Genomic DNA, 284,192 nt, shown 5'->3' on the forward strand with positions numbered 1-284,192 from the left:
TATAATATTTGTTAAAAGAAAAATATCAGAGCCTTTGACTTTTAAGTAATTTTACTTCTCTTTAAATAGAAGTGCATTTAGCTGCAAATAATAGAAAATTTGACTTTCAATGGCTTAAAAAGTAAAGCCTTATTCTCTCACATAATGAGAAGTACCTGTGTGAGGTTAGGTGGCTTCAAGCATTGGTTCAGCAACTCAGTCATATTAGAGCCAACTTCTTGTCAGTTCTCCTGACTTTTCCCTCATGTTTGCAGCCCATTTCACACATGGCTGCTGCTACTGCCACAGACCTAACATCTTCAATGAAGAAAAGAGGAAAAGGAGGTAAGAAAAGCAGTAGCCACACAAGTCCCTGTAGCAGGAAAGAAAAGGTTTCCGCAGAATTTCATCCAGCGGACTTGCCCTCATAGCCTATTGGCCAGAAATGAGTCACATGACTGCTCCCAGCTATAGTGAAGTTTGGGAAAGTGGAAACAGTATTGTTGTGATTGGCTTAGAGAAATCATGATCTTTCCTGTGGCGTGGCATATTGTTGCTTTAAGCAAAGTCTGGGTTGTTAGGGAAGAGGAGTCGGGGACAGAATTTTGGCTGTCTGTCTGCCACAGAAGCCAAGAGAAGGTGGAATTTGTTCTGATAAGTGAAGTACGTAGACATCTTAGCTAGACCTGGAAAGACAATAGAATTATGCCCCATAAAGTAGAAGAACACTACTTCATAAAAGAGGTACGGCATGAGCCCCAGTAAAAAGGTGGTCTGGTAATGTCAACTAGTTCATCTGATATAACTAGAGTATACAGTGTGGAACTGCCAAGAGAAAGTAGAAGCTGGGGAGACAGGAAAGAGCCAGATGATGAATAATAATAATAGTTTTTGCATTAATTGGATGTTTACTATAGATCAGGTACTTTTACTCCTATTGTTTCATTTAATTTTTCTCAACTCCGAGTGATCTTATTCCCCCCATTTTACATACGAGGTTAAGTAACCTGCTCAAGGTCACAGAGCTCATAAGGGGTAGAGCTAGGATTTAACTTGGTCCACGCTGTAGTGATTAAGAGCACAGCTCTGGGGCTTCCCTGGTGGCGCAGTGGTTGAGATTCCGCCTGCCAACGCAGGGGACGTGGGTTTGTGCCCCGGTCCGGGAAGATCCCACATGCCGCGGAGCGGCTGGGCCCGTGAGCCATGGCCGCTGAGTCTGCGCGTCCGGAGCCTGTGCTCCGCAGCGGGAGAGGCCACAGCAGTGAGAGGCCCGCGTACTGCAAAAAAAAAAAAGAGCACAGCTCTGGAGTCAGCCTGCCTGGAGCCCACATCCCCATCCTCACTTCATTTACACCCTGATACCTACCTCACTTCCTCCTACAGTGTCCTCCAGGGAAATGTTTTGTAAGCATTCCAGGGCCTGGAAAAGGGAAGATTAATACAGAGACTGAATCATACACAAGATGCTTCTCCTTGTCTGTACCTCTCAAATCACAGCAAAAGGGAGATTGTTAGTAAGTTCAAAATGTTTGCTCCGCCCCCCAGCCAATTTACATTATCTGACATAAACAAGAAGGCATATGAGCCAATGGCTGGGCTATAACTCATCTACTATCAGAGAGGAGAGGAGCTTAACAATACGGCTTCCCAGAAACATCTTTCAAGCACCAGTTCAGCTGCTTAAAAATTATTGCCTGAAACACTAATAAATACTGGCGATCCAGACAATATACTTCTTCATACCAACTTTAACCATGATGTAATTTCTTTTGGCTTCCACTTTCTTCATCCAGATCCATAAGATTTCTTTAAAAAAAATCTAACTTCTTCCCCCACCATTTTTTTTAAGCAAAAGACATACATACATGATTAAAATCCATAAAATAAAAAATATATGACTATTCAAATGGTCACTTCTAAAACAGAAACATTTTCAGTGTTCTACCTTATTTTAGGGTGTCATAGGTCAGTGTTCTTAATTGGGCACTATTGTGTTGGCATCCTCGGCCACCAATAGCCCTCCCCAACCATGTGACGATCAAAAAAATAAAGCCCCACACACGTTTCCAAGCATCCCCTCTGGAGACATTTTTCCCTCTCTCTCCTTCTACCCTCATGAGAAACACTGGTTGAGATGTGACAGAATTAGGAAAGTATTTTGGTTCTATCTATCTATTCATGGGAAATGAATTGATTTCCATACCTGTAAAACGATGTACCTACTTTATTGTATAGATTACATGAAGCATGTAAAATGCAATGCTTGATACACACTAAAGTACATAGGCTCATCTAAGTGAATATGCTCGCTTGAGCTAAGCATAGCATCTAAACTTCCTCTCTCCCCGGGAAATACTTACACAGGTGAATAGAGTTTTAATTCACTGTTCCTTCTGCATCACCATATTCTTGCTCCTGTTTATTTAAGAAATGAGATGACTTGAAGCAATATTTTTAAAAAATTGAAAATAGCTGTATGATTGGTGTAAAGTAAGATACATAGAAATACTAGTGGAAGAGAGGGAAAAGTCCATTCTGGAAAAGGTGAGAATTACAGAGCAGTCATGTCATAGGGGCCCAGGCAGTTCTGTTCCCTTGATTTATAGATTTATAGGTTTAAAAATTATCTTATAGGATTTCTTATAGAGAGCCTTCCTTCAATAAGTGGGAAGTTAAACCAGAGAATCCAAAGTGTTCATCCAATTTCTAAATACCTGTTGAAACTTCTGTGATTTGATCAACCTGATTTCTAGCACTAAAGACATGAATGACTTTCAATTCCTCTAACCTTGAACATTCCTTTATGTATTGTGATGACTGTACACAATAGCCTAAAAGGGAACCACTGTTCCTAAGTTGATGACTCTTTGGGAACAAAATATGGCTTCTATCCACTCAGTTACATATACATACTCAAAGACGTATAAATATTTTTGTCACAGAGATTTAACTAAGGTAAATGCAGGGGCATTTACCAAAGCCTAGCTCCTTTCCCAGAGTGATGAAACTAAAGGAAAAAAAAGGGATTTTTTTAACACCTTGTTAAATATGCTTATTTTACTGGAGATTTCAGTTTTGTACAAAACTATTCCGGGAGCTAAAAGATTTCCTTAACAGAGAAATTCACTTTGCTGGATATTTCCTATTCCTCTTCCAAGATATTCCCCATCCTGCTCTGGACCCTGGGAGGCAAAGCTTTATAGACAGTGTCAACTGGGTTCTTGGCTCTCTGTGTTCCATTTGGGTTTAACCTACCGGAGAGAACAGCAGGAGATGGGTGGATTGGAGGAAAATGAGAGGGAAGTATTTCTTCTGGCTCCCTCATTGTGTAGTCAGGGAAGGTTGGCTGTATTCCTCAACCAAATGCCACAGATTTTACCTGGCAGCCCTCACATTTGGCTGTATCTAGTCTCTCTACATCCTAATAACCATTTCCCTCCTTTTAGCCTTTTAGGTCTGGCTAAGCAATATTTTTTTAAAAATTGAATATAGCTGTATGATTGGTGTAAAGTAAGATACATAGAAATAATAGTGGAAGAGAGGGAAAAGTCCATTCTGGAAAGGTGAGAATTACAGATCAGTCATGTCATAGGGTCATATTAGCTCCCCACTGTTACCAGCCCCTGAAGATTACACCTTCCCTTGTTGGTCTCCCCAAACTCTGTAATATGTCCTTTATTAAACACTCCTCAGTTAGCCAGTTTTGAGTATGTCATCCATTTCCTGCTGGAACTCTGAATGATACATTCACCTTTGAAACTGGCTAAAGTCTTTTCATAACTATAGTGTTGGGTCATTTGGAGCACAATGGTTCCAAGTGCTAGTGTGAGAGTCCAAATGCCTGGGTTGAAATTATGACTCAACCCTTCCTACCACGTGATCTTGAACAAATTTCTTAACTTCTACATCTCAGTTTCCTCACCTATAAAACAGAATGGATACTAGTAGAAACTACCTCATGGTAGCTATTTTGAGGATTAAAATAGCTAGAAAGATGCCTGGCACATAGTAAGTGCTTACAAATATTGACTACTTTTATTATGTCCTCATATATTCTGTATTACTCTTGGTAGTAGGCACAACATTTGTACATTACTATTAACTAAACTCCAGACTTCCTTTGGATTTTGCCAGTTTTTCCACTAATGTCATTTTGAGTTTTTTAAGAAAAAATACTAATAAAAGGGGGAAAAACTCCAGCAACTGATTGAGAAAAAAATAACACAAATAAATAACAATGTTAATTTAAGATAATTAAAATAGAGATTTTTTTTTAATGCATAAGATTAATCTTTTTGGCAAAGACTCTTGCCCACTACAATTTCTGGCTTCCCTTACAGTTATGTGTAGCCCTGTGACCAATTTCTCCCCCAGTGTAAAGAGAGTGGTATCTACATATGTAACTTTGGGGCCTGGGTTTTAAATTAAGATCTTGGGCCTCCCCCTTCAAGTCTTTCTTCCCTCTTCTCACAATGATAACAGTGGCCTAATGAAAGGCAGAGCACTTGCCTGGTCCCTAAACAACCCCGAGGAGCATCATTCAACCACCCGTTTGAGCCATTCACATGGTAAATATTACATAAGAGAGAAATAAACAAATCTATCCCTTTCATTTATAATTTAAAAAATGGATTTTTAGCCAACTAGAAATAAAAGGGAATTTTCTTAACCTGATAAGGAAATATCTAACAAAAGCCTATAGCAAACTTCCTACTTAATAGTAAAAGTTTAAAAGCATTCTCATTAATGTAAATAATGAGATAAGGACACCAACCATTTTCACTGCTATTCAACCTTGTACTAGAGACTTTGACACTACAACAAGACAAGAAAAGGAACTATGGTCTATAAGACTTAGACAGGAATACACAAAATTGTCATTATTTGCAATACTATAGATTTGTTTACATAGAAAATAGAATAAAACTATGATTATTAAGATGTATGAGAATGTGGCAATTTTTCTGGATACAAAAATCCATAGCGTTCCTGTAACCAACCATTAAGTAGTTTCAAACAATTGGATTTCCATATAGAAAAAAATTAAATTAAATTTGTAAATTATGCATGCCAAAAAATTAGTTTCAGATTGATCAGATACCTACAAGGGAAAATAAAACTGTCTATCAGAAGAAGGTATATGAAAATAGCTAACTTTATGAACTCAAGGTAAAGATGCACTTTATAGGCAATATACCAAAACATCAAGGCATAAAGGAAAAGTTTGATAAATCAGCTTCTGTTTATCGCTTCTGTCACTTACTGTCCATCAAAAGATGCCCAAAGTAAAAGGAAATAATAAACCACAAACAGGTAGAATATACTCACGATGCACATGACTAACCAAGAATTGATATGAGGATATACAAATCACTTCAAGGAAATACGGAAAAGATGAATATCCAATGGAAAAAATAGGAGGCTATTACGAATAGACAATTCACAGAAGAAATAAAAATGGCAAATAAACTTATGAAAAGATGCTTAACGCAGAAAAATTCAGAGAATAGTATTCTCCCTATATATTAAACCCACCATCAGAATTTTTTTTTTTTTTTTTTTTTTTTTTTTTTTTTTTGCTGTACGCGGGCCTCTCACCGCTGCGGCCTCTCCCGTTGCAGAGCACAGGCTCCCGACGCGCAAGCTCAGCGGGCCCAGCCATTCCGCGGCATGCGGGATCCTCCCGGACCGGGGCACGAACCCGTATACCCTGCATCGGCAGGCGGACCCCCAACCACTGTGCCACCAGGGAAGCCCCAGAATTTTTTAAATGTTAATTTTCTGTCATCATACCTTCAGATTTTTTTTAATGTAAAAAATCTAAGCCGGGCTTCCCTGGTGGTTGAGAGTCTGCCTGCCAATGCAGGGGACACGGGTTCGTGCCCCGGTCCGGGAGGATCCCACATGCCGCGGAGCGGCTGGGCCGGTGAGCCATGGCCGCTGAGCCTGCGCGTCCGGAGCCTGTGCTCCGCAATGGGAGAGGCCACAACAGTGAGAGGCCCGCGTACCGCAAAAAAAAAAAAAAAAAAACCTAAGCCATTGCTGATAAACCTGAAGTCCCCTTCATTTCCTCTCTAGTACTATCTAGTTCCCAGATTCACCTTGGAGCAATAACAACCACACAGTGTGTATGTATAGTCCAGTCCATGCTTTTATATGTATATTTTAGATATAAACATTGTTGTGTTGTTTTCAGTATGTACTTAATGAAATTTTTTCTTTCAAAAAGTGAAACTAGAAGCGGTCAGAGCCTGACATTCAATCCCTGAATAAGCCTGACTTTAAAACCCACACTTTTCCCATTAAGAATGATCATGTGGTACTTTCAAAACAATGAAAATCTCCTTCTGGATCTCAGAACCAGACTGTTGTCCTGGGTGCCAAAGCTCTAGGGCTTTCCTGGCTGGGATGGGTGGAGCACGAGGCAGAGCAGAGCCCTGGACGAATTGGGGTCTCTAAGAGCTGGAAGTGCGACCCTTGTGAAAACCCGTCAGAGAAATCCAAGCTTTAAGACCTGGAAAGACTAACAATAAACCTGCAACTCATCAGAGGCAGAACATAAAGCTGGGTAGCAGGACCAAGAGTCCAACATCAGTAGAGATGGTGGTCAAATGAGGGCACTGTCTCAGGGCCTCATTGCAGCAAATGAGAGCACTGTCTCAGGGCCTCTGGCCTTTGTAAATTATAGACATATGATATCATCAAGTCCAGCTGGCTTAAAGGACCAGGGAAGGAACCAACATTTTCCCTCCTGAAATTAATGATTTATGGCTATAGAAGACTTTTTTTCTCCCTTCATGTCAAGATTAAAAGAAAATAAATCTTTCCATCCTTACCCACCCCCCTTTACCCTGTCAACCCCTGGCTTAAGAAGAAGCAGATAATAGGGCCCCAAAGCAGAGTAAAGGACAGGAAGTAATCCCACCCATTTTTGCCCTCTCCAAGAAAATGTTGCTATCGTAATGGTGGGAGCACAAGGCTGTCTCAGCTTTTTGATGAATAAAAGGATCATAGAAAACCAACCTCACTGTGGGGCCTGCCGATGGATGCTTGACTGAGGAAGAAAGACGAGCAGGTGAAAATGGGTTGCAAGGGGGTCAAAAAAGTCAATATAAAAAATAAGACAGAATCCTAGGAGCGCAGTAAAATTCTTCAGCTTTCATAACCCCACCACAGTTGTGTCAGATTCACTGGGTCAATTAGCTGCCTACTCTATCTTCCTCTACTGTTAATAATAGGCAATATCCTCTCCCTTTAAAGAATGAAAATGAAGGATTTGTGGTTATAGTAAGCTATCATTAAAAGCACATGAATTCCTAAAAGCCTCTGAAAATAAATTAGTCTTCACATTACCATCTGCAACAATTTCACCTCAGCTAGTGATCCCATTAGCCCTGTGCCCTTTAAATAGGAGAGGGCTTGGATATCACTTAAGGAAAGTTCTCCAAGGGAATCAAGTGGTTGCAGAGATCAAAAAGAGAAATTCCAAATATGGCACCTGCACTCTCACATCGCTCCAGAGCCAGGACCCCAGTGCCACGCGAGGGACACCTACTGAGCCATCTCTCGAAGATGAAGACAGACTCTCTAGTACAAGTCATCAATAAAACTTCAGGATGACTGAAAACAAGAAGGGAATCTGCACATTCAGATTTAAGAATAACCCACTATAATTTTATCTGCAGATCTCCGCTTTCCAATAAACCAGGACAAGTTTGAAACCATTCTCTGGACCTCTCTGCAGCATCACATGCTGCTAACACTGCCTCCTTTTGGAATTTATCTTTTCCCCTAGTGTACTGGGTTGGATAGTGTCCCCCTAAAATTTACGTATACCCCAAACCTTGAAATGTGACTTCACTTGAAAATAGGGTCTTTGCATATGTAATTAGTTAAGATGAGGTCATACCAGAGTAGAGGGGACCCTTAATCCAATACGACTGGTGTCCTTATAAGAAGAGAAGAAGAGACACAGAGACAGAGACATATAGGGGAGAACTCCATGTGACAACAGAGGTAGAGATAGGAGTGATGCGTCTTCAAGCCAAGGAATACCAAGGATTGCTGGCAATACCACAGGCTAAGAAACAGGCATGAACATTCTCTCTCTGAACCCCTAAGAAGGAACCAATTTCTGCCAACACCTTGATTTCAGACTTCTGGCCTCCTGAACTATGAGAGAATACACTCCCGTTGTTTTAAGCCACCCAGTTGCTGCGGTTGTAGCCCCTGGAAAATAATACACCTGGCTTCTGTAATACCACATTCTTTGGTGTCACACACTGTCTAACCACTAAACTACCTGACCCTCAAATGATAGAGTTTTTCCAGCCTCTGTCCTAGGCACCTTCGTTTTCTTTCTCTAATCTCCCTGCAGCTGACCTCATCACTTTTCATGACTTCCATTACAATCATCATACAGTTGAATTGTATTGGATGTTGAGTTATATTAGTTCTTTCCATATTTTGGATATTAATCCCTTATCGGGTATATTGTTTGCAAACTTCTTCTCCCATTCAGTAGGTGGTCTTTTTGTTTTGTTGATAGTTTCCTTCACTGTGCAAAAGCTTTTTTACTTTGATGTCGTCCCAGTTTATATTTTCTTTTGTTTCCCTTGACAGACACACATCCAAAAAAATATTACTAAGACCTGATGTCAAAGAGTGAACAGCCTATGTTTTTTCTAGAAGTTTTATTGTTTCAGGTCCTACATTTAAGTCTTTAATTCATTTTAAATTTATTTTTTGTGCGTGGTATGAGAAAGTAGTCCAATTTGATTCTGTTGGGTATTTATCCAAGAAAAATGAAAACACTAACTTGAAAACATACATGCACCCCTATGTTCATTGCAGCATTATTTACAATAGCCAAGATATGGAAGAAACATAAGTGCCCATCAGTATATGAATGGATTAAGAAGATGTGATATATAGATATACATACATACATATATATAATGGAATATTATTCAGACATAAAAAAGAATGAAATCTTGCCATTTGTGACAACATGGATGGACCTAGAGGGTATTATATGCTAAGTGAAATAAGTCAGACAGAGAAAGATAAATACTGTATGGTTTTATTTATATATGGAATATAAAAAACAAAATGAATGAACATAACAAAACAGAAACAGAGTCATGGGTAGAGAATAAACAGGTGGCTGCCAAAGGGGCGGGGTGTAGGGGAAGGAGAGTAGTGGGTGAGGGAGATTAAGAGGTACAAACTTCCAGTTGCAAAATAAATGAGTCACAGGTATGAAATGTACAGTGTGGGGAACAGCCAATAATTATGTAATATCTTTGCATGGTGACAGATCATAACTAGACTTACCATGGTAATCGTTTAGAAATGTATAGAAGTAACAAATCACTATGTTGTGTAACAGGAATTAACATAGTGTTGTAAGTCAGTTATACTTCAAAATCAAACAAACAAACAAACTCATAGAAAAAGAGATCAGATTTGTGCTTGCCAGAAGACGAGGCAGGGGAAGAGGGAATTGGATGAAGGTGGTCAAAAGGTACAAACTTCTAGTTATAAGATAATTAAATACTTGGGATGAAATGTAAGTAACATTGCAACATGTTACATATGAAAGTAAATCCTAAGAGTTCTCATCACAAGGAAAAAATTTTTTTCTATTTCTTTAATTTTGAATCTGTATGAGACGAGGGATGCTTGCTAAACTTCTTATGGTAATAATTTCATGATGTATGTTAGTCAAATCCTTATGCTGTACACTTTAAACTTACACAGTGCTGTATGTCAATCATATCTCGATAAAACTGGAAGGAAAAAAAGAATGTCTTAATATGTTTGACAGCCGTGAGCTAGAAATTTCTTTACCTCTACAGGGCTTCTGGGTCTAAAGTCAAAGCTGAGTCAGCAGACACCCATGCAAGAATGTCATTTCTACAGAAAGCAGCTGTACTCGAAATTTGAAAAACTCTTACCTTTTGTTCATACTACAAGAGTGTAAATTTTTAAATTTGGATTCTATTTTTTTTACCTCCTAATTTAATTTTTAAAGGCATGACAACTTTCATATTGATAAGGTTTTCACAACCACGAAAGCATTACAGAGATTTTTTTTTCCTACCCTAAAGATCAAATGTCTTACTGGATACGGAATAACATTAGACAGTTGCAACAGTACAACACTTTTGAGAAAAAAACTCATGAAGAAGTTGAAAATATGAAGACAGGCCAAGGTGAACGGTGGGGATAAGATTTGATCAGATACTGAGGGAGATCAGATATCCAGGGTGGGATTTCTTGCTAAAGTGACTTAGCAAGATCCTTGCTACCACTGGGTAATGTAAAGAGGAACACAGAATTCCAAACATTGAAGCCTCCAGGAGAATAGGATTCGGAGGAGACTGACAAAGCTTGGTCAAGGAGCTAATATTGTCATTTGAAACATACACATCTAAGTCAAATGCAGAATACCAAGGAAAGATTGACAGTACTTTGCTAAAATCTCAAGAAAACCACAAATGCCACTGTGAGCATTCAGTGATATCAAATGTTATACATTCATCTTTGGTTTATCTTTAGATATTTTTATGGAAAATTTTCTTCCTGCCTTTCTGAAAGGTTCTATGAGTCTTAAGTAATTAAAAGCTGATTAATTATAAAAAAAACTATCACCTCTCCGTGATGAGTTAATTTGTCCACTGTGCTTGCTTTGAAATGTCTATTTTCAGTGTAATGATGAAATTATGCACCTTTCCTCATTAAATCTTGGCATCCTATCAAAATTAAATGTGTTGAGCCTGACAAAGTGGAAAATTCTATTGGAGTTCACTTTTTTACATTAAATAGTATACATATGGTGATTTTTTAAAAAAACTTTTTTCTGCATATTTATGAAAGCTTTTGAAGTGTCCAAGAAAGAGCTCTGAATAGGAATTGAGACACTCAGTCTCCACCCTGCCTATGCCACAAACTAGTCAGCTGGCCTTAGAGTCTCTTCACATATAATAATGATTAAAAGAGTACATTTCCTACCTCCGTACTTGGAAGGGTTTCTATGACACTCCAAGAACATAACATGTGTGGAAGAGTTTAAAGAGTTAAAGTTCTATGCAAATACAAGGAATCATTATTGTTACTATTTTTTATCAAGATTTTTTAAGAAGGCAAAGCATTAACACCAACTTCATAGATACAATGAACAGATTGGTGGTTGTCAGAAGCTGGGGTGAGGGGTGGGTGAAATGGGTGAAGGAGGTTAAAATAAAATGATTAAGTCCTGGGGATGTAACGTACAGCATGGTGACTATAGCTAACAATATTGTACTGTGTATTTGAAAGCTGCTAAGGGAGTAGATATTAAATTCTCTAATCACAAAAAAATAAAATCTGTACCGATATAAAAAATAAAAGAAGACAGAGCATTACATGGAGAACAAGAAGAGCAAGGCAGGCACAATCTACAAAATATGGATGAATCATAGTTAATTAATAAAAGGTTTCAAGTTATTGATGGATAACAGTTAATTAGTGGTCATCATCACAACCATCAGTGATCACCAGTATGCAAAACATGAAACACTTCCAAATAACTGAATAATTGCCGTAATAAAGGCAAAATATCCAGACGTTGGAAACCATCAAGTGAACGATTTAGAATAATTTAGACTCGTCTAAAAGTAAAAAGGATTCGTATCACTGCTGATAGCATAAATCAGCATAACCTCTCTGCAGGGAAGTGTGACTATGCATGTTAGGAGACTTCAGAATGGACAGAACCTTGTACACAGGAATTATGTTTTTAGAAACTTCACCTAAACACATAATCAGGGATATGTTCAGAGTTATGTACAAAAACTCACAAAGTGGAAACCACAAGGAGATTCTGCTTCATACCCAGTAGGATGGCTATTATCCAAAAACAAACAAACAGAAAACAGTAAGTGTAATAAGTGTTGGCAAGGATGTGGAAAAAATGGAAGCCTTGTGCATTCCACAGAGTAGAAAAGTAAAATGTGGCAAACAGTATGGAAGTTCCTCAAAACACGAAACATAAAATTACTGTATAATCCAGAAGTTCCATTTCCATTCATACACCTAAAAGCGTTGGAAGCAGAGACTTGGAATAGATACTTGTATACCAATGTTCATAGCGGCATTATTCACAGTAGCTAAAAAGGGGAAACAACTCAAACATTCATCAGTGAATGAGTGGGTAAACAGAATGTGGTATAGACATACAATGGAATATTATTTAGCTTTGAAAAGGAATTAGATTCTGATATATGCTGTAACTTGGATGAACCAGAAAACACTATGCTAAGTGAAATCAGACACAAAGGAACAAATATTCAATCAAAGTATGATTCCACACATATGAGGTACCTAGAACAGTGAAATTTACAGACAGAAGGTAGAATAGTGGCTACCAGGGGCTGGGGGAGGGAGTTATTGTTTAATGAGTACAGAGTTTCAGTTTGGGATGATAAAATATATCTGGAGATATATCTAGGTGATGGCTGCGCAACAATGTGAATGTACTTAAGGCCACAGAACTACACAATTAAAAAGGTTAAATGGTAAATTGTATGTTATGTGTATTTACCATAATAAAAAAGGGGGGGCAAGAAAACTCACAAAGGTTTACACCGTAGCATTCTTTATGCTAGTGAAAATAGGAAATAATTTACTGACCAACAATAGGGGTTGAATTAATAGGAGTTGTATATATAGTGTACAGATTCGATGGTATACTATGCAATCACTGAAAATCATTTACATGTTCCAAAAAAACTTGTACAAGAATGTTTCCAGCAGCTTTACTCAAAATAGCAAAAAACTGGGAAATAACTCAAATGTTTATTAACTGGAGAATGGAAAACCTAACCAAATTGTGGTATACTCATATATCACATGACGTTCCACTCAGCAATAAAAAAGATGGAACTGTGTGTAGCAACATGAACAAATTACAAAAGCATTATGTTGAGGAAAATATGCCAAACCTAAAAGACTAAAAACTGTATGATTCCATTTAAATAAGCTCAAGGACAGGTAAATCTAAACATGAGTTATCTTTGAGGTAATGTTAAGAACTGACTGGAAGGAGGAATAGTTCTCTGTCTGAATTGTGTCAATTATGTGGTTGTATACATTTGTAAAACTCATCAAATTGTACAGTGCATTGTAAGATTTACTTTAATAAACTTATTGAGAAGGAATGTGCATTTATGTGGAAGTATTTTCATAGTATGTTCCTGAAGGTAAGATAGAGACAATAAAAACAATAGATGCTTCATGATGCTGGAAGGAAGGACGGAAGGAGAGAGGGAGGGAGGGAGGGAGGGAGGGGGGGAAGTAAAGGAGGGAGGAAGACTAAAGGACATAAAAGTGTGATAAGCATGGCAACTTTGGGGTGGAAGAAATATGAGTCACTTTTTCCCTTTCTATTTTCTGTGTTTTTGAAGTTTTCCACATTACGCATTGATGATATTTTTGAAGAGAACAAAACAAATTTTTAAAATTATGAAATGACCCCCCCAAAAAGTGTGAGTTTAGGAAGATAGTCAGATTTTTCTTATAATTCAACTATGTATTCAATATATATTCAATACTGGCTTTTTTCAAGATTGTTTTTTGGAACAAAATTCAAAACATGAGTTAGCCTACATTTCTGCAAACTTTGGTGTCATAGGCAGAGGGTAAGATTATTCAAGATATGTTAATAAGCTTTAAAAAAATTAACTGGGTGTCACCCTACTACAATTTTCAACACGATGCATAATTTGGGAAGTGCAACTTTCTGTTAGAACAAAGAGGAGAGATGCAGATGATCTTTGAGAGAAGGGTTGGTTTTTGAGTTTTGAGGAGACCTGTTTTCAAGGCTAGATTTCGGTTCTGCTTTAGGAAAAATCCAATGAAACAACAATAAATTTTTTAAAACTGTCATGGTATCTTCAAAATGGATTTACAATATGACATATATGGGAAAGGAAAAAAAGCTCATGAAATTGAATGTTGGTTCCCTAAAATCTATATATCTGATAATGTGGTGGTTAACCATGTCAGAAATCAATTTTCCCCTTCATCTTGAGAAAATTGAATTAAAATGTTTTTTTTGGTTTCCCATGTTTAGAATTTTGAAAAGTAGATTAAAGAGAACAAATATCTCTATTGACTTTTTTTCTAGAACTTGAAGTAATTTTATGTGTGGCCAGGTTATATATAATATGCCACTGTTTGCGTCATCTCCTAAAGCAGAGATGGAAAGAAGCATTTAGATTTTTCCCTATTAAGCATGATGAATTTTAATATTCCAAAGGTTGTTTGCGATCATTTAGTCTAGGGTAAAGGAAGAGGTTTTCATCTCAGATGTTACCTCTACTGCATTGATGGCTTTCCTGGATTGCTAGACCAAAAGAGATTCAGAAGCTACATCCAAGCTGAACAGGACAATGGGCTATAACTGATTATCAAACTTTGACCTGGTCATGGAAAGGGAGAGTGGTAGTAAGCATGCCAAAAACTTGCTGTCCCAGCTTTAGCCTAACTCACTGATTTTACAAAGGAGGAAAACAAGGCCCAAAGAGTTGAATTTATTGATTCATAAGATGGATGAAATGCCCAGTAGAGCCCATTCTTTTCAGCATCTTCCTCCACCGTTAATGCCTATTCTTCATCAGGTTTATGAGCTCGTAAAATTTATCTCCCTTTCCCATTATCCCCATATTAATTCCTTCTTTTTACCTCTACCCCCACTTGAAGATTATCACTCCTATCTCTTCTCTGGAAGGCACTGAAGTATATCTGTTGGCATCTCATCTCTTCAGAACTCAAGGTGTCAATTATTTAAAAATGAAAAAAATTTATTATCACACAATTGTTAGATTGAGTCCCCACAATTATAGACATTCTTTAATTACAGCCTATTTGAACCGAACCTTGTTCATTTTCTTGGCTTGAGTATTTATCAATATTTGGGGGAGTATGGCCCATGGAAGATTGAGGGGAAGATATTTTTTAGACAGAAGTTGGATTAAATTGTCTAGATTTGACTATCCTTCAACAGAAGGTTTCCAACTTGCCTGTCGTCACTTCTGCTGTCCATCAAAAAAATATTTCAACTCTTTAGATTACAACTTTGAGACTTGGTCCCACTCCCCCTTACCCTCTTCTGCCTCTTTCTCCATATTCTAACCATTAATGTTAGTGGTATTATTTTTTTAAATGAAGGTAAAGCTCTTCAAAGATGAAGAACCCAAATCATGTAAGGAAAGCATGTCTGTAAAATCTCTATATGGACACTGAAATTCTCAAGGATAATGATAGAATTTATATATAAAAAGGAAAAGATGATCCAAGTACCCCACAACCTAGTAGCTAAAAACCACAATTATTTAATATCTAGCTCATGTTCTGTGAGTTGGCTGAGATGACAGGGACAGCCATAAAGGCTGGGGCAGCTCTTCTAGTCTAGGTGGAATCAGCTGACCTTTGTCGTTGGTTGGCAGCTCTGCCGGGGATGGATGGTCTAGAACGGCCTCACTCACCTGTCTGTGGGTGAGACAGTTGACAGAGGCTTTATTACCTATGGAGAATGAACAGGAGATGAGAAGTTGCCAGCATAGAAGGGAAGAGTGTGGTAAAGACAGGGAATGGGCTCTCATGGGATCTGGAAGTTACAATGAGAATGTCCCTTCTGTGTCCTCGCTCCATAGTTCTTGGAGTAACTCACAGAGAGTGGTCTCCACTTAAGACAGCTACAAAGGAAGTAAGATCCTCAGGGAAGAACAGTGTTTCCATTAAGAGAGGAGGAAACTCAAACATGTAGATAAACAATAATGAACTGTGGACTCCTGGACACACTGTGGGAAGAGTTGAGAGAAGGAGAGGAAGAGAGTGACTAATAGGAGGGCAGTAGAAGGACAGAGGAGTTTAGGCATTAGAACATGAAAGAGAAAATATTTGCGGTGGTATCTAAAGATGACAGGGGTAAGAGGCAAGAAATAAACAAACCTCAAGGCTCTTAACAGAAATTTGACCAAGGGGCAATTATCAGACTGACACTGACATTGGCCCCCATGTTTACAGAACCTCTGCATCTTCCTGCACAAAGCTCCAGATATCACTGTGGGTCAGGGTGGTAGAGTTGCCAGATCTAGCAAAGAAAATACAAGATGTCCAATAAAATCAGAATCTTGCATAAATATGGAATATATTTTTTAGTATGTCTCATGCAACACTTGGGCCATATTTTTACTTAAACATTATTCTTATTTGTCTGACATTCAGAGTTAACTGTGCACCCTGTATTTTACCTGGCAACCCTGGGGTGAGGGAAGGAAATGGAGCAGGTGCTGAGCAGGACTGATCACAGCTATCACCCCTGGCGGCTAGTTAGGACAGAACCGGATCTAGAACCACCACGTCCTGTGATTTCTAGTTGGGTGCCCTTCCCTGCTTCCATTTACCAGAGAGGTTTTATTTTTCTTCTCTCTACCTCCACCCCGACCTCACCTCTCTCCCATTCGTCCCATCAACACTCCCACGTTTTCTTCCTTCTCTTTTCTTAGCCTTCAGATCTCCTGGTGCCAAACCACGGCTCTCCCCTCCTCTCCACCATTCTCTGACCTTGCCAGTCAATTTCATGCTCCTTCTAAAATGAGCATTTCTACTCCACCATCGACATGTGCAGATTTTTGTCTCCAGAAGAAGGGGAGGGGTAAAATTGCCAACTACTATAAATGGAAGACGGGGTACTCCTTCAATCACATCCTCAATCCCCAACCCTGATGCCAATGCTGAAAGAATATGTCCCTAATTTTGCAAATCAGGAGTGAAGGTGACACCCGCTAAGAAACATCAAATAAAACATTTAAATGTATTTAGATTTCATATCCTCAGGTTGAGGAAAGTTAAAATATAACTGATTATGGAAACCCTCAGGGTTTGTAGGAAAGGCTGCTTCTTTTAGGAAGCAGTGAATAAATAGCAAAATGAAGTACTTAAAATTGGTTTACAATACACCTCAGCACAGAGCCAATAAATTAATAAAATCTGATAAGTTTTCAGATCCCTTGAGGGGTGAAATGCAGCTTGCAACACAGCGAATTTGCAGCAATATCACCGAACAGGGAAAGTTAATTTTTTCATTCCCTATGTGGCAAGGTCTAGCTAATTTTTCACTGCCAACTCCCTTTTTATAAAAATATATAGCTCTTAGTACACAATGCTTAATCGTGATCTTCACATCATTCTTTTTTTTTTCCAATTGTTTTCGAGGAATTCCAACTTACAAACGAGGTGAACAGCAGATGACTTTTATCTTTTTTACTCAAGTATTTTCAGTGCACTCAGTAATCAGTGGGGTACACTTATTCTGGTGTTAGGCAGGGAATTGCATACCCAGCTCCTATTACTGTTCATAAATTATTGTTCCCATATGCACCACCCTGAAAACGTACCTCAGTGGGCTTTGTTTGGGCTGTGTATACTCCTGTCATCAGTGGTGGTAGGAATCTCACCAGAAATCTGAAAAAGACCAATTAAGAGGCAAATCCACTCTTCCCAATCCAATAACACTGACCAGAGCAACAGAACATAAGGAGATAAATGTGAATTATTTTCCATGTTTTGCATAATCATTGTAAATTTTAAAATACATTTCAGCATTGAACACAACATAATGGCCCCTGGAGAGTTCTGCTTACAAACCTTTTTAAAGGTACAGTGATCTCAGATATTTTGCATTAAGGCAGTTCTGATGGTTGGTGCTTCAATGGCCACAAAATTAAGTAATAACATAAAGAACTCCCATCTTTATTTAGAGCACATATCAAACACTTTGACACAGCTAAGAGCCATCACATAATGCCACAGTAGGACATTTTAGTTAACTCCCTTGTCTGATTAAATAATGTTACTATACGGTTATGATGATTTCCAGGATCTCAACTTGGGAGTGGTCCCATCTCACAGAGGCCCATAGGGGCGTCCTATAACGGTCTGTAGAATAAGATATTCTTCAGTTTATTGGCTTTTGAGTACATCGGATGGAGTAGGACACCATCCCTATCCTTAAGCAGCTCCCAATCAAGTAAGGGAGCTTGAAAGATGCGTCTAGAGCAAAAAGGATGAAGATGCCTGGAGTACAGAGGACTCCAGGAAAAGAGGCACATGTGACCCAGGTTTTCTTTTTGCCCCTCTTTTAGGAGCACTGATCTTAATTACTATTTATAATTTATTTATAATTTGAAAATATTTCAAATGTTTTTGTTTTATTTACAAAACTTTTCTTCACAGATAAAGATTTCTTTCAGAAGAGGTGTCCTCAGTAAAATAGCTACCACTTCAAAACAAAACAAAATAATCTCATGACACAATAATATACAATGGTTGGTCAAATAAAAATAAACACCCTAGATGAAAAATGAAACAGTGTTGTCACTCACATGGAGGAAAAGTGAGCTAGTTCTGTAATAGTAGCAAACCTGATGATCTAAAATACGCTGCCAGATTCCTGAGCAGTTTGCTTCTATCTCCGTATCTATTTTATCTTTATTAGGGAAGTTGATGAAGCCTTTGATGTTCCAAAAATGCAATATGGGATGAATTAAACATCATTTTCACAGTCATGTGTGCAGATTTGGACTTGAGATTTTTTTTTAACTCAGTCGACCAGTGTCCTAAGCAGTTTTCCTTATTATTAACATCTTCTCCCACCAATTTCTTTCCCAGCCTGATACCTCATCCTGATTAATGGACTGGTAGCAGGGACAACTTTTTTTAAATGATGTTTTGCTTAAAGCATCTGTTTATGTTTCAACAAAACAAATAAAGTCAGGTATATTAAGGAATATGGTGTTTTAGAAACAAAGAAAACAACCAAGATTAGAGGAAAGTTAACTGTTCCCTCGGGAGAAACCCTGGTGGTTAAACTGATTCATCAGCAGCAATACAGAAATTGTTTTAATGGTGTTTTGAACATCTTATTCTGGAAAAAGTAATACCCAGCCTCACAAAGGTTGAAATCAAGGCTATCCATTTGGAAGACTGACAGTAATTGAGAGCGATATTTCATAAAGTCTGTTAAAGCCAGTAGGGTGAGCATATAGACACTTAATGAAGTACCTTCATCCTATCAAATATTTTTCATGCTGAACTGGTTAATACCACTGAGAACAATTAATAATGATTCAGGAAGGGGAGAGAGGTTTACATTTTAGGGCTGGGTTCTTTGGGCAAAAACCATACTTCAAAGCTTACTTAATAACAATTGAAGAGAAATCACACAGGAAACAAAACCAAAGTCTTCTGTCTATAGATGAGCAGAAGGGCACCTATGGAGTTTATCTTAGCTTTCTCTTCCCAATTAAAAATACAACATTCCTGGGACTTCTCTGGCAGTCCGGTGGTTAAGACTCCATGCTCCCAGTGCAGGGGACACGGGTTTCATCCCTGGTCGGGGAACTAAGATCCCACATGCCGTGCAGAGCAGCCAAAATAAATAAATAAATAAAATAAAGTAAAATTAAAAAAAAAAAAATACAACATTCCATTCTGTCTGTTTTTATTTCCCAAGCTCAATTTAAAATTTTAATTCTCCTAAATATTCTTTTGAAGGGTAGGGAGAAGTCCTTTCTTCACAGAGTGAAATCTGTGGCAGCTTTTCTCTGTCCTTTAAAAACTGTAGTCATTAAATGCACACCGCCATCACTAGAGTACGTCAGAGAAACTTCAAGATTTGTCACAGCAGCAATCCATCACGAGCACGGGAAGGTATAAACAGGGTAGGATCCACCTCAGGCAGAACATCCGTATTAGAGGCTTAAATTTTTTTTTCTCCCTTCGCCCAAACTACAGATTAGTGTCCTTCTATTACAGGCTTTGGTTTGCCTTGATAAAGGCTGTTTGTTACAGCCCGTGTTGGGGGCAGAAGTTCTTTAGTAAAACTTGTCATTATTTATGTACCAGAAAGGAAAACCTTGTCTATTAAATTAATTAGAATGTGACCTGAAAAGGAATATTTTTGATCAGTGAAAACAGAAGTCTTCGGGGAAAGGGGAAAAAAGGCAGAAAGGTTCATAATACAGAGCTGCATTGTTTGCAGAAAGCCTGCTGCTTCCTTTATGCCTAGCTGAACCATGCCAGGAGCCCTCTTGAATTTCTACAAGAATACAGTTTCAGATCATCTGCATTCAGGGCCAGAGTCATGGCCCTGGAACCGATAATTGCCTCTGACAGGATTTAATTACCTTCTCTAGGACCTTTTCTCTGTTTGATTGGAGACCACCCCCTGCCTCCGATCAAATCAGACAGTAATAACACGCTGAAGCGCAGCAGCCAATCACGAGTCAAGTCTGAACAGTGACCTTGCTGAGTCGAAGCTGATTGGTGGTGTCAGCCTTGTCAACGGTGTCAGGGAACCGTCAGACAAGAAAGAGCGAGGGGGGAGCTGAGGAGAGTGAGGGGAGATAAGAGAACAGCATTAATGCTAATGGAGGTTGTCAGCATTCAAGACTCCAGGCCGCCTTACCAGCGGCCTTGCACAAAAACAAAAATATGAGAGAACTCATACAAGTCTAAAATATTCAGAAGGGGAACATTTGTGCTTCTCCAATTTGGGGAATCTATTCAAGGTATAATTCACATGCAATTCAGATCCAGCGACATACACACGCGCTTGATGTGACAGAATAATTTTCATGAGAAGAAAAAGCCCCACAAAACTTAGCCAGATGAATTGGGGGCGGGTGGAGGGGAGGAATAAACTACTGCTCCATGACTTTCTGTTGTCTTTTTTTTTTTTTTTTTTTAACTAGACCCCTGAGAATGCTGGTATTTAAGATGCACCACAAAACTCTGGTTTTAATAGTAACCTGTTTTTAATATTAGCAGTCGCTGTATTATTTATGACCACTTTAGTGTGGGATATAAGTCCACCTATAATGTTAACAAAGAATAATACATTCATTAAATGGCCAATCTTTATGTACATACAGTTTTAAGATAATTTATAGCAAGGGCATAATTCTGGTCATTTTCAAAAATTAGTTTAAGCTATAAAATTTGGTTAACCTTTATTCCATCAAAAAAGAAAAGAAAAAAAGAGCTCTTTGCTGCAGAAAACACCACCAAGGCATCAGTGAGTTATAATATGCAGAAAGTCTGTTACAAAATAGTAATCAATTGAGATTTGGAAGAGAAGTAGAACGTGTTATTAGGGTTGTACTAATTTGGAGTTTAGTTTATTCATTACATTTGTCTATAAATTACCTTCCCCATAGCATTTATTTTGTTTCTGACTCACCTACCTCTTTACAAATGTAGCAACTACTATAAAAAGATACATTTACAAAGGTGTATAGAAAGACAATATTTATAGGGATTAACAGTATTTTTCATAAGTCTTTCAATCATTTAAGAAAACTGGTCTAATTTAACTTCTCTCACAATGAAAGGGACACTTTGTTACCTGATTCCTGGACTTTACCAAAAGGAATATTGTTTTAAAAAATAATACCAGATGATTCAAGTTTAATACAGATTCTTCCACATGCATACAAATACACATTTTTTCAAGTGGTTTCCAGCTTCACCAAGGAATTTTACCTAAACAGTCATTGCACGAGTGGATTCAGTGTTTTTGACTCCTATTCTATTCCTTACATACCTCTCCCCAACAAAATATGATTTAAAATTAAGAATGGAAACTTTTCCTATATATCTACAACTCTTTTCCTTTATAGCCATGGAATTTAAAACATAGTTAACATATAAATATGGCATATTTTTCTATACCAGATCAAAATTTATAATGGACTTAAGATGATCATAGTTATTTCAATTTTTAAAAGAGCTATCTGCAGCAACCTATAGGGATGCAGAGTTACTTTGAAAAGATCGAGTATTTTCAGAGACCCATGGTTAAAATAACTCATTTAGGGGGAAAATGTATCTTACACAGAAAATCAGAGGCTTAGAGTCTGGTTCCAGCTTTGCTATTGACAAGCTGTTCAGTTTGAGCCAACTCACTTGTCTTCATGTGTTTTGGTTTCCTCGGCTATAAAAGGCAGTTAACAGGAGGTTACCTAAAGAATCAAAAGTGTGTATAGTACGCATGTAATTAGGACGTAGACAGGATAACAGAGTCTTTTCACTTCTTGGAAACACTATTCAGGGTTGGTTTCTCTCTGCCTCTATTCCCTCCAGCTCCATCCTGTCACATGAGCTCACCACCACCCGACACACACTGACAAATATTTTGACAAATATTGAGAGATATGTAACATGTAGTCACTAGCAGCGTCAGGACTAGAACCCAAATTTGCTAAATCTTATCCCTAGGTTCTTTCTGACTCCACTTTTTGCCACTTGGAACTAACACAGTTATTATTATTATTTTTTTTTTTTTGGTGGTACACGGGCCTCTCACTGTTGTGGCCTCTCCCGTTGCGGAGCACAGGCTCCGGACGCGCAGGCTCAGCGGCCATGGCTCACGGGCCCAGCCGCTCCGCGGCATGTGGGATCCTCCCGGACCGGGGCACGAACCCGCGTCCCCTGCATCGGCAGGCGGACTCTCAACCACTGCGCCACCAGGGAAGCCCCAGAACTAACACATTTTTTGGTACTCAGATAAGTGCTGATCTTTTACTGCACTGGTTTTAAGTATAGTTCATTGAAAGACTCCATATGCATCATGCATCCTACTTGGGCAAGGGAGCAGATGCTTAACAAATGCTTTTAAAAGAGACTGTGCAGAAGCAAACAGGTCTAGTCATTGTGTGACTATCATCAACTTGAATTTTTGACCCTTTGGCTATTATCTCTAATTCTAGCATATATGTAACTCTGAAAATTAGGACAAACTTTAGCTATTTTTCAGGTGTTAAAAAGAGTATAACAAATGAATGTGTGTATAGTCCTGACATAAGAAAGAAATATAAGAAGGTTTATTATGTCTCAAAGTGGATAGTCAATAACATTTTATTTCAATGGAAGATACTATGCTTTTCAAAGACAATCTACCCCCAGTTGTGAAGGGAAGGGGAGATTTTCATTCTGTCCCCCTGCTATCACATCTTCAGCCAGTTCAGATCAGAGCAGCAGCAACAGAAAGGAAAGAAGCCAGTAGCATGCCTTATTCATTTCTTTAGCAACGCTATTCTCGCCCTGGAAAGGTGAATAATTAATACCCATCTGACTCCACCTAATTAAATCCACATTTGCTTATTCTGTTCATTTGAAAATGCTTTCCTTTAGAGAAAATAGCCTTTGCTTATCGTCACAGTTTATATTTCTTAAATGGACACTTTTGGAATTACAGAGATTCTATCTTGGTTTTGAAAAGCCTTTCCCTTTTTGTGCTAATCATCAGGAATAAATGACAAAGCTTACTATTTTTTGAAATGGGAGACAGGATAGTAACAAATTGCTAGGTTTAGATTCTTATAAAACAGATAGTCAAGCCTAGATTACGTCCTTTTTTTTCCTAGAGAGATGAAAAAAGGTCTTTTGCTCCTTTAAAAACTGAATACACAACAACAAATAAAGAGAAATTAAAGAGAAACCATGCACTACATCCTCGGTTAAATCTCAATTGCCGTTTCAGAATGATCTTTGCATAATCTGAGTTACACAACAGAGTGACTAATTGCAAATTCAATCACTCCTTGACTGAGCCTCAGAAATCAATTCCCAGTAAAATATGACACTCAGTCATTCAAAACAATAGAGTAGTCAATATTTCACCATCCACAGTCTAGTTAGGACCTATTTCAATACAATACAAATTCAATTTTTTTCTGTGTCTAGCAAGCCTCTTCTATTCCACGTAAACTTGCCTAACATTTTCAGTAATTCAAACGATGATGGAAAAGTTAAATAGAATCATGAGATTTCCAAGACTTGTAGTGAGAATTTCACTCAAAGACTTCTGATCCAGACTTCTGATCTTTGCCTTAATTAGTATTGATGGTCAACTTTACTTGCATCCTTGTGGCTAGTCAACTTAAATTTAGACAGGAATCATCCAAGTGAGGCAGAGAGTACTGTGGACGGGGGGCGAGGGACATGGAGGGTAGTGAAGATCCAGGTTCAAGAAGATGGTCCAGAATCAGATCTGAGACTGCAGAGTCCTGGAGTTCACCGCATTTACAGCAAACGAATGGAAATTGCAATACAATTTTCCAATAGACCTCACTTTGGAATCATTTTCTCTAGCTCTGAAAGGCTAGGATAGAGGAAAGATAGAACTCAGATATAGAATTAGAAACCAAATCTAGATAGAAAACTAGGTAAACAGACAGTTTTCAGTGTTTCCAAGACTAAAATTCCCCAGTTTTGACTTTTAGCACTGATTTTACTTCTCACTTGGTGATCTTATCAATTCATCTAACTGCCAAAAACTCGATTTCTCTTTTTCAACCCTGGACTCCCAGATATTAAGGCATGATTCTCATTTTTCAGCTTGAATTTTTACTATCCCTAAATAAAATACACATGGTTTAAATTGTTTTGTCCCACTATTGTTGTTACTATTAAAACAATATTGGGGTTTGTCTGTATTTGGGAAGGGGGTGTTTCTAAAAAAGAATACATCTGATTAAGTGCACTGTTTATTTACGTTAGAATCCACATTTTAAAAGACCAGCACACAAAAGGCTTGGAAGTGCATCTAAAATGAGAAACTCCAGTCAACGGATTATTCAGCTGGCAAAATGGAAATTTCAAGTTGCATAGACAGCTAATTGTGGCCTGTCTCTGGAATGACAGGTCTATAATTTTTAGTTTTGTGTTCATTGAAAGCCAGTCACCTTGACACTCAGTGCTCCATTATCCACCGGCCACCAACCACATGATGATATTCAAGGAGTGACGGGCACTTTCCATTATGGGTTGGTGAAACACACTGAGTTTTATTTGGATAAAGCTGTCCTGAGAAAAAAAGAAATCCAGGTGTCTACTTCTCCTCATGAGCAACAATGACACTGAAACAACTTTAAATCCAGAGAATCAACTTCTTTGTTCTTGTATCATAACAACCATCAGTTATTCTTGGTATTCATTGCTAACCTCCTGAAAGTGCTTTAATGTGTCACCATCCTAGCCTTTTAAATACAAATTTTGCCTTTTAACGTCAAGAGCTCTCCCCATTAAATTATATTATCTTAGAAGAACTTTAAACCTAGTTAAAGCCTGCATCCAAGAGAAAGTGTAAGATGTTTGTTCTTTGCCTTTTTTTCCCCTCCAAGTTATCATTTCAATTGTTCCAAGGCTTCATGGGTAGGGGAAATATTGTTGAGCCAGGAGCCAGGAGATGAAATTGTAATCCTAGTAATGAATGAATTTTGGCTGTTGACTTTGCAGAAATCTATCAACTCTCTGAGCTTCAAATTAGTGATCTTTAAAATAAAGAGGCTGAACCAGATGTTCTCTTCATTCTCTTCTGTCTGTGCAAATGTCTGGTTCTATATTAATATTAAGGTCTATATTATTAAAGTCTGATCCACATAATATTGAAATAATATAACATTTTCCTGGCTACAAACAGCACTGAACTTCACTTGTCAAACGGAACCATGAGGATGTATTCAGCTGCAAGTAACAATACCTACTAACTGTGGCATCAATAGAAAAGTCAGTTAATTGTCTTCACTAAAGGAAATTTGGAGGCATATTGTTCAAGGTTCTGTGCAGTAGCTCAACATTGCTATCAAGAGCCCAGTCTCTCTCTGTCCTTAGTGTGGGGTTTTCATCCTTTGATGTCATTTACCGGTTATAAAATGGCTGCAGCAGCTCCAAGCATCCGAGCCTCCACAAAAATGAACCTGGAGGGGGCTTCCCTGATTTCCCTGGTGGCGCAGTGGTTGAGAGTCCGCCTGCCGATGCAGGGGACATGGGTTCGTGCCCCGGTCCGGGAAGATCCCACGTGCCGCGGAGCGGCTGGGCCCGTGAGCCATGGCCGCTGAGCCTGCGCATCCGGAGCCTGTGCTCTGCAACGGGAGAGGCCACAACAGTGAAAGGCCTGCGTACCGCAAAAAAAAAATGAACCTGGGGAGGACGTTATGCTAAGTGATCGAGATAGGCAGGAAGAGAAAGAAAAGTGCTGTATGATTTCACTTATGTGTGGAATCTAAAAAAGTCACACCCAAAGAACCAGAGAGTAGAATGATGGCTGCCAGTGGCTCAAGGGTAAGGGAAATGGAGAGCCTGTTGGTCAAAGGGTACAAATTTTCAGTTATATGCTGATTAAGTTGTGGTGATTACAGTGAATAATACTGTATTGCATACTTGAAATATGCTGAGAGTGGATCTTAAGTGTTCTCAACACACACACACACACACACACACACACACACACACTCACTCACCAAAAAAGTAACTGTGTGAGATGACAGATGTATTAACTTAATTGTGATAATCATTTCACAATGTATATGTATATTAAATCATCACATCTTACACCTTAAAGAAACATCACACTGTACAGTCTAAATACATACAATTTTTATTTGTTAGTCATACCTCAATAAGGCTGGAAAAACTTTATTTTAAAAATGTTTAATAAAAAACCATGGCTACAAAAATAATCTCGCCCACGAATTCTTAGCAAGGAACGGGGAGACTGAAAAGAGGGCTCTCCAATGATCAGAAAGCAAATACTTACCCAAAGACCTGGTAGGTGGAATAATAGCCACCGTATCCTCATCTTAGCCCTGAGAACCAGTGAGTGTTACTTTATATGGCAAAAGGACTTTGCGGGTATGATTAAGGATCTTGAGATGGGAGATGATTCTGGATTAACTAGGTGAGCCCTGTATGTAATCACAAGGGTCCTTAGGAGAGGGAGGTAGAGAGAGTTTGACACAGGAGAAAAATAGGTCATATAATGACTGGCCGGAAGCTGGAGTGATATGAGGAAAGAATGACAAGGCAAAGATGCAGTGGGCCTCTGGAAGCTAGAAAAGGCAAGGAAACTGATTCTCTCTTAGAGTTGCCCAAAGGAACAGCCCTGCTGACATCTCAAATTTAGCCCAATGAGATTGAGTTTGGACTTCTGGCATCCAGAACTTTAAGAGGATACATCTGTGTGCTAAGGCACTGAGTTTGTGGTAGTTTGTAATAGCAGCAACAGGAAACTAATGCAAGCCCTGAGCATACTTTCCTTTACAACTGATTGGCCAGATACAGGCCATTCCTTGACACGAGGAAGGCTAGGAGAGTAAGTAGCTAGCAAACAGGAAGAAAACAGACATGATTGTATTAGACCTATTTTGATTCATGCCCTGGGGTTGGGTATATTGCTAACCTCAAACAAACTGGAGTTCTGTTAGCATGTAAGTAGGGTCTGCCATATCGAGGTTCAAGGAAATTTATGAACTTTGAGATTATTTCTCAACTTTGAGATTATTGTGATATTCAATTACAATATTTATTAAGTGCCTAGTCACTCAATTTAAAAGTTCAGTGACTTGTAAAGTTCTCCTTGGCCTAAACCCTGCTTATCTTCCCAGCCTATCTCCCATCATTCTCTAGGGATCCAGCCTTACTGGTTTTTCAGCTTTTGTTACAAATTAGGCTTTCTTCCACAAAGTCACCCCAGTATGCATTCAATTTGCTTTCCATGAAAATCTCCCCCACTCAACCCAACTCCTATATTCTTTACTTTGCTAAATTCCCCTGACTATTCAATTCTCAACTTAAGCAGCAATTCTTCAATGTCGTTCCCCCGACCACCCCTAAGTTAGCAGCCCTTATTACCTGTTCACTTAGCATCTTTTATGTAATCGTAAGACTGACAACTACTCCTTTGATGTTGTATTCTCCACTAGTCCAGGGTACCCCCCTGGTTCTAACAATAGGAGAACATCCTTGGGTCTAGGCCAAGAAATGAGGTCAGCCTTATTGGCTTGCAAGGGAGCAAAATAGAAAGAAGGCAACACAGTTTTTCCTATCTGTCTCGCTGCTATGGTCTGAATGTTTGTATCCCCCCAGATTTCGTAAGTTGAAATCCTAATGTCTGATGTGATGGTATTAGGAGGTGGGGTCTTAGGGAGGTGCTTAGGTCATGAGGATGGGGCCCTCGTGAATGGGATCAGTGCTTTTGTAAAAGGGCCCCAGAAAGCCAGCTAGCCCCTATAGAAAATACATCAGTTGGTCTCTGCCCCTGCTTCTCGGCACAGAGCTCTTAAAACCCTCGTAATTTCCTAAGTGATAAGAGTACTAGTATCTAGAATAGCATCTTCTGTTCTAATATTTGGTCTTTCCAAGGAGGAAGAGTCATGGGAATCTCTGATTTGTAGCCAAGTCAGACAGAAGTTGTGGATGACCTGGGAACATGCTACTTGCCATTGACATCTGAAAGGGGGGGTGCTGTCTCATGGGACTGAGCCCTTAACCTATGGAGTCTGTGCTAACTCCAGCTAGTGTCAGAGTTGAATTGAATTGCAGGACACTCAGCTGGTATCACAAGGAACTGTTTGGTGTAGGGAAAAAACCCTTACATCTGGCATCAGAAGTGCTGTCAGTATGGTTGTAGCATGAGAGTTAAGGAGAAAGACGGGATAAGTCAGTTTTTCCTTTCTACCCCCTTCCACCATGTGAGAACACATTGAAAAGTCACCCATTATGAACCAGGAAGAGGGCCCTGACCAGAACAAAACCATGCTGGTGCCTTGATCTTAGGCTTCCAGACTGCAGAACTGTGAGAAATAAATTTCTGTTGTTTATAAGCCACCCGGTCTATCATATTCTGTTATAGCATACCAAACAGACTGACATGTACCCTGAAAACACTGATGTTTCCATTGCGGATTGAACAGTCTAACTCTTGGTTTCAACTATTTTCTTTGACATATTTCTATCAAAGTCCCCACCAGAATGTCAGCTGTCAAAAAAGAGCCACTTTGAGAGAATGTCCTAAGAGATGAGGTGTTGAAAAGTTCTCCTTCCACCCACATAGTCAAAGCTCTGTCTGCCTTACTGTCCACTCTGTGCACAGACCTAGGCTCAAGTGCTCTTTGGAGAAACAATGTTTACTGAGTGAAGGCACCAAGCTAAGTTTAGAGCTATACAAATGAACAAGACAGGGACCTGGCTGACGTGGTGGTCAAACACATCAAACTGCACAGGCCTGTGCTTCTTAAAATTTGGTCCACTAATCACTTGTATCAGAAACATCTGCAGTGCTTATTTTAAAAGAATATTGTTGGGCTTCACCCTAGACCTATTGAATCAGATTTTCTTTGGGGATAAATGATTTGAGACCAACCAAAATTCAAGAATCATTTCCATAAATTGAAAACCAAAATAAACAGTTCTGTTTTTTTAACCCAAGAATTTTTTTGTTCCCATTTGGTTGCTTCACATAGATACTCACCCTTTCTTCCACATATATTTAGCACAATGCTTTATACACACCTACTCCATTAGCTATCACATCAGCTGAGCAATTCCATAATCCTCATCTATACAACTATAGAACTAACACACCATTTTTGCCACAGAATAGCTTGCACTTGGGGAATTGTGTTTCATCTAATTCCTTAAAATTAATGAATAAGTACTATCAGTTTTAGTGGCGTTATCTCAGGCCTCCATTTTGACATAAATTATTTATCCTACTAATTTAATGGCAAACGGTCACCAAGGTAAGCTTAAGTCAGTGATTTCACACGTATATTGGTTATAGTTTAATTATTTAGGTGCCACAACTAGCTTTGTGATAATGAACTCTCCTGGGCAGACCCCATAAAATACATTCCTCAGCTTTAAAAAAAAAAAAGGAGGTTTAATGTTTTAAAGTTTTTCATGCTGAGGCTTATGTAACTTCTGAGTTATAATGAAATTTTAGGGAAGAGCCAGGAAATGTTTGTGCCAAGCAAAAGACAGAGAAGAGGCCAGGATCAGGGAAGAAAGAGCAAGCATATTTGCAAAATCTTTACATGAAAGTTCTGAAAATTAGCAGCTGCTTAGGTCAGAGAGTTATGGGACTTAAAAAATTAAATGCCCACATTTTAGAGCATGCCATATTTTTTCAAAGTCCTTTAAATTCTTCCATTTGTACTACATAGACTTAATATTTATAGTATCTTATGTTCAATTCAAATGATTCATTCATTTAACTGTAATAGTAAAAAAAAAAAAAAAAAGCCCAACCATTTTGATAAATCAGTGGTTCTCAGCCACTATGAGACATTGGTATACTCTGAATCTTCCACAGGCATGTGCCAAAGTTTGAGCACTTAAATTTTTATTTATTACAAAGTAGGATATATACAATGAGATGAAAGAGGGGTTGAACAGTTTATGCAATGTGGCATATTGCAGGAAAAAACCATGAGGAATAAGAGATGCGATATTAAGCCAAAGCTGTTGAGAAATTGTGCACTTTACTGAAAAGTTTGAGAAGTTTTCCTCCTGAGTGTATAAATCAGCAGGTTAAACGTCCCTCTCAAATAGTAACACAAGACTGAAGTGCTACCCAGTGAACACAGTGACGTTGATAGATACGTGTTAATGTCTTCAAATATTCTGGCAAAAATTCTATGCTCAAAAACCAAAAAGTTGAAACGTACTGCCATACAGAGTGATAAGGGCTATGACACAGATATGCACAAGTATTTAGGGACACAGAAGAGAAATTCATATTCTATTTGAGTTTGTGGACAGAGGGTTCGCCTTGAGGAGTTGAAATCATGGAAGAACATAATGCAATCTATGTGGGTAATTAACTTCTTTTCCAAATAACCAGGAAAATAGTGAGCAGAAAGTCAGGCAGTTCCCTGGAGAAGAGAACAGACACTCAATGTCCTGGGGAGGAAAATGAATGGCCAAAGATCCGTCGCCCCATCACTTGGATGTCCACATCATCTCCACCTGTTTTCCCTGCATAATAATTAGGCATATATTCCCTTGACTTCTGAAGCTAAGAGACATATTAGATTAGCAGGCTGACATTTCACCTCTGCAAATCTGGGTCCATTTAGACAATGTGTGATGTGTAAACTTTTCAACAGCTGATGTCACTATAAATCCAAAAACACCCATATCTGTGTCATTCTCTTGACCCATAATCTTCAGGAAATCCTTTTAGTTCTCTTCCCTGGTGAGATCATTGTTTTCTTCATTGTGAGTTTGCTCCACTCAACACTTAGGATGAATCTCAAACCTATGAACCCCCTCCTTTAAAAGCCCAGCTGCCTTTCATGCCTCTATACCACTCACTCATACTTACAGAAGTTTCTGTGAAGGTCTGATATAGTCTCAGTTTTCTGATGAGCAACAGATGAGCTCTGCAGTTTATATGGTATCTTTGGAGCATTCTATATTCATACCTTGTTTTAGTTTTTTGTTCGTTTGCTTTGTTTTTTGCTCATGGGAAAATTCATGTTTTTCAGAAACTGTTTAAAGTGTTCTTAAAAAATGAACTATCATTTCAGTTCTCTGTGTTTTCTAAGACTCTCTCATTGTGACTTACTATAGAATTAACTATCTATGTAATTTTTTCATCCCATTAAATAACAACTGCTGTACGTTAAATATCTTATAATGGGTAGTAGGATCACATAAGATTTCAGCATTTATGTAACTTTAGACCTAAAATGAACATAGTTCTTTGATGAGCAACTATTGAGAATGAATCCTGCCCAGCTTCTCTGTAGGATTCTAAGATCTAATTTCGGCATGAATAATTGAAAAATTGCCTCCATATTTGCTTCTCTTTGGTGTATTCAGTTTAAATTATAAATGTATACATTTTCCATGAGATGAGATAAAATAGTTTTTATTTTGAATGAAAAACAAATGTGTCTTTAACATAATTTTTTGAATGTCCTATTTACTTTAAAAAAGTTAATTACTATAGAGGGTGCAGATGCATTCATTACTGTATAATGAAACTGAGCCTCTGAAAACTAAATGTAAGGAGATTGAAAATCTTCATTCTAACAATAAGTAGCAAAACTGAACAAACTGAAAAATCAGCAACTCTTCTTAGATCCATCAGAGAAGTAGAGTGACAGGGCAAACTACTGCCCCAAAACTGGAGAGACAAACAGGCAGATACAGAGAGTCATAACTTACCAGAGCAGACACTTATACGCAGGAACCAATATTAGGGTAGGAAAATCTGAAGTAGAATTGAAAAATTGCTAGAGGCATTAGAAATTACCAAAACTGAAAAATAAAGGGAAAAAAGACTGAAAAAGAAAGAACACAATATCCAAGAACTGTGGGACAACTACAAAAGGTGTTAACAATACATGTAACAGAAGGAGAAGAAAGATGGAAAGAAACAGAAGCAATATTTAAAGCAATAATGACTGATAATTTCTCCAAATTAATGTCAGACACCAAGTTAAAAAACAAACAAACAAACAAAAAACAACTCCACCGAGGCATATTGCATTAAAACTTTAGAAAATCAAAGATAAAGAAAAAAACACCTTACCTAAAGAGAAGCAAACAAAACAGTTATGTCTGACTTCACCTCAGTAACCGTACAAGCAAGAAGAGAGGGAATGGAATCTTTAAAGTGTTGAGAAAAAAACTAGCAACATAGAATTCTGTACCCTGGAAAATTATCCTTCAAAAGTGAAGGAAATATAAAGACTTTTTCAAAACAACAAAAACTAAGAGAATGTGTTGCGAGTAGATCTGCCTTGAAAGAAATGTTAAAAGAAGTTGTTTAGAGAAAATGAAAATTATATAGGTCAGAAACTTGGATTTACATAAAAGAAGAACACTGGAGAATGAATAAGGAAAAGTAAAATAAAACTTTTATTTTTCTTATTCTTAATTGATTTATAGGATAACTGTATGTTCAAAATAATGATAGCAACAATGTATTTCATTATGTATGTTCATGTATGTATATATGCTTATATATAAGTGAAATGAATGACAGCAATTATATAAGGGGTAGGAAGGAGGAACTAGGAACATTTTGTTTTTATAAAGTGCTTACACTATACGTGAAGCAATATAGTGTCATTTGAAAGTGGACTTGGATTAGTTGTAAATGTATATAGCAAACTCTAGTGCAACCACTAAAACTAGTAAGAAAAAGAACAATTGATATGCCAAGAAAGGAGAGAATATGGAATCATATAAAATGTTCAATTACCCTTTCTCTCTTTTCAGAGTATCTGATATTTCTTCTCAGGTGCATGATGCCTTCAGAAGCTTCAAGTAGATCATTCCCATGCCAAGAGTTGTTCGGTGCCATAAATTTTAATTTCTTGATTATCTGTTTAAGCGTAATCTGTATTTCATTAGTATTACTTATTTCTCCCTAGAGAAAACTCCAGACATCTTACATCTGTTTCTCATAGTCTGATATAAATAATGATGATAAACCGTACATATGAAAAGACAGTATACTGTTTCACAATATTTTCTACTATAAGTCTTGTCAATTCAAGCTCTCTTTTATTGAAGTTAACATTCTATCTTTTATAATCTTAGCTGCAGCAGGAATAGTAGACAAATATTGTGAATGGGCATTATTTCCTATCTTTCATATTCAGCATCTGCAGACTGTTTATCCTCCAACAGGAAGTTAGCTAATGTAAATGTCTGGTGATTTGGATAGAGTTCTCCAGAATTCTTTCAACTGAGATTTGAATAATTAAACTAACCTCTACCTTAAGGCAGGGACATTATTATGCTGAAACTTGAGATAATGGGCTAAATAGAAATAATGTTACTTAACATCCTCCTGAACCTAAACACGAAAGAAAGAAATGTGGAGTCCAAGTAATGTTTTTTTTTTTTTAAAATGAAGTAAACCACATTTGATATAATTCCCTTTGAGAAATATTATCTGTGTGATTTCACTGCATGCTTAAAATTGCAGTTTGTAGGAATATGGAGAAAGGGTAAAGGAAATACAAAAGAAAACAAAGAAGAACCTTGGTTTGTTTTTAATCCTCTCAGAAGTCATTAGTTTGGTCATAAAGCATAATAGGACCATGAAACAATCTGAGGGATAGTATTAGGGAAAAAAAAGATGAGCAGAAAAAATCCTGAGGACTGGCCAGTGTTGTTTTCCAGAACTTTGTTTCCTGGGGCTCAGCAAACCAGGAGAAAATCATAATTTGCCTTAGTAGAGAAGATAAGAGTAGTTGATAGGTTTAGGTTTTGTTTTGTTTTGACTTGTTTTGTTAAGAGGGTATAGAATAAGGTGTTTCATCTGAGATGGTGTCCAACCTAGAATTAAAATAGCTTCATCCATTCATTCAACAAAATGTCTATTTAGGAAATGGTAATTAAGCTGAGATCTACAGGATGAAACGCAAGAATAAAAGCATTCCAGGTAAAGGAAACATCACATGTAAAGGCCCTATAGGTATAAAGAGTTTTGAGAAGGGAAACGATCAATGTAGCTACAAAATAAAGTCTAAACAGAAAATTGGCATGAGATGCAGTTAGGAATGTAAGAAGTAACCCTTGCATATAAGGCCTTGAAAGGCTTTACAAGAAGTTTGAACAATTGCCTCAGAGCCACTAAAGGGCATTCAATGATGAGGCACTAATGACTTATGTACTTTTTAGGTTGAACTTTGTCTCTGTATAATAAACAGATTAGAACAGTGGTTCTCCATGGAAGGTGATTTTGTTCCCAGGTGACATTTGGCAATGTGTGCAGACATTTTTGATTGTCATAACTGGGGAGGGAAGGGGGAGAGTGCTATTAGCATCTAGTGGGTAGAGGCCAAGAATGATACCAAATATTCTATAATGCACAGGACAGCTCCTCTGCACCCAGCTCCCACAGTCCACAACAAAAAAATTATCTGGCCTGAAGTGTCCATAGTGCTAAGGTTGAAAAACCTTTGATTCAAGGAGTCAACAAAGGATACAGGAAAATTAAGTTAAATGACTATTTCAGTAGTCTAGGTAAGAGACAATGATATTTACTCAAGGATGTTGGTAGTGAAATGGAGAGAATTGGATGGATTCCAGATACAGTTTAGAGAAAAACTGATGGAACTAGACTTCTGGTTTTGGTTATGGCAGACTTGATCATTCAAATCATTACTGAAGACTACTAATAAAGGTGGAATACAGGGTTTCTAAAAAAATCTTTTAAGGATAATCAAAGAGCTAACAAATAAGTGAGAAGTCAGTAGACTAAGATCAAAAGAGGATGGAAATCCAGAGAGGTAAGCCCAATATTTGAGGCTATTTTTGCCCTATATTTACCCAGCCAGAAGAGGAGATCTGGAGGTTGAATTGTTCTCAAGGGGACTAGAGAATAAAAGAGTCCAAAATTTGGCAAGACTTGGAACTCTGCTGAGCCATTTCTACCTCAGCCTGGAACCCCAAAGGGCTGTATTATAAGAGTTAGGTAAACTGGAAGCAAACCAGCCCTTGCTGGTTTTCTGGCGACCCAGAAAAATTTCAGGCATGGAAATTGAATTAAAGATGATCTTCAATTGCTAATGCATAAATGCCTGTGTAAGACAAATGACAAAGCTCTCGGGAGAAAAATAGTGTCCTCCACAATTTTTTCTACAAATACTGCTTCAAGCCCAGCATTAAATGAGATCTGATTAGACACATGAGAATACAAGACCAGCAGATGTAAAGTGACTAGAAATCGACCAACCAATAGTCTAAATCCTGGAATTTTCAACCACAGACTGTAAATCAACTATATTCAAGGAGATAAAACTTAGGCTTAATAATTTCAAGTAGGAAATCAGAAGCTCTTAAAATGTGACAAGACAAACTTGAGAAGAAACCAAATAGAAATTCAGCAAATGAAAATTCCATCAAAATTAAGAATTCAATGGACAGTTTACATAGCTGAAGGGATAATTACTGAACTAGAAGAAAATATCCATAATGAAGCAGGGAAAGACAAGACAATAGAAAATGCAGAAGACAGCATATGTGACATAGAATAGAGTAGGAGAGGTTTCACGTACATTTAACCGTCATCAGGAGAATAGGAAAGAGATAATAAGCAAAAGCAATATTTGAAGAGAGAATGGCTAAGAATTTTTCAAATCTGATGAAAGATATCAATCTACAGGCTCAAAAAGCTCAACTAATCCCATGAGGATACATGAAAATGCTTCATAGCTAGACACATCACCAAAGACAAAATGAAAGCCTAAATGCCATTCACTGGGATGAAGGAAATTGGGGAAGGACGGATGAAAAGTAAGAATGTATTCCTACCAGTATTATACAGCTGGAATATACTGAAATTCTTTAGCTAAGTCTGCATCATGACAAAACAACAAGATTTTTCTTTAAAAGAATGCCCCATGTGAGTTTGAGTATCCCTTCAAAGTGCTCTCCTAACACACTAAGCACTCATTACACATTATTAAAGTCATCTATTTGCTTGCAATAGACTAAATACTTTGAAAGCAAGAGTGATGTCTTTTATTTATTATCTTAACAACAGTGCCTGGCAAAGAGAAGTTTCTCAATAAATTTTCATTATGTTCCTTGTATTACTTACAAATAGTATTTAGTTACTAGGAACAAAGAACCTAAATATGAACAACTTGAACAAGATTCATGTTTACTTTACCTCATGGAAATGAAGTTTAAAGGCAGGCAGATTCAGGCTGGTAAAACTGCTCCCATTTTCACAAATTTTCCAGGCTCACTCTTTCTTCTTCTACATCTTTAGTACATGGATTCTATGCTTAAAATCAGCTCATGACTATGAGATCATCACTGCAGCTCCAGCCATCATATCTGCACTTTGGGCAGGAAAAACAAAGAAAAAGAGCAAGTAGAATGTTCCTTTTCCCTTTTCTGGAATAGCTTTCCTGGAAACACTACTCAGTTAATTCTATTCACATCCATGGTTGCAACTTCTGCTGCCCCTACCAGAGTCCTACCCTTGCAATTTTCTCTGTCTCTACTTCCTTCTGTTCCTCTAGTTTGAGACCTGTTCTGCATCTCTAACCCTAGAAGACTACTAAAGCCACCTCCTCGATTAAGGAAAATGTATTTCTAGATTTCCAAGGAAGAGAATAGAATGCATTTTCTTGGAAACAACATTATCAATAGTGATTACATTGTATAGTATGAGTATGTTATCAAGTTGTTAACTATTAAGTGGGTTTCTCTGATGTAAACTTAGAACACAAACACCTTTTATAACATGCTTAAATTAGCAAAGTTATTTCTGATTACACATATTTGCCCTAGAAACTAATTTCTGAAACACAAACTTTTGTTAGGAGGTGTCGACTTTGTTAGGTGTGCTAGAACTCTGGTAGTGCACAGAGTGGGGGCCAATGCACTTTTGAATATTTGGTCATATTTTCTTTTCCCCTTGTGCTTTATTATCTTTCTTGCTATACTCTTATTGCAATGTGTTTGTTTTGCTTTATTTTGTTTGTTTGTTTTTTTTTTTTACCCAAGGACATAACTAGGTGCCTCTTATGATCTGAGCCATTATTATTTTTTTCTCTTGAGACACGACAAAAAATGATTTGCTGGTGTCTTTAGAGTGGCATACTATCCAAACTTTGGTTTCATGTCACGGAACTCAGCTAGTTTGAAATGTCACCTGTAACATTTTGCATACCTTAGTAAACCCAGTAGTGAGAGTTTAGCCTTTCAAAGCAACCTGAATACTCTGCATATTTCTATCTTGAAGTAGTGATGAATGAGTACTAGTTTGATTGCGATAATTTCCCAGAATATGAGATGAGTACTCGGGAATTATTTGAAATAAAGCTAATCCTATATTTAATCAAGTCATCTGACATAGAACTTTCTGTCTTCATCTTTTTATTTTTACCTCATCATTAAGGCACACTGTCAACTAGTAAAATCTCAGTATAAATGCTGAAAGCACAAAGTTAAAGGCATAATAACAAGTGGATAAAGTACTTGTTATTAAAATAACAAGTGGGTTATACACTCAGTATATTTTATCATTTTACAAACATGATACTACGTTAATATTAGATAAATGCTTAAACAATTTGCTGTGCTTTGGAATGTAATTCTCCATTTCAGATGCTCTTCCATGGTTGAGAGCTTTGTTTTTTATCATAAGTTCATAGAATTTTTGACTTTTTAAATTATGTAGTGTGATATGTTAATTTTTATTTTCTAAAAATGGTATAAAAATAAACTGTTAGAATTTTTCTTAATATCTTCTTATAAAATTAATGGAAATAGTATGGATTTTGGAGCAGATGGATTGGGTTTGGTCTTGATTTTTCTTATCTATATGACTTTAAATGTGTTATTTATTTTTCTGACATTCAGGTTTTTTGCCTGCAAATTGGAAAAAAATATTTCAAAGAGTCCTGGTGAGGATTAATGACATTATTATCATTAATGTCATTAAACAAAAAAGGTCTAGTAGAATGCAGACCTCAAAGAATGTCCATTTTCTCTGCTTTTTCCTTGGATATGTTGTGAGCTGCTTCATAAGAATTTATTTAATTCCATAATGTTTCCGTACACAGTATGTGTTTACTAAATTCTCATTGAGATGGAATACCCTATAGAAATTTTGGAAGTGAATTGAGATTTTTTTTTCTTATTCATTCTTTGGTTTCTTAAATACCTCTGTGTTTTTGCTTAAAGGATACCTTTTATAATAAACTTCTTACTTTAATACTGCCAGGCTGGGTTCGATAGCTGTGCCATGCGCTCCCACAAATCCTCTAATGCAGGGGTCCCCAACCCCCGGGCCGTGGGATGGTACTGGTCCACGGCCTGTTAGGAACCGGGCCGCACAGCAGGTGGTGAGCCGCTCCCCATCACTGGCATTATGGCCTGAACCATCACCCCTGCTCCCCGTACATGGAAATACTGTCTTCCATGAAACCGGTCCTGGTGCCAAAAATGTTGGGGACCGCTGCTCTAATGTGTCTCTATTATACTGTTTATCATGTTACTTTATATTTATCTATGAATTGGTTGTCCTTTTTACTAGACTGTGGGGTCTTTGCAAATCTTACTAATTTTTCTTACATTCCTAGAACTTTGCAGAGTACCTGGCATATAGTAGGTTCAATAAACATTTACTAAGTAAAAATATGAATGAATTTATGCTTCAGCATTTGAATCCAGCATTGCATATGTCATGGTCTCGCAGTTCATCAAATGAAACATCAAAGGAGGGAAATTTCATACAGAGAGTTTTTAAGCACTTGTTCTTATCTTCCTCTATTTAAAAAAATAATGACAACAATGGGAGGGGGTACTTAATAAATTTTATGATGTAAAGAATATAGTGGCAAATGTACAAAGATTTATATTAAAAATCAGAGTTTAGGGCTTCCCTGGTGGCGCAGTGGTTGAGAGTCCGCCTGACGATGCAGGGGACACGGGTTCGTGCCCCGGTCCGGGAAGATCCCACATGCCACGGAGCTGCTAGGCCCGTGAACCATGACCGCTGAGCCTGCGCGTCCGGAGCCTGTGCTCCGCAACGGGAGAGGCCACAACAGTGAGAGGCCCGCGTATCGCAAAAAAAAATAAAAATAAAATAAAATAAAATCAGTTTATAATGAATAGTAAAATCATAGAATTAAGCTAAGTACAATGTATTAATAAAGTTAGGCAGAAATGTCCCGACATCAATCAGATTCCAGTAGAAAAAGAGAATCCACTCTGAGTATTTCAAACAAGAGGATTTTGAGGCAGGGAATTTTTTACACAGGTGACAGAGGAGCTGAGAAGCCAAAGGGGGAAAAATGAGGTAACCCAGAAATTGACAACAACCAGGAACGTCTACCACCTCTGCTAGAGAGACAAGTGAGGCGGCTCAGAAACTGAGCCCAGGAGCTGATGTCTCTTGTTGGAAGTTGGATCCGTGAAGGGTTATCCTATGGGAGCTGGAACCACCAGGGAGATGCAGCTGCTTCTGGAGGTGCCACCCGGACAGAGAGGGAGGGGGAGAAACTCCCAAGCTTCACCCCTCCTCCCACCACCCATCTCCACCCAGTGGCTCCCATGAGCCAAAGCCAGCTGACATGGGAACCTGGGAAACTCAGGCTGCAGGGGATCTAAGAATCCTAAGATCTAAGAAGAGGATTACCCCAGAATGAAGTAGATAATAAAGGGGAAAAAATAAAACTATGCTTTGGCACCAAAGCCCGTGCTTCAGCCTCTATCAACTTACGAACTGGTCTTCAGTTTCATGCTTGATATTGTAGTAAGCGCAGATGTTTAATGTCTAAATGATTGCTTATAGAGCTTCCAATCTTCCTCACTCCAATCAGAGGAGGATTTACAATGGAGCTAATGATTCTTAAACCTCAGGGCCCTACCCTTGCTCCAACCTCTTCTAGTGCTCTGAGAAAGATCTTAAGTATCTTTTAAAATTTATGATTGTATATGCTTTTTGAAAACAGAGGATCCAAAAGGTTAAAGCATCTTGTCCCTTGTATAAAATCTGCCTCTTTCCTACCTGCTCTCTCCCCCTCCCCTTATATCTAAGTTAGCTTCCTTTCTCAAATTTTCTTCTTTAACTCTTAGTTCAACAATTAAACCAGGACCCTGGATCAGGTGAGCTGGAGAAATTCTAATTCCATTCAGCAAGGTAAAAAAAAAATTATTCTGCTTATGGAAACTTTCTTTACAATATGAATCACAAACTCAAATTCTTCCAGGGATCCAAGCAAATGACAAATGAATGAAAAAGGATCAGTGAGGGCTAGAATGGCTAACACCCAGGTTGAAATGAGCAACTGTTACTCAGCTCCATCCAATGGTTGCATGAAATTGAGCTCACTGGATCCAGGCTGTCTTCTTTTTTCTTTTAAAGAGAAACTGAAAATATAATTTCTGTTTTCCAAGTCAAACTGTGAACTCTTTTGAGTTTTAAATGTACACTGAAAAAACTTTAATACAGTGCCGAGCAAAACAAATCACATTCAGGGCTTCCCTGGTGGCGCAGTGGTTAAGAATCTGCCTGCTAATGCAGGGGACACGGGTTCGAGCCCTGGTCTGGGAGGATCCCACATGCTGCGGAGCAACTAGGCCCGTGAGCCACAGCTGCTGAGCCTGCGCGTCTGGAGCCTGTGCTCTGCAACAAGAGAGACCGTGATAGCGAGAGGCCCGCGCACCGCGATGAAGAGTGGCTCCTGCTTGCCACAACTAGAGAAAGCCCTCGCACAGAAACGAAGACCCAACACAGCAAAAATAAATAAATTAATTAATAAACTCCTACCCCCAACATCTTCTTAAAAACAAAAAACAAAAAAAAACAAATCACATTCAAGTGCTATATTGAACCCATGGGCTGCCAGTTTACAACATTTGTTTTTTAGGAGATATACATAACTTGAGAAACTTAGAACCAATCTTTGCAAGAAATCTGATTCTTTCTTTTCCCAAAGTCAAAATCAAGAGAAAGAAAAGGCTAAAGCTACCTCAAGAAGTCTGTCTGAGCTCTAGAACAGGTTGATTATTATTTATTGCAGTAAAAAAATAGATTCAAGAAAATTATTTTAGTGTCAAGCATATTGCTGATGCTGGTATATATAAGCGAGAGAAATGGGGCCAAAAAGTCGGGAGGCCAACGGATGTACAACTAAATAGAATACTTACGATGAAATAGCTAACAGATATTGAGGACTTACTATGTGCCAGCCACTGTGCTCAGTGTTTTGTCAATCAGACTGTCAGTCAACAAACATATGTTCAACCAGGCACTGTTCTATGTGCTGGGATAAAGCAATGACGAGACAGAGGAGCCTGCCTTTCAGAACCTTAGAGTCCAGAAGAGGAAGAGAGTAAATACATGTGTAAACAAAGATATATGTGCAAGATGATTGCAAGAGTTCTGTGATATAATAAAGAAAATGGGGTAATGGGATAGAGATTGACTGCAGTAGAGGAGATAAAAGAGTTTTCAAAACTGGTCCAGGAAAGCCTTTCCGAGGAGCTGACTTTGGATAAAGACATGACTTAGGAGAGGAAGGCAGTCATGAAGCAAAATTTATGAAGTTTGTTCCAAGTAGAAAGAAGAGCAGATGCTAAAGATCCTTCAGTGGCTGCAAGTTTGGCATAACTGAGGGATGGAAATCAAGCCAGTGTGAGTAGAGCAGATGCGCTCAGAGGGTGGGCAGGACCATATTGCACTGTAGACCACGATCAGGAGGTTGGATATTCATCTATGATGATGTGCAAGGAAGCCACTGAGACTTTTCAGCAGTGCCCTAGTATGGTTTGTTTGTTTATTTAATTAAATTAATTAATTAATTTATTTATTGGCGGCGCGGCACGTGGCATCTTAGTTCCCAAACCAGGGACCACACCCCCTGCATTGATAGTGCGGAGTCTTAACCACTAGGCTGCCAGGGAAGTCCACCCTAGTACATTTTGATCTAAGCATTAAGGTCATTCTGGCCGGTCCATGGAGGGTGGTATATTGATGTGAAAGCTGAGGCGATGGAAGGCTAGACTGGACTGTAGCGGTGCCGAGATTGAGACACTGGTAGATTTTTAAATCTATTTACTTATTTTTAATGGACTGGATGTGCGGTCTGAAGGCAAGACCTAAAACGAGAATGATATCTTGGTTTGGAGCTGACAGGAGCTGCACAGGCCACCACCGCTGGCATCACCTCCATTACCTTCACCCCTTAGCAGTCACCATCGACCACCTACCTTCCTGCCAGCATTGTTCCTAAGCCCCATTACTCTCTGCCACAGCTGACCCTGCGCTAGATCGTTAGGTCTTTATAGAGTCAGTAGATTATTCCTCTTTACAGGTGGTGTGGAAGTATTTTAATATTCTAAAAACTGATACAGCCATGCCAGGTGATACCAGCTGAATATCAATCTGAGACTAAAAGGTCTAAAGTCTATCCTGTTGGATGGAGAACATCAATGGCAGTTTTGGCCAGGGGAATGACATGATCAAAGTAGAGTTTCCAGAAGGTGGAACTGGCAGCTGTGTGCAGGATGAGTTAGAGAGTGGAGGGAGAAGCGGGAGGCAAAGATCAGTTAGCAGTTTATTGCAGAAGACACACAAGATCAGGAGAGGAGAATACATCAACTCCCCGAAGGATTTTGCTGTGAAAGTTAGACCTTGCCTTGATAGGAGGAAGGTAATATACTCCCTTCTCCCCTTTAAACTGATTTGTTGGAGCTTTGTTTTGTTGCTGAAGGTACCGAGTGAATATATCTTTGTCATCTACATGCCTTGTCGGTGAATGATAGAATTACCATCCCGGCTTCCTCTTTCCTGAAGGAATGAACTTTAGAACTCTATGGTATGAAGTGGGCTGGATTAGGAGTGAATTCCTGAGGTAACTTGGTACTTTCCAGAGACAGAATCTCTCTATGAATCTTTAACACATTGGTTAAACTGGGGAAAGGGAGAGATTCACATCCCACGTGAAGAACATTAAAAAATCCTTGAAAATAACCCTAAAATATATCTTTGCTTATTTATGACTGTCAGAATAGATAGAAAAATTGAGGGAGGGAGAAAAAAAAGGGAGAGAGAACAAAATCATAACATTTGAGCAGTTGGTGAACCTAGGTGAGTATATGGCTAATCACTGTACTGTTTTGCAAATTTTCTATAGGTTTAACATATTTCAGAATAAACAATGGGGGGAAATATTTCGCTAGTTTGCTAATTGTTCTTTCTGGGAACTAGCTGACCTTTGATTTTTAGTAATGATGATTTTAATGACTCACTTTATCATCAAAAAATCTACAAACAATAAATGCTGGCGAGGGTATGGAGAAAAGGGAACCCTCTTGCACTGTTGGTGGGAATGTAAATTGATACAGCCACTGTAGAGAACAGTATAGAGGTTCCTTAAAAAACTACAAATAGAACTACCATACGACCCAGCAATCCCACTACTGGGCATATACCCTGAGAAAACCATAATTCAAAAAGAGTCATGTACCAAAACGTTCATTGCAGCTCTATTTACAATAGCCCGGAGATGGAAACAACCTAAGTGTCCATCATTGGATGAATGGATAAAGAAGACGTGGCGCATATATACAATGGAATATTACTCAGCCATAAAAAGAAACAAAATTGAGCTATTTGTAATGAGGTGGATAGACCCAGAGTCTGTCATACAGAGTGAAGTAAGTCAGAAAGAAAAAGACAAATACTGTATGCTAACACATATATATGGAATTTAAGAAAAAAAAATGTCATGAAGAACCTAGGGGTAAGACAGGAATAAAGACACAGACCTACTAGAGAATGGACTTGAGGATATGGGGAGGGGGAAGGGTAAGCTGTGACAAAGTGAGAGAGAGGCATGGACATATATACACTACCAAACGTAAGGTAGATAGCTAGTGGGAAGCAGCCGCATAGCACAGGGAGATCATCTCGGTACTTTGTGACCGCCTGGAGGGGTGGGATAGGCAGGGTGGGAAGGAGGGAGACGCAAGAGGGAAGAGATATGGGAACATATGTATGTGTATAACTGATTCACTTTGTTATAAAGCAGAAACCAACACACCATTGTAAAGCAATTATACTCCAATAAAGATGTAAAAAAAAAAAAACAAAAAAAAAAAACCTCATTAGATGTGCCTTCAGAAATGCATTGTGCCATAGTGGAAAGACAGCAAGCTTTAGAACCAGGTAGGGGTGGATTCTACTTTTAGGTGTTTGACCTTGGACAACTCATTTGACCTTCCCAAGGCTCAGTTTCCTGATCTTTACAACAGGAATAACAGCATCTCCACTGTAAGGTTGTTATGAAATAAGCAATAATAACTAGGCAGAGCGCTAGGCGTGCCATATGCTCTTCATAAATGGCAACTCTTGTTATTCTCAAGGGAGGGAGGCTATTTGATACAATCAGACCAGAATATCAGAAACTTAAACATGTGACAGACTCAATTCAGCAAACCTTCACACTTGCTTTGAGATCCAACTTAGAATGCTTTTGTCATGAAGTAATATTTTTAATTTACTCACAGTTTCTTTTGGTCACCCTGCAATTTTTTATTGTCTTAAACATTTCAACTTTCACAGTTCCAAGAAATTTGAAACTGAGGTCAAGAAAGATTAAAGAAATCCACCCCCAACGACAAAAAAACTCTCCTATTCTCCTAGTTACTGAGCCCTTACTATATATCCTATACTTGGGTCTGGTGGCAGACCAGAAAGGGATACATTTGTACTCAGAGGATCTTAGACACCATTAAATTAAAATTCAAAAGCAACTACTGAGTTTCAGAGACTTGAAACAAATTACTAAAGCTAGTTAAATATATTTCTAATATTATTAAACTCTTTTTCTGTACCAGTACTAAACTAAGTACTTTATGTGCATTATCTCATTTAATTCTCAAACTACGCTCTGAGGCAAATAGTATCATGATCCTTATTTTACAGATGAGAAAACTCAGCCTTGGAGCTGCACAGCCTAAGTCACCACTAGCTACATGTTGCTATTCAAATTAAATTAATTTAAACAAAATTTAAAATTCTGTTCCCCAGATGTTCCTCAGGCCAAATTTCAAATGCTCAATAGTGGCTACTGCATTCTTCACCTCAGATTATACAGACATAGAAAATCATCACAGAAATTTCTATTAGACAGGGTTGCCTTAAAGTCTAAGTAATCATCTAAGTTAATACAGCTGACACATGGTAGAACCAGGACTCAAATCTAGGTGACCTGACTTCTGAACTTGTCCTTTTAAGCCCTCATTGCCAAAGTCAGAACCAAGATTTCCCAATATCCACACGAACTTTCTTCTTATTGTCCACTATTTCTTCTTAAGAATATCATTCCCTCAGTGAATTATATGCTTCACGGTGACATAGCACTGATATTCATAAAACCAGAGTTTTCCAAACCTCAGGCATTCATGTATCACTTCATGATTTTTGGTACATATACACACAGACTGCACTAGTGTTACTTACTTTTTAAAATTTACTCACATTTTTATTTAAAGCTATTTATTTAAAAAAATTATATTACTATAGTAAATGATTTACTTCTATTACTTGCCTATATTTATGTTTATAAAAATAAATACAAAGAAAGCAAAATATTTTGTTATGTTCTATCCAGATACTAAGAGATTTTCATTTCTATGTAAGGAGGAGTGTGTGTTATATAGGTATTAAATATAGACTAGTACAAAACAGATACTGTTACTTGTCCTAATCCCAATTATTGAAAAAGAGTCAAAGAAGGAATACATTTCTCACAATGTGATACGATGCTATTCATTGCTATATCTGTAAAACCACCTAAAACCTCCTCTATGCCCACCAGGAGTTTGTGTCGTACATTTTAGGAACTTTGCACCAAACATTTAGGGAAACACCAAAGCGGCATATAATAAAGAACAACTACAACCATGAGCAAAAACTATCACACAGACAATGGGTAATTTAGAAAGGAAGTGACTTTCAAGGAATAGCTTCATGGAAGGATGTGGAAATGGGCTTTAAAAGTGGAATAAAATGAGTAAGACTATTTTGGCCAAATGTACACTAAAGTGGGAAGGCAAAAGAAGTTCTGGGGACAGTAAGACTAACAGAATGACTAGCACTACAGGAACACTTTGAAGAATTTTAGGCAATATAGCTAAGTAAGTTAGAAGAGGCTCAATTTGGAGAGTTTTGATGCTAGATTAATACAAACTGAGGAAATCAGTTCAGAGTAGTGGCTTCAACTTGTGCACAGAAGGCTCAGGATGGGAGTGGCTGTGTTAATATCATTATGGAAACGAAGAGCAACGATGAGCTGGATAACTTCACAGAACCAGAATATTCTAGCCTTTATCAGTTGTGAGTTGAAATTCAGTCCCCTTTGCATGGATATCCCAGTATCCCTCCATAAGCCAAATCCCCTTCACTTGACTTAACAAAGTCCAGGCTTCTAAAGAAACTCATTCCCCAATATAGTTCTAATCCTCAGAGGTCTTATATGTCAACTTCTACGCCACTAGCCCCAAGTCTGGATGCCTGGCTCTGGGTTCGTTGTGAGAGCAGTTCACAGCCACTGCTAACTGGAGGCTGGATGTGTGGAAATCCAGCCACCGCCTTTCCATTTTCATGATTGGTACCCAGTGCAGTGGAGAAGAGAATGCACCTCCCACTGTGGTACCCCCTAACACAGGCGTGGTTTTCAGAACCAAGGTAGCTGAGAGGGCTCTGGAGTCACACTGCTTGAGTTCAAATCCCAGTGCAACCGTTCAATTGTATTCCTTTCTCTTATTGAAAATAGATTAATAATAACACATATCTCATAATTGCTGTTAATGTTAACCAAAAGCATTCCTAAAGCTCCTGAGTGAATTCATACCAGATGTCTCCCTATTATTAACCCCAGATTATTATAGCTCTAAGTCACTCATACAGGCTAGTAAGCAAGCGCATACACACACACCCATAGACCCCAGAAGGCTCACATCCCAGCGGGGTGACTGTTTGGGCATGTTTCCCAGTATTAGCCGTATTAGTTACCCAAATATATCTTCAACCATCATCACCCTCTGATACCTGAGCCTTGGTGCCATCTTGCTGGGGCGGCAGATTGCTTCACCTAATTGCCTTCTCACTTCCAGACACACTTCCTACATAGACTATCCTTGGCCACCAGTGTGCCAAGCTCTTCTTATCTCAGGATCTTTGTACCTGCTAAAACTTCTTTCTTCAGTCGTACTCTCCCTTCTCTGCCTAATTTTTACTCAACCTTCAGGTCGCTGAGAAGCCTTCCCCAAACTTCCATCTAAATGGTCCACTTATTTATCCATTTATATGTATGTATGTACATCCTTCCTTTGTGAAGTACAACTTAAGAAATTCATAGACATTTGTATACACAGTTTTGCCCTGGAACAAAGCCAAGTTAATTCTATTTACCAACAACTTAAGACAGACGTGGTCATGTACAGTCATTTTAATCTTAATCATCTTGTTTTCATTTTTTTCTTGGTTCTCTAGAGCTGGCTATGTTTGTGTGTAATTTTGAGGTGTTTTATGAGCATTATTAAAGTCATTATGCCCAACGAAATGTACAAGCAGTGAGAATGATGAAAACTACTAATTAGTGGCATAAGACTATGATGAAAACAAAATGAAACCTAACATTAATTGATATGCATATTTTCATCCCTTTTATGGCATCATTTTGGACTTAGGAACAAATAGACTTATGAATAGTCTTTGGAAATTTAACACATTTGTACCCAGAGGAGGTTCTATGTTTGGTTTTCTGGTTATATTTTTACCTCTCTCTGCCTGTCTCTACTCTAAACTCCATGAGGCTAGGAATCAATGTTTTGCTCACCATGGTATTGCAGAGTGCCTCAGGGTGACTGTAATGACACCAACTACCTAGAGTTAAGCCAAACTTCACAGATAAGGGGAGAGTCCTCCACAAGACTGCCCTCACTTCAGACACCAGTCACAAGTTCAGGAGTCCCCAGGCCACACTCACTTCTGACCAGCTGGCTGCAAATTCAAAATTTCCCACTACCCTCTCAGATTTGATAATTCATTAGAATAACTCCAGGAACTCAGGAAGGCACTATACTTAATCATTATAGTTTAATTATAGCAAAAGGATACAAATCAGAACCAGCCAAAAGGAGAGGCACATAAGATGATGTCTAATAAGGTCCCAAATGTGAAGTTTCCTTGTCCTCAGGGTGCCTGTTACCTCTGGGTACACCAATGTGTGCCAGTACACAGAGTGTTTGCCAACCAAGGAGGCTCACCTGAACTTCAGTTTCCAGAGTTTTTATCAGGGTTTCATTATACAGGCAGGGTTGTTTGAATCATTGCCCATGTGACTCCATCTCCAGCCCCATCCATCTCCTCAGAAGTCAGGCTTACATTACTTTTGGGGCTCAAAGCCCCGAAGTCTAATGTGTGGTTGGTCTTTCTAGCATGGCCAGCCCCTCTCCTGACTCATCTCATTTACATAAACTATCTAGGAGTCCACCATGAGTCTCCTCATTAGCATAAACTTTCAAATGTGGCCTGAGGGGTGCATAATGAATAACAAAGATACACCTGTCACTTGGGAAATTCCAACTGTTTAGAGGTTACTTCCAGGAACCGGAGAGAAAGGCCAGTAAAATTGTTTATTACACAGTAATACATAGTAGATGTAATAAATACTTGGTAAATAAATGACACACCTGAGAGTTAGGTCAGATGAAACTGGATATTGTGATGACTATATCAAGAAGAAAGATAAGAAAAAACTGATTGAATCTAGCAGTGAGGTGATTGTATTCAAAGCAGTTTCAGATGTTAATTGATTAAAGAATAAATCGGGGGCTTCCCTGATGGCACAGTGGTTGGGAGTCTGCCTGCCGATGCAGGGGATGAGGGTTCGTGCCCCGGTCCGGGAGGATCCCACGTGCCGTGGAGCAGCTGGACCTGTGAGCCATGGCCGCTGAGCCTGCGCGTCCGGAGCCTGTGCTCCGCAATGGGAGAGGCCACAACAGTGAGAGGCCCGCGTATCACAAAAAAAAAAAGAAAGAAATACTAAATCGAAGTTGAAGTTTTATAGATTACTCTATTAAGATGTTTGCTGATGACTAGAAGGTGGAAGATATAGGATATACAGACATGAACATGTAGAAGATGATGGGAAGGAGCCAGTGGACTAAAAGAGATTAAGGAGAGAAGAACTGATGGGGCAAGTTTGAGGTGGCCTTATGGGTAACTGACTTACCAAACACTGCTGGTGGCCAAATACAGGTCTTAGGGATGAAGTAGAGATCATTTACTCAACCAGATGGCTTCCAATGTCCCTTCTCAACCTAAAAGCCTATGATTCAGCTCTGTGGAAATACCATTGTTCAAAGATGTTCATTCCTTTAGACAAGTGGTTCTTAATCGGGGGTGATTTTGCCCCTCAGGGGACATTCAGCAATGTCTGGAGATATTTGACCCAGCAATTCTACTTCTGTCTATGTATTCAAGAGAACTGAAAGTAGAAATTCAAGCAAATATTTGTATACCCATGTTCACAGCAATATTATTCATAATAGCCAAAAGGTGAAACCAACCCAAGTTCCATTCAGAGATGAGTGAATAAACAAAATGTGGTATATCCATACAGTAGAATATTATTCAACCTGAAAAAGGAAGGAAATGCTGACGTGCTACAACATGGATAAACCTTGAAGACATTACAATAGTGAAATAAGCTAGTCACAAAAGACAAATATTGTGTGACTCCATTTATATGAGGTACCTTGAGTAGTCAAATCCACAGAGAAAGAAAGTAGAATGGAGGCTAGCAGGGGTTGTGGGGAGATGGGAAAGGCAAGCTGTTGTTCAATAGGTGTGAAGTTTCAGTCTGGGAAGATGAAAAAGTGCTGGAGACGGATGCTGGCCATAGTTGCACAGCAAGGGGAATGTACTTAATGCCACTGAACTGCACACTTAAAAATGATTAAAATGGTAAATTTTATGCACATATATTTTACCACAACTTAAAAAAAGACTGAAGTGCTACTAGCATCAGGTGGGTAGAAGCCGGCCGTGCTGCTAAACATGCTACAATGTACAGGTCAGCTACTTCAACAAAGCACTTTCCAACCTGAATGTTGATAGTGCTGACGTTGAGAAATCTCTCTGTCACAAATTAGTGAAAGAACAGCAGTAAGAGACTGTACAGTGATATGGTCTTTTCACTTTTACACTGCTTTTCCACACTCAAGCCACTTTCCTTATTTCGCTAGATTTCACTGCCCAAATCAAGCTAAAAAAAAAAAAAGCAGAAGTAGTTAAAAAAAAAAAAGGGGGGGGGGCTTCCCTGGTGGCGCAGTGGTTGAGAGTCCGCCTGCCGATTCAGGGGACACGGGATCGTGTCCCAGTCCGGGAGGATCCCACGTGCCGCGGAGCGGCTGGGCCCGTGAGCCGCTGAGCCTGCGTGTCCAAAGCCTGTGCTCTGCAACGGGAGAGGCCACAGGAGTGAGAGGCCCACGTAACGCAAAAAAAAAAAAAAAAGGAGAAAAACAATCACTTAAACCTCAAAACAATTTTGGAATTCTCAATTTCTGAGATAAATATTTCTCTCGCTCTCTCTCAAATAATTTCACCAATAAAGTTTGAAACTATGTAAGACTCCCAAATTTGGCTTGAACTCTTCATATTTTGTTGTATTCCCAAGTTTATTCTATGCATGGTCAAGAAAAAGACAATAAACTATTTTAGCAATGCTGTATACTTTCAGTATATATTGTGTGTAAATATATGTAATCTGATTTCAATTCTTGTGAAAAATCATGAGTCTTCTACAGATGTCTTTTCTACAGCAAAGAAGGCATCTTGGTTTAAAGGATGTCTTTATTTCTCATGTTTAAAGGCTTAAACAAATCTCAGTGACAAAGGATCATTTTTTCTCACTGCATGTATTATCATTTAAAAGGGAACAATGTCTCCTGTTAAATAACTAAAACAAATTAAAACTTGAATGAACCATGACAGTAAGGGAAAATTATCCTTTGCATTTTCTATCATGGGGCCACTGGATCAATGGCCTTTCAATTCAGTCAAATAAACCACTGATCCAGTCGAACAATCAGTGAGTCTTACTATTTTCAAGAAATTGAGCAGCTTATTTGATTGAAAATGATTGAGGCAATTGTGTGTGTGTGTGTGTGTGAGTGCATATGTCATGCATGCATATGTTGAGCCCCACATTTGATACAGATTCAATACAAGTGGAAAAGGACCATAGTTTGAGAAACAATGGTGTTCAAAAATTTTTTAGTATTTTATTAATTTAGTATGTTTATTTCTCCATCTTGTTCCAAAAAAGGTTTAGGGCGGCTCTGAGTGTTTTTATATATAATCTGCAGGCTTTTGTCTTATGTTTGTGACTATTTTGTAGACTGAGTGCTAAACACTAAATTATTAAAGATTATGAAAGAAAGAAAGAGAGAGAGAAAGGGAGCAAGGAAGGGAGGGAAGGAGGGTGGGAGAAAGGAAGTAAGGAAGGAGGAAAGAAAGAATGGAAGGAGGGAGGGAAGGAAGGAAGCTAATATATAACACCCAATGAACTACTTTATCTTGAAGACTATTTCAATGACTTCAGTCAATAAAACCACTGGCAGACAAGACATCTTTGCCATTAATTTGTATTCAAGGATACTATAACTACTTGTTTATTTAAGTAGAATGAAATGTGACCTGAGCGTACTCGTTGTCTTTTTACTTTCTCTCTCCATTTACCCTTCTGAAAGACATCCAAATTCTTTTTGGAGAATTTCTTTCCCCTTGAACCATAATCTTGGTGCGGATGATGAATCCAGGTGCCTGCCTTCCTACTATGGAGTCACACCAGCTGCTGGGGACTCTTCGTGCCAAATCTTTCCTGAATCACTCAGATATAGGCAGGAGGTGGACTTAACTGTTTCAGGTTGGTCCATGGATGTACTCTCCAGGACTCTGACTCTTGAATAAGTGATACAGGATTGAAGAGACATTTGGAGTTGAGTCATCCTGATGGCAGTACCGCAACCACACTATTCATGCTACAGTATATTTCTCTAGTTCCTCGTTCCCAGCCCTTTCCATATTCTCTTCTTGGTTCCTGCTTCCTGACCAAGTGTTACAATCCATCCCTAATTTAGTGGTTTAAAACAACAAAAACAATAACGTCATTTTGCTCCAGACTCTGCATTCTGGGCAGGGCTCAGCAGGGACAGCTTATTTCTCCTCTACTCATTTTTATCTGGTGGGATTTTAAAGGTAGGACTTGAAGGTGTGCTCACATGTCCGGTACCTGCTCAGAGAAGGCTGAAACAGATGGAGACCAGAATAATTGGGTCTCCTTGGGCATGTCTTGAAACCTTTATATGGTCTTTCTATATATGATGACTTTAGGGCAGCCAGACTTCTTATGCAGCAGCTCAAGGAACAAAGATGCACAGAGAAGCCCTATCTCTTGTCCTGACCTAGCCTGCAAAGTCATGCCGTGGTACTTCTGCTGCACTCTTGATTGAAGCAATGTGAAAGTCCATCCACATTCAAGGGGAAAGAACTTAAACCTCTCACCTCTCAACAGAGTACCGTCAACATCACATTGGAAGAACATGCGGGATAGAAATATATTGGTGCAATTATTTTCAGAAAACTTAATCCACCACCCTGAGCCTTCGGATTGATGTAATCCTGTTAATGTTTCAATAAACTCCCTGTTGCTGATCCTAGCCAGGGTCAGATTCTATTACTTATAACTAAAGAATCCCAATCTAATAGACTAAGGATCTGTTTTATTAATCCCTTGGCAATTAAATGCCACCTTAATGTTGGATATTTAATTAATATCACCATCCAAAGGTTGGTACTTATTCGTTAATTAATTGACACACCTGCGTGACTCAGAAGCCAGCTTTGCTTCACTGATGAACGATTCCAACTATTTTATCAAGCTTCACTCCATCGCTGCAAAACAGACACGGTTATAAGAAAACAGCTGAGGCAGAGAAAGGTTATTTGGTTTATCACAGATGGCAATGGGGAGTGCAGCACTTCCAGAAACAGACCCAGAAGTTTTCATTCCCTTGGCCAGGCTGGAACTATTAAATCACATAGAAATACCAGGAAAAGATAAGCTGCATGAACCAGTGATTGTTGGCACTAAACACTCCAGCGAGTTCAAAGAGCCCTTAGGGCCTGCTGTTTATTTGGAAAACCAGAAGAAAAAAAAAAAAAAGTGGCGAGAGAATGGCAGGATAGAAGCCTAGCTACATATTAGATTATGATTTTATCTTAAACAGGCTTGTCTGAAGAATTTACATATTAGGGGTGCATGAGTTTATATATATATGGGTTTAGAGCACTTTAATCCTTTTTTAAAAAAGCTTCGGGGCATGCATACACATATTAAATAAAAATGTATGTTCCATTAAATATTATCAGTCGGTCATCAAAATATCACCCTGAAAGGAATTTTAACATAAGATCACATAAATGTCAAAAAACAAGTTAGAAAAATAGCTAATGTTATAATTAATATATAGACTATGATGCTGCTTTACTAAAGGTGAAGATGTTAAAATAAAAAATGAAGTAAGAGGATAAGTACGTTGTTTCTAGGAATATTCCATCCCTCCTTCTGGAACTTATTAGTCAATTTCCCTAAGATGCCAGAAGGTTCTAGAAGATTTTTTAAATGTAATTGTGTGATTAATCACCTATACTTACTATTTTATTAATGAAGTCCTTGGAGATAGAAGAGAAAAATATATGCCTGTGGTTTCAACCACTGATGTTTTTCAGAGTTCAAATATTATATTATAGTGTTCAAATATTATAGTGTTCAAATATTATATTTTCATCTTCTCTTTCTCTCTCTCTCTCTCACACACACACACACACACACACACACACACACACACACACACTCCATTTCTACCTCTTTTCCTCTTTGGTTCTCTTCCAGAGGCTGCTCTTTCAGTGACAGACATCTCCATGGGCTGTTCTTTGTGACCACCGGCTGCGCTGTGAGAACTGTTTTGGTCTGGCTTTTCTTCATGCCTGTCAAAGGCCACAGAGTGTTGGAGTCTGAAAACACAGCCCAAATCAGCATGGTCCCCAGAGACTCCCAATACATCTCAATAAAACTTTCAATGATCTCCATTTTACACATAGCATTTCTGTTGTGGATGACACACCTCATCTGAACAAATTATATCGAATAGTACCTTAAGTGAAAAGGTTCGTTCGAATAGGGATGATACAGAGAATTACCTCTAATACCTTGTTTTTTTAATTTCCCGTTATGAATAAAACCACTACTAAAACCCAAGAAAAATCATACACATTCCTTTCAAAAGCACAAAGGTCCTAAAACCTTTGATTTGAAAACCCCTTGTGGCCCCAGCATTTTAAGCCATCTTGCAGAATGTTTTATGTGTAAATATACTTGTTAGGACTATTTTTCCAAAGAAATGATTATTAAGGTCCATTAGTGAAACACCTTTCTATTGATGAATTTTGGAGGTATTGCTTTACTCTTTATTTGTTGGGTCTGTTTATCTAGTTTTATTAGCAACTTGTTGCTGGATTCTTATGTATTAATTCAGTGCAACAGTAAGGATTTTTTTGTGTTACGTTAGTATGAGGCTACTTTTAAAACTTTATATTTTTACCTCTGTGTAAGTACAGTACTGAGGAACTAAAGGACATACATAACTCTCAATCTATCATCTGCATTCCCTTTGCATTAAGTGTAACACTGGCACGAAAATCAGAGCCCCAGCTGCAATTTTTCCAGCTGTCTCTGTCACCCTGTGATTTTTCGGTACAAATTTTCTAGCCTGTTTGAAAAGGCAGGCTTCTACCCCCTTCTTTGATTGTGCTCAGGCATTTGTCCAGCCTGAGACATGGATTAATATGAACAGAATCACAGACTTTTCTGAACATAAGTCATTTACGTGTGTTTAGTGGCAAATACCGAGCAAGAAAAAAGCAGACCGCAGTTGCCTTTGTACAGAGTCTGGGTAGGTTTTGATTTCACTCAGAGTCAAGAACAAAGCAACCTCTGACTTTTCCTCAAACTCAGCCTGTATGGAATGACTTCTAATGACTTCACGAACTGCTAGCCTTCAGATGACTGGAGCATTTTCCGCTTTTTAAGTTTTCCTCCTTCTATGACGTTTTATGATTATACCTTATGGTGCAGTTCTATTTTTGTTCTTCATGATTTTCTGAGTGCTTCAAGTTTAGAGGGAATTTTTAAAAATCATTTGGCCACCATCAAACGTGCTCCTCAGTTTGGGGATGATGTGGAGTGAGACTTTAAGCATCGTGCCAACACCAAACATGGCATTCCCTATTGAATGAGCCAAATCCATCCCCTGAGTCTGAATAATTTAGAGGAGACGTGATGTCATTGTCTACTTAGAGATAAATGGAAAGGAGTCTGGGTGTAGACTTTTGGAGTGGCCTTTGTAATAACAGTAATTAAAAAGAGCATTACCTCATATATTTAAACTTTTCGTACATACCATGTGCTTTTCTCATTTTTACCCAATATTACTCAAAAAGGGCTAGTAGTCCTGTGTCATTATTTTTGAAGCACTGTTCGATGACACTGGTTTTAACAGTTTCTCACAGTTCACTGCTTCAGTTTTCATCAAATTATATTTCTAGTTACACTAGACACTTTCATCATCAATTTCCGTATGCCTCAAAGATATGCGAGGACCAGTTAGCTAATTGTGAATTTGGATACCAGATAATAGGTGCTGTAGAACATGTTTTTCTCTCAGTACAACCTTTTCTAAAATGAAAATCTTAGACTCCACTAGGCAAACTCCTTGACACCCAAACACACTCATATTTCTTTAACTAAATTAGCTTGTGCGTATGGGGAAGGTTGAGGATCACCACAGACTATTTAATTTTGACGTGCAAATCTTGTAATAAGATAAACACTAGTCATATACACTTCCATATACTTCATATCCCAACTGGTAGAAACGCAGCAGTCATACAATTTGCCAAAGAAATGCCAAGTTCCAAAGAATTGCCAAGTTCCAAAGAATTCTTAAATCCTCCCTCCTTTAAGTTCTACAACTTTCCCATGTTATTGCCATCACGTTTTGAACCTCCTGTTGTCAGATGAACACTACAGATTAGGGCCCATTATATATTCTAGACAGCTCTGAAGTATGCAAATAAGTGTTATATCAACAATTGGTAGTAAAGTTTAAATATCAATTAGTCATCATTCTCAACAAACTATCAGCTTATTTGTTTTGTTTATGAATTTAAACAACATAACCAAAAACTGACTGCAGCTAGCAAAACATAAAATCCCTAATTTGCTTTTTAGAATATTGCTTTTGCCTCAAAAATTATTTTTTATTAATAATATGACAATAAGACCATATCTCTTGGTCTTTCAAAGATCAATTCAATCATTCCCATAAATGTGAATATCAGAGAGATTTTCTTAATATGTTTTAGGACTATTGACTCCTTAAAGGAGCATCTTTTAAAGTAATCTTTATGGTTATAATATGTGTGCAGTGTCCTGAAATGGAATATGGACTGTTAGGTATTCTAAACTTATAACATGCATAGCACTTCTTTTAATGAAAGTTCTATAGAGCCATAGAAGGATGTTTAATGACATGGAAAGATGTTCACAGTATCTATTCAGTTGAAAGAACAGGTTATATAGGTAATGGGATATGAGGAAGAAAGAGGGGAACTTTTATTTCCTAATGTACTTCAGTATTTAATTTATTTACAATGGCAGTATATTAATTTTGTATTAAAAAGATTTAGAAATGTATTACAAAACTGTATAATAATTACTTGATATGTATCATACATTATTCTAAGGTCTTAAAAAATACTAACTCATTTAATCTTGTAACAACTCTACAAAGTAGGTACTTTTAATATCTCCTTTCTACAAATGAGGAAACCAAGGCACAGAGGGTTTAAGTAATTTACCCAAGGTCACGCAGGTAGTAAGAGGCAGGCAGAGGTGGGATTCTAATCTTGCTTTGCTCTCAACTACTACAATATACACTTAACTGTGTTCCCAATTTTCTTCCATTTTTGTAAAATACATTTGACTGAAAAACTATATAACCAAGTGTTAACAGTAAATATTTCTGAATGATGAAATTACGGCTATTTTAAAATTTTTTCTTTTTGCTTATTTGTATTTTCCAATGTTCACAAAACAATGGATAGAAAAGGAAATAATATTGAAAAGGAAAAAAATAATCTTTTTACAGTTCCTTCTGTACTGAGCATGAAATAGGGATTTTGATCTATCACTGTAATTTTTTTAAAACGACCTTCCTGTAAACCTTCCTTTTATTTTAGAATCTAGTAAAACCATGTCCCGTAGACCTTGGCTATTCATCTCTTCTCTTGTGTGCAGATTTTGCTGTTTATAGATGGTCACTATGGGGAATCATGAGGACAGAAGAAGAAACTGATGGAACTTTCAAAACGTAGACGTTCCAAGAAAGGGGTAAATTTTGAAAACATGGTTGCCATTATAAATGTCCTTAAAAGTTTATATATATTTCCATTGCATCTTTTCTTGGCAGCCTGACTTGCTAAGAGGGGCCATAGTGACTTAGTTTCCACCAATCAGGAAGCCAATAATCAGAACGCCTTCACAGTGGGTTTGTGGGTTTGTGATTGGGTCCACGTGGAATAATCCTGCACCAAAAGAACAATATTCTTACTTGTAATCAGTGTCTATGTATTTCCTCTGAGAGCATATCTGTTTCTTTGAATGTTTCACTTAAAAAACAACCATTTTATAAGAATCACTTAGAATATTGTTTGGAATATTAAATAGAAGTGAACTAACTCCAATAAAGACAGATGTGGAATTGACGTAGCATCTAAAAACTTCAAAGGAAAACAGAAATACACTTCTTGCATTTATATTTCATACAAAATAAGACAAGTCCATATGTGGACCAAAAATAGGTGTGGGACATTGAATGAGGGATAATGTTCTAGAATCTGTATGTTTGAAAAAAGTTAATGACATTTTATGCCAGGACTGTATTTCATACTGCAGTTCTTCATGACAAGATGGGATTCCAAAAGATGTGTACAGAATAGAATGAAGTTGGCTTGGAGACATGGGAAGGGTGCACTACGAGTAGAATAAGGGGCTTAAAAAAGGAAGTCGTTGGTAAGTATAGCTCTCAGCCTCTCTGGCTGGGTACTGCCACACCTTCAGACACTATTTCAAGATTCTGGTACTCTTTGTTTTTATTACGTAAACTGTATTCAAATCTCTTAATTCCATTCACATCTCTCCATGTCTCATCTCCTCCAAACTGTTCTGCTAGAGGCTACCATCACCTCCAGCCCAAAGACTGCGAGAGCTTCCGAATGGCCTCCCAAAGTTCACTCTAGCCCCCTAAAATCCATTCTCCACGCTGGGGCAAGAGTGACCTTTGCAAAACATAAAACTAATCATGTTAGCCTTTCTACTTAAGATCCTTAAACAGATTCCAGTTGCCCTCAGAATAAAGTCAAACATCTTCAACAAGACCTTAGTTGTGACCTTCAAATGTTTTTAACTTGGCCCTTCAGTTCTGGCCTCTGCCTACAGATCCGGATCCAGACCCCTCTGGAACTCAGCAACCCACCACACTGCTTTTCTTTTTCCTATAACATCCTTGTATTCCTTTCCTCCATCAGGGAGTCTTCACTCAGAGGAGGAAAATTACCCCTATTTTAAGTTTTCTTTGTACCAGTTGCCTCTCCTTTTCTTAGATACAATTTTTTTTTTTTTTCTTAGATACAATTTTTATTTATTTATGTGATTATTTAAAGTCAGTCTCTCCCCAGGCTCATTAGATTACCTACTTCATATGTGGGAGGAAACTCTTGCTTTTTGCATCATTAGTCCATCGGCATGGTTTGAGTACTCTGCCTGTCACAGAGCAGAGCTTTAAAAGTATTTTTTGAATAACTGAACATTATTATTACTGAGAGAAATGGGGTTTAGATTCTGTTGGTCTCTCAAAGTCAATTTTTAAAAAAATGTATTCATTCATTTATTTATTTTTGCTGAGAGGGAAAATTACATTATACATTGCTTAATCAAAATATTGATATATCTTATACTAGCTTGTCAAACTGAATTATTAAACTTGAAAAACCCGACATATGTTTTCTTTAATCTGGTTATTATGGGTTTTCCACACTGCCCATCTTTCAAAAGAGATTACTTTGGCTTTTACTTCAATGAGATTGCTCGTCTTCCACCACGACAAGCCTATCCCAAGTACCACTAAATTCTATCCCACTTTTCCAGAACTGGGACCATGATATGATATAGGGAAGGACTCAGCAAACACTAATTGATAACAGAGATCACGCAAGTCTGTTAGGCTAGAAAGCACACCAGCACATGCTCAGTATCTTGTTAAGATATTTTTTTGAAACTGATTATTAAAATTATTACATAAATAATACTCATCTCTTTTGTTGATACATGCTAAACATTAGCTAGTAAGTATGGTAAGAATTAGCGAGTGTTTTGTAAAATTTTAAGATTTCCACTCTCTCCATCTTTATTATTTAAGCTGCTGGCAAAGCTGGATCAAATTTAGTCTTTCTAAGATAATGCCTATAAAATTTATTTTATGAAATAAAATTTCATGGGTTCTAGTGTTTCTTGAATCTTTCTTAGTCATACACGTTTTTATTGGATAACCAAAAGGAAATTTTAAATAAGAAGGACAAAAGCTATAATTTATATATTTATTTTGAGCACTTCAAAAAGGATCTATCAAAGAATCAGGTTAATCACATAATTTTCTTTTGAGACTATATTTTGGTATATTATATCTGTAAATTTTAAGATACAAAATTTTTTTTTTCTTCTGCATCCTGCTGTGTTTAAAAAGAAGGCTGCCTTTAAATGGATGGGACACATAAAAATCTTCAGCTTCTCTATGAGAAAATCAACTTATGAAGCAGTCTTATGTACTATTTCATGCTTTTGAAGACAGTAACAAACCCCTTTAATTGTACTATTTGAACTCCGTAGGAAATCCTTAGCTCTTATCCTCCATGCTGGTCTCATGATATCACTTCCGTTCCTGCATATCTGGTATGGATTTTCCTTCATTGTGTAGTAGCCTCAATCACTCATGCATTCTCTTACTCTCTTTCTCATTTATTGACTCATAAGATTGTTGAACAAATATTTCCAAGTTTCTACCAAGTGCATACATAGCACATAAGAATGAAAACCACAAAGGGATAGAGGGCATAGTTCTTCAGCTTGAGGGGGTTACAATGAAAACATTTAAAACAAACCAAAGAAAAAAAGTAAAAACTGTAGGAATTTAGAATAAAGTAAAGGTATTGGTTGGCTCAGATATTTTTCTAATTGTGTCATAATAGTTCTATTAACAGGCTCTGATTTCTGATAATATATATCTTAAGTTTTGCTGGAAAATGATTAAAATGCAACCAATTTAAAGAAAAAAAGAGGTAAAATAGTTGAATTTTTTTTCTGAAGAAGAGCTGCAGGGTTGAACCAAGCTTTTAGTTATACACAAGTATCCCTGAAGTATTGGAAAACTATTCTCATAGGGAGAATGAAAGCCAACTCCAAATAAAGTACTGAGCTTTCAAGGGAAGTAGCATTCACTTTCCAAGCTTCCACCTAAGGTTCTCCCACGCTCCTATCTCTCATTTTCTTCCCTAAATGCATTCTGAAATGATATTTTAAAAGATACTGCAGCAGGATATCAGGAAGTATATTTGCCAGTTCCTTCGATGAAATCACTGGAGAAAGGGTCCAGGTTTACATTCCATTAAAGGAAAAAATGTGTAATATTTGCATAGAGGCAAGCATAAACTTGGCATTTGATTTTTATCCTTCTTTTGTTTTCTATTAGAAGCAATAAAAATTGAATTTAACAACAAAAAAAAATGGAGCTTACAGCCTCACTTATCTTAAAAAAAAAACACCACCAAAACTCCCAGAATATAACATTTAAAATTTGGTATAATGAGGTTTGATGTTTCCAAGCTAATGTCAGGGGACAGACATGGTTCACATCCACTCATTTTAAAACAAGCTTTTAGTGTAGGTAGCTATGCTGGTAGAGAATATGATTTGACAGAATGCAATATGTTCAAAACCATGGGATGAGAATTATTTGAAAAGTGAGTTCCTTTTTGTCCTAATTTATTATTTAAATTCACTTATACTTCTCCAGCTTCTTTATTTTGGTAGACAAATGGAAATAAAAATTCATAACCCTAATACAGGTTGGTCACTAACTCTCAGTGGATAACTGATTAGCAGGGACACAGTAGAGGTTGACTTCTTCCTACACTACGAGTTACGATTTTAACCTTTTTTTGCCTCAATTTTTCCCCATTCAATAAAATGATAAAGAAGTTTTCATCAACTTTGTAAAGGATCACTCACTTGATTTTTTTTATAGCATTAAGTATCCTATAAAATGTGCCACTAAAGTAGAACAGGTTATTATTTGGTTTTTTGTGTGCACGTTACTTAGATCTAGGATCATGCACAAGCTAGTTTTCCTTTTTTGATTGACTATCAGGTTGTTTGTTTTCTAAAGGAAGAAAACCACAGAAATAATTTGGCTGGTGCAGATTTATTTTTGACTGATTAAATCAGTCAAAATCAGTTGAAAAATTTTAACCATGTGGATAAGGGGTGTACTGCTAACTCATAGAAGAAAGAACACAAAACCAAGCGTTTCTCCAAAAACATGATTCCAGTCAGTGTTTGCTGCTGGGCTGGAAATCAAAAACAAAATATAAAGGAGCCCCTCCCCATCTTTGGCATTCTTTAACGCCAATGCCACTTGCTGTGGTTTATGCTGGGCAAGGAAAGTGACTGTCCTCTTGCTCCCAGCACATGTGACAAGTACGGACACTCTGGACATACTGTACAACAAAAGAAATACATTAGCAAGCCCTTCATTTCTACTCAGGCATAAGACATACCTTACTTCAAATTCAAGTGCCAGCAAAAAGAAACTCAAAATGGATTCGAGACCTAAATGTAAGGCCAGACACTATAAGACTCTTAGAGGAAAACATAGGCAGACACTCTATGACATAAATCACAGCAAGATCCTTTCTGACCCACCTCCTAAAGAAATGGAAATAAAAACAAAAATAAACAAATGGGACCTGATGAAATTTAAAAGCTTTTGCACAGCAAAGGAAACCCTCGAAAAGACAACCCTGAGAATGGGAGAAAATGTTTGCAAATGAAGCAACTGACAAAGGATTAATCTCCAAAATTTACAAGCAGCTCATGCAGCTCACTAGCAAAAAAACAAACAACCCAATCCAAAAATGGGCAGAAGACCTAAATAGACATTTTTCCAAAGAAGATATACAGATTGCCGGCAAACACACGAAAGGATGCTCAACATCACTAATCATTAGAGAAATGCAAATCAAAAATACAAGAGGTATCATCTCACACAGGTCAGAATGGCCATCATCAAAAAATCTACACACAATAAATGCTGGAGAGGCTGTGGAGAAAAGGGAACCCTCTTGAACCGTTGGTGGGAATGCAAATTGATACAGCCACTATGGAGAACAGTATGAGGTTCCTAAAAAAACTAAAAATAGAACTACCATATGACCCAGCAATCCCACTACTGGGCATATACCCTGAGAAAACCGTAATTCAAAAAGGGTCATGTACCACAATGTTCATTGCAGCTCTATTTTCAATAGCCAGGACATGGAAGCAACCTAAGTGTCCATCATTGGATGAATGGATAAACAAGATGTGGCACATATATACAATGGAATATTACTCAGCCATAAAAAGAAACGAAATTGAGTTATTTGTAGTGAGGTGGATGGGCCTAGGGTCTGTCATACAGAGTGAAGTAAGTCAGAAAGAGAAAAACAAATACTGTATGCTAACACACATATATATATAGAATCTAAAAAAAAATGGTTCTGAAGAACCTAGGGGCAGGACAGGAATAGAGACGCAGACGTAGAGAATGGACTTGAGGACACGGGGAGACGGAAGGGTAAGCTAGGACGAAGTGAGAGAGTGACATGGAGATATATACACTACCAAATGTAAAATAGATAGCTAGTGGGAAGCAGCCGCATAGCACAGGGAGATCAGTATAGCACAGGGAGATCAGTTCGGTGTTTTGTGACCACCTAGAGGGGTGGGATAGGGAGGGTGGGCGACTGGGAGATGCAAGAGGGAGGAGATATGGGGATATATGTATATGTATAGCTGAGGGTGGGAGGGAGACGCAAGAGGGAGGAAATATGGGGATATATGTATAGCTGATTCACTTTGTTATACAGCAGAAACTAACACACCATTGTAAAGCAATTATACTCCAATAAAGGTGTTAAAAAAAATTCAAGTGCCAGGAAAGCCCATTGTAAAAGCGACATATTTTCAAGTGAATTCTGTTTGATCTTTTTTTATAGGGGCTCCAACCAGCCTCTCTCCCTTCCTCCCCAGACCCTGGAAACCAATTAGTCTCAGCACAGAGGCCACAGACCAGGCTGAAACGGTTCCTTTTTATTTTTAGGGGATATAATTTCAGCCAGGATGTCTAGTCAGTTGTCACATAGTATACCTAGCACACTTCTCCCTCTCACACACATCCATTGGATTTCCCTTTGGAGAATGCCTAGATTTTTGAGTCTGCCTCCTGGAAAGGAATTAGAGCTGGTTGGCGTCCATATCCTTCAGCTCTGACAATGGCATAACATCACAGGGCCACCTCATCTTTCACAGTCAACACCACCAACCAAGTTTTCTAAAAGCCTTCTCTTCCTTGTCCTCTGTCTTCTAGCATTTCAGCTGCTTTTCTTTTCCTTACGTGTTTGCCTACAATTCTGAAAACCTTTTCTTCCATAACCCAAAGTAGCAGAGAAAAAAGGACAAACTTTTATTTTTACGTTTTTGAATTGCTTATCCTTTGGGAGAAATGTGCCCCAAACACAAAAATGGAAACAATTAGTCTTTGCCTCTCCTTGCCTCCATATACTGAACCTGCCTTAATTCATGGAGGTGAAAGAAATTATCAGCTGGATTGGCCTAGGAACAACATCGCAGAAAGAAAGGTGTGTGTGTGTGTGTGTGTGTGTGTGTGTGTGCGCGCGCGCGCGCGCGTGTGTGTGTGTGTGTGTGTGTCTGTCTGGCGAGTTGAAAGGCTTGAGAAAAGGGAGCATAGCTCTCCCCCAGGAAAGTCTAAGCTCAGCAGACGGGGAGGGGGACCCAGGGTCGCCTTCCCTGGTTTCAGCGCAGGGCCCGAGCCGCTCCCCTTGCCCCCGAGGCAAGCTCTGCGCCCTGGAGCTGTGCCAGGACTGCAGACAGCGCCTGGCAGGTCGGTGGGTGGGGGGCCTGGGGCCTAGGTGTTCCTGGGTGTTCCCTTTGCAGAAGACACCCATTTGGAGGGAAAACTCCATTTATTTTCCTGGGGCTCCGTAGCCCCCCTCCCCGGTCCCCTATCATTTTTACGCTGATCGCACTCCTGATGATGAACTTGCAGCTCAGCTTCCTGCCGCCTGCTTGACCCGGGAGCACCAGCAGGCTGCCGGCCTCGCCCTCAGCTCCCTCCTCCTCTTGCAACCCCGGGGCCTCAGGGCGCCAGTGGGGGTTCGAGTGGGCCGGGGCAGCAGGAGGGGCGCGCGGGGGCGCGGGGTCCCGCCGGGGAGCGCGCACAGAGCGGCGCCTCGGCCGCCCTGCTTCCTGGAGCTGTGCTCCTTTGACCCCAGTGGCAGTCCCTGTCACTGCACCGCTCTCGCTCCCTCCGGCTCGCCGCGCCCTCGCTCCCTCTCTTCGCCCCCTCGCTCGCTCTCTCCCCAGATCGAGGCTGCTCCCGTCCTTTCTCCCCCGCGCCTCCCTCTCGTGCCGCGCCCCCCGGCCCCCAGCCCCAGCCCGCGGCGGGACCTCTGGGGTCGAAGGTTCTGGCCCGCCCGCGCCCCTCGCCGCCCCCGCGCGCCTCCCGCCGGCTCCTGCTGCTTCGCGATGGATCGCCTGCTCGCCGGGCGCTGAAGGCATCCCCAGGACCCGGAGCGCAGCCCGGGAAAGGTAATCCGCCCCGGGAAGGGAGGCGGAGGGCGGGGGAGGGGGAGGAGGCGGCCGGGCGCCCGGTGCCGCGCGCGAGAGGAAGGGAAAAAAATGCACACACAAAGCGGAGCCCGGGTGCGAGGTGCCTTGTCAGCGGCGCGTGCGAGGGGCTCGGAGGCTGCGGACCGCGGCTGCCCCGGTGCCCCTGACATTCTCACAAGCCGGCGCTTCCCGGGCAATTCGGAACCCGAGGAGGGCTTATTTTCAACCCCCGAGCGAAAGCGAATTCTTTTTTAGGAGCTGTCTCCCTCCCACTCCCCATCTTGACCCTCTGCCCTTCTCCCCTCCCCCCCCCAGTCCTCGGCCCTCGACCTCCCGGGGTCCTCACCTCGCGGCTCCCTCCTCCGCCGGGATTTCTTAGGAGGGAAGGAGGGGGTGTCGGCGAGGGGCGGCGGCGAAAGCCCGGCAGCGGGGATGGGGGTGGGGACGAGGGCTCGGCGAGCTGTTTACTAGAAAGTCCCGGGGTTATGTGTTCGAGCCGCCCCGGCCTAGGCCCGGGTGCATTGTGTTGGCCCGAGCCCCGGGCGCCCGCGGCGGCCCGAGCGAGGTGCGGTGGCCAGGAAGGCGTCGCGCAGCTTTGTGCTCGGGCTGCGCTCCGCGGCCGCCCCCGGGCCGCCCGCGTGCGCGCCGCTCTCGCGCGGGGCTGTTTCTCACTCTCTCCCGGCGCCCCAACCTCGCTCTCCCCCGCCGCCTCCGGTCTCCACGATCGTAGCCTGCAGATCGAGCAGGCGACCCGGGCTGGGCTGCGGGGGACGAGCAGCGAGAAAAAGTAACCGTTGCCGCCCGATTTCTTCCCTTGAGAGGCAGGAGTTTCTATGCTATTTACATGTAACAGGGTTATCTTTGTAAAGCCTTTGAATTACAAGGTTTGCGGCCTAGGAGGTAGAGGGGGCATTTTCCTGGAGGTTGGGGAGGGGATTAGAATCTACCAGCAAGGAAGGAAATTAAGGATGCTCCAGTGGGGTAGATTTATTACCACATTCCCCCCCAACACACCCCAAATTAAGTGCAAATGCGGGTCATGAAAAATGTGTAATTGACTTGAGATGCTGCAAACAAACACAAACAGGTCATGGTGGAAAAAACAAACAAAACTTTAAGTGCAAGAAAAGATTTCCAAAGGGGGGGGGAAATCCGTGGCCTCCACACCCCCTTCCAACGCTCGCTGGCTCCCTCCCTTTCTTTCTCTGCCGCTCCAGGGAAGCAGCCCCGCAGCTCCGGGGCAGAGAGCAGGGAGGCGGTGGCGGCTCCGGGCGCGGGCTCCGCTCTGAGGGTTCGGGGATGCCAACGCGCCCTGGAGGCTGACGTCGGGGGCGTGGGGCTGTGATGCTCGAGCGAGGATGGTGCGGTGTCAGAGCCATTGGCCGCCGGTGGTCATCAATCAATTCGGGGCTGGGGGAAAGGTAGAGAAAGAAAGGCGCCCAACGGAGCCTGGGGCCGCGAGCGCCAGCGCCAACAGTGCCAGAAGCGGCGGCCTCAGCGGAGGCGACGGCGGTGGCAACGGGGGACTGAGCGAGTAAGGCGAGCTGGTGCTCCAGGAAGGAAGGGGGAGCTGTAGTCCGGACAAGCCGGCCGTGAGCCGGGAGGGCAGGGCGCGCGCGAGTGTGTCAGTGTGTGTGTGTGTGTGTGTGTGTAGTTGCTGACCACCCCCAACTGCCCACCCTAGATTTAAAACAAACACACCAATCCAAAGTAGAGAATTCCGCGCCCCCCGCCCCACCATATATAGGCTCTACGCGTTGCCAGAGGCGCGGGAGAAAAGTCCTGCCCTTTCTTTCCGAAAGAATGTGCCAGCCGGGTGTCCGCAGTGCTGGAGACAAGTTCAGGTGTAAGTGCGTCGGGAGGGAGGGCGCTCTGTGGACAGAGGCACGTGGAACTTTGTGCATCCGTCTAAACACCTTGCTGGAGAAGCCGCCCGGAAGGCTTCTGGGCATCGCTCCGGAATACAGGGATGAGTAACTGGAGATGGGCATGAAAGAGTAAGGGCGTGAGTTGAGAAAGCACTCGATCTGTGCTGCAGAGGGAGGAGAAAGCGAAATTTGGCGGAGTCGGAGCAGGCGAGTCCCAAAGTCTGGCCAGGCTGTCGGGCGGTCTTCTTAGGGGTAGTGAATAAAATGAGCATCCTTGTTTAAACGAGGAAATCACGGGCTCCTTTCTCATAGGCTGTGCCGTGCGGTGCTCGGGCAGAGAGGTCATGAGTTGTTGCTTTGAAAACTCTTGGTAAATTGGACTTCTGGTGTCTAGGAGGTGGAGACAGTTATTTAATTCCTCAGCTTTTAATCCCTTCATTGCCAGCAGACTTTAAAAGCGTTTCGCACTAGATTCCTGAAAAAGAACATTCCAAGTTGCACAGCTTAAGGCACAGGATAAGTGATTGCTGTCTAGGAAATGCAAAATGTGCTCGCATGATTTTTTTTTTAAAGGGAAAATCAAAGTAGCACCAGCATGAATGTTTGGCAGTGTCACATTTTTCTTTAGGATTCCTGGCATTTAGTACTGGGTTCCTTTGTTTTATAGAGCAAATGTATTGAAGTATAAAAATGGAAATTTTAAAAAAGAATACTGGTCTCTGTAAATATTATACATAAAGTAATGTAAGTGTGATGAGGATGAGCTGCTCCAAAATCTGATTATTTGGAAGGCTTTACTGACTAAATATGTGAAGCAAGGTGATGCAGGTTCTTGGTAGTTTTAGGTGGTGTATCATTCTGTCTTGTTTCAAGCTTTTTCCAGATTTCTCAGGTTAGAGGAGGGAGTTTACCAAAAAAAAAACAAAAAACAAAAAGGCCTTTCCCATGTATTGGTGTTTCCTATTCTTGGGATATGATCATCTTGTGATGTGAGTGGGGGTGAACATAGCATTTTTAAAAAATAAGCTTTTTCTTGATTTGTCTATAAAGGTTCCTGTGAAAGTTTTGAAGCTCTCTGCCTCAGTCTGACATTTTCTTCAAAGGACTCCAGTTTAAAGAAGATAGACACTGCAGGTGCACTGTTTCGATAAAACATTTGAAAGAGAACATGGTAAAGATGAATTCAAATGAGGTGCCAGCCACCCATTTAGCCTTTCCGAGTAACAGGGGCCTGTGCTTGCTGAAGAGGCACAGATCTCACTTGATAGAAAAGGCAAAATCCCATGTTGACTTTAGGGTACAGTGGACCATATAGGAGTGCAAACTGATCACCTTCTAAGTTCCATCTTTTCTGGGCTTCAAACGGGAGGGTCTGATGCTAACTACTGTAAGTCATTGCCTAGATATTTACATAACAGGAATGTATCTTTCATTTGTAGGCCATTTTGCTTAGTTTAATTAGCGAGTTTACTCCAGAAACATTTAAACTGTTTCTGGCACCCGGTGCAGAGATTGTTACTGAGAGGTCACAATGGTCTAGACATGAATTTTGCTTCTCTTGCTTCTTGATGTTCTGTATTTCACACAATAGACATTGATGGCAGGAACATAAGAATTCTCATGTAATTTTTACACCACTCTCTAATTTATGCAAACACTAAGTTCTTGCAGTCTGAAAATGTGTATTTTTTCCCCTCTGTGCTTTGATGGCTAACATTCTTTTTAATGACAGTCATTTCTATAACAGGAAGATGTTTTCATTTGTTTTTACTTTTCAGCGTGGTGCAATTATGCAGTTTTGCGCTTCAGTCGTGTCTCTCTGTACTTTGTGTCTCAAAAGAGAATTACAGTACTTAGAACAGGACTGCAATTTGAAGCAGGTGTTGTGTTTTACTGTTATGCAAAATAACAGTAAAATATAATTGTGGGGGAAATTAAGGAAACAGCTGCAAACTTGGTATGAAAACTGCTACATTATGATTTGTAAGCAGTTCTTATAGATATCTTACATCAGAGGAGTGGGGAAAGATTTTAATTTGTTAATCCTACTGGCCTGGTTGTCTGTCAGCTAGCGCTTAGAGGACTCATACCTCCCATGAAGTCAGGAAGAAGAAAGAGAACCCTAAGTGACACTTTGTTTAAAATGCCAGAGCATGAGGGATTCATTTCTTGGCGGTGCTGTTGTGCATTAGGAATGCAGGCAAGGTGGGTGTTATTTAGCTTGCTTTGCTCATATGAAGAAGGCAATGATTTGAGTAGAATGCTGTGGAATTTCTTAGCCCAGCTAGCATATGGAGGACTACACAAGCCCCGGGTTGTAAAATAATAAAATAAATGGCCTATGGCAGGCCATCTGCCTTTTGCTTGGTATTTAAGGTGTTTCATGCCAAATTTAAATCTAAGCCTATTATTCTAAATATTTTTATTTGAGATAGCAGCTAAGATTCCCAGAGCTTAATGGTGCACATGGTGAAAATATTCTAATGTGGAGCACTTGAAGTAAGAAGGCGGGTTACCTAAGGGTTATCCAGGGAGCTGCTGCCCGCTTCTTTACAATTTCACTGATCAATTGCAGCAGCAACCAAGCAGGGGTGTGCTCTGCTCAGTCTTTGCACACTTGGTATAAAAATAAGCATCCTCATTTCCGAACCCAGTGCAGCAAATAATATATTGACATTTATACAAAGAATCAAAAAGAACAGAAACATTTTTTAAAGTATAAAACCAGCTACTGAGAATTATGCAGCACCAAGCAGGAGTGAAGCGGTAGATTCAGTGACCACCCTCCTTTACCTCTCCTTCTGGGCTCCAAGAGGGGCGGTAATGAGCACATCCAAAATGGTGGTCCAAGCCTAGATGTATTTGACTTTCCTCTGAGTAACTGGAGGGTTTAAAGAAATTATATTACATTTAGCAAGAAGGATTTGCCTTCCATAAAGTTCTTGGCCAGAGTGGAATCCATATATATATACCAAGATTTGAGTACCTATGTGTGTTGGGAGCCACTGTGAAAGAAAAAATTGTATGTGATGTGTGTATATATTATGCGTGTATTACAGTTACAAACAGGTATCTGTTATGAGCACAGCATTTTAAATTTACATTTGGCATTGTGTTTTATGGCTGTGCTAAGCACCGGGATTTCAAATTATTCTGTGACACCAACTTTGTACAGACCAAACATTCCAATTAGCAGGGAAGGTTTGGAAGATTCGCCACTTCGAGCACAAACCATTTATAGTTAGACACCATGGCAACTGTGGATGTGCCCCTTCCGTAATTCACGTTAAGTGCCATAATGATGATTAAAGAGGAAATCTTAGTTTGAACACCACTGAAATGGTTTGCTAGCAGCCAGCCTTATCATTCGGAGTGTCATGTCCATTCTGAAGTACATGCTGGGTGGAGAATTGGGAAAGGTTTTATCCATGAGGCAACCACACAGATTAAGATTTTTCCTGAACCAATTTCATGTCTAGGTGTCCCATCTGACATCGCTTAGAACATCCTCTTTTTCTTTGTTCTCATTTTTTTTCATTTGTTTTTTTCAGAAACACACAGCAGTATTGATGAGTAGACCCTTGGGTTCAGAGATTGGGCTGAAACGCACCATGCCTGCTTCCATCCTTTGCTCCGGAAAGTTGTGAATTGCTCATGCCTATAGGGAGGAAGGATGGCACATGGGATTCCTTCTCAAGGCAAGGTTACCATAACGGTGGATGAGTACAGCTCCAACCCCACCCAGGCATTCACGCACTACAACATCAACCAGAGCAGATTCCAGCCGCCACATGTACATATGTAAGTATCACTCATGAACTTAAAAAAATTAGCCATCAGGAAACTAGAAATAAAATAAGAAATTCACGGATGACTTCTGCCCAGGAGAATAAAAGGTGTATGATTCCCCAAACAGATGGGTATCTATGGTTCCAAGTACAACTCAGAGGAATCCTCCACGTTGGTGTAACGCTGAACTTTTCCAGAGTATGTACTTTCAACTACAATTTGGCATGAGATCTTCAGAGCCTCTGAGGGTTGCCCTCATTTTGTGTATAACAACAGAGAGGTTAAGGTATTTGCCTAATGTCACACAGTGAATTTTGGCAGAGTCTCCTGACCCCTAATTCAGTTTGCTTTATGTTATACTGCTTGCCTCCATGATGAAATATCTTTAAAATTTCTGTAGTTTCCCCCCCACAGCACACACCTCACCCCCCCACCCCTTTACGTTCAGCTGGGGAACAGGCCTAATTGGGACTAATTGTCCAGCCACTGCTAAATCCATCGTCTTGCCTGTTGCTCGTAGAACGTGTGCTGCATGCTGCAGGACTCAAACAATATGGGGAACAAAGGATTAAGGGACAGTGGAACAGTTGGTTCCAGGAATTGTACTTTCCCCTCACTCCCTAATACTATTTAAGTCATGTCTCAGTTTAAACTGTTTCAGGAGCAAAGTGTGGGAGAAATCCAGAGGCAAAGATTCTGCAGCACCTGGATGCACACCAGCTTTTTTTCTGTTCCTCTGCTGCAGGATGTGCTGGGCTTTCAGCAGAAGGGGCAAAAGGTCACCATCTCCCTTGTTTATTCAAGGCCTGGTGCTCATTCTCTATTAGACTCTTCCAATGTCTAACATGAGTCTTTCACAGTAGGCCTAAACCCCTTTGCAAACCATTATATAGTCAAGAGAGAAAAGAGGTTAGGGCTCTGTTGAATGTTTTTGCCATTGCTGGTAAAATTGAACTCGGGGCACGTCCAAGTCACAAGCTCTTTTTTAAGTAATTGTTTTATTTGAGCATTTAAAAAAAAACAGTAGGTCTCCCCCAACCCAACACGCACACACATGCGCACACACACACTCTCAACACCCCCCCCCCCAATTTAGAAACACTAACCAAACAAAAAGATCCTTCTCTTGACTGCCTGGGTAGTATAGTAAATACTGGGATGTACTTCGCAAGTATGCAAATAGAGCTACTCAATTATCTATGATGGGAATTCTGCAAAAAAAAAAAAAAAAAAGGAGAAGAAAAAGAAAAATCCTTGCAAATGGTTAATGCTAAACTATTTCTAAGATTCTTCTACTTTCTTTAAATCAGAATATATTCATGATAATGAAGGATTCCTAACATGGTTTTAAGGAGAGGTTTTCAAGGGGAATAAGATTTTTCTTTGTTAAAATGGCTTTTCTGAACAATAACTGTGTTCATTTCAAATATTCCTTTTATTCTTCTGCTTCTGATAATTTCTTTTTCTTCAAATATGTTATAGAATGTGTGCAAGCTGGGCTTAGGATTCCTTTAGCTCTGCTTTGCTGGTGTGACGTTTTGTATTAGAGAATCACAAAGCACTTTGTGGATTCTGTTTCCTCCCAGGCAAAAGAAAGTATATTTTGCCCCAGATTCCTTGGAAAATGACTGATAGGGAATCTTAGCTTATTCTTCGCTTGTTTGTAGCCCTAAGATTCCACTGGTGAACTGTGAATGCTCAGAGGTATTTTAAAAATCATGTACCTTTAGGACTGATGTGCTTAGATCTAGCCATGAAAAGTTCGAAGGATCAAATTATAGCTTTTATGAAAACAAGGCTTGAAAAATGGAGTTTGCGGTGGCAGCCTAGACAGCTGTGTAGCCCTTTTACCAGACTTCCTTCCTAGAAGTAGAGGATTCTTCCACGGTCAACTCCAGCTGGACTTTTCACCTTCATCACCCACTAAGGGCTTCCCACCTGAACCCTTTGTTCCAGCCACGCATGTTGACTCTACCACCTGAGCACCCCGTGAGCCCTTTCCATCTCAGTGCTTTTACTGTTTCTCACAGCTGAGACACTCTTACACTCTGCTGAGAGCCAGTTCAGGCCCCTCTATGTCTAGGAAACCTCTTCTATCTCACCCAATCCAAAATGACTGTGCTTACCTACCCCCCTACCAACACGATGTCCCTCGTCATTTGGTATTTACTTCAAACCAGACCTCTCTCCCACCCGCCCTCTCTCTCAACTATGTCATTCATTTCTTAAAGGCAGGGATTGAGCAGGTAACAGGTGCTTAGAAATACTAATTGATTGCTTGCTTGATTGACCCATTGATTTGATTGTGAATTGAGATGAGAAATTGTGATTGAGATTTGGAAATTTTCATTGGGATCCTTCTGTCCTGTCTTAATATTTTGAGTGTTTGTATGAACGTGTGTGCATGTTATCAAGATGCTGGCCGACCTTTTCCTTGGCCTTTCTTTTCCGCGCTTGGTGCCCTGGCACGGTGACCGGCCCATGCTGGGCATTCAGCTTAGTTAAATGGGATCATGTTATATTTTAAAAGATTGCCTTGAGTCTAAATAGAAACTTAAATTGGCTGGAAAATACCTATAAAATGTTTAGTCTAAAATGTCTTAAGTTTTTCTAAAATTTTTAACATGTTACGGTAGAGCTTTACTCCTCTCCACAAAGATATTGTCTTTTCCACTTGAATAGTTGCTCATTTATTTTGCATGGGTTTCTTAAAATATTTGCTTTCCTTTGGCACTTAACAACTGAGGTCTATGAAGACCCATGACAGATCACCTGGATTGGAGTTACAATGCTGGGTCCTTAAATGATCTGTTATTTTCTTTCATGAAACCTAGTTGAGGTTTTCTTACCTTAGTTAAGGAATAGCTCACTTCCCATTTAATTCAGTTTGTCTCACCTCAGCTTTGTGACCCATCTTGGGCAATTTACCTCTTTTCTCCCGGCCTCAGTAAATGTAAACATTTGTACCAAATGATAGCTATGGATCTTTTTAGCTCTGACATACTAAGATTAAGATTGCAGTTAAGACATTTATTTGCAAGGTGTTGCTGTGGAGGGAGCACAGATGCATAAGACCCGGTTCCCATCTTTAGAAGCTCATCACTGATTCAGAGCTGTTCTTTCCACTGGCTTTAAGGGTTTACTCCATGGTCTTGGTTTCGCTTCACCTGTGAGTTCTGACCAGGTTGCTACCAAGCTTTCTAAGAGTCACTAGCCCATACATCTCTGCCTGTGACGTAGGGAGGATTTTTTTTTTAAAAGAAAGCAATCCGATATGACCTTGGAAAAGAAAATTAAAGCGCAGTTGGAGTTGACAGGGCAGACTTGAACCCAGAATTCATGAGCCCCTCTTATCCAGACTCTTGAACATACTGATAGATGTGATAGTTGAAAACCAACAATTAACAGGGCTTCATTTTTCTACAACCCTGTCATCTTCCCCAGCAGAATGTTATTTAGTATTTTTAATGATGAAAATTATTTAGTATTTTTAATGATAGTGGGAGGAGGTGCTCAAGGAGCCAGTGTAGGTCTGAAAACACCATCAAGATTTGGTATGTTTTAGATTACCTGAGGCCTAATAAAATGCTGTAAGACATCTTTAGTAGGGTACCCAACCATCTCCATTTTTGCATCGAAAGTCCCACATTCCGGGAGACCCCTCAGTTCCCTGCAAACCAGGATGGTTGGCTACCCTACTGAGGTTAATTCCTCAACTTTTTCTTTAAGGTTTGGTTGCTAGGAAGCTCAAATCAAATTTATTTTCAGTTTTAGCTACATCCTCGTCTACGGCTTTAGTTGTCAACACCCCTGGAACCTTACGTAGCTCTTGTTCTTTTATACTTATTTTGAGGAGGCAGTGTAGTGTCATGGTCGGAGTCTCCAGTGGAATCAGATTGTTGGATTTAAAACCTGGTTGCACCACTTACTAGCTGTGTAACCAACCATGGACAAAGGTATTAACTTCTCTGGGGTTTTTTTCCCCATCTCTAAAGTGTGGATGATAAAAGTAGTGCCTATCTCCAAAGGTTGCTGTGAAGGTTAAAAACTTGTAAAGTTTTTAGAGGAGTGCTTAGTACATACTCTGTACTCAGTAAATGTTAGCTCTTCGCATTAATGATTGTTTTATTGATTCTGCACCTTTTTATTCTAAGCTGTCTCAGTCCGTTTTGAAAATCACTGGAGTATAAATAAATGAATAAATAAGAAAATCACTAGTAAGTTTGTCCTGTCTTCCTCCAGGACTCATTACTAGCAAACTTGGCTGGGTGGGAGTTTTGGCTGTCAGGGTTGGAAGGTGCCCTGACTTCTTTTTTTAAAATTTTTTGTTTCTAAATTTTTTATTGAAGTATAGTTAACTTACAAAATTGTATTCATTTCAGGTGTACAAAATAGTAATTCTGTATTTTTATAGGTTATACTCCATATAAAGTGATTATAAAATATTGGCTGTATTCCCAGTGTTGTACATTACATTCTCGTAGCTTATCTATTTTGTACCTATTAGTTCGTACCTCTTAATCACCCTCACTTATTTTGCCCCTGCTCCACCTCTTACCAATCTAGCAACCACCAGTCTGTTCTCTGTGTCTGAGTCTGTTTCCGTTTTGTTATATTTGTTCGTTTGTTTTATTTTTTAGATGCCACATGTAAGTGAAAACATATAGTGTTTGTCTTTCTCTGTCTGTGCCTTGACTTCTTATTGCCTGTCAAGGAGTGTCTCACCTGCCTTCAGTTACTCCATAGGATTGACAGTCCCAAGGGGGCAAGGAATCCCAAGAGCTGAGTGTCGCCTGGTTGTTCTCTGCAGGGTCGTCTCAGGCCCTTGTACCCCCATCTGTCAGTGTCTTAGGCTCTCTACCTATGGCTGTGGTTACAACAGAAGCATCAAGAGTTAACCATAATTAACTAGGACTGAGTACAAAGGGCACAGCTTGAGCTGGGGAATGAGGACAGTATTCACATGGCAGCTGAGAATGTGGTCTGAAATCAGAGATCTGTATCCACATGCAGATCCCACCAGTTACTGGCTTGGCTAGGTGATGGACAGAATTATTGAACTTCAGTCTTCTCATCTATAAAATGGGTTTGACGAGTCTCTAAGACGGTAGTAAACAATATATGAGATTATGTATATGACATAGTGCCCAGAAGATAGCACTTGATAAATAGATGCTGTGTTAATATTTAGGGTCTTGTGCATTAGCTGGTGAGCATGAAATAAGTGTTAACATCTTTTTGTTTGAACTGCCTGCAAAAACTTGACAAGACCAACTTGTTCTTGTTGCTTTGTTGTGTTTTACAGCATCTGTCAGTGTTTGCTTGGGTATTGCTAATCCGAAATGGTCTGAAGCTTTTAGGGTATCTGGGTGATCTTTCCATGCCAAATTGTTACAGGATTTTGTTTGTCTGATCTGAAGTTTCATTCTTGCATGGTAGGAAGTAAATGTTTATTTCAGGTCTGAATTAGGTATCCTTAGATGCAGGAAGAAAGTTACAGAAGAGTGTTATAGAATGATGCCATTTGGTTAAAAAAAAATCTCAAAATGTGTAGAAAGATAAATACCAACATTACTGGTGATCATGTGGGGAATAAATTTGCAAACAAATCTGGGAGAGGGAGTGATGGGTAAAGATCTTACGCTTTTTATTTTATATACTTTTGGATAATTTTAATTATTTTTTATAAGAACTATGTAATACTTTTATGATAATAAAAACTTTTTTTAAAGAATGATAAAAATGTGATTTGTCTACAGTCCCTTCTGCTTTGTTAGCAAGGTTTGCATTAAAGGCTCACTCTAATGTAAATCTACTTTCTTTGAGCACTGCTTCCTTGGGAGGTACCTTCTTCTGTTTTATGTTATAATCAAGGTATAGACCAAAGGCTGTTCATTGGTTCAGTATAATTCAGCTTGGTCATGTGTGGAAAGATGTGAGGCCAAGGATGCGGGCTACTTCTTAGTCCTATAACTGGAGGGAAATTTCTTTAAGAAGTACCTTCAAATTCATTTTTGAAAGCCAGCAGAGTACATAGTATCAGTAAACAGATAGCTTGCTATAGTGGATGACTTGACAGTGTTTCAGGGAACCTGGATTCTGGTCCCGTCTTGGTCACTAATTAGGTTTGTGATTCCGAGCAAGTTGAGCCTCTTTGAATTTCAAGTTCCTCACCAGCCATTGGGCTCGATGCCCTTTAGCTTCATTCCTTCCTACTCTGGCAGTCTAGGGTTTCTCCTTTTCTTCTCTTTTCTTTAGTCTGTTTGAAATTAAGAACACAAATCCCTCATCATTAGTGATATTCTGTAGGGAAAGATTATAATAGTGAGATATCATGGGGATGCTTTGGAGGGGGAAGACCAATGACCTCTTCCTCACCCAGAGGAAGAGTATCAATGAATGGGTGAATGTCTGGGGCTCTGTAACATTGCACATTACTAACAAGGTAGAAATTCATCCTTTGTCGCAGAGCTGGGCTGCATTCACTGTGCAAAAAAAATTCTAAACGTTTTTCTCTTGGTAAGCTGCTTTCTCTTTCTCATTACAAATTTATCACTGGCCTGAACATTAGCATGGCCATAATTTCTGTTAATGTTTTCAATCTGAAATTCGTCTTGGAGATGGCTGAATGGCCCTTTTGGTTTGTGCTCATATATAAACACGGGGTATTTTTCTTTTTAAAAATAAGCTCTTTTTCCTATATGCTCCCTGAGGGCACTGTTTCGTGGTCCGTGGCAGTTAGACTTCATTTTAGAACTGACTTATTTCCTATTCCGTCGATTTCTTTGTTTGAATTCTGGCTTTAAAAAGGCAACCTAAAATTAGATATATTTTTTTGTCCATATGGATTTGTTCTTAGAAACTTAGCTGTACGTTGCACAACTGGGTAGTTTTGTTTGTTTGTTTGTTTTTGGTTACTTGACTCTCTGGGAGGGTAAAGAATTTTGACAAATAAAGTAGATTCTTTCTACTGTGGTATGCCTGGATTTCAAATCCTGAGGCAGTTATCTACATTTGCAGAGAGAAAGATTCATACGGAAAGTGTGGCCAGTTCCTATCCTGAAGCTAGGAACTGGCTGCTCACCTCTCCTTAGGTATTAAATTTATCTCCTGCTCTAAGTACAGTTTTTTAAAAAATTTCTTTTAGGGAGACATTTTGATAAAAAGAGACAAAATGACAAGACTAGCTAAACAGGAAGTATTATAATAGGGAGTCTGTCTTTGAAACATGCTTAATTTTAATTCTGAGATTTAGAGCCAATGAAGATGTAGATTTTAAGACATAAAAACAAAGCTAATGCCACTAGATCTGCCACATTTTGTGTAACAAACTCTAGGTAGTTCTGAACTATTTCCAAAAAGGAGAAAAAGCTCACCGAGTCTGGGAAGATCTATCCACCATCAGCTTGTTTTTCTTCTTTTTCAGTATTTCCTTAGCTCTCTCCTTCCCATGTCTCTTCCCCTTTTAGACTTTCCTAGCATCCAGGAAATTGGATGTTTCAGTAGCTATCCTGGCATGATTAGGCTATTATTTCAATATTAGTACAGACAAAACTACCACACTTTTCCAGACCGCTGTGTTAGTCTGCCTCTTTTTTTTTAATGTAAAGAGTACACTTAGAGGCTTTGTCTGTGTAGAAACACTAACTCTGCAAAGAGGAAACTCTGTTGAATTTATTGGCCTTTGCAGTATTTGGGTCTGCATAGTTTTCTTCTGTTTTGCTTTGAAGATTTTTTTTCTTCAGTTTCTGTCCCTTTAGAAGGGTAAAATATATGCAAATAAGAAAATGCGTTGTTGCAGGCTTTTCATTTTTTTTCCTTTACCACAAATCAAGAATATAAGCCCCTCTAGTTGGTTTAAGTTTTTGTATGGCTTTATATTACATAGCAAAGCTCTTGACACTAGTCGAGAAAAAAAAAAAAAAAAAACAGGAAAAGAAACACTAGTACCATTTAATAAAGCAAACAAGTAAATTTTCAGTACTTGATATTATTGCGCCTTAAAATTCCAGATGAGAATTAAACCCTTCTTGAAGTTCATTTGTCGGTCGTGGCTTCGTTAAAAGATTACAGGGCACTACACCATAACATGAACTCTACTCAAATCCATTTATTTCTTTGGTAGACAGTCTCTGAAACCTTCCAGCTCAAAGGTTTGACAATTCTTGGATTGGAAAAATATCTTTTCCCACCTTTTGGTGGGCTATTTCGGCATTGCTGCTGATTGGCTAAGAAAAGTGGCTTACTTGTAGTATTTAGTTTTAGGTATTTGGGCCACAGACCAAGTTTCAAACCGTTTACGTATTGTACGCTTCGTTTAAAATGTGTTTTGCACAAAGACTTAAAACTGAAATCAAGAAAAAAAGTGAAATCTCCCACCAGCTAAGCAACCTCAGCATGTTTCTCTAATTTCCTGAGTTAGCCTTTTGCTATGACATAGACATTCTACCAGCTCTATTTTGGTCCTGAGTTTTGGAAAATTTTTCCCCCTTTTGTTTCATTTTGCTTTGCCTTAAGACTTCAGAGATAACCACAGAAGCCTGTCAGACTGCATTAGGCATTTTTTTAAAAAAATCACAAGTATCATACCCATTGCTCTTGGTTTTGCCTTATATTTAATATATTCCATTTTTTTTTAAAAGTACCAACTTTTACACGTTTGTCCTGCTTGGGTGGGCAGCAGATATAATGTGGAGGTACATGTTTTATGGAGAAGAGGGAAGATAGTGGTATATGTGAAGGAGAGAGAAAAGACGAGAGGGAGGGCCTAGCAGATATATCCTGTTAGTTCATAACTCTTTCTTGCAGTTATGATGTCCCTGGCCTTGGGCTTGACTTTAACACCAGGAACGTGTCAGCATCCCTAAACATCCGTCAGCAGGAAGATAAGACAGATTTCACCTTGGCTTTGTGGGGTATGCATGCCAACTCTACATACCAATGGATCCAGCATTTGAAAGGATCAGAATAGCAATTTTTGATACATTGACCTGTTTTGATCCCTGAGAAGGAACACTTTGGTAGGCCTTTTTAGGTAACTCAGAAGTTGAGGTTTGCATTTCAATATATAAAAAAAAGTCCATTTGAGAAATAGTGAACTATGAATTGGCTTTTGAGAAATGTAAAAGTATCTGAAACTTCAATTGCCCGAGGTCTGCCATCTGTTAGTATCTAGGAGACTTACCATGCGTTGTGCTCAGATTCTGACTTTTACAGGTTAACTTGTTTTCACTTTGTTCCTGACCTTCACATTTTGGGCACAGCTGGGTGCACTGAAACCTATTTTGACTCCACCAACTTAGAGAAAAGAAGAATGAGGAGGAGGGAGTCTTTGGGAAGAATAGACAGACTAGGAAGGAGGTGTTAACTCCTAAAGGATATTAATTCCGAATTCTTCCATAATGCAGTTCAAAGAAGGATCTGTTTTCCCCCATGTGAAATATAAAGGCATAGGTAGGTGTCCTTTTCCTTACAGAAGAGTGAGTCCACTACCACCCCCTTGCCCACTGACACGCTTGAGAATTCAGAAGGGAAATAATAACCCCGCGGGAGGTGGTTGGCCCCATGTCGTGCCCCTTGGTGGCGGATGGCCGGCCTGTTTTGCATCTCTCCATCTCGACCCCTCCACCACGTTAACGGCAGCCGGCACGCTCCACTGTTTATCTTGGAATTGGATACCATCATCTTGGCAACCAAACTGGGACCTTTCCTGCTCAGATTGTTTGTCATTTGTTGTTAATTATCTGTTACCATAAATTCTGCACTTTGAGAAAAAAGGGAATGTTTTGAAATATTTCCTCCAACATGTAAGTGGAGCTTCATTTTCTGTGGACAGAAGAGGGGAAAAAACGATCAGCCCTTTTGGGAATGGGTTTCAGGGAAATCAAATGCTCTGGTTTTTCAGACCGGATGGGTTAGATCCTGCTAATGCAGCCAGGATTCGCAGCAGAAGAACCTTTGCAATTCAGGAATGATCTATATTTGTGAGAGGTACCCCCTTCTGAGGGAAAAAAAAATTACCTTTACATAAGGAGTTGTGCTTTTATCGCAGTCTCTTTGTGCCATAATTGTGTGTGTGTGTGTTTGCTCGAGAGCCTGTTCCCTGCAGTTTCTCACTTTCAAAGGTTATTAAGACAAAGCAGTCCAAAGTGAAAGGTAGCTTCTGCTTACCTGCCTTTGTGAGGCATTTATTTTGTCAAGTATAGAATTAAAATGAGCTTTCTGGCCATTAGTGGATTTTAGTCATGCCCCCGCCCTCTGCAGGGAAGGTTGCGTCACCTTATAAACAAACAGCACTGTTTTGTGAGGTGCTGTATCATGAGCTAGGGAGCCACCGCTGGACTTACTGTCTTAACAAAGGGGTCAACAGAAGAACAGGAGACAGGAAGAATGCGTGCATGCATTTTGGAGGGAAGAGTTTGGGAGTGAAGTGGTTATTGCTAAACAGAAATCGAGGCACATTTAAAGACATAAAAACTGAAATCGTTTGAAAAGTTCTAAAAGAAAGTATATCCAGAATCCAGGCTGTCTCTCCACCCCGGGACCCCTTACATGTGTTCGCTTATAGTCTCTGTTGCTAACATCTCATCTTTACCATGGGGATCATAACAATATATGCTTCCATAAGTAATGGTGAAGGTTATATTAGATGATGCTTAGTATTGAGTAAAGCACTTAGCGCAGTATCCCAACGCTCAATGCATGGAAGCTACTGTTACTAATATTGTTTACCCACAACATCAATGCTTGAACTTCAGCAGAGTTTTAATGGCGGCACATAGACCATCATCACCATAACTTTTTTTGGTTGCCATTAAGTTTGGTGTGTCTGTTTTCTTCTCGTTGAGGAGCTTTTGTTTTTGTTTTCCTCTCACTGTTAAAGTTTTTAGGGTTGTGCTGCCTCCCAAGGCATCCCCACACTGGCAGGGAGGGATTGAGTCTCTGTTAACCTGCTGATAGTCAGGGGCGCAGACTTAATAGACACCCATCGCAGCTCCTGCCTGCTGCTTGGGACAATGTAGCTCTCAGAGATGTGCCTTTTCCTGGAGTTGAGGAACTTGCCTGGGTCTGCTGCCTTTGGTTTCTGCAGAGCCAGAAAATGTTCTTCCCAGGCTTAGGAGGAAGGAATCCTGACGTGAACGGTGTTGCCCCTGAAATAAAACATCCTTTCTACGTATTCCACTTCTGTTATCCTTTTCTCTCCTCTCTCAGTGTTTTTCAAAGGGAGTACGGTAGGTGTGTGTGCATTATTTTAGAGCACAGATTACAGTCAGATTTTAGGATTAAGAAATGAGTGTTAACCTAGTGTCTCAGATTCAGGAACAGTTTGCGTATGAGAACGAGAGACTGGATGGAGGAGAATGGAGGTTGAAAAAACGCACCCTCACGCTGCTCTGGGGGAGGCTGGGGAAAGGATTTAACACTTTGGATTCGTTAGAGGCCATTAAAACTCTGATGGGATTGGATTACCTGACTGCACATCTGAAACGTGAAACTCTTGCCCAAGCCGTGCAATCGAGTTAAGCTCAAAATTCAAGGCCTTCCCCCTAAGACTGGCCTCTGGGTAAGCCTCACTGTGGATGGCAAAATGATTTCCTTTGAGAGGAGCAAGACTGCAGTGAGGTTTTTATGGCCAATTGAGCCTGTATATTGGTGCCAGCCAGACAGTTGGCAGCACTTAGTGCCAAGTTCGGTGATCTGTCCACCGGTTTTTCCCAAGGTCTTCAATTCCGTCTGGATTCAGGGCTGACATTGAAGAGAAGTACATTGTAAATCCAACTTCCTAGGCATGCCTCCTGAATTTTTTATTTTTCCAAGTGGAGAGGTACTGAGAGGTGCCGGGAGAGCAACAGGCTGCTCCACTGCCGTCAACTTTGAGGCTTGGAATGATGTCCTCCTCCCTAAATACACTTTCTTTCCTCTCTCCACCTTCGTCACTGCTTCAGGGGAGCCCCTACCCCTTTCTCTGGATTACGTGAACCCTTTGTGTGTATGGACCCAGAGCACCTACAAGTAATTCTTTCCCTTGGTCGCACTTTTTATAAATGTGTTTTCTGAATGTTTGTGAAATGTCTGTCTTCCACTAGGCTTTAGGCTCTCCGAAGGCAGCATCTCTCTTTTTTTTTTTTTTATTGCGGTACGCGGGCCCCTCACTGTTGTGGCCTCTCCCGTTGCGGAGCACAGGCTCCGGACGCGCAGGCTCAGTGGCCATGGCTCACGGGCCCAGCCGCTCCGCGGCATGTGGGATCTTCCTGGACCGGGGTACGAACCCGCGTCCCCTGCATCGGCAGGTGGACTCTCAACCACTGCACCACCAGGGAAGCCCGGCAGCCACTCTTTATTTTTTGTTGCCCATTTGTATCCACAGCACGTATCATAGTGCTATCACATTCTAGATACTCTCCAAATACTTGTTGAATGAATGAATGACAGTTGAGTTTTCAGGGATTCCATGTTCTCTTACTATGTGCTTTCCCAAGAAGTGTGTGCTCCCTTGGAATCATTCATTCATTTTGAGGGCATGTATTTAGACTTGATGGTATACTTGGCTTTAAAAAGGGTAACTTATGAGTCTCCCGTGTTTTTTTCAGGATGGAGCTGGATGAAGCTCAGAGTGAGTATTTCTGATACTCCTACACTTATGCTATAATCTATCCTGCCTTCGGTTGACTCTTACTTTGACAGTAGTAGACTCTCATTTCTAACACAGGAAAAATGTCAAAGTTTCACTTTCATCTTGACCCTAAAGATTTGGGTTTCCTATCTTGTTCTCTACCTTAAAAACTGAGGTATTAGAAAGTATGTTGTCTTAACTCCTTGTAAAGTGCTTACTTATTTATCCTATTTGGCATCAACTATTATTGGCTAGAAGCGTGAAATTAATTAGGAAATATTTCAGCCCGATTACCAGGAGCCTGTCAGCTGTCCCTAATATGTCGAGTTTACCTGAAATGAAGACCATGAAAACGGGTCATCTCTTATCACGGGAATCAAACATTTTGCATAAAGCGAACCAATTTTATTCTGTATCCTTATGTTTTTAACAACTTTACTTTTTTTTTGTAGTAAACTCTTCTAGTTCTTATCATACGACTATTTTCACAGAAACCTGTGATTTGGGTTTACCACAGATAACACCACTATAACAACATTGGTGTTACACGGTGATTGAAAGCCTTCTGAAACTTTTGTTTTAAAGGTGAAACAAATGAAATTTAAAGGAAGTATGCAATGGATTTCTAATTACTGGTGACTAAGCTATAAACTTCTTGAAAAGTAAATGACAAAAAAATGCTGCTGAAGAGTGCCAAGCTTAAGGAAGTATTTTACAAGAGGCAGAGCATAAAAGAGGGGAGAGAATAAGAGAGATTTGCATGGCAAGCGCTTTGGGGCAGGAAGTTGTTAATTTAAGTGATGGGCTTTAGGTTTTCTCCCTGACTGTCCCCTTACTGCGTCTACTAAGAAAGGTATTGTATAATTAGGCTTTCTGGAGATCCCCTTTGGCTGAGGACCTAATTGAGTTTCAGGACTAGAGGGCTGAGCTGGATGGAGTTGGGGGAGCTTTTGGCCCTGCTGGTCCAAACCCATGGATGGACCTGCCTCTTTGATAAGTACCTGTAGTGACTGGCAGTGACATTGTTTGGGGAAAGTATGGTTTAGTAATTGAATAGTCAGTGCTCCTTAGTATATGAAAATCTCTCTCTAACACAGGGAAGACACCAAAATCCACATGTGCAATTTAAATGAGCTTGTATTCTGCATTATAAATATGCACCGGATGCCAAGTAGAAAACCGGAACACTCTCTCAGGATGCTGTTAGGGCCAAGCGGAATCTCATTAGGGACGGCTTCAAAGATCAGTTCCTCGTGTCCATAAAAACAAGTGTAAATTATCTGGTGCGCGCCTGCTGTTAGCAGTTGCGGTGTTGCATTATGCATGATGCCAGACTGCACAGAGGAGCCACAAACCGCTCGGAGCTCCAAAATAGATGTGGGGATTCCTCCACCCATACATAGATATTTTTTTGGTGCTGAGTCCTACATTTTGGAAATTTATTGGTGTGTTTCAGTTAATGGAGGGTGCTACATATAACCTGCTCGTACGTTTTTGATGAATTGGATTCAGTTTGGAGAGGCGTGATAAGGCTCTGAATGGTTTATATGAACGACCAATCTACTCAGATTTATGTATTTTGTTCACATCTGGAGTCAGATTATGGGCATAGCACAGTGCCTGGTACAATAAATAGTTATTGAGGAAGAAGTGAATAAATGGATGTCTTCTTGGGTCTAGCAGTCAGAATAATGTAGAAATGCAAACCACGCAGTCCTTGTCTAGTAGGGATGTTTTGCTTACTTGGGGAGACAATCAAATGTGTCTGAATTAAATACATTTGATAAAATAACCGTGTGTGCATTGTTAGTAATAGAAGGATCAAGGTGTGTTTTTGCATACCTGTGTGCTGTGCTCACTGGGAGGGAAACATGTAAAGACTTTTACATATGGACAGTTGGCAACCCAGAGAGCTTAAATGACCAGAGCAAGGTCACACAGGACACCTGACTTACAGTACATTGTGTGTGTCTTTATGACCCTTAGTGAGCAGAAGGTGCTTAAGCAACTTACAGTTTGGGGAAGACAATAAATCCTAACCGGGGCCCACTGAAAAAAAATGCATAACGTGAAAGTTGTGAGTTAAGTTTTATTTGGGGCAACTGAGGACTATAGCCTGGGAGACAGCTTCTTAGATAGCTCTGAGGAACTGCTCCAAAGAGGTAGCGGGGAAGGTCAGTATATTATATATATATATGATTTTAGTGAAGCACCAGTTCTGGCAGAGACTGGCTGCTAGTCACGAGGAGCATATGTCTCCGTTAATGATTTTAGTACTTTTCTAGATATGAGGAGATGCAAGAATTTGCGCTCATAAAAATCTCCTGAAAATATCTAACTATCTGAAGTCCTGTTCTGTCAGTTTTCCCCAGATCACAGAGGTGCCTCATTCCTGGTCTCCATCCCGAACTCCTTTCAGGGAGTGTTGAAGGTCAGTGGCTGTGGTGGATAGTGACTTAATCCTTGTAGAGGCAGATGGCAAGTGCTAGTTTTTAGCTGGCAGTGAGTAGGAGAAGCGGGGGAGAATTTCTTTAAGAACACATCTGAAATAAGCCTTTTACGAGTAATCTGACTTCATTCTATTAAATTGCTTTCCAATTCTATTTCCTAATTTTCCACTGTAGACATAGCCCAGGTTAGTCAAAGCGTCTTCATGTCTAATTCTTTTCCCACACATGAAAGAAGGAAAGCTCCCTGTAGGAGGCACCCCGTTATGGAAAACTGTTTAAATGAAACAGGAGCAGCTATTTTCTGCCATGGAGGATCACACTTTGCTTTCATTTCATAATATCTCCTCCTTTTCTTACCACCCATGTGTCCCTTGGTTCCTCTAAAACCTGGCAGCGTTTTTCTGTACCTCAGAGTCCAGAAACCACTGACATTTCCTACTCGGAGACGACGCATACTGGACAGCACTTGCGTCTTTGCTGGGATGTGGGAACTGAGAAGTGTGGAGCCATGTGCCGTGGACTTGGACAGTGGCACACATTCCAGACAAGTGAAATGGTTTCTGGCCCACTGCTTGTGCTGTGTGGGAATGAGCAAACCTATATGCTTCTAGGTCTTTTGGAGACATGAAGATAGAAGGTTAGATGCTTCAACACAGTACCTTTTACACAGTTCAATTTGAGTACAGTTTTGAGACCTGACCGTGGTTGAATATCAAGGGTTACTTCAGAGTCACCTGCATTTTTGAGAATTTCTCAAAGGTTGCTATTTGGAAATAATCTCTCTGACCAAAAAAAAGTGGTGTTACTGCATAGAAAATTGCTTCCGCGAGCCGTAATCGGTGTTGGCATCACTTGGGAGACCATCGAAGTGTGTCTTCTTCACTAAGATTCAGAAACCCCGTAGCCACGAGTCACTCTGCAAGTAGCATTTCCAGCCACGTGCGCTTGGAAAAAAGCTCTGTGGCAGGTATGAGGTATCCTATTAAACTTCTTTATGTTAAAACTGCAGCTGGGCCCAAGTTGGCTTTGGCGACGGTCCTCTCTGCCTAGGGTGCCGCAGATCTAGCTATCAGCCAGCCTCGCACCAAACGCCTCGGATGCTGGTGCAGTGGCCTGCAGCTGGGCCTTGGCTCAGTTGCTGGTGGTGAGCCAGAAGTACCTGTTAGATCTTTAAAAACGGAGCAGCACAGACAAGTAGAAAAATTCTTCCAGCTCTGTTGCTTTTCTGGGAAGTTCAGAGAGGGCATTTAGCGCGACTTTTGCATTCAGTTCTAACTATTGAACTTCGTAATAGGAAAATTATCTAATAAAAGCTCTAGTTTTGGGTGGTGACTAAAATGAGTAGTTCTGGAATGCTCAAGACCCCCACTTAACTGCACAGAGAAGCTCATAAAATATGCATGGTGAGGAGTCCAGCTAGTGAATATATTAGTTGTAGCAGTCTACACCTCCCTGTAGAAATTATACATCTCCATTGTTTATATACGAATGTGTGTGTATGTACCTGCACACATACCCACAGATAAATGAAGGTTTGAAATTAAACATAGATGAAAGTGTTTTCTGAACACTGCTTATGGCTATCTAAAAAACAAATAAAACATTGGACATTGTTTGCATGTGGGTTGCACACCTCAGCTAACGATTACTAACACGGTTGACCTTGTTTTCTATTGAGGGCACCGAGAAGCTACATTATTAAGCATATTGGGTCAACCCGGAGTTCACAGTTAACATCATTTTTCTTTCTGTGGAGATGAAAAGGTCTTCAGCCAGATTGTTTTCTTTTGGTTCCACACCAGGTGGGGGGTAGCATGATTTTTGCATGACTATGGCTCTGCTCTATAAATGAGCAGATTCAGTCTTTTGTTTTAAATGTAATCAGCAAGATTGCATTTGCATTGCTTGTAAGTGAATCGCATAAGTGAAATTACACTGCCTGCATCTCATTTGGTATCATAAAATGTTACGGGATGCAGGCCGTTTTTCTCCAACTAAAGTGTCTTCAGTTGGTATTAGGGTGCTTGCTTTCATTTTCCTTTGTGACCAAATTTATTGCATTCTGCAGAGCTAGGGCTCATATTTTCACTTAGGTTAATTGCTGGAGAAATACTCATTCACGTTCCCTAGAATAAGGTAAGATATTGGTTCAGTAGCGGGTAAATGGAGTTTTAAGACTATCTCATGTCGTGTAGCAAGTGATTGGTAATCACTTGCTGTAGTTTGAGACAAACTGCTGCTTACTAAGTAAGTAAATGCTAGTCACTGTTGGTTGGAAGTACAATGCAATCTAAAGCTTTTCAGGCAGTTAATGTAAACCACAAGACGGTTTACATAAAACAAGAACAAAAACTTCAGTTAGTCACTTTTTTTTAATGACCAGTATAAAATACATATCTTAATTGGCTCTTAGGACATTCTTAAGGCAGATGACTTAACAGTCATTTTGAGATTCCTCCGCTTATTTCCTTGAAAATAAATAATTTAACACAACAGTAATAATCACTGACTTCAAAAGTCAGTAATTTATTTCAGTGACAAATGAGAATGCCCTATTTCACAGATCCCTCCCCCTTCCATTGAGGTTTTCTTAATTCATGAATTTTTCAGGTGGAAGTTTGAGGGAAGGGTATGAGTTCTTAGATAACCTAGAACATGGTGTGGTTATCCACAAAACCGCTGTTTGTTAAGTACATTACTGATAAAACCCCACAAGGCAGCAGGCAGCTGAAGTGCTGATTATGCCCTTTGGTAAATGTGAAAACTGCTTTCAGAAAGAAAAAGTATGCCAGTTATACTGATATACCAACAAAATCAAAGTGCTGAATAACGAATGATGATCTTTAGTTATTTGGATAGTTATTCGTAGGAAAAAAAATGGGAAGAATTAAATGTGACGAATAGGAAATGTAAATATCAGAGGGTGCGTTGTTTGGCCTATCAAAAGAGAAGACTTGAGAATACTAAATCCAAAAGCAAAACTAACATTCTAAAATAGCTTACAGGTTTTTTTCAGTAAGACCTTGAAGGAGAAGTGCAGTTTTGTATTCTCATTATCTTAAAAAAAAATGTGTCTAGAAAAACGTTTCATATGGAAGGAGAGGATTGAGTATAACTTCTTTTTAATTAGTAAATTTTTAATTGAAGCATGAGACATAGAAATGTACAAATTAACTGTATTTGACTAAATGAATTATCACAAAGGGAACATGCTTATGTGATCAGTATTGGATGTAGTTTTAAGGATCATTTGTTTTAGTCTGCAAAACAATATTCCAAAGTCATGAGATTTTAAATATCATAGTCTCTGATAAACTTGTGTTAATAAAAATTGTAGAGACCTTTGTTACTAGCACTGTGTGATTTACAAAGGAGATAATTGTACATGTTGGGATCCCAGTGGCCTCCCTAGGATTCCTCTGTAGTTGGAAGTTGCAGGGCTGAGTATATATGTGACTACTGTGACTTTTATTTAAACTGGTCTCTAAGGCATACTTTCCATTTGTAGTCATTTAAGATTTCCCGAAGGCTCCTCTCTGTGATTTGATAATTCTCTGGATAATATTTCCAAACTGATGACCTTCTTGAGTTAAAATAATTTTTTTAGTCTAGCTTTAAAGACATCTTTATTTTCTATTCCATTCATCACCATTTTCTCATTGAAAAAATTAACCATGCCTATCCCACTTCAAATGGGCAGCTGCACTTTGAAACTAGATCCTTCTTTTGGCTGTAATTGTCCAAATGAGGAGGACTAGGTTGGCTAACTATTTTGAAAGGAATTGGTTGTGACTGTAAAGCACTTTTTTTTTCTTTTTTTGCGGTACGCGGGCCTCTCACTGTTGTGGCCTCTCCTGTTGCGGAGCACAGGCTCCGGACGCGCAGGCCCAGTGGCCGTGGCTCATGGGCCCAGCCGCTCCGCGGCTTGTGGGATCCTCCCGGACCGGGGCACGAACCTGTGTCCCCTGCATCAGCAGGCGGACTCCCAACCACTGCGCCACCAGGGGAGCCCATGTAAAGCATTTTTATGCTTTCATTTTTTTCTGTTCAAATTTTGGTGTGTTCCCAGCTAGGAAAAAAAAAAAAAAAAGGAAGAAGAAAGTTAACAAGGAAGGAGGGAGGGAAGAAAGAAGGACAGAAACAAAAGAAAGAGGAAAAGGAGGGGAGGCAGTTCACAAAATACTTGTAAGGAAGACAGCTCTTCCATGGAAATAGCTTAACTCCAGCCTTGGAAGAAAGGGAAAGAATGACTCCAAAATCTAGTCTGAAAAAGACTTTGGGGCTTGAAGTATGACTGTAAACTACGGACACAGAGTTTTCTTTTTCATAAATTCCCCAGAATAAATAAAATAGTAAAAAAATGCATACATACGTGTGTGTGTGTGTGTGTGTGTGTGTGTGTGTGTGTGTTTATTCTGTTTGGTGTCATTTTCATCTATTCCTGCAATACCTACATTGCTCAGTATGATTCTGAAACTATTTCTTTAGCGATTGTCTTTGGAGCCAATTCATGGATATATAAGGAAAGAATTCTGTTTTCCAGTTACAGATATCATCTTCATACATATTCATTCATACCTTCCTTGTGAAATCCTTAAGGTGTCCAAGGAATAAAATTCATCAGTGAGTTTTTACTTTTGACTTTCTCACTCTGGCCACAGGGCACTTTAGAGTTACCAGGCTAAATGTCTTCTTTGGTTGCCTGAAGAGTTTTTATATACATAGTACTACGGCAGCCTTATACTTGTCTACAAAGGTACTAGACTGTCTATTGGAGAGCTGATCCAAATGATCCTATGCAAATGGGAAATATGATCTATCAGCTTACAGACTGAAATAATTGCACATTCTGTTTAGGTGACCAAGATGGCTGATTAGAGATGGTTACTGATTGGTTACTTAACAAGTAGCCATTTTTTTCAAAGGAAACTAACAATCGTAATAGACTAGCTGGCTATATATGTATGTTAAATCTCATAACTAGGGAAGAACACTTCCAAATGAACATGAATTATAGCTCTGTTTATTATACAATTGTGAAAGCTAATAATTTGTCTTGACATAATAGCTGCTTTGAGCTATCAAGAGTCACGAATAAGTGAAAATACATATAAATTTCCAAAAATATATTTGAATTCTTATATTTTGATTATACATTGTCTCCAACAAAAAGTTCATACTGATACCTCTAGTTAAGACAGAAATATTCTAAAACTCACTTAACCTTATAAAGAGAATGGCGAATACCATGGTCTCAGAGTTTTGATATGTACTTGCTTATTTGACATGGTCATGCTTTTATTCATTCACTAATTCAAGTATTTATTGAATTCATGCTATGTCCCAGGCAAGCAAACTGCTTGAGTCTGGGACTGTTTAACAAATTGAAATGATAATGTCATAAATTTATTATGGGGGAAAATAATTCAATGTAATGCACACTAATGATCTGTATCGGTCTTGAATCAAAATTTGTCATAGCCTAGAGTATAAAACTAACCCTCATTATTTTGATTATCTTCCATTTGATGGCTTTCTCTTCATTTTGTTGTCTTATTTTGCTTGGTTAAACACTCTTTTTAGGGAACCCTTTTCCCCTCTCCTTCAGGGCATCTTAGATCTTCTGGGCTTCAGGGCAGACAGTCTACGGTAGACCAAGGAAACCAGTTAAAATGAGCAAACCAGACAGAACAAGACAAAATCCACAGAGATTATAATAATAATAATAATAAATAATGGCTACCTTCTTTTGAGTGCGTATTGTCTACCCAGTAAGTGCTAACTGCCTTAATACATTATTTTATTTAATTCTTAATATAACCCTCGGAAGTAGGTGGTGTTATTCTCATTTTGCAGATAAGAAAACCAAGGCTAAAAGAAGCTGCCCAGAGTGGCCTGGGTTTCACAGCTGGTCAGTGAAACATGTTTACCTGAGTCTATGCATCATGCCACTCTGTCAAGGAGGCAGCGATAGACCCACAGATTAAAGACTTGGATTTTGACTGTTTTCTTCTTCATGAAGAAGCATGAAGTAAATACAATCCCGATCCACAAACATATTTTTGGAATAGTTCCACTGATTGAGGCTCTGTAGAGAAGCATGACCTAGGATGACTTTTTCTCTCAGATAGAAACACAAGTATGGAGGAATTCATTATTAGGAGGCTGGGGGAATCCATGGAGAAAATCATATTGGATTGAGACTCAAGTGATGTAGGCTTCATCTGTAATATGGAAATAATACTGGTTAGAGCAGATGGTCTTCAAGGATCCTTGCGTCTCAAGCGTTCTAAGATTTTAGTCTGAAGTTACTCAGAATTCCTTGTATTCCTGGACTTTCCACTCAAACACTACGTGGATTGGAAGATAATGCAAAGAGAGGTACAAATGGAAACATTACACTCACAAGTCATGTAATAACAGAAGGAATGCTCAAGACTGTTAACCCATTCAGCTAAACACCCAAAACTGAGTATAAGCATTTAAGAAGGAAAAGATTTTCTCTACCTCTAAGTACATTTGGGGGCCCTTGGAAGACAGAGATTTCCTCAAAGAACACATTGATATGGAAGTATGAAATAAAGATGTGGAGACTGGGCCTTTTACTGAGTGAAATGAAGAATTTGAGATTCCAGAGAAGTGTGTCAAGGTTTTATTTCTTTCACTGGTTCTTAGACACACTCATCTAAGAATATATCAGTGGCCTGAGAAAGCCTCTAGTTTCAGAATGGCTGCTGACTCACGCTTTGACGTTGGACAAGTCTCTCCAGCCTTGTTTTCTTATCTGTAAGATGTAGTATAGGTCCCCCAAACTGCCAAAACATCTGTGAATCAAGTATATCTTTAGATGTCACACAAGCCAGAGAGTGACAATACTGAGATGGTGTTTGGAGTGATGGGGCTCCCAAGTGACTTGAGTTATGGCCAAATGACCAAGTCAGAGGACCTGGACTCATGTCATTCCTATGGAGCAGAATAAGAAAATTCCAGAGTGAAAAAAAGAAATATGCAGTTGAGTGAGAATGGTTTGTCCTCTGGAATGAGTTAAATGGGTGATGATAATTCTGCCGTCGTACACAATGGCATTGAGGAAGATGGTGGAGGAGGCCAGATCGTTCAGTCCAGCATTGCTGTGGAGTCCCGGAGACTCTCTGCTTTGGGGTTGGTGTGAGCTGCAGGTCTAGAAAGGACGAGAGGGCCTGTTACTCTGAGGAGTGTATACTAGTGCACGAATGCAAGGGAGACCAGGCTTAAGGGAAGGCAGAAGTGCGGCATCTTCTAGCCCAAAGGTGTGGCAGGAGGTGGCAAATCTCTAGTGGATAATCTTGAGTTCGGGGGAAGAAATTTTAAAATAGGAACCCAGCCTTAAAGGAACAGAGTGAGGGCAAATGGATTGCGTTCCCTGGAATTGTAGGTTATAAAGGCTTATGGCAGGAAGGAGGAGAAGCTCATTTCCTAGAACTGAAGTGGAAAGCAAAGCAGAGGGAGATGCCCAAGTGGCTTGTCCCTGAGATGCTTGAGGAATGGATTAGGATTTTCTGGATGCCATCTATGGTCAGGGTTGGTCAAGGTTAGCCCGGAAGCCTGGCCTGGGACTGAGCTGAGTGGTGAGCATGCAGCTGCCGTAGCTCTGGGGAGAGACCTGGCTTGGGGACAGGGAACCTTGCTGTGTAGTTGTTGGGAAATTCACAAAATGCCTGAAGGACCCTATGTTAGTTAAGGTGCCCCAAGACATGCCAAGAAGTCTGAGAAGGGTGTGCTTTTTCTCTCTCGTTCTTAGTTTGCCTCATAAGGTTAAAAAGAAGGCACAGTAGTCCTCAATTTCTTAATCTCTAAGTCTTTGATTTATGTTTCTGATTATTTATGGTCATAAAATGGTCAGTGTAATCTACCTGACAGCTTCCTCCTTGCTGTATAGGCTTTTCTTGTCAGTAATACTGAAATCCTTACAATGTAAGACAGACCTGTGCCAGAGATGGCCCTTGGAGCTGTAGATACCATAGTTAACACTCAAAGAGCCCTTTGAAGTGGTTATGTATCCTTCCTTCATGAGGCTTGAATCGGGATTCACACCCAGCTCTTCTTATTACAAAGCCCATTCTTTTTCACAAGGCCATCCTGACTTTCAACTTGAAGTACTTTCTTTCCTGTGTCTCGATCTTGTTTTTAACAGGAACAATGAAGATGTTCAAAATTCCAGCTGCCGTGTCTAGAAATCTACAGGAAGAAATGCTGTCTTCTCTTTGCTTAACCTTTAAATGCTTCAGACAAAAATAGGTGTTGGTTTGTTTTTTAACTGTAGGAAACGCAAATGTAACTCACGAGTTGTTTCTTGAGACCACACCATCCTTCCCAAATTTGAAAGGCATGGCACTGAATATGGGATCTTAAGATGATGGTCGTGGGTGAGCATGGAGGTAGTGAGTGAGCCCTGATGATTGTGCTTTCTGACCTCTAAGCAAGACCTACATTGTTTTTTTACTACATAAGCCTTGCCTTTCTGCTTCTCTCTCTCTTTTTTTTTTTCTGAAAGACAATATAAGGAACGTGGTAGTTTACTTTATAAAGTAGGTTTGATGGTGCAGTTGGCGGCAAATGGTGTTGAGTGGTGATGGAACAGTGATTTTTGGAAATAAACTGTGTAGGGGAAGAAGAGGAAAGGAGATACATATGTGCCCTGTGTTTGCATTGGAGCAGGCAACGCACAGGTGGGAGGTGTTTGTGCTCGTCCCTGGGCTCGCCGTGGGTAGCCAGGACTGTCCAGAACATGATTTTATTTATCTTAGAGGAGTTGCTGTCATTTTTTTCCCCCAGAACTATTGGCATTTGAGGTTCACACATCACTGAACTCCTGGTCTGTTGGCATTTGAAGAGTACGACTCACGGTGTTTCTCACTTATGGCGAGAAGTTATATAGCTAGTGCCCCAAATGCCCCAGTTCATGACCACAGGCAGCCCCAGTGTTAGGGCTGTGTGTCTAGAAATCTTGTCTGGGCTTGACAGCTTAAAAGCCTTTAGGGGGAGTTCAGCAATGGGAAACGGCTAAGAAAATTAGGGCAAAACTAACCCATGAAATATCCTGCAGCCAGTGAAAACGTTTATAAAGGGTCTGCAGTAACACTGAAAATGCTGATGTTATAATGATTGAAGTGGAGCCCCCAAATCCCCGAATATAACATTTTGAATGCAGAATGATCCCAATTATGTTTTAAAAATGCATAGTGAGGGCTTCCCTGGTGGCGCAGTGGTTGAGAGTCCGCCTGCCGCCGATGCAGGGGACATGGGTTCGTGCCCCGGTCCGGGAAGATCCCATATGCCGCGGAGCGGCTGGGCCCGTGAGCCATGGCCGCTGAGCCTGCGCGTCCGGAGCCTGTGCTCCGCAACGGGAGAGGCCACAACAGTGAGAGCCCCGCGTACGGCAAAAAAAAAAAAAAAAAAAAAAAAAATAGTGAAAATATGAAATGGAAAGAGACCAAAATGTTACTAGTAGCAATTCTTAGGTAAATGAAGCTGGGTTCATCTTTCTTTGCTTTGTATGCACATATTCTTAATTTTGTTGATGTTAGTTATTTGTGACTTTAGTAAGCATATATTTTCCAATTAGGAGGATAAAGGCTTTTTTAACAGCAGAATAATAATTTCACATATTTGGGGGAAACTTGCCTTTCTGGATCAGGGAAATTTGCTTGTCCTTTGTGATTCTGGTTTCTCAGGTGACTCTTACTTGACTGAATTAACACATCACTTTGTGTAAAATAACACCTACTTGACACAAGTACTGAGATGACCTAGAAGACTTGGCAGTTTTAATAGTATTAGGTGAATAATAATTTTAAGAGATAGGGTTGAATTATGAGTCACAAACTGGTATGTTCTTTCGCATTTAGGGTGCAGCCTGCTTTATTATCCATATAGAAGAGAAAGTTGGAGTAATTCATTAAGCAGACTATTGGGTTTTGTCATCCTAGTGAAATTAGGGCTATCCTGAGAAATTTCTGTAGAGACAGAAATAATGACAAAACAATACTAATTATGATCATTATTGGTCCTTCACACCATACTCAGTGCGTTCTCATTACTTCCTCACAACATCTCTATGAGGTATTTTTACCCCTAATGTAAATGTGGAAAAGCTGAAGTATGAGATGCAATAACTTGCCCATGTTCCAGAGATTGTCCGTTTGTATATTTGGGATTTGGATCCATGCTGTTTGTCCCGAGAACTTATTATGCTCATAAAGTATTATGAGCGATTCTAGTAAATTTCATGCAGAAATTTATATTCGACTACCTGTTTTTCTTTTAAATGAACTAAGAGATGGATGTGAATGATATTTAGACCAGTCAGAACACCTGATGACAGATAGCACTTTATGGTTTTCAGGGTATTTTCTGTTGGACAATAACCAAGTGGACAAAACTTGAATTTCAGAAGCTTATTAGGTGTTTAAAAGTTATACCTAATATTTGAAATCTTCAGATCTAGAGAAAACTTGTATTTCTTCAATTTAACATTGGATTTGTATAGAAAAAAAAGTACTGGACTGGGAGGCAGTGTAATAGTGAATAAGCCAGGAGTTGGACAGACACCTCTTGTAATTGAGGCTTCACCATTTATGGCATCTCTGACCTTGGGGGGATCACTTATCCTCATTAACCCAGTATTTCTTATTTGTAAAATGGGATTAATAATACCCACCTTATAGGGTTCTTGCAAGGAATAGAGGAAGTAATATTCATAAAATTCAAAAAATAGGCACAGGACCCAATGCCTGGCATTCACTGATGGGAGCCATTATTTTTGTTACTGGGAGTTGGGAATCATGGAACCTGGAGCCAGTTCTGCTGCTAACAGTGGTCGTGAGCAAGTCCCTCAACCTGTCTGGATCTTAGGCCCCAATGACAATAATAATACTGTCTTTTTTACCTACAAGGTGAGGATGAAATCAGATTATACATGAAGCAGCTTTTGGAAAAAGTGTGAAGGGCTGTACCAACATACAAGTTAAAGATGAAGGGAACAGTAAGCAGATCAGAAGGGGCAAAGTAGTTGACTTGAGTTTAGGTTGTAACTGGAACTTCCCACAGGAGTTCATTTTGCAGAGAACAAGTTGAGTAAGTTATACTCCGTCTCCTGTGAAAAAAAGCTTTAATCCAGAAACCCAGCAGCATTATTCACAGATTCGCCTGCCTTGTGACCTCTTATCAAGACAAAGCCAGCCCCGAACTGGACACTGTGGGAAGCCTTATTGCATATTTTCCCCAGTGAGGGCTGGGCCTTTGGTTATTAGGGAACTCCCTGACAGACCTGGCTAAGTTTACTCTTTCACTTGAGAGTGAGAAAAAGAACAAAACAGCCCATTTCTTCAGCCTGGCAAGCTGTGGAAGCATCAGGTGTAGATATGTGCAAACTGGTCCATACCCCCTCATACCAATTTATAAAAATTATCTATGCGCTAAATTGCCAGGCGCACTCAGAGAAGTTTTGCTTTGGCAAACTCACATCAAAATTCCTGGCTATTCTCAAATCCCTGCCCGGCTGCAGGTCCTGTAGCAAACATTTTAATTACTCTTTGTTTGTCCTGACTCTTAAATGTTTGCTACAGGACAAAGAGAAATTATATTTCCAGTCCCGCTGCCCTTATTGAGATGGGTTCATGATTCTTACTGTGTTTGCCAGTATGGTGACATGCTACAACATGGGTGGGAAAGACACAGTAATTTCTTTGGAATCAGGAACGGATTTGTAGTTGGGGGTTATAAATGCTCTCAGTGGCTTTCTCAGGCTACCACTCACCCTAGATTCCAACAGGAATCACGTCTGTACACAACAGTGCCAGCTCCAACCTTAATCAAGTTTAATCTGTCAGCCAAGACTGCGTTCCTACAACGGGCATTTGGAGGCATTGCCTATTAAAATATCAAGTCTTTAGCACTGCCTGGAAAGCAAATCTGAAGGCTTGATCGGGACTACATCTTTTAATTATTATTATTGTTATTGTTGTTATTTTCAAGAGCAATTGATATGGGCGTGAGAAGGGGACTGGTTGGAACTTAACATGCCCCCTTGGCCACCCCTCCCTAAAAGATGATTTAAAAACAGGCAGTGAGTCAGAGAATGTGCAAGGCTAACTTTCTGACGTGGAAGAGAAAAATTATTGCAATGCCCTTTAGCTAAGTCCACTCACTTCAGCCTTTATAGACGGCAGTGATCACGTGGTCACCTCTTCATGAGGAAGAGAGCTTGAAACAATCACAGCAGAACCTCCAGAGATTGGGGGTGGGATGGTATCTGATAGGGCACAGGCAGTACCTGTAAGGTTTTTTTTTTCCTTCTTTTTTTAAAAGGCGAAGGTTTTTTGAGGAAGTTATCTTTTTTCCAGAAAACTAAAGTGGCCCAACTTCCTTTTCCTCTTATCCATCATTGCTCTAGCAGAAAGAGATAGCTGACATGCCTCAGTCTTAGCAGACCGGTAGGGCACTACAATAGGCAGTTTTGCGGAATGCACACCTCAGATAACCGCCCTCTACAGTTTAGCATTTGAATGGGTATATGCAGGCGTGAAAAGGAGCAGACAGTATTACGAGAACAAGGTGGAGGAAGACTTTCTCGTAAACTTTTGCGAATGTTGACACAGACCTGAGAATTAGCTGAAGTTTATTCCCTATCCAACGTATCCAGGAAAGTCACTGATTTGAAATAGAACAGGGTGATTTTATATGTGAACTATCATGAGACCAATAAAAGAATGTAGAAATGACATATAACCAGGTGCTGAAAGAAATTGGATCTGGCCAGGATAAGGACTACGGTGTAATTGGATTTGTGTGTTATCTTCTTGGGTGTTTAGGAGATTGTGTGTGTGTGTGTGTGTGTGTGTGTGTGTGTGTGTTTGCACTGAATGTAAGCTAACTGTTAAAAGTACGTTGTGTAAAGTTGGCCTCTGTAAAATGTGGCCTGTACTTGGGGCTCAGTCAGTCTTGGTTAGTACCTTTTGTTGTTTTTATAAAGTTCGGAATAAAATAACCACTTGTTCCTGATGGGTACCTGGACTGGGTGAGTAGTCATAACTGTAGTCATGATGATTCGTTGTCCAGATTTTGGGAAAACTGGAATCTGGATAATGCATTCCGACTTAGCAATCCTTACACCACTGTGAAGTAGAGAGGTACAAGCTTTAACAATTTTAGGAAAGTTTAGGTCACCTTAGAAATGCAGTGTCTACCAGGGAATTACCTTCCTGTAAATTCAGCCCTCTGACTCACTTCCTCACCTTCCCACCTCTCTCTCTCTCTTTTTTAATATAGTGTTCCTTTTATGTTGAATGACATTACCGTAGCTCTCTGCTTGGTGATCTCCTACTGCCCCTTCAAGACGCAGATAAAATATACCCACTTTGTGAAGACCTCCCCATCCCCAAATAGAACTAATTCCTTCCATCAGTCCTTTTCTTGGAAGACTCTCAATAATGATGGCTAACGCTTAATGAGCACTTCATATGCACCAGTCCCTTTATAAGCAACTGTCATTTAATCTTCGTGTCAACTTTATGAGGCAACTACTATTATTATCCCCAGTTTACAGACGAGACACCTGAGGCTTTGAGAAATTTAGTAACTTGTCCAGGGTCTCAAAGCTACGCAGAGACAGAGCCATGGCCTAAACCCATGCCTTGTTGATTCTCTAAGTGACATAAATGACTCCCGGACCTACATAGATATATGTGATTTATGGTCACATCAATTACAGTTTGGTATGTATGCCCTCCCCAGCAAAAATGTGAGGTTCAAGATGGTAAAAATGACAACCCTTGTAAAAGAATAATTCTTAAAAATTCTGACTCTCACCCAGATATAAAATGAATACTTGTTAAAAATTTTATATACCTCATTAATAAACAAGGGAACCAAGAAATTTGTTATAACAGATTTATAGGAGGACCACAAATTTATATGGAATAAAAGAATGTTGAAATGAATTCACAAATGGATGCAAAACTGGAGGGGGGGAGTCAATTGAACATCCACTGGACAGAATTTATTTGCATCTGTAGATAAGAATTATTTGCATTGCCTTCACTTATCTACAAGTTACAAAGTTGTATAATAGCCCACAGACTAAGGCCTATATCCCTGTGGGATCAGATAATGCCTGGAGGCTTTATCATTCCATGAAAAGGATGCTCACTCCAGTCTTAAATTTTTCCCTGTACCTTTGAGAAACAGTATTCCATAGCAAAGGGCAGAAGCTCGTGGTTTAGATAGGCTCTGAATCCAAAGTACCAAGCTTACTTGTGTGACCTTGAATAAAATTTGGAAGGGATACAAAAAAGTTCACATGCTTGGCAGGTGTGTGCGTGTACACACACATGAATCCTGCAGAGAAAGATCTTGAGGGGATTAAATGTAATAATACAGGAAAAGCCCCTGGCACATAGTAGATACTACTAAATTTCAGGTATTATTAGTAGTAATAAAGTGTCATGTAGTTGTTGCTTAATGAATGTTGAGTGACAAAATCAGGAGTGGACAGACTTTCCTGTTAAGGTCCAGATAGTAAATATTTTAGGCTTTGCAGGCCATATGGCATCTGTCATAACTGTGAAACTCTGCTGTTGTAGCTCAAAAGCAGCCATAATAATATTTAAACAAATAATATAATTGTGTTCCAGTAAAACTTTCTTTCTAAAAACATGCACTGGGCTGGATTTTGCCTTTGGGCTACAGCTTGCTGACCCTGGACTAAATGATTAAAATGCCTAACTCAGAAGCTTGGGGTGAAGGACTAATTGCTAGTCACACCTATTGGTAGACCTTGCCAATGTCACTCAACAGGGAAACCTGGGCAGAGGTTGGTCAGTGCTAAGCTGAAGTTGTAACATGGGAGAGGGCATTTCTCTTTGTTATTATTCAAAGTAAATCGACTACTGGATATGCAGTCAGACCTAGATTTTAATGTTTTCTCTACCACGTACTAGCCGGGTGATCATGGGCAAGTTACCCACCACATCTGTACCTTGGATACACCAACCCTGAGATAACCATGGGGGAATGTAAACTGTGAAATACTCTACCCAAGGTAGTAAGTACTCACTGCCGGAGAGGGAAGTAGTCCTCTATTGATTCTACCATTGTGTGGGAACTATGTAATTTCTATGGTTGAATAGTAGACTAGCTATTTCAGCAGAAGATAAAGATGTAAGGTAAAAAAGTTCTCTCATTGTCACCAGTCTCCAGAGTAACATATATTGAGTCTGAAAATTATTGTATTGGATTAGTTTTGAAAGGTCTTTAGATGTTGGCATCATGTTAAGTTGCCTTACAAATAAGCAGTTGTCTTGAAATGGACTTACGTGATGTCCCATATGTAGCTAAAAATGGTCTTTCTGCCTTAGGGACAACTGATATTTTGAAAGTAAGTCAATAAACTCAACCCAAAGTTGGAAAAAACATTAAGGACCATTAAAACCCAACATCTGGCTACACACTTTAAAGAAGGCCCATTAGCCATGCAAATATGAAGTTACCTGCACTTCTGATAAGCGCAATTAACTAAATAATGAATTCCATTAACAGCTACTTGTGAGACATTAAGACTTGGAAAACTTGGCTTTGATGAGTTGGGAAGTAGAAAAACACAATAGAATTTGGTTTCCTTTGGCAGAGTTTTAATACAAGAAAAAACCCCTTTTTATCAGTTAGATCCAACATCTTCTCATGAATATCCCCCCAACATTTAAAAAGTAAATGGTTGTGTTTTTTAATGTCTCTTAACATTCTTTCTACTGGACTGAGCCAGTTGAAGACATGTTTTCAGGTGGATCCAGTGTTCAAAAATGACCCATATTTTGTTCTTGAGGTTGTAATTGTAATGATTAATTATTAATTAAAAAAATGTATGCCCCATTTTAGGACAGAATCTGCTCTTATATCTCTGTGTGTTGTGTTGTGTAAGAGGAGGTTGTAAGCTGGCGGATGACAGAGCAGACACTGAGCGGTCAGCTTGGGACAGAGCCACCTACTGGCCTTGTGCCTCTGCTTAATCTGAGTCTCAGGTTTCTCGTGTATAAAATGGGAGAAAGACAGGGCCTACCTGCTGTAGGGATTAAATGAACACTGCCCAGATGAAGGGCATCACACACCTGGCTTTGAAGTGAAAAGTGTTGCTGTTGCTCCTCGTCATTACCATCGTTATTTTCAGCCAAAAAATTCTATGTCAATATCCAGATGTCTTAGTCAGCTGGTATCACAAATACTATATGCTGGGTGGCTTAAACAACAAACATTTATTTCTTATGATTCCAGAGGCTGGGGAGCCCACAATCAAGGTGCCAGCCAATTTAGCTCCTGGTGAGAGCCCCCTTCCTGGCTTGTAGATGGCTGCCTTCTTGCTCTGTCAAGGTCATCTTTCTTCTGTCTCTTTATAAGGCCACTAATTCCATTCATGAGGGTTCCACCCTCTTGACCTAGTTACCTCCCAAAGGCTCCACCTCCAAATACTATCGTATTAGGGCTTCAACATATGAATTTTAGGGCAGGACACAGACACTCAGTCTGTAGCATAAGACTAGTGATAAAAAATGGGGACAGGATGAAGCTACAGGAGCTGTAATCATGTAGGATTTTGTAGTTCATTTTTGACTACTTCTCCAGTCCTTGTTTACAGTATACTCATGATAGTTTCTGTTTGTAATATCATCAGGTTTCTTTTTTTTTTTTTTTTTTTTTTTTTTTTAAAGAAGATGTTGGGGGTAGGAGTTTAGTAATTTATTTATTTATTTATTTTTGCTGTGTTGGGTCTTCGTTTCTGTGCGAGGGCTTTCTCTAGTTGTGGCAAGCGGGGGCCACTCTTCATCGCGGTGCGCGGGCCTCTCACTATCGCGGCCTCTCTTGTTGCGGAGCATAGGCTCCAGACGCGCAGGCTCAGTAGTTGTGGCTCACGGGCCTGTGGGATCCTCCCAAACCAGGGCTCGAACCCATGTCCCCTGCATTAGCAGGCACATTCTCAACCACTGTGCCGCCAGGGAAGCCCTATCATCAGGTTTCTATTGCCTTTCCTTCATATCCTCTCCTTTCTGTTTTCACTGGGCTTGGCTTTATCATCATATGCCTAGATTTTTACAGTTAATTTCAAGTCAGCCTCTTTTCCTTTAATGCCCCCCCACCCCCATCCCCACCACCCTCACATCCTGCAGGGCCACATCAGTTTTCCTAAAGCCAGCTTTCTTTGTGGCCCCTTGCACCTTTCAATGAGTGAAGGAGGAGGAAGTTTCCCACAGCCTCCAGGACTGGTTCAGGTCCCACAGTCTGGCTCTCTGTGGTGTGATCCCCAATGCCACCAGCCTTTCAAACCTCCCACTGCTCACTGACACAGCGACTGTGCTCTGGCCATGCTTCTTTACTCACAGGTCCCTGAGTAAGCTCAGTGTTTGCACACAGTGCCCACTGTTCCCTGGACAGCCCTTCTTTTCTGCCTGACTTTCCAAGTCCTGTGCTTGTTTAAATCCCAATTCAAATTCCAGTTTTAGGCCACTCTCATGCCTCTTCTTTCTGAGCCTAAGATCCTTTGTCCCAGGCATTTGAAATTGACACTGTACCTTGTATTCCATGCCCACTGTAATGTCCCCTGTCCTTCCTAGCCCTCAAGCAATGACAGGCATTTTCTCCTTTACCCCACAGTACCATGCACATCCTTGATTATAGTACTTTGCAAATTGTTTCATAAATCACCTGTTTACATATCGCAGAGACCATCTGGGACTTGACTTTAGCTGTCTCCCCAGCGCTTAGCACCATCTATGGTACAGAGAAGGCGCTTAACAAATGCCTGTGAAATAACTAAATGACTGAGCAGGAATCAGGCAGGCCGATAAACATTTGTTGAAGACAGGCATACCTAGTTTTATTGTGCTTCACTTTATTGCGCTTTGCAGATACTGTGTTCTTTACAAATTGGTGGTTTGTGGCAACCCTGCATTGAGCAAGTCTATTGGCACCAGTTTTCCAGCAGCATTTGGTGACTTTGTGTCTCTGTGTCAGATTTTGGTAATTCTTACAATGTTTCAAACTTTTTCATTATTATTATACTTGTCATAGTGATCTGTGATAAGTGATCTTTGATGTAACTATTGTAATTGTTATGGCGCGCCACAAACCATGCCCCGTATAAGACAAGGAACTTAATTGATAAATGTTTTGTGTATTCTGACTGCTCCACCAACCAGCCATTCCCCTTTTCTCTCCTCCTCTGGTCTCCCTATTCCCTGAGACACAACAGTATTGAAATTACAACAGTTAGTAACCCTGCAATGGCCTCTAAGTGTTCAAGTGAAAGGAAGAGTCGCACTCTCTCACTTCAAGTAAAAAGCTAGGAGTGATTAAGCTTAGTGAGGAAGACATGTCGAAAATCAAGATAGGCTGAAAGCTAGGCCTCTTTCACCAAACACTTAGCCAAGTTGTGAATGCAAAGAAAAATTCTTGAAAGAATTGAAAAGTGCTATTCCACTGAATACATGAATGATAAGAAAGTGTAACAGCCTTATTGCTGAGTGGTCTGGATAGAAGATCCAACCAGCAAGATTAGGCTTTCGCTTTCCTTTAAGCAAAAGCCTAATCCAGAGCAAGGCCCTAACCCTCTTTAATTCTGTGACGGCTGAGAGAGGTAAGGAAGTCACAGAAGAAAAGTTTGGAGCTAGCAAAGGTTGGTTCGTGAAGCTTAAGAAAAGATGTCTCCATAACACAAAGGTACAAGGTGAAGCAGCAAGTGCTGATGCAGAAACTGCCACAAGTTATCCAGAAGATCTAGCTGAGATAATTAATGAAGGTGGCTGCACTAAACAACAGATTTTCAATGTAGGTGAAACAGCCTTATATTGGAAGAAACGCCATCTAGGGTTTCCATAGCTAGAGAGGAGAAGTCAATGCCTGACTTCAACCTTCAAAGGACAGGCTGACTCTCTTGGTAGGGGCTAATGCAAGTGGTGACTTTGAGTTGAAGCCAGTGCTCCTTTAGCATTCCAAAAATCCTAGGGCCCTTAAGAATTATACTAAATCTACTCTCCCTGTGCTCTATAAATAGAACAACAAAGCTTGGATGACAGCACATATGTTTATAACATGGTTTACTGAATATTTTAAGCCCAGTGTTGAGACCTACTGCTCAGAAACAAAACAAAACAAAACCTTCTTTTCAGAATATGACTGCTCATTGATAACGCACCTGGTCTGCCAAGAGCTCTGATGGAAATGCCCAACGAGATTCATGTTGTTTTCATGCCTGCTAACACAGCATCCATTCAAGTTTGTGGATCAAGGAGTCATTGTAAGAAATACATTTTGTATGGCTGTAGCTGCCACAGATAGTGATTCCTGTCATGGATTTGGGCAAAGTAAATTGAAAACCTTCTGGAAAGGATTCACTGTTCTAGATGCCATTAAGAACACTTGTGTTTCATGAGAAGAGGTAAAAATATTAACAGTAACAAGAGTTTAGAAGAAGTGGATTCCAACCTTCATGGATGACTTTGAGAGGTTCAAGACTTCGGTGGAGGAAGTAACTGCATATGAGGAAACACCAAGAGAACTAGAATTAGAAGTGGAGCCTGAAGATGTGACTGAATTGCTGCAATTTCATGATAAAACTTTAATGGATGAAGAGTTGCTTCTTATGGATGAGCAGAGGAAATGGTTTATTGAGATGCAATCTACTCGTGGTGAACATGCTGTAAAGACTGTTGAAATGACAACAGAGGATTTAGAATATCATATAAACTTAGCTGATTAAAACAGTGGCAGGGTTTGAGAGGACTGACTCCAGTTTTGAAAGAAGTCTTACTGTGGATAAAATGCTATCAAACAGCATTGCATACTACAGAGACATTATTTGTGAAAGGAAGAATCAGTAGATGCGACAAACTTCATTGTTGTCTTATTTTAAGAAATTGCCACAGCCACACCCCAGCCTTCAGCAGCCACTATCGTGATCAGTCAACAGCCATCAGCATCGAGGCAGGACCCTTCACCAAGCAAAAAGATTACAACTCACTGAAGCTCAGATGGTAGCATATTTTAGCAATACGAATTTTTTTTAATTAAAGATGTACATTTAAAAAAATTTTTAGATATAATGCTATTGCACGCTTTATAAAGTATAGTGTAAACGTAACTTGTATATGCACGGGGAAACCAAAAAAATTCTTGTGATATTTGCTTTATTGTGGTGGTCTGGAATCGAACCCACAATCTCTCTGAGGTGTGCCTGTTGTGAACTGACAGATCAACTGCAGAATCCTTAAAGGAAACACCCTTGTTGCTTCTTTGTCTTCCAGAACTTGCCACGGCACCTGGCACGTAGGTAGATGCTTAAGAAATCGTTACTGACTGAGTACCTTACTGACTGACTGTGGAATGACAGGCCTTCAGTACAGTGTCACGTGCCTTTTTTTTTTTTCAAATGCAAGGCCAGTATCCAGAAGTGTAAGCCGATTAACCTGGTTGTTAGGTTAAAAGAATAGGAAACATTTAACCCCAGACAACACATCTCCAGTGGGATACTTATGACCCAACCATATGCCATCTGAGAGGCTTCAGTGGCTCCTACAGTAGCTAGCCTGACGGGCACCAAAACCCCTCCAGTGGGACCAACAGAAGGACCAGGAATTCCTATCGCGTGCAGTGCGTGAAGAATTAAATTGTTACCACTTAATATTCATTGAATGTCAGTGCTGTACTTTTGTACTAGGAAAAAATAGATGAGACACGAGATACACTCCGTGCAGTGGGCTTTGTTAGCTCTAATTAGTTGGTAGTAGAACAGTGCTGATACAGCAGTTCAGCAGTTAAAGGAAAGCAGTGCCCTCGGTACAAATGTGAGTGTATTTATGCCTCTGGTTCTGTTATGCTTCCTTACTGTGTTGCAGCACCGTTGCTGTTCTGGGGCATGATGGCTAAATTGGGAGAGTTTTACCAGCTCAGAGTTGTAGCAAAACAAGAACAGCCCCATTTCTGAAGGAACTACTTAAATCCCACATCCTTTAATTTTTGTTTTATTGTGGTAACTGGGATTCTGGCTTCTTTGTTCTCTTTTACACTAGAAATTCCTGGGAGCTCCATCTGTGGCCCTAAATTGCAGTTTCACTTGTCTTTATATATAAGGTCTGGCTAATACTGATTATATTTGGATGGATCTGGACTGTGTTCACCTTTGCATTGTCTGGAGACCAGAAAGTAAAATTGCAAAGAGAAAGAACATGCTTTAAGCTGCTTGCAAGACTGACTTGTTTCTGAGGTCTTGCACAGATTCCTAGTGGTGTAGGAACGAAGCAGCTAGTCATCTGGGCATCATTTGGTCCTGCCCCTCTTTTCATACTTGAAGAATAGAGGCTATAGGAGGGAAAGTGACTTGCCCAAGGTCACATAGCTAATTGATGACCAATGTAGTTGGGGTGTAGGAAGGCCCTGCACACCACAACCAGAGCTTTTTTTAATGAGGCTTGTCTCTCAACTAAAGTAGCCCCTCTAACAACAACTATATTTGGAAACATTCACAATCAGTCTGACTTGACATCTCTGAGAATGAGGAACACTCTTTATCTTTACCAATATTCTAAAAATCAAATTTTATATTGCTTATTTTCCCTATGAACTATAACATGTGGTTTTTGAAGTTTTAAGAGACTCCATTCAACTGGATAATGTACATAAGAATTGAGGGTGTCAGTGTATGGAGCCCTAAAACTTGGATAGTTTTGACAATTAATTCAAATAATTTTGAGCAGTCTCTCTAGATATTAATGGCTACAAGAGTTTAGATGGTTGATTTGCTCTCATTTTATCATTTTTATCATCTTTTTCTCCAAGTGCAGATATATTTTTAGGTTCCAAAATTAAGTTGGTAGAAAGAGAAGTGAATTGGAAGTTAGAAAACTTGAGTTCTAGTTCTGTAGAGTGGACAAACCTGAAAAAATTTTAGTACTTACGTATTTCTTTTAACGTGTCATTGAAAAATACAACGTGTATCCACGTCGTGACTTCATAGATGATACTGTTGAGGGCAAAACTAAAAAAAATTGTGTAAAAGCTGTAAGACGCTTAACAAAAATTAAGTAATAGTATACACAGAAAGGCAAAAACTGTGAAGAGGATATTCAAAGAAGAGAAACACAGGATTAGATCATCTCTGAAGCCCTTCCAATCTAAAAATTCTGTCACTGTACTAACTTAAGCCTGGTATTTATTTATTCATTGTTTTGCTGGCAGGTTTTGCGTATCTTTATCAAACAGTCAAGTGGAGAAGGGACTGAATTCTTATGTCTAGGGAGGATGGTGTAACATCACAAACCTAATTTTAACTCTCATGCCATCTGAATTTTCAGGGTAAAAATGAAAGCTTTAATGTCACATTCGAAAACTTTTTAAAGTCAGTGGAACGCATAAGCACAACATTGGGGTTTTCAAGTGGAATGGGGGATGATAAATACATAGAAATCCTGTTCAAATGTTTTGTAAGGGTTATAGTCTACCCTGACGCTGAATTATAAGCTAATTGTGTACAATAGGCTTTTACTGCACTCTCGGCCTAAAGAAGAAATCCATGTCATAACAAACCACATGATTACAGCTTTTCTGAAGATCTGTCAATAGGACTTGCAACACTATGTACATTTGTTATTGGAAAAAATATCAAATATGGCCAGAAGAGGATTCGATAGTGTAAGCAATAATATTATCATATTAGTTTTTTATGGGTAAAAAACTCTAATGGGTCAAGATGGAATAAATGAGAATGTTTTATTTGTTTGAATAGGCCATGGGATATATAAACATTTGACAATCAAGCTTTAAGAACAAGATTTGAGGCTTGGCACAAAACCTGGAGACTTAATTGGAAAACCATTTAAGATGTTAACTCAGGCCTCCCCTAGGAAAGTCCTCCAGGGCGTCCAGCTCCTTTGGTTCTCCATCGCCTGTACTAGCATTTGTCTCGGATAAACAGCTCACTGGCCCATGAATCCACGTGGCCCATGAATTCTGACACTATAGATGGGGGGGCGGTTCTGACCAATCAGATTGTATTCAGGAGATCACTAGGATTCTGGGGACGCTTGACATCCTATCACGCAAGGAAAAATGAAAGAAAATGTGGCCGCTCCACTAGGTTAGGGAAGATTTCAGGGGATTGTAATACATGTCCTCAAATATTTGAAGAATTGTCAAACGGAAAAGGGACTGAATTCTCCTTTGCTATTTCAGAGTGCAGAACTAGGATTAAGAAGGAAGTGACAGGAAGGAAGTGAATGTTTTTCTTGACTGGATCATGTGCCCAGCGCTGTGCTGCTGTTGTTCATGTGATCTCCTTTAATTTCACCAAGTCGTGTGGTAGCTGTTGTTATCTCCTTGTAACAGAAGGAGAGATGGAGGTCAGAGAAACTAACTACTACTACTAATAGTAGTAAAACTACTACCACTGAATTAAAAAAAAAACCCAAAAACCCTAGCATTTATTGTCTGCTGTGTGTCAGGCACTGTTCTAAGTACATTATTCTTGAGTACCCTATTTGTACATTATTCTTTTTCATCCTCGTGGCAGTCCTATGAGTACCTCATGGCAGGTGCTATTTGTATACTCATTTTATGGGTAAGGAAACCAAGGCACAGGAATTAAGCACATTGCTTGGTGTCACGCTGTTAATAAATGTGGAGTGGGATTCAGAGCCAGATTGTCTGGCTTTGTAGCCAAACATGCCCCCACCCTTACGTCATTCTGCATCTTTACTTTCAGAGCATGTGCTGTGTGCCAATCCTAGTGCCTGACAATTTATATCCTTATAGTAATATCATAGACTAGGCATTATTATTCCCATTTTACAGATGAGGGGAAAATTGAGGCTAAAAGAATGAAATAACTTGCCTGAAGCAAATAGCTCGGCCAAATTGTTACTCAGTCTTCAGGCTCCAGGCCAAGTCTCTTTGGACCACGCTCAGCTTTCTCAGAGTTTCTGGATCGGAAACTTTCTAGCAAGTAGAGCTATCAATAACCAGAATGGGCTGCCCTGGGGGAGGAGAGGGGACTCAGGAGCTCCCCTTCTCTGGAAACGCTGAAGAGAAAATTTATGTCAGCTAGGCAGGGAAGGGATAGAGGAGATTCAAGCTTCATATGAAGAATTGAACCCGATGCTCCCTAAGGTTTTGTCCAGCTCTGGGATTTTATGATGCTGTGTTTTCTTCTCATCTTCCCATGTCATCTTGTTTTCCCCTGGGTGTTCTCAGATGTACGTGCAAATCTCAGTCTGCTATTTGAATCTAGCTCTGGGGGTTAGATTGCCTTGGTAAGAGACTCACTTGCTAGGATATTTGAAATGATTCCCTAGGGGAAATGTTAGGTCATGTGAGAAGTCAGCAGCATAAGCGGTAAGGCTGTTAACTAAGAAGGAAAATGCAGCGGGAGGGTCTTCCCACAATGTGAACAGGTAGATCTGCCCATAGCAGTCAGGGTCTCCCTTAAACTTGCTTTCACAGGAAAATGTTTGGCTGTCTTGCCTTTTTCAAGGCGTTTGCCTAATGCCCAATTTGGAAATAGTCGTTTCCCTAGGGTTGTCTCAACTTTCATTATATCCATGGCAACTTGCCTACTCTACTAGATATCTTATTTTCAGCTCTGAATGCCTTTGGGTGGAAATGCCTTCCTTCCTATGACCTCCCAGGTGATATTTGTCATGTTATTCAGTGTGGCTCTGACAGGCTGCACCATCTTGCCTTCCTGTACTTAGTCCTGTGCGTAACAAAGAACATCAGTGTCTCTGGGTCAGGGGATGTATGTAAATTCTGTATCTGCATCTTTATATCCCCCAATTCCCCAATCTTCTACCTTGAGTCAACCCTCCATATCTCTCCTCAACATCTACTAATTGTTTCTCTTTGATGACATCAGGTTGGTGGTGTTGACGGGTGGGCCCTCTCAGCCCTCCTGTGTCCCTCTGACTTATTGTTTTATTTCAGCTGAAAGCTGACAAGACACAGTTTTCTTCGTTCTTCCTCTCCCCTCTTTTTTTTTTTTTTTTTATCCCTTGGCCTTTATTTCACTGTTAATGATGTTGGACATTTGAGTGTTTCTCTGGAGGAGGCAGGAAGATGGGGAAGGATGTTGAAGCCGCTCAAAAATTTGACTGGTGTTTCAATAGTCATAGAAAGTGATCTCCCAGCAGAGAGCTAAAAAACATATCATGTACCACATGATGATTCACTTCTCTAAACTGAAGAGGTTCATAGCATATATCTGTGCTCCCTTCTGCTTTATAAATTCAAAATGATGACTCTGATGTCCCTCTGATAAATTCAGATGGACTCCTAAAGGATTTCTATGCAGTAGTTGTGCCCATAGCTTAGCTGAGTTGTGGAAAGAAAGAAACGGGATTGTCTATGCTTTACCATCAGGATGAGAACTGAACTGGAAAATAAAGATATATAAATATTGACTTTATTCATATAAAGTCCAGTGGTTTCATTCAGATGTTGGTGGTTTCAGTATACATGTGCACAGTCCCAATCTGGCGAGTATCTTAACTTTAGGTATAAGAATAGAATATTACGTATCACTTTCAGAGGGTGACACAGTCTGCTGCGGCAGGGAACAGTTCTTCATGCCCTGGGAAAACTACTTTTAGAAGATAGGCAATATAGGGGCTTCCCAGGTGGCGCAGTGGTTGAGAGTCCACCTGCTGATGCAGGGGACACGGGTTCGTGCCCTGGTCCGGGAGGATCCCACATGCCGCGGAGCGGCTGGGCCCGTGAGCCACGGCTGCTGGGCCTGCGCGTCCGGAGCCTGTGCTCCGCAGCGGGAGGGGCGGCAGCGGTGAGAGGCCGGCGTACCGCAAAAAAAAAGAAAAGAAGATAGGCAATATCAATTGATACAATTAGAATCACTGAGACCGAGTATAATAGAGTCTCAGTAATGGAAAGGCAGACAAACATTTTTATATATTTTTTATTTTTAATATTTATTTAGTTTTATTTATTTATTTGGCTGTGCTGGGTCTTATTTGCGGTACACGGGATCTTCATTGCCGCATGTGAGATCTTTAGTTGTGTCATGTGGGTCTTTTAGTTGTGGCACATGAACTCTTAGTTGCGGCATGTGGGATCTAGTTCCCTGACCAGGGATCGAACCTGGGCCCCCTGCATTGGGAGTGCAGACTCTTAGCCACTGGACCACCAGGGAAGTCCTTATATATATTAAAAAAATCAACATTGGATATAATCATGAGGGTTTCCAGGTTACTCATGAGATCTCAGTGGATTAGTGAATTTTCTCCATGATAACAGCATTGTTAATTTCTAACCTTTACAGGAAAAATCCTTTTTTTTTTTTTTTTTTTTTTGCAGAAGTTAAACTTTCTTTTTGGGTTTCCAATGAGACTTGCTGCGTTCACCAGTTCACAGTCCCTCCGTCCTTTCTTTCTTCTTCCAGCTCTCCTTTCTTTTTCCTTACTTTCCTTCTTCTCTGACAAAGACAAAATAAAATTAAAAGATTAACCATTAAAGAAATGCAGTACTATCCAGGTTATATACTGATGTCTTTATTTCCTTCACGAAAACTGCCATTGTTCAAACAGATTGTTTTTTTTTTAAAAAGTGGAAAAAGGAACAAAAAATTAAACAGAGACTTTAGAGGCAACATGTACAGGGAATCTTGTGTTGAGCTTTCCCTGTGTTCTCTGCTCTACTGCATTTTAATGACCCAGGGTGGGGCGGTGATATGACATATTGTTCCTTATTTAACGTTTTACACTCTCATCTCCACATTGTGTATTTGCTTCTCTTGCGACCTTTTCGTTGCATTGGTAACTGCTTCTTTTCATCCATAATCCAACGTAAGTGTACCTTCCTGCAGAGAAATTACAGGAAGCTGTCAGTGTAGAGTTAATATAGTTAATGCACCCTTAACTCTGCTATAAACTCCTTAAATAATTAAAACTGTATGCTTGAAGAGTCAGATTTGCATTTCTTTACCAAGTTTATTTAGCACACTTTGTTACACTCAATTAAATGAGAATGTCCTGTTTCACTTTCTTTGCTTCAGGTGGATCATTTTGCCTTTTGATTCTTGTGCCCTAGTGGTAATTTCACAGTGCTTAGGTCTCCAAAACTGAACATATATTAATGCATATGTAGATCTATACACACCCATTAAAAGGTTTACTATTTGTACTGAATAGAATCTTTGCCCAAGGCGTTGGAGCATTCCAAGTAACCTAAGGTGTAACTGGGACAGCAGATAATTCATGGGGGTAGAGAAGGAGCTGGACAGAGTTGTTGGAACATCCAGTGTTTTATTTAAAAAGCCCTGTTACTTCGGCATCACCTTCAGTGCCCACAATTTGATTTGTGAATCTCCCTGCGAAAACAAGAAGATAAAAGGTGTTGAATGGTTCTAGAAAGGAAATCAAATACAAGTACTATGACTCTCCACATCTCAGTTGGCAAAGCATGTGCAGAATGTTCTTCATAAATTAGTGCATTGCTTAAGTTATGCATGTTTAAGGAGGAATAAATTAGTTATCCATTTCCTAATGAGTAGTGGGATCCATTGGAGCTTGATGAGAGAGGAAAGAGCATCATTTTACTTCCCCAGTTGGGTTCGATATCCCTAAACTTCACCATTAATCACTCTCTCAATTTCCTGAGTTATTTCTGACTCTACGTGTAAGAGAGTCTGGCCTTTTAATTTTCCTACCAGGTAAGTAAGACTCTTTGAATTTGCCCAGTGGGTTTGTAGACGGGAGATGCTGTCTCCTTTGCACCCAGAAGTGTTCCTTGTTACAATGGGCCCTTCTGTCTTTGCATCGGTTTGTCTGGGTGTGTTCACGGATAACAGTCAATGTGTATGTGCGATGACAATTACGAGGGTTCTAATATGTTTAACTGTTATGGGATCTGTTATGTCTACTTTAGGGTCGACCCCATCCCATATGACACTCCAAAACCAGCGGGCCACACGCGGTTTGTCTGCATCTCAGACACACACTCCAGAACAGATGGTATCCAGATGCCTTATGGGGACATCCTTCTCCACACAGGCGATTTCACCGAGCTGGGACTGCCCTCAGAGGTTAAGAAGTTTAATGACTGGTTAGGTAAGGAATGATTGCGTTCTGGCGCCCCCAATTAACCTTTCCCGTCCGAGTGTCACTCACTGCGTCCTAATTGAATTAGAGCACTTGGAAGCTAGCTCAGCCATTTCTCATATGAAATGCGGTGGTGTCTAGCTTTAATCCAATTCTGTTAATTAAAGATGAATTTTTAGATATTTAATTTTACTGTGCATCCTTTCAGTGCCTGGCCTCGGTGGCTCTGGGGCAAAGGGATGGAAAGCTTTGAAACCAATCTCATCTCACTCATTCTGCTTTAATGAGGGCATTCATTGGCACACATGAGACGTAGAATCATATTTTTAATTCATTGGCTCTGCAATCCTTCCCAGGTATTATAAGTGAAGACCTACTAGTAAGAGACCATTTCTAAGGAACGAAGGAGGATGTAAAAGCCCTTATATAAAGGGAGGGTCCTAGCACAGGGCTGCTTGGGGGCAGCTTTCCCAAGTGAACCAGAAGGGTATCCTAAGACCCCTGAAAAGATAAGATGTCCTGCTGTAAAGCTCCAAAAATTTGGAATACGAAACCACCCTCCACTCTGTGGAAAGGGTAATAGCAACTTTGTGGTTTCTGTAGAGGCACCCGTGGGTCGGGGTTATGGGAAAAATGTTGGCTCCTGGGTCAGGCAGTTGCCAAATATTAGCATTACAAGGCAGTCATTACAAGTCTTACAAGGCGAGATTAGATGACAGATCTTTTTCGGAATCCTCTTAGGTGAGGGAAAGGAGTATAAGAATTACATAGTAAAGAGTAAAAATCACTCCGCAAGAATAATGTCATGAATAATGTGTCAGCCAACAAAAATTACTCAGGAGATTTAAGCAGAAACTCGAAAATTCATATTTCCATCAAACTAAGGCAGGGTTTGAGACATTTTTAAATAATTGATTAAGTGATAAAATATATGTGTTAATGGAAAACAATATTCATTAAAAACAGTGAAAATATTTTAAAAACAATGAGCCTAACTATAACATAACTATTTTGAGTTTTCCTGTGACCTTGCACATCTATCCACCTTTTATAAAGTTGACATCAGGGTACATATCTGCTCTTTTGTCTGTTTTCATTTGATAGTATTGGTAAGATTTTAATTGATTTTGCATAACTTCCATATTTATCCTTTTTGATAGCAGTATGACATTTGTATTGTTCTGTATGTTTATTTAATAAGACATCCCTCTAAAAAATGAACATTTAAATTGATAACAATTTTTCCTCTGAAGCTAGCACTGAAATGTGCGTTTTCATTTGTATATGTCTTTTTGCTTCCATTGACTTATTTCTTAGGGTAAAGTACTGTATGAGTTAAATTACTAAGTCAAAGGATATGAAATTGTTTATGATTCTTGCTGTACATTGGCATCTTGCTTTCCAAGGGGATTGTAGCTGTGTCCTGAATATACCAATTTTACCACGATCTTGGCGACGTTGGATATTGGAGCTTTATATTTCAGTAGGTATTCAGTCATCTCACTTAAAACAGCAAGATATCTTAAATATCATTCAGCATAATCTCATTCTTACAAATGACTCAGATACAGAGAAATTAACTGACTTTCTCAGAGTCTCCTTGTGGTAGAGCTGGGCGAATAATCCAGATCTTCTCACTCCTCTTTTGCATCTGTCAAATTTGCTTTCAAGTACTATTATCTCTTCATTTTAGCAACGTGTATTTATGAACTATTAGCAGACAAAATTATTTGGGGTTGAATTTTGACAGTTTTAAACTGTTCTGTGACAGCTGAATCTCAACACAGAAATGATCTCGCTGCATTGACAACGTTGATTTGTAAAGGAGTAACCCTGTGGGAAGCGTTTACAGAAATAAAAGACAGGATAGATCCTGGTTATAATCTTGTTTAGCCACTGACCTTGGGCAACTGAGTTAACCTCGCTTTTCCCCTTGGTTTCCCTCTGTAGAACGAAGGATTAATACCACCTGTCTTTCTGGTTTGTTGTGCAGATTAATCAGTAAATGATTGCAGCTAGGAAGTTTTTGTGGGCCATTAATAACTGAATGGGGAATGTGGCGAACGAACCATCAACACATATTTACAGGGTAAAAACAAGAGGAGGTCAGAGGAATTGTTTAGTAGAATGGACGTAAACACGGGGAGATTTCATAAGGGAATGTACTCCATAGATGGCAAAGTGCCATAACTAAGGAAATAAAAAGGTAAAGAATTAAAATGCTGAGGTCCGATTGCAAGGTCAGTTCCTTCTCGTCCCATTTCCCCTCTGATCTCCTGAGGCAGGAGGAAGAGGTCTCTGCAAGGGACGCAGGATGCGAGGCTGAAGGGAGCCCGCAGGGGGGTAAGGATAGAGAAGTTTAGAATCCCATAGGGAAAGCCCAGAGTAGCTGCCGGGCAACCTCAGGGTGCTCCGAGGGTGAGAGACCGTGTGATGACACTCTACCACTTGGTTCAGTTGGGAACCTCTCCCCTGAAAAGAGTGCTTCCAGCAAAAGCTGCCAGGTGGCCTAGGAGAGTGGAGTCAGGGGTCAGATCAGTCTAGGGCTTTTGCCATAACAGGGCATTCAACTCTCACCAGAATGGTTCCTCACAGATTCAGCAGGCACTGAGATCCAGTGAACCTCTAACTGATTTCCATCTCTCTAGTCTAGGCCACCCTGATTCTTGGAAACAGCCCGACCATCCCCCAGGCTCCCTTACTTTCCCAAAAGGCTAATCTATTTCGGCTATAGGCTAGGCACTCCTTCTCTCCCTATAATATCCTTTGAAGGTTGCTAATGTAATCTGCATTTTACAGATGAGGAACCTGGAGCACAGCTGGGCTATCTTACCCGAGATCATTTAGCAGAAAAGAAACTCAGAGAGGCTAAGAAATCCACCCAGATTCACTCAGTGAGTAAACTTGGGGTTGTCTGACCCCAAGTTATGAGCCCTTTCCCATTCCATGGTGTTATGAGTGGGTTTATGGCAGCTAGGAAGCTTGCAGACTTTAGGCTTGAATTAAATATGGTAGCTTCCAGCAGCTTCATGTGGAAGTGGAGTAGCTATTTGACCATGTGCTGTTATTTTAAAGATGTGGTTAAGCTCTGCCCATCTTGAATCTCAGCTGACCTACCAGCTGCAGGGGCTGAGAATCCCATCACGAGTTCTGTGTTGGTTCAGACATGGTGGGTCCCTGGTTAATTTGTACATATGCCACCTGGCAGGAGGAACACACAAAGTTATTAATACAAAGTAGTTTATGAGATAAGCAGGCAGCACAGGGTCATAAGATGATAGGACCCAAACTAGGTACAGCCAAAGGTTGGAAAGGTAATGCAGCCTGTAATGATTACGAGCAGCTAGGAAGAGCCTGTGTTGAATTCCCTGCCTTTGATAAGTTGCTTAAACTCCTGAGCCTTGATTTTCTCATTTGTAAAATGGGCGTAATAATAATAATATACCCCATGGTTGCTGCGAGAATATACTCTGTGATATACTCTCTGACCATTCTTAACACGCCCCTTGGCCTCTGGACTTTCAACAGATAGTGTAGAGGGAGACAACAGAGCCAGCGGCATAGAGTGCAAAAGGCAGAGACTAGAAAGGACTGGCGCCATAGATTTAAGAGGAATTTGGAGTGTAAGACGGAGCCCAAAGAGGCATAAGAGTAGAGGCTGAAGACAGGTCTCTCTCTTAACAATTACACTAGTGGGACAGAACATTGGGACTGTAAGAAGACTTGGAGATCCCACCTCCTCATTTTTTTTTTTTTTTTTTTTGTGGTACGCGGGCCTCGAACTGTTGTGGCCTCTCCCGTTGCGGAGCACAGGCTCTGGACGCGCAGGGTCAGCGGCCATGGCTCACGGGCCCAGCCACTCCGCGGCATGTGGGATCTTCCCGGACTGGGGCACGAACCCGTGTCCCCTGCATCGGCTGGCGGACTCTCAACCACTGAGCCACCAGGGAAGCCCCCACCTCCTCATTTGATGGAAGGGGAAACTGAGGCCAGAGAGATTATATGAATTACTCAAGGTCACTCAGATAAGTAATGGTCTTGTTGGGACTGAGACTTGTATTGTCTATGGGTGGCAGGGGCTAGACACCGTACCTCTTCCCCCACCCCTCCGTTACATGTATCATTTCATGCAGTCCTCAAAATAACTTGTGAAGTAGCTTCTATGACTTATGAGTAAGCTATTATTAGCTTCTTTATTACTTAGGAGGAAAACTGAGCCTTGGTGAAGTGAACTTGCCTAAGATCACGTGACTAGGAGATGACCTGAGGATTTGATATTAGGTCTATCAGACTCTACTTCCCATTTGTGTTCTCCTGTCTTTCTCTATTCCCAGTCTGGGGCTTGGGATCCCTGCTGGAGGGACTATATCCTGAGTAAAATGGTGTTTTTGTTTGTTTGTTTGTTTTTTGTGGTACGCGGGCCTCTCACTGCTGTGGCCTCTCCCGTTGTGGAGCACAGGCTCCGGACACACAGGCTCAGCGGCCATGGCTCCCGGGCCCAGCGCTCCACGGCATGTGGGATCTTCCCGGACCGGGGCACGAACCCGTGTCCCCTGCATCAGCAGGCAGGCTCTCAACCATTGCGCCACCAGAGAAGCCCAGTGGTGATTTTTTAATAACTACCTTTCTAAACATACACACTAACACATATATAGGCTCAGAGCCTAAGGTGGGTCTATGTCATTTCTCATATGTCAGAGTTGTCGGAAAGAGGTACAGATAGGTCTTTGCTAAAGAAATACTTTTTAAGGTGATAGTTAAATCCTATAGTCCCATTCATGTGTTAGTTCAGATATGCTCCAGGGGTGTCATGAATGAATAGGCTTTGGTGGGCTGAACTGGGATCCTAGCCACTCAACCATTATGGCATTTTCTTTGTTATCTTGGCAAAAAAGTATCTCAGTCACAGACTAGGCTTAAAAATAAACTTGCCAACTATAGATTAATTGCCAGTTAAAATGTAATTGTTTTTATTGCTGGTAAATTCCAAACCGCTGAAATGCCTGAAGGCACCTTTTGTGAGGCAGTGGGTCGTGTGTGGTCTTCCTTCACTTTGCCCCTTTGGTCTTTCTGTATCTCTTTGATGTTCTTTACTGATCACTTGATTTCATGGCTCCTGTCCTCTCATCTTTAGAATATTTGTGGTAACCTTCTTCTTGGATATGCACATATGTCTGCACAAATGGAGACCTTATCATTTGATTGCATACCAACCTTCATATTTCCAACTTTCAGTTACACCCACACCAACTTTCTTCCCATCCCCCGAATGCACATGCCCTTCCACACCGCTTTCCTGTTGCAAACCCTGTTCCCACTAACTGGAATGACCTTCTCCTCCAGGAGAACTCCTTCATCCTGTGTGACTGGTTCTTTTTCCCTTAACACTTTGGTCAGGCATCTGTGCAGCCCTTCCCGTGGTTGTTATGTCATTGTTTCCTTGTCTGTCCCCTGCCTAACAAGTGCTCCTCGTACACCCAAGTTCTGAGTAGGGCCTGGAACATAGTCAGTGCACACAAAGGATTGTTCAATCACTGAGTGAATGAATGAACATAAAGGATAGGACTTTTCTTCTGCCTGCACGTTTGGCCAAAACTTTAAAATTATGTTGTACTGCATATAAAATGTCTTGCCCTGCCCTTCCTTTTCCTTTTTGTCCTCAAAGTATGTATCCAGTTGGCTCTCGTTAGTGATTCCTATATACTGTGCAGAAATGCTTAAAAAGGGTTTGTGGTGGTTGTTTTGTTTCCTGTATTATAATTAGAAAGACAGCTTTCTTGGGTGGCCTGTTCTTTTAGCCGAAAGTTGATGTTTAACAATCTAGTCACTCAAAATCCCTTTTAACACAGCACGAATGCCATGAAATTAAAATTATGATTTTTCTTGGGTCTCAGTTGTCATTTAATAGCTCTGAGTTTCAGTCTCTCCAGGGCTAAAAGAAAGAATGAAAATCTTCCTTGGAAGATCTCAAGCAAAGTGTTCTTTGTATTTGTAGGAGCACTGTATTAGGCACAGTTATAACAGAGTATGACTGTAGCAAACATCCCAGATCATAGACACACAAATTGGTTCTGCCCCTTTCAGAATAATCATACCGGGAGAATGTGTTCCTCTTCCAGTGATCTTGCTATTGGCCCAAAGCTTTGGAGCTGGTCTTTGGGAAAAGCTTTCACAGCCTGGGCTATTTATTTTATTCTTATAATACATGTAATGTTCATTCCTGATAACTTAGAAAATAGAGATAAGTGAAAGAAGATAACAAAAGTACCCATGGTCAGAGATACCACTGTTAACATTTTTAAAGAAGGCTTTCTATTGAATAGAATAGGGTGATTCTATACAGAATGTTTTCTATTGATACACACGTACGCATACATATACGTGAGTGCTTTTTACCAAAATAGAGATCTTACAGTAATACTGTTTTGTAGTCTGTTTTTCATCTCAACAATATATCAAGAACAACTTTCCACATCAATAAATATGGCTAAAATACTTTTTCCCCAAAAAAGCATACTTTTCGATATAAATAGGATACACATGTTATAGAAATTCAAGTTTTTGACATGTGCAAAGTAGAAAATATACATTCCTCTGTATAATCCTGTCTCCAGAGTAATTACTAGTCGATGTGTAGCATTTGAGAAATTTTTCTACTTTCTACTTTGAATATCCTCAACAGCAGCAAGTCTTTACCCTTTAAGTGTTTTTGTTTAAGGAATATTTTTATTTTTTTTCCTTTTCACAATTTGTTGATTTTATTTTAACCGTCCTCATCCGTGTTCTCTGCTGCTCTAATAGTCCGTCTCTACACAGATGACCATTTCTCAGCAGCCCATTTCTCAAGGTACACAGCAGATGGTTCTGAGGACTCTGGCCCTTGCTCTGTAGTTACTGGCTCCACTGGTAATTACTTGAAGTGGTGAAGTTTTCTAGGGTTCTTGGTCCTGGGAGGACTGTTTTCATTCAGTTTCTTATTCATCCTGTGATAATGGCTGAACACTGTTGTGCTTGTTCCTTTAGGATTTCATGAAACGATGGTAGTTATTGGAGAGGCTTCCTTTCCCCCTGAACTCCCTTGAAGGGAGTTTAATTTCATGTTGTCTTAGCCTAGAAGGGCAACAGAGTGAAACCAGAAGGACATTGTTTTAGGAGAAGAGGTTAGGGACAGGATGGAAAGGCAGGCTTCGCAAGAAGGAGTACAAGATGAGAACGGTGTTTGTACCACCAATGGCAAGCAGGGACCTTGGAGGGAAGGGAACCCACGGGGAAGAAGAAGAGAAGCACGGGTAGGGTCATTTGGCCTTGGCACCATCTCTGTTGAAGGAGTATTTTTAGAAGTTAATAGAGCTATGCATGTTGTCCTGTAACTTTAAAGAATAAAATTACAGCACAGCATTCTGCTGAATGGGTGTACTCTGGCTTATTTAGCCAGATCTTTACTAGTAGACGCCCTATGGTGTTTTCATTTTTCTTTATTATTATCTGCACCGGTGTGATGATCATCCTTCTTGCGCTCTCTTTGCAAACATCCTTAATTTATAGGATACCTTCCTATAAGTAGAATTGTTGCTTCAGATGATATGTACTTTGAAAAAAGGGTTTAATACGTATTGTCAAATTTCCCTATATAAAGATTGTAATTTCTTTCTGATACTCTCAGTAGTATTTGGGAGTTGGTGTCACATATTTTTGAATATCCTCAGTGGCAGAAAATCTTCACCCTTGAAGGGCTTTTTATTTTTTATTTATTTATTTTTTTACCCCAATAGAGAAGGTTACCTTCCTCCATGAAGGGCTTTTTAAAAATGACTACAGACTCTTTTATTAATTGTGAAAGCTTACGTACTCATTGTGAAAAAATGCAAATAACTGTACAGAAAAAAACCAAGTTCACTACTCTTCATAGCGGGAGTGTATCCTGTCGTGTAGTGTATGAATGCATGTGTGTGTGTATTGATGTATGAAAAGACAGTATGGTGTCAGGTTAAGAGCGTGAGTACCAGATTTAGTCTGTGTGTGTGTAAATCCTGCTTTCAACATTGTTAATTTTGTGATCTTCAATTTATTCATCTGTAAAAGAGTTATTAATGCTTAGTGTATCTAACCTACAAGGATTGTGGTGAGGTTAAATATGATAATGGGTACCCAATGTGTACAGGTAGTGAATGGTCACTAAATGTTACCTACTACCCAAGCTGCCATGACTCCTCCTTTCTGTCCTTCTGGTGAATTTCTCTTATTCCCCGGGACGCCAGAACTTCAGGGAAGGTAGCCCTACATTCTCTTGTGCCACAGTGACCTCTGGCCGGTGGCCCACTCTGCCTGTGGAGCATAGAAAAGGATGAGAACCATGGCCTCCCTGACCCCAGAAACCTGGCCCTGTCTCCTTTCCCACACACAACACACAAAGACGTCTCCTTGGATTCTAATTAACCTGTGAACCACACACCTGAGGAGGCCAGGCTTCAGTCTTCCGTCATCTCCCTTGTCTCCCTCCTTGAATCTGGCCCATTGACTCGCCACCCCTACACGTGCACACAGTGTCACCGTCTCTCCTGAAAACCATTCCTGCCCAGTAGTTTCCTGTCTTACAAACCCCAGCACACCAGGCTTTAGCCAGGTTATCGATGGCAGATTTCAATTTATTTTTTAAATTCTTACGCATAATGCTTTCTAGGTGTGGTTTGCACATTTAAGGTTGGAGCTTGCGAAGTGGGCAAGTTGAGATATACCATTTTGAATAAAAAACAATGATGTGACATAATGGCAACAAAATAAATAAGTCATGGGTCTGTCAAGTACAGCATGGTGACTATAGTTAATAACACTATATGCTATAGTATAGTACAGTAGTATATACACACATAGTAGTATATATAGTAGTATATATACTATAGTATATATAGTAGTATATATACACACATAAGTATTGCATATTTGAAAGTTGCTAGAAGAGCAGATCTTAAAAGTTCTCATCACCTGAAAAAAATTTGGTAACTATGTGTAGTTACAGATATTAACTAGATTTACTGACGTGATCATTTTGCAATATATGCAAATATTGAATCAATATGTTGTACACCTGAAACTGATATGTCAATTATGCCTCAATAAAAATAAATAAGTAAAAACAGAACAAAACAATAATGTGACATAATGGCAACTGCTTTCTAGTAACGTGCCTAGCAGTTCCCAAAGAAAAGTTTCAGAAATGATTTGAGCAGGAGAGCCTCATTGGAATGTTTACAGCGATATAACTTTATGACCACTTAATAGTCATATCTGATAACGAGGTAAAGGTTAGAGGCTTTAAGAAGGGCAAACAAGATGACTTGTCCCATGATTTATAGAGGAGAATGTGCGAGACAGTTTCTTAGAGCCTAGAATTCCCTGGTTCTTATTGTTTACAGTTTTAATATCAAAGAAGTTTCTTAATCTTCAGTTTGCTCACAAAAACAGTGTCTGACATGCTGTACTCTTCAGCTTTTGACTGATAATTTGTTTTTCCCAGTTATCACCCTAGAGTTATAGTTTATTTAATGGCTTCTCTTTCTGTTTAAATTTATTTATAGCTTCTCCTTCTAAGCAATTTCCCTAGGTTTATTTTTTCCTTAGCATGACATTCTAGAATAAAAGTGTCTATGAGCTGCCTATATATTCTATCAGGTGGCTGCAGAGATCCTGTTTTCCTGTCTGTAACAGTATAGGATGAGTATCTGTGTAATCCAAATAACAGTTGATTCATGCTTACTATTTACTTGTTCTTTATATTGAAGAATCTTTTATCCTAAAGTGAATTACTTCATGAGTCAATTCATATATAAATACATTTTCCCAATAAGGATAAAATTAACTTTAAAGTATAGGTCATTTTATTAAGTACAGTACTTTAAAAAAAAAAAACACAGAATAGTTGAATATGCTCAAATAAGTAAGATTGGGTTTTGTTCCAATGGAAAGGATCATCAGTGACCTCAGGACACAAAGGCTAGGTCGTTTCGTGATCCACGTGAACCTAATCCTCTCTGTTATGGCCAGCCATTTTCTTAAATTACATTAATTATACTGGTTCTAATTTATATGACATCTTTCCTCCAAAGAACTCAAAGTACCTTTGAGTATATTAGATCATTAATGCTTATAATGGTCCAGGGAAGTTGATATGGGCAGACAGTATTACCCCTGTCTTGCTGATCAATGGATGGAGATCCAGAAAGGTAGAAGGACAGACTGGGGTCATACCGTGAGCCAATCCAGGAGCTGAGACGAGAGCTTTGAACCACTCTTTGAACCTTCACTTCTGAAGCTCCCTGCTTCCTCCTTTGCTGAAATATCCCCATCTCCTAAAGAGAAATAGGCATGGCCAAGACACATATAACCATTACTTCATCAGCTTAACAGAGAAAAACCACATAAACACTGTCCTGAAATGGGTGAATCTTTCCTCACTTTACTGTTTGAAAATTGTATCACTATTAAAAATAAATAAATAAAGTTTAAAAAGGAGCTCTTTGGAAATAAAAAAGTCCCCAACTTTTCCAAACCATCTGGCTAAGAGGCAATATTGAAACCCCCAAACTGTATAATCCTAAATCTGGACCAGGATCCTTGTATCCCAGAAAGTGAAGGGACTTCACCCTCAAAGGATTATTTGCATGTGATCTCCTCTGGACCAGGTCCTGCTTTGTGGTAGGCGCTGAGAATGGAAAAGGGAACAAGAGAGCAGTGTCACTGCCTTTAGCATCCAGCCCTGGTGGTCAGTATTATTTCCCTGATTTTATAAATGAGGCAGCTAGAACTCAGGGAGTCTAAACATCTTACCCAGTTTTGCACAGGACGAGGGGCTTTATCTTCTGCCTGGGTGTGATGCCATTTATCATCCTGCACTATTTCTACATATCAAAACCTGTGAGGAGACTTATGTGGGGTGGATGGGGGGAGGGGGGGGAGGAGGGGGAGAGAGTTTTATCTGTAGGGCATGGAGTCCTGATTTTATCTTCGTACAATCTGTTTCTCTTTCCAGATACTTGCATTTAACTGGAGACTAGGTATTTTGCCACAGATGGTAGAAGGTACACAGATACCTCAAAGACGGTATATCTCAAACCAAATTAGTATCTCCTCCAAATACTGCTCATTCTCCTGAATTCCCATTTCTGATTCACATGACCATTAACGCAGGCACCTAAACCTCCTCTGTCTAAATATGACTATGTTTTGTCAGTTTTCCTTCTTGAGTGTCTGTTGTACCTAAAGAAACTGCCAAGGCTCAGCCTACCATTCATTTTCCTGGAACTGTTTGATAACTAATGCTTACTGAGTACTCACCATTGCCTGACTACTTACGAGAATTAACTCATATCTTCACAACGTTCAGGTGGGTTGATGCTGTTATCACCATTTTTACAGATGCAGTAGAGGCACAGGACCCTCTTCCCATGGATTATGCCATCAGACTTATATTTTCTGGAATGCATTTTAGGAACCATTTACCGATGGAGTAAAGTCTGTTATGCCTTTCAAGGCTCTTCATGAGCTGGTCCAATCTATCTGCCCAGCTTCCCTCCCCAACATACTTCTCTCCACCCTCTCTTTAGCTCTTTGGGCTTATGTCATATCTTTTCTCTCTTGCTAGTCCTCCGGACACAGACACATGCTGGTCCAAAGTTGTCCCCACCTTATCCATTTCCCGGGTCTGTTGGTCTCTGCTCAGACCTCTTTGGTGAGATCTTATTTTTCCTACTTCTGTGTCTTCTTATTTATTATCAGTCTTCCTCCACTGAGTGCAAGCTCCGTGAGGGTCTGGACTTGTCCCATTTGCCACTGTCATATCCTCTATACCTACAAGAGTATACCTCTGCGCAGGAGCTGCCAACACACGTGTGCTGATTGGATGGGTAGAGGAAGGAAAGCGAGCTCCATGAGAGCAGGGGTGTGTCTCTCTGCTCCCTGTCATTGATGAGGTCGCAAGCATGGTGCCATGTGCATAGTAAGCGCTCAACAGATTTTTGCTGAATAACTGAATATTTGCTCCTGTGGGTCCCACTGCCTGCCTGCCAACCTTGTTCCCTTTCCTCTGTGAATTTTGTTCATTCTTTAAGGCCCAATTCAAGGGTTACCTCTGTTACGAAACTGGCCCTGCCTTCCCAATTGGTCGTCATCTTTTCCTCCCCTCTGTATGGTGTTTAGACCGTTAGCACACATTACTCAAGGGCTTCTCATCTCTTTTGATTATGAGTCTCCTAAGAGCGTATTGCCAGCGGAGTCTTTAGCAAATAGAGACTCTTTAATAAATGTTTGGTTTCTTCACTTCTTAGTTGTATTTCCATGAACAAAATGCATTGCTTCCCTGATGCTCAGCCACCTCTCTTCTCCAACAAGGAGAAATAGAGTTGTGAGGGTAACGTTTGAGGGACATCCTCAGAAGGTGTCAAGTGCCGTGTAAATGTTAGAGATGATCATTTTATTTTAACATCACATCACGTTCTTACATCAGAAACCTTCGAATGATTTCCAGACCCCACCACAGGTTTCTGGATAAAGACAGTCATCCTTGTACCAAAGTGACCCCGGGTTTGGCTTTGAACTTGCTGATAACTGCATAGGTCATTTCCATTTCAGCTCTCCCCCCTCCTCCCAGCCCGCCTGCATATTGTATCCTGGAATCTTTTTTTCCAGCTGTCCCCTGGGTTTTTGACTGTCATTTTCCTGGCCCTGAAGCTGCATGGGGAGTCAGTTCTGCTTTTAGTCTATCACTCGACTCGCTAATTCTTGACGTCCTCCCTCTCCCCCTTCGACTGATAAATATTTATTATTGGTTTTGTGTGCGAGTCTTCAAGGTTTCACTCTGCCTGACCCCTGTGGTCACTTAGTGATTACATGCACCAGCTGAGGTAATTTATTCACTTTGTTTTGGTGTGAACACGTCCCATGGGTCTTGTAACTGCTGTAATCACTTGACCCTACTGGCTGTTAAATGCCTTAAACACAGTTATTTTAAATTTATAATTGTTTTCATTAAAAATCCCTTATAGTAACTTAGCTGATCTTGCTGTCAACTTGGCATAATGCGCAAGGGGGGAGAAATGAAAATATTATGATGCAAATAATATGGTACTCATCAGAGATAACACGACAAATCATTAGCTCACCCCACGCATGCTCACTTGGAGCCATGCGAGGAAGATGAATGAGAAGAGCACATAATTGTAGCACTGTCCACGTAATTCAGTTCAGCCATTCCTGCACACGGAGCAGGCCACTGGCCTAGGGAGCGGAAAGTGGAGTGCAGTCCAAGGTAAAGTACCAGAAGGGCCATTAAGGTGTAGACAGCACTTCTCACACCAGTGGGTGGCCCCAGTTGATTAATCATTTTCAATGAACATTTTTATACTTCTTATTTTGAATCTAATTTCAAATTTCAGAGAAGTTGCAAGAATAATACAATAAACTCCAATATACGCTACACCCAGATTCCCCAGCTGTTAGTTTTGCCTCATTTGCTTTATCATTCTTTCTTTCTCCATCTCCCTTCCTCCCTCCCTCCCTCCCTTCCTCCCTTCCTTCCTTCCTTCCTTCCTTTCTTTCTTTTCTTCTGAAGCATTTGAGTGTGTGCTACAGATATCAGGCCCTTTACTCTAAATTTTTCAATGATTCTTTCTTGAGAACATGGCTATTCATTTACATTAACCCACTACAGTTTTCAAAATCAAACATAAATTGATACAATTCTATTATTTAATCTCAGATTTTTTTTTCAGGTTTTGCCAGTTGTCCTAGTAATGTCCTTTATAGCATTTTTTCCTCTATTCTAGGGTCCAATCCAGAATCATGCCTTGCAATCAGTTTTAAAAACCAAACCAAATCAGACTAAATCAAAATACTGTTTCTCACTTTCTTACCCTTAAAGAGTGAGGAGGTTATGAAGGAAACTTGACCTTATAAAATTAGCCTATTTATACCTACATTTCGAAGTAATATTATAAGAAGAGTTGTATATTAACTGACAAGATGCCATGCTATGTGGGTGTTTTGTAAACACGTTTGTTATCTCATTCAGTCCTCCGAGCAGACATACAAAGAAGTTATTCTTGATCTGAAGCTACAGATGCTGCATCTACCATAACATAGATCCCCAAATTCTAAAAGGCAGCGTCTGTGTTGATTCCTGCCTTCTTCCACGCATTCGGGGAGGGTGGGCCTCCAGGATCCTAGAGATTCACGGCAGTGGGGACTCGAGTGATGTTATCTTTCTTTCAGTTCTAGTTTTTACACTATACTGTCAAAGACCAGAAAATATGTTTACCGTAGAGAGTTACCTAACATGTTTTTTTTGCTCCGAGAGGTACTGCCTGGTATCTTCATGAATTTTAAAAATTGGTGAAATTCTGAATGAATGTCAAATAAATTAGGTTTGTTTGATGGAAGGCTCTTAGACTGCTGGCCAGAATGTGCCAGAGTGAGATCATAAGAGCTTGGGTAGCCTGGCTGATGGTACTGGAAACTTGCACACTCAGATTTTCTGTGTGTTTCTGGCGTGACTAAGTTAGTCCTGATGGAAACTTGAAGGCACAGTCCAGAGCTATCGATGGAAGCGTTCCTACAAAGACAGCTTGGTTAGTAGCATTCATAATTTAGCCTAAAAGGGGGGGAATTCATTTTGAAACTCAGATCCTTACTCTTGGTTATGTTTTTGTTTATTCTTGTTGTTTTTCTATTTTATTACTTGGGGAAGGAAATGGGAGTAGTTTTGCATTTTCACTTAAATTTTTTTCCAGTCTTTCCAATATGTTGTTCCTGATCAGGACTGCTGCTTGTCCATAAAGTGCTTTTGTACAAAGTGTGAAGAGGTATCTTCTGAACCTGGTGGATACGTGCTTGTTGAAAAGCACACAGCTCCCACTCACCCCCTTGGCTTTGCTCTTTTGCAGTCAACAGCCTTTGCAACCATATACAGCAACCTTCAATTAGTCTTCTATTTTGATTTGCCCCCCCCCGAAATGAACGTTCTCTTTGTTTGCTTTTTTTCACGTTTTATTACCTATCTTTGGATAATGTTTTTAGACTCAAATTTACTTGTTTGTCACCTTGTAACCTTTTGATAATGTAATATATGCCATTTTTATGTACTGTATTTTGAAATGGGGGATTTAAGGCATTTGTTTTTAGCATTTGTAATAGTCCATAAAACATACATAATTGTAAAAAAATATATATAAGTTCTTAATTAAAATATCTCTTTCTAATTTTGAAAACTAGAGGAGACTTTTATAATCTTCCAGATAAGAATTACATTGGGGAAAAACTTTTCTTTTTGATTACACTACCTGTACTTCCTAGTTCTTTTCACATTTGGAGTTTGTTTTAAAACCTATTTTGTTACATCTAAAATGAATAATTGGGGCTTCCCTGGTGGCGCAGTGGTTGAGAGTCTGCCTGCCGATGCGGGGGACACGGGTTCGTGCCCCGGTCCGGGAGGATCCCACATGCCGTGGAGCGGCTGGGCCACAACAGTGAGAGGCCCACGTACAGCAAAAAAAAAAAAAAAAAAAAAGAGTAAAATGAATAATTAAGCAGCTAACTATAATATGCATTATTGATCTATCAGATTTAGATGTTATCACAGAAGGTTTTGTGTGCAGTATGAAACTGAAATAAACTTTTTTCCTGGTATTTCTTAAATTCTTCTGGTTCTTCCTGAAACTTCAGGAGCAGGAAAGAGAGAGCACATTTTTTTTCTTCTAATTTCAGGGTAAAGTTGTACATTAAACTGTGTTGTCTCCCTTCGTTCTGCCATTGATATGAATCTCTACTTTGTATTTTTCTACTAATAAAAAAAATTATTTTGTATTTTTGTATCTTTCTCCTTTGTTTGAAAATAAGGTTGGGAGATAAACTTTCCTATTTTGAGGAGACTAAACATGCCTGTGAGGACAGACATCTGATATAAAACATACAACTTCCAAAGCTTTGATTTCTCTGTAAAATACTGAGAATGAGACTGTTAATTCTTTACCTATAGACTCTGAATTATTTCACATTACACAGTCTTTTGTGATTCAGTGCCTGCTGTATATCAAAGACCTATGCATTTATTTCCCTTTATCATCCGCATTTGGAATTGATAGTCAAACAAAAGCCTGTAGTAATAGTCTTAGTGGTGGTGACAGTGGTGGTAGTCCTAGTGATTGGACTAGTGTTACTAGTAGGAACGGTGGATGGGTTAGCTGTACTTTGTGAGGTCCTTGGGGGTTTAAGAAACAAAACTGATAGTTGCATAGTTTCATATTCTTCATTTTATGAATCCTTCCTTCACAGAAAGCCTGGATTTAGAAAGCGATGTAACACAAAGCCTAAAAATGACTTACATTGAGTTGACAAATGAATCTCTAAACTTGAATATGTAGCATTGTGAAAGTGAGGAAACTTACCATTCTTCTATAAAAATAGGCAGAAACCAAAAATACATGTATGTCTTTTGTAGTGCAGATACAGGTTTTGAGTCTGAATGTTTTGTTCTTTTTTTTTTTTTTCTTGCGATACGCGGTCCTCTCACTGTTGTGGCCTCTCCCGTGGCGGAGCACAGGCTCCAGACGCGCAGGCTCAGCGGCCATGGCTCACGGGCCCAGCCGCTCCGCGGCATGTGGGATCTTCCCGGACCGGGGCACGAACCCGTGTCCCCCGCATCGGCAGGCGGACTCTCAACCACTGCGACACCAGGGAAGCCCAGGATGTTTTGTTCTTTGGAAAGGCCACGTGAGGGTTAGGGGTGAGGAAGGGTGTGATTTCCACCTTCACAGCTGTTTGCATGTGCAATTCCTACTCCAGCTAAAGCCGTCTTGTCCAGTGTGACGGGGACTGGAAAGTGTGCAATTAATCAAAAAGTCAGCTAAAGCGGGAAACTATAACTGTGATAAGCATGTAGCTAAATATTTTTATTTTAACTTGAAACATCCAGATGTTCACATTTTGGCCAGTCTTCTGATCTATAGCTGCCGTGTCTGAAGGCTTTTCTTTGAATATAGACATTGTGATTCGGAAACTGCACTCTCATTCTTAGGTAAATCACACATATAGTTTATCACCTTTATCTAAAATGTATCATTTATCACATTTCCACTGTATTTATTGGCGAGTAAGAACGAAAACTTACTTGCAAAACAATCTGAGTGCAGAATAGTTCTAGATTATGATGATTCTTTTCCCCTCACTTTTTAAAGTGTTGTCATATACCCTCATGCAACAGTGAATTTATACAGTCTTTTAATGTTCATATCTAGTCATTTTAAGTCTCCTGGAAGTATTTTATACATGGTTTTAATAAGGTCAGTTTGGAAACTCGTTTCTCATGACAGGAAGAAGAAGGATCATGGAACTTGTTAAGGTGGTTCCTGCTATCCTCTTTGATTAGATGATTATGGTAAAAAGTACAGCCAGCATAAACTAGTTTGGGGATAAAGGCATGTAACTCTGGGATGCCGTATGTTGGAGCAGAAGTGCACAGGGGTCGCCAGGGATAATTGTGACCGTTATTAGTCAGTGCACTGTGGGCAGCAGCCAGTGTGTGTCTCGGAGGGACTAGAGAGTGTCAGTTAAAAGAGTCTAGGATTTCTGGAAATATCTAAAACAGAAACTATGTGCAGTTTCTGTTAGTTGTTTTGTAGCCCATGACTTGCCATGACTATGCTCTTTCAGTAGTCCTCAGACGTAAGTTTTTATTCTTATGGATGGTCTCTTTGCCTGCCTTACAAATGTTAAAAAAAAAAAAAAAAAAGGTCATTGGGAATTCCCTGGCTGTCCAGTGGTTAGGACTTCGTGCTCTCACTGCCGAGGGCTTGGGTTCAATCCCTGGCCACGGAACTAAGATCCCACAAGGCGCGCGGCACGGCCAAACAAAAAAGGTCATAGATACAGCTTAGTGATACGGAGCATGCGTGTGTTCACAAGTCGGTGTATCTGGGTGTGTCTTTCATTTTTATTATACATAAGCCAAAATGCATTGCAGAGTAAGATTCCATAGTCTGAGGGGTCTGGAAAGAACTCGAGTTTTAAGAAGGGTCCAGTCTCCTGGAAGTATTTTATACATGGTTTTAATAAGGTCAGTTTGGAAACTCATCTCTCATGACAGGACGAAGAAGGATCAAGAAACTTGTTAAACTGATTCCTGCCATCCTCTCTTAGTTTTCTTTGTCGGGATTAGAGCAGGTGAAGTCTGAAGTTGTCCATGCTTATAGAACACGCTCTTTCCCCTTGCATTGGCACCCTGCTCCATCACATAAAGAGTAAGAGAAACACACCAAATGATCAAGAACTCAGCCCACACAGGCAGGCTCATCCTTCAGAAAGGTTTGTACTACTTCTAGACTTGGTTAGTTCAGAGTTTCTGAAGTGTGCTTGGTTCATCAAATATGCAGTATGCAGGATTCTGCACATCCTTTTTAAAAATTTAACAAAGCTCCTCGGTAGTGTTGGTTTTAAAAATCTCTTCTACCATATGTGTATGTTTGAATCCATCCTTTTTTAAAATGTGTGCTTGTGGTATTAAGAAAATAGGCCAGGTGTTCGTAATACTGTTTGTGTATATTCTGGTGTCAAATATAGATGCACACCAACTAACAATAGCTGTAAAGATGAAATCTTGCACAAGCTGTGCCCTGTCTTCACAGTCAGCGGGAACAATGCTTTTGGGGTTGAAGAGAGCCTTTATCACCGAGGAGGTGTGTGTAGGAGTCTGTTAGCTCAAGAAGTGGGGAGGGGGAGGTGCTACAAATTTTAGTATAATGCATAATGTAGAAAGAAATTTTATCCCATCATAAAGATTAGCGGGCTGTGTAATTCAATTTAAAATTGGTCGGTGTGTCCTGACCATTATAATAGCCTTTCTTTTTTTTTGTTTTATCGCCATTCCATTATTTTAGGTCGTACGCCAATGTAGAATGGAGCATACAGCTGAACCATAGTAAGTCTCTTTCTGTGGTTCCACCCATTGGAGAAATTGTTGGTGAATGCAAGAGATTCTCTTAAAATGAGTTAAGAAAATGCTTGCTCAATTGAATGCCTCATTGTTTTCTTTCTTACTTTTTTTTTTTTTTAACATAAAATGAATTTCTTCTGGGCAAGCAACCATTGAGAGTGAAATTCTTTTAAAAGCATTTGCTGGACACAGGGCTTGGTTCTCAAAACTCCAGCGTTAGCACTTATCTGCAGTATCATAGGCATTACTGTGCCATTGAAAACCAAGATTCAGTAGCTTATGTTAATGCAACACTGACAGACCCACATCTGATGGCAATTACCCATACTGGGGGGTTAATAAATGTTCTTATAATTACTATCTTTATTTTCTTTATTACAAGAAAAATGGGCAGCTTCCTAAGCCGTACCTCCTGCTTCTTGCTCCAGTCTTGGTGACTTGCTAATTAACTGTTTTGGTTCCAGTGCTTCATGGGCTCTGCTGAGTTTAATATTCATGTTAGGGAAATGCTAAATTCTTTGGCCAAAGTAGTAGGAAAAAACTAAATTGCATTCAGCAAACATTTATCCAAGTGCTCGTTATGAACAAGAAACGAGGATGCACCAGAAGAGTGTATGGGAGATGAATGCATAATATTTTCACATCTTTTTTTTCTTCTAGTTGTAAAAGATCTTAATTTTTATCCATGTTCTTAGGGGATTTCAGCCCTGAAGCACTTTGTTAAGAAGGATCTTCATGCCACATCCAGACTCAATGGGAAAGACATTGTGATCCGTTAGCAATGTTTGCCATGTTGTAGGATGGGGAGATGGTTATACACATACCATGTGTTTACAGGTCCTGGTTTAGTGTCATTCATCTTTTATCAAACTCATGTTCTCTGACCGTAATAGACAGAAAATGGATGCCTGCTTTATTTTAACTCTCTGGCCAATCCAGACTTTCAAGTGTCTCTACTAGAAAGTTCCTGAAATGACTGTGGCCTTGGCTTGGTGGGATGTGTAACTGTCTTCCACATTGTAGGCAGTTTCATGTCTGTTGCTAGAGGTTCTTGGTGTATCGTGGGGCAAGTTGGGGCCATTATGTGAATCAGGAAGTCAAGAAGACAAGAAAACACAAAACTTTGTGTTCTATGGGATTTAGGAAGCAGATTAATTTTGATTTATGATCCTAATCTATAAAGAATCAAGGTTATCTAATCACTCTGATAGGAGTTAACTTTTGAGCTTTTTGCATACTTACTTAAAAAGGCGTTAATAGACCAACTCAGTTTATCCTATTATGGCCCCCAAATCTTGGGCAGCTCACTTCTCCCCCGTTCCCTATCTCCTAAAACTGACTGCTTATCCCAGGTAGGTGGTTAAAAATTCAGATTCCTGGAATCTAGCTCAGACATATTGAATCAGATTCTCTACTGGTGAGTCTGAATAATTGGAGTTTTAATGAACTCCTCTGTGGCTTTCCTGCCAGTCCAGTGCCACCATTCTCACTTATGACAGTGTCCCATGGTCAAGTTCAGGGATACGTTCTGCAAACTCTCATCACCCTTAACAATAGGCCATTCTTTTCCATTGTGATCTCTGTTTAATTCAGTTACCTCATCTGTAAAAGGGGATAATAGTTCTCACTCCATAAGGTTGTTCTAAGGATTAAGTAGGTTAATGTATAAAGTTTTTTAAGGCAGAGCCCAACAGAGGGTAATGTTTTGTGTGTCAGTTCTAAACCTCATAATGGTCATCATCATTTGATTTTGTTTACAGTTATCAGGATCCCTTACTAGGCTGTTGTAGGGAGGAATAGAAGGTATACAAACAGTATTATTTGGGAGAATGATTATTAATTAAACATGTGGACATATAAACATAGTGAGTTGCATCGGTTAGGAAGCTTTTGGCTGCAAGAAACAAAATAGCTTAAACAACAACAGGCTTGTTATACAACAAGAAGTTTGGGAGTAAAGCATTTTTCGGGATCTGGTAGTTCAGGAATTCTTTCAGTCTTCCTTTCTCAGCTTCTCCTATGCTGTTAGTCTTGCTACTAAGGTTGGAGAGTAACTGTTGAAGTACCAGGCATAGAATGAAGGCCATTTCCTCCTTGTATTGTCTCTTTGTACAGGTGGTGACCCTTTCTCAGAAGCCCATCAGCAGATTGGCCCTCATGTCTCATTGGCTAGGACTGGGTGACATGCACCTTTTTAAACCAATCACTGGCAAGGGAAATAGAATTGCTGATTAATCAAGATCCACTTGCCTGGGTCTTCTAAGAATAGGCCCTTCTTTCTTGAGCACATGGCTTTGGGGGCGGGGGGGGGGGGGGGGAGGCAAGAGGGGTGAATATATGAACAAAATTGGAGGCTCTGCTATCTTGGAAAGCTGGGGTGAGGATTTGAATAGACCGTCAACAGTGTCTGCTTCATGAGTCAAATAATGAAGGATCTTCGGATGGCACCTTGGAGAGAGTCACCTACTATTTTCCTAGAATAGAGTTCATTTAGTATGACTTACTGTAATTCAGGAGACAGCTGTTGTGGCATGGCAAGCTGGTGACTGAGACGCCTTGTGTAACACTTAAAATGTCATGCTTATCACCTGTTTCCTATTTTCATCTTGAAACTTTTTACTTTTCTCTTTTCCTTTGATTCTTTTTCTCTTTTCTTTCTTCTGTTTCATCTCTTGCCCTTCGCATGGAACAACTACCAGGCCCCATATATTAAACAGGATGATTGGCTTCTAGTCACCTATGTCTCTTTCCAGTAGAAATGATGTCCAGAGAGAAGATTCCTGTTATGCAGTCAGATTCCAAAACTTTGAGAGGCTCAACCCATAATCGTGTATTACGTTTGATGGCTGGCTGTTCAGAGTAGCTTAATTTTCTTTCTCTCTTACCCATCTAAACTTGACCTGTCAAGATTCTTTTGTTTTGTTTTGTTTTGTTTTGCCGTACGCGGGCCTCTCACTGTTGTGGCCTCTCCCGCTGCGGAGCACAGGCTCCGGACGCGCAGGCTCAGCGGCCATGGCTCACGGGCTCAGCTGCTCCGCGGCACATGGGATCTTCCTCGACCGGGACACGAACCCGTGTCCCCTGCATCGGCAGGCAGACTCTCAACCACTGTGCCACCAGGGAAGCCCCTCAAGATTCTTAACGATAGCACAGGGAGTATCCTTTTAATAATCCAGATGAATTAGTTGTCACCATCAGTTGGTCATCAAGAGATGGAAAGACCCTTTGGAATCTGAACCCACTGATATAGGGTAGCAAGGATGCCTGTTAAACCCTCAGTAAAAGAGACATGCACAGCAGTCAAACCCTGGCAAAAGCAAAAATAAAAGCAAGAACAAACGGAAATGAATGATATCATTGTTCAATTCTAGTGGTTTTGAGCTCAGTTTCCTTTATAGGTGAATTAGCCTGAACTAATTCAGGCTAGTAGCCTGGTAGACTGAGGACTCCCTCTGCCTCTGGACAAGAACGAAAGTAGGACAAGAGGCCTCCAATACCCCTCTTGCTAGGGTCATGTTGGCCACTGAGATCTTACCTAGTTGCTAGAAGATGCAAAGAAAAAGTGGAAGTGAGAAAAGAGAATATTTTTCCTTAAGATCATGGCCCGCTCAGACCTAGAGAATCAGAGTCTCCCAGGAGGGAGCCTGGAATCTGATTTTTTTTTTTAACTCCCTTCCTAATTCAGGACATCAGACAGGTTTGGAAGCCACTGGCCTAGAGTAACTATCTCAGACCTTCTAATGATTAAAGTGTTTGCACGATCTGACTTCTAGGGCAGTGATTTTTCAGCTGTGTTACAAGGGGCTAGCAATGGGGCCCGAGGGGGCAGAACTCTACCTCTCGCCCCCCACCTTCAGGCTCTCTTCAACTACAGCAGACGCATTTTGACTCTTGTTCTTTAGTTCAAGCTTCTTTATAAACTTTTCTTTGAACAAAGTTTTCCCTTCGCTCCACTTGTTCCACCACACAACAAACAAAAATGATCTGCTTCTGGACCAAGACACAGGCTGATACGACTTCCTGTAAAGCCTTGTCCACGGCACCTTTGGAGAGCTGAGAGAAATCCTATTAAGGTCTTGAAGGCCTGAGGTTGCATGAATAGAACATGGAAAGTCAGTGGTGGCCAAGTAGAATGACCGTGGCGGGGGGGAGCAGAGCCCCTGTCAGGAGTCAGCCCTAGTCCTCCCCTCCCCCAGCTCAGCGCCAGTCAGCACAGTCTTCGCGGGACAGTCTGTTACCTCCTGTTTGGCATCCCTTCAGTTAAGCCATCATGCTATAGTAAACCTCAACTACCCAGAGCCCAGTTCCCTCTAATGGGATTTTTAAGATGACCAAGGTAAAGCCTAAGAAAATAAGCAAATACATTAGCTTTGTTGAACTGCTCCCAACCACCCCCAGACAGCAGCAATAACTCACTTGCAGGGTAATGTGCACATCTAGCCCCATCTTGTACCTTTTTACCTCCTGCATGGCTGCTTCACCATCAGGCCCTTAGTATGCTTGTCTTCCCGGGGCAGGAAGTTGAATAAACACGTTTTAGAAATATTTTAGATCACATGAGTAGGTTTACAAAAATATTCTCTAGTTAATTTTCCACTAATTGACAATAGAAGATGGGTGTTCTCATGAAAATTGAGATCTTAAAGGAACCACGTGGTTGATACACTCTTCTAAACATAGCGCGCACACGCGCGCGCATGCGTGGGTAAGCATGCATGAATGTGCTTCCTGCTTCCTTACATTATGTTACACATGATCAGGGAAGTCTATTTCTTATGTATCTTATTATTGAAAAAGGGCTGGGCAGACTGAAAATGTCCAGTGATCTCCCTCAAAGACACCATCCTTGATTGCCATATCTCAGTAGATTTCCTCTGTTATTCTCTGTCATAGCACCTGCTAATACCCTTCCTAGGACTTACCATAATCTGAGTTACATGAGTGGGTATTTACTGCTTTATTGTCTCTTACTCCCAGCTGAGTTTAAGCTCCATAACAGCGGAGACCTTTTCTGTTTTGTGCATCATTACGTCAAGCACACTGCCTGTCATACACTAGGACCCCAGGGAATAGCTGTTGAATGTCATAGGGAGACTGACCATTCCATGGACATTCGGGACCCTATTTCATCATCAGATCTCATTCTAACTTTGAGAGGGTCAGGGATCTAATGAGATTTAATGGGATCTAATAGGATTTCTTTCCCCCAGGGCTGCTGGATTAGGAAATCAGGTTGTGACCCGACTTTGCAAGAGCTTTGAAATGAGCCCAAAGGGAAAGGAAGCCACAAAGTGGGTGAATCTAAGAATGTGGTGTTTAAAGTGAAATGCCACACTACAGAGTTAAAAAGTAAGAAGAGATGAACCCGAAGAATTGAAATCTGGCCAGACCTTCCTTCAACTTTACAGTCTTTGGATGGGTTTGAATAGCAATAGTTGTAGTTCTCTGTTGTGGGGGATTGTCAGACCCTGCAAAAATATCTTCTTTTCCTGCTAGTGTATCTAATCTCTAGTTTCTGGCTAAAACACTCCAAAAGAATTCATCTCAAGAAAGTAGTCTTTTTCAAAAAATTTTGACTGCCATTTTCAGCATTTAAGAATCAATGATACTGCTTTTACCTCCCACTCTGAAGAGAATAATCCTAGTGAGAAATGCTAGTATTCCAGAGACGGACAGACATGAAATACCATGGTTGAGATGAGCCTATGTGTTATAAAAATATCAATCTAGAAAATCTTTTGCTCAGAGCCTTGAGAAATCATCTTGGTATTTTATGTGAAAAAGGGGTGCTGCATTGGCTGAGAGTCAACAAATGTAGCTCCTTAGCTACTGAAGGAAAAAAATAAGTAAAAATGTCGATGTTGCTCTCATGGAAGATCTTTACTGTTGGGTTTCATTAAAGATGCTTCAGCAATAGTGTCAGAGACAGAAGAAAAGTTTGGAAGGATAGTGGTTGGATTCAGAGCAGTCATTTCTTTTCTATTTCTTTCTCTTTTTTTTGTTTAAGATTTTTTGATGTGGACCATTTTTAAAGTCTTTATTGAATTTGTTACAATGTTGCTTCTGTTTTATGTTTTGGTTTTTTGACCCTGAAGCATGTAGGATCTTAGCTCCCCAACCAGGGATCGAACCCACACCCCCTGCATCGGAAGGCGAAGTCTTAACCACTGGACCGCAAGGGAAGTCCCAGAGCAGTCATTTCTATTAAGTTACTCTCTGATTTAAGCTCACAGTTAAGGTGGCTAAACAGATGCCCTTATGGATCAAATGAAAGAAAATAATCTTAAACTGTAAGAGTAGAAGTTTAAAAAAGAACAGGAAAGAGTATCCCAACAATAAACTCTGAGCAGTCCTGAGTGTCCATGAGATACGAAGAAATTAGTGGCCATATGCCCGGGGGTTATTGGTTGGTCCTTGCACGTAGTGGCAGACCGACTTTAGTCAGGATTCATGATTGTAGGCACCGTCTTCAGAAAAGCCTCTCAGTTTTTCAGAACCTGAATTCCCTAATCTTTAAAGCAGATCATTTAAATGATCTCCAACTCAAAAACTCTGACCCTGCCATTGTATGATGTGGTAGAGAAGGAGAGGATTGGTCTGCAAAATAAGGAGTTTCACCTTGCACAAACTCACTGGGTGACCTGAGTTGTTTAAACTTGCTGGGTCTTAGTTTCTTGTTCCATGGAAGGAATGATTCTGATCTCAGATGACTCGCCTAGGTTGGAATCTCAGCGAGCCTGGAATTAGAGGATAAGAGGTCAGGAGCACCCTGCTGCCTCTTGATTTTCTGTTGGAAGCAAAAGGAAAAAGCTGGCCCTACAAGTATGTTAGCCAGGATTCTTTCATCTGACCCAGTGACTTGGGGGCCTGAGAAGATGCACACACATGTCCTGTTTGGCTTGGTCAGTAGACTCATTCGCGAAGAGTGGCCTCTGCAAAGCCAGCTGTCAAAACATCAGTGATTTGCCTGAGGGGCCTAGGAGGGAAAATGTTCAGATGAAGGAATACAATGAAGAAGAAATATAGGAACCTTCCTCAAATAATGAATGGCTGTTGCATTAACTCCACTATTGATTATCTCCTCTGAGCTCCCTAATCCTGGGAACAAAGGCTGGAAGAATCTTTAAACGAATAGTGTTAATCATGCAACAATAGTAATTCCCTTCTCTTTTGAAATCGAAGCATTATTTGCGTGATGTGTATAGCTTATTCATTCATTTATTTGTCCATTTATTTGTTTACCCATTCAACAAATTTGAATCCTTACTACGTGCAGACCAGTCTCTTTGCTTCCATCTGCCTTCCCCAACAAAAATTCCCTTATAACTGATTTTTAAAATCAGATTTGGTTTCTCAATGACAAATGAATAGAATATCTTGTGATGGATATATCTGGTGCCATCTTAGGATAAAATAAAAATAGGATTTGTAACACTTTAAGGCCATCTGGAGTCCAAAACTGAGATACTAGCTACTCATATTCACATTATCCTTAACCAGGATAAAATTATTTCTTCATTCATTCATTTGATAAATAATTATTGAAGCCTGCTGGGAATGCAAAGAGGAATGGAATAGAGTCTGACCCTCCTGAAGTCCGTAGTCAAGTGGGAAAGAGAGCCCTGTAGACAGATCCTTCGTTCTATGAACTGCAAGCACTCGGCAAGCTCAGAGCCCAGAATACGAGTGGAGGGGTGACTAATGGGGGCCAGGTCACAAAGAGTTGTACACATCACACAAGTGACGTGTTTGGAGTTTGGCTTTTTGTCTATAGGCAATAACAGGGAGTCTAGGAGGATTTTAACGTGCGTGACTGTGTAAGTGAACAGAGGAATATATGTGAATAGTTTTGTATTCTGATACGATCACCTTAGCATTAGTGTGTAGGATGGATTAAGCCTTATAAGAAGGTATATTAGTTTGCTAGGGCTGTCAACAAGATACCACCGACTGGGTGGCTTAAACAACAGAAATTTATTTTCTCACAGTCTAGAGGCTAGAAGTTTGAGATCAAGGTGTCTGTAGGTTTACATTCCCCTGAAACCTCTCTCCTTGGCTTTCAGATGGCGGCCTTCTTGCTGTGTCCTGACATGGTTCTCCTCTGTGCATACACATTCCTGGTGTCTCTCTGTGTGCCCTTATTTTTTTTTTTTTTTCTTATAAGGACGTCAGTCAGATTGGATTAGGGCCCATCCTATGGCCTCGTTTTAACTTAATTACCTCTTTAAAGACCCTATCTTCAAATACAGTCACATACTTGAAGTACTGGGGGAGAGGGCTTCAACATAAGAATTTTAGGGGGACTCAATTCAGCCCATAAAAGAAGCAAACCGAAAGGTAGGGAAATCCACACCTTGTCAGAAGGCATGGATGTGTGCGATAAGGGACAGAAATGGACATGTATGTTAATGAACAATTTAAGGCTAAAGCAGTATGTATTCATTTGACTTCAAATGTTCAGGAATAGGGACCCTCATAGAACAAGACCACCTGTGCTTTTTTTTTTTTCATTTTACTGTCTTGTTGCGAACAGTGTTCCACAGACGGTGTGTTCTCCAACTGTGGCCTGATTATCTGGATTCCTTAAAATATTTAATTGAATCATTTAAATGAGAGCTTTAAAAAACACCTTATGCTTTAAGCATACTACTTATGAGAAAACAGATTTAAGAAGACACGATGCAAATTTTGCCAGCTGAGGGGTGGGGGAGAAGCAAAAATGGAAGAGGAATGCGATCTTCGTTCTCTCCATCTCATCACTGTCACTATTGATCAAAATAACCTTCCCTGAGAGATGTCTCTTAAGTTTTTACCCTTGGAAGGCTTCATTAAAATTTTGAAATATAAAATGGGAAAAGTTGATTTTATTGGATCCTAAATTTTGCTCTATGTGGCTTCCTGTCCAGAGTGCAAATTATTAAAATTGACATAGAATGTGTGTGCAAGGTAATATCATTTTTTGTAGACTCTTTTCTAAATTTCAAGATATCCGTAGAGTGGATTAGATTATATAGCAAGTGGGCACTCTGAAAAGAAAATAGAATTGTGTATTGATGCTTTCAGAAATATTATTTGATGGCAATGAAATATTCTCTGAGATTCCCTTCAGAGGGGAGAAAATGGAGTTTGTTTGCAGTAATTGCATTTTCTAGCATTTGCTCTCACACTTTCCAATATAAGCCGATTGAAACCTGTGATCTGGTTTTGCTTATTGGCAAAAGTACCAGGTAAATTCATCTGTGATGCATTTAAAGAAGATGCTTTTGAAAGTTTGGAAATTGAGATGGCTTTTTCTTATTAGATTTCAAGAGTATTAGGGTTCATTTCTATATTTTAGTCTAATGTAATATTAGCCAAATATGTTCTTTTTCAATTTAGTTTTAATCAAGTTCTAGAAGACCATTTTCATCTAGCCCCAGTGGCGCTGTTAAGGCAGAGATTTTATTTCCACTGTCAACCCTCTGTTCTGGCTTCTGTGGACCAGCCCCTTGGAATCACTGCACACTGAAATCCTGCATTCATCTGCCCAAACATTGTTTCAGCATGCAAAAATCATAGTAGCTATTACAAAAAGATTTTGTTTATTATTACTTGTGGGGTTAAAGTGGGGAGGGAATCTAAAAAGCCTCTAAAATTGTTATTATTTTTTAAAGATGACCTTTATGCCAGCATTATTTTTATTTGATCTTTTACTATACTTAATGGTTTAAAAGGCACACACATAGGATTTGTATTTGTTCCTCTAATTATTCAGTAGAGTAATTGCCACTTGGTTTGTAATTATTGCTGGAAGGAACACCTTTTTCTTAGTTGCTTTTTTAAAGGCTTTGTGGGGGAAAAAATCCCAACATATTGTTTTTCAGCTCACCATAGACTTTGTCAGTCAACACTACTAGTTTGTTAAAGATACTCATTGAATACTCTTTTAAGATGGTAAGAAGTAGGAGATGAACCCCTTATCTCGAATGAAGTTACAATGCAGAACAAAGACAGGATAAAAATAATAATAATAATCGTCCTTTATGTGTCAGTTTTATATTAAGTTCTTTATCAATCTCACTCAGTCTGCATGTCCACTCTGTAATATAGGTTGTGCAATTATACTTATTTTTTCTGATGAGTAATATGAAGGTTAAATAGCATGTTTTGAGTTTCAGTTTCTCAGGTAGTAAGTGACAGAATCAGAAACTTGGTCCTGAATCTGTCTGACTCCAAAGCCCATGATCTCTCCATCATGCCATTATTTCTACATTCTATTATGCTCCAGTGATATAAACATGTACACGGCTGGTTGAGATGAGACTTGACAATGTTGTTACCAATTCTTCCTGTGACTATCCAGTGAAATCCTGATTTGGATCCAGTTTTCTGAAACTTGAGGAAGTCAACTGAAGGGTCTTGAGGAGATAGTCTGATTGTTTCAGATCAGATTTGTTGTATCAGTCTTTTTCAACAAGCCAAGGCTCTCATTTGTGAGGAAGAGTTTGGACAAAATAAACAATGAAGAGACTACCCATGGTTCATAGTAATAGTCAGATGGTACTACTCAAGTATAATTGGAGCCATGCTTCCTTGGACAGTTACCATCACAGCTTTACATATAGAACATGCCATGTTGGTCTGGGAAGCAACTTAGAGGTACTCAGTTGGGAAACAAGGAGGAGATTGTCATTCATTTTTAATACCTTGTGGTAGTAAAGTGTATGAATATGTGTGTGTGTTTGTGTGTGTTGTGTGTGTTAAGTCACAGAAAGCTGTGTTGGAATAAGGTTATGGTTGAGACGAGAATGCATGCAAACAAGCTGCTGCTGAGTGGCACTCAAATCTCTGAGATGTTTCCAGGTCCATAATAATTATGGGTACTAATGGCCTTGTGGTTTACACTTCTTAGTCACGTTACCTGTCATCAGTGCCGTATACTGGTGACTACTCGAGTCCAGAGGGGGGTCTGCTTTCCCGGGTGAGGGATGGACTTTGTGGATTTAGGCTTATAACATCTCCTGATGCCTTGTGATTCTTTTTATGGAGGAGGCTGAAGAGGAGGAGGGAGCATTTCAGCTGTGGCTTCTTAACACTAGCCCTAATTCCTGCAGCAGACCACTGGGCGTTCACTCAGCATTCCTTACTTTCTCCTGGGTTTCCGGCTCAGCCTTGACATTATTGTAATATAGTTTTCTGTGTTTAATATTTCTTAGACTTGGTTTCCCATTGCAAGCATGGAAGAAACCCTAATGCATGAGTTTCAGAGGAGAAGGTAGCAGTCTGAACCTGCTGTGTGGCTCCATCAGCAAGTGTGAGTATTAACGTTAGAGCTGTCAGGACTTGTGAAAATTAATGGAGCCTGACGGGGGACAGACTGAGGTCAGAGACGGAGCTTGCCCTGATTGAATGTTTCTGGTGGCTTTGCAGCCGAGGCAAGTGAGTGCAAAACCGTGGAGCCGAGAGGGAGTGCTGGAGGTCCATTCATTTATTTAACATGTAGGCAGTGGGCACCAAATATGTGTCAAGCACTTTTCTAGGTGCTGGGAGCAAAGCAGGAAAAGGTGGGCTGTACCTGCTTCTAGCTTCAGAGCCCTCTCCCTACCTCTAGGCTGGACTCAGCCTTTCTCTGCTGTTGGCCCCCAGCAGTCATCAAGGAAGGAATTTATTAATTTATTTTAATTTTTATTGAAGTATAGTTGATTTTCAGTGTTGTGTGAATTTCTGCTGTACAGCAAAGTGATTCAGTTATACATATATATATATTCCTTTTCATATTCTTTTCCATTATGGTTTATCACAGGATATTGAATGTAATTCCCTGTGCTATAGAGTAGGACGACCTTATTGTTTTATCCATCCTATATATACTAGTTTGTATCTGCTAATCCCAAATCCCAATCCAGGAAGGAATTTAACTGACACATCTCCTTAGTCCATCCCAGAGCCTCATAATTCTTCCATCCTCATAGCCATTGGTATTATTTTTTTTCCTTCCATCCTCCTGCAAAATTTTCTGCTCGGCCAATTTTCAAGCCCAAGTTATTCTTATTTAGTCCTGAGTGGAATAGAGAACCTTCAAGAGTTTAAACATTTCCCTCTCTGCTGGAGTCATGATATTAAAATACAATAATAATCTTAAACAGAAAAAAATGCCTTCTATTATCCACCTTGGGGCTATAACAAGGTCCCTTTATAACGTTGGCATTAGGGAACATCTACAGTGCCCCGCACAGACCAAAGGTTTCAGAAATGTGATTGAATTGCAATATATCTCTTTTGTGTATAACAGTCCCATGATAATAGGTCTGAGTATATATCTGTTTTATTCTTTTGAATCTCAGGAAGTTCATTTTTTCTAGCACATTGGCAAGGGAAGGGGAGCCTGAAGCTTGTGCCCTGTGAGTTGTATTTTCCTGGGCACCTGGGAGCCATTGCAGGTTCTTCTGACTTGTTATCTCTGTGTTGTTTTCTTCTTGCTACATAGTGAGCTTTATTTTATGTGAGTGATGTGCTAGAAATATTTTTGGTTTCCTCATATATTTCCAAAGTCTGGAATTTACGAGTATGGAGGGGAGTGTGCATAGAGATTGGAGATATTTAAATTAATTTGTCACCTTCGTATAAGTAGGTTTTCCTTTACCCAGGAAAGCCAGCAAGCCATGTTTGCTTTGGGATGATCTCCTTCACAAAGAACTACTATTGTACTCTGGGTTTTTTCCCCCTGGGTTTTTAGCAGAAATAAATAGGAGATAGCAGTCAGTTAACCTTGCCTGTCAGATCCCTGATAAAAATTGGGCATGGTGAAGGTGGTATTTGTCGTAAGTCACAACCTGATGGCCATTTTGGTTGCCCCTATTTCCCATACTCCCCATTCATGACGAATGAAGAGTGTGGGGCAGGAGCCAACTCCTAGTAGGTGGCAGGCAGATTCCCAGGAAAAGAAAGTATTCTGGAATGACCTTGGATTCTGATCTGACATGAACTTGAGTTTTCGAGAGGAATACATTCTATAATGATTTTTAAAAATAGGTTGCAGTTGTGTGATAATTTTGATGAACATTACTTTTATTGGTGGGTGCGGGGCAAGGTAGCAAGGAATCGTGTTTGGCCAGAGGAGCGCTTATATATGTTTATTGTAAAATGCTGATGCAGACATGCCCTAGTCCTCACCACTCTCTCTTACTTCTACCTAGTTCAGTTCACATTTTTGTCTTATTTCTCTGGTCCCTGTAGACATTTTAGTTTATTACCTTGGACTTCTATTCTACTGTCAAAGCCTCATCTTATTTCTCATAATACAGTCAACAAGTTTTTAAATTCTGGGACTCTGCATGACAATGGACAAAGGAGCTTTTTTCCCTTCTTCTCAAGTCTGTGACCTTCCCTTCCTTGGGTAGGCTCGCAGATTCTTCTGGGAGCTATAGTGCAGCTTCTGCACCCACAGCTGCAGTAACATTTGGGGAATGCCTAACTTGAGCCAGTATGTGTTGTATGAGGAGGACTCATGTAAGAGATAGGTCTTAAGCCAAAGTCCATGAGGCTGTTAAAAATTTGGGCTCACCTCCACTTAGAGGGGTGGGATAGGGAGGGTGGGAGGGAGACGTTAAGAGGGAGGAGATCTGGGGATATATGTATATGTATAGCTGATTCACTTGGTTATACAGCAGAAATTAACATGCCATTGTAAAGCAGTTATACTCCAATACTGATGTTAAAAATAAATAAATAAATAAATCATGTGTCCAAAAAAAAAAAAGATTTGGGCTCACCTGACAGAATACTAGCAGGGGAGGCAAAGAGCTTTTCTTGTCCCACTTTTGCCACCAGCTTGACTTGTGACTTTTCTTAGCAAGTGACAGCACCTCTCTGGCACTCACTCTCTTCATTAGTAAAATTGAATTGGATACATCAGTGATTTTTCTTTTTAATATTTTTAAGCCAGGGCTAACTTTCTTCGAATCAAATCTTTCCCCAAATCGTAAAATAAAGGAAAGCAGTGCTGCTATGGTGAACATGGGAGCAGGCCCCTCCCCTCCCCCCTGTCTCTTTCCTCACATCGCCCTGCTCCAGCCCCGGGGAGGGTTACAGAGCACAGCTTTCAAATCACTCAGGGTGTGAAACATGGGAGCCGCTTTAAGTGACACATTAAATGTCCAGAGTCTGGGAAGGAAGGGAGGCTGACCTTGACACAATCCGCTGTGTGTCTGCTTTAAAGCTGTCACAGCTTTATCAGACATGTGCATAGCCAAAGATCTTAGTTTTTCTTTTTCTGTTCCTCTCTGTATACTCATCGAAGAGTACCTTCATCTGATGCTATGAAGATATTAGGGATATTCCAAATGAGTAGTCACTCTTGAGAGAAGTAGAATCTGGGCGTTACTTACCACAGGTTACACTCTTCATTTGTGAATGAGGGGCCGATCCTGGCCCATTTTTTGGCAATCAGTAAATGTTAGAAGAGATGGGTAACTGGATGTTAGAAGGAGGAAAGCAGTGATGTGTTGAGGGCACACATTTTCAAGGTTAGAAGCATCTCGACAGAGGCAGCTAGGTTTGCACTGTGTATAGGTTGAAGGCCTCGTAGGTCCACCCACCATCACCTCAGATCCAGATATCTTAATGACCCTGGTAATGTTTTTGTTAATTTGAAGGATACATTGGACCATGCCAGTTTCTGCCTTTGGAAAATCAAAGTTTTCTTTTTCATCCCCACATGCTTTTCTTTGAAGGCAATGACATTGTGCAATGTGACCAGGGTGTGATCCAATTTGTGGATAAACTAATATTTTCTTGGTTGGCAACTGGGAAGGGCAATCATTATAATAATTATTACAACACAGCTAATATCTATTGAATGATGATAAAGTGTGAGAAACTGTGCAAACCTTTACATGCAGTATATTGTTTAATGTGCATCAAACCCTAGGGGTAGTATTTTTATTTTCGCCCCATTTGTATTTGAAGAAACTGCAGTTTAAAAACAGTGTATTGGAGAGGATTTGGCTAGACTGGATTGGAGATGCTTCCTCATATCACTGCTAAAGTTCTGGAAAGAGAATTCCAGAAGCTTGCAGCTGGTAGGCCAAATTAGATGTATTAGAATTGGCCCCCAACTGTGTTTGTTTGTTTTTAATTGAACTAGCGATTCAGGAGGGCTTAAACTTGGAGGACAACCCAGTACTGGTTTAAGCCTTGTCATATAGCTCAAGATGACAAGCCCATTCCTGGAATTCTTTTTAGGAAGTTCCTGGTAAGTCTTGCAGAGGTTCATTCATTCCTTCAACAGATACTTATTGTGTGCCTGCCATATGGGAAGGTATTGAACTGGGAACTTTGGGCCAAACAAGGAACCACAAGCCACAATCCATGCCTACAAGGACCTTACAGTCTAGGAGGAGACAAGTCACATGCAAAGGGTAAAACTAAAAAAATGGAGTAAAATAATAAAGTGCGCTGATTATTTACTCCATACCACACATGTGCTTTGGAAGCTTTATGTCATTTTATCTTGAACACAACCTATGAGGTGGATGCAGTTATTATCCCCGTGTTGCTAACGCACCATAGAGAACATAAGGGCTCTGTCCAAGGTCATACAGCTAACATGTCATGAAGCCTGCAGAGGCCCCACTCTTACCCTCTTGCTGCCTCCACAGTTTAAGTTGTAATAAAATTTAAAAATTTGAAAATTAAATTGCAGAGAATAGAAGTGTGACACATGCAGTAAGAAAATATTAAATAATATTCATAGAATTAAAGATGAAGAGGGAAAGTGTAATGGGTCAGCTGAGAATGAGGTGGGACGCAAAGGGAGTTGAGGAAGAAGAGAGGAAAGGAAATACCGGAGAGGGAGGGGGAGAAGGCAGAGTCCAGCATCACTAATCCAGGAAGAGATGCTTTGTCAGACAGGGATGTCACTGTGGAGACATCCATGGAGATGAGGATGGAGAAAAAGGCTTGGCTTTGGTTTTTAGGAGGTTTTTATTGACATTCAGGGAAGCTTTTGGAAGAGTACAGAAACAAAGGCAGATTGCATTGGGTACATTCTGAGTAGCCATTTATGTCTAAGGTGCCGATTCTAATAGTAGGGTAGCCCATCAGGCAACACAGTCGTGATCAGTGGGCCAAGGTGTGAGAAGTAACAGGGAATGAGGAGGTCTGCAGCAGACTGAGGTCAGTATCGCCTGATTTTTTTATCTTCCAAAAGAAGCCAGAAACCCTGAATTTTTGGTGTGATATTTCCTGATTTCTAAATGTTAGTTCAACTAAGAAAATAAAATAAAACACAGTTGAGGACCCACTATAATACATCTGTGGGCTGAATTTGGCATACCAGCTGCAAGCTTCTAGAATCCTCCTTCCAGAAGTTTAGAAATAAAATGAGGAAACATCTCAAAGAAGAAGTAAGGTTAGGGATGGTTTAGGATTGCATTTGAGGAGTGTGTGTGTGTGTGTGTGTGTGTGTGAGAGTGAAGAGCTGCTTGTTTTTATTTTCTTGGGGTGGGTAAACATAAACTCACTAAGGAGGAGAAATAAAGACACCCAAAATATCGTAGAGAGTTGTCTGAAAAATTAAAGTGCCAGTGGCAGGAAATGGATTAAGAGGCCAATTATTAGAAAGATGAGAAGATGTAAACAGTGATCGGAAAGTGAAGAGAAGGAAATGAAGAGAGTCTCTCTTGAGGTGAGGACGTATTGTATGCTAAGTGCAGAGTCAGAAGGAACCTGGAACCTAGAGAGGAACCTGGAAAAGTTTTGTGATAGCGGCTTAGGGAATAGGCAGTGGCAAGAGTATAGGGTGATTAGAATTGTAGAATAGCAGGGAGGACCCATCTGACTTCCATTATCCATTAGTTTTAAGTGAGCATCTATTTATGTGATATAGATACAGTAGGAGATACAGATTTGAATAAGACTTAATTGATGCCTCCAAGAGCTTATCGTCTTACTTATGATCAGTAGCTCTAAACTGAACTGATTGATGGGCTAGTTTCCCAAATTACATTCATTCACTTGCTAGTCATCACTTTGCCATATCTGTGAATTATCTGTGTTATTATTTGCTCAATAGTTTTCTTTGAATCATCTCTTAATTTATATACGAAAATAGAAAAATGAAAATAGAAGTGAAAAATGAAGCCATATATCATTACTTGCATTGTTGTATTTTTCCAAATATGCATTTTTAGAACATACAAAACTACTTGACATTTTGTCAGAAGTTCATCTCTATTCCACCTAAAATAATCTTGTATCTTACCAATAGAACATATACCGTGTCTTAGGAAAGATAGAACTGGTTAGTTGGTAGAATTCTTTAGGTCATTCAAAGCAAGAATTTTTCCACATTAGAATAACTGCACTACGGCCTTGGTTTTTTATTCAGGCAGGTCAGCTTCGATGGCCTGATCTGAATAAAATGGATAAAGGCAGGCACCTCTTTGTCTGACAATTTTAAAATAATGCTATTTGAAAAACGAGAAGTTAGAGAGCCTTCCAAATTAATCTAGTCTGGAAAAAACCAAAAATGCCATCAAGTAACAGGACAGTTTGCATATAAAACACAAAGGTTGGCAGATTAGATGAAAGGTCAGTTCAGCAAAAAAAATATGTCAGACAATCTCATAACATAGGTAGCAGAGGACGGAACTTGGAAACTACTATTGGATTCTCAGAAAGAGATGAGTTTGTTGGCAATGCGTAAATATCATCACGATTTTCTGTGGCTGTTCATTTTGGTGGCTACTTCTTTATGCTCAGTCTCCAAAATTTGATTTAAAAGACACTGAAGAGGCTGTCTTCCTGAGAAAGATTTACTTTGCAGCAGTTTTACTTTTTTTTTTTTTTTCTTCTTAACTGATCTGAAGGGGAGAAATGTACTTCCTTCACCTTGTTTCCCCGTCTCACCCATTCCATCCCTGAACCAAATCTCTGAAATGGAAAAAAACAAGAAGCCAAGGCCTCTTGCAAGAGCAGTGGTACATAAAGACAGGGTTTACAGCGAGTCCATCATCATGAATGATTAAAGGAGGACCAGCAGCTAAAGCATGACTTGTACAAATAGAGTTGCTCAAAGGTTCACGCAGGTAGGACCTGCCTTGGAGCAGATTACTGTCCAGGAAAACATTTCAGCCCGTTCCGGCCTTGGGAGCACAGGTGAGTCTGGGGATGCAGTATCAGGCCAGTGTGTTCACAGAGCCATGATGTTGAAACGGTGGGGCATCTCAAAAACTTCCAGCATGTGCAGTACTGGGAATTTGCAGCCTTCTTAATACATCTTTCATCTGTATTTTAAGTGCAGGGAGTTGTGCAAAATATCATTCTATCCAAGTAGCTTGCAACATACATCACAGTCTTATTGCCTTATGCTAGTGCAGATTATAAGCTCTGCATGCATTTAAGAGAGGCTTCCTATTTTCTATGAGCTCTTCACTGTAGCCTTGCAAATAACTGAGGCCAAAGGCATTTCACAGAGCATTGTGGGCTAATAATCAAGGATATCTATTGATGCTTGGCCACAATGTTTTCGGTTTCGTCTTTCTGCAGTGTTGTTTTCTGACTGCTTTCACCTCTCTCCTAAGTCTCCCCCTTAACCCACATGCTATATATACAATTTTAATACTTTTATTAAATTTTAAAAATTTAATAATTTTTATACAATTTTTCAGCAATTTGCATTGCTGAAATCCAAGTGGGCCTATGACAAAACTTGCCTTCCCTTCCAAACAGTATAATTCTCTCCCCCACTATAAGCTCCATTAATTGAATCATTGATTCTGGCTTGCTGGTAAGGACCAATTCTTACAACAAATGTATCCCATTTCCTGCTAGTGGTAACTTTCATTCTTCCTGGAATAGCAGGCAACATTAATTTTGCATCGGACCTAAGAGTCTCAGGAAGCTGGAATTATAGGCACCATCGTCCCGCCCTTTTCCTCCTCAAAATAAAATGAAATAAAATAAAACGAGCAGCTGCCCAGTGGTGAGGCTTGAGGGATGGATAATGACAAAGAAGAGAAAAGGGCATTAATTTCAGGATGGGGGCAGCCGCCCGGCACTATCTCCCTTTGGATTTTGGTTCTTATAGCATCACGGTGAGTTATTAATATGTATGGTCCGTACTTTATTCAAACATTATAAATCTATGCAGAAGTCTGGTGTTTGGGTTTTCCTTTATAGCTTTCATTCTTCTTCCCAGAATTATCTCATTTTGATCGGGAAACTTCTGCATAAAAAACACACATGGAGAACTCACATTTCCATACCATAAATATTAAAAGGGGGTTAAGCTTTACAGTTTCTTCTCCCACCCCAACGGGAGGAAATTTAGCCTTCTAATCAGGGGGCCATTCTTAATGTTCTTTTTGTTCGCAAGCCAAAAGGTAAACTTTAACTTGCCGTATGAAATTGTACCGTGTAGTTCCTTTCATTTATGTAAATTGTGAAATGCTTGGCTATGCCATGTCTTTTGTATGAAGCTTCTACTAAAAAATCTTAGCAGTTATCTGAGTTGTTAAGAATAGTTGGCCGGCTTATTTTTTAAGGGTCAAATCCAAGTCCAGACCTTTTTAAGGCTCGTGATTAAAGTACTTTTTGCTGGATAATTATAAAGTATGGATTCGTCACAGTGTGGATTCATCACAGTGACTCTGTAGCAGACAGAAAAGGGAAATGAAACTAGCAAACTTAATGTCTCCTCAGTAGCTTTTTAGCTTCTGAGCAGCTTCCTATCTCCCGTTTATTGTCATTTTTGTTAGCATAAAAAAGTCGTCATAAATTTCGGTTCCCATGGAAATAGAAAGGAATGCGTGAGCTATTGCATTTGGGGATACTGTCTGCTAACCACGCAGTCTCTGCAGTTGTACTTCGTGATGGGAAATGTACATGCTAATTGGTGCTTTTTTTTTCTTATTTCAGGAAACCTGCCCTATGAATATAAAATAGTGATTGCTGGGAATCATGAACTGACATTTGATAAGGAATTCATGGCAGACCTTGTTAAACAGGACTACTACCGTTTCCCCTCTGTGTCCAAATTGAAACCAGAGGACTTTGACAACGTTCAGTCCCTCCTGACAAACAGTATTTACTTACAAGACTCGGAGGTAACAGTGAAGGGATTCAGGATATACGGTGCACCTTGGTAAGTGTTCATTCCAGCAGTCTTCCCCTCTGTTTTTTTAGCTCAGCACTCAGAAAGCATGGTTCTGGTGCCTTAAACCAAAAGGATAAAGATGAAGAGAAACCTTTTGGCTGTATTTAGAACATAACACATATTTTGGCACTGCTGCAAAACACGATGCTTGTTGTTTTCGTTGTGATGCAGATTTCTTTAGGCAAGATCAACGGGAGCATGGCTTTGGTAGATACGTGTCTGTTTGTGCGACCGGGGCTGCATGTGTGTCTGTGGGACCCAGAAGGATTTGGTGGAAGGTCACTGTGTTACCCTTCATGCAGATTCAGCCACTCTGAACATTCCATCAGCCTACATGACTTGTTCCCTTCTCGTTTTACATTGGAAGCACTCATAAAATATCTTGCTTACATTAGAGTTGCTCAAATCTTGCTACACATCAGAATCACCTGACCAACTCTGAAGAAATACAGATTTTGAAGCCATATCCCCCTGAGGCTCTGATTCTCCTTCCTGAGGTGGAGCCCAGTGACCTGTTTTTTAAAAGCTCCCCAGGCAAGACTGAAGCACAGACAGTTTGGAAGTTACCGGTTGAGAGCTCAGTCCTAGAATTCTCAGTACTGAAATTCTCAGCTCTAGAAAACTCGAAGCAGGCGTGTATTCCTTGGGACCAGACAAGGAAACATTCTGACCTTGGCTCTGTCAGTTGTCAGTTGTCTGGATTTGAAGAAGTTAATTCATAGAGAAGGAACCTCAGTGAAAATAATACCTACTTTTAGAGGGTTATTATGAGGATTAAATTAGGTGATGTTTGCAATGGATTGAGAAGAGCGCCTGGTGATTTGCTTAGAATAACAATTACCATTTTTGAGGGCTTAGCTCTGCCACGAGATATTTATGGGAACTTGAGCAAGTCACTTAGCCTCTAGAGCCAGTTTTTTCATCTCTAAAATGGGAGTGTTAGATCAGAAGATCAGTAGCAGAGGAGTCTTGGATTTTTCTTTATTTGCTTTCGTACTTTTTGAGAGCCCTGTGTGTATAGAGAGCAGAAAAACTAATCTTTACTCACTTAACCTGGAAAAGTATCCCAGTCCTGCCTTAGGAGTTGCGGATAAGGCTGGAAAAGGACAGAGTGAATTCAGATTGGCCACCCCACTCAACAGTTTGGATTGTCTTCTGTAAAAGAGAAAGTTGAGATATTTCCTGTCATTTGGTTTTCTAGCCAAATTTGGTTTTCATCAGTCCAGAAGGACTGATGAGTGGATACAGGAAGTATATTTCCGTTTAAAATCAACCTGACCGTGATTCTGAACTCTTAATTGAGTACTTAACCAAATGTCAGGCACTAGGTCCTTTATACCTATTATCTCATTTTCTTCAAGCTACCTTTAAGAGACAGCCACTATTGTGATCCTCATCTGGCAGATGGGAAAACTCGGGCACAGAAAGGTTAAGTAACTGCTCAAGAATCACACGATTCTAAGTGGTAGCATCCTAATTTCAGTCTGGCTGCAGGGTACATGGTATGCCTGAGGTGGTGGTGGTAGTGCTGTGGTAATTGGTGGTTATAATCTGCAGTGTTTATATCCAGCTTTATGAATGCACGTCAATTAGTTCTTTTTATATGTGACAAGGTGGTAAAGGGCAAGAGAACGAACAGCAGAAGTTAGCCCTCTCAAACAATAATCTGAAAGCTGATCTTGGGGTAATGTAGGATGTCGATATCAGCAGTTCTGGGTAAAGGGCAGGAGAGAGAGCACTTTTTCAACTTCACAGCTCACTTCTTAATGACTATGCAGTAGTTGAGAAATGACCTCTAATTGGTAGAGAAGCTCTACTTGGAGTTGAGATGATTTTTGCAATGATTTAAGATGATTTTTGAAAAATCTTCAGAGCCCAGAACATTTAAGCCCATTCCTGAACAGACAGGACTTTCAGAGGTTCCCTGGATTGACGGTGGTTGGTGTGATGACAGCAAGCTTCCTCCATTATCTGAACAGGTCCAGATCTGTTTAGGATAGGGTTTAGCTCAACCAGGTTATGGCTGTGATGCATGAGGGAGTGATTTTGAATTCCGAGGCAGATCGTGTAGCATCTCAAGAAATAACAAAACATAATAGTTCCAACATGGGAAGTAACGGGGCGTAATTTGGTTTTGGTGGTGGTACAAACTTCGGACAAAGTTTATGTCTGAACTGGATTGATCTCATTCAAAATGTTTTATTTTAATATTGGAGAAACTGGTAAAGTCAAGAAAACACTCAGCATTAGTCTTCTAAAATGTTACCCTGAAGTTGTTTTTTACACACAGTTTATTGGGATTTCTAGAAAGTTTGAACTATTTCCTTTCTTTTTACAATGAGGGAGATCTTTAAATGGAATTTATCTTACCCATAGGAATTGTTGATACTTTGTCTTTTTACCAAGAATACAGGGGTTGATGAAGAGGAAATTGCAATTTTGTCATATTTTTATGATGAAAATTACTATTAATATTTAAAAATAATAATTAAAATAGTTAAAAAAATAATATTCTCAGAACTGCTGTAATCTGAACATTGATTTAGGAATGCCTATGTTAGCATTTCTATACAAGGAGAACAGATTTTCCCATTTCTACTACTTATTTATTCAGCCTTGGGACCTTGGGCATTTTTCTGAATGTCTCCATGCCTCCGTTTTCTCATCTCTAAAGTGAGAAATAGCAATATTACTTCTCTCTCATGGTTGTTATAAGTGAGTTAATGCATGCAGAAGACTTCCTGGCATAGAGTAAGTACTGGATAAGTGTTAGCTATTACTGATGTAGCAGGGTTGGTGTTTCCAATGTACTTTGTACCTTTGTCCACCTTCACATGGAGACAATTGCACTAGGAGTCAGATGGGCTGGCTTCTAGCCTTAGTTCAGTCTCTGCTGATTGCACAACAAATCCCTTCTCTATTTTGTAAAACAGGGGTAGTGAGGTCTGCCCCACTTTCTCTCTGATGCCACTCACTTCAATAGTCACCAAAATTAGAATCTTTAAAGAGCGTACATATTTGCGGGCATGCTTGATTATTTTAATATCTTGTACAATTTTTAGCTTCTTTCACTATTAAGAATTTGACTGGAAGCAAATCTGGGGGGGGTGGAATTTATACTAGAGCTGCTACTCGTCTCCTATGAGACATAAGGATTTTCCATCCTAAGATTCACACATAGGTGGACATCTGCTTAGTAACCCATTAGATACTCCAACTCCAAAATAATGTGAATGCTTTTAACTTTGATTTCCATGCTTTTCCTGTAACTTTTCTGGAGGGAATATTAAGTTCTGATTTACTGATATTGCTAGTGGTTTTCATTTAAAAACAGAAATCAAAATAAGAACCTTGATACTAAGGATTTCCATGCTGTCACAGGTTTCTCAAAAGTAATTACCATCTCTGTGATAAACCATAATGGAAAAGAATATAAAAGAAGAACGTCTATATGTGTATCACTGAGTCACCTTGCTGTACAGCAGAGATTGCCACAACTTTGTAAATCAGCTAGACTTCAATCAAAAAAAAAAATTTTTTTTTAAGTAATTGCTGTCTGACCAGGGAGAGAGCTTATTAACTCCTGTATTTACAAAATGTGGATTGTGACTCAGTTTCACTCTAAACAAGGTGTATTAGCTCATATTCATTACATGTTTATAACTTGTAGCACCGCTGAAAGCTTCCTAAAGACCAGAGAGAATTAACGCAGCGTCTCCTAACTTACAATTTAGGAGGAATTCGTATGTGGAAAATAACTTACAACAATCCTGAGCAGTCATGTGTGTTTGCAATTGGAGCACACTGTCGTGCCAATTAGATCGGCAAAGAAGAGGGTTTGGATGTGGTTTGATGGGTCTGGGAAAATCCAACGGTCTACACTGAAGAAGTTGTAAATGGGGTGCCTTATCCTGGAAGAAAGGTGCTCCCTTGGAAGGAAGGCAAGAGTTGACCCGTTCTCAAGGGGCAGCCCGGCCTCAGGAGGCCTTCCAGCCGGTTCTGTGGCTTCTGTATGTATTCCTTCGGCACCTCATTCTTCCAAGAATCGTGAAGAAAGGAGTCAGGCGTGATGTATTGTCATGGGACTAACAGTTCAGTCACAGTTTTTCTTAACTTCTCCTGTTACACTTTTCCCTCCCTCTCTGGGGGACAGAAGAGGGTCTTGTGTGGCCTAGCAGTTAGATCTGCCCAGGACTTCGCTCTCATAGCAGCACAGCTTGTGGATTTCTTGTATCCCTTGTGTTGATTTTTTGCCACCGAGGTGCTTCCTGATCTCCTTTCGTGATCACTTTCAGCTTTCGATCCCAAAAATGTCTTTTCCAAAGGCTGACTGTGGTCAGAAAAAGGAGACAACATTCTAATCTGTCAAATATCAACCACTGATATTTGTGCTAATTCACTGCTTGTCTGGTCAGGGTGGAGGGGAGGTGGCGTTTTGAAATCATCTCTGTATTTTTGGTTACTGGATCTGTAGCCAGCATTTTAGTGCAAGTAGATTTCCATAAACTCACTCGTGGGACTGGGCATTTAAAAATCGACTAGCCCCTTCTTTTTTCTGATTTCAGTTGCTCTTTGGCTACTAAGATGCTTACGTAGAAAAAAAAATCCAGGTACAAACGGATCGGCAGCCAAGCCACAAAAAGTAAAAAAAAAAGTCTGTCTTGCTCCGACCTGAGTGTGGCAGTTGTATTGTTCAGCAGTGCACCTTGTTCCCCTCCTGAACAGAAACGCAGAGCTAGTCTCCTGTGACTTTTAATGAATATGAGCAGGGCTTTCCAATGTCCAGGAATTTGATCTCTACGCTGACCAAGGGGTCAGGAACAAAGAGCACACTTTCTCTTGTTAGAGTAGACCCAGGTGTAATTTGTCAGATTTAGTAATTGTAGAGGAAGTGCCTCAACTTCTGCAGCAGGAAAATTAGATCGAGCCTAGGCAGCGTAATTCTAAAATGGCTGAAATAGCAAGAGAAAGTCCATTGAGCTGCATTTTCAAAGGAAGTGTGTGCAGGGTATTTTTTTTTTCCTTCCTCTCTCCCCCTCATTTTGGATCATCAACGTGTTGACTTTGTCCATTCCTTCAGATGTAATTTTCTCAGCGTTTTTCAAAGTGGGAGTTAAGCATTGATTCCACTCTCTGCAGCCTTTATAATTGTGTTTGCATCCAAACAGCTACAAGGTTGCTCACGTTTCCTTGTTCTGATCAGCACAATGGTACTGTAAGCTTACCCTGTCAGAAAGCGTCAGATATTTTTATTTCCAACTATAAGGTTTGTAATGCATCATGTATTTCGCTGACAGTCTTCAAGTTCTTGCAATAGCGAAAAAATTAACAGCAGATACTGAGTGAGAGGATGAGAAAACCAATTGGCAACTCATGATAGAATTCAGATCTGGGGATGGGTGGAATGGGCTCATTTATTTTATTTTCAAGTCATACTTAGTAATTAACTTGGGCCAAAAAGAAAAAAAGGGAAGAAGAAGAAGAAAGGAAAGAAACATCTCCATTGTCAGCAGGAAAGTCCTTTCACACTAAAGAACAGGACTGTACGAACAAGACTGATTCTGTGCCACGATTTCAGGGATTCCAGCTTTTATTCAGGAGGGCTCAGGAAGGTATTGGCACAGAAACAGGTCTGTGTGTGTGTGTGTGTTAAACAAATACGCACTCTCCTTCTACATGATTCTGTTCCAGGGCCCAGGCTAACGTTTCATTTTTCTTGGCGTGAGGCCCACGGACTCTCCCATTCTGAAACCTGTGGCAGGTCTGTCCTGCTCTAGAATTACAGGCTCTGTTTACATTTTCGCCTGCCTCAGAATGCAGCTGACTGCTCTGAAAGCTGCACGGGATCAGCTTCATTTCTGGTTTAACAACCGCGCTGTTTATTTGGAAAAGGAGAAAGCAAACCCTGTCCGCCTGCTTCCTACCTCCCATTGCTAGCCATATCAGTACATACCTTGGCAAAAGCTGGTTTATGTGGAGTTTAGGACGTTGGAGGCAACTCATACCTTTCCGCCTGCTTGTCGTGTGCCTTTAGCTGATGTGTTGGTGGTGGTCGTATAGACGAATGTGGAGGGGGGTATAGAAGTGTTCCTGGGCATTCAGTTATGCTTAATATCAGCCATTGGCATAATTTAAATTTTTGCCTGCACATTCTGAGAGACCAACTCAATTAGCAAACGACGATAGTAAACTTCTATTTGGATGATAATTTCACTTAGAGAGCTTGTACATGTGTTATCTCCTTTGGGCTTCACAACAATTCTAAATAATTAAAACTTAAAACCAATTCTAAACAATTCAAAGGCAAAGGGCATATATTCATACTAATTATTAATACTAGCCAGCATTTACAAGTGCTTGTACGTCGTGACAGTGCTGCCTGGTGTTGCCTCCTATTGACAGAAGAAACCAAGGTCGAGTTTTGGCAGAAAAGGCGACTTGCCCAAAGTTAGTTTGGGGAGAAATAGGACTAGAATCCCACCTTCCTTTGCTGAGCTCTTGAGGCTGAGCTGGGATATCCTAGTAACCGCACATGTCACTCTACTCCTTGACCTGAGGCAACTCAGGAAGTGGCCACTTAGAAGCCTTGGCTGTTCCCATCTAGTTGCAAAAAGGACACACAGAAATCCAGGCCAGTCCTCTCAGGAGCTCTCAGGCTTCAGTGATGGGGTGCTTGAAGCGGGGGGACAATGGGATGTTGGGGGGACAGAACAAAAGAATGATCTTCTGCACGGTGTGCTCCAGAGCCTTGGGTTTAAAAAATGAGGATCTATACCTGTGCGTCATAAGACATGGATCAGCTCCTCTGGTGTTTCTGTTCCATGGCGACAACTTCCGTTTCCTCTGCACACACGTTAGAGGGGCAAGTATCGGGTGTACATGGCTATTTCCCTCTGAAGCACCACGGAGCAGTTGAGAGACACGGCAGCCCCGGGCACGTGCACCGAGAAGGAAGTGCTGACCGTGCTTCCCCACGGAAGTCGGGCTGGTGTGGACCCACACACCATGCTCCAGGCAGACCTGGACTTCCACGATGAGACCCTGCCGGCTCGCTGCTGGGTGTTCTTTCATTTTCTCATGTTACACTGACAGGTTCCTTTTTAACCCAGAGTTGCTGCTGGGGGAGGGAAGGAGAGGATACAGTGGCTCTAAGCTCTACAAGGGTGGGGACCCTGTCAGCGTTGTTCTCCATGCATACCCTAGGCCAGCCCAGGGCCTGGCACACAGTGGGTGCTCAGTCTGTTTCTGCTGAATGAATGAATGAATGAATGAGGGTGGTAGTGGTAAAGATGTGTCTGTGGCTGCCTGACTGAAGGCCCACACCTATGAGACACCCAGTTGCAAAAGAAAAAACATTTCCAAGACAAGATCGAGCATAGCCATGAATCTGCAAGGACAGCTAGAGATGGTAGAGCAAAGTGGAACCAAACAAAGCACTAACCTACGTCCCTGAGCTCTTCATGAACATGTCTAGATCCTTCCCGAACATTCGGAAAGATAGAGTGCACGGCATCTCTCCAGGTGAGCATGGTCAGGGAGCAGCGGGACAGACCTACCTAGAAGGCAGCGAGAATTTTCAAAGAAAGGCTCAAACAGTATTTTTAGACTCTTAATTGTCATTTCTGTACTTCATTTGCCCCATCCCCATGCTCTGAGTAGATACAGACATTTCTATTAGATTTGGAGACTACGTCTTCAAGCTACAGTAAAAGTAGCCAGTGTAAAGTGTGAGTTTGGTTGGAAGCTAAACCGAGTGGGCCCTCAGAATGTCCTTTGGACGTTAGAAACCAGTTATTAAACATGTAGTATTCTCTTTTCTCAATGGTTGAGTTCTCAATGGTTGAATTCTCTGAGTTGAATTAAAGCCATACAGATTCTGTACCATTTATTTTCAAGCTATTTGGCAAACATGTATTTCTTATTTAATCCTTTGAATTGTAAGTGTAATGTGAATTTCTGCAGATGTTACCAGGTGGTGAGCCCACTGGCGTCCCTTTGACAGTTGTGACCCATATTTGCCGGGTTCCAGGCACTGCTGCTGCTCTGCCTTCCTGCATACATTTACCCTATAGCTCAGGTGTGCTCACAAGGAAGTCCAGGTAACTACACAGGTAGGTTCCTTGAATCCTCCTGATGATCCGTAGTGAGGGTGAATGGGCTTCGGAGCCCACAGCTTGGAGGTTGCCACTTCTACCTAGTGCTCCGTTTTTGCCGGGAACCTCACCTGCATGGCCTCAGGTCGCCCCTTTGCCCTTTTTGGTGAGTCTGCCTGCTGCCAGAGTTGTTTCACAACAGAGTCACGGTGATCAAAGCCATGCTGTGTTCTGCGCTCGACAGGGGAAAGGCCCTGTGCCCTTCTAGGCTGCTCTGTAAGAGGGCCATCAGAGGATGTCACTCAGCTTCCCAGAGAGTCACCTGTATGCCCGTGGGAGGCTTGTTGGGAGACAGGACTAAAACATGCTGTTCTCAGGGACATCCCTCTGACAGTGAAGGATTTGTTGAAACTGGCTGAGCTCTTCTTGCTGATTCCCTCTTTCCTTAAAACATCAGTTCCTCAGGTTAACAAACTTCTGGCTGGGCCTCCCCAGCAGGGAGACACCCCCTGAAAGGTCTGGTCCCCAGGCTGGACGTAGCTTAAACAGCTGCAGCCCTGTTCTACCTACTGTCGGGGGAAGCAGTGTGTGTATAGAGGCCGCAGGCTTTAGCCTTTAGAAGCAGCTTTCCCCAGTGAGCTTGTGTCTCATTTTTATCATTTAGAACTCATTTACCTTCTTAAGCAAGTTGTTTCATCTCTGAGCCACAGTTTCATCTGTGAAATGGGTATGCAAAGAATAACAACTACTATTCCTTAAGCATCACCCACATACAGGTATTTTACGTAAAACAGTTTTTAAGCCTCACAGCCACCTGTAAAGAAAGTAATACTTCCCCCATTTGGGAGATGATAAAATGGAAGTTTTATGATGAAAATAGAGAAGTTAAACAACTACACAAGGACACTCATTTCCTAAGTAGCAGAACTGGAAGTCTAACCTCAAAGCCTTAATTTTTTCACTGCTCTGTGTATGTTTCGTGGGATTAAAATGCGATCATGTATGTTAAGTTCCTGGCACTCAGTAAATGCTCAATAAATATTATTTTCTTCCCTGGAAAGTAATAGTTGTGTAGTTTTGTGATGGCTCTTTTTGTTTGTTTGTCTGTCTGTTTTCTTGTCTTTTTTTATGGTGGTATATCAGGGTGGAAGGGGAGAAGCAAAAAAGGACAGAAAGGAGGTGAATAAAAATCTTAGTCTAGGAAAATAGTTACCCCTATGTGTGTGTGTGTGTGTATGTGAGGGAGGTGGGGAGAGAAAAGAATTTTTAAAAGCAAACATTGTATGGTTTCATTGCACAGCAAGTTGCTAATGATCTGGATAAGTGGAAACCATTTAGGAAAGGAACCCCATATATCGGCAGCATGTGGTCAAAGGACGTGGAAGAGTGAATAGATGTCTGTTAAATGAAGACATATGGGGCATTTTAAGGTCACTTACATGGAGCATCATTTTAAATGTATGAGTAACGCTTGGTACTGGTTTTCACCCAGGAAAAAAATAAAGGTAATCTTGGATGGGAACTATAAATTGAAAGTGGAATGTTCCGTGAGGGCTGCTCAAACAGGAAGTTAGTGGTAAATCGGAAAGCTTTTGGATTAGCAGAATGTGTCTGCATTCTGTGAAGAGCAGAAAAAATGAGTTTGAAAATCTGCTTTAATTCAGGAGAGGATATAGGAAGATTGTTTTGCACAAATATTAGAAAAGATCGGCTAGGTTAAAGTGTAAATACGATTACCGTTACTAACAATGTCCAAGTATGAAATTTGCAGCAAAAAATGAAAAATAAATGAAGAAAAGCACCTGGTATATAAAACCTAATGTCTGGCATGGTAGGTTTAGGATGGATCACATTTTTTTAAAAAAGCAGTGCTAACAGGGAGATCAGCTTGGTGCTTTGTGACCACCTACAGGGGTGAGATAGGGAGGGTGGGAGGGAGACCCAAGAGGGAGGAGATCTGGGGATATATGTATATGTATAGCTGATTCACTTGGTTATAAAGCAGAAACTAACACACCATTATAAAGCAATTATACTCCAATAAAGATGTTTTTTAAAAAATTTAATTTAATTTAATTTTTTAAAAAAACAGTGCTAAAATTTCATAGAACCTACAGTAAATCAACATTGAAGACTAAGTAAAACCAATGCTATGTGTGTAAAGGAAAAAAAAGAGGTCAGAGCTGACACACTGATTTTCCACCTTCTCCTAAAATTTGTTATGAACTTCTTTTACATATGATGTACAAAATGATGGCATATAAAACTAAGTGCCTCTGATGCCTGCCTGGCTCTATAACTGGAGATGACTGTTTCTCTCACTACATTTCAAGCTACTTTATGCAATGAAATGACGGGACATATCAATTTTAATTCTAAATCCAGTAAGGTATGCTGACTTTCCATGCCACACAAGACTCCATAAGCAATGGGAAGTAGCTTAAAGCATCGTAATTCCAGAAATAGGATTATCAAAAACAGAAACTAGGGGAAAAAAAGTTTTTATTGTCTTATTGATTTAAAAGTCCAACCCCTCAAATCACTAGGCCATAACTGGGGCCTCTATTTTCATTTTGAATCAAGAATTAATAGAAAAAACCTTCTTGCTTTGATCTTTTCAGAACGAAATAAAAGCTGCTAGACTAAAACCTAATCAGAAATGGTTGATGGAAAAACTAGTTGGAAACAGGCTGTTGGGCTATTATTAGCCACCTCCCCACTTTTTTTTTTCTTTCCTTGGGTGTTATGACTTAAGGGGAGAAATTGTGGAAAGGACATTTGTTTAAGAAATTCAACTCAAATTCGTGAGTTTTGCTTTTATATTTAAATATATTAATATGTAAGAAGCACTTGAGAATGAGGATTTTAGGCTGTGTTTACGATGCCTCTGTTACTAAACATTTTTTAATGCTTCCCTATTTTTCAGATGAAACAGCGAAGACTAGTTATTTTTCTTACCTAAATTCAGCTTCTCCCTTAAAAAGATGTAGTAACTCTGTACAGGGAAGTACTTACCTGTAGGTCCTGCAGAATGAATATGAAAAACGGGAGACCTAAGTGTGTACATATAATGCTGGCCCTGACCTTTGTGCTTTTAAATAGCTCTTACCAGAGGCGAATTCTGCATGGTTTGCTGGCTTACAGAGCAGCTTCAGAGGCAGGCCCAGGAGAGGTGAGGGAATTTTCAGGGTATTGAAGGGCCTGCCTACATTCAAACACACCATATGTGCCATTCAGTACTACTGATATTAAGGAGGGTATTGGTTTTTAAGGTTATTTGTTATAGAAATTGCCTCTGTAGAGTTTGAACTCTGTTCTGAAAAGCCTGAGAGAAACAGGATCACTTCGTTGGAAATTTTGAAGTTTGGCTGGTCTGTAAACCACAGGCTTAACCATACGCTAAAGTCAGTTCTGAGGTTTTGTAATTGTTGATACTTATGATTTTCATTATAAATGTGTTTTTACTTTGTTGATTGTTGCAATAAACAGAATCATTGGATTACTGATAGAGCAGAATACAAATATGCCAGAGAAAAGCCATTTTCTTTGTCCATTGACTCAAATAACTCTTCTTGTGCATAAGACCAAAAAAAACTTGTCTTTCTGGGTTTTCTACAAGTAAGAACAGAACAACAACAAAAAAAAAGGTGAAAGGAAAATAGCTATTGCAGAATATCAAGGGTAGAAATCATGCAAAAAGTAGACATCTCAATTCCTAAAGATTGTGTTTTCCAAGCTGTGTAAACTCTCTTCAGTTAATCGGACACTCACATGAATAAAAACTTTACCATTCCAGTGAAAATTCATCCATTCACCTGGTTTTGGTCATTCAAGAATTAGCATCAGACATCAGAGAGCAATGGTATGTTTTTCTTGTTACATGTAGCAGTAAGCTTTTCACAAGCTAAATTCCCACCAAAAATATACAGAGGTATCAATAGCATCACAGAAAAATGTATATACATATATAGAGAAAATGAAACCCGAAAGGTAATACACCACAAGTATAACAATGGTTTTCTCTTATGAATTGTTCTCTCTTTCATTCTACTTGTCTGGGACTTTTATGTGTTCTTGCAGTGGGTAAGTTTTATTTTTACAGTCAGAAGAAAAGGCCACATTCTCTAGCTGTAAGATGTATGCTAGGGGTAATTTGGACATTGACTCTCATTTTTTCTAACTTTGTGCCGTCATTGTGTATCTAGTTCTTGCAGAGTTGTGGGCCTGCACATGTGCTCACACTTCAGGGATTACCTGTGTCACAGGCCATTGCCAAAGATGGGGGGGGGGGGTGTCTGTCCTCATCAACAAGTTCTGTGTGTGCCCTGCTGAAATGGAAAGATTCGGGAAAGCACCAGAGCTTGCTTCATTCCGCTGAAAATTTTTGTTTCCTCTTTTAAATCAGTCTCTCCCAAAGAAGGTGGAACCCAGATGGCTCATTTGGTGCTGGGGTGACTGACGGAACCCAGCCCTCTTTGGTGCTGCATTTTTGACTCACCCCCCTGTGTGACTTGGGTCTGTGGGTCTGGCTTTACAGGATGCGACTTCAGTCAGGGAAAGCCTGGTGCCTACCTTTGCTTATTTGTATTCCGGTGCTGTGCCCTCCCCTCCTCTCGTGTGTCTTTGTTCTATTAATCTGCAAAACAGGGCTCGACTTGTGATTAGTCCTTGGAGCTTGTTTCTATTAATCAGCCTGCAAAACAGGTCGACTTGGACGCTTTTGTTCCAGAGCTTAATGTGTTCTCCTTGTCAGGCTGTGGTTCAGGCTGCTCGGTTTGCCTTAAATGGGACCAGGCAGTGAAATTTGGTTTTTATATGCTGATTGCATTGTCAAGAGAGAAAATACCATTTGAAAAGACAACAAGAAAATGCTAATGTAGAATTGTAGAGATGTGTTTTAGGAAGAGGAAAAGTTTACAGAAAATATAAATTGTGTAGCTTGGTTGTGTTGTAGGATACACTGCAGAGTGCAGTTGACTGGAACAGAAAATAGAGCATTATATATATTATGCAGTCAAGAAGTATGGTGTGCAGCAAAGGTTGCCTATTAATAATAATTTTATGTGTATTTATGTGTAATTTTCTTTTGATAACTTATAGTGGGAACAGCATCCTTTTCGCCACAATATTGAGGGATTATAAGAAGACCCGATACGATTTTGTGAGTTTCCTTTGCTCTTTTCTTCCCACCCTCCCTTGTGCTGAAGGACCTTGGCACAGATTAAAATTATTCTACCTGTTAGGTAGGGGGAAACTCTGTATCTCAATTTTGTTATCTTCTTTATCAAGGGACAAGCATTGACCTAACTGTGGAAGATAGAGTGTGGGTGAGCTGAGTGATGATGATAAATTGCTTTGTAAAATGCTCGTTATCACCATTTAAAAAATTCTGCTAACTCTAATGTGCGAAGGAGAAGATTGCTGGAAAAGAGTTTTAATGTGTAACTTTTCCCGGTGACGGCGATGCTATTGGAGAAAAACAGTTTCCTACTGGAAGTCATCTTTTACATCTCTAAACATTTCTAGTGAATTTCAGCCTTCATTACTTGTGAAATAATGCTCCCTCTAAAAAAAATAATAATAAAGAAATCTGTTGAAGTATATGCAAGGAGCAAGCTGTCAGAGTCCCAAATTAAATTTGTCATCAGTGATAAATTTAGTGCTGTAAGATACTTTAATAAGTGCTTCAGCTTGATTTATTGGTTTTGTGAGTTACCAAGAGTATATTATGTCTTGTACAGAACTTAGCAGAAGCAATTTCTGACTAGACCTTCCTTGATGGAAAAAAATGAAGTCTCATTTTAGTCGCGGTGGTAATTATTTTAGTGCCAAATTGGAAGGTAAGCACACTGCAGTTCTGTCATTAATATAAAAAAAGAAAGGAAAGAAAAAGAAAAACATGCCAAAGGGAAAACATTTGAAAGGTTCTGGTTCTTTATTTTTGCACATACTTTATTTCCTTCGTGTATACTGGGTGTCTAGGCTGTTTTACTGGTTGGGACTTAAGTTGCAGCCATCACACATATAATCACTAATGAGTGTCAGGATTCAGCTGCTAATTTGAAAGGCTTTGTGGCTCTTTCACCCCAGACACTAGCAGCTTCATTAGGCTCTGCTTTGTCCAACCTGACCTTTGCTGGCCTCTAGATCGCAGCTAAATACCAACATTACACCAACACTCTCCCATTGAAACAGTCCAGACCTGATTCCTTTGGTGCATATCTTATCAGAATCTGCCCCTGACATAAACTTGGGTGCCTCATGCCGCATAATTAGGATTACATTCCCCCAAAGAGGCCCTATTTCCTCACACCCATGGGAGTGTTCAGTTTGATTGGAGATTTGAATTTTAGAGCAATTAGCAAATGTCTGTCCTTTTTTTTTTAAATGTTCTTTTAAAAGGCATAATTTTTAAATGTGTTTTTATGTGAAAAGCAACAAATTTTTTTTTCCCCTTGGGGAAGGAAAACCCATACAATTTATTATTAATGGCATCAAATAAGAAAAAAGAAAAGGAAATCTAAACCTTTCTTTAGAGGTTTGTCTTTGGGAGTGCACTCTCCTTAAAAATCAAACCAGTTAGCAAGGAGGTGGCGGAGAGCTTTCTATTTGTTGTGCTCTTTTAAACATCCTGAGAAATAAAACGTTGGCATGATTTGTCAAGCTTTAGGTTGTCGGGAAGGAAAGCCTTTATTTCTCAGTGACATAGTTTAGATTCTCCGCCTGCTGTTCCCAATTCCCAGAGAAATTATTCTGCATTAGTTTAAAAGTTTACCCTGGGCTTCCCTGGTGGCACAGTGGTTGAGAGTCCGCCTGCGGATTCAGGGGACATGGGTTCGAGCCCCGGTCCAGGAAGATCCCACATGCCGCGGAGAGGCTGGGCCCGTGAGCCATGGCCGCTGAGCCTGCGCGTCCGGAGCCTGTGCTCCGCAACGGGAGAGGCCACAACAGTGAAAGGCCCGCGTACCGCAAAAAAAAAAAAAAAAAAATTTTACCCTATAGTTGCTATAAAGCAGTAGTCAGGTGGCGGTGTCTTTTGGCATGGTCTGTGACTATGAACTAGGAAAATAAATCCCTATAAACTTCTTTCTCATCAGATCCAGTCTTCCAAGCCAGGTCTCCAGTGATCTTATTTTGAAGTGGTTTGAATTCTCCTTCCTTTTTACGGAGAGTCATAAAATTAGAGATGGGCAGGAGCTCTCTGATTGCATCACTTTTTCCACCCCTTTGGCCAGTGGCTCCCCTCCCTCCAGCATATTCCCTGGTGTTCCATTCAGCCTCGGTTAGATACTAAGACCAGAGAGGCTTCTTGTTCAGTCCCCTCTGGGAAAATGTCCCACAGTCCTTGACATGTGGGTATGCTTTCAGGCATGCCAGCTGAAGTTTTCTCCATTTTAAGAATGCTCTGCATTCTTACCTTCAGTCTCTCTTCTTATTCCTTGACCCTCAGGAACTTTTCCTGTCTCGGTCAAACAGCCTGTATGTGTTGTGAACAAAGAAACAATCCACACATGCATGGTTTTGTCTTTTTATCCTCCTCATTCAAAATGACAGCATTATTTAGGGGATTTTCTCATTATTAACCATGTGTCTAAGATGTGCCTAAATTCGAATAGTCCATAAATTTTACCTATAAATGAATCTCATAAATCCTAAGCCATTTCATAGACCCTGTGACCAGAGCTTCTCGGAATCTTGTTGGTATAGAGACTTTTCAGGAATCTAGGATCAAGATGAGGACTCTGTAAAGTTTGTTTTTAGATGGACAAGATTAAATTTATCAAAGTCCTTAGTTCATGACACACTGTTATCATGGGCCTGTGCATATCCCTTATTATTATCGTGTTATTTATCCATTTATGAATAATGTAGTGAACATCCATTGGCCCACACTACACAGCCAGAGAACTAGACTACTGATAATAATTTGTGTTTGTCTTTGTGCTTTCCCCTCTCTTACTGTAACGCCTTCCTTCTCCAGGTATACGTTAATTTGAATTTTGTCTTCTCAAATAGATACAGGAAAAGCGTTTGACTAATTTCAACATTCATTCATAAAAACTCTCAGCAACTAGGAGTAGAAAGGAACTTCATCTGATACAGGGTCACAACGTACTGTTAGCATCAGAGTTCATGGTAAATATTGAATGCTTTCAAACTAAGATCAGCAAAATGTAAGAGTTCTTGGACTCACACTTCTAGTCACCAATTTTTGGAGGCCCTAAACCGCATAATAAAGCACAAATAAAAGGAATGAAGATTGTAAAGGAAAAAGTAAAATTGTCTCTTTTTTGCATGTGACATGGTTGTTAATTTAGAAAATTCTAAGGAATCGCTAAGAATCAAGAAGTAATAAGTAAATTTAGCAAGGTTACAGGATAAAGGGCTAGTATATAAAAAGCAACTGCTTATTTATATACTAGCAACATAAAATTGAAAATGAAATTTTTTTAAATGTTAATTACAATAGTACCAAAACCATAAAATGGCAAGGGTAAATATAACAGAAGATCTGGAGTATCTTTTCACTGAAAATTAAACAATATTGCTGAAAGGATTAAAGAAGACTTAAACAAGTGAAGATATACTGTGTTTGTAGACTGTTCAGTCCTCCCCCAATTAATCTATAGGTGCAACTTAGTCTACCGGCTGAGTCAAAATCTCAGCAGACTTTTGATTTTTGGAAATAAACAAGTTGATCCTAATATTTTTTTGAAAATGAAAAAAGAAGATCTAGGATAGCCAAAAGTAATTAAAAAATAAAAGTTGGTGGACTTATATTATCTGATATCCAGACTTACTATAAATCTTTTAATAATCAAAACACTGTGATAATGGTGAAAAATAGACATATAGATCAATGGAAGAGAAAAAGGAGTCTGGAAACAGACTCACACATATATGGTCAAATGAGTTTTGACACAGTGCCAAGGCAATTTAAAGGGGAAACAGTAGTCTTCCATCAACTTGGACAAATAAATGTCATATGGAAAACCTGGACTCATACCTCACACCATATACAAAAATAAATACAAAATAGATATTATACTGAAATAGAAAAAAGTAATTCTATAAAACTTCTAGAAGAAAACTTAAAAGAAAATATTGGGATAGGCAAAGATTTCTTGGGCACATAAAAAGCATGAATCTAAAAGGAAAAAAATGACAAATTGAACTTTATCAAAATTAAAAACTTTTCCTGTTCAGAAAACACCATTACAAAAATAAAAAGGCAGTCCACAATCTGGGAGAACATATTCTCAACATATAAAGCTCACAATTATGTAAATCTCTATCCAGAATATCTGAAGCACTCCTACAACTCAATAATAAGAAGACAAATAACGCAATAAATGGTCAAAAGTTTGAATTGTCTCTTCATAAAGAGATATATACAAATGGCCATTAAGCATACAGGAAGATATTCACCATGATTAATCATGGTGGACATGCAAACTAAAACCACAGTGAGATACCACAATGCACTGTGTAGAGTGACTAAAATTTCTGACAATACCAAGAGTTACAAGTGTGGAGCAACAAACAGAACTCTTACACACAGCAGGTGTGAATATAAAATGGTACAACATCTTTGGAAAACTTCTGGCCGTTACTGAAAAAGTTAACCTACACCTACCGTACAACCTGGCCATTCTGCTCCTAGATATTTACCAAAACAAATGAAAATATATGTCCAAGTAAAGATTTGTACACAAGCATTCATAGAAACTTTATCCACAATAACAAAACCCAGGAAATAGCCCATATGTCCATCAACAGGTGAATGGATAAACAAGTATAATATAGCCATACATTGGAATACTACTCAGCAGTGAAAAAGGAGTGAACTACTGAAACATGCAATAATATGGATGAAGCTCAAAATGTTATACTGAATGAGAGAAGCCAGACACAAAATAGTACGTAAAGTATGATTCCATTTGTGTGAAATTCTAGAAAACACAAACTAATCTAATTTGACAAAAAGATCATCAGTGGTTGCTTACACTGGGTGTAGAGGGAAAGGCATACTGCAAAGGGTACAAGGAATATTGGGGGCGCATGATGGAGATGTTTGGTGTCTTGACTGTGGTCATGTTTCATCATCACAGATGTGTATACATATCAAAAATTCCATCAAATTGTATACTTTAAGTGGATACAGCTCATTGTACGTAAATTTTATCCAAATTAAGTTGATTTTAGAAAGGATATTAGGCTGCATGTAGTCTTCTGGGGCTTTCTTATTTCGTTCAACACTTATCGGTACGTTTAATCAAATATTTGAGGAAAGGAGGGAGGAAGGAAGGAAGGAGCTAATGAGATATTTATGCCAGTTATTTCTTTCATAGGAGAAAACATAGGAGAAAAATGGGAAGAAGTTCATCTTCTTGAACAAAACAACCCAAATTCTAGATTCTGTTATCTGTCCATCTTAGATATAAGAGAATGGCCTTTCTAGAACCAAGTTTACCATAACTTATAGCCCAATGCTATTGCTGCTTTTAATAATCAGGATAAGTTCAATTTGTATCAGCAACATTCTTTGTCAAGTTACACAGCTTTGTGTGTGTGTGTGTATGTGTGTGTGTTGGAGCAGCAAAGCAGGATGAGGGTATTCATTTAAAACTCTTGGTTACAAGTAACAAATCTATTCAAAATAACTCAAGCAAAAATGGGAAATTATTGACTCATGTAACTTAGAAGTCTATGGAGATAATGGCATCAGGCATGGCTTGACCCAGATACCCAGGCATTATTATAGGAATCCAGCTCTCTTTCTTGGCTAAGTCTTTAGGTGTTGACTTCATCTGCAGACAGACTCTCCCTTGTGATGGCTGCTGACACGTTCAGCTTTGTCTTCAATCAAGAGAGTCTAACCATCTCAGCTTGATATACATGTCCTTCCTAAAACCAGTCAGTGTGGGGAGAAAGATGGAACGCTCTGATTGGCTAGGCCTAGTCATGTGCTCCTTCCTCAGGCAGGCAGGGGGTGAGGTGGGCCCCACCTGTACCACTTGAATTAACAATGGAATAGAGGTGAGTTTTCCAAGGAAAATTGATGTGCTATTACCAGAAGAAGGCGGACTGAATGTTCCACAGACAAAAATAATAGTCTGATCATCCAAACGCACACACGAAAGATACCTGACGTGGGTAAGAAGAGGACTATCTTGTCAGTGGTAAACTTTAAGTTTCTGGTCCCACTTTTCTTGCAGCCTGTTTTTTCATGAACCATGGTCATTTTTTCATCCCAGTATCTTTGCTTCTGGCACTGGAAGCTAGAAACACTCTCAACAGTGGGTGGTGGCGATGATGAATTGAAAATTCCGGAGTGGCACATGCCTTTATTTATAATGGGCCCAGCAATCTGAGATTCTGACGTAGCTGTACTGGTTACCTATAGCTATGTTAAAAAAAAAAAAAAAAAATCACAGCGTTTAGTTGCTTAAATAACAGACATTTTTTATCTTACAGTTTCTGTAGGTGAGGATCAAGGCCCAGCTTAGCTGGGTCCTCTGGCTCTAGGGTTTATAGACATATAGTCAACGTGTTGTCCACAGCTATAGTCTCATTTCAAGGCTAGGCTTGGGTAGAATTCACTTCGAACATCACTTTAGTGGTTGTTGATAGGATTCAGTTCCTTTCAAGTTGTTGGACTGAGAGCCTCAGTTTCTTGCAGTTTCTTGTTGACTTTTGGCCAGCGACCTTCCTCAGTTCTTTGCCATGTGGGCCTCGCCATGGGGTAGCACACAACTTGGCAACTGGTTTGAATGAGAGAGAGAGCAAAAGAGGACCAGCAAGGTGGAAGCCAGGGTCTTTTGGTAATCTAATCTCAGAAGTAACATCCTATCATCCTACCATATTCTTTTCATTAGAAGTACGTCACTAGGCCCAGCCGGAACCCTTAGCCGAGGTGGAAAGGATTACACGTGGGCATGAATAGCAGGAAGTAGGAACATTGGGAGCATCTTAGAAGCTGCGCATGACAGTGGCAGTGACAATGGCTGTAGAGGAAGGAATTTGCCCATCTCCCTTGCCCTTGAAAAGTTTTCTTTTGGGAACTTCAAATGGTGGCGTGGGTGCATGAAGTGGACTAAAGAAATTCCCACAGTAGGATGAGGGCTTTGGCAAGAGGGGGTTTTATGTTTATGGTTAGAAGTCGGATTGTGGGGTACAGAAAATTATTACAGAAACAAACTGAAAAAATAATTGCACAACAGGAGGTGAAATAGAGATGCATACAAAGAGTTATGTTTAAAAATGTAAACTTTATTTTTTTTTAAATTTCCACATGCAATGTAATGTTTAGGCACGCTGCTTGGGATGCTATTTCTAAAAGAATCGTTGACCATTTTTCAGAATATCCTTTTGGTTTTAAATACTCGTCAGGAAAAACAAATGATGTAAAAATATGTGAATAATTTTCTATTACAGAAATGAAAAACCGATTTGCATCTAAAAGTGCAGGAGGTGAAGTAGTTTAACCCTTTCACCAGACAGTATGGCAATATACAATATATTGCTTCAGCTGTTTGAGAAGGCTGTGATGTATTTTTATACTGACATAGAAAATTATCAATTACATTGAATTAGTATCCATAATCACTATATATGTACACAAACCAGTTCTAAAAAGAAAAAATACACTGGTTTAGAATTTACAAGTGAAAACCTCACAAGGTACAGTAAAACAATTAACATGCTTTAGTGCCAGATTTTGATTTCTAGTTTAAAAACACTAGCCTGTAAAATGAACGCACTCTAATTCCATTAGCAGCACGAGCATTTTTCCACTGACTTGCCTAATACGATTTAGGTATGTTAAATATGCAGATTTCTCTGAAACTTTCATTGGTGCTGCTTGTCAAGAAGGTAGATTTTGGTGAATGGGTTAAAAGGCAGATGCACAACCAAAACAAAACAAAAACAAAAAAAACCCAAACAAGCAGCCAGGTACACTCCAAATATTCTAGTGTTTCACCTGTAGGGATAATCAGTTCAAGCAAACAAGACTTTACCAGAACATATGGCTTTACAATAACAACAATTTATCAACTAAGTTGTAGCAATGAATACTTAATCTCTACCAATAGACTTACATTTTTTGATCCGCTTTAAACAATACAGAAAACAGATACCAATCAAAAACTGGTTATAAAAAGAACACCAAGTATTTCTTATTCAAAATCACTTTTGTAAGTTAGAACAACCAAAATAACACTTAGAATTAGCAAAAAAAAGAAAAAGAAGGGAGTGCGGGAAGGAGGGAGGGAGGGAGGAAGGAAGGAAATAAATGACTTGAATGTCTAAAAGCAGGAGACTGATTTAAAAGTTGCAGTATATTTATATGATAGAATGTCATGTAGTGATTAAAAATAATTTTTGGAACAGTGGTTTTAAACTTTTTTGACCACAACTCACAATAAAAAGTCATTTTACATCAAAAATAAATATACACAAACTTTTACTTGAAATTAAAATTTCGTCTTATCCTTTGTATATAAGATGTACTTTTATATTCTTTATTCTATTTCATATTTTAAGTTGTGGTAAAATATACATAACATACAATTTACCATTTTAACCATTTTTAATTGTACAGTTCAGCGGCATTAAGTGCATTCACATTGTTGTACAGTCATCACCACTATTCATCTTTGGAACATTTTCATCTTCCCCAAATGAAACTCTGTACCTATTAAACATTAACTCCTGTTTCCCCTTCTCCCAGCTCTGGCAACCACCATTCTACATTCTGTCTCTATGAATTTGACCATTCTAGGTACCTTGTTCAAGTGGGATAATAAATATAAGTGAAATATACCTATATATTTACATGCAATACTTATCCTTTTGTGACTGGCTTCTTTCTTTCTATTTATTTATTTATTTACTTACTTATTTATTTATGGCTGCGTTGGGTCTTCGTTGCTGCACATGGGCTTTCTGTAGTTACAGTGAGTGGGGCTACTCTTCTTTGCAGTGTGCGGGCTTCTCATTGCAGTGGCTTCTCTTCTTGTAGAGCACGGGCTCTAGGCGCGCAGGCTTCAGTAGTTGTGGCACGCGGGCTCAGTAGCTGTGGCCTGCGGGCTCTGGAGCACAGGCTCCGTAGCTGTGGCGCATGGGCCTAGTTGCTCTGCAACATGTGGCATCTTCCCGGACCAGGGCTTGAACCTGTGTCCCCTGCATTGGCAGGCGGATTCTTAACCATTGCTCCACCAGGGAAGCCCTGGCTTATTTCAGTTAGCATAATGTCTTCAAAGTTTATCTATGTTGTAGCATGTATCAAAATTTTCTTTCTTTTTAAGGCTGAATAATATTCCATTGTACATATGTTCATCCATCTGTCAAAGGACATTTGGGTTGATTTCACCTTTTGGTTATTTTGAATAATGCTGTTATGAACATGGGTGTATACATACCTGTTCAAGTCCCTGCTATCATTTCTTTGGGGGTATATAGCCAGAAGTGGAATTGCTGGATTACGCTATATTTAATTTTTTGAGGAATTGCCTTACCACTTCCACGGTGGCTACACCATTTTACATTCCCATCAGCCACGCACAAGGATTCCAGTTTCTCCACATTCTTGCCAACACTTGTTGTTTTTGATGATAGCCATCCAAATGGGTGTGAAGTAGTATCTCATTATGTATTTCATTTTTTAAATGCAGGTCCCTAAAATCTTTTCATGACCTGCTAATGGGACATAATCCTCAGTTGGAAAAAGAATTCTTCTCTGAGATTGTTGGATGAAAAAAGTCAAAGTATGGTCCCAATTTAGTGGCGGGGCCAAAAAGCTTTGTGCAGAATATGAAGAGTACCTCCAACTAGTGGTGGTGTCAGTGATTTTCAAATTTTCTTTGTGCTCTTCCAAAATCTTTGGAAGTGAAAATGTGTTTATTTTCTTTAAAAAAAAAAAAAAGAGGTTGTTTGTGCCTATGTGTGATGGGTTTTTGTGAAGGGACTGTAAGAATTAGAAAACTTAGAAGAATGTACAGGAACATGTATATTCCCAAAGAAATGAGCCCCAGTGGGTCAGTGAACAAGTAGTTAGTGCAACAAACTCTGAGACTGTAGTGATGAGTAAGAGTGTGTGGTCCTTCCTCTCTGGAGCTTACATTCCAAGGCACAAAAAAAGATGCATTCAAAGCAGATTGCATATGATTTGCATAGGCTGTTAGATACTGGGAAGGGTGTCCTTGGTGTGCAGAGAAGGAGATTCGGAGGCTCTGTGTGAATGTACTTGGAGCAAATGTCTGAAGCCTCCCCGTGAGCATCAGGTTGAAAATCGCTGTTGTCTCACAGTATCCTGAACTGCATCCAGGGTTCTTTCCTCCCTTGGCTTTTTCTTTTTTTTTTTGCGGTACGCGGGCCTCTCACTGTTGTGGCCTCTCCCGTTGCGGAGCACAGGCTCCGGACGCGCAGGCTCAGCGGCCATGGCTCACGGGCCCAGCTGCTCCGCGGCATGCGGGATCCTCCCGGACCGGGGCACGAACCCGTGTCCCCTGCATCGGCAGGCGGACTCTCAACCACTGCGCCACCAGGGCAGCCCCTCCCTTGGCTTTCATGCTTCACCTGAGGAGCGTAAACATAGTCTGTACAAGTACCCAGATACAGTCCACAAATGGTGGGCATTGTATATAGGATTAACAAGAATCACACCTGACCTTACCAACCCTGAAAAGAAAAATGCTTTTTGTTAATTGATTGAATGAGGTTTATAGAGATTATTCTGAATCTGTGTTTTAAACTGATTCATTGTCCTTCAGAGATCCTTGGATTCTGGGTCCATGAGAAAAATAAAGCAAATTAGGGAAGATGGACATTCTCAAGGGATCCTTCTAGAGCCCCTTCTCAGTGGTAAATCTTATTTTTATCCTGTCTTGGATTTCATTTGTTCATTAGTTTAGTGAACATTTGTTGAGTTGCCTGCCCAGTGCACAGTGCTAGACACTGGCAATATGAGAATGAACAAAACAAAATACTGACCCTAGAAGACCTCATAGGTCTCTTACTAAAGAGAGGGCAAGTCGCTCATTTAACAGATTGTCACAAATGCTACAGCTAAGTTTGTAAGATTCCTTTGGAGACAGACATGATGAGTACTCGATTCAGCTTTGGGTGGGTAAGGAAATCCTTCAGGAAGACTGAGAAGAATCTGTAAGAGGATATTTCAGGCAGAAAGAGCCACACATACAATGAATAGAAACAATTAAGAATTTAGGATCTGCAAGTAATTCCGTTTTCCTAAAATGCTGGGTGTGGTAGGGTAAGAAGGCCATGAAGGGCCTGATGAGCCAGGTGAAAGAGTTTGGACTTTATCTTTTGGTTCTGGTGAGGCCATGGAAAGGTCTGAAGTGGGAGAATTATTTGGCTCTATTTATCTTTTGGAAAGAACTCTAGCAGACGAAAATGAAGGGAGCGAGGAAGGAAATGAGACTGGGAACAATAATCAGAAATGTTGTAATTGTCCAGGAACAAGATGTTGAGAATCCTCCTTAAAACATTCTCAGGAGGGATGAAAAGGACAGCAAGACTCCAGGAATGTTGAGAAGATAGAATTGAAAGATTTAGGACCAATGGGCCGAGGGTAAGAGAAAAATTTAGATTTCTGGCTTGCCAATGAATTAAATAATTCCAGTAACCTGATAATGGACATTAATGGAGTCTTTTTCCAAGGAGTCCTATTTTGAGAGATGTTTGATTATTTGTCTTGGATATAGCTGGGCACCTTCCTGTGTGACATATCCTACAAGCGTCCTTCTTTCATTGACCTGGGAGGCATATTCATGTAGAGTCTCAGAGGTCCGAAGCCTACTTAGGATGACTTGAGGTGGGTGAGGTGGGGGAAGAAGCAAAGAGAGAAGCATCCACTGAAACCAGACACTGGGTGCCAAGTGTTGGGCTAAAGTTGTAGCAGGGTGGGTGTGCAAGGAATCAGCTCCCAGGTCCTCAGCTGGTAGGGCTGGGAGATTTTTGGAACTTAGATACAAGTAGCTCAGAGCACGGACGATTTAAATAAGGCTGTGAGTGATATGAAGATGTTAGCACTCTACTTTTAATTGGTACCTGCTGCTGAACATGTGGGGTTGTTGGCTTGAATGTCTATGCTGGATGGATAGGGTAGGAGGTAAATGAAGGGAGAATGTTTTCTAAAACTTCCTGTGTTTGAATCAGGAACTCTTGTGTTTAAATCACTAACTGTCTATCCACTGACCACTCCATGATGGACCATCCTATTTACATCCGAAAAGGAAAACGTTAAATGAAATTAAATAAAAAAGTTACATAAAGAAACATGCTAAAATAAAAGTGAATAGAGTGATTCAAATGGATAGCTGAAAGAATTCATCACCAAGCACAAGTATAACCACTCATAGGCAAGAGAGGCTCTTTGAGTTGAAGTGACTGCCAACCATACTTTGAATGCTGCTGGTTAAGGGACATGGTTCTAGTTGGGCTCAAGGCACTCCCCGTGGAGTTCTCTGGGTACCTTCCAGGACATCATGACAACAGCCCGAGCTCATTTCCTTGGAGAGATCCTGGGGGTTAGGCCATGTTCCTTGCATTGAAATTTACTTGTTTAATATCATTAGATTCAGAGAGAGAGAGAGAGAGAGAGAGAGAGAGAGAGAAAGCATTATCTTCCTAATCATTGGAGGATATGGAAGAAGGAATGATGGTGATGATGATGCATTGCTTTTGAGGTTTACTCTGTGGCCAGCACTCTCTGAAGGACTTTACACACCTCTCCTTCAGTCCTCATAGCAACCTGCATCTTAGATAGCTCTCACTACAGAGGAGGCTGGGAAGAAGTGATGTTAGGGAACTCTCATGCTGATGTACTTATTTGGAGAAGCAGGGCTAGACGTGGATCTCTCTGCTGTGCTATTGCTGCATCTCTGATTCAGAGTTTCCTCATCTATAAAAAGGGAATAAGAGTAACCATGCATCCCTATTAGGTTATTTGTCGTGCAGATTGGATGAGCCGGTACATGTAAACTTCCTAGAACCATGCCTGTCATCTAGTAAGTGCTCAATAAATATTAGCCATTATTTTATATTATTATCATTATTATTCTACATGACTTTTAATATTTAAAAAAAGAGGGGCCATATTTTAAGAAAAAAGTACATGGTAAGGGAACAGAAATGTACGCACATACAGCCAGTGCACTCCTTTTCTGCTTCCATCAAAGGCTATTAAAATTGTAGGGCCTGCTATTGTATATTTATTCAGACATCAATCTTAATCAGCCCCTTTGCTACTTTGGCAGTAAGGGCATTGTAATTCTATTTTTATCGGTTCCTTCCTGTGCACCAGACATTCAAAATAGCATGAGTAAGGGTCAAAAATATCTTAATGGATTTGGTTCCCAGAGATATCAGTGACCAGAGGAAGAGTTTTGCAGAAATTTCTTCCTGAGCTGATAAGGAAGGTAAGCAGGGAAGGGTGGAGGGAGGGCTGGCCGAGCAGCTAGCTGTGAGTCTCTGTAGACGGAAGAGGCCAAGATCAAGCGGCAGCGGGAGCTACAAGGGAAGAATCTGCAGGATTAGAGTATAAATGCATCCTATTTCCAAGTTTGTGCTTGGGACCAGCATTGTATAATTGTTCAGGATAACACTGCCCCTTCATGAGGTAACGTGTTTCAGATAAACAGACTGACTGGTGTGATCGCGTTGTTTACACACACATACACAAGTATAGAGGTTCCTAGGCTCTTCATATTTTTGTTTGGATCTCTTGCCTGGGCATCTTTTCTTTCTCTTTCTTCTCCTTTTTTCTTTCTGCTTCTCTCCTCTTCCTCCTCCTCCTTCTTTCTTTTTCTCTCTCTCTGTACCGTTTTCTAGTCAGACCATTCATCATCAGAAAGTTGCCAAAGTCTGGAAACTGGGGTCGAAGGGAAGAGAAAATGCGATCAGAATATCCAAAACAACTGTATTTCTTACAGAAATGCATGGGATGCAGTTTCCCAAACAGTGCTAAGTTATACCACTTAATGAAGCATGACATCATGTCAGGCAGTGCACAGATGAACATTTGTCCTTTAGTAATTTTGTATTTATGGCGTGCATATTGAAAAGTGAGAGTGTATGTGTGTGTACATGTAACACACCAAACTTGTGATTTCATGGATACTATTGTTTAGGGCGAGGATAAATTGATTTCAGTAAGTACTAAAAATGAGGCCATATGTAGAGAGATATTTAGTAAACATTAATACAGGTGGTACACAGATGTGGCAAGTGAATCATGACCATGGTACACGAGGACTGAAGCTTGGAAAACACTGTTGTAATATACGTCATCTTTTGCTTGTACCTGGGGCCTCTGGGGAGCTCTGGTGCCTTCTCTGTAGAGATTGTGGGATTGGCCATTCCCTAAGTTACTCTAAGAGACACCCCTGCCATCTTACCGTGGTTCTGTCTTACCATCAGCAAGTCTATCTCTGAGGTCAGGATTCTGAATATAAGCAACCCATTCCCACTCCCAGCAATTCCACAGCTGCATCTAATGATGAAAGCCCAAGACATGAGCAATAACTCTGTGCCAGCAACTTCAGTTTTTAAGGTGTGAATGTTATTCCACTAGGATACACAGATGCAAGAAATTTCACATTGACTTATTTGTTTGTTTGCTTTTAGAGTTGAATTAAATTTAAATCTGAGTCCTTACCCCATAGCGCAGGAAGAAATTAGATCTCGCTCATGACTGAGGCTCCCAGCCCTGGGCCTTGGAGAGAAGAACCTGGACATTTGGAGGGGGCCCTCTGGACTTTGGTCCACTGCCAAAGGGCTCTTTGGTGGCGTTTCAAGGCCCTTTAGTCCCTTGAAAGCCGGTGATGGGTCTGTTTTCCCTGAGTCAGGCTGGGGAATCTCTGCCCAAGCTGGGGGTGAGGGCCTGAGTTGGCCTCCTGACACAGCTGTTCCTGCTGAGGGCTTGTCACTCCCGCACCCACCCTGCCCCCTTGCCAGGAACTCCAGTGAGTCCTCACTACCCCAGACAGACCTCCCATTTCACTGTGGAGGAGCTCCCAGCCCTCCTTATCCTGCCCCTTCACCCCACCCCTGTCCCCAAGCGCACTCACCTGGCTGACCTCCCAGGGTGTTGACCTAGCTTCATGCCCTCAGTGAGAACAAAAGCCAGGAAGGGTGGGGGTAGGGAGTGTTTCTGGCAACTTCCACTTAAACCGTGATCTACAAACACCCCTGAGGCAAAGGAACACAAAGGGCTTCTTGGAATAAGGGAGAGAAAAACAGAGGAAAACCAAACAGAGATTAATATTTCTGTTAACTATTCTGTCATGTGTGAAGGTAAAAATTTGAAATATGTGTATATGTTGAAAGTATTTGTTATAATATTACACACACAAACTCTCTCTCTGTCTTTCATCTCAGAGACTCAGAAGTGTGTTCAAATATGTACACTATTGAACATGGTTTCCCATTCTTACTAAATAGAGTTGGCTCAAACGTAGAGTCAGAAAGACATGGTCACATAGGCCTTAAGAGTTCAATAATAGGCCTCTTTCAAATGCATTTTATCCAAAAATTCAGTAGGTTTTGGGGGCCAAAAAGTACTGTTTCAGTTGAATTTGCAAAAGCCTTTAAAGTAGGGGAAGATAACAGAGAACCAGCTCAGTCCCTGGCATATGATTTGATCCAAGCACGTCATTGCCCCTTTGGTATTAATGTTTTAAAACTCACAGGCCACGCTGATCCTTTGTTCTTTGCGTTCAGATCCATTCTCTGCCCTTGCCTGCTCCTGTCTGCATCACAGGGCAGACTGACTGCTGCCAGCTAGGATTCCAGGCTCCTTTGCCAGCTGGCCTCCAGTGGGGCTCTGGAGTCCAGCTTCCCCTGGAGAGCCCTGTCCTCAGGGGTCGCAGCTTCTGCTGGGTGGGCCGTTATGGCCCCGGTTATCGGTGGTCCTGGCCTCCAGCAACAGCATCTTCTCTCTTTGTCATTCCAGCCCCATGGGAGGGCAGTGGCATCCTACACTTGCTAAATCCAAGTTCCCCTTCAACACCTTTGAAACTAACTCTTCATATTAACATGAATCCTTTTATTAAATTACCTGTTTACCATACATTGATGTCCTAGCTGGGTCCTCATTCAAAGCGGAAGACAAATCTGTTAAATTTCAGAAACTGAAATTCCTAATCTGAAAGTAATGATACTGTGTGGAAACCCACAAGACCAAATCATAATAACTTTCCTTTAGTCATTCAACAAATACTTATGGAACACCTTATTTTGCCGGGGTTAGGAGTAAGGTCTGTGCTCTCGTGGAATTTTCATTCTAGCCAGAGATCAGCAGACCCCAAATAAAAATAATGTAAAAGAAGAATGTCAGAGACCGATAAGTGTGGCGCACAGGAATAAAATAGACTGATGTGTTAGCAAGTGGCTACTTTAGGGAAGACGTTATAATTACTACAAATTTGGGTGTAGCTTTCTAAGATATTCCATTCACTGAAACATTCTCCTTTTCACTATCTTGTCAGATTCTACCTGCCAAAGACCCTAAACTAGGAATTAGGGCTACATTTGGACCCCAAATGTGTTGTTTTCCATGTATGGTATTTTGTTTAAACGAATAAATAAATAAGTTTAAGGTCTTCTGAGGTCCATGGACCCCATCACTTTTTCCAATTGCTTTCATATTCTAGCTTCACCTACTTACCATACCTACATGAACTCTAAACGCAATCCCAGCCCGAAACACTTGAGATCCTTTTAATTTGCTTAGTATTGGTCTTTCTGTTTGATTGAGAACTTATCATTTGCCGGAGACAGTGCTGAACATTTTATTTCATCTTTACAACCTAGTGGGAAAGACATATTACTCGTCCCTATGCCGACCCCAGAGCCAAGACTCGCAGGTGACTTGCCTAAAATCATAGAGCTACTGAGTAGCAGAAATAGTAATCAGACTCAGTCTGCTTAATAGCAAAGCTGAGTGCTTAGCTGAGTGCGATGGTCCCAGAGAGCCTGCGAGGTACCCAGATGCCTCAGAGGTGTTCCTTGCTGGCTTCCTAACCAGATAACTTCCTTGAGCACTTACCTAAATCCTTGCACCCTCACGATAGAAACTCAAACATAAAATAAATTATAAGATTGTAATTTTATAAAATTATAAATCATAAAAGTAAACTGAAGACGAGCAATAGGAAACAACTTTGAATATTCATGCGTTTTTCTCTGAACTTGATCAGAGACTCTCCTGATAGGCAAAATCATCTCAAATTAACAGGTTTTGCCCAGTGGTACAGAAGAGACTCATGAAATGCTGTGTATCCAGACAGTTGAGAAAGAGCCAGTCTGAATTAGTGAAAAGGCTAAGTTTCAAAATGGTTTATTATAGTTAGGTATATTGAGGAACTGAAGTAAACTTTCATGGTGTTATTATGACAGTGAGAAAGACAAACAGTGTGTATGTGTGTCATGTTTCATTGTATGGAATCAACTTTTCTTGGGAAGAAGTATCCTTTATTCTGAAATTATGTTCATCCTACATTTGGGGCTTTAATTTTATTTTTTAATGAAACGTAGTAGATGATAGTCAAGTGTGATATGTTTGTGAGTGCATGTGTGCATGTTTGTGTTTTAGTATCCTTTCATGCTAGAATAAAAATTAACAACTTATTATTAGTACCTTAAACATTCCTTGAAATTTTACAAGCCCGTGAGATCCAAAAGTCTGGTTACCTCTGGCTTTTTATGATAAAGATCAAATCAAAGAGGCTTATATGTGTTTATTTCCTTTCACTTACTTGTAATGAGTATTTGCATAGTTGTTAAGATAACCTAAAAATTATCAATATAACTAAATCAAATTTTTATTGAATGCTTACTATATACCAACTTATAGTCTACTAGTTTAAATGTTCTCCTTTAATCTTGTCTCTTTAGACACTACATGGGTAAATTTCAGCTTAGTCTTTCCCTGACTTACATTTTTTAAAAATTCACCAATATGCGTTCCATATGATTGATGTTTTAATATATTAAAATATGTATTGTAACAGTTTAGGCATAGCTCCATATCAGTGAGGATTTTTAGGCTGCAAGTGACAGAAAACCCAAACTGGCTTGAACAAATGTACTGGCACACGTATTTTGAAAGGTAGATATGGCTTTAGAGGAGGTTTTAACGTGGCCTTAGCCATGTGACTGTGGCACTGTCTCTCTTTCCGTTTCTTAGGTTGGCTCTATTCTCAGGCATACCGTCTCCTCATGCTTTCAAAACAGCTGCCTGTGGCTTTGGGGGACTGAGAGGAAAAGAAACAGCATATAGGGGGAAGACAGACTCAGTAAAATCCTGCAGCTAATCCTGCTGGCTGACTTGGGTCATAAGCCCAATCGCCAGGGCCAGAGTGATGGAAACTGACAGCCTTAGCCTAAGCTGCAAGCTCTGTCTTGCTGGGCCTGAAGTGCAGTCAGCTTACCGTGGATGTTCAGTGGATTCTGGGGCAGTGGGGAAGAGAAATGGAGGAATGAGCATGGGAAAGCAACCAACAGATGTCTACTCTGAGCTGTTTACTGGGGGCGGGAAGTGGACAGCTCCGCCTTTGAAGCTCCTTTCCTTTACATAATTACAATTATTTGGTGTTTATTTCTTTCAGTAGTTCTCAGTAGTTTATTGGAACTGATATTTCAAAATTGGCCTGAATAGATAGCAAAGAAACCTTTCTTAGTGGCATAAATCTGTACAAAGAAAAGATGTTCGGGATTTTTTTTTTTTACCTCTTCTCTCTCTTTTAAAAGTTTACCATTTGAATAAAAATGGACAAATTCAATTCCAAAGTCACTGAACTATTCTTAACTACTGTATTTCCTTTTTTTTCTAAACCACAGGTTCTTGAGGAAATTCCTTCTTTCTTCCCTCCTACAGTTAAAACTCTTTTCTCCAACCAGTTCCCTTCTGTATGATTCTTTTCTTTCCAGATTTAAAATCTCTTCTTATATGCCTGTTTAGATTTCTTATTAAACTTTCCATCCATCAAAGAAATACCAGATGATAGGAACTGTGCCCTTTTCCATACTTTTTGCCATGTGGGTAACAAATACATCTATTTATTTCAGTTTCCATCAATTAAACACACTACAGTGGCTTTTTATTTAATCAGTTATATGGACATTAGAGTGGATAGGAATGGGATATTACTGGATTCCCTGTTTGCAAGTACTTGGACGTTAGTAAACTTCTCGTGGAGACCCAGTCCAAGAAAATAGATTGAGGGCCAGAAATAGAAATAGGATTTTTTTTCCCCTTAAATGAAGGAAGTCATTGTTTAAAATAATACTTAAAAGAGACTAACTTCCCCCCCCACTTCCTTTTTAAAAAAGTTTCTGAACATACTTTTAAAAGATTCTTGGTATCTTTATATTATTTTCAATAATTTGGATTATTTATGCAGTGATTTTTACACAGAGCATACACTGAAGTCTTGTTATTCCTTCACGCCCAAGTTGAATCTGTAGGCTGTGAGTGATTTTTTCTCTCTTTCCAGATGGGTCAAAGAATAACATAAGCGAGTTCATGCTGGTGGTTGGTACTTGTAGTTGGTTTTGTTTGCATTCTGCTTTTTGCTGTCTTTGGTTTCTTGTTAAGTTAACGGAATGTTTATATCTTTGATTATTCCCTGGTACGGGGGTGTCTTTACGCTGGAAAGGGGGGTAATGAAGAACAGGTGTTGCCTGTGAACTTTGAGTTTTATGTCCTCAAAATGTGCCCAGAACCAGGGCGGAGCTTTCCAAGTTCTTTAGTGTGGATCCCTGTGTTGGTACCTGCAGTATTTCCCCCAGCATCCCCCGACGCCCCACTTCCCAGCCCTCTGGGTCTGGCAGCACCTGAAGGGGGCATACAAACTTGTTGAATTACAGTTGATAAGTTCACCAGATGAGCTTATGCATGACAGTGAGTGCCCGGCAACTCTGCCCGAATGTTTACACAGGACCATCTCCTGAAACATAGCGGAGTTTCCATTTGTTACAGGAAATGTCTCATGCTTACCTTCAGAATCTGGAATAAGAATGGGAAAAAAATTCTAGAGATTAAGTTGTCAAGGTGAGTTTTCACTTACATATGTGAGGGCCAAAAGAACGTTTGCTCCTCATAAAGGGGTAACCATTGTAGTCAGCTTTCAAGGAACATTCTCTCATTTTTAAGGTCTTTTTTATCATATGCCTGCCTCATGGTGCCAGACTTTGCGCTGTCGGGTCGTGTGTAGCCATTTCTTTATCCCGTAGCAGCCCTGACAGCCTTTGGGGTTTCTTCACGTGATGCCGATGTTGGAGTGTGACTTGCAGAAGGTAGAGCATCCTTTCCCCTCCAGCAGGGGTAGACAGGTTGGCGCTGGACTTTGCTGTGGCTCAAATGAAGTGCTAACCGAGCCCCATTCAGTGGTATCTCTGGTGCAACCTCTCCTTTTTCCTATCAGAGTGTTTTATGTTTTTTTATTATGTTAACATACATAACATAAAATTTACATTTTAACCATTTTTAATGTACAGTTCAGTGGAATTAGGTACATTCATATTGTTGTGTAACTATCACCACCGCCATCTCCAGAACTTTTTTATTATTCCAAACGGAAACTGTATGCCCATTAAATAATAACTCCCATTTCTCCCTCCCCCCTAACCCCTGGCAACCATTCTACTTTCTGTCTCCATCAACTTGACTACTGTAGGTACCACGTGTAAGTGGAATCATACATTATGTGTCCTTTGGTGTCTGCCTTATTTCACTTAGCATACTGTGTTCAGGGTTCATCCATGTTGTAGCATGTGTCAGAATTTCCTTCCTTGTTAAGGATGAATAATATTTCATTGTATTTATATACTTCATTCTGTTTATTCATCCATTGATGGACACTTGGGTTGCTTCTACCTATTGACTATCGTGAATAATGCTGCTATGAGCATGGGTATACAGATTTCTGTTTGAGTCCCTGCTTTCACTCCTTTGGGGTATACAGCCAGAAGTGGAATTTCTGGACTCTGTGGTAATTTTATGTTTAATTTTTTGAGGGGAAAAAAAAATCATTTCCATGGTGGCTGCACTGTTTTACATTCCTACCAGCAATTTATCAGGTTCTTTTTAGCACACCCAATTCCCAACCACCCTACACCCCAAAATATGGTACTTGGAGATGACTAATTCTCATCAGTAAAGGTTTTCTCCACTTGGCGGGGGGAGGTGGGTGAGAGTGGGAATTGGACTCCACATTTATATTATGGCCAAGGGAAGCAGAAATATATAAAAAGAAGAGGAAAAGAATAAAATGTTAAAACTATGGCATAATAAATGCAGAGAAGCGAAGCGAGCTTTCACAAAGAATACAGGATCCTCTAGATCTAGACAGAAAATGCTGTAAACAGGGTGTGAAACGCTCAGCTGTCCAGCACTCTTTCATTTCAGGGCACACCTGGTCTTTTGTGTGCCAAGTACAGGACGCCCTGTGTGCCTCCGTGTGACCGAGCCTGCGGTGTTTTCTCTTCTACACCAGCGTCCGTGTGGACTGCAAAGTGGAACAGACGCCGGTCTGACTCCCTTGCTGCCATTTGCCTGCAGATAGCTCAAACTGTGTCCTCTCCTTTCTGGAAAAAGAAAATATCTGTTTGGCTTTCTGAAAACAGTTGCCACCCTTGGGCAAAACTAATTGTCACAATACACATGTTCTGCTCAGTATGTCCAGAAAGAAAGACATGTTTGATGCCGGTACATACAACCCAACCTAAGCAACCGCATGTCTGGCAGGTTTCGGGTTGGGGACGGGGTTTGAGGCGATGGGCAGGAGAACATTGCTTCCAGTTTCACGTAACTCTGTTAGCTTGAAATACCTCTTGGAATAATATGACCCAGAGAAAGAGCTTCTATGTGAAACTTTGTGGATTTGAAAACTGCTCTACTGAATATTTTATGATCTTCTTGTCAAGGCCTCGCCTTATAACAGTGACCTACAGGCGCTACAATGGCTTCTTTCTTATGAAGACTTGAACATTTCCAATTGCAGAAAAGCCTCAAGAGATGCAGCATTTCAAAAGCCATAGTTTAGGTTCTATTTTCTCTGCTGAGATGTTTGTGGATTTTCTTACTATAAAATTAGAGTTGTCATAGTGACTTTGTTTCAAACCAGATATTCCATGGTCCCAGAAAAGCCCCACTTTAGGAAATTGGGTTTATTTATCAATGCGCTGACATTGGGCACAGAAAGTAACACTTCCCTGATAAACAGGCATCTTTGATGGATGGAGTGGTTGGGTAAATTTGAATTTCTAAGGATTAAACAAACAACTCTTTTATTTCAATACCTTTTGGAAATTGCCCTAGGGATTTTAAGTCAGGGTCGTCTAGGGTCTCCAGGTGACCATAATTAACAGAATTTTATTGGTCCCACTCATCTAGGTTCAGAACCGTGGTTCCTGAATACAGGTCTCAGCCTTGACCTCGGTTCTTGTTAATCCAGTGGCTGGGCCTTGCCTAGACTTGAATCAGAACCTTTGACGGTGGGATGGAAATCTGCACTTTAGCACCCAGGGTGATTTTTATGCCCCCTAAAATGTGAGAACAACTGGCTTTGAAGTTACAGTTGTTTGAGTTGGCAGTGTATTTATTCCTCGAATTTCTCCTTGTAAACTGACTCCTGATTGGGATATATTTTTGCCTCTTTCCTGTAAAGTGGAGGGCAAAATAATTTAAAATCTAGGTAATTCAGGACTCTGGGTTTATTGAGGTATGGATAATTGTGACTTCTATTGATTTTTAAAATATTTTCCCCTTAATTATATGTTTCATTTCAAGCTCGTTCTGCTCTGTGTTACAGCAGAAGGGTTGCTGCTACAACTCAGGGAACCCAGTTATACACATGGTTCACTTTGTAGTCGTGTAATTTTGGGCGTCACCTTGTCCCTTTAGCCCTCACTCTCTTCATGTATAAAATGAAAATATTGATTGATTTCTAACTGACCTCCGAGTTTCCTTCCATCACTAACATTTCATGGTTCCTTATTTTATTTTTTCACTTTTTCTCTCCCAACTGCATAACATTTTCTCATGCATGGAACAGGAAAGGACCTTTGAGATCATCTAATCTTAATCGCTCATTTAGCACAAGAGAAAACAGACTGAGAAGCAGATGGGAGGTGCTGCTTTGGAGGAGCCAGAATGAGAGCCCAGGGCTCCTTCCACTGTGACATGAATTGTGTGTTACAGGAAGGGCTCCATTTCTTACATTCCAGGAACACCCCATGTGCATCAGGTGCTGTAGCATCAGAGGTCGCCCTGGACATTTGGATATTAGGAATTGAATGCAGATCGGTTCATTAATGTCATTTTTTAATTGAGGTATAGTTGATGCATAATATTATATAAATTACAAGAGTGCAACATAGTGATTCACAATTTTTAAAGGTTATACTCTATTTAGAGTTATTATAAAATATTGGCTGTATTCCCTGTGCTGTACAATATATCCCTGCTTATTTATTCTATACATAATAGTTTGTATCTCTTAATCCCCTACCCCTATCGTGCCCTTCACCCCACCTCTCTCCCCACTGGTAAGCACTTGTTTGTCCGCTATATCTGTGAGTTTGTTTCTTATTTATGTTCACTAGTTTGTTTTATTTTTTAGATTCCACATGTAAGTGATATCATATAGTTTTGTCTTTCTCTGACTTATCTCATTTAGCATAATACCATCCATGGTGTTGCAAATGGCGAAATTTCATTCTTTTTATGGCTAAGTAGTATTACCGTGTGTGTGTGTGAGTGCATGTGTACATCACATCTCCTTTATTCATTCACCTATTGATGGACACTTAGGTTGCTTCCATATCTTAGCAATTGTAAACAATGCTGTTATGAACTATGAACATTGGGGTGCATGTATCATCAAACCATATCTTCACTCTGAGAACCTAGATTCTGGGGAGACCCAAATATGAATGAAGACCCAAATTAGGAATATGGCAGTCCACAAGTAAACCCCGGATGACGCTTGTTACTAGGTCTAGAATGCCAAAACAGCGTAGACTGCAAACTTTATTGGAGCCTCTGGTGCATTGGAAAGAACACGGCTTTTGGACTTAGAACTGTGTCTGAACCCTGGTTCAGTTACTTACTAATTGTGAGACCCTGAGCAAGTTACTTTACCTCTCTGAGCCTCACCAGCATAAAGGTGGTGAAATAGCTGATTTGCAGGTTAAATGCGACCACCTATGTAAAGATTCCTGGAATTTAACGGACACTGAGTAAATGCTGGCTTTCTTCCATGGACTTTTATTTACTTTTTGGTATTATTAGGGTCTGAAACTTTACAAATTTGGGGCACATATCAGCAATTTGAAAATGACAAGGGGTCACTTTAAGCTTCTCAGGTGACTTAAGGAAGATATCCGTTTCCAGCCTTTGGAAAAGAAAGGACCAGTTTGAAAACTTAGAAGGTTGAAATGCCGTATCAGTATATGAGTGAGAAACTTCTTTTGAGCTGTCTTATTATGGGTTTATGTCATCATTAAGCATACAGCCCCTGAAAGAACCCTGTCCCGGACCAGGGCAGAAAACCTCGCTCTCCTTCCGTCCCCACCTTTTCTGGTACAGCATCCCTTTAGAACGTGTTCAGGGCGTAGAGCTGGGTGAGCCTTCTCAGAGCATGGTGGTTTACTCCATAGGTACTGATGAGCCTTTTTCACAGGAAGACTAAAGCCTTCTGAGTGAACTCCCTCGTCTTAAAGGATGGAGAGTAAAATGTATCAAACAAAGCCTAAGAAGACTGATCCCCACCAGGAATTTTTTTCTACAACTTATTCCTCTTGCAGAGGTATTAATTTTTAACAGGGGTATGGATCAGTATTTTTCCAGGTGTGAATTAATTCCTACTGCCATGTATTTATCGGTCTAAACAGTTTTTGTTCATACTGCTAGCTGTGTGGTTGAATGAATAATTAGTGCTCACATAGTGTTTTAAGAGCCTAACCTTCCTGGAAAGACAGTGCTGGTGTAAAAGGTCTTAAATATGAGGCTGTTACAGCACTGTTTAAGAAATTGGAAAGGCCCCAAATAAATACACTGTCCCTATGAAAAAAATGTGAGTTGAAGAAATAGGAGGCTAGGCCATTTCTTTTCATTCCTGTTTTCGTTTGATTTTTAGGATGACAGAAGCTCTGGATTGTAACATTCCTTAAAGTTTAGTTAGCCATCCAGTGCCTCTACAACAGTCCTTAACACAGGAGAGAAAGAGAGAGAGAGAGAGGTATTAAGAATGAGAGAGAATGAGAATGAATGAACTCATCCACTCTCAGCTTAATCATCTGAGTCGTATAAAGGATGTGACCAGGCCACCTGTTACCACATGTATGGTCAGGATTGATTTTGCTGGTTGGGTGCTGGTTCTGCTTCCACTTGCACTGCAATGCTTTTGTTCCTCTCAGCTAAGGGCCATTCATCAGGCAAGCCTGTATGTTCTCCTTTGATTGAACCTATATCCATCTATGCCTCAGTCCACATGTCAGACAGCTCCTCAGATATTCAAAGAGAATCGGGTGTTTTCCTTAGCCGTTGTCTCTTTTCCAGGTGAGTTTTCCCCCAGATTCTTTATTTGCACCTCATTTGGGGGAATGACAAGCAAAACTAAAGGAACTGCCACAAGGTTTCCTCTGTTATTCATCCTAGTGCAGGTTTTCTATAGAGAAACAATATTTATTAAGAACAACTCAAGTCATGCCTGGAGAGAGTTTTCAATTTTTTAGAAATTATGCTGTACTTCAAAAGTAAGACATAGAGGCTTTGAATTCAGGATGAAACATTATCCAGGCCAGTGTCCTGTCTATGTTAGATTGGGGAAACTGAGGCACGGAGCCTCGTAGTTAGAGCATCAGTATGTCAGTCTCGAAGGGCAGAATGGATGGCAGATTAATGAATTCTGGATATGCCCAAAGGCTGTTCTGATCTGGGCAGGACTGTCCAGGTGAGGGATCTTTACCTTTGTGAGTGGGGAGCTCCCATATCTCATCATGTTAAGCCAGGCTGCTCTGCAAAGGGATGGCTTCCTGGGGGGAATAGCGATGCTTAATTGATTTTCACTGTTGATGAAGCACACAGCCATACCTTCTGATCACCTCCCATCCCATATGGGGAGGAAGGTGTAGGTTGTAGAAGCTGCCTTTTGGTATTAAAAAGAAGAAAAAAACAAGACGCTGGAGTAACCTAAGGATATACACTTAGCTTTTTTTTTTTTTTTAACACCATGAAAACTAGTTTTATGGAAAACTGGTTTTCTGTTTTAAATGTATATTCTAATAATAAAATTAGAGCTATTGCCAAAACTCACTCCAAAGGGCAGCCTTTTATTTTTAAAGCATGAAGAGGGAAAGAGACAGAGAGAGATCATGTCCTTTATTTTCAGTAATAATGGTCCACAGTCTCTCCTAATTAGCCTTTTGAGAGGGTCACTGGCAAAGCTTTGGATCCCCTTGGGCAGAGCTGCTTGGTGGGACAGAACATTCCCAGCGCCTCCGAGGGGAGCGGGGTGGAGGATCTTAGGCTGGTTCCCAGGCCTGTTTGCTCTGGGCACCAGCCAAGCCCAGTTTGGCTTTTGCTCACCTGTCATTCCAGCAATATGTGGTGACGTTTCAAACTGCTAGAGTGGAAACAAGGTAAAAACTTCTTGGAGCATCTGGGAAATTTCATTTAGACAGAATGTCAGACCTTAGTCTCCAGTGTAAATACTAGAGGCTTTGCTCTGTCCAGTTATGCAATAGCATTTGGTGTGAAATTAAATCAGAGGCCAGTGAAAATCCGGGTAGGATCTAAATGTGATGAGTGCATTTGAGTTTCTCCCCGAAGTTAGGAAACGACATGCTTCTCCACCCTTTGGCCCCCGCAAGTACCTGGAAGAGGCCTCCGCAGTCTTGAATATGAATCCAGTGGTTACATGCTCTACCACAGAGTAAAAATACGGAGTTTATAGACCTTCTGATTTTTAAAAAACTAGTGCTTTAGAATCTGGCCTGCTACTGATTGTTTTAACTTGCCCGGCAACCTAACGCATATTCTCAAGTAAGCAAGTGAGAATTCAGCTTCTAGAAGGGTGAGCTGTGTATATTCAAAAGCCATCCTGTTCATTTTTCAGATACAGGATTTTTGAAAAAGAACAGGGTCACTTTCAGTCTATTGCCAACGCTTTTTATCTCTCAGAGATCAAATTATCAAATTTCAGGAAAACGTTTTTTTAAACTATCATGAATTTCAAAGGTCATCTTTACTCTCCTCAGCAGAAACATTAAACTTGTTAAAAAAAATTGTAAATTTCACTCTAGTAAATTTTTTTTCTCTTTTTTACCCCCCAACACATACCAGAAAATGCTTGGGGAAAACGTTTGCCTTCACTTCCTGCTATTCAGCACTGTGCATTGTTAAACTGGCTGTGTTTATACACATCATGGTTATGGCTGGAGCCCGGCTATTGTTGAAGGATGTTAGACAGCCATTTATCACAGTGCGCCAGTAAACCCATTGTAAAAAATGTCCTACTAGTTAAATGAGGCTTAGATTTAATGAGGCTGTAAGAATGGACCAGGTTTTTGTCATACTGTAAATAAGGTTCCTATAGCAATGTCATCAGGATGAAGGTGCAGATTCCTTTTGTTTTCAAGCGACAATAGTCTCCTTGCCAAGGTAAAAAGAAGCCCCTTCCTTTTTAAAGGAATCTTTTGAAGAAATTGTTGCTTGCTCAAAGGAATTCATGAAACAAAGGTGTGTGGCACGGAGACAAGATCTGGGATGACCTCTTTGGGAAAGGAATGACTCTTCCCTGACCTCTTTTGTGTCCTGCAGCAGCCGGGAGAGCACCGGAAGTTGCCTTGTTGACGCCAGTTCCATGCAAATGCCATTCAGATGCTGTCCTGGTCCCTCCTCAAGGAGGGCAAAGCCAGCCCCACAGAGAGCAACTCTGAGACTCCTGCCAAACTTTTAAGGGAGTAATCAAGTTAGACATAGTGGGAGGGCATCTGCCCTTTTTTGAGCCAAGTGGGGGAAGCTCAGGAGAGAAGAAGCAGTCTCCTTTGCTTGGTTTTATCAGCGCACAGTGAAATCTGCCATTTCAGAATCACAGTGCACACTGTAGAAAATGAGCAGAAATTTTGGTGCACTCAGTTTTCCCCATGGGAAGGGAAAATCAGTTATTTTCCTAATATCGGAGGAAACAAATTCAGTGAGAATGTCACCACGCAGCCAGAAGCAGGTGTGCAGGGTGTGGTGTTACTGGTGGGCTGCAGTACGCTATTTACAAAAATAGCCAGTCTTGAAATTGCCCTATTGAAGAGAAATTTGATTGTCTCAAATAAAATAAAGCGGTCTCCGTCTTCATTTTGTCATGGCCCCCGCAAAGCCTCAGTTCAAAGAGATGGGTTTTCAAGACGGCTAAATGAAAGGATGCCGGAGGGCCAATGGATAACAGAGGCATCTCTTCCACCTCTGCAGGTCCCCACGTCTTTCTGGACCTGCAATGCCTTCGAGGTGTGGAGCTTCTCAGACTGAGCCTGCAGCTGGGCAGGACAGTGCACCCCTTTAGTCTTGGACCCTCAATTCTCTTTTCAGTGAAGAGGTCGTCCTGGGGAATCCATTGCTGCTACTTTGGTGGTCACGAGAGGCTACATTTTAGCTGCTCATAGTTTAGCTTTTTGTATTTATTTTGCTTGTATTTTATATTTATATGAAATATAAATATATACAAACATAAATATATATTTTTTTTATATTTATTTGTTTCTGGGTAGAAGAAAAAAGTTCAGAGAGGTGTGTTCCCTCTCAGTGCCTACAGCAGAGAACTGGATTGATCGTGCAGCCTTGCAGGGAACGCCTGCTGACTCCACCACGGAGTCACGCGTGGACAAGGGGGGCAGTCCGTTCCGGGCCTTCTCAGCCAGCAGGGTCTCTTCTACAAGGTTTCCATCTGCAGCAGCTTTCCCTGCCCAAATCCCTTCTTTCTCAGATTCCACTTTTGTTGTAAGTTCCCACCATCCTTTTTGCAGAGCAACGTAGAACAGTGTTGGCAAAGAAACATGGCAATTCTCTCTGAGCTCTTTTGTCCCAACAGTGGTTTTTATAGCCCCACTGCTAGACAAAATGTGTTTCTAGAGACATCTTAAGGCAAAACATCTTCATGCCAAACCCTCAGGACAAAAACTCCACTTGCCACATCTTCTTTATCCATTCATCTGCTGATGGACACTTAGGTTGCTTCCATGTCCTGGCTATTGTAAACAGAGCTGCAATGAACATTTTGGTACATGACTCTTTTTGAATTATGGTTTAGAAAGAGAAAAACAAATACTGTATGCTAACACATATATATGGAATCTAAGAAAAAAAAATGGTCATGAAGAACCTAGGGGCAAGATGGGAATAAAGACACAGACATACTAGAGAATGGACTTGAGGATATGGGGAGGGGGAAGGGTAAGCTGTGACAAAGTGAGAGAGTGGCATGGACATATATACACTACCAAACATAAAATAGATAGCTAGTGGGAAGCAGCCGCATAGCACAAGGAGATCAGTTCGGTGCTTTGTGACCACCTAGAGGGGTGGGATAGGGAGGGTGGGAGGGAGGGAGATGCAAGAGGCAAGAGGTATGGGAACATACGTATATGTATAACTGATTCACTTTGTTGTAAAGCAGAAACTAACACACCATTGTAACGCAATTATACTCCAATAAAGATGTTTAAAAAAAAAAAACTCCACTTGCCTATGTCCTAAGGGCATAAGTGATTTATTCACTCACAAATGTTTATTGAGTGCCTGCTAGGTGCCACATATACTGTGCTAAGCCCTGGAGATACACAGGGCATCAGGCATGATGCCCACCTCTCAAGAGCTCACGCACAAGCCGGGTGATTCTTAAACTTCAGCGTGCCCAAGACATACCCTCCTCCGGAGGTGTGAATTCATTGAGTTTGAGTGGGACCCAGGAGTCTTCATTTCTAAGGAGCATCACAGGTAATCCTGATGCAAGGATCACGAAAGAAACACTGATATAGTGAGGGGTGAGAACATTGAAACATCATTAATTACAATACTGCAGAAACTGCCTAAATGAAGGTCCTCACAGAGGGCTGTAGGAACAGAAGAGAAAGAAGGTGGTTGTGCTAAAGGTGGGCCGGCGCAGGTTTATGAACCCAAAGACAGGGTCGTGTTCAAGCCAGATCTTGAAAGATGACCCAGCCATGGCCACTTGGCAGTGCTAGAGAGGGAAGGCCTTCGGAACAGAAAATAGCAGAATCGAGGAGACTGAGGCGAAAGAGTAAAGGGCACAGAGAGGCCAAAGGAGTGGATGCAGGTGACGATTCTGTGTGGGGAGCTCACAGATTTGGGGTTTATTCTTAGATAATGAAAAGCCTGTAAAGAATTTAAAGCAGAGAAGTGAAACAACCTGATTTCTGCTTTTATTCTGTAGTGACCAAGTGTGGTGGTTTTAGGCAACATTAAATGAACAGAAAGGGCAAAATGAGAAGAGGCAGGAAATGGGAACTGTCTCATGGCTCCATTCTACTTTCCCGTTCCTTTGAGGCAGGCTTAATTGGTGTGATTCCATTCTCAATTTAAGAAATCAAGGTTAAATGACTTGCCCGTGATTGCACTGAGTTACAGGGAGAGCGGGAACTAGGGCACAGGCCTCCTCCAAATCTCCAACTGGCTCTCTCCCTGCGGGCTGTCAGTCAGGGAGATGATAGAAAAAAACCCTCCCCCACCCCTTTAAATTCTGTGATAATGAGGCCCACTGCACAAAGCAATTGTATTCTTTTGAAAGTTCCTCTAACGTTATAGGAACACGCATGAAAATGGTAAAAGTTAAATGGACATTTGTGGTAATAGGCTTCTTTTAACATTAAAATAACATCTCCCATGGAGTATTGGGGAGGTTCCTGGTAAGATTCTAAAGAGACTAAATTTCTGGCCCTAAAGTAAAGATTCCTCAGTAGCAAAGTCCCTGAATCAGTCCAGTTTAAATATGAGACATGGAGTATTAGGAATCCCCATTATCCATCATAACAAATGCTGCCTGATGACGAAGGACCACCGCCTGCCTCCCCGTGAACTGCTACTTCACCCTGCGCGAGGGGCGGTTGTGTTTCTGAGACCTGACAGCCAAGGTCCTTAGTCCTGAAGAGACAGCCTTTGTCACATCCAATTCCCAAATGTTATAAAAGAATCTAAAAGATGAAGAAAGGAAGCCAAAAAGGAGAAAGAAACAAGGGGTGAGATATAGCTTCCCATTGTGTCAGTGCTGGAACGTAACTTATAGATTCATTGTCATGAGGGTCCCCGTCAACTCTTGGCCGGGAAGAAGCAGAGCCCAGAGAGAGGAAGTGATTCACTCAGACCCCGCAGCTCGTCAGTGGTGAGCCTGGGACAAAGAAGCCAGGTGGCTCTTGCCCCACAGTAACCTGCTGCTCTCCTGTCTCCTTATCCTGTGCCGCCCACAGATTGTTTTCCAAAGATCCACTAGGATAGTTTCTGAATCCTTGAAATGCAAAAACTAAAATGATACTGGGAGCCAGAGAGCCTCTTCACTACTGCTTACCAGCTGTGTGGCCCCAAACCAGGCCTTCCCTGAGACTGTTACCTCTTCTGAAAAAAAGAGGCTAATATTCTCTTTTCTCTCCCTACAGAGTTTCTCTGAGGGTGAAACGTGTTGTTTTATGTGGACGTTCTTTGCAAACTGAAAAACTCCATTAAGACATATGACATTAAACTCTTGGCTGTAAAACCTGGGTGCAGGACAGGACGCAAGGAAGTTCACATATGTAGCTTATATTTTTCTGGGTCTGTTTCCTGGATGTTTTAGAAGCACCTGGGCATGACCCTGTTGCTCATCCTAGGAATCCAGGCTTCAGAGTCAGACCCAGCTGATGTCAAACCCCAGCTCCCCCATTTGCCCCCTGCTGGCCATTGCCAGCTTACTTCACCCCTTCAGAGCTCAGATCTTCATCTGTAAAATGGGACCAATAACAGCATTTCATTTATAAGCTAGTTACGAGCATCCGTGAGATATGTGCAAATTACTTTGCGTAACCTGAATTATAAGAACAATCTAACACCTATGATTACTAATATAGTTTCAGTCGTTATATTTATTATTTATTCTGTTCTAGACAAGGAGTGAGACTGTAGAGCTTCTTAAAGGCAGCGTCAAGGCTCTTTTGGTAACTGAATCCCTAGGTTCTAACAAGGGCTGGCAATATTATTAGATGCCCAATGCATATTTTGAAGTGAAGAAATGAATTCGTATTCAAACACAGATTCATGGTATTCTGATTAATTTTATTTTCAGCTGAACTTAGGGATGTACACTCATTCATTCATTCTGCAAACATTTATTGAACACCTACTATGTGCCAGGCTGTGTGCTTGGCAATGGATATATATTAGGCATAAAATAGACCACAGATCCTTCTGTGGTGACCTTAAAATCTAGTAGGGGAGGTTAAAGAACAAGCAAGTAAACAGGTGAGTAAAACAAATACATCCAGTTTTGAATTAGAATAAGTGATAAGAAAGAAACATAGAAAGGGGGGGTTAAAAAATCAGGGGAATACATTCAAAAAACAAAAGACTTAACCCTTTGCATTTCTCCCTTGATGAAAGTTGTCTAAAATGGTTTAGTCCATGTTCTAGTCATAGATCAGCTTGGACACATAGCAGTAGCCTCCGTAAAGGCTGTTATAAGAATCAATGTGATAAAGCTGTAAACCTTTTGGGCACATCGTGATCCTCTATGGAACCCAGGAAACCATCAGAAGCCTGGTCCCCTTCCCAGAGGTCGAGAATGGGGCTGCCCTGTGGGGGCCTGGCATCTGTGCCAGGTTTATGGAACTCCTCAGGTGCAACTGCTGTGCCCTTAAGTCTCAGAGCCCTGCTCGTTCCGGGAGCTGTTGATTCCTTTGCTGGCTGACGCCTCTGAACACTGTGGCTGCTTCCTCAGCAACAGAGATGTTGCTGCAGAAAGAATAAGATGGGGTTCAATGTGAGTGATGTGAAGATATTATCTAGTTTTCTGGTGGAAATCCTGTTATGAAAATGGTGCCCTTGTGATGTGTCTCCTTCTCCCCGCCAAATGATGCTCATTCACCTCTGAAAATATACCCGCTCTGTAGTAAGTGGTGAGAGCAGACAGGGAACTCTTAAGCCAGAACTCCCCTCTGAAAATGCCCCTGAATGGGCTTTAATCTGTAAAAAGCCCTGAAATTGTATGTTAATTCTGTGTCTTTGGTGTAAACGTGAATTTTCTCTTTTGAAGGTCTGTGGCCTTCATCACATTCTTAAGGGAGGCTGCTCTCCAAAATAAGCCCAGCAAGTAGGGGTGACCTCTCGTGCGTCTTGGCATCACAGCCTCCAGCCCAGGACTAGCGCAGACCAGCCTGTGGAGAAATATGGCTGAATGAAGTAAAGTTTCATTTCAAGTATATGTACAATGGAAGATAACTCAGCCATAAAAACAAATGAAATTCTGCCATTTGCAACAATGTGGATGGACCTAGAGAATATTATGCTTAGTGAAATTCGTCAAAGACAAATACTGTATGATATCACTTATATGTGGAATCTAAAAATACAAATGAATACATATGCAAAACAGAAACAGACTCACAGGTATAGAAACAAACTTGTGGTTACCGAAGGTGAGAGGGAAGGGGGGAGGGACAAATTGGGTGTATGGGATTAAGAGATGCAAGCTACTATGTATAAAATAGATAAGCAACAAGAATACATTGTAGAGCACAGGGAATTGTAGGAATTATCTTGCAATAATTTATAGTAAAGTATAATCTGCAAAAATACTGAATCACTATGCTGTACACCTGAAACTAATATAATATTGTCAATCAACTATACTTCAATTAAAAAAAAAAAAAAGACTCATTTTCAAGCAAACCCTTTCAGCTATCAGCAAAGGGCAGGATCTGCACTCTGCCTTTCCTCCCTGGCCCCTGCCTAACTGCACACGCCTCTTGGCCGTGCCACCCGCTTTGATCTGTCCCTCTGAGCCCGGCTTCCTATTTATTAGCTATCAATATCCACCAAGTGCTGGCTCTTGTCAGTCTAATTTCGAGTTGCTGCTGCCGCTTGACACCCCGCACTTTATCAACCACACACTGCTTGGCTCCCATAACCACTGATCTCAGCGTTGCGAATAAACAGCAACACCAAGGCCATATTTTCTGGTCCCTGTCAGGCCTCTGCTTTCCTGGGTGAAATACAAGTCCTATTAACATGCTTCTCCTCATTGCCTCTGACAGTTTGATTAATTAGGCCTCCTCTTTGGGTGACCTCTGTACTAACACGACAAGGAGGTGAATATAAAATGAATTGTTTGCCCACATAATGGGCTACTGTGGGTTTGGGATTTTTATCAAATCAGTCAAAAGTTCCGAACTTGTTTGAGATTCCATGGCGAGCAGCAGCTCAGGAGGATGGCTTCTGGTCCACTGGGCTCTGTCACTTAGAGATGGGACTTGATGCCATTTGCTCCAGGCCAGGGAGAACCCTACCTGACAAACAGCACACTGTCTACCGAGAATGACCCTTTGTTTACGCAGCCCTACGGAGCCCAGGTCGTAGAGTACCGATCTAATGTTCTTTAAATGCTACCAAATAAAATGACCTTTTGTTTTCAACAGCTTTTCTCTACCTCTGTCTCTCCCTCCCCGCTGGAAAACACAAATATGTTAAGTTTGTTGCTGCTTTGCCTCACAGAATGCTAATGCAGGACCATTAGGAAAGAGCACTTGAGTTAAATGTCCACCGTTTCATCATCACTCGCTGTTTTCAGGGAAATCAGTAACTTGGACAGGAAAAGTCGTTTTAGACTGAAACGTAGCATGGGGGTGCTCCAGCAGTCTTGGCAAATAAGTTGGCCTGCTTGTTTTCCATCACGGGAGGGCGGAGGGGGGTGGAGTCGAGGGATTCTCCTCGCTGCCTGTGCTGGGAAGCACTTCCTGAGCCAGGGAATGGCTTGCGAAGCCACTGATCAGATTGAAATGTTAAGCGGGGCTCTCTAACTGCTTTGCTGAGCAGGCTCTGTAGATGTTTTAAATCCTGCCTTCAAGGAAGAGTGGAACAGCTAGGGAGAGTATGGAGGCTGCAGGAGGGAAGCAAACAGGGACAAAGGTGCCAGCAGATGGAAAGGTGTCTGTTTCTTCTGCATACTTACACTGTTTTTTTCTTTCCTTTGCAGTGAGTTAATTTATTCTTTTTGAAGTCACAGCCTGTAACAGCTAGCACTTTTAAAAATACGCTGTTCCATTACAATGTCTTCCAGAGAAAAATAGTTTAGTGATGCTGAGATCCAGCCAGTGAATAACTAGCACAGAGCTCAGGCTTGCTAGGTGCTCAATAAATGGTTGTCGGGTTGAACTGAACTGAATCTTTTGCACAGGATGAATTTCTAGAGGGTGAGATGCTAGGAGCAGGGAGTAGGAGAGGGAACTTGCCAGTATTCTCTAGCATATTCCCTTTTCTGTACACAGTTGGAATTCCCAGGGCCAGGGAGTAACCACCTTTAACCTTGACCTCAAAGCTATTCATTGTGTGGCAATCCAAATTTGGGCTGGGTTAACAACAGCTCTTTGCAACCAGCTTAGTGAAATACTGGGTGGTCCCTGGAGAAATGATTGTGCTAGTAGCAAATGGGATACTCAAGAAGGTGCATATCCTTCGACCATCATTTTAGAGATGATAACATTGACGCTAGGGAAGGGAGAAATTGCTGGATTAAAGGTTACATTAATTCAAGCAGATATTTGTACATCCATGTTCAGAGCAGCATTATTCACAATAACCAAAGGGGGGAGGCAAGCCAAGTGTCCATCAACAGGTGAATGGATAAACAAAATGTACGTACCTAAATGGAATATTATTCAGCCTTAAAAAGGAAGGACATTCTGACACCTGCTACAACATAGATAAAACTTGAAAATATTACGCTAAGTGAAATAAGCCAGACACAAAAGGATGAAGATTCTATGATTCTGTTTAGATGAAGTACTTAGAGTAATCAAATTCATAGAAACAGAAAGTAGAATGGTGGTTGCCAGGGGTGGGGGGAGGGGGGATGGGGAGTTACTATTCGATGGGTACAGACTTCCAGTTGGGGAAGGTAAAAATGTTCTAAGGTGGAAGGTGGTGAAGGTTGTACAACGGTATGAATGTACTTAATGCCACCAAACTCTACTCTTACGACTGGTTAAAATGGTACATTTTATGTTAGGTATATTTTACCATAATAAAAAAAAGGTTACACTAACTAGTGACAGATTGGACTGGAACTCAGGTCCTGGGTCCCCTGATTCCTAGTCCAGTAGTGGAAAGGAAAGATCTTTGCCTAGGGGTCAGAAAGTGTGGATGCTAGGTCCATGTATTAGTCAGAGGTCTTCTGACAGATCACGTCAGCCCTTTGAGACTTATTTCCTATCTATGATGTGCAAGGGTTGGACAATATTCCCATTATGCCAGCCTTACACATCCAGGGTACTTACTCATCTACTGGTTCTCCTGTGGCTATTTTAATGAGGCCAGCCTGGTTTTTTGCTCTCTGTATTTTCTCTTTGTCACAGGTCATTCAGGCAATGACTGAACACCTAGACTAGGTGTTGGCAAGGGAAAAGAGTGGAAGAAAAAACAAAAGCTTTAAAGGGATTGTTCATCTCCCCCAAACTTAATTTCACAGCTCCTGAAGAGAAAAAAAAAACATTAATGCAGTTGCTGTCAAGAAATTGCTGTGTGTCCTGTTCTTTCATCCCAATGTGGGTGGTCACTGACTCCCAGAAATCCTGACAAATACAGTCAGAGGACATGGTGAAATTTATTTGATTAAGGCGGTACAGGGGCTGGTTCCATGTCATACACAGTTATAGGGATTTAAGAACTTAATGTTGTCATGAGCGCATCTGAGATTGTTTAATGTTTTGGTACATTACTGAATAATTTAAGCATTTTTAGACTAGAATAAATTAAACAAGTGGGAAAAATCAAAATAAAACCAAAAGGAAAAGTGGAATGGAGCAAGATTACAATAAATGTCTTTTTTAAAGTGAGTTAATTTGTTTATTCTTGTTAAATCTTAACGTGTAACATTACCTGGCATCACAGTAAATGTGCATTTTATTTCTTATGTCAGCCCTGAGGTGAGTTTATCTGGAATGCTTATTTTAAACAGATTTAGCCATCATGGAAGTTAGGTCATCTTGGAAAAATGTGTTCCGTCTTAAAAAAAAAAAAAGAAAAGGATGACATTTTGTATGTTTGAGACTAATTCAGAAACCACTGTTAATTTCCAGTCTTGTTATGGACTACTTCTTCAACACAGCAAGTGCATTTGATATGTTTGAAGCACTTTGTGAGACAAGCAAAACAATTTGGATCAATTGAGAGTGACAGCCCTGCCCCAGCACATGGCTTTATTTTCATTAGGTTAGAATGCAGGTGGAATGCAAATCACGCCTCTCATCGGTCGCCTCTCTCAGTTTCATATGTTCTACCTTCCTGTGCTTTAAGGGCAAAGTTTTCACCTAACATTAGGATTCCCTCCTGTTTGGTTTCTTTTCGACTTTCCCAGCCGTTTGGTTTTGTTACTTGCTTTTGAACTCATTACCAAAAGCTTTAATCAATTTCCATTCCAAGTAATTGCTTTTGCTTTAACTCTCACAAGATGGCAAGAACACAAACACGTTTATTTGGCTTTGAAAGGAGTGCTTCTTCCCGAAAATTTTGTGTCCCTTAGCAACTTGCATTCATCCACATATCACATGTCGACTGAGAGCTGTACACGGTTCCGAGCACCTGGGTGGGAGGGAGAAACATAAGGTGGGCTCATCCCTGCTTAAGATGAGTTTTTTATTTAGTTAGGCAGTCTGCCTTCTGGTGAGAAATGTCACTGATTCGTAGTGTTTTCAAGCAGACAGAATTCCATCCATCTAGTTACTGGTCATTCTCTTGAGACAAAAGATCCCTGAGGAGGGGTCTACTATTGATTAACCCCAACTGCATGCAAAGCGTGCCGTTCCACTGTCCCTTGTCACCTCTGGGAAACACTTGGCCTCTCTCTCGCCTGTCTCCTTTCACTCTGTCTCTCCTCCACCTTCTCTCTTTCCCTCCCACCTCCTGCCTCTTCTCCCTCCAGCACTCCCCTCCCACAACGTGAAAGGAGCTCATTGAGACAAGACACCGACCCTGAAGTCAAGCAGACCCGAGCTTGACTACCACCCATGCTGCATGACCTTGCACAGGTTATTCAACTTTGCTCAATCTCAGATGCCTCAGATGAAAGCAGAGATGGTACAGATACTGAGAAGTCGTTCTCATAAGCTCCAGCATGTAAAGGAGTCTGCCTAGTGCCTGAGACAGAGGAAGCTCTCACTAGCGTTAACTACTTTTACTGTCTTCTCATCGTAAATGCCGTTTCTGTTTTATGACTTTTTAAAATATATTATTTCCTGCTAGATCCCCAGCAGAGTGGATGCGGAAGCAGGTGTGGAGGACTGGCTTCAGGAGTCTGTGTGTCTGTGAGCAAAGGGTTGTATTAATATGGCATCTGAGGAGTTTCTCATGTGATGGATCCAAAGCAGATTAGAATCAAAGATTAATAATAATAACTATTTTTTTTTAAAAAAATGAAGAGCCCCATTGGATAGTCTGCTGAATTATCCCCTTGCATGGGATGGTCTGGGACTCTCCCAGCGGATGTGGTCGTCTCAGTCTCTACACACAGTGTAGAGTAACTTTTGTTGTGTGACTGAATGAGTGAAGTAATGAATGAATGCCAACACTTTTCACATTGTTTTTAAATATTTTTGTATCTGTTTCCCTTATCAGACCATGAAATTGGTCATATTCAGAGCAGTGTCTGTCTCTTCCCCTTTCCCTGCTGCCCCGACATAGTATGCAATCAGCCAGTGTTGCTTTGTTGCTTTGTAGACTCTTCCTATCAGAGACAATTCTCCAAACACAACTTCATTCGACTAAGTTCCCGCACATCGTACATCTTAATTAGTTGCACTCTGTTTCTTTTTTCTCTAAAACACCCCTGAAGTATTTCTGTCTCCAGGCTACTCTTTCTAGTTTTCTCCCCTTCCAGAGTCTCAGAGTTTTTGCTTCTTAAGCTGCCGTGCTTGAGGGGCCTTCTCTGTGCTTCTTCAGATTCTTCCCGCTTCCTTCCACAGCTTCCCAACAATTCTTATATTTCTACTGAAACCAGGTTACCTCGACCGTGTATGAACTGCTCCCTTCTTGCCATCTTGAAACAACTTATTCCACAGAGCCAGAGATCAACAAACGGAAATACTTGTGTAACGTCTACTAGGCACCAGGCACTGGACTAGGCTGTGAAGATACAGTAGTAAACAGGATCTGCCTCATGGGACTTAAGTCTCTAGTAATGGAGCCATTCAAGAGTGATTGAATTGCACTCTGAATGTTGCAGAGTGCTAAGTTGGCAATAGGAGGGCAGCCTAGCCTAGCCCGAGGGAGGGTCTCTGAAGACTGCCATGTTCCCATTGGGTCTCAGGAATGGGGAAACATGCAAAAAAAGAAAGGGAACAAAGAAAATACAGACCATGGTACTGGAGAAGCATGTGGGGACCAAAGCTTTAGAAATGTTTCCTACTTTCATAGTTGGGATTGAATTAAAAGACAAAGTGGGAGCGCAACATGAGACTGAACCACAGACTCACAGATGTGTTGCCAGGCTCCTGGAAGGAGGGGGCTTTTTTTTTTGGAGGCCTAATTAAGCTATTACCGCAAGATTAGAGTCGACTGTAAGTACTTCATACATTACAGATGTTTCTAAAAGTGATTGGTTTCATAGAGAGGGTGGTGGCAGATGTTTTACAAAACTACGATCTCTCACTTGTTCCACTTCTGATTCCCACATGGAACAGATGGTCTTGATTGTCTCATGGTCAACCCAGAAGTATGAAAGTCTAGGAAGATTAGAAGGAGCATAAACTGCTACTTAAATCTTTTCTCAGCAGCATTGGAAAGCATGTGTTTCTAGTAATAACTCCTGGGAACTATTTGGTCAGTAACTGCTCCAGCTGTCATTAAAAGGGCATTTCCGAGCTTCCCTGGTGGCGCAGTGGTTGGGAGTCCGCCTACCGATGCAGGGGGACGTGGGTTCGTGCCCCAGTCCGGGAGGATCCCACGTGCCGCGGAGCGGCTGGGCCCGTGAGCCATGGCCGCTGAGCCTGTGCATCCGGAGCCTGTGCTCCGCAACGGGAGAGGCCGTGACAGTGAGAGGCCCGCATACCGCACAAAAAAAAAAAAAAAAAAAAAAAAGTTATGCTCTTACCTTCCATACTAAACTCCCCTCCTTATGACATCACAAAAACAGGTTCTAAATTACAAAGGTATATCCAAATAGGATGTAGTACTATCTGAGGAAATTCCCTTGTACTTGGCTGTAGGAAGCAGTTCAGGAGGGAAAGCGTGTATTATATAACAAGCTTACCATTTCCTCTTATCCTCTCTACTCCTACTTCTGTACTATGTCCTAGGGCCCCACCTATTCACCTCTTCTCCTTTGGCAGTGACTGGGATTTCTAAGGCACCACGGTTGAAAGAGATCGCCTTTTTCTGGAAGTTACCAAAATCCACCAGCAGTCTATTGAATGTAACAGTGACACTGCAAATGTGCCCGAAACGTCAAACATCGAAGCATTGGGATGCTGTCGACTTGGATTTACAATAGGAGCCTAGAGTTGCAGCAAATGCAGACTATTTCTTAATAAAAAATAACCCCTTGTACATTCATTTATATTTTTCTTCCTAAGTGGAGTAAAACTAGCCCTAGGGTCAAGTTTGAAATTATTTTCATAATTTTGGGTAATTAAGACACTTCCCAGATCTCATTAGCAAAAGCCCAAAATAGAATAATTGCCATATAATTAGTGATTGGCAAAACCTTTAGAGGTTTAGGAAGTTTGTTCTTCTCTGAATCTGGAAGTACAAGCGCCTAACCTGAGTTTATCTGTGCCTGGGATATCTCAGAACCAGACAGTATCCCTTTCTGCATTTATTTGTTTTAGTCTTCTTGACTTGTTCTACCAAACCCCTTATCCTTCTATGATTCCTTGGACACATTTTGTCATTTTTTACTGAAATCTATCTGTCTTGCTGGAGTTCTGTTCCTTAACAACTGGTTAGTGTGTTCCTTCTTTGTGTCTAACACCGGTCAGAAGGCTACAGGATTACAAGAAGGGGGAGACGCTGTCCCTGCCCTCAGGGAGCTTCCAGCCTGGGTAAGGAGATAGGACTGCATGGTAACAGCTCAAGAAAGACAGGATGACAGATCCTTCCACCAAGGCTGCTGTGCTCTGAGGTTTAGAGTTGGAGCATCCTACTTTTCTCTAGCGTTCTAGATGCTTCTCAGGGCTGCCCTGGTTATTGCTGTTGATCTCACACTAACTCTTAACTGGCAGTGCAGGTAGGACAGAGATGAACACTGTTTTATACCTGGAGAAGCTGAAGCACAAGGGAAAACGGTAATTGCTCCAAAGTCACACAGTTATCTATGGGTTGAGGGGAAAAAATAAACAAAAAACTAGTCTCCTGCCCTCTGGCCGCACCTGTTTCTTCTGGGATGCAGGGCACATGGCACATGGTTCCCTAGCGTCTCACCCCTTTATCTTGTCAGGAGGAAGAGCGTGAACTTTGAAGTGGGGCAGGTCTGCGTCCAAATCCCAGCTCAGCTGCTTGGCTGTGACTAGTCGGTCAGTGACTTAAACTTTCTTCATAGATATCTTGAGACCATAATTCCTACCTTGCAGAACTCTTAGAAGGATTAAAGAGAGGACAAATGTAGAAAGCACCTAATAGCTGCTTAATAAAAGGAACCTGCCATATTTATCCTGCAACTAGAGCTCATCACTCCACACATAACTTGCACCACTTACTTCTTCCCAAGCCTGTCTCCTTTACCAGACCATGAATTCCTTAAGAATAAGAGCCATTTGTTGGCCATCTGTGACACATAGCAGGGCTCAACACATCTTATTCATTTAACAAACACCTAACACTTAATGTGTGTCGGGCACCATTCTGTTTTACGTATTTGAACTAAGCTTCCTAATAATCCCTAATAATAGGTAGAAAAACTATTATTTCGATTTTACAGATGAAGAAACGGAGGCATGAGGAGGTGTGCCAGAGCTCACCCAGCTAACCAGTGGTGGAACAAAGATTCAAACCCAGTTGTGTGGCTCCAGGGTCCGTGCTCTCCCCCGTCGTGTGCTGCTGTCAGATGGACTGCGTGGCCAGGCCTGTCAGCTCTGCCACATTCCTGTTCCTTGACCCCAGAGGCCCATTTTGTTAACAAGTCAGAGATTCTCCCATGAGGTCAGATTCCCTCAAACTGCCTCCCTCTTACTGCCCTTGATCACTTGATTTTGATCTCTTGATCTTGAAGTCGCAAGTAAAGATGACAGCTGAACCGCAGGCCTGAATTTCAATGCAAAATCTGGAGGTGTTTTGAATAGAGGGAGGTTCTCATAGGCCAGCTGGGTCGAGGAAGGCTAGGACTGGGTCTAGAATTCAAGTGAGTGTTATCGGGAAGAGCCCCAGGTCACGTAACCCAGATAACAAGGCAGGTTCTCATTCTTCTGCAAGGAAAGGACTTCCTTAGAAACAGAGGGCAGTCCCCTCCAAGCACCCTCGGAAAGGACTGCTCCATTCTAGGGTTGGAATGTGATGGAGAAGAGAGAATTTTTCAGATCTCACTTAAGAGAAAGTGGCAAAAAGCGATTCCATCTCTTGGTTCCCAGTGGAGCTTCCGTCTCAGGTAAGGTGTGCAATCATTTGCAAAGGTTTGTGGGCAGTTTAACAGAATCATAGAAAAGCTTGAATGAACAGGGAGAGGAACATATTAAAGCAAACATAAAGTAGTAAAGACAAGATTCATCATGAGTTGCGGGTAGGTGACTCTGTTTAGGCCTGGTTTTTTATTTCATCCCAACGTTGTGAGCCCAGCAACTCTGAGGTAGGCCTGGTGATGACAGTATCCATTAAAGTTCATTTCCTGATAGAGGCCACTTAAATCTGATTGTTGTTTTCATTTCCTCCAGCTTAAATAGAGGAAGTTCTCTGCACCTTCCACAGCCAGCCCAGGCGGTCTCAGAAAGGTGATATCCATCATGGCCTTGACCATCCAGAGATGACCGTCATGGCCACTCTCTCTAGGCAGAAGGTGACCTCGTTATTTATTGCCAGAACATAGATGTTGCCTGGTTTGGGAAATATAGGTACTCACCTTAAAAGGCTAAAGGTACTTGACTTCTTAATTCAGAAATCTCTTTCTGTTACTCAGCATAGGTCCAAATCCATATAGATCTTAAGAGGGAAAAGCTGGTCCCTAGTAGCGTGCAGAATAACTATTGAGGTAAGAACCAGAATTTCCGAATTAGATATCCTCGTTTTGTTGTTGGAAGAACGAATATAAATACAGACTAAAACATCAAAGCAGGAGAGAAAAATCTCCCGATAATACTAGCAAACACAAGGTTTTTGAAATACCAGGCCCTGTTGGAGTATTTCACCTACAGGAATCTTGTGAGGTCGGTTCTTGTTGGTATCTGCATATTTACAAGTGAGGAAGCTGATGTTCAGAGAGGTGAAAGAAGCTGACAGCCAGGATTTGGATGAAGGAGGCCTGCCACAGAAGCCAGCTCTTTCCCACAACACCAGTAGGTCTCAGAACCCACAGAACAAGCAGCAGCCCCTGGGACCTTGTTGGAAAATGCACATTGTCAGGCCCCACCCTAGACCCCTGCTAAACTTTGAAATGGGCCTTTCAGGCGATTCTGACGCACCCTAAAGTTTGAAAACCACTGCACGACACCGTGCTCCCTCTCCAGACTTTTTTCTTGCGTTCCATAAATCATTCTCAAGTATCTAATAAGGGGCAGGCACTGTTGGAAATACAGCAAAGACAGAAATGCCTCCCCTGATAGAGCTGACAGCTTAAGAGAATGAGACAGACGCGAAAGAAAATTAAGTAATTGATACACCAAGCTCTGTGCTCTCAGGTTGGCAGATTACATTGTCAGACGGTGAAAAAAATATGCTGAACCTCAGCCCTCTACCCACTGGCGGGCAGATGAAGGAATGGCTGCATACAAGGGTTTAGCAGCTGACCTCAGGTGACACAACTGTTTCTCATTCAGAGGCAGGTTTAAAACCCAGGTCTCTTGGTCCCTGCCTGGAGTGTTTTGCTCCAGTGCCATGCTGGACATACTTTCCTGTGCTCCCCTGTCCTGTTATCTTGTCAGGAGAAAAACATGAAGTTTATAGACAGGCTGACTTGAGACCGAACCCCTTCTCTGCCATCTACAGATTGATCCCACGTGGATTAACATGGGGACTTTGACAGTTGTTGGTAAAGCTGGAAATTCAAACCCCCAGTTACTTCTAGCTCACAAAACCCAGAGAAACTCCAGTCTAGGGAAGAGAAAGGAATGATGTGCAGGCAGGCTGTGCTGGCCAGCTGGGCGTCACTGCTCCTGGGCTTGCAAACTTCCGGTCCTTCACCGTTGTGGTGGTTTGGGGGAAATACGTTTCCCCCTCTTTCTCCCTGTGGTGTGCTTAGCCAGCAACCTCAGAAGCAGCCCAAATGTATGTATACTAGGTATTCTTCCAGACGTAGAGCCACTGTGATTAACCGTCACTGCCACGACTGGCTCAAAGCTTTTTGTTTTAGGGAAAGCGAGCAAAACTCTAATGCTTGGAAATTTCCACTTGTTGAAAAAGTCAGACGATGCCACTTTTGACACTGTTCATTAAAAGGCTTTGAGAAGAAGGGATTTGACTAGCTAGAGGCTGGGGCCATTTCTCACAGGAGATGGTGTGTCCCTGCAGAGGAAAGGTGACCTGAGAAGAGTGGGGGGGATACCAGTTCTGGTTCTCTCATCCTCTAAGACACTGGCACCAACAGGGAAGTACACAGAAGTGTGTTCTTTGCAGAATTACTAACTCAGAAAGCCTACAAACAAGAACCCCTTAGGAACGCACACGGAGGCTCTGCTAATTCTGATTTTTTTGTGTGTGTGTGGTACACGGGCCTCTCACTGTTGTGGCCTCTCCCGTGGCGGAGCGCAGGCTCCGGACGCGCAAGCTCAGCGGCCATGGCTCACGGGCCCAGCCGCTCCGCGGCATGTGGGATCTTCCCGGACCGGGGCACGAACCCGTGTTCCCTGCATCGGCAGGCGGACTCTCAACCACAGCGCCACCAGGGAAGCTCTGCTAATTCTGATTTAACTCGTGGGTGTGACATGCTCTGCTGGCCCCAGAGGAACCGGAGCAGCAGATTTGAAGGAGAGATGCAGATGCTGAAACTGTGGGCACTGGAGGGAGAGTCGGGATCCTGACTTTACCAGTCAGATGTGTGACCCTGTGGAGTGATTTAAACGCTGTAGACCTCGCCTCACCTGATCCTCTGTAAAACAGAAAAAGTAGCAGTTGTATCTCATAGGGTTGTTGTGAGGCTACAGAGAGACAGTGTACTGAAAACACCTGCCAGATGACTGTCTTATTGTTTTGGTACTGGAGTAACAACAATCACATCGAATTGTAACACTTCTTTTTTTTAATAAATTTATTTATTTATTTTTGGCCGCGTTGGGTCTTTGTTGCTGTGCGCGGGCTTTCTCTAGTTGTGGTGAGCGGGGGCTACTCTTCGTTGTGGTCCGTGGTCTTCTCGTTGCGGTGGCTTCTCTTGTTGCAGAGCACGAGCTCTAGGCACGCGGGCTTCAGTAGTTGTGGCACATGGCCTCAGTAGTTGTGGCTTGTGGGCTCTAGAGCGCAGGCTCAGTTGTTGTGGCGCATGGGCTTAGTTGCTCCGCGGCATGTGGGATCTTCCTGGACCAGGGATCGAACCCGTGTGCCCTGCATTGGCAGGTGGATTCTTAACCCCTGCTCCACCAGAGCTTCCTATGTGTCAGGCACTGACCCAAGCACTGAATCGGTGTTTATTTAAACATCCCTAGTACCACTGAGGTAGATGGTGTTATCTCATGCACTCTGGCAACCAGCAAGATTTTTAAAGTGTTGTATTTAAGCAGAACCAAAAATATGCCTGTGCTTGTCATATTCTGAAAAAAGTGATCTCAGTTTTGAAAATCTCAACATTTTTAAGGACAATTATTGCTCCAGAATGATAAATCGCGATGGTCTGTGGATTCAGGTGTTCCCAGCGTAGAACCCCGCCCCCTGGGGATAAACACGCACCTGCTGGGGAAGCGCAGCTCTGCCTTCCTTCTTCATCTCTCCTCTGCTCTTCAGGGGCCATCATAGCTGAGCTGGTGATGTTGAAGGGGGCAGGTGACCTTGTCTCATCCCCCTTCCCCTGTAGCAGGAGCTCGGGGCCCCAAAGGAATCTCCATCTCCTCCCTCCCACCGCCTGCCAATCCCAGGTCCCCATTTTCCTCTTCAGCTCCCCAGTAGTGCAGTGCCAGTATGGTAGGCAGACCAAGGGCCCCCCAAAGATGTCCACGTCCTAATCCCCTTAGAAAACTTGTGAATCCCCAAAACTTGTGAATGTCACCTTATAATAGCAAAATTGATTTTGTAGATCTGATTATATCAAGGACAGTGAGCTGGGAAGATTATCCTGGATTATCTTGGTGGGCTCAGTATCATCACAAGGGTCTTTACCAGAGAGAAGCAGGAAGGTCAGAATGGGAGAAGATGTGACCGCAAAAGCAGAGGTCGGAGTGATACAGGGCCAGGAACCAAAGAATGCAGGTGGCCTCTAGAAGCGAGAAAAGGTCAAGAAACGGATTCTCCCCTAGAGCATCCAGAAAAAGCCAGCCATGCCAGTACCTTTTATTTTAGTCAGATGAGAATGGTTTTGGACTTCTGACTTCCAGAACTGTGAGATAATAAATGTGTGTTGTTATAAGTTTGCAGTAATCTGTTATAGCAGCAGTCGGAAGCTAATACACCAGGATAAAGTAAACCTGATTTTCTCTGAAGCATGGATCTCTTTTGTGAATAACGACCCATTGTTAGACTTTGTCTGTCTCTGTTGCAAAAGAGGGAAACTTGTAACCCTTACGAGGTTTCCAAATCCAGCTTTTTAAAGACTCATGGGCTGGGACTAATGTGAGTGAGGGACTAATATAAGAAAGTAAAGGTGATGGGCCACCTGAGGCAGCCTGGTCCTGCCCCTTGGACAGTGTTTCGAAAAACGACTTTCAAGGAGATTGGTTTCCAGGGTTGATTTGGCATGGTCATTAAACATGGGTTTCTGTGTGACTTTGGGAATCTGTCACCTCTCTTTGCCTCAGTTTCCACATCCATAAAATAAGGTTAATCTTAGCCTCCACCTCAGAGGGTTGGATGTGTGGGCATTAAGTGAGTTCATGCATGTGAAGTGCTTAGAACAGTACCTTCTTCCCACATCGTAAGCCTTAAATAAATGCTAGCTATTATTAATAGGCATCATAGAAAAAAGGGGACAGGATTCACAGGGGCCTGATATGTTTGGAACATGTTCAGTTATATAAACATTTCTCTCCTGCTTGGTTTCTCGGAGCTACTATGGCAGCGTTCACGTGACAGCCCCAAAGCGGAGGGGGAAAGCAGTAGCATTTCTCAAACTTACTTAACCCTAAACTCTTTGTGATCCAGAACACTCCCAGTGAATCAGCTCTACCGGACATAGTATGGGAAATACCGCCCTGGAAAGGTACACCAGGAAACCTCAGTTCACTTCTGTCTAACTCGTAGTCTCTGCCCCTGGCCCCAGAGCCACCCCTGAACTGGGGACTGGGGAGTCCCCATCCCACCAGGGCAAGGACAAATGAATCCCTAGCATCCAGAGCTGAAAAGTAGGCTTTTGTCCAAGTTCACGCTGTTCTAAGCAGTGACGGAGCTCTTAGCATCGTCTTGTCATTGTCTGTTAGTCATGAGTTAGCTTGGCTCCCGGGGTCTTGCCTGGGAACGTGGTGTTGTTTCCACAGCACGACACTTAAGTTCCAACCAGGCTACCTAGAAACAGTCTAGAGCACAGTCCATTCACAATTTGGGGACCAGTGGGTTCAGCTTCAAAGTAATGCTGTCAAGATGTGAGCAGATAACCTAGAATTTATATATCGACATCTTTATTGTACTTTTCAAAGTGAGCAATTTTCAAAGAGGACTTGTGTGAGTACTGTATAGGATGGAAGTGTAACATTCAGTTGTATTCATTCCGGGGCAGGTGTTTAAAACAAAACAAAACACTATTGTGTCTGAAAATAAAAACCGCTTTGGTGTCATTCTTTACATAGGCACACCTTGTATAAACATAGGAAATCTAATTTCTGAGGAATTTCGTTTCAAGAAATCAGGCCTGGCTTACATAAAGATGCCTTTCAAAATAGAAATATAACACATTTAGTTAAGCCCAGGCTTTTGTGTTTCGTTTTATTTTGTTTTGAAAGCTATAAAGAAGTAAACTGTAACCCTCTTTATTTTTAGCAGACACCTCTAGAAAACCTTGAACAATGTTCTATTTATAAAACAAAGTCTGTTTTTTAGGCAAACTTGCTTCGTCCCTTATTAGAGAAAGAGCAGGACGGAGTATCAGAAAAATGAAATGTTTCTTTTTCTAGATTTCTTGACTTCATCAGCAACTCTTTAAGAAACAATAAAAAAATTGACCTAGTTTTGTTTTTGACTAATAGAAGGTCACCTGGAGATTGATAAATTGTGTTTAATATTCTAAGTAGATTGGAACTGAATGAATAACGTGCTGGAGGGAAAACAGTGCAATTTGCGTGAGAGTCTGGCTTTTGATAAGAGTTATGCTGCTGAGTGAGAGAGAGCAGATCTAAATAATTCTCTGGTTAAATTATTTCACATTATATAGAACATTTATAATCTCATCAGCCTTCAAGGCGTTAAAAACGAAGAAGAGACCGTGGCTGAGTAAATTCAATGGCTATGAAAGATTCTAGAAACTGAAAAGAAGTGACCCAGGGGCTTCCCTGGTGGCGCAGTGGTTGAGGGTCCGCCTGCCGATGCAGTGGACACGGGTTCGTGCCCCGGTCCGGGAAGATCCCACATGCCGCGGAGCGGCTGGGTCCGTGAGCCCTGGCCGCTGAGCCTGCACGTCCGGAGCCTGTGCTCCGCAACGGGAGAGGCCACAACAGTGAGAGGCCCGCGTACAGCAAAGAAAAAAAAAAAAAGAAGTGACCCAGTACAACCAGAATGGAGTGTTAAGAGCACGCAGCTTCCACCCTTCTGCTTTGCCATCCTGCTCAACTATGTCGTGCTCTTCCTCTAATCTTTACAACAATAATAATAGAGTCAGCATTTATTTAGTGCTTATTGTGTACAAGGCACCCTGTGAAGAACTTTACATGGATTATTTTATTTATTTCTCAGCCACGTATCGATGAGGTAGATACTATAATTATTTCCATTCTACAGATGGGCAAACTAAGACTCAGAGAGGTGCGGCGGGAGATGTTAGCACCGTTTCAGACACAGATCTGACTCCAGAGCAAAGCTGTTGAGCACTGCCCGGTTCCTCTTTGAGCCAACAGTATAGACCTGTTCAGCACCAGAGGCTCGCCAGAGATGCTGATCTCCATTCTGCTTTTTTATAGTAAAAGTCCAAGAAAGCTTGGGAACCCGAGGAAAAATCCATACCATTCTGACCAAAAGAATAGCTTTCTTGTTTTTCTTCACATTTTTCCCAGTCATTGCTCATCCCAGGAAAGCTTAGGTATGACCTGCTTCAGACGGCCACCTCACCTGTTATACATTTCCATATACGATTGTTTTTCTTAACCATTCTTATTTTTATACAGAGTTTTGGATATACTTGCTTCCAATATTTTGCTCTTATAAGTAACAGTGAGGTGAACAACTTTGTATGTAGCATTTATACTTTTAGATTATTTCATTAGGATCTAATCCCTAAATAGGGATGACTGAATCATAGTACAAACATTTGTATGGCCTGTGCTAGCATTGTCCAATACGAATATAGCATGAACCATACATATATGTAATTTAAAATTTTCTGGTAGCTTCATTAGATAGCGAAAAAAATTCATCTTAATAATGTATTTTCTTTAGCCCAGTATATCCAAATGTTATCATTTAAACATGTAACCAATATAAAAATTATGATAATTCTCCATTCTTTTTTGTGTGAAGTATCCAAAATACAGTGAAATATCCCGCTGACGGTACATGTCGATTCACACAAGCCACATTTCCAGTGTTCAGTCGCTACATGGTAGCTGGCGTATTTGGCAACACAGGTCTGTGAGATTTATAACCCAGTATTTTTTTTTTTAATATTTATTTATTTAGGCTGCTCCAGGTCTTAGTTGTGGCGTGAGAGATCTTCGTCGCGGCATGTGGGATCTTTAGTTATGGCTTGCAGACTCTTAGTTGTGGAATACATGCAGGATCTAGTTCCCAGACCAGGGATAGAACCTGGGCCCCCTGCATTTGGGAGTGTGGAGTCCTACCCACTAGACCACCACGAAAATCCCAATCCAGTATTTTTAAATGGCCTTTGTTTTTTAAAAACCCAAACCTTAATCTTTCTTGCCCTACTCTCACCTCCAGACACACTTATTATCTGGATCACTCCCTTGGGTACTTATTCTAAACTCTTCTTGCTTTTTTCATTATTATGAAAAAATATCTTGACATCTGTCATGTACCAGGCACGGTGCTAGATCTCAGGATCCCCGATATAAATAGGACATGGCTTACAATCCATTGGGGAACGTAGGCATATTCATAGCACAACTTTGACTCACAGGCTTGTTGGAATGAGGTAGGAAATAAGTGCAACACACACACGTACACACACAAGCCAGGAATAACGCATAGTATGAGAAATTCCACAAATGATGATTAAAGAAAGTGCTGAGGGGATCAGGGAAAGCTTCTTAGGGAGAATGACGAGCCTTGAGGGCTCAGTAGAATTTTAATGGGCCGAGATGGGGAGAACAGTTTTGCTGGTGACTATCTCGTTATCCCTACCAGATGGCAGGTTGGGATGGTCTTGCATTGTATTTAGATCCCTGGAGGCCTTGCCAGAGCCTTGCAGTGGAAGGTGCTCGATAACGTTTGCTGAGCCCAATTAATAATACATGGTTGGCTGGCACACAGCGACAGAGACACCAGGGTCTGTCTGCTCGCTTTAACCTCTGAATTGAAGGGGCAGCTTAAACTCTCACTCATTCCTCTGATTGTGTGTCCTGCCAGTTTGCAGCCACAGTTTCCTCACTTTACTAAATCGGTCTGGACTGAACCTAGTCGTTTAGAGCCAAAATGGTAGATAAATGGAGGCCAGCACTTTAACGTACATCTGACCTACTTGTCACTTATTCTGGCCCCTCTGAGATTTTCAAACAGCACAAGGAGGCAACACAGGCAGCAGTGATATGGGAATTCGAAGGCACTTCATCGGAAGGCACTTTTTGTATCGTTGCAAACTCGTTTATGTAGGCATTTGTGTGACAAGCTTGCAAGTTTCATCAAAATCGTTATCCCCCTTGCACAGTTAAAAAAACAGGAGATCAGAGACGTTACTTGCTCAAGGTTTTGTAGCAAGTAAGTTGGAAGAGCCTAGACTAGCACCCAGGTCTTCTAACGCCAAGTCAGTGCCTTTCTGTTCCTTATCCGAGGCTGGTCCACCTGTATCCAGACGGCGTCACTCATTGCTTTACGATAGATCCGTTCAGTTCTTTGGTATCTACATTCTAAATCTGAGAAATGGAGAGAGAAGGTACACTTTGTGAGGGTACGAAGAAGATAAATTAGGGAACAAACACCTAAGGGTTGTGATATTAATATTTATAATGATATTAATATTCATAATGGTGAAACAAGAGCTAACATTGAATTATTTTCTCTTTTTTAAATTTATTTATTTATTTATTTTTGGCTGCGTTGGGTCTTCGTTTTTGTGCGCAGCCTTTCTCTAATTGAGGCAAGTGGGGGCTACTCTTCGTTGCGGTGCGCAGGCTTCTCATTGCCCTGACTTCTCTTGTGGAGCACGGGCTCTAGGCGCGCGGGCTTCAGTAGTTGTGGCTCGCAGGTTCTAGAGCACAGGCTCAGTAGTCACGGGCTTAGTTGCTCCATGGCATGTGGGATCTTCCCGGACCAGATATCAAACCCGTGTCCCCTGCATTGGCAGGCGGGTTCTTAACTACTGCGTCACCAGGGAAGTCCCACATTGAATTCTTAATATAGGGCAAACACTCTGGGAAATGCATTACATACATGATCACAGTCAGTCCTCACAACAAACCTGTGTGGGTGGACCTATTATCTCCACTGAATAGATGAGAAAACTGAGATCAGACAGATGAACTTGCCCAAGGTCACATTGCTGAGTGGAAAATAGTCAGAATTTGAACCTAGACCTGTCTAACTTTTAACCATTCATTTGAAATCATTGGACTACAGAATTATGTCCATGCCACCTCAGCTGTAGGTGACCTTGTGCAAGTTACTAAAATTCCTATTTCTGTATACCGTTTTCTCTATAATTAATACCTTGCCCACCACTTGGGGGTAATTGTGAACTAATAAATGTGAAAATGATTTGTAATGAGTAAAGTACTATGCAGCTATATAATGTTATCTACAGTGAAACTGAAATCCCTCAGTAAGATGAACCACCCCCAGCAGACTGGTGTCTGGCATGTAGCAGATGCTCAGTAAATGTGTATTGAATTACTTGAATGAATAAAAGACTCTGCTGCTCAGGACGACTTTCTGTCCCCACGAATGGTAACGGGGAGGGGAGAGAAAGAAGGCAAGCCGTACGTCAGCTTCCTGAGCTGAAGTCCCCCAAATCCACCAGTTTCTTCACCCGCTGGAAGAAACTGCTTTGCAGTCTAAGTAGATAACGAATCCTCCAAATTTCTCCATCCATGCTCAAGTTGCCTTTGACTGCATGGAGATTTTTACACTGGATAAATTTCTTCCAAAATATAGGTGGTCAGTATAGAAAAAGTAGAGAATAATAGACAAATAGAAAGAAGGGGAAAAAATCACACCTGGTTCTCCTCCCACCCCTGAGATAGCCATTCAGCAGCTTCATCGCTTTCTTTTTTCTAAGCATTTTTTACATCCTTGCGTTCATACTGGTCTGCAAATTGGCTCTTCCACTAGCCATCACGGAATGAACACTTTCTCATGAAGTTACAAACTCTTCATGAACACTCACTCTTAGTCAGTTCAACTGACAAATACTTAAGCATCTGCTCTGTGCCAGGTGCTAGGGACACGGTGGTGAACCAGGCCAAAGTCATTGAACGTCCAGTCTTCCTTGTTACGTTTAATGACTGGCTGCCTAGTCTTTCATGGTCCACTTATCACTTATTCTCTTTGGGTCTATTTTTTCAGGAGCAGGCTTTCTTACCATTGCAGTCCTCCCCCTGGTCCACCCAAATATGAAATTGTATAAAAAGAAACCAGCATTAGCAAAATAAATGTGTGACAACACACGCTCAACACAGGCACATTCTAAACTAAACTAAACAGAATAAAATATTGTATTATCCCCTATTTCGGGGCAGAGATTTTATCAGTCCGTCCCTGCTGTTAACATCAATTCTTAAGAGTTCACTGTGTAACAAGATCAAATCCAGCTAATCCTGAACCCACCTTTCCTCTTTTTCTTACTCTTTTGGGAAATCTAAGTTAGAAAAATACTGTCTTCTGGCTAGGTTTCTGTGATATGTCTGCAGGGTAGGGGTGGGGGCAGGTGCTCTCTGCTGAGTTTGCTGAGTACCTGGCAATCTTCCTGCCTCCCCTGTCCTGTTTGTCCCATGCTTTAGAGCCAGTCAGGCATGTGACACACGCTGCCCTCGCAGGCTTATTCTCTAGTAGGATGTGGTTCTGCGTTTCATGGTCGTGGTGCTGGCTGCAGAGCTTTCTTAAGGAGTGTGCAGGAGGACGTGGAAGGAGACCTCCCCCGCAGAGTCCTGCCAGCTGTGCCCCAGGTCACCTCCTCTCCAGTCTGCCCTTGGAATTGCTGGGTTCATTCTCAGATCATTTTGATGTTCCCTAAGCTCTTTGGAAATTAGGTTATTTTGAAATGAAGGCCAGCATTTAAAGACTTCTGTCCAGGGCAACTTTACCTATGAAATGGTGAGCTGTGGGTTTATCCTGGAAACAATTCAATGTTGTAATCCTAGCAACGACCTTGCTGGAACCCGGCTCATAACAGGCATCCAGGTCATGTCTGTGGAATGACTAAATGCCCCAGAAGGACCATACTGATCCCATCCTCTGAGTTTTCAACCCAGTCCCTGTGTACCTCCTGAAGGAAGGGACTCAGACTCATCATCCACGATGCCTTATGGCCAAGCTTGGTACCTGGCACATCCTAGACTTACAGAAACCTTTGATGAAGAAAAAAGGGAATGTTGTCTACCCATACAGTGGGATATTTTTCAGCCACACAAAAGAATGAATTTCTGATACATGTTACAGCATGGATGAATCTTGAACGTATTATGCTAAGCAAAATAAGCCAGACCCAGAAGAACAAATATGGTAAGATTCCACTTACATGGGGTACCTGGAGTGGTCATATTTATGGAGACAGAAAATAGAACGGTGGTTGCCAGGGGCTAAGGGGAGGGAGAGATGGGGGGCTGTTGTCAATGGTACAGAGTTTCTATCAGGGATGTGCAAAAGTTCAGGAGATGGTTGTACAACATTGTTAATGGACTTAATGCCACTGAATTATACACTTAACATGGTTCGAATATTAAATTTTGTTATATATATTTTACCACAATAAATGTTAGTGGAAAAAAAGATGAATACTGCTTTTCTTTCTTCTACTCCTCTCCACCCATTGAGCCTTCTTTTCCTTTCAGACTTGGCCGTGACGTCCCTCTTTGAGGAATTCTCCCTGCTGGGGATTAGATATCAATCAACGCAGGTCCCACTGAGGGCTGCTCAGATCAAGGCCCATCCTGGTCAGGGTACCCTGGTACCTGGTCCTCTAATTTCCTCGGCCACAAAACAAAGAGCCATTTCTGGAAGCACCAGGGCATGACCCCAAGTCCACTTCACCTGCCCACCAAGACAGAAGTCCTGCCGTGGTCTTTCCTCTCCCCTGTCAGGCTCTCTGCATGATGGATGGGAATAGTCTCCCTCACAACCCTATGGGAAGGAAACCTATTGGAAATCTTTCTCTTCGTGCTGTGAACTTGTTTATAAGATTAAAGGCAGGTATGCTTGGGAGGACCAGGCAAATGCTGTAACATTATTTTTAATAATTCAGGGCACACCAAGTTCAAACACAGGTCAGGGTGGTTTGTTGTTTTTTTTCTTGGCTCCTAAGGCAAACTCTGCTTACACCGTCTCCTTTCCAGCAAGAGAGGAAAATGGGTAACGGGCTTAATTCCAGCACTTGCTCCTTATTAGTTACAAAAAGGGGACACCGTCGGCGTGTTTGTCAAGACAGCGGTGTGTGCTGCCTTGGTTTATGAAAACCCTATTTGTAGCTCATGGGCCTCACGTGACTACCTTGGGTATGATTTGTTCCTATCCTGTCTATGGCAGCAGACCATATTATTCAACCAGGCCTTCCCTTTATCAAAACAGGATCTCTTTTCATCCCAAGGACCTTATAACGAAAGACCAATCTACAAAGCCGTAGTGAAGTGACGGGACTGGACAGCTGGTGTGAGAGAAGCCGGCACTGCCCTTTGGAGGCAGCTGAGTCCTGGTTTGGGTGAGGCAGGCTCTTCCCAGGCAGCTGCCCAGAGGTGTCAATCTTGCCCTGAAGTGAAGCTTTGCATCTCTCTCCTAGTGATGTCAATTACCATGTGCGTCTCTTTGCTGCACAAGATGTGACGTTCTTCCGTGGGTAATGCAAGACAGCCTTTTAATTGCATGGAAGAGTAACTTCCAGGCTGCCAAGTGGAGGGACTTGGGGAGGGAGAAGGCTGGCTTCTTAAACAAACTCCAGAGCAATGGAGAGAAAGGGAAGCAAGGAGGGGAGCGGGGCAGGTGTCTGCCTTTCATCTGGATGTGCAGGATGACACATCTGGTGCCAGGGAAACTGCTATTTCTAACTGACGGGAAGCTTTGCAGTCAAGGGAGGGCTGAGCTGTCAGGTGAGCCAGAGATCAAGAATTATCATGACAGCTTCATGGCATGTGAAAGGCGCTGTGAAGTGCGGTGTGATTTTAACCAGCAGTGGTTAAATTAGCTTCCCTTGGACCTGGTGTGATGTGTAGTCGGAGAGGGGCCGATGGTGGCTGGGAGTGCCGGGCGTGGAAGAGGTTGCAATTCTGAAGCACCACCATTTAGAAAAGAAAGGGATTGTGGAAATTGGCTCCTGGTTTCTGAATTTTGCTTCACAGAGGTGCCAGGCGGTGGTGATGGCTTTAATTAGTAGTGTGTCGATTCCTGCAGTGAACCTCTCTGAACCCCCTATTATAAATATTCCAAGGACCCAAAGTGAACCCCTTCCTTGAACTTCGCCAATTTAAAATCCTGTCAAACTCTAGCCACCTGTACTTGCCGGCCAAGCAGCTTGACTAACCGTTTTACCTTGTGCTCTCACGTTCCACAGGATTGTCTATGCAAGACTGAGCCGGCCGCCAGGCGAGGGAGGGAGTGCCTTTCTGAAAAACTTCCACTCAAAAGTGAGCCGAGGAAGCGCCTTTTAATAAGTAATCAGCCGGAGGAAATCAGCCTCTATCTAGCCGTCTAGTAATGCTTGCCTGTGCACTGGGGACTTTTCCAGAGTCTGGAGCAGCAGGGTCTATGATTTGATGAGCTATAGCTTGAGAAACTCTAGAGAGAAAAGAATAACATGAGCAATCTTGTGTGTGTGTGTGTGTACACACACACACACACACACACACACACACACACACTGCTAATGTATATCATGTATAAATTAGAAGCTGCACATTAATAGTCGCTGGCAGTTCTCGGCCAGAATTTTACATAAATTATCTCATCATCTCACTTTATCCACGTGGGTGGATATTCTGCTGCTTTTTGAAAGATGAGGAGACAGGATCAGAGAAGCCAGTAAGCAGCAGACCTACTGAACATGGGTCTGTTTGACCCCATAATACACACTCGTACCCACGGCCTCCAAAACAAGAATGGCTTAACTTTCACAAAACCCCCAGGTTCTCGTAGTTTTAAGCGGCACAGCCAACACGCCAGCCCTTTCATTAAGTCTGGGTGCTCGTGAGCTTGCACTTTTCCCCTTCACAGCTTTCCTGCGGAATCCCAAGCCCTAATCTCTGCAGCGGGCACCCAGGAGACTGTATTCAGAAGAACCCCAAGTCTTTGTGATGCCGTCCGCCCAGGACCCAGGGTCCATGGGGAGTCTGTCCACACTGACCAACACCAGGGCAGTGAACCTGAGTAGCCCATCTGAGTTGAACAAGTACCAATTGCTCATTTCCAAATCCTGCTTTCCTGGGGTGCACCCAGCCCCCCCCGAAGTTGGTCGGGGAGTGAACGGCCATTCACCTGTCCAAACCTGGGATTTATGCTCTGGCAGCTCCCTTCCGCCCACACCACAGCATTGTGTACGGCAAACACAGATGACCTTTGCAGTGATTTAATCTCAACGTGCTTCCAGAGAGCAAACCTGTTTTGTATTGACATTGTTTGGAACAAGTTCTGCCTATGTGGACTCCCGCAGCACCTGCCCCTGGACTCTCAGCCCCGAGAGGCCAAGTGCCTCTAATTCTGAGAATAAGGGGGAGGGCGCCTTGAAAGCATCCCCAGCTTCCATCCGTCTGAGTCTTCGGTCCACTGGCTTCAGGCAGCTGAAGTACTCCCCTTCCTTCCAGGATTTTCTAATCCCTGTCTAGGAGGGGCGGTCGTGGGCTCGGATTGGCCCACTAGCAATAGGGTGCTTTGTGGGACATTTTCTTACAAGTCGGTTCCCATGTGGCATTTGTTAGTCACAGCTAATTATTAAGTCCTTGGCCAAGGCAGTAGACATTGTTCCCTTGGATTCCTCCCTCCTCCCTCCTCCTTTCCCCCCTCGCCTCCCCACTGCTACAGAACAAAACTCATTGTGGGGCTCCGGAGGTCGGCTGTGCACACATTTCCCAGTGAACTCCTGGGGGGCTCACTGCTGGGGTTTCGTGTTTCAGGTTGAAACTCAACTGGATAAAGCATTATTCATTGATGCTGACACAGTCGGTCTCTGCTCTGTGCAGCTATTTCTCCCACACTGGACTTGGTCCTTTACAGGCAATTTAGGTAATTCATTGAGGGCAATTCACAGCAGTTACTCAGAACATTGATAGCCTGCACAGAATGACAGAATTTGGGGATTTCTAGATCACAGAAAGATTATCGAGTGTCAGGTTTTGCCAGCTGTGCTCAGAGGCGTAGGTCAGAAAGGAGGAGGGGGCTGAGTGAGTGAACAGGCTCAGAGCCCCTTCGTCCCCATCCCCTGGCAAGAAACACCCCTGCACATACCTGCTTTGGGTCTGGGGCTTCTGCATAAGATTTCTGCAGCCTAAAAGCGATCCTGAACTCCCGTAATCACATCCACCCATTCATTCTTTGCTCAGATGAGGAAACTGGCCCACTGAGGACCTTCTCTTATCCAAGGGTCTTGTGCATTAGCGAATTGATGCCAGCATGCAAATTAGCACATGGGTCTCCCATTTCTGTATGCCCCACTTATTACACCATGCTGGGATAATTCTGGAGCCCATCACTGGGCTGCTTTTCCCATTTCCTGGTCACTGTATTATGGAAAAGGCCTGATCTAGGGGATCTAGAGGAACAGAAAGCATCCCAGAGAAGCCGTGCCAGCATTGTTGAATTCACACTGCATTTTCACTAAGAGCCACTTCCATCCCACAATGCCATGGAGCCCTCTGGAGTTGCACAGTGCACAGCCTCAGAGACCGTATGGATCGGCCTTGTTTACTTTATGTATGTGAGAGCCAAAACCAAAACTGGGCTGGATGGTTTTAATTCAGCATTGTGCAAAGAAAGAACATCGGCTTTGCAGCCAGCAGGTCTGGGTTCAGATCTCAGTTCCGCCACTTACTAATCCTAGGAAAGTGAACAAATTACTTGATATCACTGATCTTCAGGTTTTTAATCTAAAAACAGAGCTGATAATACCTAGCCCGAGTATTGTTATGAGGAGTTAAATGTAATAACCTATGTAAAACCAAACCCCTACGTAAAAACGGATCAGGGACTTAATAAATGTTCGCTTTCATATAACTTAACCTCTGTCTCATGTACATACAGGTTTGAGTCAAAAGAAAAGCCCAACATTTTCAAAGTTTACCCTTAACTTGGAAATGTCTGGGCTTTGTCACAGGCTTAACATTAACCAAATAAAATTTAAGGGACCTCTAGACCATGGACCTGCCTTAATCTTTTACAGAGCACTTGTAAAACTGAGCATTTCCTGGGGGAATAGGGCTGTAGGTTTCCAAGAGAAAGTTCTATGAGGGAAAACTGGAAAGAGTGAAAAAAATAAGTCCCGTTCTTTGACGCTGGAAGCCCCTGGGATATCCTCGGGGTTCAGGGGCTGACTGCCCTCAGACAGACTCTGGCAGTGAAATCAGAGCCCCTCATTGTACCAACTACTTGGGTGTGCTTGGGACTCTTTCAAACCCTTCTTTATTCGCCATTCAGACAGGAACCATAGGCCCAGAAGCTTGTTTGCAAAATCTAGGAAAACAGATGTTTTTGCTTATTTTTCTCTCTCTCATGCCAGAATGCTCACTGAATCTTCACTGGGTTCTGAACTTGCCTTTTTTTTTTTTCTTTTTACTTTTAAAACAAATCTTGGAAGAGGGTTATTATTGTAAAGGGGAAAGATGGGTATCCCAAACTGGGAAAACTCTATTTTAGAGTCTAATGAAAATGTTTACCATCCTGCAGTCTGGGAGTCCTAGAAGGCAAGAGAGAGCAGGGTGGACTCATTAAAGCTCTGAAAGGGTCTACGAGGCCTCACCCCCATACCCACGATGCCTGGTGCATCCCTGACAGACTGGGATAAGAAAGTGAGCACTGCCTTTTCCTCAGAGGAAACTAAAAGCACTGCACCTAGCTGAGCAAGACAGTGTGGCTGTGGAAGGGCTGTGTTGATTGAACACGCGCTGTGTACCAGGTGAGACTCAGGCCACTCACAGTCCGTGGATTTTATAACCAGCTCAGACAGTTTAGATACCGTATTAGTTTCCTATTGCTTCTGTAACAAATCACCACAAATTTAGTGGCATAAAACAACATATATTTATTTTTTAATGTATTTTTTAATTGAAGTTTAGTTGCTGTACAATATTATATATACAGGCATACAATATAGTGGTTCATAATTTTTGAAGGTTATATTCCATTTATAGTTATTATAAAATATTGGCTATATTCTCCGTGTTGTACAATATATCCTTGTAGCTTATTTTAGACCTAATAGTTTGTACCTCTTACTCCCCTACCCCTATATTGCCCTTCCTTCCTCCCCTCTCTCTGCTGGTAACCACTAGCTTGTTCTCTATATCTGGTGAGTCTGCTTATTTTTTGTTATATTCACTAGTTTGTTGCATTTTTTAGATTCCACATATAAGTGATATCATACAGTATTTGCCTTTCTCTGTCTGACTTATTTCACTTAGCATTAGACCCTCCAAGTCCATCCATGTTGCTGCAAATGGCAAAATGTGATTCTTTTTTATGGCTGAGTAGTATTCCATTGTGTATATATACCACCTCTTCTTTATCCATTCATCTAAAACGACACGTTTATTGCTTCACCATCTGTTGGTCAGAAACCTGACACGGGTTTCACTGGGCTGGAATCCGGGTGTCGGCAGGGCTGTGTTCCTTTCTGGAGGCTCTGTGGGAGCATTTGTTTTCTCTGCTTACCTTTTCCAGCTTTTTGACACTGCCCACATTCCTTGGCTTTATGTTCCTCTTCCTTCCTCTTCAAAGCCATCAACAGCAGGTTAAGTCCTTCTTACATTGCACCTCTTTAATTTCCTCTTCTACCTCCCTTCTCCACTTTTAGGGACCTTGTGGTTTCACTGGGTCCTCCTTAGGTAATCCAGGATAATCTCCCTAGTTTAAGGTCAGCTGATTAGCTCCCAAACAAACTTTTAATCCACCTTTGCCATGTAAGGTAATATATTTATAGGTTCCGGGAATTAGGACGTGGACATCTTGGGGGGTGGGTAATCATTGCCAATAGGTACATAAGTCGTTTCTACACTAAATACAGTGACTGTATATATTAGGACTCTTTCGGTTGCAAGAAACAGGATCTAACTCAAGCTAATCAGAAGAAAAGGATTTTGCTGGCTTACATACTTGGAAGAAAAATGTGATTGGCTTCAGACACAGCTGGTTCCCCGGGTCCAACAAGGTCATCAAAGCACTCTGCTTCTTGGCTTCGCATTCTTTGTGGTGATTTGCTTCTCAAGCACAAGCTTATCTGCATGGTGGCCGAGATAGCTCCCAGGCAGTAGCAGGCTTACGTAGTTCTCAAGATAGGAAAGAGAGGAAACTATGACTTCTCTTTAGGTAGCACCAACAAAATCCTGAGGATGGCGCTCACTGGCCCAACTTGGGTCATATGCACATCCCTAGACCAGTCACTGCTCACGGAGAGGCCATACGCGCTTCATTCTGAGCAGAGATGAGTCAGCCTTACCAGAGCACATGTACTGAGCGGGGGAGGGAAAGGTACTCCATAGAAATTAAAATGTTGTTACCAGAAGAAGGCAGAAAGAGCTGGCTAGGCAAAAACTATTGGTGGGCACTTCAGCATCTTAGGGCTGTGTTATTCTAGTCCAGTGCTCGTTTGGCGTTAAGCAATAAGACACTCAAACTTGAAAGAGTACAGAGGGGGCTCACTCAGGGCAAGTAGTAAGTTAATTCAGGTAGTATAAAAGAAGGGGAATTGCATGCAGGTTAAGAGTCTGGGTTTTGGAACCAAACTGCTTGGGTTTATGTCCAATTTATTGGCTGTATTTACTTGAGCTCTCTGTACCTCATTTTCCTCATCTGTAAAATGTGGTTAATAATAGCACCCACCTCATGAGCTGGTTGTGAGGTTTCAGTGTGTCGATACAAATAAAGTACTTAGAATAGTACCTTGACATAGAGCAAACACTCAATAAATAATAACTATAATAACGATTACTGTTGTTATATAGCTATTGTTATTACAAGTAAGCTTCCTGAGGCTGGCTTAGGGACTTGGAAAGTGGTTAGGGACCAAGTCAGATACTTCCTTGGTTTCTCTTTTTCGAGCTGAGGCCACACAGTCTCTTATCTCTGGAACTTACTCTCTCAGGCACCTCAGTGGGAACTGCGGTTCTTACCTGTAAGGTGAATTTTCACATGGCTTTCAGGGGCCATCCTTTCACCTCTGGCCTTGACTAGGCATGCCCACCACCAAATGAATGATGGTTAGTGTTTCTGAGTGCAGAGTATTGAAAGACACTGGTTAGTCTGGGCCATGATTGGCTTTAAATAATAATGCCCCCTGTTTGATTAGCTGTGACAGACCAGGTGCTCTTGTACACAGGGTTACCTCTCTCAGTAGGCGTGGAAGGGGCAGCTTAAGCTGAAGGCAGAAGTTGGGCTTAGCCAGAACATTGACCAACTTGTCTTTGACGCCTATGCCCTAGCAAACTGGAATTTCCTCCAGGACAAAGAGAGTCAGTTTCAAAAAATAATGGTTACATCTAGATGTTTGGGAATAGGACAGCATTGGGAACTGTTTTGTTCTGATGTGATGTAGCCTGTAGTATTTGTAGAGAAAACTTGATCATCCTCCCGTTATTATACATGGTAGAGACGTTTTCAGCTCCAGTTAGAAATGCTCACTGGATGGATGAAGATGCCATTCGTTTCTACGTAGAGCATCAATCTCAGAAACTTATTCCTGGAGCAGAAGTTCCCGAGAGGGTGGAATGCTCACATTCACTGTCAGGAGATTGGATTCCAGAGTGAACAGGGGTGTCCCCAGAAATCTTCCCTTTGGTGACCGGAGGAAAGTTCCACTTTGGCTTTTTGTTCAGTGTCCCACCTCACCTTTCAGAGCCCCACCCCCACCCCCCGCAATATTTTTTCAGCATTCTCAGTCCGGGATGTTCAGAACATCTCTGTGTGTGGTTTCTGCCTTCGGAGCACTTGTCCTTTTCCCCAAGGATTTCAGTAAGAATCTTTCTAGTGAAGCCATTCCACAGTGATGGGGAGGAAGAAGGAGGGCTGATGGAATTTCTTAGCCCCGAGGCACTGCAGGAAGGATGGACATGCTTCGGATCTGGGCTGGGCATCTTTAGGAAGCACTGAGATTTGGGGGAAGACAAAGCAGTGTTAAGATTTTGATAGGGGTCTGCTGGGAAAGTCTCCACTGTAAAGGCTCCCGTGCCTCTTTCTAGTTGGACAATTTGTAGGCTCCACACTTGCTTTCAAATGAATTGGTTTTGAAGCAGTCAACAAAAAAGCATCCTGCTGCCAGGGCCAACCATCAAAAAGAGAAAAGAGAGCAATGCAAACCGTGGGGGAATGTGCGAGAGAGAAATAGTGTAGAGCGGAAACGTGGCTCTGCTGGCCTGATACCATGTGCATTATCTCCCCCAAAGGACCCCGTGGTTTAATGGTTGGGGCTTTAACCTGCCCAGAGGTCAGTCTCTGCTGGACAAGTGGAACCTCATCCCTGAGGGCATCGACATACTCATGACACACGGACCTCCTCTCGGTAAGTGAAGCAAAGGTGTACTTTCGTCATACGTGATGCCTTTTTTTCCCAAGCATAATGAATAATGCTTCAGGGACATAATCATTTTCCTCCAAAAAAAAAAAAAAAAGTGAATACAAAAAGAAAAGTCAGTGTCTTTAAAGAAACCCAGTATGATCATTGAACTCAGCAGTTCTGCTGGGCTTACAGGTGTTCTTGAAATTAAATTTTTTGATTTAGTCAGGTCAGGGAAAATCAAATGAGTATAGAGCACCACAGTCTTTTGAGCTTGATAATTTATTTTAAGAACTATATTCACTTTGGAGTGAGGGAGTGGGAGGGGGAATGGAAGGAAGACACAGACCTCCCAATCACAGGGCTTTTGAATGGTAATGAAATGATGGAAACTTTCGTTCAAAGTAGTTCATTTTCCTTTCCCATATAGTAGTGGAACCTGGGAGATCTTTAAGTATAACATCAAGCTAATTATACAAGAAAAGAATCCTTTTTTTTTTCTCTTTTTTTAGCTAAGGTGTTTAGTAAGGACTTACGTTGAATATTACTTAAAGATACTCATCTTATGGGCTTCCCTGGTGGCGCAGTGATTGAGAGTCCGCCTGCTGATGCCCCGGTCCAGGAAGATCCCACATGCCACGGAGCAGCTGGGCCCGTGAGCTATGGCCGCTGAGCCTGCGCGTCTGGAGCCTGTGCTCCACAATGGGAGAGGCCACAACAGCGAGAGGCCCGCGTACCGCAAAAAAAAAAAGATACTCATCTTATAGATACAGTGAACCTGCATCCAGGCTTAGATTGCCAATACGCTTCAAAGCTACCTTCAGTCACCCAGATTATAGGTCAGAAGATGATTGTTTGATTTATATAATAATCTTCTAATTATTCATGAGCTTGTTAGTGGTTTGGTTTAGCCACAGAACATTTTTCAAACAGGACTACCACCTTGATCTTCCCATCTACTGGGTGTCTATTACACCAGCAGCCTTCCTTGTCAAACTAAGGTATGCTCAGGCAATCCAGATGTTTCCCTTTTAGTAGGAGAGTTTCCTCTTTTAAAAAATTTTATGAAAAACCACATAACATGAAATCTATCCTCTTAACAAATTGTTAAATGTACAGGGCTAGAAAAGTTTTCGTGATCATCTTGCTTTGGAGACAGGAGGAAAGCAATACAAAAATAAATGATGTTCATCATTTTTTTCCTGTGGTTTGGGGTTACTATCCATGTCACTTCCCTCCTCTGTCGGCCTGAAAAATAAAAAATCTAACACGCATCCCCTAATGTGAATTTAATCTTTGTAGATATTTTCCCCTTCACGCCACTTAGTGCTGCCTTCCTGCCCTTACAAGGGAAGTGCTCTGTGTTTCACAAAGAAACAGCGGAAGGGAGGACCAGGGCATGAGCCACAGTGGCACATTTTCATGATGGGGGGTGGGAGGGAAGCAAGAGAAGGGAAGGCAGTTCTGGTGCAGGCCGGGAAATTGTACAGATTTGCACAAGATCAGCACTTCCTGACTTTTTTCAAAGCTTCAGAATCGCCATCCCCATGCTCTTTCCCTACCCCATCCTGCCCCCTCCATACTTTACAAGATTATACTTATCAATAACCTTTATCAAGCCATGATTAATTCATTTCCCTATTTTGCAATCATTAGAGACTAACCAAATCATTGAATTGCTGGCTAAATATTCTGCTCAGCATGAGTTACACAGCGAGACCCTACAGAGACCACATCCCAGCCAACCTGATCCTTCCCCTGAGCAGCCTAGTTGGGTGCAGGCTTAATCCCCCTTAGGCTGTGTACTGTGAGGGACTCGGGCGTCCTCAGCATAGAAACATTTACATACCTGAAGTATTATTTGGAATATAACTTTGAACAGAACAGTTCATTCACAGACTTCATCAAGTCATTAATTTTGGTACAAAAGCAAGTGGCATTCTGGCCTCCAAAGAATTCAGACATTCCAGGAACTCTTTTTTTTTTTTTTTTTTTTTTTTGCGGTACGCGAGCCTCTCACTGTTGTGGCCTCTCCCGTTGCGGAGCACAGGTCCGGACACGCAGGCTCAGCGGCCATGGCTCACGGGCCCAGCCTCTCCGCAGCATGTGGGATCTTCCCGGACCGGGGCACGAACCCGTGTCCCCTGCATCGGCAGGTGGACTCTCAACCACTGCGCCACCAGGGAAGCCCCCTCCAGGAACTCTTAATAGAGAGGCTACCATCCCTCTCGTTGTAGTAAAGATGGAGTAATCCAGAGAGTGGCTGTGCATATAGCAGAGTAAGACCTACATCAGGGAGTTCCAAAATAAAATGTCAGGCAAAGTTTTCATAAGGTAATGTTGAGCCTTAATCAGTGTAGTTATTGGGATTTTTGTGAACATTCTGGACTAGGAGGTAGGGGGTGGGCGTGGGGATTGGCCTTGAATTCTCTCCTGCTAAAGGAGCCATGGCACATGGGACTTCACTATTATGGTACGAGCAAGACACTTTCTTAGGCGATTGCATGTGAAATGAGATGTTTTCCCTCTTCAAGAAAAACACATCCATGAGGGAATATGCCGATCACTGTGGATTAGAGAATTTTCCTTCTAATTAACCAAGTTTTGAAATCCCTGATTGGATTTTTATAGGGTCCCTACTTGTATCTGGTGTTTTTCCCATATTTTCTGCCGCTCACCAGCCAACACGTCTTTACAGAGATGCTAAACCTTCATTTTTACCGTTTGCCAAACGAAGTGGAATAAGCTGGACTGTCCCTTTCTGCCTGATCATTTCTGAATAGTAGAAATCAACTAATGGAACTATGGAATGGGTTTCCACTGATTATGATTTAGCCTTTTGTCCTATCTGCTTTCTTTCTACCCCATCCCACTGAGGTGATTGGATTCCATTCCGGGCCATAATCATTCAGATAGCTGACTTTTGCTATGATTGATGTCAGTTTTTATGGATTTTTTTGCATTAGACTTAGAACGAAGTGGCTTTTGCATAAAGACAGTCAATCAGCCCCAGCTTCATGCATGCCACCACAGGGTCACCATGGTTGCACTATTGTTAAAGAGGAGACTGGAGGAGGAACGTGGCATTCCCAAGCTTGGGCCATCAGGAACCCAGGGTTAAGAGCTGATGCGTCTAAAGAGAGTAAGGTGGGACTTCCCTGGCGGCACAGTGGTTAAGACTCCACCCTTCCACTGCAGGGGGTGTGGGTTCGAGTCCTGGTCGGGGAAGTAAGATCCCGCATGCCCCGTGGCTCAGCCAAAAATTTAAAAAAGAAAAAGAAAATAAAGAGAGCAAGGCATCTTGTGGCCAGTTTACAGGAAGCCCTTGCTAGCCCTTCTTCTCTGAACCATCTTGAAGTAGACTGCTATAAGAGAGATACAATTAAAAAAAGAGAGAAAGGGGTTTCCCTGGTGGCGCAGTGGTTAAGAGTCTGCCTGCAGATGCAGGGGACATGGGTTCGTGCCCCGGTCCGGGAAGATCCCACATGCCGCAGAGCGGCTGGGCCCGTGAGCCATGGCCGCTGAGCCTGCGCGTCTGGAGCCTGTGCTCCGCAATGGGAGAGGCCACAACAGTGAGAGGCCCGCTTACCGCAAAAAAAAAAAAAAAGAGAGAGAGAAAGTAACTGAATTGAGAGAAGAGAGAGCTTATGGGACTACAGGGAATAAATGTCATTGGGCCCATGAAGAGTTGAAACCCAGGGCTGAATAAATCAAATCCCTCACAGAAAAAAAATGTTAATTAACAGGAAGAAAAAAAAAAAAAAGGAGAAACCAAAAAGGAAAAAAAAAAAAATTCAAGAACCTAAAGAAGACAAAGTGACGAGTGAAAAGTTCCTTAAAAGCCATTGTGAGCGTTAATGGAGAGGCTAGGATTACAGATCATGTAATAAACCTTCTGTGAGTTATGGCTTCCTGAAAGTCTAAATGAAACCTTACCTGGAGACAGAAAATTAAGAGTATTGATTGCATTTTACTCTTAGGTTTTCGAGACTGGGTTCCAAAGGAACTTCAGAGAGTGGGCTGCGTGGAGCTTTTAAACACAGTCCAGAGGCGAGTCCGGCCCAAACTCCATGTGTTTGGTGGAATCCATGAAGGTAAGACCGGGAGAAAGGAGTTCACAACATGTTGAGTCATCATCCGTGATCTCATTCACAGTGGGGACCTTAGTTACACCAGGAGTAATTGGCGTGGTGGTTTCCAAACTCTTTTTCCCAGCGGAACCCTTTCATGAGATGCAATCTTAGGAGAAACACATATATAAAGCTGAGAAGTGTTTTCTGTGGAGCTGCTCTCTTTTAAGCAGAGTGGAGAGTAAGAAACCACCTTTTGGAAAACCCAGCACTACCCCAGACAATTTCTGGAATCTCAGGGCTCCAGTGAAGAATGTTTGATAACCACCGTTTGTAGAGAAGCCCTGAGGGAATAAAGGACAGATTTTCTCTTTAAGAGCATCAGAAGAAATGGCCTGGATTTAGACTAAATAACTTCTATGTCTTCTTCTACCTAAATATTGTGAAGACCCAGGAAGACAAGACTGTCTAAAAAATAACTTTGGATGCGCAATGAAAGATACAGAACTGCAGTGATAGAGCCCACACATTTGCAGGCAGACATTTCCTTACTAATCTCAGAAAACCATTTCAGACTCCTCAGAAATCATCAGTGCTATACGCTCGAGCTGAGGTTAAACAGCGTAATTAAATCTCCCCTAGGTGGGAACTGGTCCAGTGGCTGTTTTCTGCTTTCCCAGGTCATCTAGAATCAAGTTCACAGAACCAGAAGGCCTCACGGGAACCTTCAGGACTCTAGTTTTGTCTCTCCGGACTTTTTCAAACCAGGGGTAACTGGGCCTTGGGACAGACCCGAGGCCTCTTTCAGCAGGCCTTAGGTTTTCTGGCCGTACCGGCCTCTCCTGGTTACAGACATTTGTGTGCAGTGGGTGCGTGTATGTAGGCAGCCTCCATATTCACTGCAGCCCCTGCTTACGGCTGTTCTCTGGAGTTATTTATGAACCTGCAACAGGTGAGGAGTTTAGGCCTGACCCAGCAAAAAGTAAAGTTTGCTTTTCAAAGCCCTCAATCCAGTGGCTTCCTGGCTAGGCAGGTAATAAACAGCATATTGAAAATCATCCTGCAGAGGCCAGAGAAAGTCCATCTTGCTCCAAGTCAGGCATGAGCTGAGTGGATGGAAAGCAGTGGCAGCGGGGGGCGGCTCCCCAAGAGTGGATGTCATCCTGCCCTGACGTTAAGCCATACTCCCTGAAAAGGAGCGCACTTCTCTAAGGCATGATAAAGGCTGAGGGGAGGGAATAGGATGCGAGATGGTGTCTAAATAGCATTTCTGGGGAGCAGTTATCAGGTTTGAATTCCTGCATCGTGCCTATAAGTTTGCATTTCATCTTTTTTTTCTTTTAGTCATTAATTAGCTTTAAACTAGCCAGACAATTGGGGAATTCCACTGAAGTCCCAAAATAATAAACTTGCTTAAAAGAGAGGAGATCATATTCAAATAAACTTTGTCTTGCTTTTATTCGCTTAAGACAGCTGAAGGGGGCAGAGAGAGGGCAAATACCAACCTCTTGATGGAGAGAGATAACAAGACTTTATGACCCCAGAACTAAACAGTGCACATTTGAAATGCTTCTTTTCCTTTCTTAAGAAATTTTCCCATTGACCCTCATTAAGCTCTCCACAGGCTTACTTGGAGAAATTTTAGCAAATGGAAGAAAAAAAATCTTATCAGTTATTTCTATAAGTCCTGATAATTTTCTTTTTTCACAGAGCCTGATACCAGCATAGAATTACAAACTTAATTGCAGAGGCTGTAAGACAAAATAAGGTATCCAGGGAAATGTGCAAATTTGCAAACCTGCTAGAAATTTCAACATGTTAAAACTTTTAAAAGGAATATACGTACCAAAGACCCAGAGAAACTTTCTTAGCTTTCTTCCAATAGGTCCCAAGAGGTTTATACTGCCTATGGGAAGTGTTTTTGCTTGATCCAGTGTCCAGGTAAGCGTAGGAAGCAGTGTCCTATGGTGTCCAGATCACTTGGACATTTGATTACCTGATTCTTTTGGATGGAATGGAACTCAGCATTAAAACCACACAGTTCAAGTAAGATAAGGTCACTTATTGTTAACTTTCATTGAGGCAGTTTAGAGCTTATTTTATAGGTAAGGAAGCTAAGCGTTCACCTGTCCCAACTCCCAATGCAATACTCTTTCCTTCTCACCTGTCCTGAAGCCCATTTGAGGTTTGGATGATGGATGTGTTTGCCCCTGAGGGGTTTCTTATGTTACTCATTCTCTTCCCTGGAACTCGATAGTTAATACAAGGGCTTTGAAATGAAAATCATATTTTAAAAAGAGGAAAAGCTGTTTTTTCTTTATTTTCACTAGTAAAGAAATCACAGCCTCTCCCCAACAAATCTAGTGTTGAAATAAAATCTAGTGTTGAAAGAAAAAAGAATCACTTTTCTTTGAAGTAGAGGATTCTCCCTTTAAAGAAAGTAAAATTGGGAGGCAGCTTCTGAAAGCTGTAATATCTGGGGGATGCTCTACTGAATTTCATCTCACTGCCCACTGGCAAAGACTTTTTGTTTCCCTTGTCTGATGGCCCTGCATTGAATCACTGTCATTTGTATATTTTACAGTGTGACACTCTATCTCCACAGGTTACGGCATTATGACCGACGGTTACACAACGTACATCAATGCCTCAACGTGTACAGTCAGCTTTCAACCGACCAACCCTCCAATTATATTTGACCTTCCAAACCCACAGGGTTCCTGAACCTCCAAATGCCCAATTGGAATGTGAGGAAAGGTCTAAAAACTGCCATTTTTCTAATTATAAACTTACATTCTCTTCCTTGTTTATTTCCAGATCATGTGAGTTCTTTTTGTAAATTGCTGGAACACAAATGATGCTAGAGGTTGTGCTTCTTCTTTATTTTTTTTTTTTAAATGGGGCATCCATTTGGAATCAAAGGAGCGTTGTGAATTTGTAAAATGACTTCTGTTTTCTCAAAGGCCACGCCATTGTAAATTGTTAGTGTTCGCCAAAGGACAGCCAAGCTTTCTTTTGAAAAGGTGACAAAAGTCTTATTTTAATATGCTTTAAGCTGGAAAAAAAAAAAAAAAGACAAAAAAAAAAAAAAAAAGAAACAGGTAGGCAGTGTTTTAAAAACCACCCAGATTTGCACAACTGTTTTAAGAGTATTGTCTGAAGTATTTTATTTTTTGATGTTTTGTTGTTGTTGTTTTTCTTGGGAATGCTTCTTTTTTGCAGACGTGGCCCGGATTTAGAACAATCTTTTCAACAAAAGTAGGCGTGGAAAAGACTTCTCTTCAACACTGTCACTATAAAGAAAGCTGTGTCGAGGGAAGAAAACGGCCCTCTTTTAGAGGATGGCTTAGCTAGTGAGATCCATATTGTGATTATACAAGGATTCATTGTATGTTTGTTTCTTTTAAATTATTTTAGCTTTAAAAATAAGGAAATGGAATCTGTCAAGAGCAGGTATTTCATGCAGTAAAAAAAAAAAAAGAAAAAAGAGCGTGCAGACTCCTTTTCAATATGGGTTTATATATATAAATATTTTTTGTGTATTATGACTAAGTTAGGAGTTTAATATTGCCAAGGACAGTACAACTGTAAAGGGGTGCTTGAAGCAGGGCATCAGAAGTCCGAAGGAGCTGACACATTTTCTCAGAACTCAAGGTCTTAAAGAGCTTGAGTTACTTCTAGGTACAGTCACAGGCGTGTATAGACTTAAATGGATGCAATGGAAGCTGACTAAAATAAGGCTTAGTTGTCCTTTATATTTAAATACCCAGAATTGTCTTCTTACTTCCTTCTCCCTACCCCACCCCCCATTTTGCACTGTGTGTCGATGCAATCTGCGCTAGCACAAAATATTGTCGCTAATAGTCATTTCTGTTTTCCCATTGCAAATGCTGTTGAGCTTTATTCTATTTTATGTTATCTTGTTAATGAAATTTAGGAAAGCAGTTGTTTCTTTAAATTTATTGTGATATTCTATATCTAGCGGCCTTTATATGCAAATAAAATTGCAAGATTTTTAAATCCGTGCTGTTTGGAGGGTTGGCCGGTTGGGAGGATGATGGTTTAGTGCTGGGGAAGGAGGGATTTATTCATATGCAACATCAGCACTCCCTTTCAGTGGAATCAGAATAAGTGACATTTTTTTTCTAATTTTCAATAAATTTTTATTACCCGCCATTCATGGGCTGGCAGGTAGATCGATAAGACACTCAGTGTACTCTTTCCTTCCATCATGCTGTCATCTATCAGGCTGTAGATTTCAGAGAGTGAAGATTTCATCTTTGGCCATAGTAATTTCTACAGGAACAGAGGGACCGTGCACTGGAGGCTGAAGATGCTATTGTGGACGTGTGTGTGGTCGTGAGAGGGTAAACCAGTGGGTCACGGAGTAACCCCTGCAACGTTCCCTTATATCCCTAGGAGCAGTCACCATCTCCCCGTCACTGTTTTTTTAATGGTGTCCCCAGCTAGAATGCTGTGGCAGCCCGGAGGCGGCAGAGGGTGGGGTGGAAAAAACCCTGTTCTGTCTTTTTTACTTTCTCTGGAAGAGCCATTTCTAAGCAGCATGATCTTGAATCTGCAGTCTCTCCTACCCCCGGAAGTCTTCATTCCAGTGTCTGCTCGACTGCATTCTGACACATCTTCCTTCCTTCCTCCCCATGGTGCATCCTTTGGTGTAATTCCTGCAAAGAATTCTTGATTTCAGTACCAGTAGAGTGCAGAGAATGTTCTAGGACAGAATTCCAGCTCAGACTCATACTTTCAATACTCATTAAGTGTCTTGGGTGGCCACCCAGAGCTGGAGGTGGTCCATGACCATAGTTGCTGAGATGTGCCATGGGAGATGAACCTTGACCTGACACATCAGCAGAAGACGGTCGTAACTTCAGGTTCATTCGCAGGGAGCTGGACTGAGAGTTGACTGAATGGAAATTTCATCTGGTTACTGTACAGGGAGTTAGGCTCAGACTTCTGGAAAAACAGGCTTTCCAGAGACAGGTGGGTGATCATGATGACATGTGTGTGTGCACAGCCCTTGAGAGCACATCTGGACACAAACTAATTAAGCTAAGCACTTACTAAAATTGCTTTCCATTGTGTGGGAGCAGGAAGCAACCCAGTCTGCTAAATCTGCGGGGTGGACTGGCTCAGACAGAGCTTCCTTTGGCCGGTCCAGGTTCGCCAATCCATATGTGTAAACTGCTTCCAGGATGACTGTCCCAAGGAAATATCGGAAGTAGCTCTTAGACACCAGGCGCTCTCTATCCTTCTGTCACCAGTGACTCTAATGAGTGGGTCTCATATTTTGGTTCTAATCCTCACAAAATCCTGGGAAAGGTCACATAAGCCCCCCTTTTTAGATCGGAAACCGAGGCTCCAAAAGTTAAATAACTTTCCCTAGAAAAATGGAAGGTTCAAAATCATTCCCTAGGAAAATGGAAGGTCTGTCTGACTCCATAGCCCATGCTCTTTTCATCACCCTGCTTCTGGGGCAGAAAACTTGACGCCCTCCAAGAGCTGATAGAAGACTGATGCAGGCCTGGAGGTACTTCCTATCCCTCACCTAGGGGCCTGCTGGAGCACAATGCCTGGGGCTTTATGACTGCATCAAGTTGAAGCCCATTCTCTCTGCTTGAAGCACAGCACAGCGCGGTGCAGAAGAGCACAGAGCCTAGAGACCAGCGTGCCTGTCCAGGTCCTGGCTCCATCTCGAACTGGCACTGATGCCTTTGGCTGGGTACTTACCCTTCCTGTAAAATGGGGGTGATGATGATGATGAAGTTGTTGTAAGTTGAAGTTGTAAGTCAGTTGTTGAAGTTGTTGTAAGTCTCACTCTCAAGGGCATTATTTCCGAGAAAGCGTGCTTGTTTGCTTTCCTTGGAGACTCACAAATCTCTCTTTATAAGAATATGAAGGACGCCAAGGGCATTTGCGAGAGGCAGATAAGGGAGACTGACTTTTCAGTTTGGGTATCATAGTTTGCAAAATCCCATCTAATCTCAGAAGAGGAAGGGGTCTGTACTCTTTCAAGTCTCATTAAACGGTAACCATGGATCTCAGCCTCGCTTGCCCTTTGGGTCTTTACATTTCATCTCACCATCTTTTTCAAGCTCAATTAGTGATTTTTTTTCCTCTACATTTTCTCCCCAGGCCCTTTTGTCTTATAAAGAAGTTGAGGGGTTGCTGAAATCCCCTTAAGAGGCAGGTCACTGTTATTCTGACAGGTGGCCAGCATTAAGCCTGCCTCCATCTCCATCACTTAAGTAAATAAATACTGTGACCCAGGTCTTAAGTAGTGAGAAACAGAAGCTGGGAGGATTGAGGATTTGTCAATTGCAGATGAAACACTTGCTGGGCCCTGAATAATGTCCCCCTCCCCCAACCCTCATCCGGCAAGGATGTGCTGCTTCGACAGAATTAGCATCCACATATTATTCTGGTTTTCCAGTGTCTTCCCATGCCCTATTCCCACTTTCCTAAAAGTTTTAAGGTACTTTTTGTTTAATTATTAAACCAACGCAATTTAAGAGATTAAGTGAATTTTGAGAATTCGGCTGCAAGCTGAGGCAGTTGGAAACGCTGCTGGGCATGAGGCAGGAGGTCATGGGGTGTGGGGACAGTTCCTGAACTGGACAGTCTTAGTGGGTGGTTTCACAGAAAGCTCTAGGTCCGCTTCTGGATGTCAGCTTCTTAATACAAAATGTTTTTTCTCCTACTTTGTAGTGAAGAAGCAGGATTGCTGCATGTCTGTCCTCTCTCTAGTATGACTCTTCCAGAAGTTTAAAGCTACTTTCCCTTCCTTTTCAAAATGTCATCTCTACCTTTCTGCTCCTATCCTGCCTTTCCATGGAAGAGAAAACCACACTGATTCAAAAGCCTCTCTGAGAAGCCTCCCTCCTCCCTGGTGCCCATGGTGTCAGTCTCTGCAGCTTATGAGAAGTTCGGAGGGTCAGCGGCACCGCCATGGTTACACAGCAATTCAAAGAGGTAGCCCCACATTGGCATTTGGACTCTCAATTTTGAACATGAACTGCTTTTTCAGCTTGACATTCAGGAATAATAGAAGATGGGGCGATCAGTTTGCCAGACATAATATGATTTTGTAGCAGAGAACAAGCTGCCTATATGGGGCTTATTAAACCAGATTAGTTGAAAAAAAAACTCAGACACTGACCTCCAAGGGTTCCCACGAGAGTTCACTTTCTTTCACTTCAAGCAGTCCACCTCCTCTGCTGGGCAGCCAGTTCCTCCGATGGGCAGCTGGTTCCTCCTCCTGCAAAAGAGATGGGTACATGCTTACTGCCTTTGCTACCTCTGAACTTTGACAGCTCTTTGTCATGCATTTTGACATGCATGTCTAGTCTGGAAGACATTGGGAGCTGGTAAGAGGCCCCAACTTTGGCATCAGTCATGCTTGTTTTCAAATCCCAGCTATGCCATGTACCATCTGGGTAGCCTTGGATGTGCTCCTTTACTTCTCTCAGCCTCATGCTCCACGCCTGTGTAATGGGGATACTTCCTACCTGACAATGGATTTGTCAGAGTTGATATAACATCAGTAGGATTCTGGGCCCAGTGAGCTATTATAAAAAAATGGAAGATTTTATTATGCTGCCCATCATACTTTCTTAAAAAGAAAGGCAGAAAGACACATTAAGCTTATTTTTCTCTGTTAGTCAGAGCCCTTCCCAAGAGAAAGTGAATTCCTTGAACTGAACTGAGTCCGGGTAAAGGAGCTGCAGACCCAAGCCGTACGTAAATCAAGCTCTTTAAATTCCTGTCTCTCTCTCTCCGAGCTACCCGACAAAACATTTGTGGTAGGTTCTTCTCGACTCCTTTCCTTCCGGAATTAGGGATGCCTTACAAGACAAAAATCTTGAGGTAAAAGGCCTTTCATATCTGAGAGCATCTATATCTGGGTAATGGTGAGAGAGAAAAATGCATTTCCATTAGGAAGCATGGCCACAGTGGAACTAAAAGCACGGGTAGACTAAACACACGAAGCGGAGAGCCCGCGCCCATCAATCAGCTTTGATTTTTATGAAGCCACAGTTACCATGAGGTGCATCCGATGCTCTCAGAGCCCGCTCACCAAGGGAAAGGGCCTGTGCTTTCATAGCCCGTTTCTGCCCCGACCTTAGCGGCTGACCTTGGGCATAGGCTGAGCTTTACAGTAGGAGCTCCTGAAATAGCAAATGACTCGGAACCCAAACGCACCATGCTTGGGTTCACCAACATGCCCTCGCACATAACGGCAATGATGCTTCGGTAACAACTTAATCCTTAAAGGGACTCATATTTCCTAGAAGCCTTCCCTGAGCTCCCTTATCCTTACCCAGAACACCACCCCACCCTTCATACCGTCACAGCTCCTCACCTGCCACCCCCACCACGCACACACATACTTCTACCTGCGCCACGTTCTGATTGCTGCCTGTCTGCCTGTGAGCTTCCTGAGGTCAGTGACCAGGTCTTCTGTCTCTGCATTCCCAGCATTTAGTTCCAAAGAAATGCTTTCTTAATAAATTAATCAGTGTTTAGCAGAAAATAGCCAGGTCTATGAGAAAGATAGGAGAAATTAATCACAGATGAAATCAACAAATGTTGACTGAACGCTGTAAGCCTAGTGATGTACTAGAAAGCTTCATTTGTAAGACCCAGTTCTTGCCATGAAAAGTCCTTATAATTTGGTCCAAAAAGCAAGATATTGACACATGAAGTTAAATAGAAATAAGAGATTTAATTAATAATTCAAGGCAGCAATAAAAGAAAGTCAGAGCCTGTGATGCACAGGTTTCTCCAGTTATGTGAGTGACCATCGTTATGGGGAAGTGCTCACTGGGGGTATAAGTCTCAGACAACCACAGGCAGCTACCCTAGGAAAGGGAGTCTGAGTGATAATGATAATGTCAATCCCATGCAGCTTCATTCCTGGAGGAGAAAAAAAGGTCTGGCCAGTGGCAATTCCGAGTGGGTCACGTAGCTGGTTTGTTTTCTTAATTTACTCTGTGAAATGGTTTTCTCTAATGGCATGCCATTGACAAAATGCACCCTAATGTCTTCATCCATCACCTCCAAATGCTTTTGCATGCATCAGTTGTTGACTTGTTTTCTCCTGTTCAGCACATAAATGAAAGGAATGATTTATCCAAGGCCACCAGTTACTCTTATGTGGAATCTGAAATAGCTCCCCGGAGAAATATTGCCCTAGCAGGTGTTTCTTTATGCTGCTCTGAACTTGTATGGAAGGGTGACTTTGGCCTGGGCTGCACTGATACCTCCTGACCAGTGTCTCCTGGAGAGCTGGTCCAGGGGTCCACTGCGGTTTATAACTCTCGGATATAAGAGCTTGTATTCCTGTGGGTGTGACCATTAGGGTTGGGTTCTAGGGGGTGGAAACTAGGGCTTGGCAATTGATGCTGTGTGTAGGCATTTGAACAAGTAATGAGATTCCCCTATGAGCTGTCTTGAACTCATATTCACCAGGAAGAGAAAGGGTATTACATGCATGAATGCACTTCCCTTCCTTCTTTTAATTTGTCCTACTTCCTTGAACTTTGCTCCCCAGGCTGGAGACATCTGGCCCTTAAACCTTCAGAGTTTTGCACATCATTGGAGCAGAAATGGAAGATAAACAGGAACATCAAGATAATTCTTATCAGACCTGAACAGACATTTCTCCAAAGAAGACATACAAATTACCAACAGACACGTGAAAAAATGTTCAACATCACTAATCGTCAGGGAAATGCAAATTAAAACCGCAATGAGATATCACCTCACCCCTGTCAGAATGGCCATCATCAAAATCACAACAAAAAATAAGTGTTAAGAAGGGTGTGGAGAAAAGGGAACCCTTGTGCACTATTGGTGGGAATGTAAATGAGTTTGGCCACTACATAAAACAGTAGGGAGGTTCCTCAAAAAATTAAAAATCGAAGTACCATACAAGCTAGCAATTCTACCTCTGGGTGTTGACCAGAAAAAAAATTACTAATCTGAAAATATATCTGCACCTCCATGTTCATAGCAGCACTATTTACAATAGCCAGGATGTGGAAGTAATCTAAATGTCCACTGATAGATGAATGGATAAAAAAGATGTCTCTCATATATATATATGTGTGTGTGTGTGTGTGTGTGTGTATTCCATTATATATATAATAAAATATTACTCAACCATAAAAAAGAATAAACTATTGCCATTTGTGATAATATGAATGGGCCTAGAGGGTATTAGATTAAGTGAAATAAGTCAGAGAAAGTCAAATGCTATGAGATTTCACTTATATGGGGAATCTAAAAAACAAAGCAGGGCTCCCCTGGCGGCGCAGTGGTTGAGAGTCCGTCTGCCAATGCAGGGGACACGGGTTCGTGCTCTGGTCCAGGAAGATCCCACATGTCGCAGAGCGGCTGGGCCCGTGAGCCATGGCCGCTGAGCCTGCGCGTCAGCAACGGGAGAGGCCACAACAGTGAGAGGCCTGCGTACCACAAAAAAAAAAAAACAAAAAAAAAACAAAGCAAATGAACAAACATAACAGAATCAGACCTACAGAGAGCAAACTGGCAGTTGCTAGAAGGGAGGGAAGTGGAGGGTTAGGTGAAATAAGTGAAGGGGATTAAGGATGGCAAACTTTTAGTTATAAGTCACGGGGATATAATACACAGGGTAAGGAATATAGTTAATAATACTATGATAATTTTGTGTGGTGACAGATGGTTACTAAGCTTATCACAGTGATCATTTCATAATGTATTTAAATGTGGAATCACTATGTTGTACACCTGAAAGTAACCTAATAATGTATGTCAACTATCCTTCAATTAATTAATTAATTAATATTTTACAAAAGATCATTTTTATCTGCCGAAGTTTCCTGGAGAGAAGGCAGAGAATGGCGTTCTGTAAACAAGATCTGGTACTGACCGAAACACCACAAAGTTTCCGTCTCATTGAATGATGGTGATCATAAAGACTAAAAGTTTGAAGCACAAATAGTACGGAGATCCTGGAACGTTAAACACAGTACTCCTATCTGCAGCATTAACAGATTGGGGCAAGATTTGACTTAGCATGTTTGCCGTCTTAGTTCTTATCTCAAAATGTTGAAAAATGTAACTTGGAGGGTTTCTTTCACCGAGAAAATTTGTTGAAATCAATTTTACGGAACTAAGAAAAATGGTGATACTCATCACAATTTGTTTCTGCCTTACAGGAGAAAGAGAAAGACTATAATACCTCAACAATACTATGTCCTGTATGTAACAAATTAACCCTTTTCCTTGACGGGCTATATTTCTGGGTACAAATGGCATTGAAATAAGGTGTACAGAAGGATACGAATTTTCCTTACATTGTTTTCTAAAGGTCTGAAATACCGAAATAAAAAATCTGGAGCTAATCATAAGACCATTGGGAGTAGTGGGAAAAATCTGTTGCTTTCACATCTTATAAACAGAAGCTGCGTGTTCTGAGAAAAGTCAGAAAATGTGGTAGATTGGCATTGTATTTCTCTTGCATTTGTATTGAATAGATCATCTTCCCAAAGAAAGATGAGGTCTATGGGTGCAGCATCCAGGGATAGCAATAAAATATACTTGAGTTCAGAGATTATACAGAGAAATGTACTCAATAAAGATAAAGTGGGGGTGAGGGAATGAGAAGAAGAAGCAGAGAAAGCAAGAGGTCGAAGTCCAAAACTAAATGAACTTTTGGATTTCCCAGGACAATAGGTGTGACTTGTATATGTCTTTTGATCATTTTCTTTCTCTAAACTATGAATTGATGGATTTATCTTCTCTAATGTTAGGACACCTGGTTGTTTCGTTCATATGAGGTCTGCTGGTTTTATAGGGGATGGGGAGAGCTGGACCCCTCATCACAGCCTATATGTGATGGGTTTTCCCAACACAGTCAACACAGTGGCACACGGGAGACTGTTTTGTGCGGATATTATTTTTTATTTATTTTTTTTGCTGTACGCGGGCCTCTCACTGCTGTGGCCCCTCCCGTTGCGGAGCACAGGCCCCGGAAGCGCAGGCTCAGCGGCCATGGCTCACGGGCCGAGCCGCTCTGTGGCATGTGGGATCCTCCCAGACTGGGGCACGAACCCGTGTCCACTGCATCGGCAGGCGGACTCCCAACCACTGCGCCACCAGGGAAGCCCGGATATTACTTTTAAAGAAGACTTTTCCCAAGAAATAAATTATATACCTCCAGTGAAGTGACAGGATGCCGGCTCTTCCAGTTATACTTGTGGATTCAGCAGTCTCCCACTTACTGATATGAATATTTATATCCATGCCAGTCGTGCTGTGGTTGTTTAGTAGTATTTACAGTGAAGAGGTTGGCTGGGATGCTGAGGACATCACCTACTGTTCTTAAAGCTCAGCATTCTTAAAGCTATTTAAAGAAGCCCTTCATCACCACCACTTTCGACCAACGTTAAAAGCAATTCAATAGAAGCATTCTCCTTTCATAGCCCCCCAAGTAATTGTTGCTGACCTAGAGGCATTGTGGATGGAGATGTATGTGGGCCAGTTTTTTCTCTTATGTAATACGCTTTCATCTGAAAGTTTTGTAAAATTATAACTGTCTTTCTTTAGTTGAATGTATGCACAGTTCTTTTAGTTTGTTAGAAAATGCCTCTACTACTCACCTAAAGTCAAAGAGATTTCGTTTCAGTCCTCATTCTAGGAATAAGTTTTGGAAGTGGCACACCCAGTACATAAGGTTTCGGGTGTTAGTGGCCAGTAACATGGCCAGTAGATGGAGGGCAGAAATGCATATCTGTACCTCTCTAGCCATGTACCAGGTAACTAATATTTCTCATGTGGCCACTCTGCATCAGGCACTCTGCTTAGCATAATATTCAGTCCAGAGTCAGGCCGAAGAGAGGCTCCAACTGAAGCCTTAACCACAGCGGTCTAACCGGCATCAGAGCAAATGAGCCTGTTTTCCTCCAAGTGACCTGCATTGAAATCATTGGTGCTACTCCCTTTTCTCTACCTGCTATCCTATAACACAGAGACTCCAGTTTCTGTAGTGACTTTTGCAGACCACGACTTGTATTTCATAACTTTTATTCTGTAGCCATGATGTATAGAACGAGCAAAAGGTGCCGGTAAATTCATTTATTAATGTTTGATGACAAACGTGTTTTATTGGAAAAAAAGAAATGAATACGAAGTAATTGACCTTTGGACCATGTGGCTAAGAGTGCATGTGTATAAGGTCTGGCTAATGTTAAATCTCGGAAATTAAAGTTTTAGTCCTTTTAAACTTTCATTGTTTGGATGATACAGCTTCAAACAGGCTAATGAGTACACTCTCTATTCTTCAAGGATTTAGAACTTCTCTGGCTAATATTAACATTGACATCTGCAAAGTGATGTTGAAATGGACACCCGAATAATAAGGAATGGAATATCTCTACCATGGGCCAGGGCCTTGATTGCTAGAAAGTTTTGGGGGATTCCTGAATGTTCCTGTAGTTTTAGGGTATCTCCCTTTTATTCCAAGTAAGTCAGCCAAAAGACTTCTCTCCACAACTATGTTTCTCTAATTACAGTTAAAGAATTAACTACAAACTCAAGACTTTAAATATTTCTCCAGTACAGTGCTGAGTTCCACGACTCTGTTTGTCAGGCTGATATATCATAGATAGAAAGATATAGATATATACCATATATATATATATCAACTGATATATATATGGTATGTATATAAAGTATTTTTATATATAACCAGATAGCTGTATCTCTGTTTAAAAATATATACCCTTTAATATATATTCATTTTTTTCAGAAATTTTGTCTCTTCTGTTTAAAAGCAGTATCTAAAGATTAGCGATTATGGCCATAATTTGATATCCACAATTTATAATCTTTAGCTGGTAGTTCAACCATTTTTTGTTTGAGATTCCATTGAGGTCTTCACTGAAAATGAAGCCTCTCTAATCTTCACCCATTGTCCTTTACACATGAGTAAATATGTTAAACTGCTCATAAAATGATAAAATAATTCTGAAGATAAATGTAAAATGACTTTTACAAAGACACGAAACAGTACATTACATTCTACTTTGGGTAGTGCTTGCCAACATTCCAGAGGTCAGAGATTTGACAGAAGACCAATTTAAAGGCTCGGAAGAAATGATTCCTCGAGTGAAGAATTCTCGTTCCCCAGGATGGGAGTCTCAGTCTGGAGGAAAGGCGAAACATAATTTTTCTTACCTTTGAAATTCTTAAGCTAATAAATTAGAGCAAGTGGTTAGTCTAAGACATGGAGAAAATTGGATACAGCATGAAAAATTAACAATAGTGTTAATGAGAAAACGGTCGACTTACAAGTTCTGTGCCTGAATTTGGTATGCTGGGGGATTAGGTCTTCATAAAGTTGTTTATTAAAAAAAAGAGTATTTGATCTTTTTTTAATGTTTCCAGATCCTGCCAAGGTCAAAGAAGACAATCTTTGCTTTGTCACATTATGTTCTGGTGTAAGGGTTGATGGTTTAATGAAACTGTTATAGAAGAGCCAGCAGCCAGTGTACATCAGACTTGTGAGTGTCACTGGGAGAGCATCTTTCACAAACAATTAGCTCTTTATAAGACGTATGATAGTCCTCACATTTATCACATATGTCCCATGCCTCCTGAATAAAAACACCATTTACAACCCACCAAAATTAATCTGGGCCCCACTGAAGAGAAGGAAGTCAACCCTTTAGTTCTTTGTGGGCAAGTTAACTCTTTCAAGTGTGATACATACCATTTTATGCTCTTTAGCTGATGGACTTTTACCCATTTATACTTCCGAAGAGTTCTTTCTGATATTAAAGAAAGTTTAAAAATCTCTCTTGTCTTGGTGATGTTTGATTGCAAGGAACCAAAACTCACTCAAAAAAAGGGTTTATTATAGGATACAGACATAATAAATAGCAAGAAACAAGCCTAAGGAGGGAATGAACCAAGAATCTCCAGGCACCTCAGTAGCAGTTGTTCATGGATCTTCTATCTGATGCTTAGTAAAAAGTCATCTGATCAGCTGCTTCCTGGTCAGTGTGTCTACTCCAGGTCATGTGTCTGTCCTGATCAGTAGCCAGGGTTATGCAGGACCTAGAGCTATCCGCTTTGAAGAATGAGTGGAATAGGTTGAGTTTAGGTCAGAGCAGTGCGTTCATGAAGACAAGTATTTATTATTCCTGTTCAAGGCCCCAAACATGACTTATGACTTATCTCCCCTGTAGTTTTTTATACTCTCTAAATATAATTTTTAAAGTAAACAAAGAGGGGCTTCCCTGGTGGAGCAGTGGTTGAGAGTCCGCCTGCCGATGCGGGGGACACGGGTTCGTGCCCTGGTCCGGGAAGATCCCACATGCTGCGGAGCGGCTGGGCCCGTGAGCCATGGCCGCTGAGCCTGCGCGTCCGGAGCCTGTGCTCCGCAACGGGAGAGGCCACAACAGTGAGAGGCCCGCGTACCGCGGCAACAACAACAAAAAAAGTAAACAAAGAACCTTCAACTAATGATCGAGATGGAGATAATTCTATTCTGGACCCTCAAATCAAAATGTTAACAAAGAAAGAGTGGAAGCACATCAGATGTTAAGAAGGTATGACTCTGAGCTTGCGGGTAAACCTGGGATTTCCTTCAATAAAGGTGGTTTCCACCTCTGTCTCCTTGTCTTGTTGAGATGAAATATGGAATTAGAAGGCACATATTCCAGGCCAGCTCTGGGCAGCAAACCACCAGCTGCTTACAAGACTTAAATTTATAGCACCTATAAAATGTATCCTTATGTACCTGCGTAAGGAATAAGCAGTCTAGAAGATAAGGAGTTTAATAAAAATCGCAGATACACACAGCCAGCTGCTAAAGGCTGGAACGGGAGTATTTTCAGCAGTGGATGTGCACTGCCATTGAATGCTTAAATCGGTGCAGGTGGGGCATTCCAAAAGCTTCTGCGGGATCAGGTTGCTCCAGGTACTTTGCAAGATTATGTTGTCTGTGAGTGAATGATTTTGTACAGGGGAGTCAGAGGACAGAGTACTCTCTTAGTCCCCAAGGATTCTCATCTGTTGTGACTAGCAAAAACCCAAAGTAGGAAGGATGGGTCACAGATCTGAAATCCACAGCCTTGCTGGAATGCCTTGATCCTTAGAAGTAAGCGACTCAGTATGATAAATACGAACTCCTCAAGCCCCTTAGGGAATGGAAATTTAAGAACCAGTTAGGTCAAAGATCAGGAAATTTATGACGATTATCTGCGGTTACAGTGTAGAGTGTTTGAGAATGGTTTAAGCCAAAGAATCCAGTGCCTGTAAATCTTGAGAGTGATATTAATACCTCTGTGAGCATGTGTGTACAACGTTTCTGAAAAGATTAACTGCAAAGGCCAGTTCCCAGGAAAGACAAGCACGTAATTGGCGTTTAATTAATGAGAATAAGTTATATTAAATTAAAGACTTACAATCCTTGATTATTTATCTTCCTGTAGCCAGTGTGACAATCTACTCTTAGATTATTAACTGGGCACTGTTTTACAAGAAGTCAAACTAAACCTGTTCAGACTGTATAAATAAGAATATGTTTGCATGTCAACCATGAGAACAAAATGACTTTTAGGAAATCATGGAGGGTTTTTTTTTAACATAAATGATATCTTAAAAATTAAATCCAGCAGAGCATCCAAGGTATTCTCAGGCATATTCCATACCTACAGGATCGAGAAGAGTTGAACTATTATGTAGTAGAAGGGGCATGAGCTTGAGGGTCGGTCTGACCTGAGTTAAGCCCTAGCTCAAGTCCTAGCTCTGTCTCATATTAACTCTGTAGCCTTGGGCATGTTATTAAAATTCTCTGAGGTTCAGTTCTCTTATCTTCATAAATGGGAAAAAAATACCTACCTGGAATACATTGTTTTAAAAATTAAATACTTTAAATTTCCATGGTCCACTGCCTATGACATGGGCAGTGCTCAGTAAAAGTTTTTTTTCTTTATTTTCTACTTCTTTTGTAGCACAGGATGACAGAGGTTAGAAAATTATTCCAAAACGAAGTTGAAAGATTCATTCTATTTGATTTTGACAATTACTATAAAGATACGTTTATCAAGACAGGGTGATTTGTGGAAGGGATAAATATATACTTCAAAGGAATAGAATAGAAAGTCCAAAATAAACCCAAACGAGTATGACCAGTTCATTTTTTTAAAACTTTTTATTTAATATTGGAGTATAGTTGATTAATAATGTTGTGTTAGTTTCAGGTGTACAGCAAAGTGGTTCAGTTATACATATACATGTATCTATTCTTTTTCAAATTCTTTTCCCTTTTAGGTTGTTACATAATATTGAGCAGAGTTCCCTGTACTATAAAGTAGGTCCCTGTTGGTTATCCTTTTTTTTTTTTTTTTTTTTGCGGTACGCGGGCCTCTCACTGTTGTGGCCTCTCCCCTTGCGGAGCACAGGCTCCGGACGTGCAGGCTCAGCGGCCATGGCTCACAGGCCCAGCTGCTCCGGGGCATGTGGGATCCTCCCGGACCGGGACATGAACCCGTGTCCCCTGCATCGGCAGGCGGACTCCCAACCACTGCGCCACCAGGGAAGCCCCTCCATTTTAAATATAGCAGTGTGTACATGTCAATCCCAAATTCCCTAAGTATCCTTCCTCTCCACCCCTCCCAGCTGGTAACCATAAATTAAAACAAACAAAACAGACAAAAAAATGTGAAAAATGAAAACCTGATAACACCAGTGTTAATGAGGATGCAGACCAACTAGAGCTCTCATGCATTACTGATAGGATTACCAAATAGTACAGCTATCTGGAAAACAGTTTGGTAAGTTTCTTATGAAATTAAACGTACATTTACCATATGACTAACAATCCCACTCCTGGGTATTTACCCTAGCGCAATGACAACTCAGATTCACCCAAAAACCTGTACACAAATGTTGATTGCATCTCTTTTCATAAGCACCAGAACTTGGAAACAACTCAAATGTCCTTCAGTGAGTGAATGGATAAACAAACTGTGGTACATTCATACCGCTTAGCAATACTACTCGGAAGACTACTTGGCAATAAATCAGGCAATAGAAAGGAACAAACTGTTAAAACACATGACAACATGGATGAATCTCAAGGGCATGATGCTGAGTGAAAGAAGACAGTCTCAAAAGGTTACATTCTGTATGATTCCATTTATGTGATATTCTCAGAAAGACAAAACTATAGTAATCAATGGTTGCCAGGGGTTATTAGGGCAAGAGGACTATACGACTCCAAATGGGCAGTATGGGGGAGTTTTGGGGGGATGATGTAATTGTTTTTTTCCCTGACTATGATGGTGGTGGTTACAAAAATGGATACATGTGTTAAAACTCAGAACTACATGCCAAAGATGTCAAATTGACTGTATTTTTAAATGCAATAAAATAAAAAGAAAAAATGATTCCATCAAGAAGTCAATCTTGGGCTTCCCTGGTGGCGCAGTGGTAGAGAGTCTGCCTGACGATGCAGAGGATGTGGGTTTGTGCTCCGGTCTGGGAGGATCCCACATGCCGCGGAGCGGCTGGGCCCGTGAGCCATGGCCGCTGAGCCTGTGCGTCCAGAGTCTGTGCTGCCCAATGGGAGAGGCCACAACAGTGAGAGGCCCATGTACTGCAAAAAAAAAAAAAAAAAAAAAAAAGTCAATCTGACTTATGATAAATAAGACATAATACCCAGGAACTCTAAGACTCTTTTTGTGAGCATAGTTTATTTATTTATTGGAAAAGTGTTTATTGAGCACTTCCTATGTGTCTACAGTGTTCTAGTGCAGGAGATGAAGTGCTAAACATAACGAACACTCACGGGAGCTTGAATCACCATAAGTAATAACTATATGGCATGTCAGATGGTATAAATACTATGATAAGGGAAGTAGGAAATTGGGGCCGGTAGTGTTGCCATTTTATATGTGGTGGTTGTGGAGAACAATTCAATCACAGACACGAAGAGAAGGAGCAAGCTATGCAAATATCTTGGGATGAATGTTGCAGACAGAAGGAGCAACCTTAGATGGAGCTCCAATCCAGTACACAAGACTGGTCAGGGGAGAACCAACCACTCTCCTTAAAACCAGGTGGGAGGTTCCCAGAGAATCCTTTGCAGAACACTAGGGTTTGGATGAGGAATGCAATGTGACAACCACCAAGCCAACCCATCCCTGTACAGAGCTTATTTGGTTTGAGGTCAAGAAGAAATCTATCTTGGGTAAAAAAATAATCTCTTACCCAAGGTTAAAGATAGAACTCCTGTCAGTTGGAGGTATGCTTTAGGCCTAGCTGATAAAGCCAAAGTCACCTAAAGACCACAGAGACTATGTCCAGCATGTGGTGAGAGCAGAAATCCATTTGTCCATTAGCAAAGACACAGAGGAGAGGAGACTGACCACTAGTATCTTTCAGTGATGCTGTGGGTACTCAACAGGTGTGGTGGAGTGTCAAGACTGCAGCCCAGATGGTTCATAATTAACCTGAGAAAGAGAAACGACTGTGGATGGGAGGTGATCCCCAGATTGACTGCAGATGAAGGTTCCCAAACTCTAGGCATGGGTATTCAGAGAAGGAGAGCCTGGGAAGAACCCTAGGGTTGACAGAGGTCAGCAGGAGGGACAGAGGGCAGACTATGGCTAAGTCAGTAAAGCCAGAAACCCAGTATAGATGACAAGATAGTGGATAATGTGACTGGAAAGAAGCTAGTGGACATATTGAAGCCTGTTTGCCTTAAGCCCGGAGCAAAGCTGAAAATATCCCTTAGTATTGCTTCTTCTCTTTTCCAAGGCTCAGTGGTTGCTCCTTGAGTTCACTTTGAAGATGAGCAAACCTTAAGTGGGGAGCATGAAAATTCCCTCCCATCAGCCATTACTATCCCACACTCTTGCTGGGCTGCAGCTCAGGAAAATCCAAGGGAACCCGTCCCCTTTAAGAACCAATGGCTTACAGGGACTGGCTTCCTGCCAGTGTGGAAAAGTAGAGCGGGAGACGTTTAAAGCCCTGTTTGAAAACTGTCATTTTTCCATCGGCCTCAGATGGGGTGATTAATCAAGAAGCAATTCCGGAGAGAAGCCATCTTCTTTACCTACTTAAATCTCCCAGCTTAAGTTGTATTTTAAGCCCTGGTTTATTTTTAGACAAGTTTGTTGCTGTTGCCTAACCCTATGTTAAAGCAATTATTGTCTGCGAGGGTCATGCAGAGTTCAGTAGAACTGCAAAACTCACAGCCTTTAGTATTAACTCAAGCCTTTAGCAGCTTGTTCAGGGTCTTTTCCTTAAAGGGACAGAACAGTGAGAACAGTCAGCAAGGACAGAAACACACTTGACATTTCAAGAGATGGCAGGCTTCTTTTTGTGGCTTCTGGCAAAGGCCCCAAAATCAAATGAACAAAAAAATGGTTAGAGTCAAGTCCCATCCTCTACAGACCAGTGCCCCCAAAATATTGTTGAATTTGTTATTTGAACTTAAGTGAGAAATTAGAAATTCAAAAAGTGGAGGGAAGAGAATATTTCGAACGCCTACTATATTGCCAGTTGCTTCACATAAGTTTACCTTAATTCTCACATCTACTCCTTTGATGTAATTGTGTATGATGTAATTGTATATGCTATTATTACACGTACTTTGCAGATGAGGAAACTGAGAGAGTTAGGTATTTTGCTCAAGATTACACAGTAACTGGCAGAGGCCAAGATGAGAACCCAGATTGGTTTGACTAAGTACCTGGACCCTTTCTCACTACCTGCTGGCCCACATTAAAGCACAGCAACAGGGCTTTGAATGTCAGGGTAACTGGGCAGGTTGAATTTTTCTTTGTTCTTTTAGATTCTACAAATATACATAAGATACTCATTTCAGACAACTCTTTTTCCTTTGAGTTCTGTGTCTTTGGAAAATAATGAGAACTAATATTTAGGACAACATATGCCAGATATTGAAGCCAAATGCCACGATCTCATTAAATCTACGCACAGCACACATACACACATAATTAAAAATAAAAGAGGATTTAATAATCATCCCACTTTACAGAGAAGGGCGCTGGGGCTTAGAGAGTTTACATCTCTTGTTCATGTAGCACAGCCAGCATGTGGTAGAGCCAGGTTTCAAACCCAGGCATTTTGATTTGAGAATCTACTCCTACCTGCTGTTTCATTCAGGCAATATGTTTTCCTTTTCCCCTACCCTGACTGATAGAGTTAAGCACCCATCCCAGATTTCTCGTGAGGAATCTAGGGGCTGACTGGCAACCTCACTGCAGAGTGTATGAGCCCCGCGAGAGAAGGGGCAAAATGACCACATGTGAAACCGCTGCCTCTTTAGCCTTTGTGTCTCAAGCTGCTTGGCCAAAATGCTGCTAAGCTACCCTCCACGGGGAAGCTGCTCTATAAAGGGAGTGGGGCCCAAAAGCCACAAGGCCTGTGGGTCAGACCCAATGCCCCAGCTTCTTTGAAGGCTCTAGACATTCCCTTCTCCCTCGCTTCTAGGACCTGCAATCCTTCTGTGGCATCACTGTGGAATGCTGTTTAATGACTGCAAATTCCTTCCATTCCAGTGCCCAGGCCCCTTTGCACTATAATTCCACACCCTTCCCCATCCTGGAGGAGAGTCTATTTCTCCACCCCCTTCAACCTGGGCGGTGTTAAGACTTCCTCTAAACCGTCTGCTTCCACCCTCTTTGAGTGCTGTCCTGAGGCCACCATACAACAAAGCTGATCTAGCCGACTGGATAATGAGAGGCCAAATGGGAGAGAAGTGAGGCATCCCAGCCAACAGCCAGCACCCACGACCACACAGGCCAGGGGTGCCCACCGTCTTAACCTTGAGCCCCGCTGACCCTCCAGCTGAAGGCAGCTGCTTGAGTGAACCCTGGCAAAACGGGCAGGGCAACCTCGGAGCCAATTCAAAGAATCATGAAAAAATAATCATTGTTTTAAGCCACTTTTGGGGGTGGTTTGTTACACAGCAAAGACTGACTGAAACAGTGCTCCTTTGCAGTTCAGAGCACTGTAAGCGTGTATCCTTGGTTAACACTCTTCTCTGGAACACTTCAGAGGCTGCCACTGTGTAATCAATGAAAATGATGCTCTCCAGAAGCCTGCCTCCACTTCCATAAATTCCTCCAGAGAACACTGTATGGTTTCAGGCCTCTTTTATACTTTGAGCAGCACAGGCAGGGTACCCGGACTACTAGACTGACAATATTTGAGATCTGGAAAAAATATTGTACCAATATTTTAAAAGAAAGCTAAAAATCAAAATTAATATTTCATTGAATGTAAATGTAATCATCTGCCAAGTAGTTGCCTACCTTTCAACGCTTACATATAAAATACACTTAATGTGGACCATTATGCTTGAATCAATGATACAGGGTGTTTCTTCCAAAAGTTATATGATCTGGGGCCCCTGACAATCTTGAGTATCTCGGGCATTTTGTGTGCCGATGGACCTGAGAACTCTGTATTTGGTCTTTAAGTTCTACCCTGATGCCCCAAACTCTGGCTGAGTTATACTATCTTGTCCTTGGGGAGAAGTTTTTTTTTCTTTTTTTTAGCTGCGTTGGGTCTTCCTTGCTGCACGTGGGCTTTCTCTAGTTGCGGCGAGCAGGGGCTACTCTTCCTTGCAGTGCACTGACTTCTCATTGTGGTGGCTTCTCTTGTTGCGGAGCACAGGCTCTAGGCGCATGGGCTTCAGTAGTTGTGGCGCACGGGCTTAATTGCTCCGTGGCCTGTGGGATCTTCCCAGACCAGCGCTCGAACCCGTGTCCCCTGCATTGGCAGGCGGATTTTTAACCACTGCGCCACCAGGGAAGCCCCAGGAGAAGATTAATTGAGGAGTTCCTAAAACTAAGAGTGCCCTATCTACCCAAGTTAGTTACCAAAAAGGCAATCACCTGGCTCAGCCAATCAGAGGCTTCTTAAGGGAGGTCAAGGCAACCAAATTCAGCAGAAAGGCCGTAGAAAAGCAACGGAGTGTTTTCTAGAGAAGCAGGATTGTGGGGACACAGTGCATGATGGGGTACAAAGATGAAGCCAGTAAGGACAATTTAATCCTTCATTAGCTAATTGAGAATTATTTGAAGCCTAAATCCCTCCTGAGGAAAGGAAGCAGGGAGCTCCTGAATTTCTGACTGTCAGAATCATAACCACAGCCACACATTTTATGAAAACATAGAAGCAAAACTGGCACAGCAGCTTAGCAGGGGGACCACAAAGAGCTCTTTCTGCCACATTAACCCACAGAGAATCGGCAATGCCCCAGATGCCATTTTCGAAAATGAGGATTAGCCACTTCTGCCTGAGTGGAGCTCAGCTCTCAGTTTGGTTCTGCAAGTGACCACACACCATGTTTTTTCTCACACTCTCTCTCATATTTGGGAATATACCCAACCTTAATCAAGGGTCTCCAAATCCAGTCCATGTAGCCTAAAGGCTATGTTGGAGGAAGGGGTCAGCCTTACTGGAGGCCATTAGGATAATAAACTAAACTCATGAATCACTCCTGCAAGGCAACTGCTTGGTGGAAAGGCCCTGCTAAAAGCCAAGATTGCTCTTAATTTAATCTAGTACAGCCAGTCCCCTGGAGAAGTGCCCAGGAGTTGTTTATGGGAATAGGGAAGTAATCAATACACCATCAGAGAAGGAGCCAGATAATTTAGGTCATGTTCACCTGAGGGAGGGCAGACCTTGTAGAAAGGGCATCTATAACGTGGTTGAGGGAGGGAGAGGAAGAGAGGACAGGAGGGAGGGAGAGGAAGAGAGGACGGGAGAAAGGAAGAAACAAAAAAGAATATGTTAACAAGGAGAATTTGAACACTTTTGTCCTAATCAGGACAATGAGAAAAAACTGACAGTTTTCTTTAAAGATGTCCCCTGCCAGATTTATTATTCCTCAGACAGAGGTTTATTAAATGCCCCCTTGGTTTCTTCTCACCCACAGTTGCACATTCTGGAGCAGGCACTGAATTCCTGTATTGCATCCTCTAAACTTCTCATCCATAGCTTCTCAGCTCATTGATGGCAGCTGACAAATTCCTGTTCCAGCCCACAAGTGTGGAGGAAACTCACATGGTACATTTCCTTTATCTGTTGCAAAAAACACCTTGGGGTAGACACATCCCATTGTTCTAGATCATGTTTGGGCAATGAATAAGAGAAGTAAGACCAACCTCAGCATGAACTACTTGCTTATTCCTGCATTCAACAAATACCTTTCTACATGTGCAAGTGTATTTGTTTCTACCTTTTTAAAAGGTAATATTCATGCATGCTAAAACTTTCAGTTTTACAAAGGAGTTTAAAGTGTGAAATCAGTCTCCTTTCCACCCATCATAACCCTTTTCCAAGTACTCTGCCCAGAGGCAGCTCTTACCACCATTATTATTTTTAACATAAGATAACATTCTTGGCACTGGTACCTTGCATTCTTTTCTCTTAACAATACGCTATGGACTTCTTTCTTTGTGAGTATGTAGATCTGCCTCAGTGTTTTCAGTGGCCACATAAGATTCCATTTTATGTGCATTTAGGTTGCTTCTAGTCTTCTTGTTTCTTTTTTGTTAAATCTTTTGAGCTTCTTCAAGATTCGAGCATCTTCAGGGGATCTCGTCCCTGCCCTTGAAGACTCCCAATCTAGTGGAGGAGACAGGCGTAGAAGTAATTAATTGATGATTTGATTAATTAATGTTTGGGCTACACTCCTGACATGAATCCAGGACTACAGAGGCACACAGAAGACGCATAAGTCTCCTTGGTGGGGGCGCAGAAGGCATCACAGAGGAGGGCTCAGGGATGCTCATCTGGTGGACATGCAGGTAAGGGGGCAGGAGGAAACAGCCTGTGCCAAGGTGGGCTTAGGCAGCTGCAAGAACGAGCGACAGGAGGAAGGGAGAGACTGCGCAGCCACTGACCACCGAGGTCTGCAGATGGAGCTAGTCCCTCGTCTAAGCCTCGGCATCCCCAGCAGACAGACGCTCCCTCCTGCTTCTTCTCTCCCAAGTCCCCCAAGCAGCTCATGCACAAGCCTCAGAGAGAAATTCTCCGGCCTAAGCCGGGCCTTCTGGGCATGGTATTTGGAGTCCTCCATGGGAGCAGCGCCGGCCCCCTCGGTGTCCCCCTTCCCTGCGGGAGCGGAGGCGGCACTGTGCACCTGCCTCTGAATTGTGCTCGGCAGTTGCCTGCCGGGAGCTGAGTGACACAGCAGGTGCCTCCAGCCTGCAGACAATTCCATATTTCAATGGAGCGTCGCCACCAAAGCTTATTATCTAGGGCACTAAAGTTTGGGATTAGGGGGATTCGGAATGATTGTGTGATTCTCCACAAAGCTTATCTTCTAATAGACCAGCTGCTTTATTAGGCCGCCCCCAGCCGCGCCGGGCCCTTCCCAAAGCATCCCGAGTCCCAGGCAGCCGAGGGGGGCCCTTGAAGGCGGCAGTGGCAGACAGCTGGGGGTATCATATCACCCTCAGTCTCCATCTGCGAGTGTTAAATTACGGGCGGCTTCCAGCTGGGCACACCCAGGCTCCCACCTTCCTCCCACAAAGCCCTCCCCCCACGTCAATGTCTGGCATCTGCCAAGGACACGACATGACCGCCCCTCCCCCGCTGGTCCCCACTTCTGAACTCTGAACGGGCCAAGCTTGGGCATTTGCCTGCTATTAGGGCATCACTGGCACGGGGTGACCGTGGAGTGCAATGGCGTGGAGGGCTGTGGAGAAGGGGGTTACCGTGAAAATTTCTGTTGCACGCGGGGCTCTGCTGGAAAGCGGATGGGACTGTGCACCTCGGAATCCCAAAGAAGCTGGCATGCTTAGCAAGCTTCTGAGTATTTTCCCCTAAACAGGAAATTAATTCACCCTTTGTTGTGATGCGGATCATTCCCACACCCTCCTCCGTCCCACTGCGCAGTTCCTTTTCTGGCTGGAGCCGAGCGTGGGGACGGTGTCTCTTCAGCCCCTTGTGGTCAGGGGCACTGGACTACTCTCATTCCCTATCCCTCCCTGAGAGCTTCTTTCGTCCTGGGTCCCTGGCAGAATATCTGCTCAGAGGAGGAGTTTATTAATAAGCATTGATAAGCATGCTGAGAGGAATAAGGGAGTCTGCGAGTAAGTTTGAGACATAAGGAATGTGTGCCCTGGTTTTCCTATTCTGCAAAACACGAATTCTATCACTTTCTTTGCAGGACTGTTGTGAGGGTTAGAAATAAATGTGAGACACGTGTAGTGTCCAACATTTGGCATGTGCTCAATAAGTGTCACTGTGATGATGATTATGATGATGTGGTATTATTATTGCATTTGTTGTCGTTATGTATGACCTGTAAACACATTCATTACCATGGCTTCTATAATGATCCTACTGGTATGAATGTGGGCAAGAGATACACTCAGTCAGAAGGGCCTGACTGTTGTGAATGAGCTTGAGAGCAGGACTAAGTACTTAAGCAGTGATGAGAGTGACTAAAGTTTATCTACTCTGTGCTCTGTTCATTCACTTATTCGTTCATTTGACAACCAAATTCTAAGCCCCTACTATGCGTTAGGCACTGTTCTAAGCTTTGGGAAAACAGCAGTAAATGAGAATTTAAAAGTCCTTGCCTCTATGGAACTCATATTTCTTTGGGGAAGAAAGAAAATAAAATGTACATTTGAAAAAGAATTTCAAATTGTGATAAGCCCTACGAAGAAAATAACCAAGTGATGGACTAGAAGTTGATTGGCAGGGTGTGGTGAGATGGGTGAGTGAACTGAAGGAGGGTGGCCATAGACAAGTCTCTGATGAGAAGACAGTCGAGTGAAGACCTAAGTGATGAGAATGAGGCAGCCTCATGAAGATCTGGGAGAAAAGTGCTCAGGCAGAGGGAACAGCAAGTGCAGAGCTTCTAGCAAGAGAGATGCCAAAGAAAAGGCCAGTGTGGCCAGAGCAGGTGGGTGGGGAGCAAAGGGAGGGGAAGTGACAAGTGCCGAATGATCAAAGTCCTTGGAGGCCCCGCAGGGGTTGGGATTTCATTCTTTCTTTTTCTTATCAGCTTTATTGAAGTATAATTGACAAATTAAATTTTAAGACATTTAAAGTGTCTATATTGTAATTTGAGATACATTTACATTATGAAAGGATTCCTCCCAACTCGTGAATTAACACATCTATATATATATAATATATTATATATATATATAGGTGAGAACATTTAAGTTCTACTCTCTTACCAAATTTCAATGTAGGATTTCATTCTAATTGCCATAGGAAGGCAGTGGAAGGTTTTCAGTAGTCGAATTACATGATTTAATTTGTATGTTGGGGAGGTCCTTCTGGCTACTGTGTTCAGTGTCAGTGCACTTGCGTGAAGAGCCCGCACAGCATCAGTCAACACAGATGCCACAGCCTATCACAAAAATTCAGAAAGCAGGGACAAGAGGAGGCCTGAGCCGCCAGAGACCCGGATCTAGAAACGCACGTCAACAAGAAGCCCAAGAAAAGCCTGTACTGAGGACAAGTTCATATGAAGTTAAACTATATTGACATCGCATTTCCTACAGGCCTGGGACTTTTGCTCCACTTAAATTAATACCCAGGGCAACTGTAAAAGTTTAAGATTTCGAGAAGAGCAAGCGATAACATCTGATTATCTTTTGAATTGACTACCATGTCTGCGGGTGTTTTTCCTAAGTCCCTGTCCCTTACACACATATTGCAAAACTTTCCTCAACTCTTTGTTCTCCTATGATTTGATATGAGGAGACTCACATAGGACAGCTGCTTCATAGGGAAGAAGGTAAATGGCCCTCATCCCTCAGTTTGGAAAGCTCTGGGAATATTACACAGAGACGCATACAAGGTTTACTTGTATGCTTTGTCATTCTGTTACAATTTCTTGTGAGTCTGTGGTCTGGTGGGAAATATATAGAATTAGCAGTCAAGAAAGGTGAAGTTTGGTTCTGTCTCTGCTTCTAACTAGCAACACAAACTTAGACAAGATATTTGTTCTTTCGGGCCTCAGTTTCATTTCTATCATATGGGTCTAGATTAATACTTCCTCTCCAAACAAACAAACAAACAAAACTTAGGTCTCCTAAACATAATTGAGAATCGGATGTAATTTTAAAAATCCTCCATAAACATCGGACTAGATATCACTTAACCTACGTACAAAATCTCCTGACAGTCCAAATAGGAGACTCCTTTCTATACCTGCTTTCATATACTTCACACACATTGCTAACACACTTGGTAACTGGTTCCTAAACTCACTACATAGCATTACAGAGCAGAAGTAGATTCAAAATGAGAAGGATTCTTGTGTACTGTCATGAAGGACATAGGATGCCATGATCACTGGGTACTGGGACTGTGTCACTGTTTTTTGTAATCATTATTACATCTTGCATATACCAGGCACTGAATATAGATGTTTGCTGAAATAAAATGGATGCTATCAATTGTAGCTATTTTTGGGGGGGTCAGAAAACTCAAGAATTCAAACAGAATTAAATAAATGCCTAGGTGAGTTAGGGTAGAGGCAGAGAGCCTGATACATCTTGAGCCTTAAAATCACAGTGGTAAAATATACAACAAAGTAATAGTCAACCATACAATGATGATCTTGTACTCCCAAGAAATAGCTAGATTGCGGACAATCTTTATAAAGGCAAGAAAGGCTTTTATACATTTCAGCAAAAATTCATTTAGATTTTTAAAAATCCAAACTGTCAGTTATCCAGAAGATAGAGATATTTAGAATAAATTATTTGTTATTTGTTTTTACACATACATTAATTGACAACTTAAAATATACCAGAGAGAATCAGGCATGACATAGACAGACAGGGTCTCTTGCCCTCATGAAATCTGCATTCAACTGAGAGAGCCAGAAAATAAGCAAGTAAACACAGAGAAATACATAAGGAATTTACCTTAGGAATCTTAGTGATTCAGGGTCTCCTCTAATAAAACCTCACAGGTCCATCTAAGGAGCAATTAAGAAATTATATGTGAATGTGCTATAAAAGTTAAACGCACTCTCACAATGTAAGTTTTATTAGTAATAAGTGGTATAAAGAAAACTATCAGTTATTAATGAGCATCTTATTACTATGTATTCAGATTTGAAAAAAGGAAGTAAAAAAATCAAATCGCAGTAGTATATGAATAGTGTGATTTGACTTATGATTGTGCATTGGAAAGAAAATCTCTTCGAGGGCTTTCACTTTTTAAAAACACTTCTATGATGTTTGATTTTATTTTACAAGGGACTTGTATGGCTGTTGTAATTTAAGTGTTTTTAATGCAAAAACAGTCAATGGGATGTTCACGGGCCCCTATAAATAAGCATGTGTGCATTCAAAAGAACCAGAACGTGTGTAAGATGGTCGCCATTAAACATGAAAAGTCTGTGCTGTATCTAGCTTGGGTAATGAGGTAGAGAGAAAAATTCACCAAGATGAACTTGGAGATACTTCCTTTAGCACAGAAGGCAGAAACATTAATTGATGGATGTGATGCCCACGCAGGATAACACATTTAGCTCCCGAACATGACAGCTTTAGTTGGTCAATGTAAAAATGAAATGAAATGAAATGAAAGCCTCTTGAATTGGGGTGATGGGGGAGAAGAGGAGAGATAATTCTACTGGGCACCAAATATTTGTAGGTTTTTTTTTTTTAACATCTTTATTGGAGTATAATTGCTTTACAATGGTGTGTTAGTTTCTGCTTTGTAACAAAGTGAATCAGTTATATGGCACCAAATATTTATTTTCCATTGATACAAGGACTTTGGTCTCAGGGCAAAAATCAGGATAGGACTTTCTTCCTTTCTTTCCTTTTCCTTTCTTACTTTGTATCTTTTTTTTTTTTCATTAAATAACTTTACTCAAGATGAAGTATAGAAAGGAGGAAAAATGTTTTACATTTCAAGAGAAACGATTTCCACTGGAAGACACAACACAAATCTATCTCTGGGTTTTCTTAGGTGGGTGGCTGGAGAAACATGGTCATGATTTTAAAGATCATAGTCAAGGTGAACAAATATTACACTGAACTCATCCCGAGGCTCCATTACTACAGAAGAAAACAAATCTTCGTGATCCTGACAAATCCAAGCTGAACACTGCCCGCCTAGACAAATCCCAGCTTATCAATCAGGCTGCCCCAAGGAACTAATCCCTAGCGCCCCAGCCTGCCTGGGAGTCACTGCTCACTCTTTTGCTCGATTTTCTCTCCTCTGAGTACACAGATTATTTAAATGGTGTGGCCATCAAAACAATTGGAAAGCAAACAGGCCAAGGTGAGAAAGATGCCTAGAGTGTTTCTGAGCAAGATTTAAGATTCTCCTGCTCCCAGGAGCAACAATTTGCATTTACCTGGAGCATCAAAAACAGCCCTAAAGGGCTTCCCTGGTGGCGCAGTGGTTGGGAGTCCGCCTGCCGATGCAGGGGATACGGGTTCGTGCCCCGGTCCGGGAGGATCCCACATGCCGCGGAGCGGCTGGGCCCGTGAGCCGTGGCCGCTGAGCCTGCGCGTCCAGAGCCTGTGCTCCGCAACGGGAGAAGCCTCAACAGTGAGAGGCCCGCGTACCGCAAAAAAAAAAAAAAAAAAAAAAAAGAGTCATGTACCACAATGTTCGTTGCAGCTCTATTTACAATAGCCAGGACATGGAAGCAACCTAAGTGTCCATCGACAGATGAATGGATAAAGAAGATGTGGTACATATATACAATGGAATATTACTCAGCCATAAAAAGAAACGCAACTGAGTTATTTGTAGTGAGGTGGATGGACCTAGAGACTGTCATACAGAGTGAAGTAAGTCAGAAAGAGGAAAACAAATACTGTATACTAACACATATGTATGGAATCTTAAAAAAAAAAAATTGTTCTGATGAACCTAAGGGCAGGACAGGAATAAAGATGCAGACATAGAGAATGGACTTGAGTACACTGGGAGGGGGAAGGGTAAGCTGGGACAAAGTGAGAGAGTGGCATACACTACCAAATGTAAAATAGATAGCTAGTGGGAAGCAGCCGCATAGCACAGGGAGATCAGCTCGGTGCCTTGTGACCACCTAGAGGGGTGGGATAGGGAGGATGGGAGAGAGACGCAAGAGAGAGGAGATATGGGGATATATGTATATGTATAGCTGATTCACTTTGTTATAAAACAGAAACTAACACACCATTGTAAAGCAATTATACTCCAATAAAGATATTAAAAAATAAAATCTAAACAAAGTATTTGAACATAATAAGTGCTCAGTAAATTGTATTATTGTTATTACTATTACCTTTGGGCTAAGTACGGTCCATGTTCACCAAAGAGTGTAAATTAGTATAAGAAACATACAGCAATGTTAGAATGAACAGATCAGAGGTCAACCTTGCTCACAGGTATAGATCTTATGACCCTTATAGTTGACATCTTGCCTATTTAGACCTATTGTACCTACTTGCCCCTTCTTAGCTGACCTCCTTGGAAATGACCCCTTGCTTTCCTAGGGGGTCTCTCAGACCTTTAATTTCCCTGGTTCCCCCTGCCAGAACTATCTAATTGTGACTGTCACCTGGAATTCCACAGTGTTCTATATTACATCATCATAGGTTCAGCAAAGATCTCTAGTCATGAGAATATTCACATTGCATAACAGTCACTGGATTATCCCGTCTTAAGAATAAAGAATATTTCCTACCAGATCTCTCGGCTGGACTTCCGTTGGTCCAGACTTCTATTTTGTACTTTTAACAAAGTGAGTAAGTAATGCAGAAAGATCCAGGCTACTGCAGTCTGAAATGGCATCCCCAAGCAGGGAGCTGCCTACTTGCAAACCAACCTCAGAATAAACCAGTAGAATGTTTACCTATCTGCCGTGTTAGCATTTTCTGGTAATAGTCTTGGGAACTTGTCCCATGGTAAAAGATCAAGTTGATTAGGGAGCCCCCTTCCCTCTGCCTACACACAGACTTTTAAAAATCAAGCTTTAATGTTTGCAGAGGCTTATTGATATTGTCCAGCTCTGACAACCCTAGTTCCACTACCAGACCTGTTAGGAGGTGACATGGACTTAGCAGTGCCTTCGACTTTCATTACTCAGCCAGATTGTGGAGTCTATCAATTATCCTAGCATTGACAGTCACTGAATTAATTGGTGCCTTGGACGAGGACAGTTTTACCCTATGTTGTTCTGACAGCTGGTTTTGATATCGGGAATTTGTCAACTTCCCCTTCAAGGGAGCGGTGGGAGGGACGGTTGAGCGAATCAGGAGAGGACATTTCGGAATTTTTCCCCTACTCTCAGCAGCCGCAGGCTGTCCTCCTCTTAAATAGAACTGCTGACATTCTGAACCCGAGCATCCCAACACATGTCAGACTTGTACAGAGCAATCTACACTGCATAGGGCTGACAAATGAGAGAAAGACCCAGAAAAGTTCACGAAGTTATTAACACTGACCTGGGAACCCTTTAGCAATGATTTCAAGTGCCTTCAGAGGCCAGTTATACTCACTGTGCTCCGCTCTCCTGGGCTCATCTATCCGACAGGAGTGGAATTCTCATCCTGATCAGGAGATAAAGTCGCTTCAGTGGGACGTCATACATGCGGCAGGTTCTAGTCATCTTTATTTGAGAAGATGTTCAAAGTGTAGAGACGCAAATACTAAATAACTTTTAAGGTCCCTTTCAACTTTGAGTCTATGATTCTAAAGCTTTTTGTAGCTTCCACAACAACTTTTTGGAAATCTCCTAACCAGGTGACTTGTGCTAGTACGAAAACAAAAACAAAAACGGAGCAACCTCCTGACTTTCTCTGTGACTGGGAAGAACTCACATCTTTCTCTGGAATACTGTAAACTGCCTGTAAGATGGGAGAAGTGGACATCCTGCAGCTTTCAAATATAATTTTCCAAGATAAGGCAGCTAGGAAGACTGGAGTAGTAATCTGAATTCTGGAAGATAAGGACAGTTAACCCAAGTCATTATGCATACATCCCCCCTGGGTTTTTGCTGGGTGGAAAAGAAGAATCAAAGTGCTGATTTCACTGGGCCTCACTAAGGCCAGGTGTTAACTGTTCTCTGCTACAGTCATTTGGTATAACTACTCTCAGGCAGTAATGCTGACCATGTGAGTTAACAACTCAGTAGGTCTGCGATCGTCCAGGTTTGAGTAAGAAGTGCTGAGCAGTAAATGTAATCCACAATCCATAACATTAAGCCTGGTGGAGAAATGCAGTTCAAGGACATTTAAAACAGTTAAGCAAGAAGAAAAGCAAAACTGATATTCAGTTACATTTTCTGCGTGGCGTGTTGGGTGCATGGTGTGGAAGTGACCCCTTGAAAAGGTTAATGGCAAAGCAACTGCCTCCACCTTTAGTGAGAAGCTGGGTCTTTCCTTTAGGAGGCGATTAGGTCTTTGGGAAGCTTGTAGAAGGTGTTTCTAGAAACTGTCTGCAGTGGATTCCCTCTTGATGGCTGAACATGCCAGGCCATTAATCTCCCTTCTGAAACCTCAGTTCCTCTTCATAAAAAGATTGTCAGCTTCCTTGTTTTCTGTCCTCATTACTTGGACAGAAAGTAAGAGTCTACTGTGAAAGCAGTGTGAGGGCATAAGAAGGAGGCCGTGGGTACATCAGAAAGGAAGAAGCAGAAACTCTAGGCATCAAAGTATACCTGAAAATTCATTATGCCCAAACGGCCTTGCAAGCTTGGGCCCACACGACAATAGCCATGTCAACTGATGGTGAAGCCTTTACTTAACTATCTCCACTGTCATGGAACTCACTACTCCTCATGATTTCCCTCTTCATCTTTGGAAGGCTCTGAATATTAAAATATTCTTCTTAAACTGACCTGAAATCTGTTCTCCTGCGACTCCCACCATCAATTAAATTTCTGGCCCTCTGGTACCCTATGAAACAAATCATCTTTGCATAACAACACTTTGAAAATAACTAAGCCAGCCGGGATAAATCCAAGTCTTGTAAGACCTGAAGCTTATACAATTTCAGAGGCCCTCTTTCATAAAAGTGATACAAAATTATTAATACAAAGTTAGGTACAAAAGTAAATATTTATTTTGAATAAGAAAATAAATCTCAAGAAATTACACATTTTAAAAAGCTGATAATAATCCAAACATCACAAAGCCAGAAAAAGAGCATAATAATTGTATTAATTAATTGCCCAACACACCTCTGTGACATTGTGATTTATAGTAAGAAATATATACTTGGTCTACATCCCCATTCCTGGCACAGAGCTCCTAAAAACCTCAGAATCTCCTAAGTGATGAGGAAGATAAAGGTGTGTTTTATATTATATTATGAGATGACTTTTGGAATGCACCTAAGGATGCGGGCTGGTTGGCAGGAGAACCAACCACATGATTAGAGGGTTGGAACTTTCAGTCCCACCCCCCTGCCTCTGGGGAGGGGAGAGGGGAGGGAGTGGAAGTCGAATCAATTGCCAATGGCCAATGATTTAATCAGTAATGCCTATGTAATGAAGCCTACGTAAAAACTCAAAAAGACAGGGCTCAAAGAGCTTCCAGGTTGGTGAACGTGTAGAGATTTGGGGAGAATGGTGCACTCTTGAGAGGGCGTGGAAGCTCTGTGCCTTCTCCATGCCTTGCCTGTGTATCTCTTCCATCTGGCTGTTTTGGAGTTCCATCTTTTCAGGAATCTAGACCAGGAATCTAGAAAGCAAAATCTTTCTCTGAGTTCTGTGAGCTGCTCTAGCAGATTAATCAAACCCAAGAATGAGGTTGTGGGAATCTCCAATCTACAGTCAGTGGGTCAGAAGCCCAGGTGACAACTTGGACTTGTAACTGGCAACTGAAGTGGGAGGCAGTCTTGTGGAACTGAGCCCTTGACCTGTGGGATCTGATGCTATCTCCAGGTAGATTGTGTCAGAATTGAGTTGACTTGTAGGACACTCTGGTGGTATCTGAGGATTACTTGGAAAAACCCTACGACACACTGGAATTGGGGTGATCAGAACATTTACCTCTCTGATACTTCTTTGTTCCTTGCATTTTGGGGATCAATATTCTGAATAACTCTTTATTTGACAACAATTTTGCAATATCACTTTCTAAGGGAAAGAAAAGAAAGATAATTCAATCTTTCCTCACATCAAAATTTGTCTTTCATTTTTGATAGACTAGGAAAGGTTTCTTTCAGCTACACCAGTTGTGATGGGTGACATGAGTACATTTTTAGGGTTGTTGTCAAATTTGGGAAAGCCCCTATACGTTTCTTTTGTATATGAGCTCTAAGATTTGGTAGACTTTTTCATGGACCAACTCCTGGCTCTTTCACACCTTGTTTCTCTACTTTACCTATAAACGTCTGATGCCGGGCACCGTATGTATGACATTTTGGGAGTGCCATACAGCCGCCGGCCTGTATCTTCATGACACACTTGATGATAGGTGAGCAGTATAATCAGTGAAAGGCAGATTCCGAAAAGCCATTGTTATCCCAGTACAACTAGCCATATTTAACTGTATATAGAAGTGAGTGGGGGCTTCCCTGGTGGCGCAGTGGTTGGGAGTCCGCCTGCCGATGCAGGGGACACGGGTTCGTGACCCGGATCCCACATGCCGCGGAGCGGCTGGGCCCGTGGGCCATGGCCGCTGGGCCTTCGCGTCCGGAGCCTGTGCTTCGCAACGGGAGAGGCCACAACAGTGAGAGGCCCGCGCACCAAAAAAAAAAAAAAAAAAAAAAGAGTGATCATTTTACAGCATATACATATGTAAAATCATTATGTTATATACCTGAAACTAAATGTTATATATTTATTACATCCCAATTTTAAAATTTTATGTAAATAATAAATAAATAAATAAAGGAAAAGAAACACACAACAAAAAAATGAGTGCGAACCACAAATGTATATCCCACTACATCCAAACTAAATGTATTCCTATCTCAAGCTCTCCTTAGCTGGAACTAAAACTATGGTCACTACTCCAACACCCTCCTGACAAAGGGGCCTGGGAGGGAGGGAAAGCCCACATGAAGACAGTGGCCTTAACCAATTATAATTACAATATCTTACTTTTGCGGATGTTATTAAAACTTGAGACCATAGGAACATATGATTGGCCCCCTCCCTGGATCTTAGGAGGAGCCTGTAAAAATGAGGGGCTCTGAATCTTAAGCTTCTTTAGCAAACACAGAAACCTGCCTCTGCCTGTGAGTCCTGAAAAAGAAATAACTTCCCTGGGATAAAAAGAGAGGAGTTCCCCTTAAGACTGGTCCTAGGGCCAGTGAGGAGTGAGAATGGCAGAAAAACAGTGGCATCAGACAGAATCAGGAAGTGGGCCACGCATCCACACCGTGGTGGCTGTGGCTTTGGGACATGGCACAAAGCATGATGCGTTTACTGACAACTCGATTGATCCTTGCTTTGGGGGCTGTGGTATTTTCTTCCAGTAAAAATCCGGGTGACCCCAAGGCATCAGCTCTGGAAAGAGAAAACTGGCAGTAAGTTGTGTCTCATAAAGCCAGGATAAACCTCAGAATCAGCTTTACTTAGGAGGGAAAAGTGTGTGTGCCTGCGATATGAAGTTTTCATTGAGCATATAACCAATTAGTTTCCCATCCCTTGAATGCAACGTGAGAAGAGAAAGGCTATCTAGAAACTCGGCCCTGCATTTCGATGAAGAGATGACACTGCTCCTCTCCTTTTGTACTTAACGTATGTATACTGGACTGTGTTGCTTGTTCTTTTGCTCATTTGTTTTAAATAAATGTATGTTATCTTCCCATCTATGAGTTTCTCAAGGATAGGGTTGTGTCTTATACTTAAAAAACTACTTTTGTATCCCCAGCATTTTTTAACATTTGTTATATATAGAAGACATCAGATGATATTTCTCATTGAGAAACTTTTACATGTATTTAGATTACTCAGCAGAGTTTAACAATTGAAATGAAAATGACTTTGCATCTTTTTTATTCTCTATACTTTTTCTTCTCTTTTTTTGGCCTTCTCTATCCTTTTCCCTTAATCTATCCTTCTGTCCTTTGTCCTCTTATTTCCATTAAATTTGGGGCTTCAGGATCAGACAGAAACCGTTTGAATCCTGGCTTTGCCAGTTACTGGCTGTGTGAGTCTGGGCAAAAGACTTAACCACTCTGATCTCCAATGCCTCCATCTACAAAATGTGGCTAACAGGATATCCTCTCAAAATCATTGTGAGGAGCTGATGAAATGATACAGTGAGTCTCAACCCTCTTAGAACAAATGATGCAATTTTATTGGAAATATTTTGTAATGCCTCTTTTACTATCCTGAAATAAAATTCATAAATAACGTAACCTATATACATACATTAAAAAATCAATAAATTTCCACATGTGATATAAAGAAGATATAAAAGGAAAGTAATTTATAATAAAATAATTTGTAAATGCTCAGGTACAACTATACTAGATAATACAACAAAATGGTCCAATGTTTGCACCTACATTTTTCACCATAATATGTGACAGTCAAATGCAGACCAATACAGGTGTGTTGTACTAGCAACTCAAGTACCACATAGCACAAAATAAAGTGCAGTCTTCCCTCAGTTTACTTAACTTTACAGTTGCATTTCTGAAGAGTTATAGGTATATTAAAACAACCTAGGCAAAACATACTTTTTAAATAAGATAAAGCCAGGTTTTAGACTCAGATAGTTATAAGCAGGTTTTTACCCGTGAGCCCTTTGAATGTCATGTGAGATGCAGGACAATTCTTCCTTCTGCAGAACTATTCCAGGCATTGCAGGATGCCTAACATGATGCATGTTTGTGCCCCAACTGAGTTGTTTTTTTCCATCTCCAACAACAAATTCTCCAACACCAACTGGGTATCCAAAATTTCAGTTCAATTCTGACTCTATCCAGAGTTAGTGCAGATCCCACAGGTTAAGGGCTCAGACCCACAAGACTGTCCCCACTTCAGACGGTAGCCACAAATGGAGTGTCCAAGCTACCCACCCTTCTTACCCACTGACTACAGACTTGGAGTCACCACTATTTCCCTACTCCAGGTTCAATAACTGACTCACGGAACTCAGGAAAGTGCTATACTTACTATTACAGATTCATTATAAAGGACGCAACTTAGGAACAGCCAAATGGAAGAGATATGGCCAGGTATGGAGTTGCAGGAGCTGCCAAGCTTCCATGCCCTTCCTGCGCATGCCCCCCTTCTAGCATGGATATGTGATCACCAACTCAGAAGCTCTCCAAACCTCATGATTTAGGGAGCTTTGTGGAGGTTTTATTACGTAGACACCAATTAATTTAATCATTGGCCATTGGTGATTGACCTCCACCTCCAGCCCCCTCTTCCCTGCACAGAAGTGGGAATGGGGCTGAAAGTTCCAACCCTCTAATCATGGCTGATCTTTCTGGCAAGCACACCCTATCCTGAAGCTATCTAAGTCCCCCATACCTTTCCCCAAACTCCCTGACCAAGAATCATCTGACTACAATTCAAAGGACACTCATCACTTAGGAGATTCCAAGGGCTTTAGTGGCCCTGTGCCAGGAAACATGAACAAAGAACAAATATTTATTTTTTATTATACCACCCCACCCCATAAATATCAGTAGTACTCTTCAATTATTATGACAACAAAAAGTGGCTCCACAAATTTTCAAATGCCACTTGGGAGTGGTACCCTCTTGACTGAGAACCACTGAAGTAATATATCTCTAAGTAGCTAGGATAGTGCCTGGATTATAGTAGAGGTGCAGTCAAAGTTATTTGCCTTTCACTTGTCACTTCCACTCTTTTTTCCCTCCATCAGTTGCATGTACCCTGAGGCACTGAGGAATTGTAAAAGGGTGGAAGGACAACTATGTCCAAATCACCCTTTTGGGAATAAAGTCATGAGAAAAGCAAACATCAGTTAACTAGATAAAAATCCATTCCCATCCATGGAGCGCTTAGACTTTTTAATTTTTTTTCTTTTGTCCTGTTAGACATCTGTACTCTATAAAGACACACATCCACCTAATTAACTTCTTCGTAGATGGGAACTTCATCATGTTCAAATAATTTGGGTGCAGCTGCCAAAGGATTAGGGGACTCATCTTGGTTGTGTTTGCTTTGAATGGTATTGAAAACAAGAGTGACATCAGACTTCTTTATGGGCATCTGTTTCATTTCATAGGGACACTGAAAAGGAATTGCTTGTTGAGGGAGAAGCACATTTGGCAAGGGGGATTCCAATGAGTACCTTCATGGTACTGACAATAACCAGTGTCAGCTGAAGATTCCTGGTTCTATAGAATATGTGTCCTTCGGGAATGACCACAAAACTTTGAACTTGGGGCTGGGGGCAGGAGAGGGCTTTGGAGAGATAAGGTGATAATAAATTGGGTTCATTAGAATCCTTTCTGGAACTCATTTTGATGCTCTTATCTGCCAGCTCAGTGCGCCTTATGGATGTTAACTCCTTCATTCTCATAATGTTTCTCTGAATTCATTTAGAACGGAGACATGATAGTATTTCAGAAGATAAAGTACTTCAGAAAGCCAAGAGAAGAACAATTTTGATGAATGTACAGGTGAATCGTTTAAAATCTCTCAGGTTCTTTGCTCTTATAGAAGTGGTGGAGTCTTGATGGGATAACATTGAGAATAAAATGTCAGGTACATCTCTTGAGATTTTATTAAATTATCATTTAGAATTAGATGTATTGTGTATATAATAATAAAAAATGTCTCCAAGCGTTGAAACAAGCATTTCAAATCCTCACAACAGCACACAGTAGGTTTTACCACCCATTTTACAGATGAGAAAAACTAGGCTCCAAGAGGTTTTATACTTTGCCAAAAGTCTCACAGCTAAAAGGATGAACGTGAACTAGGTAAGAACAGAATCCCCCTGACTGCAGGAGCCTTGAGGTTTCTACTTTCTTACTCTTGGGTTTAAAATATGCTAGAGTAAGTTCTTACTTTTCTTTGCACTGAGGTCGTATCTCAGTCTTTCAGGTATAGCACAGGCAACACATTTAAAAATATATAATAAAATTTAGAGGTTAAGCAACAGGTTTGATAAGTTTTATAAAATTAAATAAAAATTTTGCAGGGCAAGAAACACCTATTAAGAAGCTCAAAAAAAAAAAAAAAAACAAAACCCCAAAACAAAACAAAAACTAACAAACTGGGAGGAAATATTTGCAACATATACCACAAAGGGCAAATCGACTTACTACATAAAGAACTCTTAAAAATTAAGTGACAAAGGACCAAAAGCATGATAGAAAAATGAAAAAAAGACATAAACAGACAATTCACAAAACAGCTATAAAATGGACCTTATACTTACAAAAAATATGTTCAAACCCACCAACCTTTATTAGAGAAATGAAAATTAAACCAATACTCAACTTACATACTTTTTCCTGTCTATTAGATTGGGGAAAATTAAACAGCAGACAACACCTTCTGTTGGCAAGACTATGGAGTAACAAGCATTCTCATACACTTGCTGACAGAAATGCAAACTGGTACGACCATTCTTGAGGGTAATTTGGCAATGCCCAACAAAACTACATATGTACTTATTTTTGATCCAGCAATTTTACTTGGAATCTATCCTGAAGATATATGTCCAACAATATATAAAGACACATGCACAAGGTTATTCATTTCAGCATTGGTTGTAACTGCAAAATATTAGTGAGAACTTAGATACTGATACATAGGGGAGTGGTTGAATAAACAATGCAGAGTACTCTGTACTCTGAACCACACAGTACTCAACAGAGTACTATGTAACTGGTTTTTAAAAAGCTGGAGTGATTTCTAAGATATGCTGTTAAATAAAAAAAGCAAAGTATATAGTGTATTTACAGCATGTTACCCTTCACGTAAGAAAGGAGATAGAGGAAAAAATATAGGTATCTGATCATTTGTGCAAAAGAAATACAGAAAAGATAAACTAGAAACTAATAGAATTCGTTACTGAGAGGTGGTGGTTGGGAACAGGATGGAAAGAATGAGGAATGGAAGGGGGCGAGTACCAGGGATGAGACAGAGTGACACTTCCCTGAGTATATCTTTTTAAATATGTATCTCTGACTCAGGTATATCTAGCGAACCATTAAAATACATTTAAAAAGGTAAGATCAACCAGGATGTCAGGAGATACCCAATGGAATACAATTAAAAAAATGAACCTAACTGTGACAAATTAGCAATACATATACAGTCGGCCCTCTGTATCCAAGGGTTCTGCATCTGTGGATACAACCAACCATAGATCACATACTACCTTTACTATCCGTGGTTGGTCGAATGTGGGGCTCTGAATTCATGGATACAGAGAGCCAACTATGGAACTCGAGCCTTGGCTGGATTGTGGAATCCACAGCAGGTCCTGTAACCAATCTTCCTCAGATACCGAGGGATGGCAGCTGTAACTACACCAAAAGGGGAGGAGAGGACAAGAACTAACCTAAGATTAAATACAACACTACTGTATCATTATCATATACTTCAAAGCTGCTAAGAGACTAAATCTTAATTCCCGCCACAAAGAAGTGATAATTATGTGACACGTTAGCTAATGCTACCGTGATAATCATATCGCAATATGTAAATGTATCAAATCAACACGTTGTATACCTTAAACTTACAAAATGTTATATATCAATTATATCTAAATAAAATTAAAGTTAGTGTCAGCTTTTTTTTTTTTTTTTCTGTGGTACGTGGGCCTCTCACTGTTGTGCCCTCTCCCGTTGCGGAGCACAGGCTCTGGACGCGCAGGCTCAGTGGCCATGGCTCACAGGCCCAGCCGCTCCGCGGCATGTGGGATCTTCCCAGGCCCGGGCACGAACCCGTGTCCCCTGCATCGGCAGGCGGACTCTCAACCACTGCGCCACCAGAGAAGCCCAGTGTCAGCTTTTAGCTTTAAAAAAAAACAACTAACCTCAGTAGCTTTGGAAAGCAGTACTTAGTAAGCAGTACTTAGTTATTATTCACCTAAAGACAAAAAGAATTCCATACAAATATTCTACTCCAGTTGGTAAATTTAAATTTTTTTCACAGGGGTACGGGCTAGCAATTCTGAAACTGTTTCTATATATTCCAGGATTGAACAAACAAAAATAAATGTATTGTGGATCATGAGAGCTGGGTTTCCCACTGTTGGAGAAAAGGGTTACAAATGAGAAAAGGAGGAAGACTAGAAGGAACTTGCAGAGCTTGACTGGGATCAGAGGTATCAGCATGAGATCATGGTGGTAGGTAAATAGATGTCTATATAATGAGTATGTATGCATGCGTGAGCACACTTTGTAGATTCCCAAGCTCTGTCCACTGAAAGGGCCTAGAAGCAATAATACCCTGGTAGAAGTGAGCTCGTCGTGACAGATCTTGGTGTCTCCAATAAAAAGAACCTTGGAGAAATATTTGATTCCAGGGCTGGGGAAAGGAAAGCACGAGTTGATTCTGGAATATCTCTGCGTTCCAGAAAGTAATGAAGTGCTCAAAAAAGGATGGAAACATGTTAAAAGAACACAGGAATGAACTTAAAGAGGGTCTGAATGGGCGATTCTGGGATGGTTTGAGGATAAAAATTATAGTAATGATAATCCAAGAATAAAATAATCATTAGTCCAAATTTATATAAAAATAATTGATATATAGGGCTTCCCTGGTGGCGCGGTGGTTGAGAGTCCGCCTGCCGATGCAGGGGACACGGGTTCATGCCCCGGTCTGGGAAGATACCACATGCCGCGGAGCGGCTAAGGCCCGTGAGCCATGGCCACTGAGCCTGCGCGTCCGGAGCCTGTGCTCCACAACGGGAGAGGCCACAACAGTGAGAGGCCCGCGTACAGAAAAAAAAAAAAAAAAAAAAATTGATATATAAATAAATGGAGGCAAAGGGACAAATCTTTCTTATAGTAGATTTCCAAGTAATAAATGTGGAATGATGGAAAGAGAAAATCATTAGGAAAAACACAACAGTGATAACTTTTATAGACAATAATCACCAACAGATACTAAAATCAGTAGGTAAAAGTGTGATGAGAAACAGGATTTGCATAGTCTCAAAATATCTTTCCTCAAGGTACTTATTAAGTGATCAAAGTTAACAAGACCAGTAATAAAATATACTGACATCATGTAATTCCTGATATGATGCACTGAGGAGGGCATGACACAACTTCTGGAACATTTTTGCCAAAATATCAAAAGTGCATGAATCTAACCGGAGAACACATCAGACAAACTCAAGTGGAAGAACACTCTACAAATAACTAGCCAGGACTCTTTGAAAATGTCAAGGTCATTAAAGACAAGGGAGGCCTGAGAAACTGTCACAGAACATAGGAGACTAAGGAGACAGGATGACTAAGTTCAGTGTGGAATTCTGGGATGGATTCTGAACCAGAAAGAGGATATTAGTGGGGAAACTGGTGAAATCCAAATGAATATTGCATCAGTGTTAGTTTCCTGGTTTCCATCATTGCACTGTGTTTTTTTTTTTATAAGATGTCAATACAAGGGGAACCTGAATAAAGGGCGTATGACAATTTTCTGTACTATTTTTGCAACTTTTCTGTAACTGTCTTAGTCTGTTCAGGCTGTATAACAAAACACCATAAACTGTATGGCTTATAAACAACAGAAATTTATTTCTCACAATTCTGGAGGATGGCAACTCCAAGATCAAGGCACTAGCAAATTCAATGTCTGGCAAGACATTGTCTGGTTCAGAGATGGCTGTGTTTTTGCTGTGTCCTTACATGGCAGAAAGGCTGAGGAAACTCTGTGGGGTCTCTTTTATAAGGCACTAACCCCATTCATGAAGGTTCCACTCTCATGAACCAATCAGCTCCCAAAGGCCCCACCTCCTAGAGCCATCACCATGAGGATTAGATTTCAACATATGCATTTGGGGAAGATACAAATCAGTCTATAGCAGTAACTCTACAATTATTTAAAAATAAAAAGTTTAAAATATTTTTTCCTCATAAAAAAATCAATGTCTATTATTAATAAAAAGTGGGAAAAATTTTAAAAGTACAAAGAAATAAGTAAAATCGTCAGTAATTCTATCACCAAAAGATTAAATCTGTCATTATTTTGGTATAATTGTACACACAATTGTCCAAAATTAGGATAACAAAATATTCTTTTTTATGTAACCTGCTTTTTTTTTTTTCACTCAGCAATGTATCATCAGCACTTACGCCATAGGATCAACCTTTATCATTGTTTTAAACAGCAGCAAAGCATTCCATAATACAGTTATGTAAATTTATTTAACCTAGTATTTCCTGAAGTATATTTTGGAGTGCCCTAGTTCTGGAGTATGTTAAGATTATGCAATAAAGGGTTCCATGGCCAAAAGATTTTGAGAAACACTGAGTTAAACATTGTTAAATAGATTTCTTTATTGCAGGGATTTTTCAGAGAAGATTCTTGCTAATATGCTTTGTGACACCTTAGAAGAGGGATACAGTGTGTGTGTCTCAAACTTATTTAATCACAGAATCCTGTGTGTGTGTATATGTGTGTGTGTGGATTTGTGGAGAATATTATGAGACCAGTTTCTACAAAAAACATTTTGAGAGATTCCAATCTCCTTTAAATTATTTTCAGTATTTCACTATCATAAATAACATTGCTGTGACTATCCTGTGATATAAATGTTGCCATATAATCTTGCAGGTATTTCTGATTTCCCTATGATCAAATCTTAGAATTACAATTGTTGGGTCAAAGTCTACATAGTTTTTTGAGTTTCTTGATACCTAATAGCCAAATTGAGTTCATGAAAAAATGACTTGTTTACATCCCCCCCACCCCCACCAGCAGTATGAGAAAGGAGAGAGAGACTTGCTGAAGAGAAGACAGATTTTAGATGTTGAAGGAGAGTATTGTGAACCTGAGTTTCACCAGAGGTACTGGAGAAGGGGCTAGGTTCACTTTTCTAAACTTTCTTACTAAAAGGGCATTTCACTATTGGACTGGGCTAGACTAGGAATTTTTTCGGTGCTAGTATAGTGATGATTAGTTATGTAGTAGTGTCGGGCATTAGCTTAGTCTTTGCCAGTTTATAATCACCGAAAATATTTCACTTGTCCACCTCCATTTTTATTCTACTGTTTTAAAATCATTTGATTCTATTAGAGAATTCCCACACTTATTTAGAATCAAGACTGCTGTCAAAGGAATTTCCTGGCAGTCCAGTGGGTAGGGCTCCACGCTGTCATTGCCAAGGACCCAGGTTTAATCCCTGGTCAGGGAGCTAAGATCCCACAAGCCGTGCGGCAAGGCCAAAACAGAAAAAAAGAAAAAGACTGCTGTCAATTCATTTGCTGTTGGGGACCCAAAGGGACAAGGTGAGGGCGCGGGGGCATACGGTTACCCTCCTTGACATGAATATCCAGTAATGGGAGGCAGGCCATTCTGTCCCATCTGCAGCCCAGCCAGAACTTATAATAATCTCACTCATCTCAATGCCTGGCCCAGAGGAGATAGTAGTGTTTGGTTCCTGTTAGGGGTGAGAGATTTTTAGCTCACCTTTGGCTACTGACAAGCCCAAGAAATCAGGAACCCTGAGCTAGATTTTTAACAAAAGTCAAAAAGGCTAAAAAGACATATAGTGATGGTGTGTCTTTGGGTCATAATTGCATATAGAACCAGACACCAGAATAATTTTCAAGAAAAAGTAACCTTTGGTAAATTCTGCGAAGACCCCTGGGAGGCAGAGTGGTGTGGGTCAAGAACACCACCCTGCAAATGCAGAAGCCAGGGCTTTCCTTTGGTTTCTTCCACTAAGTTAACTTATTATCCAGCAGTGTGACCTTGGGCAAATTACTTAACCTCTCTGGGCCTCATATTACTCCATCTCAAATTAGATCTTGAATTGCCTCAACTTTCATACCTAGATTTTTACAAAAACTCAAAATGATTGCAGGAAATAAAGCACTTATTTTGTAATTACTGCTTATGGCCTATCAATGAGTTGGGCAGCAGCAGAGATCATTTACCTTTCTCCTTGAGATAGCATATCAGATGCCCCACAGGCTCCTTTCTGACCTTCCAAACCAGCAAGTTCTTTTCAGCCTCAGGGCATTTGCACTTGCTACTACAAAATGTTTCCTTTGACCTGCATCTGTTTCTCATTTCTCGCATCTCAGATACAAACTCCCCAAAGAGGCCTTACCTGGCCACCCATCAGTCAGTCTCTATCCCATCATCATCATCCTATTTTAATTGCTTCATAACACTTGAAACGATCAAACTTATAAATGTATTCATGTGCCTATTGTCTGTTTCCCTCCACAGAATTTAAGATTCAGAAAAGACAGATGCGGTGGCCTCATTCAAACTATACCTAGAACATGGAAGTGACCCAAGGCTGGAAATTAGAAAGGAGGCCCTGTGGTTGGAACTTTTGGGGTGAGGAGAAAAGTGGTAAGAGTTGATGTCAGGGAGGTAGACAGGTGCTAGATCACATAGGTCTTATTGGCTATGGTGATAAATAAGAGCAAAGCTGTTTATAGGAAAACCATTGAATCTTCTCAACTATATATACTTCTAAAAAGTAAATCATTTGCAAACATCTACACTTTACCTATTAATAACCATTGACTTGAGACACACTTCACAATTGATCACTGCATCCTAGTATGTCACAGCTTTATAGCTTTATATGAAAACCTCAAAGGCAGGAGATCTCAACCTGGGCTCCAGGGAGGGGCTTCAGAGAGTTTGTGAGTCCTTGAACCAAAATGAAAATTTTTGCTTGTAAGGGCAAGCATACATGTGTGCTCCTTCTGTTCATGCATGTGTGAAGAAAAGGTCCATTGGCTTCAGCATATTCTCAATGGGACATTTATAACCCCAAATTTAAGAATCATTGATACCCGCTCTTAGTTTTCTCTGAACACCTTGACTCTTACAGAACCTTGTTCTACCCTGGTGAATATGCTTGTTGTCTATTTAAATCACAACTTAAATTTGTGAAATATACTTTCTTCAGTATGTGGAACCTAGAAAAATGGTACAGATGAATCGGTTTGCAGGGCAGAAATTGAGACACAGATGTAGAGAACAAATGTATGGACACCAAGGGGGGAAATTGGCGGGGGGCGGTGGTGGTGGTGGTGGGATGAATTGGGAGATTGGGATTGACATGTATACACTAATATGGATAACTAATTAGAACCTGCTGTTTAAAAATATAAATTAAATTAAATTAAAAATAAAAAGCAGGTAGGGAAGTAAATATGGGAAACATTTACTTTTTAAAAAGATCGATTAGCAAATGACAACACATGATAAATTAGTGCCCATGTATTAAGTAACCTGAGTTACTTAACAAGGGCTGATTTTCCTCCCAGTGACAGTGGCTGAAATATCCATATAAGATGATCCTTAAATATTCGACTGTTGCCTTAAAATAGCTACCCTGATTTTTAAAAAAGAACATAATTTAAAAACCCTTAGCTTATTTTTAATTTATAGCCCTTAAAAAAAAATAAGTGGCTGGCCCAATCATTTCTATGCCTGGGCAAAAGCAATACATCTATATAAAAGTACAGTGATACATTTCTGTTGCTGGTTTAAAATGCTGCTCCGCGCCCTGTATGTTCTGATTCATTGGAGAGTAGCAATCATGTCGACAGGCGCTGTTCTTCAGTTCCCATCAGCGACAACTAAAGGCCAATTCAAGGTTGTGCTGGGGTCATGAATCTAACACAGTCGCTGATAGAACAATTTCCCTTCTACACAGCATTGTCAGTGGGACACACAGGGAATAACCAGGGAGGCTGTCTGTGTGTATCTCTATCTTCTTGCTTTTCCTTTTGTTTCTGAGCCAGTGTTTGCAGTGTGTACCAATCCAGTGCCATTGGGGAATAGAGGGCCAGTCCGTGGAAAATTGATAAGGGAGAAAATTTCTAACGCCTCAAGAATTTGGAAAAAAAAAATCCGTCCCTCTGTGCAAACAAGTCATCTAACATCTAACAGGGGGGTCGAGAGCAGAGAGAACAGAAGGAGAGGCAGAAATAAAGGTCTTCTGGTTGGAAACAAGAGAGGTCTCAGGGCTTTACAAAGAAAATGTTTACATTTCAGAGACTCTGAGGGTTCATTAAATAACCAAGTTCTCTGTTCTTTCATTTCCCAAATACCATCTGAGTGAGGATGCTCTCTCTGCATCTGCTTTATCTGTGCTCCTTACTCATTCTAGGCTGCAGCCCAAGGTTGACCAGAAAGCCAAGCCTTACCCCTATCAGTCCATAGAATGAAGGCAGGTTTAATTTAAGACAAAGTCTAAAGATACGGCATCTTGGATGAGGCTTTCAGAGGTTGTGTCATAACTTTTACAGGCTAAGCTTTAAGTTTTCTTGAGATTAAAGACATCTGGAAAGTGGTGTGACGGATGAGGATGAAGAACTAGGCTGGTTGTGGGTCAAATTTTCTCAAGTGCATGGTCCCACGTCATAGCATTCAAAGAGCATGGAGTCTGTCAGGCACTAACAGAATTTTTGTAGTGGTTTTAAATACAGGCTTGGGATACAGAGAGGGCACAGAGGGGTTAAGATCTCACTCAAGAACACACTGGTGAGTGTGGAGCTGGGATTTGAATCAAGACCTGTTGAAGTTCAGAGCTTACCCTCTTAGTCTCTGACCCCAACTGTGCACATCCCCACTCTGTGTCCCCAGACAGCAACTCCCTTGACAGTAGTTCTGGTTCTAAGAGTAGGAATTCTTTGATCTAATGGAACTAAATGTTTTTAAAACATCAGAAAACAAATTTAAGATGAGTGAGTAAAATGTGTTTGGTAGATATAAACTAGCAAAAATGGAGCTAGTTCCAGCTACCACGACATAACTAACCAAGCCTTTCTTCCTACAACGAAGATAGTTACCTAAAAGGAATAATTATAAACACTAATTAAACACAGTTAATAAATCCACGTTAGAGACAAAACCACCACAACAGGTCTGAAGTTCACTTTAGGGACAGTTGCTTTATTTACCTTTCTTTTTTTTCACAAGAGGAAAAAAAGCCTTATTTTTAAAATATTTTTCCTGATTATAATAAAATGAATACACTGTTATTATAGCACATTCTGGATGTACTGAAAGATAAAATTAACCAGCCATAGTCCTACAACACTATTAATATTTTAGTGTATTTCTGCTTCACCTCTTTTTTTTTTTTTTTTTTTTGCGGTACGCAGGCCTCTCACTGTTGTGGCCTCTCCCGTTGCGGAGCACAGGCTCCGGACGAGCAGGCCCAGCGGCCATGGCTCACGGGCCCAGCCACTCCGCAGCATGTGGGATCTTCCTGGACCAGGGCACGAACCCGTGTCCCCTGCATTGGCAGGCAGACTCTCAACCACTGCACCACCAGGGAAGCCCTGCTTCACCTCTTTTGTATGTGTAATTTTGGTCAGTTTTTAAAGAGTCATACACATAATTTTGAAACCTAATTTTTAAAAGTTATCATTTCTATGTAAACATTTTCCCATCCCTTTATAAATATTTAATAAATATCATTTTCATGGCCGCTTAACGTCCCAACAGGTGGCTGTTCCAGAGTTTACTTAATGATTCCTTTATTATCAGACATTAGATGGTTTCCAATTTTTTGCTATTACAAATAATGTCATGATAAATATTTGAGGACATTTTCCACATTTCAGATTATTTCCTGAGGCCAGATTTATGGAAATAGGATTGCAGGGTCAAAAGGTATGAAAACATTCAGCACTCTTGAGAAATATCATCATGTATGT

The 284,192-nt window shown here is 41.0% G+C and overlaps 1 protein-coding gene and 1 long non-coding RNA gene across 8 annotated transcripts; one reads left to right on the forward strand and one right to left on the reverse strand.

Annotated features, from left to right (window-relative positions):
• Positions 1-19,437: 19,437 nt before the first annotated feature.
• Positions 19,438-66,121, reverse strand: LOC137230329 (uncharacterized). 5 transcript variants are annotated; one of them, XR_010946096.1, is made up of 6 exons: positions 65,845-66,121; positions 54,303-54,451; positions 53,257-53,329; positions 36,512-36,681; positions 33,086-33,208; positions 19,438-20,413 (listed from the first exon to the last, which is right to left on the reverse strand). It is a non-coding gene; the product is annotated as an uncharacterized lncRNA (long non-coding RNA). The 5 variants fall into 5 exon arrangements; XR_010946094.1 differs by having other exon boundaries at positions 36,512-36,686; XR_010946095.1 differs by lacking the exon at positions 33,086-33,208 and having other exon boundaries at positions 36,512-36,686.
• MPPED2 (metallophosphoesterase domain containing 2) lies at positions 65,112-238,406 on the forward strand. 3 transcript variants are annotated; one of them, XM_067749535.1, is made up of 7 exons: positions 65,112-65,477; positions 70,918-71,167; positions 114,167-114,348; positions 153,215-153,440; positions 230,207-230,322; positions 234,297-234,410; positions 236,992-238,406. In XM_067749535.1, exons 2-7 carry the CDS (start codon positions 71,040-71,042, stop codon positions 237,108-237,110), a joined length of 885 nt encoding a protein of 294 aa, XP_067605636.1. In that variant the 5' UTR covers positions 65,112-65,477; positions 70,918-71,039; the 3' UTR covers positions 237,111-238,406. The 3 variants fall into 3 exon arrangements, with proteins under 3 accessions (XP_067605636.1, XP_067605637.1, XP_067605638.1); XM_067749536.1 differs by lacking the exon at positions 65,112-65,477 and adding an exon at positions 66,736-67,032; XM_067749537.1 differs by lacking the exon at positions 65,112-65,477 and adding an exon at positions 83,746-83,768 and having other exon boundaries at positions 71,038-71,167.
• The last annotated feature ends 45,786 nt before the right edge of the window (positions 238,407-284,192 follow it).

The sequence above is a fragment of the Pseudorca crassidens genome, chromosome 9 (assembly GCF_039906515.1).
Source record: "Pseudorca crassidens isolate mPseCra1 chromosome 9, mPseCra1.hap1, whole genome shotgun sequence".
NCBI classification, from domain to species: domain Eukaryota; kingdom Metazoa; phylum Chordata; class Mammalia; order Artiodactyla; family Delphinidae; genus Pseudorca; species Pseudorca crassidens.

What these genes read in the sequence shown, in the direction of transcription:
- MPPED2 (XM_067749535.1), top strand. Translation starts at nt 71,040, where the DNA reads ATGGCACATGGGATTCCTTCTCAAGGCAAGGTTACCATAACGGTGGAT. An exon ending in GACACACGGACCTCCTCTCG is followed by an intron (nt 230,323 to 234,296) that starts GTAAGTGAAGCA and finishes TTTTACTCTTAG; the next exon opens with GTTTTCGAGACTGGGTTCCA. An exon ending in GTTTGGTGGAATCCATGAAG is followed by an intron (nt 234,411 to 236,991) that starts GTAAGACCGGGA and finishes CTATCTCCACAG; the next exon opens with GTTACGGCATTATGACCGAC.